This window comes from Anomaloglossus baeobatrachus, chromosome 1 (genome assembly GCF_048569485.1).
Source record: "Anomaloglossus baeobatrachus isolate aAnoBae1 chromosome 1, aAnoBae1.hap1, whole genome shotgun sequence".
NCBI lineage: Eukaryota > Metazoa > Chordata > Amphibia > Anura > Aromobatidae > Anomaloglossus > Anomaloglossus baeobatrachus.
Genome location: NC_134353.1, coordinates 221,117,818 through 221,406,175, shown reverse-complemented (window position 1 = coordinate 221,406,175; position 288,358 = coordinate 221,117,818).

The following is a 288,358-nucleotide window of genomic DNA, read 5'->3' as shown; positions in this document are numbered from 1 at the left end:
AAAGAATCCAACATCATGTACGTGTCCAAGCAGAAAGATGTTAGTCTGCTCTTGCTCTGCTGCTATCTGCCACTGGACTTGCTAGGGTTCAGGTTTCGGTGAAGAAATGTTTTTTGTTTTTTTACATTGTTTAATTTTAACCCCTCCCCTTCAAGCCCTCATTCCTACTGTAGCTGTTGAATTATGTACTATTTTGTTTTGTTTTTGTCTTTACAAGCCCCCAACTGATTGTAAAGTGCTGCGGAATATGTTGGCGCTATTTAAATAAACTTTATTATTATTATTATTATTATTATTATTATTATTATTAAGCCTGTTTTCACCTTAATGACCATGCCAATTTTTTAAATTTTTACATGTGTCATTTTATAATAATGCAAGAGAAACAGGAGTTTTTAAAGTGCAAAAAGTGACAAATTTTATTTGAGACATGAAGTGGACATCTTTAAAAACACTTAAAATGTATCTGGGTCAGGCATTGGCAATGACATATCCAAAAATCTTGTGTCAATGGGTTGTTGGATACAAGTAAAGCAGGCTTTACACGCTACGACATCGCTAATGCGGAGTCGTTGGGGTCACGGAATTCGTGACGCACATCCGGCCGCATTAGCGATGCCGTTGCGTGTGACACCGATAAGCGATTTTGCATCGTTGCAAAAACGTGCAAAATCGCTAATCGGCGACATGGGGGTCCATTCTCAAATCTCGTTACTGCAGCAGTAACGAGGTTGTTCCTCGTTCCTGCGGCAGCACACATCGCTGCGTGTGATGCCGCAGGAACGAGGAAGCTCCCCTTACCTGCCTCCCGGCCGCTATGAGGAAGGAAGGAGGTGGGTGGGATGTTACGTCCCGCTCAGCTCCGCCCCTCCGCTGCTATTGGGCGGCGGTTCAGTGACGTCGCTGTGACGCCGCATGGACCGCCCCCTTAGAAAGGAGGCGGTTCGCCCGTCACAGCGACGTCGCCGGACAGGTATGTATGTGTGACGGCTGTTGTGCGACACGGGCAGCGATTTGCCCGTGTCGCGCAACAGATGGGGGCGGGTACCCACACTAGCGATATCGGGACCGATATCGCAGTGTATAAAGTAGCCTTAAATCTCAATCAAGGTAAATACACCACAATTAAACAAAAGCCCATGACACCAGAGAATTATACATAATACATACAGGCGTTTTCCTGAGGCTTCCTCTGTGGCTGGCTATGGACAATGTGATTCTCCCTATACGGGCTTTGTGCCCTAATACCTCATACTGTATGTATTATGTATAATTCTCTGGTGTCATGGGCTTTTGTTTAATTGTGGTGTATTTACCTTGATTGAGATTTACTTGTATCCAACAACCCATTGACACAAGATTTTTGGATATGTCATTGCCAATGCCTGACCCAGATACATTTTAAGTGTTTTTAAAGATGTCCACTTCATGTCTCAAATAAAATCTGTCACTTTTTGCACTTTAAAAACTCCTGTTTCTCTTGCATTATTATGCTATTGAGTTTGTGCTACAAGTGGGGAGTTGGTGGTGCCCATACCCACAATTACTCTTATATGGTGTTACGATGCTTTGTATATACATGTGTCATTTTATGAAGTTATAACTTTGGAATGCTTTAACGGATATCAGTGATTCTGAGATTATTTTTTGGGGGTGACATATTAAACTTGTAAGTAGAAAATGTAAGATTATATTTTTTGCATTTTTTGTGAAAATATTGGAAATTTGGCGAAAACTTTGAAAATGTGTTGAGGCAGCGAATTCCAGAAGACTGGGGATGCTCGGGAGAAGTCTTGGAGGCGGTTGCATGAGGAGCGAATGAGAGAGGAGGAGAGAAGGAGATCTTGGGAGGACCGGAAACTACATTTTGGAGTTTAGCGAGAGATTAGTTCAGAGATATAGGAAGGAGACAGATTATGGATGGCTTTGTAGATCAGTGTTAGTAGTTTGAATTGGATACTGGGGAAGATTGGGAGCCAATGGAGGGATTTGCAGAGAGGAGAAGCGGGGTGGTATTGAGGAGAGAGGTGGATCAGTCGGGCAGCAGAATTAAGGATAGATAGGAGAGAGGCGAGCGTGTTGGCAGGGAGGCCACAGAGGAGGATGCTGCAGTAATCGAGACAGGAGATTATGAGGGCATGCACTAGCAGTTTTGTAGATTGAGAATTGAGGAAAGGACGGATTTTCAAAAACATTTTGTGTTGAAGACGGCAGGAGTTCTGTCAGAAGGAGTGGCCCAAATTCCTACCAACTATTGTGAGAATCTTCTGGAAGGATATCGGAACCGTATGCCCCAAGTCATACAGTTTAAGTTCAATGGTACCAAATACAAATGAAATGTATGTAAACTTTTGACTTTGCAGAAAGTATTAAAAATGTCTTAAAACATTCTCTCTCTCATCTCTCTAGAATTTGGCAAATACAAATAATTTTGGTTCCTAATTGTCAGGACCAGGGAGGACTGGTAGGCCCAGGAGGTGGATCCACTGGACCATGCACCCTACCGGAGGGCAGGGTACACGGCAGGCGGAGCACTGGCGTGGCAAGGACAGGTATAACCAGGTCACCAGGATCACGGAGTTCTTTAAGACGGTACAGAATGCTGGTACAGGTAACAGGACACAGTACAAGGGGACCTGAGGACCTAGCTCAAAAGACAAGGCTTCAAGACACGTTGATCAGGCCCCGCCCACATGGAAAGGCAAGTCTTATATACCCAGCACAGCCCTATGTCATTTCCTGCTTCAGGTGTGCTGGGCCTATAAGACCAGGAGAATGGGCGCGGCCTGGTCTTATACAGATAAGGTATGCAACACCAGTGACTATGTAAGGGGAATACATGAAATAGCAGAAACTGCTGTGTGAATACTGACTTGAAAAATCCAATAGCTACATGTAAGAGTGAAAATGTGAAAAATGGAATCTGCATTACTGCCATGAACATATGAATAAAGAGACACACCTATTGCCAATCCATATCATACGCATATATAGCCTGGGTCTCAGCTTCCCATACACGGTAAGTTTTTTAACTGCATGAGAGGACACACACAAGCTAGGGACCCCAACGTAGAGAAATACTTTGGCGTAGTGTTGGGGCTCTATTGCATTGATCAATTCAGTAGCTAAATTTCTCTTTATTCATATGTTCATGGCAGTAATGCAGATTCCATTTTTCACATTTTCACTCTTACATGTAGCTATTGGATTTTTCAAGTCAGTATTCACACAGCAGTTTCTGCTATTTCATGTATTCCCCTTACATAGTCACTGGTGTTGCATACCTTATCTCCCCATAGTGATGTTTTTTTTTTTTTTTTTTTTTTTTTTTTTTTTTAGGTTTTTGCACCCAGTTCAGACTTAGAATGGTGTTCCAAACGTTATTCCTTATTGTTAGTAGTTTTTCGTTTGGGAACCCTCCCCACACACCTATTGCCAATCCATATCATACGCATATATAGCCTGGGTCTCAGCTTCCCATACACGGTAAGTTTTTTAACTGCATGAGAGGACACACACAAGCTAGGGACCCCAACGTAGAGAAATACTTTGGCGTAGTGTTGGGGCTCTATTGCATTGATCAATTCAGTAGCTAAATTTCTCTTTATTCATATGTTCATGGCAGTAATGCAGATTCCATTTTTCACATTTTCACTCTTACATGTAGCTATTGGATTTTTCAAGTCAGTATTCACACAGCAGTTTCTGCTATTTCATGTATTCCCCTTACATAGTCACTGGTGTTGCATACCTTATCTCCCCATAGTGATGTTTTTTTTTTTTAGGTTTTTGCACCCAGTTCAGACTTAGAATGGTGTTCCAAACGTTATTCCTTATTGGTCTTATACAGAGGCACTAGTCAGAGTCAGACTCCTGAGACCAGGAATAGAACACAGGAGAGCATGAGCGGGGGCAGTAGCCGTGACCGGAGGACACGTGGACCAGATCAGTGGTCACGGAGCGGTGTCGAAATGGTGCGACCAGGTCAATGGGCAAGGAGCGGTGCTGAAGCATCGGGAGCATGACAGTACCCCCCCCTCTATGCCCCCCCTCCGTGCACAGTACCCCAGGGGTACCCCGGATCGAGTCACCGGACCATTAACCAAGGCAAAGGCGGGGAAGGACCGCTGACTCCGTGCCACCTTCTTGGCTGCACGACGCTTAGCCGACGATCTACCAGTAGTGGCAACGGGGGCAACGGGAAGCGGAGGACAGACAGAAGTAGGACCGGGGTTGTGAACGACCGGATCGGGTGTCTCGGACTGGGTACAGGACATTGTCTCATCCTCAGTAGCCGGTGACATCGAAGTCTCAATAGCCAGGGACGGTGGAGCGACGCCAGACTGCATCGTTTCTTCCTCAGGGCCCGGTGGTACCAAGGACTCAGGCGACAGGAGTTGTGGAACGACGCTGGGCTGCGTCGTCTCCTCTTCTTGTTCTGGTGGCACCACAGGTACAAGAGACAGGAGTTGTGGTACGACGCTGGACTGTGTCGTCACTTCTTCCTCCTCTTGTGACATGACAGGCCCAGGTGACAGGGACCGAGGAACAGGCTGTAGACAGGTATCCTGGCACAACGGACTCCAACGAGTGATTGCTCCAGAGCGCCAACTGATGTCAGGGTCATGGAGTTGTAGCCAGGGCAGACCCAGTAGGAGCGCGGGAGTCATTCTCGGGATGACGTACAAAGCAATAGTCTCAGTGTGCAGGGCACCAACACAGAGTCTCACGGGTTCGGTGGTGTACCGGACGGGTTCGTATAGTGGTTTTCCGTCCACAGAGGCGAACCAAAGGGGTTTAGCAAGCGGGATGACCGGTATTCGATAACGGTCCACTGTAGCTTGTAGAATGAAATTACCCGCTGCTCCCAAATCAATGTGAGCCTCTGCCGTGAACTGGGTCTTCTCGGTCGTGACCTGGACAGTCTGTGTAACCGGGACTGAAGGGATTCCGGTACCAAGGGTGGCGGTTCCCAGCATCCCTTGCACTTGGGGTCTACCTGGTCTCTCTGGGCAAGATCGAAGCAGATGTGTACCGGTTCCACAATAGAAACACAGGCCCCGGGCAAGTCGCTCTGCTCGGCGTTGTTCAGTTTGGCTCAGTCGGTCGATTTGCATGGGTTCGGAAGCGGAATCGTAGGACGGCAATGGCGGGGGAACGGTAGACCTCTGCGGAATGGAGATGTGACGGATTGGTCGTTTCTCCCGAGATACTTCCTTGGTTCGCTCTTGAAAACGGAGATCAATCCGGGTAGCTAGTGATACCAAAGCATCCAAGGTACGGGGAACATCACGACCGGCTAATTCGTCCTTGATGCGACCGGAGAGCCCCTCCCAAAAGGCGGCAGTCAATGCCTCATTGTTCCAGCCTAACTCGGAGGCAAGCGTGCGGAACTGGATGGCGTACTGGCCAACCGTTAGGGTCCCTTGGCGTAGCCGGAGGAGCGAAGAGGTAACAACGGTAGTATGTCCTGGTTCATCGAAGGTACTTCTAAAAGCCTGAAGGAATTCCCGGATGTCGGTGGTCACCAGATCCTCGTTCTCCCACAACGGATTTATCCAGGCCAGAGCTTCGCCTTCTAGGTGTGACATTAGAAATGCCACTTTTGCTTGGTCCGAAACAGCAGCTGGAAATGCAGAGAGCACTGGTTCAAGAAGCCTCTGCAGGTCTTGGGATCTCCCGCATAGCGAGGCGGTGCAGCGAGGTGGAGTTGCGAGGCCAAGGAGACAACGGGTTCGGACGTAGTAGCTGTATGCTGTGTAGATGAGGTCGAGGCGGCGGTCTGTAATGTATACAAGCGGCTGTCCACAGACGTCAGGAAATTCAATATACGGGTTAAGGTTTCTCTCTGTCGCACCAGTTCCTGGCGCAGTTCAGCCAGTTCAGACGTCTGTGCTCCGGCGGAATCCATGGCCTGATCAATCTGTCAGGACCAGGGATGACTGGTAGGCCCAGGAGGTGGATCCACTGGACCATGCACCCTACCGGAGGGCAGGGTACACGGCAGCCGGAGCACTGGCGTGGCAAGGACAGTTATAACCAGGTCACCAGGGTCACGGAGTTCTTTAAGACGGTACAGAATGCTGGTACATGTAACAGGACACAGTACAAGGGGACCTGAGGACCTAGCTCAAAATACAAGGCTTCAAGACACGTTGATCAGGCCCCGCCCACATGGAAAGGCAAGTCTTATATACCCAGCACAGCCCTATGTCATTTCCTGCTTCAGGTGTGCTGGGCCTATAAGACCAGGAGAATGGGCGCGGCCTGGTCCTATACAGAGGCACTAGTCAGAGTCAGACTCCTGAGACCAGGAATAGAACACAGGAGAGCACAAGCGGAGGCGGTAGCCGTGACCGGAGGACACGTGGACCGGATCAGTGGTCACGGAGCGGTGCCGAGATGGTGCGACCGGGTCAATGGGCAAGGAGGGGTGCTGAGGCATCGGGAGCGTGACACTAATTGACCTAAAATGGGAAAGGTTTATTCCGATTTCATGTCAGATAGTGAGAAAAACATGCATACCGTATTTTTCGTTTTATAAGACGCACCGGATTATAAGACGAACCCCAAATTTAGAGATAAAAAAAGGTAAATAAAAAAAAAAATGTGGTCTGTCTTATTCTCCGGTGTTGTCTTACCAGAGGGGGGCAGCAGTGGTGGTGAAGCGAGGTCACAGGAGGCAGAGGTTGTGCTGGCAGCTGTGGCGGGTCCATGGTGGAAGCGGCGGTCAGTGGCGGGAGCAGCGGCGGGTCAGTGGCGGCGGCAGCGGCGGCGGCAGCGGCAGCAGCAGCGGCTGGTCTGTGGTGACAGCAGCAGTGGGTCATTAGTGGAGCAGGCCAGTGCGATGAGTGTCCCAGTCTGTCTGCAGTCCCGATTCAAATGATGGTGCCTAGAGCGGCGCATGCGCAGATGGAGCTTTCGTCCAAGGGTTTCTGTGCGTGCGCTGACTCCCAAAGCAGCACATGTGCAGATGGAGCTCTCATCCAAGGGCTTCATCTGCGCACGTGCTGACTCCCGAAGCAGTCCGTGCACAGATGGAGCTCTCATCCAAGAGCTCCATCTGCGCGCGCTGACTCCAGGTGCCATCATTTGAAACTGGAACCGCGGACACACTGGGACACCTGCCGCACAGCCCCCACAGTCCGCACAGCCACCTACCCACCCGCACAGAGAGGCAGCCGCCATCCAGGACAGAGAGGCAGCCGGCACCAACAGGCACCTGGCTGCCCGCACGCAGCCACAGGCACCCGGCCGCACGAACTGGTAAGCTATATTCGGATTTTAAGACGCACCCCTAATTTTCCTCCCAAATTTTTGGGAGGAAAAGTGCATCTTATAATCCGAAAAATACGGTATGTGTCTTTTTAGATTGTCTATATAAACTTCTGGCTTCAACTGAATGTCTAAATGTGCAGAAATCATTTTCTCTCTACCTCAACTCAACCTGTGTGTTGCACTTTATTATTCTTACAAATCAATAAAAAATAATATTCAGAAATTGCTTTAACAAAGAAAAAATACTCCTTATTTTAATATCTAGAACTATTTTAAAGCATATCAATAAACATTATTTAAGGAGCTTTTTCTGACTGTGAAAGCAATGTATGGTACTCAATGCGGAGGAACAGAAAAGCTGAGCATAAGATGGACATATCTGATTAGCTAAGAGCATACATAATAGCTTTTACATCACACCCGATAGAGTTTGCCCAATCAACAATCATGAAGAGAGAAAATGAACCTTTAAAGGAATAATGAAGAGAAACACACTACAGTACAATTGCTGGGGCATTGTGAACTTCGGTCATATCTACTCAACATATAAACAGGTTGTATTTTGTCACAACAGTAACTATTCTCATCACTGTTTCTGCTGGATACAGATTTGATGGTATTCACCTCGGTTCACAGACAGTTAAGATTCCAGTCAAAAAGGCATCCACCCCAGCTACTTTATTGGCTGGATAATTCAGTCTCACTTTTCATAGATAGACAGTTTTAACAAGCATTGGACTATACATGCCCCAAGGGAATGATATTATACTCATCTATCACACAAAGTTGAACATTACAGTATAGCTATAATTCCCAAGTCAGTGTTAAACAGCTGACCAGAAATCCATTTCGACTAACTAACACCAGGGAAAGACGTTGAGTATTTGGAGAGTTTTTTACCTCAGTATTTGTAAGCAAAAAGTGGGCAAAAAATGCAGAACTGGTACACGTGTTTCAATTATACTGTTCCTCTAATTCATAAGCAGACACTGATTGCTATTGGCCTCCGTGCAAGAAATTGTGCATGGGCTCCTCCTCTATTTATGGCGACAATGCTACAAATATACAGTATATCACAAACGTAAGTACACCCCTTTTATTTTTGTAAATATTTTATCATATATTTTTCATAGGACAACACTGAAGATATGACACTTTGATATAATATAAAGTAGTCAATGTACAGCTTGAATAACAGTGTACGTTTGGTGTGGCCTCTAAACAACTCAACAAACAGCCATTATTGTCAAAACCTTTGAAAACAAAAGCTAGTAAACTCATTAATAGAAAAATGGCCAAAATGTTCCCAATTAGCCATTTCCCCCCTCCTCTGTCATGTGACTCATTCATGTTACAAGGTCTCAGGTGTATATGGAGAGCAGGTGTGTTAAATTTGGTGTTATCACTCACACCCTCTCATACTGGTCAAAGGAAGTTCAACATGGCACCTCATGGCAAATAATTATCTCAGAATATGAAAAAAGAATTTGTATTCTACATAAAGATGGCCTAGGCTATAGGAAGATTGCCGAAACCCTGAAACTGAGCTCCAGCATGGTGGCCAAGACCATACAGCAGTTTAACAAGACCAGTTTCACAAAGTTGAGTGCATATGCTCATATCCACAGGTTGTGTTTTCAAAATAGACATATGACTACTACCTGCATTGCTACAGGAATTAAAGGAGTGTGGGATTAGTCTGTCAGTGCTCAGACCATATATCATATATCAAACTGGTCTGCAAGGCTGTCATCCCAAAAGGAAGCCTCTTTTAAAGATGATACACAAGAAAGCTTGCAAACTCTTTGTTGAAGTCAAGCAGACTAAAGCGGGCTTTACACGCTACGAGATCGCTCCAGCGATCTTGTTGGGGTTACGGATTTTGTGACGCACATCCGACCGCTGTAGCGATGCCGTTGCATGTGACACCTATGAGCGATTTTGCATCGTCGCAAAAAAGTGCAAAATCGCTCATCGGGGGTCCATTCTCAAATATCGTTACTGCAGCAGTAACGAAGTTGTTCCTCGTTCCTGCGGCAGCACACATCGCTCCGTGTGACACCGCAGGAACGAGGAAGCTCTCCGTACCTGCCTCCCGGCCACAATGCGGAAGGAAGCAGGTGGGCGGGATGTTCGTCCCGCTCAGCTCCGCCCCTCTGCTTCTATTGGGCGGTGGTTCAGTGACGCTGCTGTGATGTTGCTGTGACGCTGAACGAACCACCCCCTTAGAAAGGAGGTGGTTCGCCGGTCACAGCGACGTCGCAGGGAAGGTAAGTAGTCTGACGGGTACGGGCGATGTTGTGGGACACGGGCAGAGATTTGCCCGTCTCGCACAACCGATGGGGGCGGGTATGCACGATGGCGATATCGGTACCGATATCGCAGTGTGTAAAGCGGCCTTAAGCATATGGATTACTGGAACCATGTTCTGTGGTCTGATGAGACCATGATAAACTTATTTGGTTCAGATAGAGTCTAATATTTGGTCAGCAACCAGGTGAGGAGTACAAAGACAACTGTGTCTTGCCTACAGTCAAGCATGGTGGTAAAAGTGTCATGGTTTGGTACAGCATGAGTGCTGCTGGCTGTGGAGAGCTAAAGTTCATTGAGAGAACCATTCATGCCAAAATGTACTCTGACATACTGAAGCAAAGCATCATCCCCTACCTTTAGAAACTGGGCCACAGAGCAGTGTTTTAACATGATAATGACCCACAACACAACCCCAAGATGACCATTGCCTTGCTAAAGAAACTGAGAATAAAAGTGCTGCACTGGCCAAGCAGGTGTCAAGATATAAATCCTATTGAGCATCTGTGGGGCATCCTCAAATGGAAGGTGGAGGAGTGCAAGGTCTCTAATATATACCAGTTCAGTGATGTCTTCATGGAAGAGTGTAAGATGATTCCAGTGGCTCCTACAAAACTCTAGTGATCTCCATACTCAAGTGAGTTAAGGCAGTGTGTGAAAATAATGGTGGACACACAAAATATTGACACTTTAGACACAATTTGGCTATTTTCACTTAGTGGTGTACTCAGTTTTGTAGGCAGATATTTAGACATTAATGTCTGTGTCGTGAGTTATTTATTTATTTATTATACAAGATGCAGCCAGGCCCTTTAGTGTTGGTTCGGAGAACTGGAGTGTCTGTCCTGTGGGGTGCACTGATATAGTGCTGGGCAGCCCACCTGATCCAATAGCATGGGCATCAAGCCAGACACTGTACATCACACGTACCTATACATCACACGAACCTATACGACGGCAGAATATGCAAGCCCTCTCAATGTCAAATACTATTAACCACTTCCTCCATGGATTGGTATGTTGAGAGTTGTTGTTTCATCAGTATTTTGCACTTCTGCGGCACTCACCTTTATCATTGGGGCCTGCTGCATCCTGCTACTGCATTGGTAATCAGATCTTGTGCTGTAATGGCTGTTTCCTTTTCTGTGATATTCACTATTTTTCCAGCTATTTAGACATTAATATTATTGACTATGTGTTGAGTTATTTAGATGGCACACCAAATTTACACTGTTATCAAAGCTGTACACTGACGACTTTAAGTATAATCAAATTGTCATATCATCAATAGAGTTGAGCGCGGTTCATGGTTCGTGGTTCTCCAGTTCGCGGTTCGAGTGATTTTGGGGGCTGTTCTAGATCAAACTAGAACTCGAGCATTTTGCTAAAGCTCGATAGTTCTAGTTACGTTCGATAACGGTTCTAGCAGCAAAAAGCCAAGCTAATTACTAGCTGGCTTTCCGCTGTAATACTGTAAGTCACTCTGTGACTCACACTATTATGAAATTTCAGCGTATAGTCTGCGGGAACAGCGAGTTCAGATCACTGCTGCTGGGATAATGGCGATCGCCATTTTTTTTTTCTGTTCTTCCTTCCCTTCCTAAGAGCGAGTGTAGTGGGGCGTGCCAGCATGTCAGCCAATCCCAGACACACACACAGCTAAGTGGACTTTTAGCCAGAGAAGCAACGGCATGTGTGATAGGATGTCCATGTCATATGTCCCTGCATTATAAATACGGGCATCTGCCCGTCTGGACGCCATTATCTGCCTTCTGCGTCTGGGTGTCTGTCATCGCAGGTGCAGCTCCTGTCTCCGATACTGCTGTGTACGCTCTACACACAGCGCTATAAAGAATAGGGATAGAAGTTTCTTTCACCCCTTGTAAGGGCTAATACCAGCAGGCTCAGAGCCATGGGTGACAGTCAGGTCCGTGGAAAGAGGTTTTAACAGCTACAGATAAGAGCGTCTGTGTAGCTAAGGTCAGGGAGTTCCTTGCTGCATTTCACCATTAAGAGGGATAGAAAGTAAGGCCTCTACACTGACCCACAACCCGGCCACTGTACCCTCCTGCCCTTTGCACACTCAAGCTCATTGTTACTAAGCCATTATACTAGCAAACACTGAGGAAACTTAGTGGCATCCTAAAAGTGGCTGTTGGACTTCCATTAGTGTCCCACTAGTGCAAATCTATTTGCAGCACCTCTGCATTGCACACTCAAGCTCATTGTTACTAAGCCATTATACTAGCAAACATTGAGGAAACTTAGTGGCATCCTAAAAGTGGCTGTTGGACTTCCATTAGTGTCCCACTAGTGCAAATCTATTTGCAGCACCTCTGCATTGCACACTCAAGCTCATTGTTACTAAGCCATTATACTAGCAAACACTGAGGAAACTTAGTGGCATCCTAAAAGTGGCTGTTGGACTTCCATTAGTGTCCCACTAGAGCAAATCTATTTGCAGCACTTCTGCATTGCACACTCAAGCACATTGTTACTAAGCCATTATACTAGCAAACACTGAGGAAACTTAGTGGCATCCTAAAAGTGGCTGTTGGACTTCCATTAGTGTCCCACTAGTGCAAATCTATTTGCAGCACCTCTGCATTGCACACTCAAGCTCATTGTTACTAAGCCATTATACTAGCAAACACTGAGGAAACTTAATGGCATCCTAAAAGTGGCTGTTGAACTTCCATTAGTGTCCCACTAGTGCAAATCTATTTGCAGCACCTCTGCATTGCACACTCAAGCTCATTGTTACACAGCCATTATAATACCAAACACTGAGGAAACTTAGTGGCATCCTAAAAGTGGCTGTTGGACTTCATTAGTGTTCAACCGGTGCAAATCTATTTGCAGCACCTCTGCATTGCACACTCAAACTCCTTTTTACTAAGCTATTATACTAGCAAACTGTGCTGCCATTTTAAGGGCCATTGTTTCATTGTCCGGGATAGTTATTGTTGTTTATTCTGCTGTCAATAAAGGTAGACCACCGCTGCAATCTACACCACCTCTCAATTTTTACTACCACATTTTAAGTGGACATTCTTGTCGCTAGATAAATGAGTGGCAAAATGACAGATGCTGGCGGAAAGGGGAAGAGGCGTGTTGGAAAAGAAAAAAAGTTTGTGTCCGTGGGGAAGGTGGCAAAGCTCCATTAACATCTGCTGAAGATAGGCCATCTTCCAGCAAAAGTAAGATGTCTACTACTTTCCGTGGACAATCGGATGTGCTCCCTTTTTTATGAACACGAACAACTGGCACAAAGGTAGATGTTGCCCAAAAAAAGAAAATGCTTGAATGGATCTCAAGTGGTCCAACAAGTGCCCTCTCCTCCACCTCAACTACTGCATCAAAAAAACAACAGTCCTCTGAGTTGTCATCCCAATCACACTTGCTTTCTCCCAGCTCTCAAGTCTCCATCCACCCTGCACAGTATGGTGGAACAGAGATGGCTGAGTCTGCAGAGCTGTTCAGTTACACTATAGCCTGGGAATCAGAAGTCTGCTCCCAAGCTACAGTGAGTACAGACCAGGAAATGGTCTGCAGTGATGCCCAGAAACTTTGTGACTCAGATTCAGGCCGTGATGACCAAGTTCATGAGCATAACGTTGACCCTTATTCACAAACTGAAACACCTGTTGTAATAGACAATGAGGAGCATGCTGATGATGATGAGACGCAGATACCAGATTGGGATGACAACTTAAATATTCGTTCAGAGCAGGAAGAGGCTCGGTCTGAGGATGAGGGGGAGTGCAAACACAACGCTTGATGAGGAACTTCTAGATCCCACCTACTGTCAACCCACAGTCAGGCACTCGAGGAGGTCAACAGAGGCAGTGGAGGAGGATGCTACTGACGACGAAGTTACCTTGCGCCTTTCTGGACAGAGGAGGAGTACTGGTAGCACGTCTACAACTGCATCCTCAGTCACCACTCTGCCTCTGAGCACTAGTCGTGGTGGCTCAGCAGGTCGCATGCCCTCTAAGCCTTGCCTAGCCTGGTCCTTTTTTGACATAGCAAAAGATCGCCCAAATCATGTGATATGTAAAATTTCTCGTGATTTTGTTAGTAGAGGGCAAAACCTCAACAGTTTGACAACTTCTTCCATGAAATGTCACATGAATAAATATCATATGTCCCAGTGGGAATCTCACCGTGCTGCAATGTGGCCTAGCGGAGCGGACCATCCACCGCCTGCCCCTTCCAGTGCATCCACGTGCTCTTCATCTTCTAGGACTGTGAGGACAGCTGTCACACCTGGTTTTCCACGCACAACTTCCACCAGTGTAACCGCAACAGGCAGTTTGCTTGGTAGGTCGTCAGTTGGTTTGGAAGGGGAAACAAGTGCATGTGTACAGCTCTCTCAGACATCGATAGCATCAACGTTGGATGAAGGCAACATCATGTCTACGCCTGCACTTTGCTCACAAACCTGCATTTTTTCAGGGACACCCTACTCACCACTGTCTACACACAGCAGCCAGATCTCTGTCCCTCAGATGTGGACAAATAAAAGGCCATTTCCTTCGACCCATGACAAAGCTAAGAGGTTGACTTTATCCTTCTGTAAGCTCTTGGCTACCGAAATGCTGCCTTTCCGCCTGGTGGACACACAGGATTTTAGAGACCTTATGTCTGTCGCTGTGCCCCAGTACCAGATGCCCAGTCGCCACTACTTCTCTAAGAAAGGTGTGCCTGCGCTACACCAGCATGTCGCACACAACATCACTGCTTCCTTGAGAAACTCTGTGTGTGAATGGGTGCATTTCACCAGATACTTGGACCAGTAAGCATGGACAGGGACGTTACATGTGACTGACTGGGCACTGGGTAACTATGGTGGTAGATGATGAAGGGTCTGCTGCACAAGCCTTGCCGTCCCCACGACTTGTGTGTCAATCCTCTGTCTGTCCAAGTTCCTCCACTGCTTCTGCCTCCTCAAGCTTGTCTGGGTCCTCCACTTCCGCCCCAGACCTGCCTGGTCAGGCCACCAGCGTTGTAACTGCGCAGAAGGAATCACGCACAACTCATTACTATTCTGGCAGCAGAGCGCAACGGCATCAGGCGATCTTTGTCTTGAAATGTCTTGGAAATAAGAGTCACACAGCGGCTGAGTTGTGGGCAGGTCTGGAGACTGAGTTTGGTAAATGGTTGTCTCCACTCAACCTGCAGCCTGGTAAGGCCATGTGCGACAATGCTGCAAACCTGGGTGCGGCCCTTTGCCTGGGCAAGGTGACACACGTGTCTTATATGGCTCACGTGTTGAACCTTGTTGTCCAGCAATTTTTAACACACTATCCCAGCCTAGATGGCCGTCTGAACAGGGCACGAAAACTGTCTGCTCACTTCCGCCGTTCAACCGCCGCAGCTGAGCGACTTGCATCGCTCCAGAAGTTTTTCGGCCTGCCGGTTCATCGCCTGAAATGCGATGTGCCGACACGCTGGAATTCGACTCTCCAAATGTTACAGTGACTGTGGCAGCACTGTCGAGCCCTGGTGCAATACGTCATGACATATAGCCTGGGCCAACGATATGCAGAGGTGGGGCAGATCACCCTGATGGAGTGGTCTCAGATCAAGGACCTATGCACCCTTCTTCACAGTTTCGACATGGCGACGAATATGTTTAGCACTGACAATGCCATTATCAGCATGACAATTCCAGTCATTTACATGCTGGAGCACACGCTAAACACTATTCGGACTCAGGGGGTGGGACAACAGGAAGGGGAGGAACTACAGGAGGATTCATATGTGTGGCGCCCTGGACAAGCCAGGGGCCACAGAGCACAACACCCACACACCCCACACTCCCAGCAGGCACACCAAAGCCAGTACATAAAACCCTTGTTGCCTTCCTCCAGGGGCTGATGTTCACACCAGGGGGTGGGCCAGGCGGTTGGTCCCGCCCACCGAGGAGTTCGCAGTCCTGGAGGCGGGAAAACCAGGCAGTCTAGTTTGGACAGCAAAAGTGGAAGGAGGAAAAGTGTTGAGAGAGGAGAAAAGTGACAGCTAAGCAGCCTGAAGTTGGTCCGGGTGTGTGGCCCGGACAGATCAGCAAGGTTGGCAGACGGTGGTGACCGTCTGCAGGAGTGGCCGATTGGAGTCTACCGTGAGGACCGTGGACGGGCGGTGGCCCGGCGGTACCGGACCGGTACACAAAGGGAAGCCAGCACCATCTGGCAGGGGCTCTTCGGACCCCGGCAAGGCTAGGAGTCGCCGTGAATTTGCCGAATCCGTTAGTGAAGGGGACCTCCTGGGTTTCCAAACAGTCAAGTCCCGACAGAAGGCAACAGTCCAACCGAGTGAGAGAGACACTGCCACCGCCAAGGCAACCGTTTCTCAGGGCCAGCACCTGCGGGCAAAAAGGGGCTCCTCCAGCCCATATCCAAGCCGGGGAGCGGGTTACCGGTGGGAACACATTGGAACCGTACAGACATCGTAGGTGCAGGGAAAGGCAGTTGCCACCAACCTGCCGGGAGCAACAACACCGCAGTCGTCTGTGGGACCCGTCCATCCAGCCGTGTGTTTTACCGAGAACTATGTCTTCATCATTGGGCTGAGAGAGTACCACCGTGCCGTGCGGCACAGCGCTGCCCCCGCGACCCTGCACCTCCCCAGGCCCCGTAACCTGCCTGCCATCCATCCCTACCCCATCACCGGGCCCCGGGACAACCAACCCCCTACCCACGGAGGGGAAAACTAACAACCAAGCTGCTCCCAGTCACCGCTCCCGGGATCCCCGTCCAGAGCAGCGGTGGTGTTATCAAAATCACCACAACCGTGGGTGGCGTCACGGATAATATCCATAATCAAAACCCCCACAACCAATCACTCACGGGCGAGGAGCGCCGCTCGAGTCCCCGGGATCCGGCCCACCGCTCGAGCCACCACCGAACAGCAGCCTTTGCAGCAGCCGTACCCGAGTGGGAGAGCGCAGCGTCCCCTCCTCCGCCCGCGACATATGCGCAAGAGACAACAACATCACCAAGGTCCAGACGTTCATCATCATCAAGGCGGCAGGCATGGGACCATGGGGGACAGGGATCAACAAGGGCGCATGGTAGCAGGCGAAATGTTGAGGAAGTTGCAGGAGAACATGAAGAAATGGAGGACAAACTGTCCATGGACATGGAAGACTCAGCGGATGAGGGAGACCTTGGTCAAATTTCAGTTGAAAGAGGTTGGGGGGAGATGTCAGAGGAAGAAAGAACGGTTAGCACCTCTATGCCACAAACAGAGCGTGGACTTGGTCCGCATGGCTGCGCCAGACACATGAGTGCCTTCTTGCTGCACTACCTCCAACATGACCCTCGTATTGTCAAAATTAGAAGTGATGGTGAGTACTGGCTTGCCACACTATTAGATCCCCAGTACAAGTCCAAGTTTTGTGACATAATTCCAGCCATAGAAAGGGACGCACGTATGCAGTAGTATCAGCAAAAGCTGTTACTCGATCTTAACTCGGCATTTCCACAAAACACCCGTGGTGCACGGAGTGAATCTCCCAGGAGTATCTCCAAATGAACATCGATACCATGACTTTGCAAATAGAGCCTTGCTCATTTTGGGCTTCAAATCTTAAAAAATGGCCAGAGCTTTCCACTTACGCCTTGGAGATCTTGTTGTGTCCAGCTGCCAGCGTTGTCTCTGAAAGTGACTGCAGTGCTGCTGGGTGTGTGCTGACAGATAAGCGCACGCGTTTGTCCAGTGACAATGTGGACAGACTAACGTTCATCAAAATGAACAAGTCATGGATCCACAAGGAATTTACTACCCCTGTGTGATCCTGGGGAGAGTAAATGCTTGTGTATTTTGAATGTGCTTGATGCAAATCTACCTGTGAAGTGTACAACTGGGGCACAAGTTCTGCCACTGAAGGGATGGGTGTCTGTGTGGCCCAATTTTTGGTAAAAAGGGAGACTCCGCTTGGAGTAACCCTTGTGTCACGAACCACCGGGGGGGTCACTCAGAAATCCCCCGTGCTGGCCACCAATGTCACGATCAGGGGGTAACAAGCGAGAGTTACACCCCTCCTTTATACCTCCCGACCGACAGACAGAGCACGTGACGAGCTCTCTAGCGCCCCTCTCATAGTCAGGCCAATTATGGAATTGCCCGAAAATAAGCAAGGAGGCCGCTATTTTCCTGTGCCGATGATTGAAGGGTTCCCGGTGAGAGCAGGGTATATATTCCTCCGACCTCCGCGGATGGAATATATAAGAACCTCCTCGCCTCTCACTGGCCGCCCCACAATGATCCTTGGCACACACTCGCTGCCACCAACCGACTTACTGTAACTATTAGCCGAACACACAGATTTGGGATTCAAGATCGAGATAACAGAACAGCCCAAGATTAATTATATAATTTAATCAGCCTAAAGCACACTAGAAACTACAATACTGTATATACATTACAGAATCTTCAGAATACATACAGTGCATAGGTCAGAGTACAGTTACAGATAAAGTATGGTTTACAAACAGGCATACAGTTCAATCAGTTACCTTGTGTGTCTGGCCACAGGGGGGCGCTGTAGACCAGGTTTCCAGGATCTTTCCCACAGATGTTTCCTACACGTGACCCCCGGCGAAAGAACACTGGGAAATGGCCGAATTGGAGTTATCAACCTGGTCAGATCCCTATCCCCTCCTACCTTCGTGACCTCACAGGGAAGCACTGCCACTCCCCCGGCCTTGAGTTAGAATAATATTCCCAGAGGAATATTAATCATAACTTTGCCTGGGAACGTCGTAGGCGGACGCTAATGCTCTCACTGTGACCGTTATGAATTTAGCTGAAAAACGAGATGTCTCATGGCTTGTCTGCTAAATCCCCACCGGCCGATATCACGTTTGAGGTATTTCCCAGGGTCCTACTCCCATATAAAATATGGGCCAGCACCGTCCGCATGCGGGGACGTCATTTTTATGCTTGCCATATTTATGGGAAATATGGTTCACGAGATATTAACCATATTTTACCGGAGCCGCTCTGTCTGGCGGCCTCCATAGCCTTATAATGAGATACAAACTCTTGTTACAGGGTCACAGCAGGGGGGGGCATCCTGTGTCCACTGTTCCCAGGTCATCTAATCTCCATATCACAGGAGATGGCCATTGGATGTGTTGCTGGGATGTGACACCTTCCCAGATGTTGGACATCTGAGAACAAGAAGGGAGGGGGCACTACCATGGAGTGATGAGAGCGATTATGACTGGAAATCATAATTCCTCTTCATATCCCAGGATTTTCCTCACACCTCCCCCCTTTTGAGAGCGCTAGGGGGCAGCACACTCCGGTGTTCCCCCGTGCGCCCATCCGCAACCTCTCCTTGTCGGGACAGCCCGTGTGCGTTACCGTGGTCACGGCCCCTTTTGTGGCGAATGGTGAAGTTGTATTGCTGGAGCGCAAGGCTCCATTGCAACAACCGCCCATTCGTCCCGGAGACGGTGTGCAACCAGCTGAGGGGATTGTGGTCCGTCTCCATGATGAAGTGGCACCCGTATAGATAGGGTTGCGGACGCTGCAGAGCCCACCTATGGCTAGGCATTCCTTTTTCATCGTGGAGTAGGCCACTTCCCTAGGTAACAACTTCCTGCTCAGGTACAACACTGGGTGCTCTTGGCTCGCAGAGTCCACCTGGCTGAGCACCGCACCGAGGCCGAAGTCACTGGCGTCGGTCTGCACTATAAATGGCCGCATGAAGTCGGCTGCCTGTAGCACAGGCGGGCTGTACAGGGCGTCCTTTAGGGCCCGGAAGGCTGTCTCGCAGTCCACTGTCCAATCGACTGCAGAGGGCAGCTTCTTCTTGGTGAGGTCCGTCAGGGCCTTTGCCAGGCTACTATAGTGTGGAACAAACCTCCTATAGTACCCGGCGGTCCCCATGAAGGACATCACCTGCTTCTTGGTCCTGGGGGTGGGCCAGGATGCGATGGCCTCCACTTTCTCAGGCTCAGGCTTCAGAGTTCTCCCGCCTTCCCGGTGACCGAGGTACTGGACCTCGCTCAAGGCCAGCTGACACTTTCCTGGCTTGATGGTCAAACCTGCCTGGTGGATCCGCCTGAGCACCTGTGCTAGATGCTCTAGGTGGTCCTCCCAGGTGGGACTGAAGGCGGCAATGTCATCCAGGTACGCGGCCGCGTACCCTTCAAGTCCCTTGAGCAGGGTGTTGACCATCCGCTGGAAAATGGCAGGGGCATTCCTCATCCCGAATGGCATCACCGTGGACTCGTACAGTCCAAATGGGGTAATAAAGGCAGAGCGTTCCCTGGCCTTGCGAGTCAGGGGGATCTGCCAATATCCCCGGCTCAGATCCATGATGGTCAGGTACTGAGCCCCGGCCAACTGATCGAGCAGGTCATCGATGCGTGGCATTGGGTACACATCGGCGACCGTGACAGAATTGAGCCCCCTGTAGTCCACGCAGAACCGAGTGGTTCAGTCCTTCTTAGGGACGAGGACTACAGGCGAGGCCCAAGCGCTGTTGGATGAGTGGATCACCCCCAGCTTCAGCATCTCGTCAATCTCCTGGCGCATGTGTTGCTGCACCTCCAGGGACACCCGATATGTTGAACGCCGGATTGGGGGATGATCCCCAGTGTCCACGTGATGGACGGCCAAGTCATTCCTTCCGGGCTGGTTGGTAAACAATACCCGGAAGGGGTGTAGGGCGGCCCACAGCTGGGACCGTTGGTCCTCCAAAAGCTGGTGGCCAACCTCCACATCCTGAATGGATCCACCTGGCCTAACCTGGGATAGCAAATCCAAGAGGGTTTCCGCTTCTCCCTCCTCGGGCAGGCTGCGCACGGGGAGCGCACACGCCTCCCGCTCATGATGTGCCTTCATCATGTTCACATGGAAGGGCTTCCGCCTTCCACGGGCAGGGTCCAGGGTGACCAGGTACGTTACAGGGTTGAGCTGCTGGTACACGAGGTATGGGCCTTCCCAGGCTGCCTGAAGCTTGTCCTGTGGTACGGGGACCAGTACCCATACCTTTTGACCCACTTGATAGGTCCTCTCACAAGCGTTCTAGACGTACCAACGCTTGTGATCGGCCTGGGCTTGAGCCATATTGTCGTGTACCAGTTGCATCAAGGCCTGCATTTTGTCCCGGAAGCGCTTGACATACTCGATAACCGACACTCTAGGGGTGGCCAAATCCCCTTCCCAAGCCTCTTTCACCAGAGCCAGGGGGCCCCGCACACGTCGCCCGTACAGGAGCTCAAACGGTGAGAATCCCGTTGAGGCCTGTGGAACCTCCCGGTAAGCAAATAACAGGTGTGGGAGATGCCGCTCCCAGTCACGCCCGTGGGAGTCGACCAACATCTTAAGCATCTGATTTAAGGTGCCATTGAACCGCTCACACAGGCCATTAGTCTGTGGATGGTACGGGCTGGCCACCAGATGTTGCACCTGGACTTGCTTACAGAGGGCCTCCATAAGCTGTGACATGAATTGGGTCCCCCGGTCAGTGAGCATTTCCTGGGGAAAACCCACTCGGGAGAAAATCTCCAGCAATGCGGTGGCCACCTTGTCAGCCCGAATGGACGACACAGCCACTGCTTCAGGGTACCGGGTGGCATAGTCCACTACCGTCAGTATGAAGCGTTTCCTGGAGCTGCTGGGGATGGCCAGCGGGCCGACCAGATCCACAGCCACCCTCCTGAAAGGCTCATCGATGATGGGCAGAGATACCAGTGGGACTTAGGGTAATGGCCCCGCCTTCCCCACTCTCTGACAGATGTCACACGAACGGCAGTAGGCAACCACATCGGTCCCCATTTTTGGCCAGTAGAAATGCTGGTTTAACCTGGCCTTGGTCTTAGCGATCTCTAGGTGTCCGGCCATCGGAATCTCATGTGCGATCCGCAACAACTCCGTCCGGAACGGATAGGGTACCACCAACTGTCGGTCCCTGGGCCACGCCTCCGGGGAACCCTGCTGGACCATGACCCGGTACAGCCGTCCTTGGTCCCAGAGCACTCGCTCCGGGTCCGAATCTGAGGGGGCCTGTTCCGCCTGCTCCTTAAGAGCTTTCAGGCTGTCGTCAGCTTCTAACACTGCCTGAAACTCCTGACTAGATGTGGCCAGAATCGACGAGACTGTCACATCTTTGGTCAGTACCCCGGGACCTGTGTCCTGGCCTCCGCCTGACTCGGCTGCCACTTGGTCAGAAGGGGAAGAGCTATCGAACCTCCGGGAGGCCCCTTGGCTTCCAGCACTCCCACTGCTGGTGAGAGCGGCCACAGCTGCTGCGACCATGGGTCGGGCCTGCTCCTCCTCCGTTCCTGACCAAGTCACCGGTTCAGGCAGACCTACCTGGCTTCCTGACACCCCGGTTGTGGGGGAACCCTGCACCGATATCTTACCTGGGAGCACTTCCGCTCTGGGACCGGCCCCAATCTCACCTGCCTGTTCCCCCCCTGCAGCAACAGAACCCCGCTGTGAAATCTCTGGGGACCCCACATTTGCTGTGGTAGCCCCCACCCCACACACTGGTTCTCCCCCTGCAGCACCCTGCTCTCTGCTTATCCTTGCAGAGGGCAACAGATCCCAGCTCACTGAGGCATTGTCACACCCCTCTCCAACCCCCTCCTTCCTTACATCATTCATAGATAACACATTAACATTGTCAGGAGGCATGTCAGTACTGGCTGAGGGTTCAGCCCTTGGGGGGCCCAAACTGGGAGGTTATCTGCCCCAAATCTGTCCCAAGTAACACTTTCGCGGGGATCCGATCAGTTACCCCCACCTCCCTCACCCCTCGTCCTGCGCCCCAGTCCAAATAAAGCTTGGTGACGGGCAGCGCTGAGTCAGTGCCTCCAATTCCGGAGACAGCGAGGGTTTTTCCGGGTACCAAGTCTTGGGGGGACACCATCTCAGGCCGCACCAGAGTCACCTCTGAGGCGCTGTCTCGCAGTCCTATGGTCGTAGACCGGCCGACGGTGACAGGTTGGAAGCTGTCCAGGGACCTACCACCACCCCCCTTTACACAGTGCACCGTGGGCGGTTTTGGGGACGGGGACGGGGCCTTGGGGCGCTGAGGGCACACGGCCTTGAAGTGTCCAGGTTGGTTGCACTGATGGCACCGTCTTGCTTCTGCCACGGGCCTGGAGAGGGGAGTTGAGGGGGACACCCCCTGCAGTCTAGGGGCAGGTGGGGCAGTCGCAGCATTCATCTTACCCCCTCTCCAGGTGCTGCTGGTGGCCGCACTCCTGACCTCAGGGGCCCGATTGTTGGTGTAGTCATCGGCCAGGGCAGCTGTAGCCGTGGACCCCTTTGGCTTCTGGTCTCGGATGAACTGGCGGAGATCCTCAGGGCAGTTCCACAAGAGTTGCTCCGTGATGAACAAGTCCAGGATCTCTGGTCCGGTGGAAAGCTGCAGGCCTTAGGTCCAGTGGTCGGCAGCTTGGGCAAGTGCCCGCTGGTGGTCAGCCCATGAGTCCTTTTGTCCCTTCTGCAGGGTCCGGAACTTCTTGCGGTAGGACTCCGGAGTGAGGTTGTACTGTTGGATCAGGGCCCGCTTGATGGTGTCGTAGCCCTGATCTGCCTCAGTAGGCAAGTCCCCAAGATATGTGGCCCACTGATCCATGTCCAGATGGTGCTGCAGGCAAGTCCGTTCCTTCTCCAGCACTGGGAAGTCCTCAACACGGACCTTTGGAAGTTTGGTGTCTTGAAGGTCATGTGTGGCTGATGAGGGCTGGAGCTTGGCTAGCTGCAGCTGGTGGTCACGGTCTCGCTCTTCACGCGCTGCCTGCCGCTCCGCAGCCTCAGCCTCACACGCTGCCCTGCGCTCTGCCCTGCGCTCCGCAGCTTCACGTCCTGCCCTGTGCTCTCGCTCCGCAGCCTCACGCTCTGCCTTGCGCTCTGCCATGAGTTCCTTGTAGCCCTCCCAGTCTCCAGCCTGGAGTAGGGCCATAGCCATTTGAAGAAGGCTAGCCGAGCCTGCCAGGCTCGGTGGAATGGCACGTGGTGATCTGCGGCCCACTGCGGAGCCTGGTGATTCACTGTCCATTGCAGAGCAGAGGACTGGCATCTGGCTCGTTGAGGACCCTTGGGTGAGCTCCTCCTCATCTTCTCCATAATTGCCAGGTTGTGCGCTGTCCTCTGCAGAACGGTTCTCTGGCGTCGGGCTCCTGGAGGACTCGTGGTCAACCTCCTCATTGTTGTCCACAGCACCGTCCTCTACCTACTCGCCTCTGGCCAGAGCATCGGCCATTTCTTTAGCTTTGCTCCTGGTGCCATCAGCCATTGTTGCAGACTTTGGTCACTGACACAGATCTGACACCTGATGCGCCCACACACCCCACTGTATCTGCACTCTGACACTCTAGTGTTGAGCTAGTCTGAAGACTAGAGATGAGCGAACCGGTTCCGGTTCGGCTCCAGGTCGGTTCGCCGAACGGAGGTCCCGTTCGAGTTCGGCTCGTCGAACGTTCGACGAACCGAACTCGAACTGCATAGGAAACAATGGAAGACAATCACAAACACATAAAAACACCTAGAAAACACCCTCAAAGGTGTCCAAAAGGTGACAAACAACTCACAACACAACACAAACACATGGGAAAGTGACAAGGACATATACTCATGCGAAAACAAAACAGCTGGACAAGGAAAAAGAGGAGGACACACAGATATAGGCATGGCACGCCCTTCTAAAATCATGTAAAACACCGCAAGGTGACTCCAAGCGTAGTCTCCCTTTTTTTCCAAAAATTGGGCCCCACACACACCCACCCATTCAGTGGCAGCACTTGTGCCCTAGTTGTACACTTCACAGCTAGATTTGCATCAAGCACATTCAAAAATACGCCATTCTTATCCGTCCCCAGGATGACACCGGGGTAGGTAGCAAAGTCTTTCCTGATCCCAGCTCTGTTCATCTTGGCTTCTTTTAAAAACACAGCAAGCAAGGGTTACTCCAAGCGGAGTCTCCCTTTTTTCAAAAAATTGGGCCACACACACACCCACCCCTTCAGTGGCAGCAGTTGTGCCCCAGTTGTACAATTCACAGCTAGATTTGCATCAAGCACATTCAAAAATATGCCATAATTAACCGTCCCCAGGATGACTCTGGAGTAGGTAGATAAAGTCTTTGCTGAACCATGACTTGTTCATCTTGGCTCTTTTTAAAAACAATGTAAGCAAGGGTTACTCCAAGCGGAGTCTCCCTTTTTTCAAAAAATTGGGCCCCACACACACCCACCCCTTCAGTGGCAGCAGTTATGCCCCAGTTGTACAATTCACAGCTAGATTTGCATCAAGCACATTCAAAAATACGCCATTCTTATCCGTCCCCAGGATGACACCGGGGTAGGTAGCAAAGTCTTTCCTGATCCCAGCTCTGTTCATCTTGGCTTCTTTTAAAAACACAGCAAGCAAGGGTTACTCCAAGCGGAGTCTCCCTTTTTTCAAAAAATTGGGCCACACACACACCCACCCCTTCAGTGGCAGCAGTTGTGCCCCAGTTGTACAATTCACAGCTAGATTTGCATCAAGCACATTCAAAAATATGCCATAATTAACCGTCCCCAGGATGACTCTGGAGTAGGTAGATAAAGTCTTTGCTGAACCATGACTTGTTCATCTTGGCTCTTTTTAAAAACAATGTAAGCAAGGGTTACTCCAAGCGGAGTCTCCCTTTTTTCAAAAAATTGGGCCCCACACACACCCACCCCTTCAGTGGCAGCAGTTATGCCCCAGTTGTACAATTCACAGCTAGATTTGCATCAAGCACATTCAAAAATACGCCATTCTTATCCGTCCCCAGGATGACACCGGGGTAGGTAGCAAAGTCTTTCCTGATCCCAGCTCTGTTCATCTTGGCTTCTTTTAAAAACACAGCAAGCAAGGGTTACTCCAAGCGGAGTCTCCCTTTTTTCAAAAAATTGGGCCCCACACACACCCACCCCTTCAGTGGCAGCAGTTGTGCCCCAGTTGTACAATTCACAGCTAGATTTGCATCAAGCACATTCAAAAATATGCCATAATTAACCGTCCCCAGGATGACTCTGGAGTAGGTAGATAAAGTCTTTGCTGAACCATGACTTGTTCATCTTGGCTCTTTTTAAAAACAATGTAAGCAAGGGTTACTCCAAGCGGAGTCTCCCTTTTTTCAAAAAATTGGGCCCCACACACACCCACCCCTTCAGTGGCAGCAGTTGTGCCCTAGTTGCAAACAGGATGTTTTGATTTGCATCAAGCACATTCAAAATCCACAAGCATTTACTCTCCCCAGGATGACACAGGGGTAGTAAATTCCTTCTGGATCCATGACTTGTTCATTTTGATGAACGTCAGTCTGTCCACATTGTCACTGGACAGACGCGTGCGCTTATCTGTCAGCACACACCCAGCAGCACTGAAGAAACGTTCAGAGACAACGCTGGCAGCTGGACACGACAAAATCTCCAAGGCGTAACTGGAGAGCTCTGGCCATTTTTCTAGATTTGAAGCCCAAAAGGAGCAAGGCTCTATTTGCAAAGTCATGGCATCGATGTTCATTTGGAGATACTCCTGTATCATCCTGTCCAGCCGTTGACTATGTGTCAGACTTGTTGTCTCTGGTGGCCTTGCAAAAGAGGGTCTAAAAAAATTATGAAAAGATTCCATAAAATTGCTGTTACCAGCACCAGATACGGTCCTACTGGTACGGGTAGACTGTTGAAGATGACGAGACCGTCCCATGTTTGTCAAGTTACAACTGGGAGATTCACTCCCTGCACCTGCACGGTTGTTTGGTGGAAAAGCCGAGCTAAGATCGAGTAACAGCTTCTGCTGATACTCCTGCATACGTGCGTCCCTTTCTATGGCTGGAATTATGTCACAAAATTTGGACTTGTACCGGGGATCTAATAGTGTGGCAATCCAGTAGTCATCATCACTTCTAATTTTGACAATACGAGTATCATGTTGGAGGTAGTGCAACAAAAAGGCACTCATGTGTCTGGCGCAGCCATGCGGACCAAGTCCACGCTGTGTTTGTGGCATAGAGGTGCTACCCGTTCTTTCTTCCTCTGACATCTCCCCCCAACCTCTTTCAACTGAAATTTGACCAAGGTCTCCCTCATCCACTGAGTCTTCCATGTCCATGGACAGTTCGTCCTCCATTTCTTCATGTTCTCCTGCACCTTCCTCAACATTTCGCCTGCTACTATGCGCCCTTGTTGATCCCTGTCCCCCATGGTCCCATGCCTGCTGCGTTGGTGATGATGAACGTCTGGACCTTGGTGATGTTGTTGTCCCTTGCGCATATGAATCCTCCTGTAGTTCCTCCCCTTCCTGTTGTCCCACCCCCTGACTCCGAATAGTGTTTAGCGTGTGCTCCAGCATGTAAATGACTGGAATCGTCATGCTGATAATGGCATTGTCAGCGCTAAACATATTCGTCGCCATGTCGAAACTGTGCAGAAGGGTGCATAGGTCCTTGATCTGAGACCACTCCATCAGGGTGATCTGCCCCACCTCTGCATCTCGTTGGCCCAGGCTATACGTCATGACGTATTGCACCAGGGCTCGGCGGTGCTGCCACAGTCGCTGTAACATGTGGAGAGTTGAATTCCAGCGTGTCGCCACATCGCATTTCAGGCGATGAACCGGCAGGCCGAAAGACTTCTGGAGCGATGCAAGTCGCTCAGCTGCGGCGCTTGAACGGCGGAAGTGAGCAGACAGTTTTCGTGCCCTGTTCAGAAGGCCATCTAGGCCGGGATAGTGTGTTAAAAATTGCTGGACGACAAGGTTCAACACGTGAGCCATACAAGGTACGTGTGTCACCTTGCCCAGGCGAAGGGCCGCACCCAGGTTTGCAGCATTGTCGCACACGGCCTTACCAGGCTGCAGGTTGAGCGGAGACAACCATTTATTAAACTCGGACCGCAGAGCTGACCACAACTCCTCAGCTGTGTGACTCTTATTCCCAAGACATGTCAAGCTAAAGACCGCCTGATGCCGTTGCGCTCTGCTGCCAGCATAGTAATGAGGGGTGCGTGATTCCTTCTGCGCAGTGAGAACGCTGGTGGCCTGACCAGGCAGGCTTGGGGCGGAGGTGGAGGACCCAGATGAGGTGGAGGAGGCAGAAGCAGTGGCGGAACTTGGACAGACAGAGGATTGACACACAAGTCGTGGGGACGGCAAGACTTGTGCAGCAGACCCTTCACCATCTATCACCATAGTTACCCAGTGCCCAGTCAGCGACATGTAACGTCCCTGTCCATGCTTACTGGTCCAAGTATCGGTGGTGAAATGCACCCGTTCACACACAGAGTTTCTCAAGGAAGCGGTGATGTTGTGTGCGACATGCTGGTGTAGCGCGGGCACACCTTTCTTAGAGAAGTAGTGGCGACTAGGCATCTGGTACTGGGGCACAGCGACAGACATAAGGTCTCTAAAATCCTGTGTGTCCACTAGGCGGAAAGGCAGCATTTCGGTAGCCAAGAGCTTACAGAGGGATAGAGTCAACCTCTTAGCTTTGTCATGGGTCGCAGGAAATGGCCTTTTATTTGACCACATCTGAGGGACAGAGATCTGGCTGCTGTGTGTAGACGGTGTTGAGTAGGGTGTCCCTGGAAAAATGCAGGTTTGTGAGGAAAGTGCAGGCGGAGACATGATGTTGCCTTCATCCAACGTTGGTGCTATCGATGTCTGAGAGAGCTGTACACACTCACTTGTTTCCCCTTCCAAACCAACCGACGACCTACCAAGCAAACTGCCTGTTGCGGTTACAGTGGTGGAAGTTGTGGGTGGAAAAACAGGTGTGACAGCTGTCCCCACAGTCCTAGAAGATGACGAGCGCGCGGATGCACTGGAAGGGGCAGGCGGTGGATGGTTCGCTCCGCTAGGCCGCATTGCAGCATGGTGAGCTTCCCACCGGGCCATATGATATTTATTCATGTGACGATTCATGGAAGAAGTTGTCAAACTGCTGAGGTTTTGACCTCTACTAAGAGAACCATGACAAATTTTACAGATCACATAATATGGGCGATCTTTTTCTATGTCAAAAAAGGACCAAGCTAGGCAAGGCTTAGAAGCCATGCGACCTGTTGATCCACCCCGAATAATGCTCAGAGGCAGAGTGGTGGCTGAGGATGCAGTTGTAGACGTGCTACCAGTACTCCGACTGTGTCCAGGAAGGCGCAAGGTAACTTCGTCATCAGTTGCATCCTCCTCCACCACCTCTGTTGACCTCCTCGAGTGCCTGACTGTGGGTTGACAGTAGGTGGGATCTAGAACTTCATCATCAATTGTTGTGTTTGCACTCCCCTCCCCCTCAGACCGAGCCTCTTCTTGCCCTGACCGAATATTTAAGTTGTCATCTCAATCGGGTATCTGAGTCTCATCTTCATCAGTATGTTCCTCATTGTCTATAACCACAGGTGTTACAGTTTGTGACAAAGGGTCAACATTATGCTCAGAAACTTGGTCCTCACGGCCGGAATCAGAGTCACAAAGTTTCTGGGCATCACTGCAGACCATTTCCTGTTCTGTACTCACTGTAGCTTGGGAGCAGACCTCTGATTCCCAGGCTATAGTGTGACTGAACAGCTCTGCAGACTCAGCCATCTCAGTTCCACCATACTGTGCAGGGCTGATGGAGACTTCAGAGCTGGGAGAAATCAAGTTTGATTGGGATGACAACTCAGAGGACTGGTGTTTTTTGGATGCGGTACTTGAAGTGGCTGAGAGGGCACTTGTTGGACCACTTGAGATCCATTCAAGCATTTTCCTTTTTTGGCCATCATCTATCTTTGTTCCTGTTGTTCGTGTCCGTAAAAAAGGGAGCACATCGGATTGTCCACGGTAAGTAGTAGACATCTTACTTTTGCTGATAGATGGTCTATCTTCAGCAGATGATAATGGAGCTTTGCCACCTTCCCCACGGACAAAACCTTTTTTGCCTTTTCCACCACGCCTCTTCCCCTTTCCACCAGCATCTGTCATTTTGCCAATCATGTTGATTGCGACAAGATTGTGCACTGAAAATGTGGTAGTAAAAATTGAGAGGTGGTGTAGATTGCAATGGTGGTCTAGCTTTATTAACAGCAGAAAAATAAAGAATAAATATCCCTGACAATGCAACTACAGCCCTTAAACTGGCAGCAAAAATTGATAGTATAATGGCTTAGTTATAATGAGTTGGAGTGTGCAATGCAGGCAGAGGTGCTGCAAATGTCTTTGCACTAGTGTGACTAGACAAAAGTCCAATAGCCACGTTTAGGATGCCACTAGGTACACTGAGTGTTTGCTAGTATAATGGCTTAGTTATAATGAGTTGGAGTGTGCAATGCAGGGAGAGGTGCTGGAAATGTCTTTGCACTAGTGGGACTATAGCAAAGTCCAATAGCCACGTTTAGGATGCCACTAGGTTCACTGAGTGTTTGCTAGTATAATGGCTTAGTTATAATGAGTTGGAGTGTGCAATGCAGGCAGAGGTGCTGCAAATGTCTTTGCACTAGTGGGACTATAGCAAAGTCCAATAGCCACGTTTAGGATGCCACTAGGTACACTGAGTGTTTGCTAGTATAATGGCTTAGTTATAATGAGTTGGAGTGTGCAATGCAGGCAGAGGTGCTGCAAATGTCTTTGCACTAGTAGGACTATAGCAAAGTCCAATAGCCACGTTTAGGATGCCACTAGGTACACTGAGTGTTTGCTAGTGTAAAGGCTTAGTTATAATGAGTTGGAGTGTGCAATGCAGGCAGAGGTGCTGCAAATGTCTTTGCACTAGTGGGACTATAGCAAAGTCCAATAGCCACGTTTAGGATGCCACTAGGTACACTGAGTGTTTGCTAGTATAATGGCTTAGTTATAATGAGTTGGAGTGTGCAATGCAGGCAGAGGTGCTGCAAATGTCTTTGTACTAGTGGGACAATAGCAAAGTCCAATAGCCACGTTTAGGATGCCACTAGGTACACTGAGTGTTTGCTAGTATAATGGCTTAGTTATAATGAGTTGGAGTGTGCAATGCAGGCAGAGGTGCTGCAAATGTCTTTGCACTAGTGGGACTATAGCAAAGTCCAATAGCCACGTTTAGGATGCCACTAGGTACACTGAGTGTTTGCTAGTATAATGGCTTAGTTATAATGAGTTGGAGTGTGCAATGCAGGCAGAGGTGCTGCAAATGTCTTTGCACTAGTGGGACTATAGCAAAGTCCAATAGCCACGTTTAGGATGCCACTAGGTACACTGAGTGTTTGCTAGTATAATGGCTTAGTTATAATGAGTTGGAGTGTGCAATGCAGGCAGAGGTGCTGCAAATGTCTTTGCACTAGTGGGACTATAGCAAAGTCCAATAGCCACGTTTAGGATGCCACTAGGTACACTGAGTGTTTGCTAGTATAATGGCTTAGTTATAATGAGTTGGAGTGTGCAATGCAGGCAGAGGTGCTGCAAATGTCTTTGCACTAGTGGGACTATAGCAAAGTCCAATAGCCACGTTTAGGATGCCACTAGGTACACTGAGTGTTTGCTAGTATAATGGCTTAGTTATAATGAGTTGGAGTGTGCAATGCAGGCAGAGGTGCTGCAAATGTCTTTGCACTAGTGTGACTAGACAAAAGTCCAATAGCCACGTTTAGGATGCCACTAGGTACACTGAGTGTTTGCTAGTATAATGGCTTAGTTATAATGAGTTGGAGTGTGCAATGCAGGCAGAGGTGCTGCAAATGTCTTTGCACTAGTGTGACTAGGCAAAAGTCCAATAGCCACGTTTAGGATGCCACTAGGTACACTGAGTGTTTGCTAGTATAATGGCTTAGTTATAATGAGTTGGAGTGTGCAGAGGACAGGAGGGTACAGTGCCAGGATTGTGGGACTCTGGGTAGAGGAAAGGAAGCCTGCCTTTCTATTCCCTCCTAATAGGGAAATGCAGGGATGAAATCCCTGACCTTTGCTACACAGACGCTGTCGCTGTTTTCAGGACCTGTCACCTATGGCTCTGACCCTGCCGGTACGAGCCCTTAAAAGGACTGATGGAAAGTGCTATCCCTATGCTGTCCAGCGCTGTGTATGGAGCGCATACAGCTGTATCAGCGATAGGACTCAGGACGGAGCTGCGCCAATGATGTCTGACACCAAGGACGCAGAAGAGATAATGGCGTCCTGGAGGAAAATGTCCGGTTTTATAATGCAGGGACATGTGACATGCCGTTGCTTCTCTGGCTAAAAGTCCACTTAGCTGTGTGTGTGTCTGGGATTGGCTGACATGCTGGCCCGCCCCACAAGACGCGCGCGCTTAGGGAAGGAAGACAAGGAAAAAAAAAAAAAAAATAGCGATCGCCATTATACAAACAGGAGTGATCTGAAGGCGCTGTTCACGCACACTATACACTGAAATGTCATAATAGTGTGAGTCACAGAGTGACTTAAACTATTACAGCGGAAAGCCAGCTAGGAATTAGCTGTTTTTTTGCTGCTAGAACCGTTCTCGAACGTTTCTAGAACTATCGAGCTTTTGCAAAAAGCTCGAGTTCTAGTTCGATCTAGAACAGGCCCCAAAATCACTCGAGCCTAGAACTGGACAACCTCGAACCTCGAACCGCGCTCAACTCTACTGAAGACCCCAGCAGCCACAGCTGCTGCAGGCAGTCTTTAGTGTCTGGGAGTATGGGTCTCACACTCACACACACTATTATCTCGATCCCACCGCTTGCCACCAATATGTCACGAACCACCGGGGGGGTCACTCAGAAATCCCCCGTGCTGGCCACCAATGTCACGATCGGGGGGTAACAAGCGGGAGTCACACCCCTCCTTTATACCTCACGACCAACAGACAGAGCACGTGACGCGCTCTCTAGCGCCCCTCTTATAGTCAGGCCAATTATAGAATTGCCCGAAAATAAGCAAGGAGGCCGCTATTCTCCTGTGCCGATGATTGAAGGGCTCCCGGTAAGAGCAGGGTATATATTCCTCCGACCTCCGCGGACGGAATATATAAGAACCTCCTCGCCTCTCACTGGCCGCCCCACAATGATCCTTGGCACACACTCGCTGCCACCAACCGACTTACTGTAACTATTAGCCGAACACACAGATGTGGGATTCAAGATCGAGATAACAGAACAGCCCAAGATTAATATAATTTAATCAGCCTAAAGCACACTAGAAACTACAATACTGTATATACATTACAGAATCTACAGAATATATACAGTGCATAGGTCAGAGTACAGTTACAGATAAAGTATGGTTTACAAACAGGCATACAGTTCAATCAGTTACCCTTGTGCGTCTGGCCACAGGGGGGCGCTGTAGATCAGGTTTCCAGGATCTTTCCCACAGATGTTTCCTACACGTGACCCCCGGCGAAAGAACACTGGGAAATGGCCGAATTGGAGTTATCAACCTGGTCAGATCCCTATCCCCTCCTACCTTCGTGACTTCACAGGGAAGCACTGCCACTCCCCCGGCCTTGAGTTAGAATAATATTCCCAGAGGAATATTAATCATAACTTTGCCTGGGAACATTGTAGGCGGACGCCAATGCTCTCATTGCGACCGTTATGAATTTAGCTGAAAAACGAGAGGACTCATAGCTTGTCTGCTAAATCCCCACCGGCCGATATCACGTTTGGGGTATTTCCCAGGGTCCTACTCCCATATAAAATATGGGCCAGTACCGTCCGCATGCGGGGACGTCATTTTTATGCTTGCCATATTTATGGGAAGTATGGTTCACGAGATATTAACCATATTTTACCGGAGCCGCTCTGTCTGGTGGCCTCCATAGCCTTATAATGAGATACAAACTCTTGTTACAGGGTCACGGCGGGGGGGTATCCTGTGTCCACTGTTCCCAGGTCATCTAATCTCCATATCACAGGAGATGGCCATTGGATGTGTTGCTGGGATGTGACACCTTCCCAGATGTTGGACATCTGAGAACAAGAAGGGAGGGGGCGCTACCATGGAGTGATGAGAGCGATTATGACTGGAAATCATAATTCCTCTTCATATCCCAGGATTTTCCTCACGCCTTGCTTACAGTGTTTTTAAAAGGAGCCAAGATGAACAAGTCATGGATCAGCAAAGACTTTGCTACCTACCCCGGTGCAATCCAGGGGACAGTTAAGGATGGCGTATTTTTGAATGTGCTTGATGCAAATCTACCTGTCCAGTTTGCAACTGGGACACAAGTGCTGCTACTGAAGTGCTGTCTGTGGGGCCCAATTTTTGGAAAAAAGGGAGACTCTGCTTGGAGTCCCCTTGCGGTGTTATACATGATTTTAGAAGGGCATGCCATGCCTATATCTGTGTCTCGTCCTCTTTTTCCTCGTAAAGCTGTTTTGTTTTCGCATGAGAATTTGTTCTTGTCACTTTCCCATGTGTTTGTGTTGTGTTGTGAGTTGTTTGTCACCTTTTGGACACCTTTGAGGGTGTTTTCTAGGTGTTTTTATGTGTTTGTGATTGCCTCCCATTGTTTCCTATGCGGTTTGAGTGGTTCACCGAACCGGTTCGCCGAACCGAACTCGAACGAGACCTCCATTCGGCGAACCGAACCCGAGCAGAACCACGACCGGTTCGCTCATCTCTAATCATCAATGTGTTACATGAAAAAATTACTATGATTAGGCATACCCAGTGCATTAGAAAAGCATCAGTTTTTTTATTCCGTTTGTCATTATCATTACTTCTTTTAATGGACTGAAATCAAAAAAATAATTTTAACTGCCGGATGGACATGCTGAGCAATCCATCTGTACATTGACTACGTTATATTGCATTAAAATTAGAGATGAGCAACCCCCCAGGAGTTCGAGTTCGGGTCGGTTCGTTGAACGGTGCCCCGTTCGAAGAGCCGTTCGACGAACCTCTCAAACCCTATTGAAAACAACAGGAGGCAATCACAAACACATAAAAACACATTATAAATGTACACATACAGTTAATAAACATTGCCATAACACTTACCGGTGCCCGCGAAGCATCCTGCACTCTGTCTCCCGCCGCTTTTCCATAGGTAATCGCTGCATCCTCCCGGTAACCAGCAGTGATGCAGGACCTATCGTGATATCAAAATAGCCATGTGACCAGTCATGTGTCTATTATCTCATTGGCTACAGACTGGTCACATGGCTTTGACGTCATGCTAGGTCCTGTCATTGTACTCCCCGGTACACGGTGCACGTTTGTGTATCGCCGTGTACCGGCGACATGCACACGGTCGACTCCCCGTTCTGCTTCCCCGTTCCATTGTTGACCGGCTGACACAGGAGATCACCGTTGCCATAGCAATGCGCCTGTTAGCGGTGACGTCACCGCTAACAGCCCCAGCGGCACCGGGAATCATGTGATCGGAGCACTGTTGCTATGGCAATCCGTCTGTCAGCGGTGACAGTACCGCTAACAGCCAGCTGCACTGATCACTCACGGAGTGAAAAACCTGCACGGGGAGCACCGTCTTTCTCCCATGCAGTGCTGCTGATGGAGCAGAGCTGCATGTGTTGAAGGAGAAAGAAGACCGAAGACCATAGATCGTGAAGGGATAAGAGGGAGTAATAAACATTGAGTCTCTAAGTGTGTCTGTGTATTTATTTCTATTTATTTCTATTAAAATATTTTTTCTCTATGTGGTGTCTTTTTTTTAACCCTTTATTGGAGATTCTTAATGGCCGAGTCAAACTTGCCTGACATTAAGAATCTCTGACTTAATACTAGCTAGTAAAACAAAGCTAGTATTAACTCATTATTACCCAGCAATCCACCGTCACCAGAGCAGCTGGAAGAGTTGGATACAGCGCCAGATGATGGCGCTTCTATGAGAGCACCATTTTCTGGGGTGGCTGAGGACTGCAATTCGCAGCAGAGGGGCCTAGAACCCCTGGGCTAACCTGTGTTGCGGATTCCAATCCCAGCTGCCTAGTTGTACCCGGCTGGACAAAAAAATGGGGCGAAGCCCACGTGTTTGTTTTTTTTTAATCATTTCATGAAATTCATGAAATAATTAAAAAAAGGGCTTCCCTATATGTTTAGTTCCCAGCCGGGTACAAATAGGCAGCTGGGGGTTGGGGGCAGGCTGTACATGCCTGCTGTACCTGGCTAGCATACAAAAATATGGCGAAGCTCACGTCATTTTTTTTTAGTTTTTTGGGAAAAAAAATAAAAAATGCTTCCCTGGAGTTTCCATTGACAGTCAAGGTAACACCAAGCAGTGGAGCTGGTAGCTTTACCTTGGCTGGTAATCCAAAACTGAGGGCACCCCACGCTGTTATTTTAAATTAAATAAACAATTAAGAAAAAAACAAAACACGTGGGGCCCCCCCCCAAAATTGGATCACCAGCCAAGGTAAAGCGGACAGCTGGGGTCTGATATTCTCAGACTAGGGAGGTCCATGGTTATTGGACTCTCCCCAGCCTAAAAATAGCAGGCCGTAGCCGCCCCAGAAGTGGCGCATCCATTAGACGTGCCAATCCTGGTGCTTCGCCCCAGCTCATCCTGTGCCCTGGTGTGGTGGCAAACGGGGAAATATATGGGGTTAATACCAGATGTGTAATGTCACCTGGCATCAAGCCCTGGGGCTCGTGAGGTCAGGCGTCTATCAGATACCCGACATCATTAACCCAGTCAGTAATAAAAAAAAAAATAGACGACAAACACATTTTTATTTGAAAAAAACACTGCCCAAAACATTCCCTCTTTCACCAATTTATTAGAAATAAAAACAAATTCAGGTCTGCTGTAATCCAAGGGGTTCCCATGATGATCCATACCATAGTCAATGTCCCAGTCAATGAAGAACAGAATGTTCCCCATTGGCTGGGAGAGCAATGCAGTGACCTGAGCTAACATCAATAGGTCAGCCAAGGTCACTGCAGGGCATGACAATTGCTGCTGTCAGGAGCGAGGTACATTACCTGTGGTGACGATCTCCTGCACTGCTGACAGCAGACATGTCACTGCCTTCAATGACCGCCGCCTTCACAGCCAAGTATCGCGGGAGCCTGTGACGTCACCGACTGTGAGAGGAAATGTGAAGCGGTGGCCATGGAAGACAGTGACAGCGCTGAGGTCGGGAGGGCGGGACTTCATCACCGCAGGTAAGCCGAGCAGGGTAATGTGTGGGGAGTGCGAGGTGGGTGGAGCCAAGCAGGGTAATGTGTGCAGAGTGCCAGGTGGGTGGAACCAAGTGGGGTAATGTGTGCAGAGTGCGAGGTGGGTGGAGCTAAGCAGGGTAATGTGAGTGGAGTGCGAGGTGGTTGAAGCCAAGCGGGGCCATGTGTGCGGAGTGCGAGGTGGGTGGAGCCAAGTGGGGTAATGTGTGCAGAGTGCCAGGTGGGTGGAACCAAGTGGGGTAATGTGTGCAGAGTGCGAGGTGGGTGGAGCTAAGCAGGGTAATGTGAGTGGAGTGCGAGGTGGTTGAACCCAAGCGGGGCCATGTGTGCGGAGTGCGAGGTGGGTGGAGCCAAGTGGGGTAATGTGTGCAGAGTGCCAGGTGGGTGGAGCCAAGCAGGGTAATGTGTGAAGAGTGCGAGGTGGGTGGGGCTAAGCGGGGTAATGTGTGCGGAGTGAGAAGTGGGTGGAGCCTAGCGGGGCCATGTGTGTGGGCGGCGGAGTGCGAAGTAAGTGGAGCCTAGCGGGGCCATGTATGCAGGCGGCGGATTGCGAAGTCGGTGGAGCCTAGCGGGGCCATGTGGCGCTGAGGACATCAATGCCGGGGACTGCATGGCTGGGGACAAGTGAGTGTGAGTGTGTGTGTGTGTGTGTGTGTACATGCCGAGTGCAGGAGGGGGTTGAGCCCAGCGGGGAAGTGTCGGCTCCCTGCACACGTAACTAGGGTAAATATCGGGTTAACAAGCAAATCGCTTTGGTTGGATACCCGATATTTATCTTGGTTACCAGCTTACCGCAGGCTGCCAGCGATGGCTCCCTGCACACTGTAGCTGTAAAAAGCCCTGCTTTTGGTGTTCGAACCGTTCTCGAATGTAACTCGAACTGTTGAGCTTTTAGCAAAAAGCTCGAGTTTAAGTTCGATCTCGAGCACCCCCAAAATCACTCGAATATGAAATTGTCAAACCTCGAACATCGCTCAACTCTAATTAAAATGTCATATCTTCAGTATTGTTCCATGAAAAATTGTAATAAAATATTTTACAAAACTGTGAAGGGTGTACTCACTTTTGTGACTTACTGTATATATTAATATCATCATCACTGAAAGGATGAGGAACTTTGAGAATTAATGCTGAAGTGGTATTTTATTAAAGCTCTGACCAATGAAAATCAGATATGATCCAATGTTTCAACCTTAAAGGTCTTTGTCAAGGAAATCTGTAAGAATGGTGGAAAGCAAAAGTGGGTTTCAGGCATGTTGGTCTCCATGTCACAATCTGGCCAATGCCCGCATGCCTGATACCCACGTGAGCTCTCCATCATTCTTATATCTGATTTGTATGTCTCTATCCTGGTATATATGATCCCATTCTTATTAATATGTCCCCTTCCTGGTATATATGTCCCAATCATGTGCCCCTCCTGGTATAAAAGGCCCCATCCTGGTGTATATGTCCTCTTCCTAATACATATGTCCCCATCCTGCGCTGTCCTTTGTATATATGGCCCCATCCTGGTAAATATGTCTCTGTTCTGTATCTAACACAAGAAAAAACCCAAAACATTGTACTCACCTTCCCCAAATCTCATGTTGCGCCGGGTCCTCCTCTCTAGCCAGCGCACAGTGGCCGACAGCTGACATCAGTGTCTATGCTATGGCAATGCATTATGTCAATGTCATGCACCCTCAGTCACAGTACCTCCAACGTCAGCTGCCGGCCACTGATCAGCTGGCGGCATGTATTGCAATGCAGGGACCCGATGGGTCTCTGTGCTGCGATGCATTTTAGCCATGCATCCAGCTAATGCAGGCAGTGGAGACAGGGGGTCCTGCCCACCCCCCGAGCCCGGTCATGGTGACTTACCACTGACATCTCAACTGATTACCTCTCTGTTGTTTCTTCTCCGTCTGGTCAGACTTTCATGTCAACATCTTTCAGCCACAACTCATCTTGTCACAATTGTAAGAGAGTGACCGAGGCGGTCATGTGTTCCTCCCCCTGAAGACATGTTTGTATAAAATGTATTGTGCGAACTGTATGTGATGATAATGTGTTGTAATTGGTATTGCAATGTAGGAAAGTATTGTAAGATAGGAGTGAATAAGAATTTCTTTGCACATTGTTGGTAAAAACTCTTGCTTAGCTACTGACTCTAGGGCAAGCAAAAGTTAAGTTTGGGACTAGCTTCCAATGGGTGCAGTTAGTTCTTGGGGTAAGAGACTGGTTTCAGTTTCAAAGCTCAGACAGTGAACAGCTATTGATAAGTATGGCCATAAAAGTCATATAGAACACCAAGGTCACAGTTAGTGGTTGATTCATGGCAATATCAAAGCAGGAACAAGACTGTGAGATAAAGAGAATCTTCCTAAAGACTATAGCTTTTTAATAGGACAATTTGAGGGCTAGAGATTATCTCCTGGAGCAAAGCTGCAAACTAAGGTGCCGAACGGATAAACGCCCAGGACCCTAAGGGCAACCTCCCCATGTGGAACCTTTGTTAGCGAATGTGAGACTTAGGCGGGCTTTGCACACTACGACATCGCAGGTGCGATGTCGGTGGGGTCAAATTGAAAATGACGTACTTCCGGCATCACATGCGACATCGTAGTGTGTAAAGTCTTGATGATACGATTAACGAGAGGAAAAGCGTCGTAATCGTATCATCGGTGCAGCGTCGGCGTAATCCATAATTACGCTGACGCGGCGGTCCGATGTTGTTCCTCGCTCCTGCGGCAGCACACATCGCTGTGTGTGAAGCCGCAGGAGCGAGGAACATCTACCGGCGTCACCGCGGCTTCCGTAGAATATGCGGAAGGAAGGAGGTGGGCGGGATGTTTACATCCCACTCATCTCCGCCCCTCCGCTCCGATTGGCCGCCTGCCATGTGACGTTGCAGTGACGCCGCATGACCCGCCCCCTTAATAAGGAGGTGGGTCGCCGGCCAGAGCGACGGTCGCAGGGCAGGTGAGTGCATGTGAAGCCGGCGTAGCGATAATTTTCGCTACGCCAGCTTTCACGAGATATTGTACCTGCGACGGGGGCGGGGACTATCGTGTGCGACATCGCAGCATCGGCTTGCGATGTCGCAACGTGCAAAGCCCACCTAACCCTCTGCCCCCATTTCCCCAGGTGAAGTTTGACCTTTGTTGAAAAGCTTCTGAGAAAATGTGGTTCGACCCCTGCCATAACTTAAATATCTCTTGGAGCTACTCCAGTAAAAGGGAAGGGCAAATTTATTTGATAAAGTGACCTTCAGAGACTCTGTTACTGTGTACTGAATGCTATATCAAGAAAACATTTGTAAAGTTGTGTTTGTTGAACTCAAGGCCGCTTTACACGCTACGAATCGCTAAAGCAATCTTGTTGGGGTCACGGAATTTGTGACGCACATCCGGTCGCTTTAGTGATGTCTTTGCGTGTGACACCTATGAGTGATTTTGAATCATTGCAAAACGGTCAAAATCGCTCATCGGTGACATGGGGGTCCATTCTCGAATATTGTTGCTGCTGTAGTAGCAATGTAGTTCCTTGTTGCTGCAGCAACACACATCGCTCCGTGTGACACCGCAGGAACGAGGAACCTCTCCTTACTTGCATCCCGCCCGCAATGAGGAAGGAAGAAGGTGGGCGGGATGTTACGTCCCGCTCATCTCCGCCCCTTCGCTTCTATTGGGCGGCCGCTTAGTGACATCGCTGTGACGCCGCATGGACCGCCCCCTTAGAAAGGAGGCAGATCGCCGGTCACAGCGACGTTGCTAGGCAGGTAAGTAGTGTGACGGGTCTGGACGATGTTGTGCGCCATGGGTAGCGATTTGCCCGTGTCGCACAACCGATGGGGGCCGGTGCCCATGCTAGCGATATTGGTACCAATATCGCAGTGTGTAAAGTGGCCTATAAAGAACTGGTGAAACTGTACTGTTTGCCTCTGTGTCAGTTTTTATTGCGTATTAGACCTGGTTCGCTAACGGCAGTTGTGACATGCGTCCTGCTAAAAGGTAAGGCCGGCAAAACACAAATCAATGCACCGAACCAGGTTCATCACAAGCACAACTCCCCTATGGGGTGCCAGGGCAAAAGAGAACTGTGCCTTGCCTGCGACTGCCACCCCAGCCATCCTCACAAACTAATCACCTCAGCCCTAAAAACAGCAATGTCACACATATTGCATACATACATTTACCTGATGATCAAAAAATCCTCCACACTGAACCCTTGACTAAAAATATGTATTCCACCATTAATATACAATTAGCCACACATGATTCAAAATATAAAGTGATAAATTAACCAGCACTCTGCCCACCACTATTATTTCTGCTGCCCAAAAATACAGTCATATGAAAAAGTTTGGGCACCCCTATTAATGTTAACCTTTTTTCTTTATAACAAATTGGGTTTTTGCAACAGCTATTTCAGTTTCATATATCTAATAACTGATGGACTGAGTAATATTTCTGGATTGAAATGAGGTTTATTGTACTAACAGGAAATGTGCAATCCGCATATCGACTGCGATGTGCGTCACTTTCGATTTGACCCCACCGACATCGCACCTGTGATGTCGTAGCGTGCAAAGCCCGCCTTAGTATCCTTCCCCACGATCCAATTTATTTTAAATCCATATACAATGTCCTCCTCCCACTAATGGTCCACCCCTTACTCAGATCCCAATACATCCCTCCCCCTCCTCATTATTATCTCCCTAGTGTGTTAAAAAAAAAAAGTCACTTACCTCTCCGCACGATTTCTTCTCTTGCTGGGTAATTTTCAAATGTCACAGGTGTGTGTTAACATCTTCAAACCGTGCATGCCTATGTCACAGAGAAAGTTGCAGGCAGGAAGCTGAGGACAGATTCCTGTACCTGCACTGCCTACACTGTGCAGCGGAACATCAGCGTCACTCCCTCTTCAGCATACCATTTTTATAGAGGGAAATCTGGCCATAGAAGACTCAGGCTCTGAATAAAAGGTCAGATTGCCCTCATTAATAACGGCCCTGCATGGGCCCTCCCTCCACCTCCAGGCCGCGCTGCAGCGGCTGTATGTCCGCTCCTTCTCTGATTGTCCTATTCCTTGTCTTGGCTTACAAGTACTGAGACAAAAAACTCACCAAATACCTTTAGTGGTGTATAAGGCACACTATATGTTATATTTTTTTGGGGGGGAATACAGTAGACAAATATTGTACAGGACTAGTCTGCTAAAGATACATTAGCACCATTTCAAAATCCTGGTGTCAGACCAAATACTTGACTGGGTCATCATTCTAAAGATGGCCATTCTAAGGTTTTAGGTTTACAGGGGTTGTCCACTACTGGACAACCAATTGTTGCATGCTAAAGTGACCCACATAAAAAAAAAATATGTTCACCACCTAGACTGGCACAGCTCTACTGATGTTGATGCCTTATCTTTTTTGGTTGACATTGTTATTAGTGTTGAGCGAGTAGCTAAATATTCGTATTCACTATGCTGTTAGTGAGTACTGTCCACTACTCGCATATTCATTACGAATAGCGGGCGCAATGTAAGTCAATGGGAAATACTCGCTAAGTAGCGAATAACCAAAAGCAGTACTACTCGTTACTCGCACAAAAAGTATAGCTTTTGGGTTATTTGCTAGTTAGCAAGTATTTCCCATTGTCTTACATTGCACCTGCTACTCGTAACGAATATGCGAGTAGCGGACAGTACTCAGTAACAGCATAGCGAGTATGAATAGTTAATTACTCGCTCAATATATAAGGGGGCTTTACACGCCTCGACATCGCTAATGAGATGTCGTTGGGGTCACGGAACTCGTGACGCACATCCGGCCTCGTTAGCGACGTCGTTGTGTGTGAAACACACAAACGACCGCTAACGATCAAAATGACTTACCATATCGTTGATCGTTGCCACGTCATTCTAATCTCAAATATCTTTGCAGTTGCAGGACCCAGGTTGTTCGTTGTTCCTGTGGCAGCACACCTCACTATGTGTGACACAGCAGGAACGAGGAACAACATCGTACCTGCGGCCGCCAGCAATGAGGAATGAAGGAGGTGGGCGGGATGTTCTGGCCTTTCATCTCCGCCCCTCTGCTTCTATTGTGCTGCCGCTTAGTGACGCCGCTGTGACACCAAACGAACCTCCCCCTTAGAAAGGAGGCGGTTCACCAGCCACAGCGATGTCGCTATTCAGGTAAGTATGTGTGACGGGGACTAACGATGTTGTGCGCCATGGGCAGCGATTTGCCCGTGACGCACAATCGACGGGGGCGGGTGCTTTCACCAGCGACATCGCTAGCGATGTTGCTGTGTGTAAAGTGGCATTAATTGTTATGTTACGTGACTACTGCGGCCAATCAGTGGCTGCTGATCAGCTGTAGCCTTTCAGTATTTTGTCAGCTCGAACATCCACTCTAATGGAACAATGAAGGTTATTATTTGTGGTTTTTCAGAAATTAGCATGCAGTAGATATTACAGAGTGGAATGCAAAACACAGCTTGTGCTTCTGGAGACACCCAATCCAAAAAATGATAAATTGGATCTCCTTATTACAGCATACATATGATTTGGGCACATGGTTGAATTTGGAAAGAAGGAGGAGGGCATGTGTTTTGCAAGTGCTTGGTTGGTTTTTGAGCCATATTTTTTTTCAGATAATTTAAGCTACCAATAATCTGGAAAAGCCCATTAGTGGAGACTTAATTTTTGTGGAATATGTTTCTTTGTGGGATCACATAAAAATTTTGATTACTTCTTATTTAATTTTTTGGGGGGAAGCAGAATGTACAATCAAAATAGTAATTATGGTATTGGTTTTAATATTAAACCTTTCCTGCAGTTTAAATGGTAAACATAACTTTATTTAGTTCAGTATGATTACAGTAATAGATTATGATGAAAGATTTATCTAGATTTTTATACTTTGCTACCTTTGCAGACTAAAAATATTTTTTTTATGAAAAAAATAATTTGTTTGCATCACCATGTCCTGCATGCTAAAACTTTTTTTAATTTTTCTGCCAAGCTTTTTTTTTATTAGTAATATTAGTTCATTTTATTGCTATTATCAGCTATGTAATATTTTATGATCACCTTTTTAATTTCTGGGATGCAGAATTAAAAGAATACCCAGCAATTCTGGAATATTTTTTTTTTCTTTAACACCATCCACCATGCCATATAATTTTATTTTTGGGGTCAACTTCAATAACAGCTATACCAAATGAATGTATTTTTTTATGTTTTCTTAATTTTGCTTATTAAATACACCTGAAAAACTATATACAGTATTTGTTTTGGAATCATCATATACTTAGATTCATTTTGTTTTAATATTTCTTTTGACAGATCTGTGTTACAGCTTGTTTCTTCTGGGGCGTGTTGATGTTTTTGATTATTCTACTCGGATGTAAGCATTAGAGATGAGCGAACCGGTCCCGGTTCGGCTCGAGGCGGTTCGCCGAACGGGGGGTCTGGCTCGAGTTCGGCTCGTCGAACGTTCGACGAACCGAACTCGAACGTATAGGCTATAATGGGAGGCAATCACAAACATATAAAAATGCATTATAAATGTACACAAACAGTTAATAAACATTGCCATAACACTTACCGGTCCTCGCGATCCCTTCTGCACTCTGTCTCCTGCCGCTATTCCATCCGATGATCGCTGAATCCTCCCGGTGACCTGCACTGCCAGCAGAGAAGCAGGACCTATCGTGACGTCAAAATAGCCATGTGACCAGTCACGTGGCTATTATCTCATTGGCTACAGACTGGTCACATGACTATGACACGTCATGTAGGACCTGCGAGTGCATCTCTCCGGTACACGGTGCACATATGTGTATCGCCGTGTACCGACGACATGCTCTAGCACACGGTCGACTCCCCGTTCCGTTAGGGACCGGCTGACACAGCCGGTCATTAACGGAGATCACCGTTGCCATAGCAACGCAGTTAGCGGTGACGTCACCGCTAACCGCGGCTCCGAGAGCACCGTTGCTATGGTAACGCGTCTGTCAGCGTTACCGCTAGCAGCCAGCAGTGATCACTCACGGAGTGAAGGCTGCACGCTGCTTCCCGATTGTAGTGAGCATTGTAGTTAGGATGGAGGTTCCCCAGCCCCAAGTGATGAGCTGGTGAATCTCATCCTTCCTCACTACAATCGTCACTACTACTACACTAGAAAGAAAGAAGACAGAAGAGCAGGATCGTGGAGGGCTGACAGGGGTAATAAAGATGGAGTCTCTAATGTGTCTGTGTATTTATTTCTATTAAAGTATTTTTTCTCTGTGTGGTGTCTTTTTTTAACCCTTTATTGGAGATTCTTAATGGCCGGGTCAAACGTGCCTGACATTAAGAATCTCTGGCTTAATACTGGCTGGTAAAACAAAGCCAGTATTAACTCATGATTACCCAACAAGCCACCCGGCTCCAGGGCTGTTGGAAGAGTTGGATACAGCGCCAGATGATGGCGCTTCTATGAGAGCGCCATTTTCTGGGACGGCTGCGGACTGAAATCCGCAGCAGAGGCGCCCACAAACCTCGGGCTAACCTGTGCTGCGGATTCCAATCCCCAGCTGCCTAGTTGTACCCGGCTGGACACAAAAATAGGGCGAAGCCCACGTCATTTGTTTTTTAATTATTTCATGAAATAAGTGAAATAATTAAAAAAAACGGGCTTCCCTATATTTTTGGTTCCCAGCCGGGTACAAATAGGCAACTGGGGGTTGGAGGCAGCCCGTGGCTGCCAGCTGTACCTGGCTAGCATACAAAAATATGGCGAAGCCCACGTCATTTTTTTGGTGGGCAAAAAACTTCTGCATACAGTCCTGGATGGAGTATGCTGAGCCTTGTAGTTCTGCAGCTGCTGTCTGCTCTTCTCCATACAGACAGACAGCAGCTGCAGAACTATAAGGCTCAGCATACTCCATCCAGGACTGTATGCAGAAGTTTTTTGCCCCCTGAAAAAATTATGTGGCTTCGCCATATTTTTGTATGCTAGCCAGGTACAGCAGGCAGGTACGGCTGCCCCCAACCCCCAGTTGCCTATTTGTACCCGGCTGGGAACCAAAAATAAAGGGAAGCCCTTTTTTTATTATTTCATGAATTTCATGAAATAATTAGAAAACAAATGACGTAGGCTTTGCCCCATTTTTGTGTCCAGCCAGGTACAACTAGGCAGCTGGGGATTGGAATCCGCACCACCGGTTGGCCTGAGCTTTCTGGGCCCCACTGCTGCGAATTGCAGTCTGCAGCCACCTCAGAAAATGGCATTTTCATAGAAGCGCCATCTTCTGGCGCTGTATCCAACTCTTCCAGCACCTGCCTGCTATACCTGGCTAGCATACAAAAATATGGCGAAGCTCACGTCCTTTTTTTGTAGCTTTTTGGCAAAAAAAAAAAAAAAAAATGCTTCCCTGGATTTTCCATTGCCAGTGAAGGTAACACCAAGCAGTGGGGGTTAGCAGCCAGTAGCTGCTTGGATTACCCTTAGCTAGCAATACAAAAAATGCAGTGGGAGCTAACATATATTTTTTTTAATTATTTATTTAAATAACTAAAAATAAAATGGGCTTCCCTGTATTTTGATTGCTGGACATCACAGTGCTGTAAAAATAAATCTTTAAAAAAATGACGTAGCGCTCCGCGGTATTTTTGATTCTCAGCGCAGATAAAGCAGACAGCTATGGGTTGCCACCCCCATCTGCCTGCCGTTACCTTGGTTGGCAATCAAAATACAGGGAAGCCCATTAATTTTTTCTATTTAAAAAATAGTTAAAAAAAAAAAATTACGTTGGGTCCCCCCATTTTTGATAGCCAGCTAGGGTAAAGCAGACGGCTGTAGCCTGAAAACCACAGCTGGCAGCTTTACCGTGGTTGGGGATCCAATGTGGAGGTCCCCTCAGGCTCTTTTTTATAATTATTTTATAAATATTAATAATTACACAATAAAAGTAGGGGACCCCCCAAATTGGATCACCAGCCAAGGTAAAGCGGACAGCTGTGGTCTGGTATTCTCAGGGTGGGAAGGTCCATAGTTATTGGGCCTTCACAGCCTAAAAATAGCAGGCCGCAGGCACCCCAGACGTGGCGCATCCACTAGATGCGCCAATCCTGGCGCTTCACCCCAGCTCATCCCGTGCCCTGGTGCAGTGGCAAACGGGGTAATAAATCGGGTTGATACTAGCTGTAAAGTCACCTGAGATCAAGCCCAGCAGTTTGTGATGTCATGGCGTCTATTAGATACCCAACATCATAAACTGTCAGTACTAACAAAAACAAAAAATCGACAAAAGAAATTTATTTGAAAAAACAGTCCCCAAAACATTTCCTCTTTCACCAATTTATTGTAAGAAAAAAAATAAAGGGGTCCCACGACGACTCTGGACCGTCTAGAATATGGGGGGGAGACACTCAGGGAACGTATCCCCCATTTTCTAGGAGTGCGGACCCTTCATGTGAGGAGTGTGGGTGCAATGAATCTGCACTCACTCTCCCCGGGTCCACAGCAGCAGAGTCCATGTCGTAATGGTTGCTACCAAAGCTGCAATGCCCTGCTCATGAGGTAAGGGCATGCCTAATCAGGAGAACTACTGTAGAGGAAGCTCTGCTCACTGGTATATAGGTGCTCAGAGGTAATAATAGATAAAATTAGTGAGTAACCTCGGCACTCTATATCTCCCAGACTAAGTCAGTAAGTCACAATGGATAGTAATGCAAAATCACTCTTTATTGGTCCGTATTAAGAAAATTTTTTTTTCATAAGCATATATGTTTTTGTCCAAAACAAGTTACAAATGACGTTTCGGCCTGAGCCTTCGTCAGATTGGACTTATCTGCATGTAATCATGAAAAATGACAATAATCAGTATCACATAAGAGTGAGAGAACAATAACATAAACTCGAACAATGTAGAGGTACAATTGGGATGCAGCAAAAAAATTGCAACACAGCAAGAAATGAAACACATGATACAAATGTCATAATACAGTACAAGGACAATATAGTAATGACAAATATGGGGTCAGAGTAGGCTTAGACAGCTCTGGTACGAAAGAGATGTCAATCATAAAGTAACATGTGCAGTAGGTGTAGAGCTACACTATGCATGGCAGAGCTAATGGGTAGACCGACCATAGAAAAAGTAGAGAAAAAGTGGAGAAAAAGTGGAGAATAAGTGGAACATAAGAGGAGAAAAAGTGGAGAAAAAGTGGAGCATAAGAGGAGAAAAAGTGGAGAAAAAAGTGAAGAAAAAGTGGAGCATAAGAGGAGAAAAAGTGGAGAAAAAGTGGAGAAAAAGTGGAGCATAAGAGGAGAAAAAGTGGAGAAAAAAGTGGAGAAAAAGTGGAGAAAAAGTGGAGAAAAAGTGGAGCATAAGAGGAGAAAAAGTGGAGAAAAAGTGGAGAAAAAGTGGAGAAAAAGTGGAGAAAAAGTGGAGCATAAGAGGAGAAAAAGTGGAGAAAAAAGTGGAGAAAACGTGGAGAAAAAGTGGAGAAAAAGTGGAGAAAAAGTGGAGCATAAGAGGAGAAAAAGTGGAGAAAAAGTGGAGAAAAAGTGGAGAAAAAGTGGAGCATAAGAGGAGAAAAAGTGGAGAAAAAAGTGGAGAAAAAGTGGAGAAAAAGTGGAGAAAAAGTGGAGCATAAGAGGAGAAAAAGTGGAGAAAAAGTGGAGAAAAAGTGGAGAAAAAGTGGAGAAAAAGTGGAGCATAAGAGGAGAAAAAGTGGAGAAAAAAGTGGAGAAAACGTGGAGAAAAAGTGGAGAAAAAGTGGAGAAAAAGTGGAGCATAAGAGGAGAAAAAGTGGAGAAAAAGTGGAGAAAAAGTGGAGAAAAAGTGGAGCATAAGAGGAGAAAAAGTGGAGAAAAAAGTGGAGAAAACGTGGAGAAAAAGTGGAGAAAAAGTGGAGAAAAAGTGGAGCATAAGAGGAGAAAAAGTGGAGAAAAAGTGGAGAAAAAGTGGAGCATAAGAGGAGAAAAAGTGGAGAAAAAAGTGGAGAAAAAGTGGAGAAAAAGTGGAGAAAAAGTGGAGCATAAGTGGAGAAAAAGTGGAGAAAAAGTGGAGAAAAAGTGGAGAAAAAGTGGAGCATAAGAGGAGAAAAAGTGGAGAAAAAAGTGGAGAAAAAGTGGAGAAAAAGTGGAGAAAAAGTGGAGCATAAGAGGAGAAAAAGTGGAGAAAAAAGTGGAGAAAACGTGGAGAAAAAGTGGAGAAAAAGTGGAGAAAAAGTGGAGCATAAGAGGAGAAAAAGTGGAGAAAAAGTGGAGAAAAAGTGGAGAAAAAGTGGAGCATAAGAGGAGAAAAAGTGGAGAAAAAAGTGGAGAAAAAGTGGAGAAAAAGTGGAGAAAAAGTGGAGCATAAGAGGAGAAAAAGTGGAGAAAAAGTGGAGAAAAAGTGGAGAAAAAGTGGAGAAAAAGTGGAGCATAAGAGGAGAAAAAGTGGAGAAAAAAGTGGAGAAAACGTGGAGAAAAAGTGGAGAAAAAGTGGAGAAAAAGTGGAGCATAAGAGGAGAAAAAGTGGAGAAAAAGTGGAGAAAAAGTGGAGAAAAAGTGGAGCATAAGAGGAGAAAAAGTGGAGAAAAAAGTGGAGAAAACGTGGAGAAAAAGTGGAGAAAAAGTGGAGAAAAAGTGGAGCATAAGAGGAGAAAAAGTGGAGAAAAAAGTGGAGAAAACGTGGAGAAAAAGTGGAGAAAAAGTGGAGAAAAAGTGGAGCATAAGAGGAGAAAAAGTGGAGAAAAAGTGGAGAAAAAGTGGAGAAAAAGTGGAGCATAAGAGGAGAAAAAGTGGAGAAAAAAGTGGAGAAAACGTGGAGAAAAAGTGGAGAAAAAGTGGAGAAAAAGTGGAGCATAAGAGGAGAAAAAGTGGAGAAAAAGTGGAGAAAAAGTGGAGAAAAAGTGGAGCATAAGAGGAGAAAAAGTGGAGAAAAAAGTGGAGAAAACGTGGAGAAAAAGTGGAGAAAAAGTGGAGAAAAAGTGGAGCATAAGAGGAGAAAAAGTGGAGAAAAAGTGGAGAAAAAGTGGAGCATAAGAGGAGAAAAAGTGGAGAAAAAAGTGGAGAAAAAGTGGAGAAAAAGTGGAGAAAAAGTGGAGCATAAGTGGAGAAAAAGTGGAGAAAAAGTGGAGAAAAAGTGGAGAAAAAGTGGAGCATAAGAGGAGAAAAAGTGGAGAAAAAAGTGGAGAAAAAGTGGAGAAAAAGTGGAGAAAAAGTGGAGCATAAGAGGAGAAAAAGTGGAGAAAAAAGTGGAGAAAACGTGGAGAAAAAGTGGAGAAAAAGTGGAGAAAAAGTGGAGCATAAGAGGAGAAAAAGTGGAGAAAAAGTGGAGAAAAAGTGGAGAAAAAGTGGAGCATAAGAGGAGAAAAAGTGGAGAAAAAAGTGGAGAAAAAGTGGAGAAAAAGTGGAGAAAAAGTGGAGCATAAGAGGAGAAAAAGTGGAGAAAAAGTGGAGAAAAAGTGGAGAAAAAGTGGAGAAAAAGTGGAGCATAAGAGGAGAAAAAGTGGAGAAAAAAGTGGAGAAAACGTGGAGAAAAAGTGGAGAAAAAGTGGAGAAAAAGTGGAGCATAAGAGGAGAAAAAGTGGAGAAAAAGTGGAGAAAAAGTGGAGAAAAAGTGGAGCATAAGAGGAGAAAAAGTGGAGAAAAAAGTGGAGAAAACGTGGAGAAAAAGTGGAGAAAAAGTGGAGAAAAAGTGGAGCATAAGAGGAGAAAAAGTGGAGAAAAAGTGGAGAAAAAGTGGAGCATAAGAGGAGAAAAAGTGGAGAAAAAAGTGGAGAAAAAGTGGAGAAAAAGTGGAGAAAAAGTGGAGCATAAGTGGAGAAAAAGTGGAGAAAAAGTGGAGAAAAAGTGGAGAAAAAGTGGAGCATAAGAGGAGAAAAAGTGGAGAAAAAAGTGGAGAAAAAGTGGAGAAAAAGTGGAGCATAAGAGGAGAAAAAGTGGAGAAAAAAGTGGAGAAAACGTGGAGAAAAAGTGGAGAAAAAGTGGAGAAAAAGTGGAGCATAAGAGGAGAAAAAGTGGAGAAAAAGTGGAGAAAAAGTGGAGCATAAGAGGAGAAAAAGTGGAGAAAAAAGTGGAGAAAAAGTGGAGAAAAAGTGGAGAAAAAGTGGAGCATAAGTGGAGAAAAAGTGGAGAAAAAGTGGAGAAAAAGTGGAGAAAAAGTGGAGCATAAGAGGAGAAAAAGTGGAGAAAAAAGTGGAGAGAACGTGGAGAAAAAGTGGAGAAAAAGTGGAGCATAAGAGGAGAAAAAGTGGAGAAAAAGTGGAGAAAAAGTGGAGCATAAGAGGAGAAAAAGTGGAGAAAAAAGTGGAGAGAACGTGGAGAAAAAGTGGAGAAAAAGTGGAGCATAAGAGGAGAAAAAGTGGAGAAAAAGTGGAGAAAAAGTGGAGCATAAGAGGAGAAAAAGTGGAGAAAAAAGTGGAGAAAAAGTGGAGAAAAAGTGGAGAAAAAGTGGAGCATAAGAGGAGAAAAAGTGGAGATTAAGAGGAGAAAAAGTGGAGAAAAAGTGGAGAAAAAGTGGAGAAAAAGTGGAGAAAAAGTGGAGAAAAAGTGGAGAAAAAGTGGAGAAAAAAATGGAGAAAAAGTGGAGAAAAAGTGGAGAGAAAGTGGAGAAAAAAATGGAGAAAAAGTGGAACACCCTTTGGTACCTTTCATGTGGCACTAAGGGGTGCTTAGCTTTGTATTTAGCCAAAAAAATGAAAAAAAAATGACATAGGGTTCCCCCTAGTTTTGTAGCCAGCTAGGGTAAAGCAGACGGCTGCAGCCTGCAGACCACAGCTGGCAACCTCACCTTGGCTGGTAATCCAAAACTGAGGGCACCCCACGCTGTTATTTTAAATTAAATAAATAATTAAAAAAAAAAACACGTAGGGGTCCCCCAAAATTGGATCACCAGCCAAGGTAAAGCAGACAGCTGGGGCCTGATATTCTCAGACTAGGGAGGTCCATGGTTATTGGAATCTCCCCAGCCTAAAAATAGCAGGCCGCAGCCGCCCCAGAAGTGGCGCATCCATTAGATGCGCCAATCCTGGTGCTTCGCCCCAGCTCATCCCGCGCCCTGGTGCGGTGGCAAACGGGGTAATATTTGGGGTTAATACCAGATGTGTAATGTCATCTGGCATCAAGCCCTGGGGTTGGTGAGGTCAGGCGTCTATCAGATACCCGACATCACCAACCCAGTCAGTAATAAAAAAAAATAGACGACAAACACATTTTTATTTGAAAAAACACTCCCCAAAACATTCCCTCTTTAACCAATTTATTAGATTGAAAAACAAATCCAGGTCTGGTGTAATCCAAGGGGTTGCCATGACGATCCACACTGTCCCAGTCAATGAAGAGCAGGATGTTCCCCATTGACTGGGAGAGCAGTGCAGTGACCTGAGCTAACATCAATGGGTCAGCCCAGGTCACTGCAGGGGGGTGACAAGTAGAGTTGAGCGCGGTTCGTGGTTCGTGGTTCTCCAGTTCGCGGCTCGAGTGATTTTGGGGCATGTTCTAGATCGAACTAGAACTCGAGCTTTTTGCAAAAGCTCGATAGTTCTAGATACGTTCGAGAACGGTTCTAGCAGCAAAAAGCAGGGCTTTTTACAGCTACAGTGTGCAGGAGCCATCGCTGGCAGCCTGCCACAAGCTGGTAACCAAGATAAACATCGGGTATCCAAGCAAAGCGCTTTGGTTAGTAACCCGATGTTTATCTTAGTTACGTGCAGGAAGCCCACACTTTCCCGCTCAGCTCGCTCCGCCCCCTCCTGCCCGCGGCATGTACACATACATACACAAACACACACACACACACACACATCCCCCCCCCCATCCCCCCCCCATCCCCCCCACACCCCCCCCGCCCGCTCGCGCTCGCTCGCTCGCTCGCTCGGCTTACCTGCGGTGATGAAGTCCCGCCATCCCGACCTCAGCGCTGTCACTGTCCTCCATGGCCGCCGCTTGTCACATCACCTATCGCTTCCGACCCGAGACTGACTAGCGGTGACGTCACGGACCTCTCGCGATACTTGCTGTGAAGGCGCCGGTCATTGACCTCAGTGACAGGGGCTGTCAGTGTGCTGGAGATCAGCGCAGGTAATGTACCTCGCTGACAGCAGCACTTGTCACCCCCCTGCAGTGACCTGGGCTGACCCATTGATGTTAGCTCAGGTCACTGCACTGCTCTCCCAGTCAATGGGGAACATCCTGCTCTTCATTGACTGGGACAGTGTGGATCGTCATGGCAACCCCTTGGATTACACCAGACCTGGATTTGTTTTTCAATCTAATAAATTGGTTAAAGAGGGAATGTTTTGGGGAGTGTTTTTTCAAATAAAAATGTGTTTGTCGTCTATTTTTTTTTATTACTGACTGGGTTGGTGATGTCGGGTATCTGATAGACGCCTGACCTCACCAACCCCAGGGCTTGATGCCAGGTGACATTACACATCTGGTATTAACCCCAAATATTACCCCGTTTGCCACCGCACCAGGGCGCGGGATGAGCTGGGGCGAAGCACCAGGATTGGCGCATCTAATGGATGCGCCACTTCTGGGGCGGCTGCGGCCTGCTATTTTTAGGCTGGGGAGATTCCAATAACCATGGACCTCCCTAGTCTGAGAATATCAGGCCCCAGCTGTCTGCTTTACCTTGGCTGGTGATCCAATTTTGGGGGACCCCTACGTGTTTTTTTTTTTAATTATTTATTTAATTTAAAATAACAGCGTGGGGTGCCCTCAGTTTTGGATTACCAGCCAAGGTGAGGTTGCCAGCTGTGGTCTGCAGGCTGCAGCCGTCTGCTTTACCCTAGCTGGCTACAAAACTAGGGGGAACCCTATGTCATTTTTTTTTCATTTTTTTGGCTAAATACAAAGCTAAGCACCCCTTAGTGCCACATGAAAGGTACCAAAGGGTGTTCCACTTTTTCTCCATTTTTTTCTCCACTTTCTCTCCACTTTTTCTCCACTTTTTCTCCATTTTTTTCTCCACTTTTTCTCCACTTTTTCTCCACTTTTTCTCCACTTTTTCTCCACTTTTTCTCCACTTTTTCTCCTCTTAATCTCCACTTTTTCTCCTCTTATGCTCCACTTTTTCTCCACTTTTTCTCCACTTTTTCTCCACTTTTTTCTCCACTTTTTCTCCTCTTATGCTCCACTTTTTCTCCACTTTTTCTCCACTTTTTCTCCTCTTATGCTCCACTTTTTCTCCACTTTTTCTCCACTTTTTCTCCACTTTTTTCTCCACTTTTTCTCCTCTTATGCTCCACTTTTTCTCCACTTTTTCTCCACTTTTTCTCCTCTTATGCTCCACTTTTTCTCCACTTTTTCTCCACGTTCTCTCCACTTTTTTCTCCACTTTTTCTCCTCTTATGCTCCACTTTTTCTCCACTTTTTCTCCACTTTTTCTCCACTTTTTCTCCACTTATGCTCCACTTTTTCTCCACTTTTTCTCCACTTTTTCTCCACTTTTTTCTCCACTTTTTCTCCTCTTATGCTCCACTTTTTCTCCACTTTTTCTCCACTTTTTCTCCTCTTATGCTCCACTTTTTCTCCACTTTTTCTCCACTTTTTCTCCACGTTTTCTCCACTTTTTTCTCCACTTTTTCTCCTCTTATGCTCCACTTTTTCTCCACTTTTTCTCCACTTTTTCTCCACTTTTTCTCCTCTTATGCTCCACTTTTTCTCCACTTTTTCTCCACGTTCTCTCCACTTTTTTCTCCACTTTTTCTCCTCTTATGCTCCACTTTTTCTCCACTTTTTCTCCACTTTTTCTCCACTTTTTCTCCACTTATGCTCCACTTTTTCTCCACTTTTTCTCCACTTTTTCTCCACTTTTTTCTCCACTTTTTCTCCTCTTATGCTCCACTTTTTCTCCACTTTTTCTCCACTTTTTCTCCTCTTATGCTCCACTTTTTCTCCACTTTTTCTCCACTTTTTCTCCACGTTTTCTCCACTTTTTTCTCCACTTTTTCTCCTCTTATGCTCCACTTTTTCTCCACTTTTTCTCCACTTTTTCTCCACTTTTTCTCCTCTTATGCTCCACTTTTTCTCCACTTTTTCTCCACTTTTTTCTCCACTTTTTCTCCTCTTAATCTCCACTTTTTCTCCACTTTTTCTCCACTTTTTCTCTACTTTTTCTCCACTTTTTCTCCACTTTTTCTCCACTTTTTCTCCTCTTATGTTCCACTTATTCTCCACTTTTTCTCCACTTTTTCTCCACTTTTTCTCCTCTTATGTTCCACTTATTCTCCACTTTTTCTCCACTTTTTCTCCACTTTTTCTCCTCTTATGCTCCACTTTTTCTCCACTTTTTCTCCACTTTTTCTCCACTTTTTCTCCTCTTATGCTCCACTTTTTCTCCACTTTTTCTTCACTTTTTTCTCCACTTTTTCTCCTCTTATGCTCCACTTTTTCTCCACTTTTTCTCCACTTTTTCTCCTCTTATGCTCCACTTTTTCTCCACTTTTTCTCCACGTTCTCTCCACTTTTTTCTCCACTTTTTCTCCTCTTATGCTCCACTTTTTCTCCACTTTTTCTCCACTTTTTCTCCACTTTTTCTCCACTTTTTCTCCTCTTATGCTCCACTTTTTCTCCACTTTTTCTTCACTTTTTTCTCCACTTTTTCTCCTCTTATGCTCCACTTTTTCTCCACTTTTTCTCCACTTTTTCTCCACTTTTTCTCCTCTTAATCTCCACTTTTTCTCCTCTTATGCTCCACTTTTTCTCCACTTTTTTCTCCACTTTTTCTCCACTTTTTCTCCTCTTATGCTCCACTTTTTCTCCACTTTTTTCTCCACTTTTTCTCCACTTTTTCTCCTCTTATGCTCCACTTTTTCTCCACTTTTTTCTCCACTTTTTTCTCCACTTTTTCTCCTCTTATTCTCCACTTTTTCTCCACTTTTTCTCCACTTTTTCTCCACTTTTTTGTCCACTTTTTCTCCACTTTTTCTCCTCTTATGCTCCACTTTTTCTCCACTTTTTCTCCACTTTTTTCTCCACTTTTTCTCCTCTTAATCTCCACTTTTTCTCCACTTTTTCTCCACTTTTTCTCCACTTTTTCTCCACTTTTTTCTCCACTTTTTCTCCACTTTTTCTCCTCTTATGTTCCACTTATTCTCCACTTTTTCTCCACTTTTTCTCCACTTTTTCTCCTCTTATGTTCCACTTATTCTCCACTTTTTCTCCACTTTTTCTCCACTTTTTCTCCTCTTATGCTCCACTTTTTCTCCACTTTTTCTCCACTTTTTCTCCACTTTTTCTCCTCTTATGCTCCACTTTTTCTCCACTTTTTCTTCACTTTTTTCTCCACTTTTTCTCCTCTTATGCTCCACTTTTTCTCCACTTTTTCTCCACTTTTTCTCCACTTTTTCTCCTCTTAATCTCCACTTTTTCTCCTCTTATGCTCCACTTTTTCTCCACTTTTTTCTCCACTTTTTCTCCACTTTTTCTCCTCTTATGCTCCACTTTTTCTCCACTTTTTTCTCCACTTTTTTCTCCACTTTTTCTCCTCTTAATCTCCACTTTTTCTCCACTTTTTCTCCACTTTTTCTCCACTTTTTCTCCACTTTTTTCTCCACTTTTTCTCCACTTTTTCTCCTCTTATGTTCCACTTATTCTCCACTTTTTCTCCACTTTTTCTCTACTTTTTCTATGGTCGGTCTACCCATTAGCTCTGCCATGCATAGTGTAGCTCTACACCTACTGCACATGTTACTTTATGATTGACATCTCTTTCGTACCAGAGCTGTCTAAGTCTACTCTGACCCCATATTTGTCATTACTATATTGTCCTTGTACTGTATTATGACATTTGTATCATGTGTTTCATTTCTTGCTGTGTTGCAATTTTTTTGCTGCATCCCAATTGTACCTCTACATTGTTCGAGTTTATGTTATTGTTCTCTCACTCTTATGTGATACTGATTATTGTCATTTTTCATGATTACATGCAGATAAGTCCAATCTGACGAAGGCTCAGGCCGAAACGTCATTTGTAACTTGTTTTGGACAAAAACATATATGCTTATGAAAAAAAAATTTTCTTAATACGGACCAATAAAGAGTGATTTTGCATTACTATCCATTGTGACTTACTGACTTAGTCTGGGAGATATAGAGTGCCGAGGTTACTCACTAATTTTATCTATTATTACCTCTGAGCACCTATATACCAGTGAGCAGAGCTTCCTCTACAGTAGTTCTCCTGATTAGGCATGCCCTTACCTCATGAGCAGGGCATTGCAGCTTTGGTAGCAACCATTACGACATGGACTCTGCTGCTGTGGACCCGGGGAGAGTGAGTGCAGATTCATTGCACCCACACTCCTCACATGAAGGGTCCGCACTCCTAGAAAATGGGGGATACGTTCCCTGAGTGTCTCCCCCCCATATTCTAGACGGTCCAGAGTCGTCGTGGGACCCCTTTATTTTTTTTCTTACAATAAATTGGTGAAAGAGGAAATGTTTTGGGGACTGTTTTTTCAAATAAATTTCTTTTGTCGATTTTTTGTTTTTGTTAGTACTGACAGTTTATGATGTTGGGTATCTAATAGACGCCATGACATCACAAACTGCTGGGCTTGATCTCAGGTGACTTTACAGCTAGTATCAACCCGATTTATTACCCCGTTTGCCACTGCACCAGGGCACGGGATGAGCTGGGGTGAAGCGCCAGGATTGGCGCATCTAGTGGATGCGCCACGTCTGGGGTGCCTGCGGCCTGCTATTTTTAGGCTGTGAAGGCCCAATAACTATGGACCTTCCCACCCTGAGAATACCAGACCACAGCTGTCCGCTTTACCTTGGCTGGTGATCCAATTTGGGGGGTCCCCTACTTTTATTGTGTAATTATTAATATTTATAAAATAATTATAAAAAAGAGCCTGAGGGGACCTCCACATTGGATCCCCAACCACGGTAAAGCTGCCAGCTGTGGTTTTCAGGCTACAGCCGTCTGCTTTACCCTAGCTGGCTATCAAAAATGGGGGGACCCAACGTAATTTTTTTTTTTTAACTATTTTTTAAATAGAAAAAATTAATGGGCTTCCCTGTATTTTGATTGCCAACCAAGGTAACGGCAGGCAGATGGGGGTGGCAACCCATAGCTGTCTGCTTTATCTGCGCTGAGAATCAAAAATACCGCGGAGCGCTACGTCATTTTTTTAAAGATTTATTTTTACAGCACTGTGATGTCCAGCAATCAAAATACAGGGAAGCCCATTTTATTTTTAGTTATTTAAATAAATAATTAAAAAAAATATATGTTAGCTCCCACTGCATTTTTTGTATTGCTAGCTAAGGGTAATCCAAGCAGCTACTGGCTGCTAACCCCCACTGCTTGGTGTTACCTTCACTGGCAATGGAAAATCCAGGGAAGCATTTTTTTTTTTTTTTTTTTGCCAAAAAGCTACAAAAAAAGGACGTGAGCTTCGCCATATTTTTGTATGCTAGCCAGGTATAGCAGGCAGGTGCTGGAAGAGTTGGATACAGCGCCAGAAGATGGCGCTTCTATGAAAATGCCATTTTCTGAGGCGGCTGCAGACTGCAAATCGCAGCAGTGGGGCCCAGAAAGCTCAGGCCAACCTGTGCTGCGGATTCCAATCCCCAGCTGCCTAGTTGTACCTGGCTGGACACAAAAATGGGGCAAAGCCTACGTCATTTGTTTTCTAATTATTTCATGAAATTCATGAAATAATAAAAAAAGGGCTTCCCTTTATTTTTTGGTTCCCAGCCGGGTACAAATAGGCAACTGGGGGTTGGGGGCAGCCGTACCTGCCTGCTGTACCTGGCTAGCATACAAAAATATGGCGAAGCCACATAATTTTTTCAGGGGGCAAAAAACTTCTGCATACAGTCCTGGATGGAGTATGCTGAGCCTTGTAGTTCTGCAGCTGCTGTCTGTCTGTATGGAGAAGAGCAGACAGCAGCTGCAGAACTACAAGGCTCAGCATACTCCATCCAGGACTGCATGCAGAAGTTTTTTGCCCACCAAAAAAATGACGTGGGCTTCGCCATATTTTTGTATGCTAGCCAGGTACAGCTGGCAGCCACGGGCTGCCTCCAACCCCCAGTTGCCTATTTGTACCCGGCTGGGAACCAAAAATATAGGGAAGCCCGTTTTTTTTAATTATTTCACTTATTTCATGAAATAATTAAAAAACAAATGACGTGGGCTTCGCCCTATTTTTGTGTCCAGCCGGGTACAACTAGGCAGCTGGGGATTGGAATCCGCAGCACAGGTTAGCCCGAGGTTTGTGGGCGCCTCTGCTGCGGATTTCAGTCCGCAGCCGTCCCAGAAAATGGCGCTCTCATAGAAGCGCCATCATCTGGCGCTGTATCCAACTCTTCCAACAGCCCTGGAGCCGGGTGGCTTGTTGGGTAATCATGAGTTAATACTGGCTTTGTTTTACCAGCCAGTATTAAGCCAGAGATTCTTAATGTCAGGCACGTTTGACCCGGCCATTAAGAATCTCCAATAAAGGGTTAAAAAAAGACACCACACAGAGAAAAAATACTTTAATAGAAATAAATACACAGACACATTAGAGACTCCATCTTTATTACCCCTGTCAGCCCTCCACGATCCTGCTCTTCTGTCTTCTTTCTTTCTAGTGTAGTAGTAGTGACGATTGTAGTGAGGGGCATCACTTGGGGCTGGGGAACCTCCATCCTAACTACAATGCTCACTACAATCGGGAAGCAGCGTGCAGCCTTCACTCCGTGAGTGATCACTGCTGGCTGCTAGCGGTAACAGCGGTAACGCTGACAGACGCGTTACCATAGCAACGGTGCTCCCGGAGCCGCGGTTAGCGGTGACGTCACCGCTAACTGCGTTGCTATGGCAACGGTGATCTCCGTTAATGACCGGCTGTGTCAGCCGGTCCCTAACGGAACGGGGAGTCGACCGTGTGCTAGAGCATGTCGCCGGTACACGGCGATACACATATGTGCACCGTGTACCGGAGAGATGCACTCGCAGGTCCTACATGACGTGTCATAGTCATGTGACCAGTCTGTAGCCAATGAGATAATAGCCACGTGACTGGTCACATGGCTATTTTGACGTCACGATAGGTCCTGCTTCTCTGCTGGCAGTGCAGGTCACCGGGAGGATTCAGCGATCATCGGATGGAATAGCGGCAGGAGACAGAGTGCAGAAGGGATCGCGAGGACCGGTAAGTGTTATGGCAATGTTTATTAACTGTTTGTGTACATTTATAATGCATTTTTATGTGTTTGTGATTGCCTCCCATTATAGCCTATTGGTTCTAGTTCGGTTCGTCGAACGTTCGACGAGCCGAACTCGAGCCAGACCCCCCGTTCGGCGAACCGCCTCGAGCCGAACCGGGACCGGTTCGCTCATCTCTAGTGACAAGTGCTGCTGTCAGCGAGGTACATTACCTGCGCTGATCTCCAGCACACTGACAGCCCCTGTCACTGAGGTCAATGACCGGCGCCTTCACAGCAAGTATCGCGAGAGGTCCGTGACGTCACCGCTAGTCAGTCTCGGGTCGGAAGCGATAGGTGATGTGACAAGCGGCGGCCATGGAGGACAGTGACAGCGCTGAGGTCGGGATGGCGGGACTTCATCACCGCAGGTAAGCCGAGCGAGCGAGCGAGCGAGCGGGCGGGCGGGGGGGGATGGGGGGGATGGGGGGGGGGGATGTGTGTGTGTGTGTGTGTTTGTGTATGTATGTGTACATGCCGCGGGCAGGAGGGGGCGGAGCGAGCTGAGCGGGAAAGTGTGGGCTTCCTGCACGTAACTAAGATAAACATCGGGTTACTAACCAAAGCGCTTTGCTTGGATACCCGATGTTTATCTTGGTTACCAGCTTGTGGCAGGCTGCCAGCGATGGCTCCTGCACACTGTAGCTGTAAAAAGCCCTGCTTTTTGCTGCTAGAACCGTTCTCGAACGTATCTAGAACTATCGAGCTTTTGCAAAAAGCTCGAGTTCTAGTTCGATCTAGAACATGCCCCAAAATCACTGGAGCCGCGAACTGGAGAACCACGAACCACGAACCGCGCTCAACTCTAGTAAGCATGACTTTTGAATAGAGATGAGGCACCACCCTAGTGGTCGAGTTCGGTTCGGTTGGTTGAACGGTGGGTGTGTTCGTCGAACGTTCGACGAACGTTCGTCGAACACTTTCGAAACAACTTTGACACCTTTGAAAGCAATGGCAGGCAAACACATACATACATGCACAAACATGAATGCACACACACATATTATGCTTACCTTCCATTCCATCGCCGGCCTCCTGGGACTTGCAGTTCGCCGGTACAAGATATGTATCGTGTAACCATCGCGACCGATGCCGGAACTTCCGCTGATAGGGCACTGACGTCAAAGGCAGAAGCTGCTTGCCTCTGATTGGCCAGCGCACTGCCTTTAAGTGCCGTCTGACAGAGGAAGTTCCTCCCTCATCATGATGGTTACCCGATACACATCCTGTAGCGGCGAACTACGTGTATCGGGCAACCATCGTGATGAAGGAGGAACTTCCTCGGTCAGAGGCTACTCAAATGCAGCGCGCTGGCCAATCAGAGGCAAGTGGCTTCTGCTTTTGACGTCAGCGCTCTGGCAGCGGAAGTTCCGGCATCGGTTGCGATGGTTACCCGATACACATCTTGTACCTGCAAACTGCAAGTCCCAAAAGGCCAGCGATGGAATGGAAGGTAAGGTGAACATAATATGTGTGTGTGCGTGTATGTTTGTGTGTGTTTGTGTGTGTTTGTGCATGTGTGGAATGGCACAATAGGGGACCAGGATGGGACATTTAACAAGTTGTTGAAGGAATTGTCTGCATTGCAATGATTTCCTATGGGAAATCTTGCTTTGCTAAACGAGAAACTTGGTTAACAAGAACACTCCCAGAATGGATTGTTCTTGTTAACCAAGGTTCCACTGTATTAAGATTGAATGACAGTATTACTATGAAAAGCCAGTTAAGCTTTTGGTGATCGAACCGTTATCGAACATAACGTCGAACTGTCGAACTTTAAGCTAATTGTTTGCATTCATCGAATGACTCGAACATCGCCTAAAATAGGTCGAATTTGAGATTGGCGAACAGTTCGATTTGAACACCGCTCATCTCTAATTTTTTATTTGTTTTTTATTCCATTTATTTAGTGGCACTAGGTTGAAATTTATTTATTTTTTTGCCATTATTCTAACGTATTTACCAACCAGATGAAAAACATAGTAATATTTATCATTTGTATGTTTTTTGTTTATTTTTGCATATAATTTACTTTTTTATTCTCAACATTTTCTTGACAAGATTTATTTTATTTAGTTTTACTTTGTTAAAATGTAAATGTAATTTCATTTCTTAGTCCCACTATAGGATATGAAATTTTAATAGGCTAAGCGATGGCGTAACAACCTGTATAAATTCTGCATTGAATCATGTTACATTAGTAAGGTTTAGGCCTTGTGCGCACCCTGCATTTTTTTATGCGGATTTTGGTGCAGTTTTGGTGCAGTTTGTTGCCCAAATCTGCAAATCTATCCTTATGCCACCAAAGTCAATGAGAATTCTAAAGTGCTGTGCGAACATTGCTTCTTTTTTCCTTGCAGTTTTGGGTGCAGAAAAAAGAAGCAGCATGTCAATTGTTGGTGCATTTTATTCTAGCATTTTGTATCCCTTCCAGCCATTAAATTCACTAAACAAAATACATGGCACAAAAAATGCATCAAAAGGCTATGTGCGCACGTTGCGTAGTGTCCATGCTGAAAATTCTGCAGTGATTAGGCAGTCCATGTGTGTTTCAAACTGCTGCAAAAACATTGTGTGCCGCCCCCCGCGTCAACAGCCAGGATGCTTGGATCCGGATCCGCAGTGGCTCGAGGGGTCTCCAGACCCGGGGCCGTGCAGCCACTCAAATAAAGGGGGGCTATGTTCAGGGGATTGTGTGGAAAGTTCGTGACGCCACCCGTGGTGTGTGGTAATGGGGAAGTACCACCGCTGCGGCTGGGAGTACCCGGTGGCGATGGTGTGGGCTGCCAGGTGTTTAACCCCTCCACAGGTAGGGGGAATGCCCCGGGACTTGGTGATAGCGCTGGGGAGGTGCCGTCGCACCGGTAAGGGTTATTTGCGTACTCACTCAGCCCAATAACGCTGAAGCTGACAATCGATGTAAACCAAAGTTCTTGATGCCGCTGCAGCAGGGAGGGAGCATGCCTGGATCCCGTGCCCGTTGGTGTTGCTTGTTAGCCTGTGACCTTAACCTTGGCACCTATCTTCTGTAGTTGGTCCCTTATAGCATGAAACTAAACGAGTCCCGCTCACGCATATGGCTAACGGAGTGAGCTTGCTCTCAGGGTTCACGCTTTGGATTTTCTGGACTATGCAGTGGAAAAGTCATATCCCCCTCATTGCGCTAGTACCCCAATTTGGAGCGGGTGGAGAATGGATCTTAAAGGCTCCGTCCTCGTCGGGTAAATTACCAGGACGCCTGAACCTACTTCCCGGCCTAGGATCCACGAACCCCATTGTGCCCTGGCCCCTGCCCGGTGATATCACAAGGCCACCGGCTGTCCTCCTTGACAGTCCGTGCCCCTGCGATGATCCCCTGCGACTGCGGTCCAGCTCCTACCAGGCCCAGACCAACGTCTGCCACCTAGTATACCAAGGAGCCCAGCTCCTGACCTCTCCTCTCAAGAGTCACCGCCTAACTGACTGTCTCCTAACACTCCTGACCTCCCCTTAACCTCTTAATGACCCATGACGTACTGGGTACGTCATGGTGACATGGTGCTTAACGACCCATGACGTACCCAGTACGTCATGGCGAAATAGCGGCCCCGTCGCCCCGGTGAGTGCGATCGGTTCACACAAACCTAAGATTCGGGGAGGAGGGGACCTCTAATTGACCTCAGGAGGGGTGGTGTCTCCCCCACAGACCTGCGCAGGCTGATTGGCTCATGAACGCCGCTCAGCCAATAACAGCCAGTGTAATGTTTCAGTCATTAAAAATGGCTGAAACATTGAAATCCAGCCATGATCAGTACAGCTATAGCACTGATCATTGGCTGGAGCTGGGTGATCGCTGTCTCACCCGCCCCCAGCTCTGATTGGAGAAACCGGCCTTGTGATTGTGACCAATCTCTCCAATCATCGTGAATCTGGGGCCAGTGACCGCTCCCCTCAGCTTTACTTTGTCCGTGGAAGGCAGCTGAGGAGAGTGATCCCTGCAAGTGTCCTGGTAAGCCCCTGCCCCCCCCAATCGGCCGTCCTGCCTCCGATCCCCTGCCCACCGCCGCCGATCCACCGCCGATCTCCTCTACCTGCTGCAGCCCCCTCCATCTGCCACCGCTCTCCCCATCAGCCGCTGCCCCCCTTTGTGAGCTGCTGCCTTTTCTCTCCCATCCTCATCTGCTGAACCCTCCATCATCTCCCACCGTCCCCGATCTGCTGCACGCTCTCTCCCATCTCACCCTCCCTGATCTGCTGCCCCCTCCACCATCTCCCACTCTCCCCGATCTGCTGCCTGCTCTCCACCATCTCACCCTACGTGATCTGCTGCCCACTCTCACCCATCTCACCCCTCCGCGATCTGCTGCTCGCTCCCCCACCATTGCACCCTCCACGATCTGCTGCCCGCTCTCTCCCATCTCTCACCCTCCCTGATATGCTGCCCCCTCCAACATCTCACCCTCCCCGAGCTGCTGCCCGCTCCCCACCATCTCACCCTCCGCAGTCTGCTGTCTGCTCTCTCCCAGCTCACCCTCCACGATCTGCTGCCCACTCTCTCCCATCTCACACTCCCCGATCTGCTGCCCTCTCTCTCTCCCATCTCCCTCTCCCCAATCTGCTGGCTGCTCTCTCCCATCTCACCCTCCGCGATCTGCTGCCCAGTCTCCACCATCTCACCCTCCGCAATCTGCTGCCCGCTCTCTCCCATCTGTCACCCTCCCCGATCTGCTGCCTCCTCCACCATCTCTCACCCTCCCTTATCTGCTGCTCGCTCTCTCCCATCTCTCACCCTCCCTGATCTGCTGCCCGCTCTCCCTCATAAGCCGCTGCCCCCCTCCCTGATTTGCTGCCCCCTCTCTCACCCTCCCTGATCTGCTGCCCCCCACCCACTCTCACCCTCCCCAGTCTGCTGCCCCCTCCATCCCCTCTCACACCTCCCCGATCTGCTGCCCCCTTCAACCCCTCTCACCCTCCCTGATCTGATGCCCCCCCTCTCACCCTCCCCAATCTGCTGCCCCCCTCCACCCCCTCTCACCCTACACAATCTGCTGCCGCCTTCACCCTCTCTCACCCTTCCTGATCTACTGCCCCCCTCCACCCCCTCTCACCCTCCCCAATCTGCTGCCCCCTCCATCCCCTCTTCACCCTTCCGATCTGCTGCCCCCTTCACCACCTCTCACCCTGATCTGCTGCCCACCCTCTCCCATCCTCCACCGCTCCTCCATCTATTGCAACCCTCTCCCATCCTCCGCCGTGCATTCTCCTATCCTCCGCCACCCTCTCCCATCCTCCACTGCCCTTTCCTATCCTTTGCCATGCACTCTCCCATCCTAAGCCGTGCACTCTCCCATCCTAAGCCGTGCACTCTCCCATCCTCCGCCGCTCTCTACCATCCTCCGCCGCGCACTTCTCCCATCCTCCATCCAGCTTTTTTTCCAATCCCACCTTGTCCCCCCCCTTTTTGCAGCACATTCGTGCATGCGTCCTGATTTTTTTTTTTATGTAAACTAAATAAGAAGTAAATATAAACTTAGTTTAGGGCCAGTAAAATGATACTGTAGTAATCATCAACTACAGTATTTTTTACTGAATATTGTAAAAGTCAGCCCACTGCCACACTTAAGAGCGATGCACGAGTCTCGTATCGCATCATCTGGCACGGTCGCTCTCTTCTATACAGGAGTGTGCGGCTGTGCCAGATGATGCGATGTGAGATTCGTGCATCGCTCTCACGTGTGGCACTTGCCTTAGTGTCAGTTGAAGGCGCTAATATTATTTTTTTTATTTTATTTTTTTTTACTCACGTCCGTATTTTTTATTTTGCCAAACTATTTTTTTTGTATGGGGGTGGGTCTAGTTTCCAAAATGGGGTCACATGTGTGGGAGCTCCATTGTTTAGGCACCTCAGGGGATCTCCAAATGCAACATGGTGTCTGCTAATAATTCCAACCAATTTGCTGTGAAATGGCGCTCCTTCTCTTCAGAGCCCCGCTGTGTGCCCAAACAATTGATTTCCACCACATATGAGATATCAGTGTACTCAGGAGAGATTGCACAATACGTTTTATGGTGCATTTTTTCTTGCTACCCTTGTGCAAAAAAAGCTACCTGGTTGAAATAACAATTTCGTGGTAAAAAAATATATATATATTTTCGCGGCTGAACAGTATAAACTTTTGTGAAGACTCCAGGGATTCAAAGTGCTCACTAAACATCTGGATAAATTCCATAAGGGGTCTAGTTTCCAAAATGGGGTCACTTGTAGGGGAGCTCCATTGTTTAGGCACCTCAAGGGATCTCAAAATGCAACATGGCGTCTGCTAATAATTCCAACCAATTTTGCTGTGAAATGGTGCTCTTTCTCTTCTGAGCCCCACCGTGCACCCAAACAATTGATTTCACCACATATGAGATATTGGTGTACTCAGGAGAAATTGCACAACACGTTTTATAGTGCATTTTTTCCTGATACCCTTGTGAAAAAAAACTACCTGGTTGAAATAACAATTTCGTCGTAAAAACATATATATAATTTTCACGGCTGAACATTATAAACTTTTGTGAAGCCTCCAGGGTTTCAAAATGCTCACTAAACATGTAGATAAATTCCATAAGGGGTCTATTTTCCAAAATGGGGTCACTTGTGGGGGAGCTCCATTGTTTAGGCACCTCAGGGGTCTCTAAACGCAACATTGCATCTGCTAATGATTCCAGACAATTTTGCTTTCAAAAAATCAAATGATGCTCCCTTCCCTTCCGAGCCTTGCCGTGCACCCAAACAATTGATTTCCACCACATATGAGATATTGGTATACTCAGGAGAAATTGCACAATTAATTTTAGGGGTTATTTTTTCTGATACCCTTGTGAAAATTCTAAACTTTATGGCTAAAGTAACATTTTTGTGTAAAAAAGTGAAATTTTCATTTTTCCATCTACATTGTTTGGGTTCCTGTAAAGCTCCTAAAGGGTTAATAAACTTCTTAGATGTGGTTTTGAGTAGAGTGAAGGGTGCAGTTTTTAGAATGGGGTCACTTTTGGGTATTTTCTGTCGCCTAGGTTTTCAAATCACTCCAAATGTGATGTGGTACCCAAATTTTTCTTTTTGTAAATTTTGTTGGAAAAATGAGAAATTGCTGATGAACTTTGAACTCTTCTAACTTCCTAACGAAAAAAAAAATTGTTTTGAAAATAGCGCTGGTGTAAAGCAGACATGTGGGAAATGTTATTTAGTAACTATTTTGTGTTACATATCTCTCAGATTTTTGACCAAAAAAAATTAAAATTTTGAAAATTGCAAAATTTTCTAAATTTTCGCCAAATTTCTGAAATTTTCACAAATAAATGCAAAAAATATTGTCCTAAATTTACCACTGACATGAAGTACAATATGTCATGAAAAACAATGTCAGAATTGCCAGGATCCATTGAAGCTTTCCAGAGTTATAACCTCATAAAGTGACACTGGTCAAAATTGCAAAAAATGGCCGGGTCTTTAAGGTGAAAACAGGCTGGGGCTGAAGGGGTTAACCAACCCCCCAAGTGGCCAACCCTATTCCCTTCAGGCTTTCCACTGGTGTGTCTGGTGGGTGCAGTGCAAAGTGTTCCTAGGGTTTTGATTAGCTTGTTCTTAGCAACACCAAAGGTCAGGGACCGGTAACCAAGGAGGAGACGGATATCATGCAGAAGGGCAGATTGCATAATAGCCTGTGACGACCTGATAGGCCAGGGCGTCACAACTAGAGATGAGCGAACCGGTCCCGGTTCGGCTCGAGGTCGGTTCGCCGAACGGAGGTCCCGTTCGAGTTCGGCTCGTCGAACGTTCGACGAACGAACTCGAACTGCATAGGAAACAATGGCAGGCAATCACAAACACATAAAAACACCTAGAAAACACCCTCAAAGGTGTCCAAAAGGTCACAAACAACTCACAACACAACACAAACACATGGGAAAGTGACAAGGACATATACTTATGCAAAAACAAAAGAGCGGACAAGGAAAAAGAGGAGGAGACACAGATATAGGCATGGCACGCCCTTCTAAAGTCATGTAAAACACCGCAAGGTGACTCCAAGCGGAGTCTCCCTTTTTTTCCAAAAATTGTGCCCCACACACACCCACCCATTCAGTGGCAGCACTTGTGCCCTAGTTGTACACTTCACAGCTAGATTTGCATCAAGCACATTCAAAATACGCCATAATTAACCGTCCCCAGGATGACACCAGGGTAGGTAGCAAAGTCTTTCCTGATCCCAGCTCTGTTCATCTTGGCTTCTTTTAAAAACACAGCAAGCAAGGGTTACTCCAAGCGGAGTCTCCCTTTTTTCCAAAAATTGGGCCACACAGACACCCACCCCATCAGTGGCAGCACTTGGGCCCTAGTTGCAAACAGGATGTTTTGATTTGCATCAAGCACATTGAAAAATACGCCATAATTAACCGTCCCCAGGATGACACCGGGGTAGGTAGATAAAGTCTTTGCTGAACCATGACTTGTTCATCTTGGCTTCTTTTAAAAACAATGTAAACAAGGGTTACTCCAAGCGGAGTCTCCCTTTTTTTCCAAAAATTGTGCCCCACACACACCCACCCATTCAGTGGCAGCACTTGTGCCCTAGTTGTACACTTCACAGCTAGATTTGCATCAAGCACATTCAAAAATACGCCATAATTAACCGTCCCCAGGATGACACCAGGGTAGGTAGCAAAGTCTTTCCTGATCCCAGCTCTGTTCATCTTGGCTTCTTTTAAAAACACAGCAAGCAAGGGTTACTCCAAGCGGAGTCTCCCTTTTTTTCCAAAAATTGTGCCCCACACACACCCACCCATTCAGTGGCAGCACTTGTGCCCTAGTTGTACACTTCACAGCTAGATTTGCATCAAGCACATTCAAAAATACGCCATAATTAACCGTCCCCAGGATGACACCAGGGTAGGTAGCAAAGTCTTTCATGATCCCAGCTCTGTTCATCTTGGCTTCTTTTAAAAACACAGCAAGCAAGGGTTACTCCAAGCGGAGTCTCCCTTTTTTCCAAAAATTGGGCCACACAGACACCCACCCCATCAGTGGCAGCACTTGGGCCCTAGTTGCAAACAGGATGTTTTGATTTGCATCAAGCACATTGAAAAATACGCCATAATTAACCGTCCCTAGGATGACACCGGGGTAGGTAGATAAAGTCTTTGCTGAACCATGACTTGTTCATCTTGGCTTCTTTTAAAAACAATGTAAGCAAGGGTTACTCCAAGTGGAGTCTCCCTTTTTTCCAAAAATTGGGCCCCACACACACCCACCCATTCAGTGGCAGCACTTGTGCCCTAGTTGTACACTTCACAGCTAGATTTGCATCACGCACATTCCAAATCCACAATCATTTACTCTCCCCAGGATGACACAGGGGTTGTAAATTCCTTCTGGATCCATGACTTGTTCATTTTGATGAACGTCAGTCTGTCCACATTGTCACTGGACAGACGCGTGCGCTTATCTGTCAGCACACACCCAGCAGCACTGAAGACACGTTCAGAGACAACGCTGGCAGCTGGACACGACAAAATCTCCAAGGTGTAAGTTGAGAGCTCTGGCCATTTTTCTAGGTTTGAAGCCCAAAAGGAGCAAGGCTCCATTTGCAAAGTCATGGCATCGATGTTCATTTGGAGATACTCCTGTATCATCCTCTCCAGCCGTTGACTATGTGTCAGACTTGTTGTCTCTGGTGGCCTTGCAAAGGAGGGTCTAAAAAAATTATGAAAAGATTCCATAAAATTGCTGTTACCAGCACCAGATACGGTCATACTGGTACGTGTAGACTGTTGAAGATGACGAGACCGTCCCATGTTTGTCAAGTTACAACTGGGAGATTCACTCCCTGCACCTGCACGGTTGTTTGGTGGAAAAGCGGATCTAAGATCGAGTAACAGCTTCTGCTGATACTCCTGCATACGTGCGTCCCTTTCTATGGCTGGAATTATGTCACAAAATTTGGACTTGTACCGGGGATCTAATAGTGTGGCAAGCCAGTAGTCATCATCACTTCTAATTTTGACAATACGAGGGTCATGTTGGAGGTAGTGCAACAAGAAGGCACTCATGTGTCTTGCGCAGCCATGCGGACCAAGTCCACGCTGTGTTTGTGGCATAGAGGTGCTAACCGTTCTTTCTTCCTCTGACATCTCCCCCCAACCTCTTTCAACTGAAATTTGACCAAGGTCTCCCTCATCTGCTGAGTCTTCCATGTCCATGGACAGTTCGTCCTCCATTTCTTCATGTCCTCCTGCACCTTCCTCAACATCTCGCCTGCTACCATGCGCCCTTGTTGATCCCTGTCCCCCATGCTCCCATGCCTGGCGCCTTGGTGATGATGAACGTCTGGACCTTGGTGATGTTGTTGTGTCTTGCGCATATGAATCCTCCTGTAGTTCATCCCCTTCCTGTTGTCCCACCCCCGACTCCGAATAGTGTTTAGCGTGTGTTCCAGCATGTAAATGACTGGAATCGTCATGCTGATAATGGCATTGTCAGCGCTAAACATATTCGTCGCCATGTCGAAACTGTGCAGAAGGGTGCATAGGTCCTTGATCTGAGACCACTCCATCAGGGTGATTTGCCCCACCTCTGCATCTCGTTGGCCCAGGCTATACGTCATGACGTATTGCACCAGGGCACGGCGGTGCTGCCACAGTCGCTGTAACATGTGGAGAGTTGAATTCCAGCGTGTCGCCACATCGCATTTCAGGCGATGAACCGGCAGGCCGAAAGACTTCTGGAGCGATGCAAGTCGCTCAGCTGCGGCACTTGAACGGCGGAAGTGAGCAGACAGTTTTCGTGCCCTGTTCAGAAGGCCATCTAGGCCGGGATACTGTGTTAAAAATTGCTGCACGACAAGGTTCAACACGTGAGCCATACAAGGTACGTGTGTAACCTTGCCCAGGCGAAGGGCCTTACCCAGGTTTGCAGCATTGTTGCACACGGCCTTACCAGGCTGCAGGTTGAGTGGAGACAACCATTTATTAAACTCGGACCGCAGAGCTGACCACAACTCCTCAGCTGTGTGACTCTTATTCCCAAGACATGTCAAGCTAAAGACCGCCTGATGCCGTTGCGCTCTGCTGCCAGCATAGTAATGAGGGGTGCGTGATTCCTTCTGCGCAGTGAGAACGCTGGTGGCCTGACCAGGCAGGCTTGGGGTGGAGGTGGAGGACCCAGATGAGGTGGAGGATGCAGAAGCAGTGGCGGAACTTGGACAGACAGAGGATTGACACACAAGTCGTGGGGACGGCAAGACTTGTGCAGCAGACCCTTCACCATCTATCACCATAGTTACCCAGTGCCCAGTGAGCGACATGCAACGTCCCTGTCCATGCTTACTGGTCCAAGTATCGGTGGTGAAATGCACCCGTTCACACACAGAGTTTCTCAATGAAGCGGTGATGTTGTGTGCGACATGCTGGTGTAGCGCGGGCACACCTTTCTTAGAAAAGAAGTGGCGACTAGGCATCTGGTACTGGGGCACAGCGACAGACATAAGGTCTCTAAAATCCTGTGTGTCCACTAGGCGGAAAGGCAGCATTTCTGTAGCCAACAGCTTACAGAGGGATAGAGTCAGCCTCTTAGCTTTGTCATGGGTCGCAGGAAATGGCCTTTTATTTGTCCACATCTGAGGGACAGAGATCTGGCTGCTGTGTGTAGACGGTGTTGAGTAGGGTGTCCCTGGAAAAATGCAGGTTTGTGAGGAAAGTGCAGGCGGAGACATGATGTTGCCTTCATCCAAAGTTGGTGCTATCGATGTCTGAGAGAGCTGTACACACTCACTTGTTTCCCCTTCCAAACCAACTGACGACCTACCAAGCAAACTGCCTGTTGCGGTTACAGTGGTGGAAGTTGTGGGTGGAAAAACAGGTGTGACAGCTGTCCCCACAGTCCTAGAAGATCACGAGCGCGCGGATGCACTGGAAGGGGCAGGCGGTGGATGGTTCGCTCCGCTAGGCCGCATTGCAGCACGGTGAGCTTCCCACCGGGCCATATGATATTTATTCCTTTGACGATTCATGGAAGAAGCTGTCAAACTGCTGAGGTTTTGACCTCTACTAAGAGAACCATGACAAATTTTACAGATCACATAATTTGGGCGATCTTTTTCTATGTCAAAAAAGGACCAGGCTAGGCAAGGCTTAGAGGCCATGCGACCTGTTGATCTACCCCGAATAATGCTCAGAGGCAGAGTGGTGGCTGAGGATGCAGTTGTAGACGTGCTACCAGTACTCCGACTCTGTCCAGGAAGGCGCAAGGTAACTTCGTCATCAGTTGCATCCTCCTCCACCACCTCTGTTGACCTCCTCGAGTGCCTGACTGTGGGTTGACAGTAGGTGGGATCTAGAACTTCATCATCAATTGTTGTGTTTGCACTCCCCTCCCCCTCAGACCGAGCCTCTTCTTGCCCTGACCGAATATTTAGGTTGTCATCCCAATCGGTTATCTGAGTCTCATCTTCATCAGTATGTTCCTCATTGTCTATAACCACAGGTGTTACAGTTTGTGACAAAGGGTCAACATTATGCTCCGAAACTTGGTCCTCATGGCCTGAATCAGAGTCACAAAGGTTCTGGGCATCACTGCAGACCATTTCCTGTTCTGTACTCACTGTAGCTTGGGAGCAGACCTCTGATTCCCAGGCTATAGTGTGACTGAACAGTTCTGCAGACTCAGCCATCTCAGTTCCACCATACTGTGCAGGGCTGATGGAGACTTCAGAGCTGGGAGAAATCAAGTTTGATTGGGATGACAACTCAGAGGACTGGTGTTTTTTGGATGCGGTACTTGAAGTGGCTGAGAGGGCACTTGTTGGACCACTTGAGATCCATTCAAGCATTTTCCTTTTTTGCCCATCATCTACCTTTGTTCCTGTTGTTCGTGTCCGTAAAAAAGGGAGCACATCGGATTGTCCACGGTAAGTAGTAGACATCTTACTTTTGCTGGTAGATGGTCTATCTTCAGCAGATGATAATGGAGCTTTGCCACCTTCCCCACGGACAAAACCTTTTTTGCCTTTTCCACCACGCCTCTTCCCCTTTCCACCAGCATCTGTCATTTTGCCACTCATGTTGATTGCGACAAGATTGTGGACTGAAAATGTGGTAGTAAAAATTGAGAGGTGGTGTAGATTGCAGTGGTGGTCCAGCTTTATTAACAGCAGAATAATAAAGAATAAATATCCCTGACAATGCAACTACGGCCCTTAAACTGGCAGCAAAAATTGCTAGTATAATGGCTTAGTTATAATGAGTTGGAGTGTGCAATGCAGGCAGACGCGCTCTGCAAATGTCTTTGCACTAGTGGGGACTATAGCAAAATCCAATAGCCACGTTTAGGATGCCACTAGGTACACTGAGTGTTTGCTAGTATAATGGCTTAGTTATAATGAGTTGGAGTGTGCAATGCAGGCAGACGTGCTCTGCAAATGTCTTTGCACTAGTGGGACTATAGCAAAGTCCAATAGCCACGTTTAGGATGCCACTAGGTACACTGAGTGTTTGCTAGTATAATGGCTTAGTTATAATGAGTTGGAGTGTGCAATGCAGGCAGACGCGCTCTGCAAATGTCTTTGCACTAGTGGGACTATAGCAAAGTCCAATAGCCACGTTTAGGATGCCACTAGGTACACTGAGTGTTTGCTAGTATAATGGCTTAGTTATAATGAGTTGGAGTGTGCAATGCAGGCAGACGCGCTCTGCAAATGTCTTTGCACTAGTGGGACTATAGCAAAGTCCAATAGCCACGTTTAGGATGCCACTAGGTACACTGAGTGTTTGCTAGTATAATGGCTTAGTTATAATGATTTGGAGTGTGCAATGCAGGCAGACGCGCTCTGCAAATGTCTTTGCACTAGTGGGACTATAGCAAAGTCCAATAGCCACGTTTAGGATGCCACTAGGTACACTGAGTGTTTGCTAGTATAATGGCTTAGTTATAATGAGTTGGAGTGTGCAATGCAGGCAGACGCGCTCTGCAAATGTTTTTGCACTAGTGGGACTATAGCAAAGTCCAATAGCCACGTTTAGGATGCCACTAGGTACACTGAGTGTTTGCTAGTATAATGGCTTAGTTATAATGAGTTGGAGTGTGCAATGCAGGCAGACGTGCTCTGCAAATGTCTTTGCACTAGTGGGACTATAGCAAAGTCCAATAGCCACGTTTAGGATGCCACTAGGTACACTGAGTGTTTGCTAGTATAATGGCTTAGTTATAATGAGTTGGAGTGTGCAATGCAGGCAGACGCGCTCTGCAAATGTCTTTGCACTAGTGGGACTATAGCAAAGTCCAATAGCCACGTTTAGGATGCCACTAGGTACACTGAGTGTTTGCTAGTATAATGGCTTAGTTATAATGAGTTGGAGTGTGCAATGCAGGCAGACGTGCTCTGCAAATGTCTTTGCACTAGTGGGACTATAGCAAAGTCCAATAGCCACGTTTAGGATGCCACTAGGTACACTGAGTGTTTGCTAGTATAATGGCTTAGTTATAATGAGTTGGAGTGTGCAATGCAGGCAGACGTGCTCTGCAAATGTCTTTACCCTAGTGGGACTATAGCAAAGTCCAATAGCCACGTTTAGGATGCCACTAGGTACACTGAGTGTTTGCTAGTATAATGGCTTAGTTATAATGAGTTGGAGTGTGCAATGCAGGCAGACGTGCTCTGCAAATGTCTTTGCACTAGTGGGACTATAGCAAAGTCCAATAGCCACGTTTAGGATACCACTAGGTACACTGAGTGTTTGCTATTATAATGGCTTAGTTATAATGAGTTGGAGTGTGCAATGCAGGCAGACGCGCTCTGCAAATGTCTTTGCACTAGTGGGACTATAGCAAAGTCCAATAGCCACGTTTAGGATGCCACTAGGTACACTGAGTGTTTGCTAGTATAATGGCTTAGTTATAATGAGTTGGAGTGTGCAATGCAGGCAGACGTGCTCTGCAAATGTCTTTGCACTAGTGGGACTATAGCAAAGTCCAATAGCCACGTATAGGATGCCACTAGGTACACTGAGTGTTTGCTAGTATAATGGCTTAGTTATAATGAGTTGGAGTGTGCAGAGGACAGGAGGGTACAGTGCCAGGATTGTGGGGCTCTGGGTAGAGGAATGGAAGCCTGACTTTCTATTCCCTCCTAATAGGGAAATGCAGGGAGGAAATCCCTGACCTTGGCTACACAGACGCTGTCGCTGTTTTCAGGACCTGTCACCTTAACTCTGACCCTGCCGGTTTGAGCCCTTAAAAGGACTGCTAGAAAGTGCTCTCCCTAAGCTGTCCAGCGCTGTGTATGGAGCGCATACAGCTGTATCAGCGATAGGACAAAGGACGGAGCTGCGACAGTGATGTCTGACACCAAAGACGCAGAAGAGATAATGGCGTCCTGGAGGAAAATGTCCGGTTTTATAATGCAGGGACATGTGACATGGACATCCTATCACACATGCCGTTGCTTCTCTCGCTAAAAGTCCACTTAGCTGTGTGTGTGTCTGGGATTGGCTGACATGCTGGCCCGCCCCACTACACGCGCGCGCTTAGGGAAGGAAGACAAGGAAAAAAAAAAAAAAAATGGCGATCGTCATTATAGAAACAGCAGTGATCTGAAGGCGCTGTTCACGCACACTATACACTGAAATGTCATAATAGTGTGATTCACAGAGTGACTTACACTATTACAGCGGAAACCAAGCTAGGATTTAGCTGTTTTTTTGCTGCTAGAACCGTTCTCGAACGTTTCTAGAACTATCGAGCTTTTGCAAAAAGCTCGAGTTCTAGTTCGATCTAGAACAGGGCCCAAAATCACTCGAGCATAGAACTGGAGAACCTCGAACCACGAACCGCGCTCAACTCTAGTCACAACTGCTTAATTTATGCAGTGTGTCTGCAGAATAGATGCCGATTCATGAGCTTGGGATGTTGCCTCTCCCATAGACAGAGTGGGAGCAGCATCCAAAGTGCACCAACAAGTGACATGCTGTTTTTTTAAGCGCAGCGATTGGATCAAAATTTCAACATGCAAATCGTTGTGCTCTCAAACGCAACGTGCGGATGGATTATGCACAATCTTCATAGATTGTGCTGGGGACGCAGGCCGCATGCGTTTATGTTGCAGTGCAAAATGCAGCGTAAATACACGAAATTACGCAACGTGCACACATAGCCAAACGCACCAAAATATGCACCAAAACACGTGTGTGTCGCATGTGACCGCATGTGACCTTATCTTGCCGCAATTCCATTTAACTGTATTGAACTGTACCACATTTCTGACAGATCTGGCATTGCGGCAGAATACCGCTGATGTGAAGCCGGCTTATATACTGACAAAAAGCTTATTAGACACTGCTTATGTCTGGGCCTAAAAGGATATAGTAATTTGAATACCTGGAGATCTTTATCTGCTTCCTGTTACCAAAGCATTCATCAGCTCCTCATAATCAGGCTCCCAGCTGATGAGGGGGTGTAAGAGGGAGCCCCCTCCTTTTGTCAATCACCTAGATGCTGCAATCACTATTGACCATGGCATATAGAGGGTTAAACAACCAGTGACAATGCTAACAGGAGATCGTAGGTCAGCTCAGACAAGTTTTCAGGGTAATGTCCAAGGTACAGCTTCTGTGCTTGCATGCTGGCCCATTAGTTGGTAATCCCTTACCAATCATCATGTTTATATACATAATATATTGGGAATGGGTTAATATTAATATTACTGAGAAATATGTCATCTAATATATAAAGCTAAATGTGTGTGTGTGTGTGTGTGTGTGTGTGTGTCCGGGATTGGCATCTGCACCGTCGCAGCTACAGCCACAAAATTTTACACACTCACATGTCTGGACCCCGAGAGCATCATAGGCTATGTTGTGAGGCAAAATTTTAACTCCGCGAATTAAAATTTACCAATCAATTTTGCCCCTATCTACATAATAGGGAAAAAGTGAAACGAAAAGTGTTGGAGGCAAATTGACAGCTGCCAGATGCGAACAAGGGGGACTTGAGAACAAGGGGAATGAGAGCGATGTCACCAAAGAGTAGTGTATATACTGTACAGTTGCTAAGGTGGGGCCCCGACATGGGATACTCACCACACTCGGTGATATGAACACACACAAAATGCGCCACACGCTACCACGTGCTTGAACACATATACCACCCTCAGCAAACATTTCACCACACATACACCAACTTCGCCACATAATCGCCCTAAAACACACACAAGTCTGGTATTATCCTTCAAAAATACAAATATGATTAATAAGCAGCTAAACTACAAGAACAACAAATGTACCATATAGGAAATACGGCATCTGTCAGTCACATGACCTGTCTATTATGTGTATGTGTGAGCTAATATATACTGTGGAATTTATCAGGCTGCCAATAGCAACCAATCCCAGCTCAGCTTCTATTTTGCTACAGTTACTTAATCTGAGCTCTGATTGGTTAATATAGGCAACAAAGTACATTCTCAGTATAACAAAGCTTGTGTGAGGTAATAGGATGTCAGTTAGGGTGTGTTGGTGGAAAGGCTGATGTCAGTCACATTACCTCTATGTCAGCTGATGTGAAAAGAAAAGCTGCATTACGGGCCAATGAAAAATGTGAAGACCGAGAAACAAGGCTGACACACATGAGAATAGCAGCTGCTTCCTCAAAAGCCAATTAACTTTTTGATGAGAGGAAAGCGAGGCTTGCAGACATGAAAACAAGAGCTGCTTCCTCAAGAGCCAATTAACTTTCTGAGGAGAGGGAAGCGAGGCTTGCAGACATGAAAACAAGAGCTGCTTCCTCAAGAGCCAATGAACTTTCTGAGGAGAGGGAAGCGAGGCTTGCAGATAAGAGAAGGAGAGCTGCTTCCTCAAGGGCCAATGAGTCATCTCAGCAGAGAGAAGGCCGACTTGCCACTAAGAGAATTGCTATTTCTTCCACCAGGGCACAGGAAATGGTTGGAGATTTGAAACATGCTGCCTTTTGTTACCAGTCAGACAAGACAAAACAATCACTGATCTCGGGGAGACCAGCCAAAAAAAACACTGCCGGCAGCCAGCGAGGGCGCACAACACAGTGAAATCCTAGGTGCATTGCCCCCTGGGAAATATGCAAATCAAAATACTCCGTGGAGCCTCTGTTATGAGTCTCGACACAGAAACCAGCCAGATATCCCTCTGGGTAGGACCCAGCCAAGGAGTGGCTCTTTTTAGGAGACCACCATAACCACCATATTAAGTGGCCCTTTAAGTCAATATCCAACTTTTTGACACGTTTAAAGATATGACAAGGGAAATACCAAGGCCAGGTATCCATCCACAGACAGCTGTTTTGGTGTATTGCCCCTCATCAGTGTGGAGTAGAATTCAGGCCAGGTGGGAGCAATGCCTAGTAGACCAACAAGACAAAACAATCCCTGATCTCGGGGAGACCAGCCAAAGAAAACACTGCCGGCAGCCAGCGAGGGCGCACAACACAGTGAAATCCTAGGTGCTTTGCCCCTGGGAAATATGCAATATTTGTTACCAGTCAGACATAAACTATCAGGATCATCCTAAAGTTCAGATAGGAAAAATGGATGTGGTCTGCATGTACTTCAGTGCCCTGAAATGGAAAGATGAACCGCCAGGTTTATGCTGTGCAAAAGGCAAGATAAAACTTCCACCTCTCCTGTCACCACCAGATCCCCTAAAGTATCTCATGACAGGTACCAGTACAATATCAAAGCATTTCTTGGACAACATTAGGATGTACAACTCCTGCTTCCAAATGACATCATTTGGTGCAACAAAAGAATGTTTATCAAAAGGCACTCGAATAAGGAGTAGAAGATTACTTCACATTACTTGGCCAATTTAGTTGAATCTGTGTGGAATATCTGTGGTGTTGAAATATATGTTGAGAAATACTTCTATTAGCTTAGTTTTTGCCTTTTAAAAATTACATTTCTATTTGTTTTGTGTTTTTTGTGTGCAGAATACATTTTTGTTAATACATTCTATTTTGTTAACAGCAGTTATTAACTCTGGTGAAGCCAGGTAGTACAGCTAGTATATATATATATATATATATATATATATATATATATATATATATATAAAAGGATTTTTTGGAAACAAGTGTTAGAAGCACAAGCACACAATGAGTTAACACATGCAATTGTACAGTAACATTTCTTTAAGTTTCCTTTAAGGTTTTCAATGATGATGAATTAAATGAACTAATGAATTTCGACTGACTCGTTCAGGTTTTCTGTACAACATAAAGTGTTCTTTTGAGTGTTTTTACGGTCCCAGTAGACATCGCACTGGAACATTAACAGATTATTGACAGGCAAACTGAGGTTTGAGCGTATAAGGTCGTTGTGTATGATTTCACCTGATCTCCAGGTTCCTGTGAAATGGATAGACATTAATTACTTTCACAACCCTTGGCGCTCCATCTAATGGTCTTACTTTGCACTCAATTACCAGGAACAAGATGGGAAACAGCGTCATCTTGGTTCATCGACTTGGGTGCAACAGACACAATGTGATGGGTGAATCTTATGAAATGGGCTTGATGGGTCTCTTGGTTAACAGACTCAATCAAAAGTGCAATGCTTCTAAAAATATCATCAGAGAAATATTAGGTAAATGTGTTATGATAAACAATTTTGACATATCCATTACCAAATATAATACAGAACTTTTATAAATGTTTTCCTTCTTTTAATGCATATTGACGATTACACTAGTTCCTGCAAATGTCACCAGGCAGCAGAATCTATGTGCTGGGGAATAAAGATAAAAGTAAATTGAATAAGATAGAACATTGGATGATATAAACTATAACTGAATGCTTCTATCGCAGTACATCACTTCTGAGTATCAAAAGGGTTTCAGAAATATGAGGACTGCCAAAAAGCATTCTTAGGAAGCTTATTAGTAGTACAAGAGGTTATCTGAGCAGATTGGGGTCACATATAAATTTCTCCCAATGTGTACTGATACTTGAAACAGGTATTCTCAAGAGTTCAAAGAGAGCACCTTAGAATCATGGGGCAAACCAGCACTGGGGGCATATTGGAATATTTCACAATAAGGTTTTATATGTAAATTATATATTCATTGATTTTTGTAATTAATTTTCCATCTAAAGAGTAGAGATGAGCCACCCTCTAGAGACTCGAGTTCGACTCGGTTCGTCGAACGGAGGCCGCGTTCGAGTTCAGTTCAGCGAGCCGTTCGACGAACCTTTCGAACCACATTGAAAACAATGGGAGGCAAACAGAAACACATAAAAACACATTATAAATGTACACATACAGTTAATAAACATTGCCATAACACTTACCTTTCCCTGCGATCCGTCCTGCACTCTGTCTCCAGCCGCTTTTCCTTCCGATAATCGCTGCATCCTCCAGGTAACCAGCACCAGCAGAGGACCTATCGTGGCGTCAAAATAGCATGTGACCAGTCACATGTCTATTATCTCATTGGCTACAGACTGGTCACATGGCTTTGATGTCACGCTAGGACCTGTCAGTGCATCTCTCCAGTACGCGGTGATCATTTGTGTATCTCCGTGTACCGGCGACATGCTCTGGCACACGGTCGACTCCCCGTTCTGCTTCCCCATTCCGTTATTCACCGGGTGCCACAGCCGGTCAATAACGGAGATCACCATTGCTATAGCAACGCGCCTGTCAGCAGTGACATCATCGCTTACAGCCGCAGCGGCACCGGGACGGGAATCACGGGATCGGAGCACCGTTGCTATAGCAACGCGCCTGTGAGGGGTGACGTCACCGCTTACAGCTAGCAGCACTGATCACTCACGGAGTGAATTCTGCACGAGGAACAGCAGCGTCTTTCTCCCATGCAGTGCTGCTGATGTAGCAGAGCTGCATGGGTTAAAGGAGAAAGAAAACAGAAGACCATGGATCGTGAAGGGATAAGAGGGAGTATTAAACATGGAGTCTCTAAGTGTGTCTGTGTATTTATTTTTATTAAAGTATTTTTTTCTCTGTGTGGTGTCTTTTTATTAACCCTTTATTGGAGATTCTTAATGGCTGGGTCAAACTTGCCTGACAATAAGAATCTCTGATTTAATACTAGCTAGTAAAACAAAGCTAGTATTAACTCATTATTACCAAGCGACCCACTGGCATCAGGGCAGCTGGAAGAGTTGGATACAGCGCCAGATGATGGCGCTCTATGAGAGCGCCATTTTCTGGGGTAGCTGCGGACTGCAATTCGCAGCAAGGGGCCTAGAAACCCTGGGCTAACCTGTGCTGCGGATTCCAATCCCCAGCCGCCTAGTTGTACCCGGCCGGACACAAAAATTGGGCGAATCCCACGTGTTTTTTTTTTAAAATTATTTCATGAAATTCATGAAATAATTAAAAAAAGGGCTTCCCTATATTTGTAGTTCCCAGCCGGGTACAAATAGGCAGCTGGGGGTTGGGGGCAGCAGTACCTGCCAGCTGTTCCTGGCTAGCATACAAAAACATGGCAAAGCTCACGTCATTTTTTTTGTAGATTTTTGGCAAAAAAAAATATAAAAATGCTTCCCTGGATTTTCCATTGCCAGTGAAGGTAACACCAAGCAGTGGGGGTTAGCAGCCAGTAGCTGCTAGGATTACCCTTAGCTAGCAATACAAAAAATGCAGCTGGAGCCCATATATATTTTTTAAAATTATTTACTTAAATAACTAAAAAAAAAGGGCTTCACTGTATTTTGATTGCCTGACATCATCACAGTGCTGTAAAAATAAATCTTTAAAAAAAATGATGTAGCACTCCGCGGTATTTTTTGATTCTCAGCGCAGATAAAGCAGACAGCTACGGGTTGCCACCCCCATCTACCTGGCGTTACCTTGGCTGGCAATCAAAATACAGGGAAGGCCATTAATTTTTTTTATTTAAAAAAATAGTTAAAAAAAAAATGACGTGGGGTCCCCCCATGTTTGATAGCCAGCTAGGGTAAAGCAGACGGCTGTAGCCTGAAAACCACAGCTGGCAGCTTCAACGTGGTTGGGGATCCAATGTGGAGGTCACCCCAGGCTCTTTTTTTATAATTATTTTATAAATATTAATAATTTCAAAAAAAGTAGGGTCCTTCCCCAAATTGGATCACCAGCCAAGGTAAAGCGGACAGCTGTGGTCTGGTATTCTCAGGGTGGGAAGGTCCATAGTTATTGGCCCTTCACAGCCTAAAAATAGCAGGACGCAGGCGCCCCAGAAGTGGCGCATTCACTAGATGCGCCTATCCTGGCGCTTCACCCCAGCTCATCCCGTGCCCTGGTGCGGTAGCAAACGGGGTAATAAATGGGGTTGATACTAGCTGTAAGGTCACCTGACATCAAGCCCAGCAGTTTTTGATGTCATGGCGTCTATCAGATACCCGACATCACAAACTGTCAGTACTAAGAAAACAAATAGACAACAAAAAATGTATTTGAAAAAACACTCCCCAAAACATTCCCTCTTTCACCAATTCATTGTAAGGAAAAAAAATAAGGGGGTCCCACGATGACTCTGGACCATCTAGAATATGGGGGGACACGCTCAGGGAACGTATCCCCCATTTTCTAGGAGTGCAGACTCTCCATGTGAGGAGTGTGGGTGCAATGAATCTGCACCCACTCTCCCCGGGTCCACAGCAGCAGAGTCCATGTCGTAACTGTTGCTATCAAAGCTGCAATGCCCTGCTCATGAGGTAAGGGCTTGCCTAATCAGGAGAACTATTCTACATTTCCAAATAAATATTGGTATTTGCTGATATTATTGCTATTCCACCTACTATATATTGGGGATAGGATCTTGGAGATGGAATACCCCTTTAAGTCCAGTTATCCAGCTGAATGAATACTAAACAAAAGAGCTCGCTATTTAGACATGTTTTCTTGTGGCGTATAACGGACTCTCATGTTTGGTAGTCGTTCAGCAGGGCAACTATAAAATCAAATACCTCTATTTGGAAATGTAGTATAGCTCTTCTGATCAACCCATGTTCCTTACCTCATGAGCAGGGCATTGCAGTAGCTTACAGATGCATGGTTACTACCACTCACTGTGTCTGAACACAGGAAGCTGAGCTGACAGCCGCTTTGTGCATGCGGCAGCATCTATTGTGAAGGAGGGGGCCGCGGGGGATCAACGCTGCACAGGTACTGTGGGACACCGGGGAACACCAGTGGGGTTATTGGGGGTGATTTGGCAGGGCCTGGGGAGGGGTTTTCTGTTGCATGTGTCATGGCACATGCAACAGAAATCAGAGAAGTAGGGTGAATGCGGCGAGCGCTGCTGCTGTGCGCGTGGCCATCTTGGATTTCCGGGTGGGGATTGGGGGGGGGCACTTTTGCGACACCGGGGGACCGAGGAGGAGATTTATCTCCCATCTGAAATGTTTGTTCATGCCAGATAGGAGATAAATAATTTTTTTTCCGGCGCTGTCATTTACGGTGATCACGTGAGCGGGGACCGGAAAAACGGCCTGAATCATGATCTCCAAGGTCTCAGCTACCCCCTGAAACCCCGGAGATTTTCTGACGCTAGGGGCGCTATTCACTTATTTGCGCCTGTTTATAAATGGCAGATCAGAATAAGGATACATTCACATGACCGATCCGTTTTTGCGGTCCGCAAAAAACGGTCCGTTTTTTTTCACGGGTGCACCTGTGTGGCATCCGTTTCCATTCCGTATACGGTCCGTATGTCATCCGTTTGTCATCCATGTGCCTTCCGTTTTTTTTGCGTACTGCAAAAAAACTGAAGGAGGAAAAATACATAAATTTACCCAGGATCCATAGCTTCAACCTATTGTTCACTCCAGTGCCATTTTCTACTGTTTTTCACAGCGTAGAGCGCTCTGGTGATTTTCCTGTGCTTTTACACTTCATATCAGTTTTTTCTCTCATTATAATGGCAGAAAGACACATAATGTCCCACTTCTCCTGCATTTTGTAATTTTGCACCCTTGGTGCCTTTCATATGGCACTAAAGGGTGCTTAGCCTTGTATTTAGAAAAAAAAAAATAAATTGTTAAAAAAATGACGTGGGGTTCCCCCTAGTTTTGTAGCCAGCTAGGGTAAAGCAGATGGCTGCATCCATTAGATGCGACAATCCTGGTGCTTTCCTCCAGCTCATCCCATTGCCCTGGTGCGGTGGCAAACGGGGTAATATATGGGGTTAATACCAGATGTGTAATGTCACCTGGCATCAAGCCCTGGGGTTCGTGATGTCAGGCGTCTATCAGATACCCGATATAAAAAAACCCAGTCACTAATAAAAAAAAAAGACGACAAACACCTTTTTATTTGAAAAAACACTCCCCAAAACATTCCCTTTTTCACCAATTTATTAGAAAGAAAAACAAATCCAGGTATGCTGTAATCCAAGGGATTACCATGACGATCCATACCATAGTCAATGTCCCAGTCAATGAAGAACAGAATGTTCCATACTGGCTGGGAGAGCAATGCAGTGACCTGAGCTAACATCAATAGGTCAGCCCAGGTCACTGCAGGGCATGACAAGTGCTGCTGTCAGGAGCTTAGCAAGGTACATTACCTGCAGTGATCGCTGCACTCCTGACAGCAGAGCTGTCACTGAGTTCAATGACCGCCGCCTTCACAACCAAGTATGGCGGGAGCCCGTGACGTCATCGCTAGTGACAGTCTCGGGCCGGCAGCGAGAGGAGATGTGACAAGAAGCGGCCATGGAAGACAGTGACAGCGCTGACATCGGGAGGGCAGGACTTCATCACCGCAGGTAAGCCGAGCGGGGTAATGTGTGCGTAGTGTGAGGTGGGTGGAGCCGAGCGGGGTAATGTGTGCGGAGTGCGAGATGGGTGGAGCCGATCGGGGCCATGTTTGAGGAGTGCGAGGTGGGTGGAGCCGAGCGGGGTAATGTGTGCGGAGTGCGAGGTGGGTGGAGCCCAGCGGAGTAATGTGTGCGGAGTTTGAGGTGGGTGGAGCCGAGCGAGGTAATGTGTGCGGAGTGCGAGATGGGTGGAGCTGAGCGGGGTAATGTGTGCGGAGTGCGAGGTGGGTGGAGCCGAGTGGTGTAATGTGTGCGGGCAGCAAAGTGTGAGGTGGGTGGAGCCGAGTGGGGTAATGTGTGCGGAGTGCGAGATGGGTGGAGCCGAGCGGGGTAATGTGTGCGGAGTTCGAGGTGGGTGGAACCGAGCGGGGTTATTTGTGCGGGCAGCGGAGTGCGAAGTGAGTGAAGCCGAGCGGGCCATGTCTGTGGGCGGCGGAGTGCGAGGTGGGTGGAGCCGAGTGGGGCCATGTGGCGCTGAGGACGTCAGTGCCGGAGACTGCATGGCTGAAAACAGGTGAGTGTGAGTGTGAGTACGTGTGTGTGTACATGCAGAGTGCAGAAGGGGGCGGAGCCGAGCGGGGAAGTGTTGGCTCCCAGCACACGTAACCAGGGTAAATATCGGGTTACTAAGCAAAGCACTTTGCTTGGATACCCGATATTTACCTTGGTTACCAGCTTACTGCAGGCTGCCAGCGATGGCTCCTTGCACACTGTAGCTGTAAAAAGCCAAGCTTTTGGTGATCGAACCGTTCTCGAACGTAACTCGAACTGTCGATCTTTTAGCAAAAAGCTCGAGTTTGAGTTCGATCTCGAGCACCCCCCAAAATCACTGGAACATGAAATTGGCGAACCTCAAACCTTGAACATCGCTCATCTCTACTAAAGAGAATCTGTGATGAAATTTTTGATGAACGAAATAGGAAAAGTATGAACTCAAACACTGGCTGAGATATTGGAGCCTGGTATTTTTAAGGGTTCAGTCCCATCTATGTATAAAATATGCGTGTGCAATGCAAGAAAACATCGAATTGCAGTCACACCAATGTTAACCAATAGAGCAGAGCACATCAGCTACTTTTATCTCTGAAATCTTCTATGTGCAGGGCAAATCTCAGCATGCTGCGAGTGGCTCCATACCTTGCCAATACAAGTCAATGGATGCGTGAAAAACACATGGCACATTGACCACATACGGACGTGATTTTAACATGTAGTTTTACATACTGTACAGTCAACAGCTAAAATAGATAGATAACTGGACAGGTAGATAGATAGATAGATAGTTAGATAAATAGATGTGCTCGTGGTTCTGGGTGTATATTGTACCTGACAGGTTCACTTTAAGGGTGCAAGCTTACAAAATGCAGATGAGGGACATTATATATGTGTTGCACATTTATCTATCTATCTATTTATTTATCTATCATCTATCTATCTGTCTAGCACTCTATGTTAATGAGCCGCTCCTGCAGCGGTCGAACCGCTCGGATCCGGAGTCTGCTGTGACACGAGGGTCTCCGGACCCGGGGGCTTGCAGCCACTCAAATTTAAAGGGGGTGTTTAAAGAGTTCGTGACACCACCCGTGGTTAGCGGTAAGGGGAGTACTGCCGCTGCCGATGGGGCTACTCGGGGGAGATGAAGTGGGGCAGCCAGATGGAATTTCCTTCCACGGGTAGGGGAGGCCCGGGACTCTGCATAGTGGGGTGCAGGGGAGCCCAAGGCTTGCTGGAAGCAGGGGATGACCCAGCACTCACTCAGACAGCATCGTTGATGAAAAGCAGACTCTGACAACCAGGTAAACTAAGAGGTACTTTGCACACTACGACATCGCAAGCCGATGCTTGCGATGCCAAACGCGATTGTCCCCGCCCCGTCGCAGCTGCGATATCATGGTGATAGCTGGCGTAGCGAACATTATCGCTACGCCAGCTTCACATGCACTCACCTGCCCTGCGACATCGCTCTGGCCGGCCACCCGCCTCCTTATTAAGGGGGCAAGCCGTGCGGCGTCATAGGGACGTCACACGGCAGGCGGCCAATAGAAGTGGAGGGGCGGAGATGAGCGAAATGTAAACATCCCGCCCACCTCCTTCCCTCCGCATAGCTGGCGTGAGCCACTGGACGCAGGTAGGAGATGTTCCTCGCTCCTGCGGCTTCACACACAGACATGTGTGATGCCGCTGAAATGAGGAACAACATCGTAACATCGGTCATTTCCAAATTATGGAAATGACCAACGCTACACCGATGATATGATTACGACGATTTTGCGCTCGTTAATCTATCAAAAAGGCTTTACACACTACGATATCGCCTGCGACGCCGGATGTGCGTCACTTTCAATTTGACCCCACCGACATCGCACCTGCGATGTCGTAGTGTGCAAAGTGCCTTTAAGTCTCTCGGTGCCGCTGCCCTCTTGGGGGAGCCCATCCGGGTGTCCGTCCCCTATGGTACTGCCTGATGGTCCGTAGCCTGCCTCCGTTCACAAATGTTAGAAGTGTCCAAGTATAGGCGTAAAGCTGTCCGGGCCCCGCTCCCTACTGTTGGTAATGGAGCTGTGCTCTCAAGGGCTCACGCTTGGGATTTCTGTGGGTTGCTTGGGTTGGAAAGCCCTATCCCCTTCGTTGCGCTAGTGCCCCTGATTTCTGAGCTTCTTGGGGACAGTCCATAAAGTCACTATCCTCCGCAGGTTAATTGACGGGTTGCTTGAAGCTACTCCCCGACCTAGGGTCCAGTACCCCGCTGTGCTTTCGGTCACGGACCGGCTATTGAATTCGAGCTGCTGACTGTCCTCCAAGACTAAGTCCAGGCACTCAGTCCCAATATCCTGCGACCGGGTCTCCGACTCCTCCGGGCCTAGACCACCGTCTGCAACCCAACCCTTTACTCCCCGGGAGCCACACGCTCCCCCTAGCTCCTCACTGCTTGAGGGCTATCACTACTCTGACTTACTTCCCTCCCACCAGTCGGCCTGACCCCTAGGTGGGCGACCCTATTCCAGCTCAGCAGTCCACTGGTGTGTCTGACAGGGTCTGGTGTGAGGTGTGATTGGAATTTTTGGATGCTGATGGAGGCAGTACTGTAAGTTAGGAACCCAGAACCAAGAGAGGTTGCGTCCTGCACTAAGGATAAAGAGCGTGCAGTACCCTGTGACGACCTGACTAGTCCAGGGGCGTCACATTAAAAACGCATGTCACACGAACATCACACTGACGTCATACAGATGTCATATAGATGATGTACGGATGTCACTCAGCTGTCACATAGATGATGTACGGATGTCACACGGACATCCCACAGACAACAGGTGAAGGGGAAAAATTGACTTGCATGATATACGGAATGACATTTGAATATCATTCACATCTCACTCCAAGACACTTCAGAAGCAAAAATAGAATTTTACACGCAGATGTGACTGAATCCTTTGCTATATGCCCACACTGCAGTTTTTTCTGCACACAAACTGCAACCAAAAGTGCATCTTGTCACAGAGAGCCTGGAAATGTAAAAAAAACCCCCAAAAAACGCTTGTAATGATGGTGCATTTTTGCCGTGATTTTGTTAATGCATTTTTTAAAGGACAAACAAAATATGAGAGGATTAGAAAATTGATACACAACTAGAATATATAGTTAGATAGATAGAAAAAGTAGATAGGAAGATAGATAGATAGATAGATAGATAGATAGATAGATAGATAGAAAGAACATATAAAATAGATAATAAGAAAAAACAGATATAAAGAAATAACAGAATAGCTCAATAGAGGGATTGCTAGCTTGGCCAGCCATTTTTTACATTTTTTTTTCGTAAAAAAAATGATGTGGGTTTCCCCCCATTTCTCATATCCAGCACAAACAGCAGCAGCTGCAGGCTGCAACCCTCAGCTCTCTGCTGTATCTTGATTTGTTATGAGGGGATCCCACACTTTTTTTTTAATTATTTGATTTATTTTTTTATATTATAAATAATGTGGGGTCCCCCCATTTTTCTAAAATGAGTCAAGGTACAGTAGACAGCTGGAGGGCTGATATTATTAGGGTGGGAAGGGCCATCGTTATTTGGCCCTTTCCAGCCTAGCAATAGCAGCCCACAGCCGCCCCAGAAGTGGCGCATCCATAAAATGTGCCAATTCTGGCCCTGGACCCAGCTCTTCCCTATTGGCCTTTTGCAGTGGTAATATTGAGTTAATAGCAGCCCATAGCTGTCACTAAGTCCTAGATTAGTGATGGCAGACGTCTACGCCCCCCTCACTAATCTGTTAGTTAAAGTAAATAAACACAAACAGCCTAAAAATCCTTTATTTGGAATAAAATACAAAAAGCACACTCTTTCACCACTTTATTAACTCCCAAACAGGTCTGACGTAATCCACACGTAGCTCTGCTACATCCCTGTCCTGTCACAGTGACCGCCATAGAACATGACTGACTGCTGTGATTGTAGACAGAGCCGCTTAATCATAATGAACTCGGGTGAACCCTGACTACACAATTGCGGGACCCGCAATACCACATGTCTCACGGCAGTGACGTCATGAGTTCACCGCTGTGAGGTTCAATCTCCACGCAGGAACTGAAGTGAGCCGCATGATCAGCAGTTACGTCACTCAGGTGAGTCCTCCACCTGTGGGTCACTTCAGTCACAGCCTGATTTGTGGTCACAAGTGGAGGACTCCAGCTGTGACCTGAAATCACCTAAGTGACGGCACCACTGATTGTGCAGCTCACAACAGTCACTTGGGTGATTTATTGTCACAGGTGGAGGATTCCAGCTATGGCCACGGCTAACCTGAGTGACGTCACTGCTCATAGCGTGACTCACTCTCACTTCAGTTGCTGCAAGAGCTCACAGCGGGCAGTCTTGTTCAATGGCAGTCACTGAGAGCATCAGATGTAGCAGTACTGGAAGCGTCGTGGAACCTCTTGTGGATTGCGTCGGACTTGGAGAGGTGTTTGGAGTGTTAATAAAGTGGTGAAAGAGGGTGCTTTTTTGTCTTTTAGTTTAAATAAACGATTTTTTGGGTGTTTGTGTTTATTTACTTTCAATTACAGATTAATGATTTGGGGTGTCTCATAGACACCTGCCATGACTAATCTAGGACTTGGTACCAGCTATGGGCTGCCATTAACTCCTTATTACCCTGATTGCCACCACACCAGGGTAATCAGGAAGAGCCGGGTAAAGTCCTGGGACTGTCACATCTAATGAATGCGGCAATTCCGGTTTGCTGCTGGCAGATATTTTTAGGCTGGGGGGCACCAAATAACGTGGGACTCCCCAGCTGAATACCAGCCCTCAACTGCGAGCCTTTATCTTGGCTGGGTATCAAAATTGGGGAGGATTGTGTGCCAGTTTTTTAAATTATTTATTTTACTGTACAATATAGACCCGCCCACTGGCAGCTGTGATTGGTTGCAGTCAGACAGCTGTCACTCAGCGTGGGGGCGGGTCTGACTGCAACTAATCACAGATGTCAGTGAGTGGGGGAAGTAATGAATATGTATGAGCCTATGGCGGATGGCTTGGGAAGAACAAATAGCTGCCTCGGGAGCAGTGTGACAGCCATCACAATAATCAATCAGTATGTATTGTTTGGAGAGAGAGAGACAGAGACAGAGAGAGAGACACATCCCCAAATCACTCCAGCATTGATTTTGTCATTTTTTAACTAAATTTGTGAGCTGCGTTTTTGTTGACAAAACTGTGGCTAAAACATATGCAAAATGCAAACAATCAAACAATTTGTAACCATGCATTTTGCCATTGGTTTTTCAAACCCTCATTGATTTCAATGGGTGAAAAAAGTTAATAAAAATGCAAGAAGAATGAACATGCTGCTTTTGTCACAAAATTTTGTCAAAAAAATGCTGACAAATAATCTGCAACGTGTGCAGAGCAAATCTGACTTCTCATAGATTTTGCTGGGAAGTAAAATGTCAGAACTTGCAGACAAAAAAAAGCACCAAGAAAGAGATAAAAACTGCAGCATGCCCATATAGTCTTAGGGCTCATGCGCACGTAACTGCTGAATATTCTGCAGCGATTTGACAGCACATGTGAGTGGCGCCCTGGACAAGGCAGGATGTCACAAGCACAACACCAACACACCCCACACTCCCGGTCAGGCACACCGAAGTCAGACAAAAACCCTTGTTGCCTTCCTCCAGGGGCTGATGTCCACACCAGGGGGTGGGCCAGGCGGTTGGTCCCACCCACCGCGGAGTTCACAGTCCTGGAGGCGGGAAAAGTAAGGAGATGAGTTTTGGAAGTGAAAGTGAGAGGAAAGTGGCAGTTGAGCAGTTTGAAGTTGGTCCGGGTGTGTGGCCCGGACGGATCAGCAAGGTTGGCAGACGGTGGTGACCGTCTGCAGGAGAGGCTTATTGGAGCTAGCCGTAAGGACCGTGGATGGGCGGTGGCCGGGGGGGTACCGGACCGGTATGCAGAGAGAAGCCAGCACCATCCGGCAGGGGCTTACGGACCCCGGCAAGGCTAGGAGTCGCCGTGAATTTGTCAAATCCATTACCAAAGGGAACCTCCTGGGTTTCCCAGCAGCCAAGTCCCGACAGAAGGCAACAGTCCAACCGAGAGAGGGAAACACAGTCACTGCCAAGGCTAAAGTTCCCAGGGCCAGAGCTTGCGGGCAAAAAGGGCTCCTTCAGCAACCTTCAAGCTGGGGAGCGGGTTACCAGTGGGAACCCATTGGAACCGTCACATTGCACAGGTGCAGGGAAAGACAGTCACCATCAACCTGCCGGGAGGAGAAACACCGCAGCCGTCTGTGGGACCCGTCCATCCAGCCGTTTGTTTTACCGGAGACTCTGTGTACATCATTGGCTGAGTGAGCACCACCGTGCTGTGCGGCACAGCGCTGCCCCCGCGACCCTGCACCTCACCAGGCCCCGTAACCCGCCTGCCATCCATCCCTACCCCATCACCGGGCCCCGGGACAACCAACCTTCTACCCACGGAGGGGAGAACTAACACCCAGGCTGCTCCCTGTCATCGCTCCCGGGATCCCCGTCCAGAGCAGCGGTGGTGTAACAACCTCACCACAACCGTGGGTGGCGTCACGGACAATCTCAAATCCCCACAATAAACCCCCACCCTTTTCACTCACGGGCGAGGAACGCTGCTCGAGTCCCCGGGATCTGGCCCACCGCTCGAGCCACCACCGAGCAGCAGCCACAGCAGCAGCAGCGGCCGGACCCGAGCAGTTGGAGAGCGCAGCGTCCCCTCCTCCGACCGCGACAACTTGGCGTCAGGAACAGGATCTTACCGCTCTGCCGTCTGGTAGAGGTGCGCCTTGTGACCGCCGGAGGTGTCCGGCCGAAAAATTTGAGAAGCCGCCATCTTGGGCGCGAAAAATTCCCGCTCGAGCATCTCCTCGAGCAGAGGAGGCGCGAAGGCCAAAACCCCGCCCCTGTAGAGGAGGAGCCGGAAAGAGACTAAGGGGGACTGATGGCGTCTGGCCGCATGTAGCCCGCGGCTATAAAAGCAGGGACGCCAGGACCCTGCGGCCATCTTGTTGCTGGTTCCTGGAAGAGGCCGCCAGAGCCATGTTTATGCCGTCCTGCAGCACTGTAGCCCCCGCGCCTGGAACCACGGCGTGGGTGGAGATCCGGGCCACCCAGCTCCAACAACGGCTGCAGGTCAAGATGCAGCTCCTCCTGGAGGAGTGGGAGGCCAACATGGTGGAGGTTGTGGCGACTGTGCGGAGACGCGAGGAAGAGGGAGCTTCGGAAGGGAGGGTGAGTGACCCATGCCCCTGTGCCCCTTGTGGGTCGGTCATCGCGGCCGAGGGACCCGGTCTACACCCGCTCACCCAGCTACCTCCCCGCTACCAGTATTGGCCGCCGCGCCCCCGCCACTAGGCCCGCTACCACCGCAACCGGTAGCGGTACCCCGCAAGTCCGCCCAGGCGGACCGGCCTGCAGCTGGAGCCCGTGACCGATCGGAACCGCTTCCATGGAAGGTGTCAAAGCCTGAACCGGAGGCATCTGTGGAGACTTCCCCCGAACCGGAGCCGACAAACCGCTCCGTGCAGGAGGCCCGGCGGAAGAGGACCCCTGTGCCCATCCCCCACACCTCGGCTGAGGTTGCGCCGGGTTGCCGCTGCAAGACAGCATCCCAGGCCAAGTCACCGAGGGACCTTCCACCCAGATCGCCAGTGGTGGGCAGTGTCCAGAAGGTCTCGCGGGGCCCGACCCGTGCGCCGGAACTCGCAGCAGCCCCGTATTGGGACAGGGAGCCGACACTGCTGGGCCCGGAGATCGCAGAAACGGAGAGGAAGAAGGCAGAGTTGGTGGCCCGCACGATCCAGGAGAAAGAGAGCCTCCGGCAAGCGACCTTTCGTATCCAGGGCCCCCTGTATGAAGAGCAGGTGAGGCGGTTTGATGTCCGCTGGGGCTATGGCTTTATTTACGAGCCGGGCCTGGAGGCCGAAGTCTTTGTAGCCCGGCGGGATGTTAACACCCACCTGCCGGAGGAGCACCCCGGCCGCAACCTGATGCCGGGAGACCTGGTGCAGTAAACCCGGCACTGCACGGAGAGGGGGTGTTTGCGTTGGATGCAAAGCTGAGGGGCAGCCAAAAGGCCCGAGTGTTCACCGCGCCCCCTCCCCCAACCGACGCCGAGGAGTCTGAGTGATGGCAGCGGAGTCCTGTTGCAAGTTGTCCCCGTTGGGACCACCAAAGTACCGTTTAAAAGTTTAAAAGGATGATAAGAAGTGTGATCAACCGAAGTTTACCTGATTGAAACCTGATTGAACCGGTCATTGCCAGCAGCTGTTATCCCCGTGGGGACTGTTTGCAAACAATGCGTAGAAACTGCTACGGACAAGCCCGAGAACTGGCAGGGCAACCACGAACTTGTGGTATGTAAATAAAAATGTTGTTTTATGGCTTAACCGTTACTGCCTCCGGAGAGGCTGATTTGGAGGATGGGCCTGGAGGGAAGTGATGGCCCAGGCTCGCTACTACCGCAACCGGTGGCGATCTTCTGGGGGTTTCAGGGGCTCCCCAAAGACGTGGGTCCCCTGAAAAGGACAGAACCCGCTCGGGTAACTTGTGCTGGACTGGGGTCAAGGGGTGCTGCCCATTTGCTTAGGGGCAGCATCAGGGCCAGGTTACTTAGGTGGGAGAGAGAGGAAGCCGAAACCATTTAGTAACGTTCAAGAATATACCTCCCGATGTGGGAAGAAGTTAATATAATTGTAACCTGTTTTACCGTTTATCTTTTCAGTTGTGAAAATAAAACCGGTGATGGACGGGCAGCCCGCGGACGGTCTGCATTTTACTAAGTTGGAATGTGGCGCCCTGGACAAGCCAGGACGTCACAAGCACAACACCAACACACCCCACACTCCCGGTCAGGCACACCAAAATCAGACAAAAACCCTTGTTGCCTTCCTCCAGGGGCTCATGTCCACACTAGGAAATGGGCCAGGCGGTTGGTCCCGCCCACCGCGGAGTTCACAGTCCTGCAGGCGGGAAAAGTGAGGAGATGAGTTTTGGAAGTGAAAGTGAGAGGAAGGAAAGTGGCAGTTGAGCAGTTTGAAGTTGGTCCGGGTGTGTGGCCCGGACGGATCAGCAAGGTTGGCAGATGGTGGTGACCGTCTGCAGGAGAGGCTTATTGGAGCTAGCTGTAAGGACCGTGGACGGGCGGTGGCCTGGCGGTACCGGACCGGTATGCAAAGAGAAGCCAGCACCATCCGGCAGGGGCTTATGGACCCCGGCAAGGCTAGGAGTCGCCGTGAATTTGCCAAATCCGTTAGCGAAGGGAACCTCCTGGGTTTCCCAGCATCAATGTCCCGACAGAAGGCAACAGTCCAACCGAGAGAGGGAAACACAGTCACCGCCAAGGCTAAAGTTCCCAGGGCCAGAGCCTGTGGGCAAAAAGGGCTCCTTCAGCAACCTTCAAGCTGGGGAGCAAGTTACCGGTGGGAATCCATTGGAACCGTCACATTACACAGGTGCAGGGAAAGGCAGTCACCATCAACCTGCCGGGAGGAGAAACACCGCAGCCGTCTGTGGGACCCGTCCATCCAGCCGTTTGTTTTTCTCGGAGACTCTGTGTACATCAATAGCTGAGTGAGTACCACCGTGCCGTGCGGCACAGCGCTGCCCCCGTGACCCTGCACCTCACCAGGCCCCGTAACTCACCTGCCATCCATCCCTACCCCATCACCGGGCCCCGGGACAACCAACCCCCTACCCACGGAGGGGAGAACTAACACCCAGGCTGCTCCCTGTCATCGCTCCCGGGATCCCCGTCCAGAGCAGCGGTGGTGTCACAACCTCACCACAACCAACCGTGGGTGGCGTCACGGACAATCTCAAATCCCCACAATCAACCCCCACCCTTTTCTCTCATGGGCGAGGAACGCCGCTCGAGTCCCCGGGATCCGGCCCACCACTAAGCCACCACCGAGCAGCAGGTGCAGCAGCAGCAGCGGCCGGACCCGAGCAGTGGGAGAGCGCAGCGTCCCCTCCTCCGCCCGCGACATGTGCGCTTCAAATCGCTGCAGAAACACTACCTAATGGATGCAGTTTTTTTTGTATAAAAAAGCCGATTTCATGCGCTCTGGCTGCTGCCCCCACCATAAAGAGAGTGGGAGCTGCATCCATAGCTCACTGTATAATTGACATGCTCATTTTATGAACACACGGATTTGGGTCAAAATTTTAGCACCAAAATCACTGCGTTCATAAAAGCAAAGTGCGCACGTATCATGCACAATCTACATAGATTGTGCAGGGGACGCAGGATGCATGCATTTACGCTGCAGTGCTAAACGCAGCATAAATGCGTGCAATTACGCAACGTACGCGTGAGCCCTAATTCTTACAATCTGAGGTCAGACTGGGAACTAAGTATCTCAGCTGACTTTTCTCCATGTCTTGCTTCCCTAGATTGACAGGTCTCTACCTATGTGTGTATGTGGCGCCCCTGACCTGGTCAGGCACCACTGAGTACTGCACCCATGCTGGGGACAGTACAATACAGGTAATCCAGAAGGCTGACTGGGGTGTGGAACACAGGCGCATAGTGATCAGGTCTCACACATGTACCCATGAGAGGACCCCTGGGGATCCCAGGAGGGGGCAAGCCTTCACCTTCACTGGAATAGTGGAGGGGGTAGAGCCTCCATCTCCTCTCAAGGGGTGTGGTAAGAGAATCTGGTTGCTAGGTGGCGTAGGCAAGAACAGGAGAGGAGGAGCAGTGAGTCAGTTAGAGCAGAGAACTCCATAGGGCTCAGTGAGGAGCAGACCTGTGGGGCTGTTGCTGTCTAACAGCGCCCGCGCAGTGGCTACAGACGGGGGAGAACGGTCAACTAGGAGTGCTACCTGAAAGCCAGCTTCAGCTAGAGAGTGCACGGAGTGGGAAGTAAGGAGACTGCTAGAGAGCACCAGGCCCAACCGGGCGGCAGATCCCGAAGCGGGGATAGATTCAACTTTCTTCTGCTAAACCTGCCGGTGTGGGGCTCTTAAAGCCCACACCACAACACTACAAAAGCCGCAGCCACGTAACCGCAAGTTAGGGCCCATAGGTCATAGGAGGCAAGAGGCTGGAGTGGCCTGGTCCGGGGAACAAGCACACGGCAAACGAAGGGGAGAGAGGCTTCAGCATCTTCCCTGGGTGACCCCCATAGGGACTAAAAGTCGGGGTCACCCCAAACCACCAAGGGCTAAGGAAGGCGAGTCAGTAGTCACCCTCATAAAGTCAGCCTGAAGGATACCTGGTTCCTACCTGGTTCATCTCAGCTACGCCCGGGTTACTCACCCTGCCACCTGAAGTGAGTAAAAACCCTGAAAGACATCCTGCCTGTGTGGTCATTCTGCGACTTGTGGTACTACAAACCTACACAGGGCCCTGGGGCTTGCCTCACTCTCAGGAGGCTACTACATCCGACTGCACCCACCATCAGCCCCAGGCGTCCCCTAACCTGCAGTGGCGGTCCCCACTGACCGCAATACTGAGAGTGGCGTCACGATCAAACAAGAAGATTTCCTACCAGTGACGGAGATCCAGCTACGTGGAGTCCCTGAAGGTAATGCACCGACACAACACCTGTGGGGCTTCACATCTGGCGTCACGAACAGGATAAGGACTAGACCTGTTCAGACAGGTGACCATGTGCCTAGGCGGTCCGCTTGAAAAATTGGAAGCGCCGCCATATTGCCACCATGAAAAGCGCGCTGAAAAACAACAGCAGCCCGCGCTGGAAGAAGTTACCGCCCACGAAGAGGTGTGGCTACCCAGAGATCCCCTGCAGAGTTCTGACCTCGCTGATGAAGAAAGCGGAAGCGTCCAGAGACGGCGCAGCAGAAGAGAAGCCAGCAGCTTGTTAGAGAAAATGGAGTCCAGACGCGGATACCCAGAACCAGGCACTGCTGCCTGGTGGTGCCGAGAGCTTGCCATCTTCTGCGACCGGCTGGAGGCCGGGATTGTGCGACAGCTCAGGGAAGAACGCACGGAGCTCCTGGAGATGGCTGCGGCGGTGCGGACCTACGAGGAGGGAGCCGCGCGACGCATGTCAGACCGAGCGGCGACGACGCAGACCCCGATGCAGCCACAGATGGGTGAGTCGAGTGATGCCCCGGCCAGCACAAGTGCCCCGACCCCTGCTGCCACGCCCGCGGTCCCGGAAGAGGCGCCCGGCGCGGCGCCACCGAACCAGGCCGCAGCCACGCTAGAAGCGGCCCGCCAAGCCCAGGCCGCTGGAGCGATGCCCCGCCTGTCCCGCAGGGCTCCGACCACCACGGCAGTGCTCATCCGTGCTGCAGGTGTGACGCTGACCCAGGCTGCCACCCTGCTAAACCCGGTCCGCCAAGACCCCAACGCAGCAGCGACGCTCGTCCGCGCCGCAAGTGACATGCTGAACCAGGCCGCAGCCCCGCCGGGTGCGGCCCGCCAAGCTCCGATCGATGCAGCGACGTCTAGCCCAGCCTGCACAGAGCCCCCTGCAACAGCGACACTGATCCAGGCCGCCGCCATGCCAGGCGCGGCCCGCCAAGACCAGGCCGCCGCCATGCCAGGCGCGGCCCGCCAAGACCAGGCCGCCGCCATGCCAGGCGCGGCCCGCCAAGACCAGGCCGCCGCCATGCCAGGCGCGGCCCGCCAAGACCAAGCCGCCGCCATGCCAGGCGCGGCCCGCCGAGACCAGGCCGCCGCCATACAGGGCGCGGCCCGCCAAGAGATTGCATCACTATTTTCCCCGGCCTGCAAGGCCAGAGCAGACACCGCTCCCCAGTCCAGAGAGGTCCCTGCTAGGAAGACCCTGATAGGAGAGGACCCCGAATACTGGAAGCTGAAGGCTGATCTGGAGGCCCAGTTCCCGCAAGAGATGGTGGATCGGTACCTGCTCCCTCCGTATACCCCCAAGGAGATTCAGACAACTCCTGCAGCTGCGCCAGAAAGTCTACCGCCCAGACCAGCTGAAGAAAGCCCATCCCCAGCACTGCCACCAAAGGAGTGCAGTGAAGAACTAAGGGGGAGAGGAGACCATGAAGCAGAAGGGCTGACTCCGACGCCAACCGCAGCAGACCCCTACCCAGAGCCGGAGATGCTGCCCTATTCCCGCTGGGAGGAGGAAGACTTGACACCGTCAGCAGATGAAGATCAACCCAAAGACCTCACCTGGGAGCCCACAGGCATGAACCCAGCCCGCAAGACACGGCGCAGCAGATCAAAGTATCCTCCAACACCACAGTCTCCAGAGCAGAGGGAGGTCACAGCCAGAGACCTGGAGGAGAAAAGGTGCCTAAGAAGGTCCAAAGCCCAGGCTAGAGGACCCCTTTACAGAGGAATAGTAGAGGACTTCAACCTGAAAAGCGGATACGGCTTCATTGTAGTAAAAGGAATAAAAGAGGGCATATTTGTAAATCGGAGAGATGTTCAAGCCCACCTGCCCAGAGGACATTCAGGCAGAAATTTGAAAATTGGGGACTTAGTACAGTTCACCCTGCATCAAGGAGAAAGGGGCTACTATGCCTTAGACGTAGCACCATGTCCCAGACAAGAAAGACAAGAAAGACAAGAAAGACAAGAAAGACAAGAAAGACAAGAAAGAAAAGACAGAGATAAAGACCCAGATGTAGAAACAGACGAAGACCAAGAAAGGAAAGATAAAGAACCTACAGATGAAACAACCACAGACAAAGATCCTACAGATGAAACATCCACAGACGACGACGGAGAGCAAGAAAGTCACAGGTGCCGGTGCCCTACATGCCCACGCCCTAGTGAAAAAGAGGAATAAAGCAAAGGAAAGTAAGAAGTTACTGTTTTGACCAGTTATGACAAGTTTTGTTTGCAACGTTTAAGAAATGCGCCCACAAAAACTATTGTGAGAAATAAACCTTAAGGCTATGAACTTGCTATAGCCACAAACTCTCGCAGTGTAAAAAGTTACACCAGTGGCACCACCACCAGGGCCAGCCTGTTTAGGGGCTTGGCTCGTCTGCAACCAGGGGGGCCCGTCCGTAGAAAAGGGCCTTGGCTCACCTGCGACCAGAGAGCACGCCTGTTTATGGGGCCTTGGCTCACCACCACAAAGAGGGTACCTGGTCAGCACCAACTGTGGAGGCCGCCTCTGCATCCTGCCAGAAGAGGCTGAGGGCGCGGATCCACCAGGCCAGGTATACCCTGAAACCACCAGCCCATGAAAGCCGCCTCTACATCCTGCCAGAAGTGGCTGAAGCCGCGGCCAACGGGAGAGGAAGATTGGAGGAAAGGTCTGGGGAAACGGATGGCCCAGACCTGGTTACCAACAGGACCGGTGACCTGCCTCCTGAGAGGGTTTTGGGTGGGTTAACGGACTTGTGGGTGGAGGGTGGTGATGTCTAATACCTGGTGCTTTTAAAAGTTTTACATGTTTTAATGTTTTATGCATTTTAAAATGTTGTCTTGCAGCCCGAGGACGTGCTGGTGATAACTAAGGGGGAATGTGGCGCCCCTGACCTGGTCAGGCACCACTGAGTACTGCACCCATGCTGGGGACAGTACAATACAGGTAATCCAGAAGGCTGACTGGGGTGTGGAACACAGGCGCATAGTGATCAGGTCTCACACATGTACCCATGAGAGGACCCCTGGGGATCCCAGGAGGGGGCAAGCCTTCACCTTCACTGGAATAGTGGAGGGGGTAGAGCCTCCATCTCCTCTCAAGGGGTGTGGTAAGAGAATCTGGTTGCTAGGTGGCGTAGGCAAGAACAGGAGAGGAGGAGCAGTGAGTCAGTTAGAGCAGAGAACTCCATAGGGCTCAGTGAGGAGCAGACCTGTGGGGCTGTTGCTGTCTAACAGCGCCCGCGCAGTGGCTACAGACGGGGGAGAACGGTCAACTAGGAGTGCTACCTGAAAGCCAGCTTCAGCTAGAGAGTGCACGGAGTGCGAAGTAAGGAGACTGCTAGAGAGCACCAGGCCCAACCGGGCGGCAGATCCCGAAGCGGGGATAGATTCAACTTTCTTCTGCTAAACCTGCCGGTGTGGGGCTCTTAAAGCCCACACCACAACACTACAAAAGCCGCAGCCACGTAACCGCAAGTTAGGGCCCATAGGTCATAGGAGGCAAGAGGCTGGAGTGGCCTGGTCCGGGGAACAAGCACACGGCAAACGAAGGGGAGAGAGGCTTCAGCATCTTCCCTGGGTGACCCCCATAGGGACTAAAAGTCGGGGTCACCCCAAACCACCAAGGGCTAAGGAAGGCGAGTCAGTAGTCACCCTCATAAAGTCAGCCTGAAGGATACCTGGTTCCTACCTGGTTCATCTCAGCTACGCCCGGGTTACTCACCCTGCCACCTGAAGTGAGTAAAAACCCTGAAAGACATCCTGTCTGTGTGGTCATTCTGCGACTTGTGGTACTACAAACCTACACAGGGCCCTGGGGCTTGCCTCACTCTCAGGAGGCTACTACATCCGACTGCACCCACCATCAGCCCCAGGCGTCCCCTAACCTGCAGTGGCGGTCCCCACTGACCGCAATACTGAGAGTGGCGTCACGATCAAACAAGAAGATTTCCTACCAGTGACGGAGATCCAGCTACGTGGAGTCCCTGAAGGTAATGCACCGACACAACACCTGTGGGGCTTCACATGTACATAAAATGCTATTCAGGGATAATGTGCTTTAGGTGACCAGTCTGAAGAAGGGGCCTGCCTCAGGACTAATTAACGGAGACATGTAGTCCCTGGCTGAGCTATCAAAATGTCTTTACTCCAGAACTCCAGGGCGTTTCAGAGTAAAAGATATTTGGCTGCAATTAGTCAGTGTTCGATTTATGCTGCCAGTGGTCCACCAGTGGGAATCTCATCACAGTCTCCATTTAAGGCCCCCGTCACACGTCCGTGAAACACGTGTGTGTTTGGTCCATTTCCGTATGTACCGGAGACACGGCCAAACGTGCACCAATGTTAATCTATGTTTGAGGGCACACGTGCGTTATTTCATAATGTTCGTGTGTCCGTGTCCGTGATCCATATGTGTTTCCGTTTTGCACGGAAGCATGTCCGTTTTCTGCACGGAACACGCACACACGGACACCATGAAAGTCAATGGTTATGTGCACACAATACGTGACACGGATGCTTCTCTGTATGCTCCGTGTACGTTTTGTGCTTTTTTTCTAGCGATGTCGGTCATTTTTTTCTTTTCCTGTCTATGTCGGTCAATCTCCCTCAGTCCATCTGTCAGTCTCTCTCTGTCTTGTCTGTCCCTCTCTCGCTGTCTGTCGGTCAGTCTGCCCCCTCTCTCATACTTACCGATCCCCGATCACCGGCGCGGCGCTGCACGGCTGTTCTCTAAACTCCGGCGGCTTTTCCTCTTTTGAAAAAGCCTTCCGCTCATTAAACAATCTCGTATTCCCTGCTTTCCACGCCCACCGGCGCCTATGATTGATTGCAGTTAGACACGCCCCCATGCTGATTGACAGCTGTCTCACTGCAACTAATCACAGCCGCCGGGGGGCGGGACTATACTGTGCAGTTAAAAAAATAAATAAATAATTTAAAAAAAACGGCGTGTGCCCCCCCCCATTTTGATACCAGCCAGGGTAAAGTCACACGGCTGAAGGCTGGTATTGTCAGGATGGGGAGCTCCACATTATGGGGAGCCCCCCAGCCTAACGATATCAGCCAGCAGCCGCCCAGAATGGCCGCATCCATTAGATGCGGCTGTTCTGGGACTCAACCCGGCTCTTTCCAATCTGCCCTGGTGCGTTGGCAATTGGGGTAATAATAAGGAGTTAATGGCAGCCCATATCTGCCACTAAATTCTAGATTAATTATGTTAGGTGTCTCCCCGAGATACCTTCCATGATTATTCTGTAGGTTACAGTTAAAAAACAGACACACCCGAAAAATCCTTTATTAGAAATAAAAAACACTAACAAATTCCCTCGTCAACAATTTATTAACCCCAACAAAGCCCTCCATGTCCAGCGTAATCCATGGACCTCCAGCGTCGCATCCATCTCTGCTGCATGAAGGTGACAGGAGCAGCAGAATACACCGCCGCTCCTGTCAGCTCCACGCAGCAAATGAGGTGAGTAGCGCTATCAGCTGAGCTGTCACTGAGGTTACCCGCGGCCACCACTGGATCCACTGGAACGGTGAGTATGCGAGAGGGTACTCCATTCAGTCACTCTGGTGATTAGCGGTCACCGGTGAGTCCTTCACGGGTGACCGCTAATCAGGACGCGACACAGACAGAGCCGCGGTATGACAATGAAGTCTGGTGAAGTTCACCCCAGGTCATTCTCTATGCGCGACTCTGTCTGCTGTCAGCGGGTATGTATCTACGACATTGTGCATCACAAACACGCATAAATTCACACGGACAACACATACACATGTCAGTTATTTCTCTCATGCATAAACGGACAACCAACACGCACACACAGCTAGCATACGGCATTCACACAGATGGCACACGGACACAAAAAAGGACACAAAACCGGAAAACGGACCTGAAAAACGGACGTAACACACGTGCGTGTTTTTTCACGGACGTGTGAAGGGTTTTTGAATTACGCAACAGTTTACTTTGTAGGGTGGCATGAGCTTACAAGGAAGATTCTGATGGTCCCTAGAGATAGGCTTTCTGCTGAAATAATGAAGGTTTTTCATTCCTGCAGCTGCTAGAAAAGGAAATTAATCTTCTGTATATAAACTTGGCATTCTGATGGTGTCATCATCTTCAAAAATAAAAGAGCTGTAGAGTCTCTGACATGTGTGAAGAAGATTTGTTGCTGCAGCTTCTGGAGAAAGTAGAATTGGCTCTGTAGAGACTGGCTATGGTGATGCCTAGCTAGATAATGTCCCAGGGGCACTAGCTGATGGCAGCACTCCTTGAGTCATCAATGAGCAGCCCCCAAGTTCTGGTACCAGAAGTGAGCCAGAAAAAGAAGCTGACAGTGGAAAAAAAAGTATTTCAGTCCAGGAGAAGCAGTTGAGGCAGGGCTGCTTACTACTCACCTCAAACGCAGAAGACATTTTGGGTGACTCAGGCGGGGGAGCAGAGTACCTGTGCTGCACGAGGAAGGAGTCCAGCTTCACTGCAGAGGCATCATTCCACCAATATAGCAAGGGATCTTTATGACTGGACAGTCCAACAATTGCAAGGCCATTCAACAGTGTGGTAGTTACAGGCAGAAGTGACTCTCATGAGAGATAATCGGATGCTATATACAAATGACACACAGCTCAAACTCCGCTCCAAGTGTGAGACGATTCTCACTCATGCAAGAATAGGAGTAACTGTTACGGAGAAGACAGAGAATTTAATTTTTCTATCTTTTCAATTGATTCTGTTCACAGTAATAGGACTCCATTTGGATGGCATCTAAATGCAGTCAGATGTTTCACATGCAATTTTTTCTCCTGTCAAATCAGCATGGGAAATATATCACAGATCTGCACGGGTCCATAGTATAACACTGGTCAGAGTGTTATCTGATAAAACATTGCATAGCACTTGGGTGTGTTATACGCTTTTGTGAGCGAGCTCTGATATTGAGATTTCATTGATATGGGAAGAAATAAATTCGAGAAATATCAGCAACTGTAGAGTGTCATGGGCTGGTAGTCGAGGGCGAGGCATTGACTTCAGAAGCCTTGATATGCTACATGAAATATCTTGTCCTGGCTGGGTGTGTGGACTTAAGCCATGTGAACTGGGAACACCTGCATGATGCATACTGCCGCTGGTGTTGCCTGGCCAGGACCCGAGGACTACTCACATGTACAAGGAGATAAACTGTTCACTTTAAACCACAACTCTTTACTGGATGGTTCATTGTCGTTCACAACTTTACACTCCAGATGGCAAGCACATATGCTCCAGAACGTCACATTTTCACTTTGCATTAGGGCTGCTTCTCACTTGCGAGTTTCTCGCAGTAGAGCAATGCGAAAAAATCTCGCATTGGAATTGGACACGTGTTAGTGAATGATTCAGCTCGCATTTGCGATTTTTTTTCTCAGTCCAAATCGGACTGAGAAAAAAATCGCAGCATGCTGCTTTTTTGCGAGTTTCTACTGCGAGTCTCTCCAATGCAAGTCTATGGGAGCGTGTTAAAAAATCGGATGTCACGGGATGGCACTCACACCATCCTAGTGACATCCGATTTTCTAAATACATTTCTCGCATGTTTCCTAAAACACTGGAAACGAGTGATGTCTCACAATGTCTGTCAATCACTATTCTCTGTCAGTCGGTCTCTCCCTCTTGGTCTCTATTCTCTCTCTGTCGGTCGGTCTGTCGGTCGGTCACTATCTCTGTCCCTCACTCTCTGTCCATGTCGGTGTATCCCTCTGCCCCCCTCTCTCATACTCACCGATCCCCGATCATGGGCGCAGCGCTGCACGGCGTTCATACTGCTCTGGCGGCTTCTCCACTTTTGAAAAAGCCTGCCGCTCATTAAACAATCTCGTATTCCCTGCTTTACTCGCCCACCGGCACCTATGATTGGTTGCAGTCAGACACGCCCACACGCTGAGTGACAGCTGTCTCACTGCAACCAATCACAGCCGCCGGTGGGCGTGTCTATGCTGTGCAGTAAAATAAATAAATACATAATTAAAAAAACGGTGTGCGGTTCCCCCCAATTTTAATACCAGCCAGATAAAGCCATATGGCTAAAGGCTGGTATTCTCAGGATGGGGAGCTCCACGTTATGGGGAGCCCCCAGCCTAACAATATCAGCCAGCAGCCGCCCAGAATTGCCGCATACATTAGATGCGACAGTTCTGGGACTGTACCCGGCTCTTCCCGATTTGCCCTTGTGCGTTGGCAATCGCGGTAAAAAGGAGTTAATGGCAGCCCATAGCTGCTACTAAAGGGTACTTTACATGCTGCGACATCGCTAGCGATCCCGTTAGCGATGGGAAATTCTAGATCACAAGTGCGATCTTTCGAGATCGCACATGCGTAAGATGACCTATGTGCGACCTCACTCACACTTGCGATCTAGAATTTCACATCGCTAACAAGATCGCTAGCAATGTCGCAGCGTTTAAAGAACCCTTTAGTCCTAGATTAATCATTGCAGGCATTTATGAGACACCCGCAATGATTAACCTGTAAATTAAAGTTAATAAACACACACACTGAAGAAATCCTTTCACCACTTTATTAAGTACCCAAAAAACCCATCCTTGTCCGACGTAATCCACGGAGGTCCCTCGACGCTGTCAGCTCTACTACATCTGAAGCCGACAGAGAGCGGTCACAGAGCATGACCGCTCTCTGTGAGCTCCCCGCAGCGACTGAAGTGAGTCGCGCTATCTGCGATGACGTCACTCAGGTCACCCGCGGCCACAGATCTCAGCGTGAGGACTTCAGCAGTGGCCGCGGGTGACCTGAGTGACGGCACCGCTGATAGTTCGGCTCACTGCGGTAACTCAGGGGATTTGCGGCACCGGTGAGATCTTCACCGGTGACCGAAATCAGGGCATACCACACAGACCGAGCCACAGGATGACAATGAAGTCGGGTGACGTTCATCAGACTTCATTCTGATCGTGCGGCTCTGTCTGTGTCTGCTGTCAGCGGCTATTCAGCTCTGCTACATCGTTCTGGCTGTGTCTGCTGTCAGCTGCCATGTAGCAGAGCTCAATGGCAGATGACAGCTGCTGAGAAAAAAAAAGGAACCCACACGCATTACACACGCATTACACACGCATTACACATGCTAGCCAAATCATTAATTTATTCAGAAATAGCATCACACTTGGGTTGCACTCGCACCTAACGTGAACTAAAATCAGCCGAGTTTTTTTCAGCCAACTCAGAACGATTTTACTCGCATAGATGTGTTTCCAGCCTTAAAAGAAACTTCCTGCTGGGGTGCATCCAATCTAACTGGGCCAATGAGTCCCTGTGCAACCTAGTCTGGCGTTCCACATAATTAGGTAAGCAGCTAAAATCAGTATTAATAAGGGCTAGAATAGATTAGACGGCCCTGAAAACGAGTTTTGGCTTTATGTTGCAACAGCAAGGACTGTAAGGCAATAACCACTGCTTAGATACCTCTAATGCTAAAATAGGCTTTCTCTGGGAACTCTTCCTACACTAAATACAGCTACACTAATTAAAATCAGCAGTATTATTACAGAATAGATTAGCTTAGAATTAATTATGAAAAGTAGTTTTAGCTTTACATTGCAGCAGCAAGGACTGTAAGGCTGTAATCCATACATAGATACCTCTAAGGCCCCCTTCACACGTCCATGAAAAAAACGTACCATTTTTTCACGGACATATTAAAGGGGTGGTTTTCTCCCCGTGTGCCGTGTTTGTGGCACATGCCTGTCCTCAGTGTGTTATACGTAATAACGCACGGAGAACGGAAAGTCCCGCCTTACCTGATTCTTCCAGAGCTGTCTGTGGTGCTGAAGGACAATGTCCGGCACAGGCCACGCCCCGCTGATTCTGCTTCCGGCCCGAAGTGAAAAAGATGCCCTGTTCAAATTCATTGGGGGTCGGATGCAGGTGACAGTGTGTTTTATTTTATTTTTACAATGACACGTGCGTTTCAATGGCGCATGTCACGTGGGACCGCATCCACACTACATCCGTGTGGTATGGGTGCGGGCCGCGTGACACCCGTGCTGCCGGAGAAAAATGGACATGCCTCTGTATGGAGCACACGGGCTCACGTCTGCTCCACACGGAGGCACGGTCCATGGTTGAATACGTGCGTGCACATAAACCTATTGATTTTAATAGGTATATTTTAATAGGTATACGTGTACTCGTGTCTCCGGTACATGCGGGAACGGACCTAGCACGTACCGGAGACACGTGCGTGTTAAGGGGGCCTAAAACACTATCCCTTCTGCAGCAACTAGCCCTACACATAATGCAGCTAAGAGCAGTGTTATTAGAGAATATAATATTTTTCTTTACTTTTCAGCAGCAAGGACAATAAGGCAATAACCCCTCTCTTGATAGCTCTAACACACTATTCCTTCTCCAGCAGCTCTCTCTACACTAAATGCAGCTATCAACAGTATTATTAGAGAATAGATTAGACTTAGACCTAAATATGCTTTTTGGTTTTATGTTGTAGCAACAAGGAATATAAGACAATAACACCTGCCTAGATGCCTCCAGTGCGAAACTAGCCCTTCTCCTGCAACTCTTTCTATACTAAATGCTGCTATAAGCAGTACTACTGCACTGCCACTTTAGTTCCTTGGGGATAAAATTCCTTGCTTTGGCAATCAATGAGGGCTTCAATGGTTGGACCTTGACTTTTCAATAAGTTCCCACCTATCATGAATTTAAGGATCAATGCACATAGATGGCTGATCTCTTTGTCAGAATGAATATATATATATATATATATATATATATATCCTTTCTGATACTGTTGCATAGTTGTTCTATTTCAGCACAGTTAAACAAAACTAAAAATATTTTCCAATACTCTTTTAGATCAAAATTTTAAGCATAATTATTTTTTGGTATACAGTCGAGTCATTGTTGTAAAATGCAATTTATGCCTCAATGTTAGCCACCAATCTAAAACTAGATGAAATGGGAATATGATTTAGATCAGCTCAGAAGGCAAGCAGACAATGGCAGCTGTAATCTAATCAGCTTCCTGCTTAGACAATGAACTATCCAAGATTTTGGAGGAGGAAAGGAGAGGTATAATTAAATTGTGAATGTGTCGAAACAATTTGTGGAGTTCACTTTAGAAAAATGACCAAAAGGAACACATGCTCATCAGTGCATTGCTTAATTTATTAAAAAAGAAGATAATTTCCTCCCAGCAGATGAAAATAAAATTGTTTGGTGGAATGATACTTCTATTATATTAGTTGCAGATCCCATTTTTGTAAATCATCTTCTGCTTTGCAAAGTTTATTTTCTTTCTTAAATTGTATCTAAAATATTTTAAATGTATTATATGTGTAGAAGTCCGGCATTGATGGGGGAAATGAAAACTGGGAAAATGCCCAAGGCCCCTTCTGTAAAGAGAGCCCATGTCATTCTCCACTTCAACAGCAGGAGTGTAGCTATTGCAGTCGCATAGGAGGGATGTAGGGGCCGCTAATGCCAACTTTACTTTTTGCTGGAGGAAACACATCCAAATTAAAACTGTCACCCTCATATCAAGTTTAGGTGCATGGCATCACTAAGAATTAGGAATCAGGATCATGGAATCAAGAGCCATCAATGTCTTTCTCCCATTTATTAAATGAACCACCCTGTTCCACCACTGGGCAGAGGGTCTGTGATGCAGCCCCCTCCTTTGCTTTACAAATAAACATCCTGTTTGTGTGGTGACTAGAGATGAGCGATGTTTGATTCAAACCGTTCGCCAATTTCAAATTTGAGTGATTTTGGGCGGTGTTCGAGTCGTTCTACGAACTTGAACAATTTGCTTCAAGTTCAGACGTTCGATAATGGTTCGATCACCAAAAGCGTGGCTTTTCACAGTAAGGCTATGTGCGCACGTTGTGTATCTGCATGCGTCCTGCGTCCCCAGCACAATCACTCTCTTTTTCCTACTCACCGATCACGTGCATGGCGCTGCACGGCTGTCACAAAGCTCCGGCGGCTTTTCCTCTTTTGAAAATGGCTGCTGCTCATCATTCAATCTGGTATTCCCTGCTTTCCCCGCCCACCGGTGCCCATGATTGTTTGCAGTCAGACACGCTCCCACGCTGAGTGACAGCTGTCTCACTGCAACCAATCACAGCCGCCGGCCGGCGAGTCTATATCGTACAGTAAAATAAATAAATAAATAAAAAAAAAACCTGCGGTCCCCCCAATTATGATACCAGCCAAGATAAAGCCACACAGCTGGAGGCTGGTATTCTCACGATGGAGGGAGCCACGTTATGGGGAGCCCACCACCCTAACAATATTAGCCAGCAGCCGCCTGGAATTACCGCATCCATTAGATGCGACAGTCCCGGGACTCTACCCAGCTCATCCTGAATTGCCCTGGTGCGGTGGCAATCGGGGTAATAAGGTTAGGTTAATCATGACAGACATCTCCCTGAGATACCTTCCATGATTAATGTGTAAGTGAAAGTAAATAAACACACACAATGAAATATCCTTTAATTGGAATAAAAGACAAAAAAACAGCCTCATTTACATTAATCCCCAAACAACAATCTAGGTCCGAAGTGATCCACATGACGTTTTCAGCTCTAGCTACATGAAGCTGATAGGGAGCAGCGTAGAACACGAGCACTCTGTGTCAGCTCCACGCAGCAACTGAAATGAGCCGCGCTGTCACCGGAGACTTCACCCAGGTAGTGCTTGTGTGTGTGTCTCTCTCTCTCTATTTCTCTCTCTTTTTCTCTCTCTCTTTTTTTCTTTTTCTCTTTCTCTCTCTTTCTCTCTCTTTCTCTCTCTTTTTTTCTCTTTGTTTCTCTCTCTTTCTCTCTCCCTCTCCTCTTTGTAGCTGAATAATCTACTTCAGGATTCTCTACTGCAATACAGAGGTCAAGATAACCAAATCTTCCCATGCTTTTCATTACAGGCAGAGGCTCAATGGGTAGAGCTGCCGCCTAAGGAGAATTAGTTCACGAGTTCGAGTCACGGCCGTCTCGGTAAAGATTTTAATTTAAATTATTTTTAATTTTAATTATTATTTATAATTTAATTATGCACTGAGGGGAGGAGCCGGACATCAGCTGTGAGCCTCGGGACACACCTCTAAGATCAGAGCAGTTCACGAGTGAGAATGAGTCTGCATTGCTCTCTCCTCTTTCTCTTCTCTCTCTTCTCTCTCTCTCTTTTTCTCTCTCTCTCTTTTTCTCACTTTTTCTCTCTCTCTTGTTCTCTCTCTCTTTTTCTTTTTTTTTCTACCTCTCTCTTTTTCTCTCTTTCTTTCTTTTTCTCACTCTCTTTTTCTCTCTTTCTCTCTCTCTTTTTTACTCTCTTTTTTCTGTTTTTTTCTTCCTCTCTTTTTCTCTCTCTTTTTCTCTCTTTTTTCTGTTTTTTTCTTCCTCTCTTTTTCTCTCTCTCTTTTTCTCTCTTTCTCTCTTTCTTTTTCTCTTTTTCCCTCTCTCTCTTTTTTTTCTCTTTTTCTCTCTCTCTCTTTTTCTCTCTCTTTCTCCCTCTCTCTCTTGTTCTCTCTTTTTCTCTCTCTCTCTTTCTTTCTCTTCTCACTCTCTTTTTCTCTCTCTCTTTTTTCCTCTCTTTTTTCTGTTTTTCTTCCTCTCTTTTCCTCTCTCTCTTTTCTCTCTTTCTCTCTCTCTCTCTCTTTCTCTCTTTTACTCTCTCTCTTTTTCTCTCTTTCTCCCTCTCTTGTTCTCTCTCTCTTTTTCTCTCTCTTTCTTTCTCTTTTTCTCACTCTTTTTCTCTCTCTCTCGCTCTCTCTTTTTTCCTCTCTTTTTTTCTGTTTTTCTTCGTCTCTTTTCCGCTCTCTCTTTTTCTCTCTTTTTCTCTCTTTTTCTCTCTTTTAACCTCTCTCTCTTTTTTTTCTCTCTTTGTCTTTCTCTTTCTCTTTCTTGCTCTCTCTCCTCTTTGTAGCTGAATAATCCACTTCTGGATTCTCTACTGCAATACAGAGGTCAAGATTACCAAATCTTTCTATGCTTTTCATTAGAGGCAGTGGCTCAGTGGGTAGAGCTATTGCCTAAGGAGAATTAGTTCACGAGTTCGAGACCTAGCTGTACCGGTAAAGAATTTAAATTCTTATTATTTATTTATAATTATAATTTAATTTAATTATGCACTGAGGGGAGGAGCTGGACATCAGCTGTGAGCCATGGGACACACCTCTAAAATCGGAGCAGTTCACAGAATGAGGCTGCATTGCTCTCTCTCTCTCTTCTATCTCTCTCTTCTCTCTCTCTCTTCTCTCTCTCTTCTCTCTCTTCTCTCTCTCTCTTCTCTCTCTCTCTCTCTTTTCTCTCTCTTTTCTCTCTCACACCTGGCGATGATCAGCTGATGCGGTCCTCTGAAGGAATCAGCTGACACTTTAAGTTGAGCGGTGAGGCCGTTTTTTTATCTGGATTGGACAACGTGGGACCCTTGACCCAGGATTACTGCGGAGTGGGGTTCTTTATTTCAATAAAGATGGAGTCACTAATTGTGTTGTGTTTATTTTTCATAAAAATATTTTTCTGTGTGTTGTGTGTGTGTTTTTTTTTTTATCTGTCCCAGAAATTCATGGTGGCCATGTCTAATATTGGTGTGACACCATGAATTTTGGGCTTAGGGCCAGTTGATAATATACATCTAGCCCTAACCCTATTATTACCCAGTGAGCCACCCATCAATAAGGCAGCTGGAAGAGTTGGATACAGTGCCAGAAGATAGCAGCTGCAGAACTACAAGGCTCAGCATACTCCATCCAGGACTGACATGCAAAAAAGTTGTGTCCAGCTCACCTGCTTAGTAGGAGACCCAAATGCAGTGGATATTGCAAGGAAGGAAGGTCGGCAAATCCTGGTAGTACAAGAAGAGTTTTTCCAGCAATTGGTCCACGCAAAATTTTTCTTAAAATCCAGTATTCTTTATTTAAGATATATTAAGAGACAGATAAGATCAGGTCGATCAAAACGCGTCCTCTCATCTATGGGTTTCCTGACCATGTTATGGACTTTTTAATATGTCCTAAATAAAGAATACTGGATTTTAAGAAAAATTTTGTGTGGACCAATTGCTGGAAAAACTCTTCTGGTCAATCCAGGACTGTATGCAGGAGTTTTTTGCCCACCAAAAAACTGACGTGGACTTCGCCATATTTTTGTATGCTAGCCAGGTACAGCAGCCAGGTACGGGCTGCCCCCAACCCTCAGCTGCCTATTTGTACCCGGCTGGGAACTAAAAATATAGGGAAACCCTTTTTTTATTTATTTCATGAATTTCATGAAATAATTAAAAAATAAAACGACATGGGCTTCGCCCCATTTTTATGTCCAGCCCGGTTCAACTAGGTAGCTGGGGATTGGAATTTGCAACATAAGTTGGCCCGAGCTTTCTGGGCCCCTCTGCTGCGAATTGCAGTCCGCAGTCGCCCCAGACAATGGCGCCAGATGATGACGCTGTATCCAACTCTTCCAGCTGCCCTGGTGACGGATGGCTTGCTGGGTAATAATGAGTTAATACTAGCTTTGTTTTACTAGCTAGTATTAAGCCAGAGATTCTTAATGTCATGCAAGTTTGACCCGACCATTAAGAATCTCCTATAAAGGGTTAAAAAAAGACACCACACAGAGAAAAAATACTTTAATAGAAATAAATACACACACACTTAGAGACTCCATGTTTATTACGCCCTCTCACCCCTCCACGATCCTAGTCTTCTGTCTTCTTTCTCCTTCAACCTATGCAGCTCTGCTACATCAGACAGCACTGCATGGGAGGAAGACGCTGCTGCTCCCGTGCAGTCTAATAACTCAGTGAGTGAGCAGAGGATGCGGGTTGTAAGCGGTGACATCACCTCTGCTACCGTTGCTGTAGTAATCTGACAGGCGGGTAACTATACCAACGGTGATCTCTAGTCACTTGATTCCGGGTGCCGCTATTCACCGGCGCCGACATGCAGGAATGAGGAGCCAAGCATGTGCCCAAGCATTTCGCTGGTACACGGAGATGCTCAAACGAGCATCGCGTACCGGAGAGATGCACGGACTGGACCTAGCATGACATCTAGCCATGTGACCAGTCTGTGGCCAATTAGATAACAGACACGTGACTGGTCACATGCTATGACGACATCACGGAAGGTCCTATCATCAGTGCTGGTTACTGGGAGGGCAAAGCGATGATCGGAAGGAAAAGCGGCGGGATACAAAGGGCAGGATGCGTCGCGGGGACCTGTAAGTATAATGGCAATGTGTATTAACTGTATGTGTATATGTATAATGTGTTTGTGTTTGCCTGCCATTGTTTTTCAATGGGGTTTGAAGGTGTTCTTTGAATGGTTCGTCGAATGTTCGCCGAACTAACCCGCCATTCGATGAACCAAACTTGAACACTAGGGGGGTAGCTCAACACTAGTGGTGACACTTTTCTGTCCCCTTGTAATTTGGTGGGCCACATTAAAATATATGAATATTGGATATTTAGTGACAGATGTAGGTTTTATAGATATGGGAGATATATTTTCCGCATCGTGGCACAATGCTAAACACAATGTATTCAGTTACATTGCTGTACAGCCAGTGTGATACTATTAAGTAGTTTTACGTCAAATTTTTACAGAAATGCGGAAAATTATGAATAATTACCAAACTTTTAAGCACCACTATAAGTACTGCACTACAGAATATAGTAAATATGAAATAGCTATGTGCACAACATTTAACAAACATTTTCAGATATTCTTAAGGGCACTTTACACACTGCGATCTCGCTAGCGAGATCGCTAGCAAGCGTACCCACCCCCGTCGGTTGTGCGTCATGGGAAAATCACTGCCTCCGGAGCACATCGCTCGGACCCATCACACCACTTACCTGCCTAGCGACGTCGCTGTGACCGGCGAACCGCCTCCTTTCTAAGGGGGCGGTTCGTTCGGCGTCACAGCGACGTCACTAAGCGGCTGCCCAATAGAAGCGGAGGGGCGGAGATGAGCGGGACAAACATCCTGCCCACCTTCTTCCCTCCTCATTGCGGGCGGCCGCAGGTAAGGTGAGGTCCCTAGTTCCTGCGGTGTAACACATAGCGATGTGTGCTGCCGGAGGAACAACGAACAACCTCCGTCCTGCAGCAGCAATGATATTTGGGAAATGGACAGCGTGTCAACGATCAGCAATAAGGTAAGTATTTTTGATCGTTAGCGATCGCTCGTACGTGTCACACGCAACGACATCACTGCCGAGATCGGATGTGCGTCACGAATTCCGTGATCCCAACAACATCTTGTTAGCAGTGTCGTTGTGTAAAGTGGCCTTTAAACTAAAATATTTCACTTATAGCGTTACATTTTTCACATGAGTTATACCTTTTAAAGGCTAGGGAATATTGATTACTTGTAGAGAAACTTGATGGACCTGTTCTTTTTTTAACTTGGATAACTACATAATTTATCCTTTGATTTCTGATGTTCAAATCTGATGCTAAAAGGTATCAACCATAGTGAACTTATGTCATCTGACTTTGACAGTCAATCTGTCTCCTTTTGGAATTGTTTTTACAGCGATATTACATACAGCAACAGGTTGCCACAATTACATGATATTATGTGATAAAGACATATGGAACCCAGCAGCAGACGCAGGGCTGCCACTAGGAATTTTAGGCCCCACACTGACAATTTTCTTTGGGATCTATTGAGACTCTGCCCAGGCTCCACTCCTGCTCCACTTCCACTTCTCAAACCTTCCACAGTCATCCTGCCACATTTGGAAAAATGCACACACATATACAGCTCAAATAAATATACAGTCATATGAAAACGTTTGGGCACCCCTATTAATGTTAACCTTTTTTCTTTATAACAATTTGGGTTTTTGCAACAGCTATTTCAGTTTCATATATCTAATAACTGATGGACTGAGTAATATTTCTGGATTGAAATGATGTTTATTGTACTAACAGAAAATGTGCAATCCGCATTTAAAGAAAATTTGACCGGTGCAAAAGTATGGGCACCTCAACATAAAAGTGACATTAATATTTTGTAGATCCTCCTTTTGCAAAAATAACAGCCTCTAGTCGCTTCCTGTAGCTTTTAATGAGTTCCTGGATCCTGGATGAAGGTATATTTGACCATTCCTGTTTACAAAACAATTCCAGTTCAGTTAAGTTTGATGGTCGCCGAGCATGGACAGCACGCTTCAAATCATCCCACAGATTTTCAATGATATTCAGGTCTGGGGACTGGGATGGCCATTCCAGAACACTGTAATTGTTACTCTGCATGAATGCCTGAGTAGATTTGGAGCGGTGTTTTGAATCATTGTCTTGCTGAAATATCCATCCCCTGCGTAACTTCAACTTCGTCACTGAATCTTGTACATTATTGTCCAGAATCTGCTAATACTGAGTTGAATCCATGCGATCCTCAATTGTAACAAGATTCCTGGTGCCGGCATTGGCTACAAAGCCCCAAAGAACCTCCACCATATTTTACTGTGGGTAGCAAGTGCTTTTCTTGGAATGCCGTGTTTTTTTGCCTCCATGCATAACGCCTTTTTGTATGACCAAACAACTCAATCTTTGTTTCATCAGTCCACAGGACCGTCTTCCAAAATGTAACTGGTTTGTCCAAATGTGCTTTTGCATACCTCAGGCGACTCTGTTTGTGCCGTGCTTGCAGAAACTGCTTCTTTCACATCACTCTCCCATACAGCTTCTCCTTGTGCAACGTGCGTTGTATTGTTGACCGATTCACATTGACACCATCTGCAGCAAGATGAAGCTGCAGGTCTTTGGAGGTGGTCTGTGGATTGTCCTTGACTGTTCTCACCATTTTTCTTCTCTGCCTTTCTGATATTTTTCTTGACCAGCCACTTCTGGGCTTAACAAGAACTGTACCTGTGTTCTTCCATTTCCTTACTATGTTCCTCACAGTGGAAACTGACAGTTTAAATCTCTGAGACAATTTTTTGTATCCTTCCCCTGAACAACTATGTTGAATAATCTTTGTTTTCAGATCATTTGAGAGTTGTTTTGAGGAGCCCATGATGCCACTCTTCATAGGAGATTCAAATAGGAGAACAACTTGCAAGTGGCAACCTTAAATACCTTTTCTCATGATTGGATACACCTGCCTATAAAGTTCAAAGCTCAATGAGGTTACAAAACCAATTTAGTGCTTTAGTAAGTCAGTAAAAAGTAGTTAGGAGTGTTCAAATCAAGAAATTGATAAGGGTGCCCATACTTTTGCACCGGTCAAATTTTGTTTAAATGCGGATTGCACATTTTCTGTTAGTACAATAAACCTCATTTCAATCCAGAAATATTACTCAGTCCATCAATTATTAAATATATGAAACTGAAATAGCTGTTGCAACAACCCAAATTGTTATTAAGAAAAAAGGTTAACATTAATAGGGGTGCTCAAACTTTTTCATATGACTGTAGGAAACACTAAAATACTATTGTGTTGTTTAAGTGTTCCCTTTATTTTTTTGAGCAGTATATATACACAAATATATATACATACATATATACTGTATATACACACAGACATGGCCAAAAGTGTTAGCACCCTTGAAGTTGTTCCTTAAAAGGATGTGTTTCATAATACACCCCTTGCACTGCCCCTCTTCATGGTACACCCTCTACACAAACTCTTTCCATAATACACCCTCTACACCACCCCTCTCCATAATATCTCTCCAGCACTGCCCCTATGTATAATATCGCCCCACACACTGCTCCACTATATAATTTCCTCCACACACTTCCCCTCTGTATAACATCCCTCACTCCTCACATATGCTGCCCCTCTGTATACTATCCTCAACACATACTGCCCCTCTGTATAATATCTCCACACACACTGCTCCCCTATATAATATCCCCCCATACACACACTGCCCTCTGGATAATATTCCCCCACATGCTGCCCCTCTGTATAATATTCCCCCACAAACTGCCTCTCTATATAATGTTCCGCACATATTCTGCCCTCTGTATACTGTCTACCCACACATACTGCCCCTCTGTATAATATCCCCCCATAGACTGCTCCTCACAACACTGCTTCCGATCACAGGTGCTATCGGAATCTATAGTACAGGGAAAACAAATAAATAAAAACATTTGGCTTGGTGCTCCCCATATTATGATACCCAGCACAGATAAAGCATAAGACTATAGGCTGTCGCCCCCAGCTGTGCGCTTATCTTTGCTAAGTGTCAAAATAGGAGAAACCGCATCCATGTTTTTTTATTATTTAAATAAATAATTTTAAAAGCGGTGTGCATTTCCCACAATTCTGATACCCAACCAAGATAAAGCCTGACAGCTGCAGGCTAGTATTCTCAGACTGGTAAGACCAATGCTTTTACCCATTAGATGTGATAAGCCAGGTGCTTTACCCGACTCTTACTGATTGCCCCGGTGAGGTGGACATTGGGGTAATATCAGGGGTTAATGGCAGCACACAGCTGCCACTAAGCCCTAGATTAGTTATGGCAGGCATTTTTGAGACCCACATTACTAATCTGTAAGTAAAAGTAAATAAACACAAATACCAAAGAAATCCTTGATTTGGAATAAAATACAAATAACACCCTTTTCCACCACTTTATTAACCCCAAAACACTCCTGCAGGTCCTACGTAATATATACAAGGTCCCACGATGATCCTGATTCTGCTACATCTGAGCCTGGAGAGACCAAAAATGTGTCTGATCTTTCCAGGCTATGGGAAATACTGACAAGGGGGACCAGGCTGGCAGCAGTGATGTCAGTCAGTTCACCAGAGGTCATATCCATTTTCTCACGGTATGACCTCCAGTTATCTGAGTATCGCACTCTGGCTTGAAGTGCAGGGCCATGCTCCGCACCCTGCCAGCCATTTAACAGGGACAGTGCCATGCGGGAAGTGTGGTGCAGCCCCTCATCCCCCTGCCCCTGACCAGCACTGTCATTTTTATAGTGCGGGGTCATGCCCTGCACCCTACTAGTCCTAGTAGCAGTAGTAAACATGGATAGAGAAATGTGCACATATCCTCGGTGGTGTTAGGACATATACTAAAATGATTTTTGCCAACCCTGTTTTCACATTTCAACATCACAGCCAAGATTGAACAGATACCCTAACAGAACAACATTTTTTAGAAAAGGCCCCAAGAGAGCCTGTTGTCTTAGTTCCCCCTATAGAGCCTAATTTCCAGCTCCTGCTGCATACAGAATACCTGTTGCAGTTAATGAGCTCATAGTTGGATTTGTGAATGAGCTGGCGGTCCACCAGCTATACCTGCTACAGCCAAACCTTGCCATTTAGACTTGAAGCGGCTCACCCATGCTTCTCCATGTCTATCCCAGGAATACAAATCTTTTATTTAAAAAAAAATATTGTTCAAAGCAGTCAGACCTAATACTTTGGCATAGTTTACCCACAGAGCAACAATTTTAACAAATATTTTACCCTAACAGCAACACAGTTAACAAATATTGTCCCCTATACAGTGAAGAAAATAATTATTTGATCCTTTGCTGATTTTGTAGGTTTGCCCACTGACAAAGACATGAACAGTCTATCACTTTAAGGGTAGGTTAATTTTAACAGTGAAAGATAGAATATTAAAAATAAAATTCAAAAATCACATTTCGTAAATTGGGTAAATTTATTTGCATTTTGCAGAGAGAAATAAATGTTTTATCCACTACTAATGAATAAGAGTTCTGGCCCCTACAGACCACTTAGACGCTCCTAATCAACTCATTACCTGCAATAAAGACAGCAGTCTTAAATTGTCACTTGTATAAAAGACTCCTGTCCATAAACTCAATTAATTAGTCAGACCTTAACCTCAACAACATGGGCAAGACAAAAGAGCTTTCCAAGGATGCCAGGGACAAGATCATAGACCTGCACAAGAATGGAATGGGCTACAAAACCAAAAGTAAGACACTGCATGAGAAGAAAACAACTGTTGGTGCAATAGTAACAAAATGGAAGAAATACAAAATGAGTGGCAATTGACGTTGATCAGGAGCACCATGCAAAATCTCACCTTTTGGGGTATCCAAGATCATGAGGAAGGTGAAAGATCAGCCTAAAACTACATCGGGGGAACTTGTTAATGATCTCAATGCAGCTGGGACCACTGTCACCAAGAAAACCATTGATAACACATTAATGCTTAAAATCCTGCAGTGCCCGCAAAATCCCACTGCTCAAGAAGGCACATGTGCAGTTCCGTCTGAAGTTTGCCAATGAACACCTGGAGAATTCTGAGAGTGATTGGGAGAAGCTGCTGTGGTGAGATGAGACAAAAATTGAGCTCTTTGGCCTTAACTCAACTCGGATTGAGAAATGCTGCCTTCGACCCAAATAACACTGTTCCTACTGTCAAGCATGGAGGTGGAAACAATATGTTTTGGGGTGTTTCTCTGCTACGGGCACAGGACTACTTTACTGCATCAATGGAACAATGGATGGAGCCATGTATCACAAAATCCTGAGTAGCAACCTCCTTTCCTCCACCAGGACATTAAAAATGGGTCGTGGCTGTTTTTTCCAGCACGATAATGACATAAAACATACAGCCAAACCAACAAAGGAGTGGCTGAAAAAGAAGCACATTAAGATCATGGAGTGGCCCAGCCAGTCTCCAGACCTTAATCCCATAGAAAACTGAATCTGAAGCTCCGAGTTGCCAAGCAACAGTCTCAAAATCTTAATGATTTAGGGATGATCTGCAAAGAGGAGTGGACCAAAATTCCTCCTGACATGTGCGCAAACCTCATCATCAACTACACAAAAAAAGTCTTACTGCTGTGCTTGCCAGCAAGGGTTTTGCCACCAAGTATTAAGTCTTGTTTGCCAGGGGGATCAAAAACTTACTTCTCTTTGGAAAATGCAAATAAATTAATATAACATATACAATCTGATTTTCTGGATTTTATTTTGGATATTTTATCTCTCACTGTTAAAATTAACCTACCCTTAAAATGATAGACTGTTCATGTCTTTGTCAGTGGGCAAACTTACAAAATCAGCAAGGGATCAAATAATTATTTCCTTCACTGTATATATGGATATATGGATAAGCTCCTTAATTTCCCTTACCACCCCTGATGAAGCAGCATTTAGCAGGGATATGCTAGAGGACTGTACACATGACATCTTAATATAATAATCTTCAGGCACTTGGATAGTATTTTATTGGATACCTATAAGCTTATGATCTGACTCCAGTTATCAGATTTTATAATATGCACTTTATATTTTATCAATATTCTTTTGCTTACTAGCTTTTCATATTATATCTCACTGAACTGATACAGTTGGATTATACATTTTCATGGACCTACTGTATATATACTGCTATAATAATTATTGTTATATTTGGTTACTATTAGAGTTGAGCGCCGTTCGAGGTTCGAGGTTCTCCAGTTCTAGGCTCGAGTGATTTTGGGGCCTGTTCTAGATCGAACTAGAACTCGAGCTTTTTGCAAAAGCTCGATAGTTCTAGAAACGTTCGAGAACGGTTCTAGCAGCAAAAAAACAGCTAATTCCTAGCTGGCTTTCCGCTGTAATAGTGTAAGTCACTCTGTGACTCACACTATTATGAAATTTCAGTGTATAGTGTGCGGGAACAGCGCCTTCAGATCACTGCTGTTTGTGATCGCCATTTTTTTTTTTTTCCTTGTCTTCCTTCCCTAAGCGCGCGCGTGTAGTGGGAAGGGCCATTATGTCAGCCAATCCCAGACACACACACAGCTAAGTGGACTTTTAGCCAGAAAAGCAACGGCATGTGTGATAGGATGTCCATGTCACATGTCCCTGCATTATAAAAACGGACATTTTCCTCCAGCACGCCATTATCTGCCTTCTGCGTCCTTGGTGTCAGACATCACTGGCGCAGCTCCGTCCTGAGTCCTATCGCCGATACAGCTGTATGCGCTCCATACACAGCGCTGGACAGCATAGGGAGAGCACTTTCTATCAGTCCTTTTAAGGGCTCGTACCGGCAGGGTCAGAGCCATAGGTGACAGGTCCTGAAAACAGAGACAGCGTCTGTGTAGCTAAGGTCAGGGATTTCCTCACTGCATTTCCCCATTAGGAGGGAATAGAAAGGCAGGCTTCCATTCCTCTACCCAGAGCCCCACAATCCTGGCACTGTACCCTCCTGTCCTCTGCACACTCCAACTTATTAGGAGAGTGCGAGGTACTGAAGTAAAGGGAGGCGACTGAAGATAAGTGTGGCATAGTTTTAACACAATCTCATAGTGGTGATAACTGTAACTGTTTAATTTCATTAGGGATTTGTTGTCTGTGTTTGTCTTAGGTACTGTGAAAAAGCAAAAAAAAAAAAAAAAGTGTGTCTAGTGATTTAGTCAGTAGTATTAGCCACACCTGTTTCTAGAAGCTTCTAGCAGCTTCTAGTAGTCCTTGTAGAACTATATAAACCAGCCAGAGCTAGCGAGGTGCTGAGAGTGCGAGGTACTGAAGTAAAGGGAGGCGACTGAAGATAAGTGTGGCATAGTTTTAACACAATCTCATAGTGGTGATAACTGTAACTGTTTAATTTCATTAGGGACTTGTTGTCTGTGTTTGTCTGGGGTACTGTGAAAAAGCAAAAAAAAAAAAAAAGTGTGTCTAGTGATTTAGTCAGTAGTATTAGCCACACCTGTTTCTAGAAGCTTCTAGCAGCTTCTAGTAGTCCTTGTAGAACTATATAAACCAGCCAGAGCTAGCGAGGTGCTGAGAGTGCGAGGTACTGAAGTAAAGGGAGGCGACTGAAGATAAGTGTGGCATAGTTTTAACACAATCTCATAGTGGTGATAACTGTAACTGTTTAATTTCATTAGGGACTTGTTGTCTGTGTTTGTCTGGGGTATTGTGAAAAAGCAAAAAAAAAAAGTGTGTCTAGTGATTTAGTCAGTAGTATTAGCCACACCTGTTTCTAGAAGCTTCTAGCAGCTTCTAGTAGTCCTTGTAGAACTATATAAACCAGCCAGAGCTAGCGAGGTGCTGAGAGTGCGAGGTACTGAAGTAAAGGGAGGCGACTGAAGATAAGTGTGGCATAGTTTTAACACAATCTCATAGTGGTGATAACTGTAGCTGTTTAAGAAGAGAAGAGTCGCCGTAAGCTGATCGATTGCTGGGACTTGCCGGGTCTCGCTGTTTGAGGACATCGCAAAACCTTTCGCCTGTCATACGCTACATCAGCATTATGGAAGAGAAGAAAATCCACATGGTCACCTGCAACACATGCTACATGTTTACGGATCTGCCGCACAAGAAATTCAACTTCACCTGTGAAAAGTGCAAACTTGTTGCCCTCTTAGAGGAAAAGGTGCGGGGACTGGAAGAAAGAATAGCAACTTTGAAGCTAATTAAAGAACATGAGGACTTCTTGGACGAGGCAGAAGCAACAATTCAGGATATGGAAAGTGAGAAAAGCTTCAGAACACATACAGAGGCTGAAAAGTGGACACATGTGACCAAAAGAAGCCAGCGGATCAAGTGGTCGGCACCACCCACACAGCTTAGCAACCAATATGAAGCCCTCATGCTGGAGAACGAAAATGGCACAGCTCAGGATGATACCGTATCTACAGGAGAAGACACAGTATCATCAAAAGAAGTTACTTTGTCAACAAAAGCAGAAACAAAAGACACTCAAAAGCACTCAGGAGCAACAAGCAGTGCGTCCAGAAAGAAAAGAAGAGTGGTAGTTATGGGCGACTCACTACTAAGAGGCACGGAGGCAACTATCTGCAGGCCGGACATAACCGCACGAGAAGTATGCTGCCTCCCTGGAGCAAAAATCAAGGATGTGGCCAACAGGATACCAACTATCCTCGGATCCAAGGACGAATACCCGTTCCTATTGATACATGTAGGAACAAACGACACGGCAAGAAATGACCTGCCAACTATTTGTGAAGACTTTGAAATTCTGGGGAAGAAAATAAAGGAACGGAACGTACAGGTTGTTTTCTCATCAATCCTCCCAGTCGATGGCCATGGTGTCAGAAGATGGAATAGGATACTAGATTTGAACAACTGGCTACGACGGTGGTGCAGGCAGCAAGGATTTGGATTCTTAGACCATGGAGTGAATTACCTCTACGATGGACTTCTCGCAAGAGACGGGATACACCTCACAAAACCTGGGAAACACACGTTCGCCAGAAGGCTTGCCACACTCATCAGGAGGGCTTTAAACTAGAAGAAGAGGGGATGGGAGAAAAAACAGCAGACAAGAACATGCAGCAGAAGGACAAACTAATCAAGGATACTAGATGCCGTAAAGAGGACCCAAGACAGGGTACTAAGAAGGAAGCTGAGAAAAGGGGAGCAAAACTTCTTTCCTGCATGCTGACCAATGCAAGAAGCCTGACCAATAAGATGGAGGAACTGGAGCTGGTAATGTATGAGGAGAAATACGACATAGTAGGAATAACTGAGACATGGTTAGATGATAGTTATGACTGGGCGGCTAACCTGCAAGGATATGAATTGTTTAGGAGGGATCGTAAAAAAAGGAAAGGGGGTGGAGTCTGTCTATATATAAAGTCCAGTTTAAAGCCCAGACTAAGAGAAGATATTCAAGAGGGAAATGAAGAGGTGGAGTCTCTATGGGTGGAGATACAAGGAGGGAAAACTAATAAAATCCTCATAGGGGTTTGTTATAAGCCACCAAATATAACAGAAACCACTGAAAATGTATTATTGAAACAAATAGACAAAGCAGCAAATCACAATGAGGTGATTATTATGGGGGACTTCAATTACCCCGATATAGACTGGGAAACTGATACCTGTGTATCTCAGAAAGGAAACCGGTTTCTGTCAGTAACTAAGGATAATTATCTGTCCCAACTTGTGCCGGGCCCAACTAGAGGGGCAGCCCTTCTGGACTTAATTTTAAGCAACAGGCCAGATAGAATAACAGACGTACGAGTGGATGGGCACCTAGGGAATAGTGACCACAATATAATTCAATTCCACTTGTCCTTCAGTAAGGTGCCTTGGAGGGGGGTTACAAAAACGCTGAATTTCAGGAAAGCAAAGTTTGATCAGCTTAGAGAAGACCTTCGCCAAATTGATTGGGACAATGTCCTCAAAAATGGGAGCACAGAAAATAAGTGGGAAATTTTTAAATCGGTATTAAACACCCACTGCGAGCTAGCCATACCATACAGAAATAAAAGGGCTAGGAACAGGAGAAAACCCATGTGGCTTAATAAGGATGTAAAAGGGGCAATGAATAATAAGAAAAAGGCATTTAAAAAGCTAAAACAAGAAGGCAGCGAGGAAGCATTAAAAATATATAGAGAAAAAAATAAAATGTGTAAAAAACAAATATATTTAGCAAAAGTAGAAACTGAGAGACTCATTGCTAAGGAAAGCAAAACAAATCCCAAACTATTCTTTAATTATATAAACAGAAAAAAGATTAAAATTGATGGTGTTGGCCCTTTAAAGAATAATGAGGGTAAAATCATAGAAAGCGATGTGGGAAAAGCAAATGTTTTAAATACTTTTTTCTCAACTGTGTTCACACAGGAAAAGCATATGCCAGGGGAAATGCAGAGTGATCATGTAAATGCCCCATTAAGTATGACCTGCCTAACCCAGGAAGAAGTGCAGAACCGACTTAGTAACATTAAAATTGACAAATCACCAGGCCCTGATGGCATTCACCCTCGGGTATTAAGGGAGTTAAGTAATGTGATAGACAGGCCTCTATTCCTTTTATTTAAAGACTCTATAGAAACTGGGTCTGTTCCACTGTATTGGCGGCTAGCAAATGTGGTACCAATATTCAAAAAAGGGTGCAAAAGGGAACCTGGAAACTATAGGCCGGTAAGCTTAACATCTGTTGTGGGTAAAATGTTTGAAGGGTTTTTAAGGGATACTATTATGGAATGTCTCAATGTTAATAACTGTTTAACTCCATATCAACATGGATTTATGAAGGATCGCTCCTGTCAAACTAACCTGATCAGCTTCTATGAGGATGTAAGCTCTCACATGGACCGAGGAGAATCATTGGATGTCATTTATCTCGACTTCGGTAAAGCATTTGACACTGTCCCACATAAAAGACTGCTAAGTAAAATGAGAAAGCTTGGGCTCGGGGAAAATGTGTGTAGATGGGTAGGTAGCTGGCTTAGTGGTAGAAAACAAAGAGTGGTTATTAATGGTGCATACTCAGATTGGGCCAGGGTTACTAGTGGGGTGCCACAGGGGTCTGTATTGGGCCCCCTACTATTTAATATATTTATTAATGATCTGGTGGATGGTTTACAGAGTAAAATATCAGTATTTGCAGATGATACAAAACTATGTAAGGTAGTTAACACAAAGGAGGACAGTTTGCAACTACAGATGGACTTGAGTAAATTGGAGAATTGGGCTGAAAAATGGCAAATGAGGTTTAACACAGATAAGTGTAAGGTTATGCACATGGGAAGGAGAAACAGATGCTACGATTACTTACTAAATGGGAAACTGCTGGGGAAATCAGACATGGAAAAAGACTTAGGCATCTTAGTGAATAAGAATCTAAATTGGAGTGCCCAGTGTCAGGCAGCAGCCACCAAAGCAAATAGGGTGATGGGATGCATTAGAAGAGGTCTGGGGGCACGAGATGAAAACATCATTCTCCCTCTGTACAAATCACTAGTCAGACCACACTTGGAGTATTGTGTGCAATTTTGGGCGCCGGTGCTGAAGAAAGACATTACTGAACTTGAAAGGGTTCAGAGGCGGGCTACTAAAATAATAAATGGAATGGGTGCATTACAATACACGGAAAGGTTATCAAAATTAGGTCTATTTACTCTAGAAAAGAGAAGACTTAGGGGAGACCTAATAAATATGTACAAATATATCAGAGGGCCATATAGAGATCTCTCCCATGATCTGTTTGTACCAAGGACTATGACAAGAACAAGGGGGCATTCTTTTCGATTGGAGGAAAGAAAATTCCTACATCAGCATAGAAGAGGGTTCTTCACGGTAAGAGCAGTGAGGCTCTGGAACTCTCTTCCTGAGGAAGTGGTGATGGCCAACTCACTGAATGAATTTAAGAGAGGAATGGATGCATTTCTTGTTAGCAAAAGTATAGAAGGTTATAAATAGCATAATCTTACAGGTAGATAGAAGAGCGACCAAGATTATTAGAGGAATGGGTGGGCTGCAATACCAAGACAGGTTATTAAACTTGGGGTTAGTTAGTTAGGAAAAACAAAGGCTTAGGGGGATCTAATCACAATGTATAAATATATGAGGGGACAGTACAGAGACCTTTCCAAAGATCTCTTTACACGTAGGCCTGCGACTGGAACACGGGGGCATCCGCTACGTCTTGAGGAAAGAATGTTTAATCATAATCACAGATGAGGATTCTTTACTCTACGAGCAGTGAGACTATGGAGCTCTCTGCCGTATGATGTTGTATTGAGGGATTCACAAGTAAAATTTAAGCAGAGCCTGATCGCATTAATTGAAAAATATAATATTACCAGTTATGTATATTGGATTTTATGACAGGGTGTTGATCCAGGGAACTAGTCTGATTGCCGTATGTGGAGTCAGGAAGGAATTTTTTTCCCCATTGGAGCTTATTTGACACATTGGGGTTTTTTTGCCTTCCTCTGGATCAACATGTTAGGCTACGGGTTGAACTAGATGGACTTAGAGTCTCCCTTCAACCTTAAAAACTATGAAACTATGAAAAAAACTATGAATTATAACTAAGCCATTATACTAGCAAACACTGAGTGTACCTAGTGGCATCCTAAACGTGGCTATTGTACTTCTGTATAGTCCCAGTAGTGCACAGATATTTGCAGCACGTCTGCCTGCATTGCACAATCAAAATCATTATAACTAAGCCATTATACTAGCAAACACTGAGTGTACCTAGTGTCATCCTAAACGTGGCTGTTGGACTTCTGTATAGTCCCAGTAGTGCACAGATATTTGCAGCACGTCTGCCTGCATTGCACACTCAAACTCCTTGTTACTAAGCCATTATACTAGCAAACACTCAGTGAACCTAGTGGCATCCTAAACGTGGCTGTTGGACTTCTGTATCGTCCCACTAGTGCAAAGATATTTGCAGCACGTCTGCCTGCATTGCACACTCAAACACATTGTTACTAAGCCATTATACTAGCAAACACTCAGTGAACCTAGTGGCATCATAAACGTGGCTGTTGGACTTCTGTATAGTCCCACTAGTGCAAAGATATTTGCAGCACGTCTGCCTGCATTGCATACTCAAACTCATTGTTACTAAGCCATTATACTAGCAAACACAGGGGAAACTTAGTGGCATCCTAAACGTGGCTATTGGACTTCTGTATAGTCCCACTAGTGCAAAGATATTTGCAGCACGTCTGCATGCATTGCACACTCAAACTCATTGTTACAAAGCCATTATACTAGCAAACACTCAGTGAACCTAGTGGCATCCTAAACGTGGCTGTTGGACTTCTGTATCGTCCCAGTAGTGCACAGATATTTGCAGCACGTCTGCCTGCATTGCACACTCAAACTCATTGTTACTAAGCCATTATACTAGCAAACACTGAGGAAACTTAGTGGCATCCTAAACGTGGCTATTGGACTTCTGTATAGTCCCAGTAGTGCACAGATATTTCCAGCACGTCTGCCTGCATTGCACACTCAAACTCATTGTTACTAAGCCATTATACTACCAAACACTCAGTGAACCTAGTGGCATCCTAAACGTGGCTGTTGGACTTCTGTATCGTCCAACTAGTGCAAAGATATTTGCAGCACGTCTGTCTGCATTGCACACTCCAACTCATTATAACTAAGCCATTATACTAGCAAACACTCAGTGAACCTAGTGGCATCCTAAACGTGGCTATTGGACTTCTGTATAGTCCCACTAGTGCAAAGATATTTGCAGCACGTCTGCCTGCATTGCACACTCAAACTCATTGGTACTAAGCCATTATACTAGCAAACACTGAGGAAACTTAGTGGCATCCTAAACGTGGCTGTTGGACTTCTGTATCGTCCAAGTAGTGCACAGATATTTGCAGCACGTCTGCCTGCATTGCACACTCAAACTCATTGTTACTAAGCCATTATACTAGCAAACACTGAGGAAACTTAGTGGCATCCTAAACGTGGCTATTGGACTTCTGTATAGTCCCAGTAGTGCACAGATATTTGCAGCACGTCTGCCTGCATTGCACACTCAAACTCATTGTTACTAAGCCATTATACTAGCAAACACTGAGGAAACTTAGTGGCATCCTAAACGTGGCTATTGGACTTCTGAATAGTCCCACTAGTGCAATGATATTTGCAGCACGTCTGCCTGCATTGCACACTCAAACTCATTGTTACAAAGCCATTATACTAGCAAACACTCAGTGAACCTAGTGGCATCCTAAACGTGGCTGTTGGACTTCTGTATCGTCCCAGTAGTGCACAGATATTTGCAGCACAACTGCCTGCATTGCACACCCAAACTCATTGTTACTAAGCCATTATACTAGCAAACACTCAGTAAATCTAGTGGCATCCTAAACGTGGCTGTTGGACTTCTGTATCGTCCCAGTAGTGCACAGATATTTGCAGCACGTCTGCCTGCATTGCACACTCAAACTCATTGTTACTAAGCCATTATACTAGCAAACACTGAGGAAACTTAGTGGCATCCTAAACGTGGCTATTGGACTTCTGTATATTCCCACTAGTGCAAAGATATTTGCAGCACGTCTGCCTGCATTGCACACTCAAACTCATTGTTACAAAGTCATTTTACTAGCAAACACTCAGTGAACCTAGTGGCATCCTAAACGTGGCTGTTGGACTTCTGTATCGTCCCAGTAGTGCACAGATATTTGCAGCACGTCTGCCTGCATTGCACACTCAAACTCATTGTTACTAAGCCATTATACTAGCAAACACTGAGGAAACTTAGTGGCATCCTAAACGTGGCTATTGGACTTCTGTATAGTCTCACTAGTGCAAAGATATTTGCAGCATGTCTGCCTGCATTGCACACTCAAACTCATTCTTATTAAGCCATTATACTAGCAAACACTGAGGAAACGTAGTGGCATCCTAAACGTGGCTGTTGGACTTCTGTATCGTCCAAGTAGTGCACAGATATTTGCAGCACGTCTGCCTGCATTGCACACTCAAACTCATTGTTACTAAGCCATTATACTAGCAAACACTGAGAAAACTTAGTGGCATCCTAAACGTGGCTATTGGACTTCTGTATAGTCCCAGTAGTGCACAGATATTTGCAGCACGTCTGCCTGCATTGCACACTCAAACTCATTGTTACTAAGCCATTATACTAGCAAACACTCAGTGAACCTAGTGGCATCCTAAACGTGGCTGTTGGACTTATGTATCGTCCCACTAGTGCAAAGATATTTGCAGCACGTCTGCCTGCATTGCATACTCAAACAAATTGTTACTAAGCCATTATACTAGCAAACACTGAGGAAACTTAGTGGCATCCTAAATGTGGCTATTGGACTTCTGAGTAGTCCCACTAGTGCAAAGATATTTGCAGCACGTCTGCCTGCATTGCACACTCAAACTCATTGTTACAAAGCCATTATACTAGCAAACACTCAGTGAACCTAGTGGCATCCTAAACGTGGCTGTTGGACTTCTGTATCGTCCCAGTAGTGCACAGATATTTGCAGCACGTCTGCCTGCATTGCACACTCAAACTCATTGTTACTAAGCCATTATACTAGCAAACACTCAGTAAACCTAGTGGCATCCTAAACGTGGCTGTTGGACTTCTGTATCGTCCCAGTAGTGCACAGATATTTGTAGCACGTCTGCCTGCATTGCACACTCAAACTCATTGTTACTAAGCCATTATACTAGCAAACACTGAGGAAAATTAGTGGCATCCTAAACGTGGCTATTGGACTTCTGTATAGTCCCACTAGTGCAAAGATATTTGCAGCACGTCTGCCTGCATTGCACACTCAAACTCATTGTTACAAAGCCATTATACTAGCAAACTCTCATTGAACCTAGTGGCATCCTAAACGTGGCTGTTGAACTTCTGTTTCGTCCCAGTAGTGCACAGATATTTGCAGCACGTCTGCCTGCATTGCACACTCAAACTCATTGTTACTAAGCCATTATACTAGCAAACACTGATGAAACTTAGTGGCATCCTAAACGTGGCTATTGGACTTCTGTATATTCCCACTAGTGCAAAGATTTTTGCAGCACGTCTGCCTGCATTGCACACTCAAACTCATTGTTACTAAGCCATTATACTAGCAAACACTCAGTGAACCTAGTGGCATCCTAAACGTGGCTGTTGGACTTCTGTATCGTCCCAGTAGTGCACAGATATTTGCAGCACGTCTGCCTGCATTGCACACTCAAACTCATTGTTAGTAAGCCATTATACTAGCAAACACTCAGTGAACCTAGTGGCATCCTAAACGTGGCTGTTGGACTTCTGTATCGTCCCAGTAGTGCACAGATATTTGCAGCACGTCTGCCTGCATTGCACACTCAAACTCATTGTTACTAAGCCATTATACTAGCAAACACTCAGTAAACCTAGTGGCATCCTAAACGTGGCTGTTGGACTTCTGTATCATCCCAGCAGTGCACAGATATTTGCAGCACGTCTGCCTGCATTGCACATCCAAACTCATTGTTACAAAGCCATTATACTAGCAAACACTGAGGAAACTTAGTGGCATCCTAAACGTAGCTATTGGACTTATGTATAGTCCCACTAGTGCAAAGATATTTGCAGCACGTCTGCCTGCATTGCACACTCAAACTCATTGTTACAAAGCCATTATACTAGCAAACACTCAGTGAACCTAGTGGCATCCTAAACGTGGCTGTTGGACTTCTGTATCGTCCCAGTAGTGCACAGATATTTGCAGCACGTCTGCCTGCATTGCACACTCAAACTCATTGTTACTAAGCCATTATACTAGCAAAAACTCAGTGAACCTAGTGGCATCCTAAACGTGGCTGTTGGACTTCTGTATCGTCCCAGTAGTGCACAGATATTTGCAGCACGTCTGCCTGCATTGCACACTCAAACTCATTGTTACTAAGCCATTATACTAGCAAACACTGAGGAAACTTAGTGGCATCCTAAACGTGGCTATTGGACTTCTGTATATTCCCACTAGTGCAAAGATATTTGCAGCACGTCTGCCTGCATTGCACACTCAAACTCATTGTTACAAAGCCATTATACTAGCAAACACTCAGTGAACCTAGTGGCATCCTAAACGTGGCTGTTGGACTTCTGTATCGTCCCACTAGTGCAAAGATATTTGCAGCACGTCTGCCTGCATTGCACACTCCAACTCATTATAACTAAGCCATTATACTAGCAAACACTCAGTGAACCTAGTGGCATCCTAAACGTGGCAATTGGACTTCTGTATAGTCCCACTAGTGCAAAGATATTTGCAGCACGTCTGCCTGCATTGCACACTCAAACTCATTGTTACTAAGCCATTATACTAGCAAACACAGAGGAAACTTAGAGGCATCCTAAACGTGGCTATTGGACTTCTGTATAGTCCCACTAGTGCAAAGATATTTGCAGCACGTCTGCCTGCATTGCACACTCAAACTCATTGTTACAAAGCCATTATACTAGCAAACACTCAGTGAACCTAGTGGCATCCTAAACGTGGCTGTTGGACTTCTGTATCGTCCCAGTAGTGCACAGATATTTGCAGCATGTCTGCCTGCATTGCACACTCAAACTCATTGTTACTAAGCCATTATACTAGCAAACACTGAGGAAACTTAGTGGCATCATAAACGTGGCTATTGGACTTCTGTATAGTCCCACTAGTGCAAAGATATTTGCAGCACGTCTGCCTGCATTGCACACTCAAACTCATTGTTACTAAGCCATTATACTAGCAAACACTGAGGACACTTAGTGGCATGCTATTCGTGGCTGTTGGACTTCTGTATCGTCCGAGTAGTGCACAGATATTTGCAGCACGTCTGCCTGCATTGCACACTCAAACTCATTGTTACTAATCCATTATACTAGCAAACACTGAGGAAACTTAGTGGCATCCTAAACGTGGCTATTGGACTTCTGTATATTCCCAGTAGTGCACAGATATTTGCAGCACGTCTGCCTGCATTGCACACTCAAACTCATTGTTACTAAGCCATTATACTAGCAAACACTGAGGAAACTTAGTGGCATCCTAAACGTGGCTATTGGACTTCTGAATAGTCCCACTAGTGCAAAGATATTTGCAGCACGTCTGCCTGCATTGCGCACTCAAACTCATTGTTACAAAGCCATTATACTAGCAAACACTCAGTGAACCTAGTGGCATCCTAAACGTGGCTGTTGGACTTCTGTATTGTCCCAGTAGTGCACAGATATTTGCAGCACAACTGCCTGCATTGCACACTCAAACTCATTGTTACTAAGCCATTATACTAGCAAACATTTAGTAAACCTAGTGGCATCCTAAACGTGGCTGTTGGACTTCTGTATCGTCCCAGTAGTGCACAGATATTTGCAGCACATCTGCCTGCATTGCACACTCAAACTCATTGTTACTAAGCCATTATACTAGCAAACACTGAATAAACTTAGTGGCATCCTAAACGTGGCTATTGGACTTCTGTGTAGTCCCACTAGTGCAAAGATATTTGCAGCACGTCTGCCTGCATTGCACACTCAAGCTCATTGTTACAAAGCCAATATACTAGCAAACTCTCAGTGAACCTAGTGGCATCCTAAACGTGGCTGTTGGACTTCTGTATCGTCCCAGTAGTGCACAGATATTTGCAGCACGTCTGCCTGCATTGCACACTCAAACTCATTGTTACTAAGCCATTATACTAGCAAACACTGAGGAAACTTAGTGGCATCCTAAACGTGGCTATTGGACTTCTGTATATTCCCACTAGTGCAAAGATATTTGCAGCACGTCTGCCTGCATTGCACACTCAAACTCATTGTTACAAAGCCATTATACTAGCAAACACTCAGTGAACCTAGTGGCATCCTAAACGTGGCTGTTGGACTTCTGTATCGTCCCAGTACTGCACAGATATTTGCAGCACGTCTGCCTGCATTGCACACTCAAACTCATTGTTACTAAGCCATTATACTAGCAAACACTGAGGAAACTTAGTGGCATCCTAAACGTGGCTATTGGACTTCTGTATAGTCCCACTAGTGCAAAGATATTTGCAGCATGTCTGCCTGCATTGCACACTCAAACTCATTGTTACTAAGCCATTATACTAGCAAACACTAAGGAAACTTAGTGGCATCCTAAACGTGGCTGTTGGACTTCTGTATCGTCCGAGTAGTGCACAGATATTTGCAGCACGTCTGCCTGCATTGCACACTCAAACTCATTGTTACTAAGCCATTATACTAGCAAACACTGAGAAAACTTAGTGGCATCCTAAACGTGGCTATTGGACTTCTGTATAGTCCCACTAGTGCAAAGATATTTGCAGCACGTCTGCCTGCATTGCACACTCAAACTCATTGTTACAAAGCCATAATACTAGCAAACACTCAGTGAACCTAGTGGCATGCTAAACGTGGCTGTTGGACTTCTGTATCGTCCCAGTAGTGCACAGATATTTGCAGCACGTCTGCCTGCATTGCACACTCAAACTCATTGTTACTAAGCCATTATACTAGCAAACACTGAGGAAACTTAGTGGCATCCTAAACGTGGCTATTGGACTTCTGTATAGTCCCACTAGTGCAAAGATATTTGCAGCACGTCTGCCTGCATTGCACACTCAAACTCATTGTTACAAAGCCATAATACTAGCAAACACTCAGTGAACCTAGTGGCATGCTAAACGTGGCTGTTGGACTTCTGTATCGTCCCAGTAGTGCACAGATATTTGCAGCACGTCTGCCTGCATTGCACACTCAAACTCATTGTTACTAAGCCATTATACTAGCAAACACTGAGGAAACTTAGTGGCATCCTAAACGTGGCTATTGGACTTCTGTATAGTCCCACTAGTGCAAAGATATTTGCAGCACGTCTGCCTGCATTGCACACTCAAACTCATTGTTACAAAGCCATTATACTAGCAAACTCTCATTGAACCTAGTCGCATCCTAAACGTGGCTGTTGGACTTCTGTTTCGTCCCAGTAGTGCACAGATATTTGCAGCACGTCTGCCTGCATTGCACACTCAAACTCATTGTTACTAAGCCATTATACTAGCAAACACTGAGGAAACTTAGTGGCATCCTAAACGTGGCTATTGGACTTCTGTATATTCCCACTAGTGCAAAGATTTTTGCAGCACGTCTGCCTGCATTGCACACTCAAACTCATTGTTACTAAGCCATTATACTAGCAAACACTCAGTGAACCTAGTGGCATCCTAAACGTGGCTGTTGGACTTCTGTATCGTCCCAGTAGTGCACAGATATTTGCAGCACGTCTGCCTGCATTGCACACTCAAACTCATTGTTAGTAAGCCATTATACTAGCAAACACTCAGTGAACCTAGTGGCATCCTAAACGTGGCAGTTGGACTTCTGTATCGTCCCAGTAGTGCACAGATATTTGCAGCACGTCTGCCTGCATTGCACACTCAAACTCATTGTTACTAAGCCATTATACTAGCAAACACTCAGTAAACCTAGTGGCATCCTAAACGTGGCTATTGGAGTTCTGTATAGTCCCACTAGTGCAAAGATATTTGCAGCATGTCTGCCTGCATTGCACACTCAAACTCATTGTTACTAAGCCATTATACTAGCAAACACTGAGGAAACTTAGTGGCATCCTAAACGTGGCTGTTGGACTTCTGTATCGTCCGAGTAGTGCACAGATATTTGCAGCACGTCTGCCTGCATTGCACACTCAAACTCATTGTTACTAAGCCATTATACTAGCAAACACTGAGAAAACTTAGTGGCATCCTAAACGTGGCTATTGCACTTCTGTATAGTCCCAGTAGTGCACAGAAATTTGCAGCACGTCTGCCTGCATTGCACACTCAAACTCATTGTTACTAAGCTATTATACTAGCAAACACTCAGTGAACCTAGTGGCATCCTAAACGTGGCTGTTGGACTTATGTATCGTCCCACTAGTGCAAAGATATTTGCAGCACGTCTGCCTGCATTGCACACTCAAACTCATTGTTACTAAGCCATTATACCAGCAAACACTGAGGAAACTTAGTGGAATCCTAAATGTGGCTATTGGACTTCTGAGTAGTCCCACTAGTGCAAAGATATTTGCAGCACGTCTGCCTGCATTGCACACTCAAACTCATTGTTACAAAGCCATAATACTAGCAAACACTCAGTGAACCTAGTGGCATGCTAAACGTGGCTGTTGGACTTCTGTATCGTCCCAGTAGTGCACAGATATTTGCAGCACGTCTGCCTGCATTGCACACTCAAACTCATTGTTACTAAGCCATTATACTAGCAAACACTGAGGAAACTTAATGGCATCCTAAACGTGGCTATTGGACTTCTGTATAGTCCCACTAGTGCAAAGATATTTGCAGCACGTCTGCCTGCATTGCACACTCAAACTCATTGTTACAAAGCCATTATACTAGCAAACTCTCATTGAACCTAGTCGCATCCTAAACGTGGCTGTTGGACTTCTGTTTCGTCCCAGTAGTGCACAGATATTTGCAGCACGTTTGCCTGCATTGCACACTCAAACTCATTGTTACTAAGCCATTATACTAGCAAACACTGAGGAAACTTAGTGGCATCCTAAACGTGGCTATTGGACTTCTGTATATTCCCACTAGTGCAAAGATTTTTGCAGCACGTCTGCCTGCATTGCACACTCAAACTCATTGTTACTAAGCCATTATACTAGCAAACACTCAGTGAACCTAGTGGCATCCTAAACGTGGCTGTTGGACTTCTGTATCGTCCGAGTAGTGCACAGATATTTGCAGCACGTCTGCCTGCATTGCACACTCAAGCTCATTGTTAGTAAGCCATTATACTAGCAAACACTCAGTGAACCTAGTGGCATCCTAAACGTGGCAGTTGGACTTCTGTATCATCCCAGTAGTGCACAGATATTTGCAGCACGTCTGCCTGCATTGCACACTCAAACTCATTGTTACTAAGCCATTATACTAGCAAACACTCAGTAAACCTAGTGGCATCCTAAACGTGGCTGTTGGACTTCTGTATCATCCCAGCAGTGCACAGATATTTGCAGCACGTCTGCCTGCATTGCACACTCAAACTCATTGTTACAAAGCCATTATACTAGCAAACACTGAGGAAACTTAGTGGCATCCTAAACGTAGCTATTGGACTTATGTATAGTCCCACTAGTGCAAAGATATTTGCAGCACGTCTGCCTGCATTGCACACTCAAACTCATTGTTACAAAGCCATTATACTAGCAAACACTCAGTGAACCTAGTGGCATCCTAAACGTGGCTGTTGGACTTCTGTATCATCCCAGTAGTGCACAGATATTTGCAGCACGTCTGCCTGCATTGCACACTCAAACTCATTGTTACTAAGCCATTATACTAGCAAACACTGAGGAAACTTAGTGGCATCCTAAACGTGGCTATTGGACTTCTGTATATTCCCACTATTGCAAAGATATTTGCAGCACGTCTGCCTGCATTGCACACTCAAACTCATTGTTACAAAGCCATTATACTAGCAAACACTCAGTGAACCTAGTGGCATCCTAAACGTGGCTGTTGGACTTCTGTATCGTCCCAGTAGTGCACAGATATTTGCAGCACGTCTGCCTGCATTGCACACTCAAACTCATTGTTACTAAGCCATTATACTAGCAAACACTGAGGAAACTTAGTGGCATCCTAAACGTGGCTATTGGACTTCTGTATAGTCCCAGTAGTGCACAGATATTTCCAGCACGTCTGCCTGCATTGCACACTCAAACTCATTGTTACTAAGCCATTATACTAGCAAACACTCAGTGAACCTAGTGGCATCCTAAACGTGGCTGTTGGCCTTCTGTATCGTCCCACTAGTGCAAAGATATTTGGAGCACGTCTGCCTGCATTGCACACTCCAACTTATTATAACTAAGCCATTATACTAGCAAACACTCAGTTAACCTAGTGGCATCCTAAACGTGGCAATTGGACTTCTGTATAGTCCCACTAGTGCAAAGATATTTGCAGCACGTCTGCCTGCATTGCACACTCAAACTCATTGTTACTAAGCCATTATACTAGCAAACACAGAGGAAACTTAGTGGCATCCTAAACGTGGCTATTGGACTTCTGTATAGTCCCACTAGTGCAAAGATATTTGCAGCACGTCTGCCTGCATTGCACACTCAAACTCATTGTTACAAAGCCATTATACTAGCAAACACTCAGTGAACCTAGTGGCATCCTAAACGTGGCTGTTGGACTTCTGTATCGTCCCAGTAGTGCACAGATATTTGCAGCACGTCTGCCTGCATTGCACACTCAAACTCATTGTTACTAAGCCATTATACTAGCAAACACTGAGGAAACTTAGTGGCATCCTAAACGTGGCTATTGGACTTCTGTATAGTCCCACTAGTGCAAAGATATTTGCAGCACGTCTGCCTGCATTGCACACTCAAACTCATTGTTACTAAGCCATTATACTAGCAAACACTGAGGAAATTTAGTGGCATGCTATTCGTGGCTGTTGGACTTCTGTATCGTCCGAGTAGTGCACAGATATTTGCAGCACGTCTGCCTGCATTGCACACTCAAACTCATTGTTACTAAGCCATTATACTAGCAAACACTGAGGAAACTTAGTGGCATCCCAAACGTGGCTATTGGACTTCTGTATATTCCCAGTAGTGCACAGATATTTGCAGCACGTCTGCCTGCATTGCGCACTCAAACTCATTGTTACTAAGCCATTATACTAGCAAACACTGAGGAAACTTAGTGGCATCCTAAACGTGGCTATTGGACTTCTGTATATTCCCACTAGTGCAAAGATATTTGCAGCACGTCTGCCTGCATTGCACACTCAAACTCATTGTTACAAAGCCATTATACTAGCAAACACTCAGTGAACCTAGTGGCATCCTAAACGTGGCTGTTGGACTTCTGTATCGTCCCAGTACTGCACAGATATTTGCAGCACGTCTGCCTGCATTGCACACTCAAACTCATTGTTACTAAGCCATTATACTAGCAAACACTGAGGAAACTTAGTGGCATCCTAAACGTGGCTATTGGACTTCTGTATAGTCCCACTAGTGCAAAGATATTTGCAGCATGTCTGCCTGCATTGCACACTCAAACTCATTGTTACTAAGCCTTTATACTAGCAAACACTGAGGAAACTTAGTGGCATCCTAAACGTGGCTGTTGGACTTCTGTATCGTCCGAGTAGTGCACAGATATTTGCAGCACGTCTGCCTGCATTGCACACTCAAACTCATTGTTACTAAGCCATTATACTAGCAAACACTGAGAAAACTTAGTGGCATCCTAAACGTGGCTATTGGACTTCTGTATAGTCCCAGTAGTGCACAGAAATTTGCAGCACGTCTGCCTGCATTGCACACTCAAACTCATTGTTACTAAGCCATTATACTAGCAAACACTCAGTGAACCTAGTGGCATCCTAAACGTGGCTGTTGGACTTATGTATCGTCCCACTAGTGCAAAGATATTTGCAGCACGTCTGCCTGCATTGCACACTCAAACTCATTGTTACTAAGCCATTATACTAGCAAACACTGAGGAAACTTAGTGGAATCCTAAATGTGGCTATTGGACTTCTGAGTAGTCCCACTAGTGCAAAGATATTTGCAGCACGTCTGCCTGCATTGCACACTCAAACTCATTGTTACAAAGCCATAATACTAGCAAACACTCAGTGAACCTAGTGGCATGCTAAACGTGGCTGTTGGACTTCTGTATCGTCCCAGTAGTGCACAGATATTTGTAGCATGTCTGCCTGCATTGCACACTCAAACTCATTGTTACTAAGCCATTATACTAGCAAACACTTAGGAAACTTAGTGGCATCCTAAACGTGGCTATTGGACTTCTGTATAGTCCCACTAGTGCAAAGATATTTGCAGCACGTCTGCCTGCATTGTACACTCAAACTCATTGTTACAAAGCCATTATACTAGCAAACTCTCATTGAACCTAGTCGCATCCTAAACGTGGCTGTTGGACTTCTGTTTCGTCCCAGTAGTGCACAGATATTTGCAGCACGTCTGCCTGCATTGCACACTCAAACTCATTGTTACTAAGCCATTATACTAGCAAACACTGAGGAAATTTAGTGGCATCCTAAACGTGGCTATTGGACTTCTGTATATTCCCACTAGTGCAAAGATATTTGCAGCACGTCTGCCTGCATTGCACACTCAAACTCATTGTTACAAAGCCATTATACTAGCAAACACTCAGTGAACCTAGTGGCATCCTAAACGTGGCTGTTGGACTTCTGTATCGTCCCAGTAGTGCACAGATATTTGCAGCACGTCTGCCTGCATTGCACACTCAAACTCATTGTTAGTAAGCCATTATACTAGCAAACACTCAGTGAACCTAGTGGCATCCTAAACGTGGTTGTTGGACTTCTGTATCGTCCCAGTAGTGCACAGATATTTGCAGCACGTCTGCCTGCATTGCACACTCAAACTCATTGTTACTAAGCCATTATACTAGCAAACACTCAGTAAACCTAGTGGCATCCTAAACGTGGCTGTTGGACTTCTGTATCATCCCAGTAGTGCACAGATATTTGCAGCACGTCTGCCTGCATTGCACACTCAAACTCATTGTTACAAAGCCATTATACTAGCAAACACTGAGGAAACTTAGTGGCATCCTAAACGTAGCTATTGGACTTATGTATAGTCCCACTAGTGCAAAGATATTTGCAGCACGTCTGCCTGCATTGCACACTCAAACTCATTGTTACAAAGCCATTATACTTGCAAACACTCAGTGAACCTAGTGGCATCCTAAACGTGGCTGTTGGACTTCTGTATCGTCCCAGTAGTGCACAGATATTTGCAGCACGTCTGCCTGCAATGCACACTCAAACTCATTGTTACTAAGCCATTATACTAGCAAACACTGAGGAAACTTAGTGGCATCCTAAACGTGGCTATTGGACTTCTGTATATTCCCACTAGTGCAAAGATATTTGCAGCACGTCTGCCTGCATTGCACACTCAAACTCATTGTTACAAAGCCATTATACTTGCAAACACTCAGTGAACCTAGTGGCATCCTAAACGTGGCTGTTGGACTTCTGTATCGTCCCAGTAGTGCACAGATATTTGCAGCACGTCTGCCTGCATTGCACACTCAAACTCATTGTTACTAAGCCATTATACTAGCAAACACTGAGGAAAATTAGTGTCATCCTAAACGTGGCTGTCGGACTTCTGTATCGTCCCAGTAGTGCACAGATATTTGCCGCACGTCTGCCTGCATTGCACACTCAAACTCATTGTTACTAAGCCATTATACTAGCAAACACTCAGTGAACCTAGTGGCATCCTAAACGTGGCTGTTGGACTTCTGTATCGTCCCAGTAGTGCAAAGATATTTGCAGCACGTCTGCCTGCATTGCACACTCAAACTCATTGTTACTAAGCCATTATACTAGCAAACACTCAGTGAACCTAGTGGCATCCTAAACGTGGCTATTGGACTTCTGTATAGTCCCAGTAGTGCACAGATATTTGCAGCACGTCTGCCTGCATTGCACACTCAAACTCATTGTTACTAAGCCATTATACTAGCGAACACTGAGGAAACTTAGTGGCATCCTAAACGTGGCTATTGGACTTCTGTATAGTCCCACTAGTGCAAAGATATTTGCAGCACGTCTGCCTGCATTGCACACTCAAACTCATTGTTACTAAGCCATTATACTAGCAAACACTCAGTGAACCTAGTGGCATCCTAAACGTGGCTGTTGGACTTCTGTATCGTCCCAGTAGTGCACAGTTATTTGCAGCACGTCTGCCTGCATTGCTCACTCAAACTCATTGTTACTAAGCCATTATACTAGCAAACACTGAGGAAAATTAGTGTCATCCTAAACGTGGCTGTCGGACTTCTGTATCGTCCCAGTAGTGCACAGATATTTTCCGCACGTCTGCCTGCATTGCACACTCAAAGTCATTGTTACTAAGCCATTATACTAGCAAACACTCAGTGAACCTAGTGGCATCCTAAACGTGGCTGTTGGACTTCTGTATCGTCCCAGTAGTGCAAAGATATTTGCAGCACGTCTGCCTGCATTGCACACTCAAACTCATTGTTACTATGCCATTATACTAGCAAACACTCACTGAACCTAGTGGCATCCTAAACGTGGCTATTGGACTTCTGTATAGTCCCAGTAGTGCACAGATATTTGCAGCACGTCTGCCTGCATTGCACACTCAAACTCATTGTTACTAAGCCATTATACTTGCAAACACTCAGTGAACCTAGTGGCATCCTAAACGTGGCTGTTGGACTTCTGTATCGTCCATCTAGTGCAAAGATATTTGCAGCACGTCTGGCTGCATTGCACACTCAAACTCATTGTTACTAAGCCATTATACTAGCAAACACTCAGTGAACCTAGTGGCATCCTAAACGTGGCTATTGGACTTCTGTATAGTCCCACTAGTGCAAAGATATTTGCAGCACGTCTGCCTGCATTGCACACTCAAACTCATTGTTACTAAGCCATTATACTAGCAAACACTGAGGAAACTTAGTGGCATCCTAAACGTGGCTGTTGGACTTCTGTATAGTCCCACTAGTGCAAAGATATTTGCAGCACGTCTGCCTGCATTGCACACTCAAACTCATTGTTACTAAGCCATTATACTAGCAAACACTCAGTGAACCTAGTGGCATCCTAAACGTGGCTGTTGGACTTCTGTATCGTCCCAGTTGTGCACAGATATTTGCAGCACGTCTGCCTGCATTGCACACTCAAACTCATTTTTACTAAGCCATTATACTAGCAAACACTGAGGAAACTTAGTGGCATCCTAAACGTGGCTATTGGACTTCTGTATAGTCCCAGTAGTGCACAGGTATTTGCAGCACGTCTGCCTGCATTGCACACTCGAACTCATTGTTACTAAGCCATTATACTAGCAAACACTCAGTGAACCTAGTGTCATCCTAAACGTGGCTATTGGACTTCTGTATAGTCCCACTAGTGCAAAGATATTTGCAGCACGTCTGCCTGCATTGCACACTCAAACTCATTGTTACTAAGCCATTATACTAGCAAACACTGAGGAAACTTAGTGGCATCCTAAACGTGGCTGTTGGACTTCTGTATAGTCCCACTAGTGCAAAGATATTTGCAGCACGTCTGCCTGCATTGCACACTCAAACTCATTGTTACAAAGCCATTATACTAGCAAACTCTCATTGAACCTAGTCGCATCCTAAACGTGGCTGTTGGACTTCTGTTTCGTCCCAGTAGTGCACAGATATTTGCAGCACGTTTGCCTGCATTGCACACTCAAACTCATTGTTACTAAGCCATTATACTAGCAAACACTGAGGAAACTTAGTGGCATCCTAAACGTGGCTATTGGACTTCTGTATATTCCCACTAGTGCAAAGATTTTTGCAGCACGTCTGCCTGCATTGCACACTCAAACTCATTGTTACTAAGCCATTATACGAGCAAACACTCAGTGAACCTAGTGGCATCCTAATCGTGGCTGTTGGACTTCTGTATCGTCCCAGTAGTGCACAGATATTTGCAGCACGTCTGCCTGCATTGCACACTCAAGCTCATTGTTAGTAAGCCATTATACTAGCAAACACTCAGTGAACCTAGTGGCATCCTAAACGTGGCAGTTGGACTTCTGTATCGTCCCAGTAGTGCACAGATATTTGCAGCACGTCTGCCTGCATTGCACACTCAAACTCATTGTTACTAAGCCATTATACTAGCAAACACTCAGTAAACCTAGTGGCATCCTAAACGTGGCTGTTGGACTTCTGTATCATCCCAGCAGTGCACAGATATTTGCAGCACGTCTGCCTGCATTGCACACTCAAACTCATTGTTACAAAGCCATTATACTAGCAAACACTGAGGAAACTTAGTGGCATCCTAAACGTAGCTATTGGACTTATGTATAGTCCCACTAGTGCAAAGATATTTGCAGCACGTCTGCCTGCATTGCACACTCAAACTCATTGTTACAAAGCCATTATACTAGCAAACACTCAGTGAACCTAGTGGCATCCTAAACGTGGCTGTTGGACTTCTGTATCATCCCAGTAGTGCACAGATATTTGCAGCACGTCTGCCTGCATTGCACACTCAAACTCATTGTTACTAAGCCATTATACTAGCAAACACTGAGGAAACTTAGTGGCATCCTAAACGTGGCTATTGGACTTCTGTATATTCCCACTATTGCAAAGATATTTGCAGCACGTCTGCCTGCATTGCACACTCAAACTCATTGTTACAAAGCCATTATACTAGCAAACACTCAGTGAACCTAGTGGCATCCTAAACGTGGCTGTTGGACTTCTGTATCGTCCCAGTAGTGCACAGATATTTGCAGCACGTCTGCCTGCATTGCACACTCAAACTCATTGTTACTAAGCCATTATACTAGCAAACACTGAGGAAACTTAGTGGCATCCTAAACGTGGCTATTGGACTTCTGTATAGTCCCAGTAGTGCACAGATATTTCCAGCACGTCTGCCTGCATTGCACACTCAAACTCATTGTTACTAAGCCATTATACTAGCAAACACTCAGTGAACCTAGTGGCATCCTAAACGTGGCTGTTGGACTTCTGTATCGTCCCACTAGTGCAAAGATATTTGGAGCACGTCTGCCTGCATTGCACACTCCAACTTATTATAACTAAGCCATTATACTAGCAAACACTCAGTTAACCTAGTGGCATCCTAAACGTGGCAATTGGACTTCTGTATAGTCCCACTAGTGCAAAGATATTTGCAGCACGTCTGCCTGCATTGCACACTCAAACTCATTGTTACTAAGCCATTATACTAGCAAACACAGAGGAAACTTAGTGGCATCCTAAACGTGGCTATTGGACTTCTGTATAGTCCCACTAGTGCAAAGATATTTGCAGCACGTCTGCCTGCATTGCACACTCAAACTCATTGTTACAAAGCCATTATACTAGCAAACACTCAGTGAACCTAGTGGCATCCTAAACGTGGCTGTTGGACTTCTGTATCGTCCCAGTAGTGCACAGATATTTGCAGCACGTCTGCCTGCATTGCACACTCAAACTCATTGTTACTAAGCCATTATACTAGCAAACACTGAGGAAACTTAGTGGCATCCTAAACGTGGCTATTGGACTTCTGTATAGTCCCACTAGTGCAAAGATATTTGCAGCACGTCTGCCTGCATTGCACACTCAAACTCATTGTTACTAAGCCATTATACTAGCAAACACTGAGGAAATTTAGTGGCATGCTATTCGTGGCTGTTGGACTTCTGTATCGTCCGAGTAGTGCACAGATATTTGCAGCACGTCTGCCTGCATTGTACACTCAAACTCATTGTTACTAAGCCATTATACTAGCAAACACTGAGGAAACTTAGTCGCATCCTAAACGTGGCTATTGGACTTCTGTATATTCCCAGTAGTGCACAGATATTTGCAGCACGTCTGCCTGCATTGCACACTCAAACTCATTGTTACTAAGCCATTATACTAGCAAACACTGAGGAAACTTAGTGGCATCCTAAACGTGGCTATTGGACTTCTGAATAGTCCCACTAGTGCAAAGATATTTGCAGCACGTCTGCCTGCATTGCACACTCAAACTCATTGTTACAAAGCCATTATACTAGCAAACACTCAGTGAACCTAGTGGCATCCTAAACGTGGCTGTTGGACTTCTGTATCGTCCCAGTAGTGCACAGATATTTGCAGCACAACTGCCTGCATTGCACACTCAAACTCATTGTTACTAAGCCATTATACTAGCAAACATTTAGTAAACCTAGTGGCATCCTAAACGTGGCTGTTGGACATCTGTATCGTCCCAGTAGTGCACAGATATTTGCAGCACATCTGCCTGCATTGCACACTCAAACTCATTGTTACTAAGCCATTATACTAGCAAACACTGAGGAAACTTAGTGGCATCCTAAACGTGGCTATTGGACTTCTGTATATTCCCACTAGTGCAAAGATATTTGCAGCACGTCTGCCTGCATTGCACACTCAAACTCATTGTTACAAAGCCATTATACTAGCAAACACTCAGTGAACCTAGTGGCATCCTAAACGTGGCTGTTGGACTTCTGTATCGTCCCAGTACTGCACAGATATTTGCAGCACGTCTGCCTGCATTGCACACTCAAACTCATTGTTACTAAGCCATTATACTAGCAAACACTGAGGAAACTTAGTGGCATCCTAAACGTGGCTATTGGACTTCTGTATAGTCCCACTAGTGCAAAGATATTTGCAGCATGTCTGCCTGCATTGCACACTCAAACTCATTGTTACTAAGCCTTTATACTAGCAAACACTGAGGAAACTTAGTGGCATCCTAAACGTGGCTGTTGGACTTCTGTATCGTCCGAGTAGTGCACAGATATTTGCAGCACGTCTGCCTGCATTGCACACTCAAACTCATTGTTACTAAGCCATTATACTAGCAAACACTGAGAAAACTTAGTGGCATCCTAAACGTGGCTATTGGACTTCTGTATAGTCCCAGTAGTGCACAGAAATTTGCAGCACGTCTGCCTGCATTGCACACTCAAACTCATTGTTACTAAGCCATTATACTAGCAAACACTCAGTGAACCTAGTGGCATCCTAAACGTGGCTGTTGGACTTATGTATCGTCCCACTAGTGCAAAGATATTTGCAGCACGTCTGCCTGCATTGCACACTCAAACTCATTGTTACTAAGCCATTATACTAGCAAACACTGAGGAAACTTAGTGGAATCCTAAATGTGGCTATTGGACTTCTGAGTAGTCCCACTAGTGCAAAGATATTTGCAGCACGTCTGCCTGCATTGCACACTCAAACTCATTGTTACAAAGCCATAATACTAGCAAACACTCAGTGAACCTAGTGGCATGCTAAACGTGGCTGTTGGACTTCTGTATCGTCCCAGTAGTGCACAGATATTTGTAGCATGTCTGCCTGCATTGCACACTCAAACTCATTGTTACTAAGCCATTATACTAGCAAACACTTAGGAAACTTAGTGGCATCCTAAACGTGGCTATTGGACTTCTGTATAGTCCCACTAGTGCAAAGATATTTGCAGCACGTCTGCCTGCATTGCACACTCAAACTCATTGTTACAAAGCCATAATACTAGCAAACACTCAGTGAACCTAGTGGCATGCTAAACGTGGCTGTTGGACTTCTGTATCGTCCCAGTAGTGCACAGATATTTGTAGCATGTCTGCCTGCATTGCACACTCAAACTCATTGTTACTAAGCCATTATACTAGCAAACACTTAGGAAACTTAGTGGCATCCTAAACGTGGCTATTGGACTTCTGTATAGTCCCACTAGTGCAAAGATATTTGCAGCACGTCTGCCTGCATTGTACACTCAAACTCATTGTTACAAAGCCATTATACTAGCAAACTCTCATTGAACCTAGTCGCATCCTAAACGTGGCTGTTGGACTTCTGTTTCGTCCCAGTAGTGCACAGATATTTGCAGCACGTCTGCCTGCATTGCACACTCAAACTCATTGTTACTAAGCCATTATACTAGCAAACACTGAGGAAATTTAGTGGCATCCTAAACGTGGCTATTGGACTTCTGTATATTCCCACTAGTGCAAAGATATTTGCAGCACGTCTGCCTGCATTGCACACTCAAACTCATTGTTACAAAGCCATTATACTAGCAAACACTCAGTGAACCTAGTGGCATCCTAAACGTGGCTGTTGGACTTCTGTATCGTCCCAGTAGTGCACAGATATTTGCAGCACGTCTGCCTGCATTGCACACTCAAACTCATTGTTAGTAAGCCATTATACTAGCAAACACTCAGTGAACCTAGTGGCATCCTAAACGTGGTTGTTGGACTTCTGTATCGTCCCAGTAGTGCACAGATATTTGCAGCACGTCTGCCTGCATTGCACACTCAAACTCATTGTTACTAAGCCATTATACTAGCAAACACTCAGTAAACCTAGTGGCATCCTAAACGTGGCTGTTGGACTTCTGTATCATCCCAGTAGTGCACAGATATTTGCAGCACGTCTGCCTGCATTGCACACTCAAACTCATTGTTACAAAGCCATTATACTAGCAAACACTGAGGAAACTTAGTGGCATCCTAAACGTAGCTATTGGACTTATGTATAGTCCCACTAGTGCAAAGATATTTGCAGCACGTCTGCCTGCATTGCACACTCAAACTCATTGTTACAAAGCCATTATACTTGCAAACACTCAGTGAACCTAGTGGCATCCTAAACGTGGCTGTTGGACTTCTGTATCGTCCCAGTAGTGCACAGATATTTGCAGCACGTCTGCCTGCAATGCACACTCAAACTCATTGTTACTAAGCCATTATACTAGCAAACACTGAGGAAACTTAGTGGCATCCTAAACGTGGCTATTGGACTTCTGTATATTCCCACTAGTGCAAAGATATTTGCAGCACGTCTGCCTGCATTGCACACTCAAACTCATTGTTACAAAGCCATTATACTAGCAAACACTCAGTGAACCTAGTGGCATCCTAAACGTGGCTGTTGGACTTCTGTATCGTCCCAGTAGTGCACAGATATTTGCAGCACGTCTGCCTGCATTGCACACTCAAACTCATTGTTACTAAGCCATTATACTAGCAAACACTGAGGAAAATTAGTGTCATCCTAAACGTGGCTGTCGGACTTCTGTATCGTCCCAGTAGTGCACAGATATTTGCCGCACGTCTGCCTGCATTGCACACTCAAACTCATTGTTACTAAGCCATTATACTAGCAAACACTCAGTGAACCTAGTGGCATCCTAAACGTGGCTGTTGGACTTCTGTATCGTCCCAGTAGTGCAAAGATATTTGCAGCACGTCTGCCTGCATTGCACACTCAAACTCATTGTTACTAAGCCATTATACTAGCAAACACTCAGTGAATCTAGTGGCATCCTAAACGTGGCTATTGGACTTCTGTATAGTCCCAGTAGTGCACAGATATTTGCAGCACGTCTGCCTGCATTGCACACTTAAACTCATTGTTACTAAGCCATTATACTAGCGAACACTGAGGAAACTTAGTGGCATCCTAAACGTGGCTATTGGACTTCTGTATAGTCCCACTAGTGCAAAGATATTTGCAGCACGTCTGCCTGCATTGCACACTCAAACTCATTGTTACTAAGCCATTATACTAGCAAACACTCAGTGAACCTAGTGGCATCCTAAACGTGGCTGTTGGACTTCTGTATCGTCCCAGTAGTGCACAGTTATTTGCAGCACGTCTGCCTGCATTGCACACTCAAACTCATTGTTACTAAGCCATTATACTAGCAAACACTGAGGAAAATTAGTGTCATCCTAAACGTGGCTGTCGGACTTCTGTATCGTCCCAGTAGTGCCCAGATATTTTCCGCACGTCTGCCTGCATTGCACACTCAAAGTCATTGTTACTAAGCCATTATACTAGCAAACACTCAGTGAACCTAGTGGCATCCTAAACGTGGCTGTTGGACTTCTGTATCGTCCCAGTAGTGCAAAGATATTTGCAGCACGTCTGCCTGCATTGCACACTCAAACTCATTGTTACTATGCCATTATACTAGCAAACACTCAGTGAACCTAGTGGCATCCTAAACGTGGCTATTGGACTTCTGTATAGTCCCAGTAGTGCACAGATATTTGCAGCACGTCTGCCTGCATTGCACACTCAAACTCATTGTTACTAAGCCATTATACTTGCAAACACTCAGTGAACCTAGTGGCATCCTAAACGTGGCTGTTGGACTTCTGTATCGTCCATCTAGTGCAAAGATATTTGCAGCACGTCTGGCTGCATTGCACACTCAAACTCATTGTTACTAAGCCATTATACTAGCAAACACTCAGTGAACCTAGTGGCATCCTAAACGTGGCTATTGGACTTCTGTATAGTCCCACTAGTGCAAAGATATTTGCAGCACGTCTGCCTGCATTGCACACTCAAACTCATTGTTACTAAGCCATTATACTAGCAAACACTGAGGAAACTTAGTGGCATCCTAAACGTGGCTGTTGGACTTCTGTATAGTCCCACTAGTGCAAAGATATTTGCAGCACGTCTGCCTGCATTGCACACTCAAACTCATTGTTACTAAGCCATTATACTAGCAAACACTCAGTGAACCTAGTGGCATCCTAAACGTGGCTGTTGGACTTCTGTATCGTCCCAGTTGTGCACAGATATTTGCAGCACGTCTGCCTGCATTGCACACTCAAACTCATTTTTACTAAGCCATTATACTAGCAAACACTGAGGAAACTTAGTGGCATCCTAAACGTGGCTATTGGACTTCTGTATAGTCCCAGTAGTGCACAGGTATTTGCAGCACGTCTGCCTGCATTGCACACTCGAACTCATTGTTACTAAGCCATTATACTAGCAAACACTCAGTGAACCTAGTGTCATCCTAAACGTGGCTATTGGACTTCTGTATAGTCCCACTAGTGCAAAGATATTTGCAGCACGTCTGCCTGCATTGCACACTCAAACTCATTGTTACTAAGCCATTATACTAGCAAACACTGAGGAAACATAGTGGCATACAAGAAGTGGCTGTTGTACTCCATTAGTGCCCCACTGGTGCCAAGCTATGTGCAGCACCTCTGCATGACTCCCTCCTGCTCTGTTTTTAATAAGCTATAATGATAGCAAAAAATACTTCAACTTAGTGGCATACAAGAAATGCCTGTAGGACTCCTTTATTGTGCCACTTGTGCCAAGCAATCTCAAGCACCTCTGCATTCCACCCTCATGCACATTTGCTATGCTAATTTTATAGCAAACTCAGTGAATTCCTTGCTGCATTTGATAATTATGAGGGATAGAAAGTGAGGCTTCTTTTACTGTCCTGGTACCCACAGAACACGGCCACTTTACCCATCTGTCCACTTTTGCCACGCTATTTAATTTGCCCAAAGAGCTGACTCTTTTTCTGCCATCCTAAAATTGTCTGGAATACTAAGTTAGTGTTCCTTTGCTGCCAAGCAAGGTACAACACATGTGCATTCTACACTCCTTTCCATTTCTGGAATGCAATTATTAACTGCAGGTAGTCCAGGCAATCTGTGACGAAGGTGCAGGCGTGGATATAATGTAGCCTGCATCCAATGATGGTTCTCTCGATGTCTGACAGCTCAACAATACCTTCTGTTTCCACTTCCAAAACAAGTGATGACCTGCCAATCACACTCCCTGTTGCGGGTAAAGGAGTGGAAGTTCAGTGTGAAAAAATATGTGTGACTGCTGTCCCCACAGTCACAGAGGATGAAGAGCACGCAGATGCACTTGATGGGGCAGGCGGTGGTTGCACAGGCACGCTAGGCCGCATTGTAGCACAGTGAAATTCACATTGCGACTTATGCTTCATTTTAAGTCGTGTACAGGGTGGGCTCCCCAGTATGCAGCAAAACCAGGCAACAGGAAAAGGACTCTAGGCAGTTGGGTTGATAAATGATTGTTTAACTTTACCAAAACAAACAATAAGAACCATGCATACAATTTAAATAATTGAACAATCTATTCTGTTGCCTACTACCTGCTAATCCCTCTGTGTAGCAGTAATTGTGTGTTTATGCGTGTGTGTGTGTGTGTGTGCGAACACGACTTACCAGTGGCGCATCACAAGAGCTTCCAAGTTATCTACCTAAACATAGACAAAACACATTACCCCCCTGAATACCCTTGTTAGCTGAAGCCTCACAGATAATGCAGATGATAACAGTGTGAATGCAAACCACACAGCTCTGCAACACAGTCATGGAAATCTTGAAAAGCAGCAGTCAATGCAAACATGTGTTGCTGTCCCTCTATGATTTAAACTGTACGTGACAATTTGACAGTGCAGAGGCAGCAAGTCTTATTGTCTATATAGTCGGCCTACCCAGAACAGATATGTGTTTTGCTAATAAAACAAAGTGTTGCGTGCCCGCATTATTGTCTGGGCACAGCCTACCGTACCCGGGTACTGTGATGTCCAGTTGCCAGAAATACAGACTTTACGCTCCTCTCACGGTAAACAGTATAGACAGCACCGTAAGAATGTTGTTCTGTTGCTCAGGATGCTGCTCACTGACGTTACAGTGCTCATCATCAAAGTACAACACAACTCCCCTCACAATTGAACAAAGTGTTTCCGCGGTGGCTCCTTACTGTAACACACACCTTTAGCTTTTCCTTCTGTTCATAGACAGCATCTCCAAGTCCACACCCGAAGAGCAATTTTATATTGCTATAGTGACCAAAGGCAGATCCAAAAAAACAGCAGCCCCTTGTGTGTAGTCTGCAACAATGCATGCAATGAACGGCAAATAAGCATATTGCGTTGACAGTTGCTAAAGCTGAGCAATACACCTTCACGCTGTCAATTCATATCCATGTGATACTTCATGGAGGAAGTACTCAAAAGTGTGAGTTTTTGCCTTCTACTTACAGATTGTTGACAAATCTTACAGATTCCATGACTTGGGTGATCCTTTGCGATGTCCAAAAATTCACAGGCTAGGAAAGGCTTACAGCCCATGCGACCTGCATAGCCAACACGACTTCTGCTCAGAGTCAAAGTTGTGGTCCAGGATTCAGTTGTTGACGTGCTTCCAGTACTTTGTCTCTGGCCAGGAAGACGCAACGTAACCTTGTCGTCAGTAGCATCCTCCTCCACCTCCTCTGCTGACCTCATCGACTGGCTGACTTTGGTTTGACAGTAAGTGTGGTCTCCAACCTCATCAATAACCCTGTGTGTTTTCTTTCCCCTCGTCCTGAGTCCTCCGATACAACCTCTTCCTGCCCTGACCGAATAGTAAAGTTGTCCTTCCAATCAGGTATCTGTGCTCCTCATCATGTTCCCCATTGTCTCCACCAGGAGGATTTACTTTTTGGAAATGAGGGTGTAGATTAGGCTCAGCACCTTCTTCATCGGGGCCTGGATCCCACTCACAAAGCTTCTGGCCATCTGCGCAGATCATTTCCCCTGTCTCATGGAACTCGCTACCTCAACACGTCAGATTATCTGCTACACACGCAAGCTTCAAACTGAATCTGAAAACTCATCTGTTCAGAAATGACTATAACCTTCAATGACACCACCACCATACGTACTTGACGCTCAACCTAAACCACTCCTACTGTCTCCTCCCAAAAATCCTTTAGAATGTAATCCCGCAAGGGCAGGGCCCTCTTCCCTCTGTACCAGTCTGTCTATAGTTACTTGTATATGTATTCTGTATGTAACCCCCTTCTCATGTACAGCACCATGGATTCAATGGTGCTCTATAAATCAATAATAATAAAAATAATAATAACTTCCTTGTCTGTACTCATTGCAGCTTTGGAGCAGACCTCTGATTCCCAGGCTATAGTGCGACTGAACAGCTATGCAAACTCAACCATCTCTGTCACCCCATACTCAGCAGGGCTGGTGGAAACTTGAGAACTGTTAGGAAGCAAGTGCCATTGGATTGACACCACAGAGGAATGGAGTATTTGGGATCTTGAAATTGGGGTGGAGGAGAGGCCACTTTATGGAGCACTTCAGATCCATTGAAGCAGCTGCTGTTTTGGCCTCATCTACATTTTGGTCGTGTCCATGAAAAAAGCATCATATCAGATTATCCATGGGAAGAAGTACACCTGTTCTTTTGGATGGTATTTGTTGTTACAAAACGGTGACGCCTTAAACGCAAGCAGCCTGCTGCGGTTTCAGTTGCGCCCAGGCATCAGCTGCCATTTAGGCCTGTGCCTCGGGTTGTCCAGCTGGCTGCTTTCTCCTCCACGTCTAAGTGTGGAGAGGCAGCTAGTGCGCATGCGTGTGCCGATTTACCCCAGCCGCAGCCTAACTCCAGTGTTTCGCCTAGTGAGTATGCTCAGCCTGACTGTGCCATTCCTGAGGCTAAGTCTTCATTTCGGGCTACAGCGCATGCTCCCACACTTAGTGCGAAAAGCCTCTTTGCACAGGTAAATGCACTCCGTGCCGGGTCTAAGTCCTGTGTTGTGCCTAGACACCATGCTAAAGCTGATAGTCTTTTTTCAGAGACTGTATTTCATGCAACTGACCATGGTCAGGCACTTACTGCATCAGAAACTAGGTCCGGTAATGAACTCTTTGGCCCTGCCCCTGATAAGGGGGGCCTATTTAGACCACAGGGCATCAGGTGTCCTTACGATGTGGCCAGGCCACTCCCAAATGGCTTGCAGAGGCCCGCCCCTATGACTTGTCACCTCATTATTGATGGTCAGACGATGACTGGTGAGGTGTTTGGGTCATGACAGCCATGAGGTCATCATTGAAGTTGCGGTTCCAAATAGGACGCTAGTTATGCCACTCATGACGTATCACGCTGCTTTTGTCTCCTGGAGGTGCATTGTGGTCCACCCTGGTTTGGGGCGGACCCAGGTTATAAAAGGGGCTGGAGACAACAAGGAGGTGCGCAGTCTTCTATTATGCTCCGAAAGAGCACACCTCCATGTGTTGAACCCATTGCGGCTTTAGGCCAGAGGTAGGCAGGGATAGGGTGTCGATGCAGGCCACCACCACAGTTGGTAACGCAGAACGGTTAAGACCAGCTCCTGTCCTACAAGTCCTGCTTGTGCAGCCCAGTGGCATTAACAGGCCTGCGGCTGCTGATGCGCCTGCTGTCCACAGGTGTGGCCCCAATGCACACGGTCAGCGTACTGAATGGCCCCTGTGATGTTAACAGGGAGTTCCTGGGCTGGGTGGGCGTGTGGACCTTGTGACGCTAACAGGGCTCCCAGTCTCAAGATCCGAGTGGCGTCTGACTTGGTTCAGGCTACTATTAGTTTCATAGCCACACAGCTCTGTATCCTCCACCGAACCATCCAGTTGCCAACCTCTCCTTTTCCATCTGGGAGCACGGTGGACACTGACTGCTGATGGGGATATATACCTTTCTCTTTCTTTTCTTATTAATTTTCGTTATATAGCGGTAACATAGTATATACCACCTTATCCAAATCTGCCAGTCCCACCGTAACAGATGGTGTTTCTTCATCAAATGTTACTTTTGCTTAACCACCAAACCCACGGACCAAATCTTTTTTCCCCTTTCCAACACACCTGTTCCCCTTTCCACCAGCATCTGTCCTTTTTCAACTCATTTTGTATATGACCAAAAGTGCAACTCTGCAGGGACACCGTACTCAATGCCATCTCAGCACAACAGCCACCCCTCGGTCCCTCAGATGTAGACAAGTAAAAGACCATTTCCTCCTATCCATGACAAACCGTTGAGATTCACTCTGTGCAGCACTGGTGTTTAGTGGAAAAGCAGATCGAAGATTGCGTACCACCTTCTGAAGATACTCCTGTACACGTGCGTCCCTTTCTATGGCAGGAATTATTTCGCCAAATTTTGCCTTGTACCGGGGATCTAACAGTGTGGCAACCCAGTAGTTAGCATTACTTCGAATTCGTACAATCCGAGGGTCATGTTGTAGGTAGTGCAGCAAGAAGACGCTCATGTGTCTTGTGCATCCAGGAGGACCAAGTCCTTGGTGTGTTGGTGGCAGAGAGGTGAGAATCGTGCCTCCTTCCTCTGCCCTCTCCCCCCAACCTCGCACAACCGAAATGTGAGCAAGCTCTCACTCATCTGCTGAGTCTTCCATGCCCATCGCAAGTTCGTCCTCCATTTCTTCATGGCTCCTGCACCTTCCTCAACAATTTTTGCTGATACTATGCGCCCTTGTTAATCCCTATCCCAAACCATAACTACTGCCTAGGTGCCGCTTACCGTATGGACCTTGTAGATCTTATTATCCCTTCTGCATATGACTCCTCCTGTACTTCCTCACCTTCCTCTTGGACCAATACCTGACTCCGAATAATGCTTACAGTGTGCTCCATCATGTAGATGACCAGAATTGTCATGCTGAGAATGGCATTGCCAGTGCTAAACATCTTCGTCGACATTTGTAAACTGTGTAGAAGGGTGCATAGGTCCTTGATCTGACACCACTCCAGCAGCGTGATCTGCACCACCTCTGGATCAAGTTAACCCAGGGTATACGTCATACCGTATTTCAGCAGGGCTGTGCGGTGCTGCCACACACGCTGCAACATGTGCAGATTCCAATTCCTGTGTGTCGGAACATCGCATTTCCGGCGTTTAACTGCCAGACCCTAAGACTTCCGGAGTGATGAAAGTTGTTGAGCTGCTGGGTGCGAAGGATGAAAGTGAGCACATAGCAGCGTGCCCGCTGCACAAGGCCATGTAGGCCGGGATGGTATTTTAAAAATTGCTGGAGAATCAGATTCAACACGTGAGCCATACAAGGCCCGTGTGTCACATTGCCCTGACGAAGGGCCGCAGACAGGTTTGCATCATTGCCGCACACGGCTGTTAAGTCACCAACGTAGTCCACTCAATCAATTTGTACTCTGGTCCCAATGGGAAGACACCACACCCTTTTTTAGGCCCCTCCTGTCTGCAGACCACTGCCAGACAAAGCTATGAACCTCTTGTTACTGTTACCCCCAGTTCAGTTTTATGAGTTTGTGTGCTTGTTACCTTACTACGTTTCCTGCTTGCTGTTTATGTACCTCGTTGGCCGATCCGCATTTCACCTCTGCTTGTTTTCTGATTAAGTCCTGGCCATCCCATTCTGTTCCTCTTCCTCAATTAATGTTTTTGACCCTGCATGACTACTATTCTCTGGAACTGCAGCCTTCCACAGGTATTGATCAACTTGGGCCCTGTGTAATTCCAAATCACTGTATAGGGGTTAAAGGGTTTCAGGGTTCTGGGTGTCCAGCTTGGTGAGTGGCTTGCCTCTAGCCTATCCTTTACAGCCCATCTGAGTGTGTCGATCCAGGCAGGCGTTACACCGTGCCCTCTGCAGAAGGCCATGTAGGCCGCGATAGTGTTTTAAAAATTGCTGGACAACCAGGTTCAACACGTGAGCCATACAAGGCACGTGTGTCACATTGCCCTGAAGAAGGGTCGCAGACTGGTTTGCATCATTGTCGCACCCGACCTCCCCTGACTGCTGGTTGAGTGTAGACAACCATTGATGAAACTCGGTCTCACTCTCCAGAGCTAACCGTCCACAATTCCTCAGCAGTGTCTCACATTTCCCCTACATTTCAAAGTAAACATTTGACCGCCTGATGGCCTTGAGCTCTGCTGCCAGCATAGTAAGGAGGTGTGTGGGATTCCTTGGGCGCAGTTACAAGGAAGGGTGGCCTGACCACACAGGGTTTGGGCCGAGGTGGAGGACCCACACGAGGTTGAGGAGGCAGAAGCAGTGGAGGAACTTGTACATACAGAGGAAGGATTGACACACAAGTCGTGGGGACGGCAAGACTTGTACAGCAAACCCTTCTCCATCTCTCACCATAGTTACCCAGTGCCCAGTCAGCAACATGTAACTCCCCTGTCCATGCTTACTGGTCCAAGTATCTGTGCTGAAATGCCCCTGTCACACACAGAGTTTCTCAAGGAATCGGTGAGGTTGTGTGCGACCTACTGTGGTAGCGCGGGCATGCCTTTCTTGGAGAAGGAGTGACGACTGGCCATCGGCTCTTGGGGCACTGCAATGGGCATAAGGTCTCAAAAATCCTCGGTCTCAAAAGGGTGTAAAGGCAGCGTTTCTGTTGCCAACAAGTTGCAGATGATGAAACTCAACTTCTTAGGCATGTCATACCCTTCGAAAATCATGTAAAACACAGCGAGGGGACTCCAACCACAGTCTCCCTCGTTGCCACTAATTGGGCCACACACACCCCACTTGACTGGCATCAGTTGACCCCCCTTTTGAAAAAGAAAAAGATGCTTTGCATGAAGCACTCTCAAAAATACGCGTGCCTTTCCCGTCCCCTGGCTGACCCAGAGGAAGAAAAGTCCTCTGAGAGCCATGACTTGTTCATCTTGGTTCTTTTAGAAACACAGCGAGGGGACTCCAACCACAGTCTCCCTCGTTGCCACTAATTGGGCCACACACACCCCACTTGACTGGCATCAGTTGACCCAATTTTCAAGATGAAAAAGATGCTTTGCATGAAGCACTCTCAAAAATACGCGTGCCTTTCCCGTCCCCTGGCTGACCCAGGGGAAGAAAAGTCCTCTGAGAGCCATGTCCACATTGTCAGTGGACAGACGCGTGTGCTTATCTGCCAGCAGACTCCCAGCAGCACTGAAGACAGGTTCCGAGAGAACGCTGGCTGCAGGACACGACAAGATCCCCAAGGCGTACGTGGCAATCTCAGGCAATTTATCCAGATTGGAAGCCTAAAATGAGCAGGGCTCAAGTTGCACAGTAATGACATCGATGTTTCCTTGCATATACTCATATATCTGTGTGTCCTCCTCTTTTTCCTTGTCCAGCTCTTTTGTTTTCGCATGAGTATATGTCCTTGTCACTTTCCCATGTGTTTGTGTTGTGTTGTGAGTTGTTTGTCACCTTTTGGACACCTTTGAGGGTGTTTTCTAGTTGTTTTTATGTGTTTGTGATTGCCTGCCATTGTTTCCTATGCAGTTGGAGTTCGGTTCGTCGAACGTTCGATGAGCCGAACTCGAACGGGACGTCCGTTCGGCGAACCGACCTCGAGCCGAACCGTGACCGGTTCGCTCATCTCTAGTTACTATTAATGCTGCAATTATATAAGATTCTGGACATAACATATTTTGGTATATATACATATGTACATGTTTCTTAATTCATTTGCACTGGTACTGGTCCGTACAGATATGAAGTTGATTTATATATTTTTGGAGTATACTATTGTTATATCATAGGTTTTTGAGATATGGATATTTCTATTTTAATTACTTTTATAATGTGGAATTGATCATATTTCTAAGCATAAAAATAAAATAAATATTTAATATAGGTGTGTACACTGTCTTATGTATTGTCTTTTATTTTTTGCTAATACTGATTTCCAATACATGTGTAGGATCCTCTTTTCTATTGTTGGCTGTGCATCTGTAGTCTTGATTTCTAATCCTAAATCCATTGATTAAAGTTAACTAAAATACATTTAAACTTTTTAAAAACTTGTTTATGATGTTTTTCAGTTGTCCGCGGCACTCTGCATAATTAAGAATAGTCCTAAAATATTGCAGTTTTTACACAGTTCACTGAGCCTCATAACTAGCTGAAATTTGTGCACCTATGCTTTATCTGTGCGCTACTCAATACTAAGCAAAGGGTCTGAATACTTATGACCATGTGAAATTTCAGTTTTTCTTGTTTAATATATTTTTAAAAATTTCTACTTTTCTGTTTTTTTTCTGTCAAGATGGGATGCAGAGTGTACATTAATGAGGAAAAAATTAACTTTTTTTTAATTTACCAAATGGCTGCAATGAAACAAAAGAGTGAAAAATGTAAAGGGGTCTGAATACTTTCCGTACCCACTGTACCTTATCCACTCATTTTATTAGCATGCTGACATAGAAAGGAGTACAATGAAAGTATCACTTATAAAAATGGTTGAATTAGATAACACAGGAAGACAATGAAAATACGTCAAGGATACAGGTCATAGGGTTTCTTTAGAAGTCATCGAGTCATATTCAGACAACCGTTGTCTATGTCAATGTGGCTGCTATAAAGAAAATTAAATAAAAAATCTTCAATTAGAAAAAAAGAGACACAAATTATTTGTTTGTATATTAGTAAAATAGTCTTATAACCTTTAAAGTCAATGAAAAAAGAAACATAATGATAAACAACATGCCTGCACTGGCCTTCTAAGCATAAAAAAAGAAAAATCTTCCAAGCCATGATTTCACATATGTTTCCTTCACAGCAGCTTTTTCTTTTGTTAAGTGCTGGAGGATGACACTTCACGAGCCAGGAGTGAGTGCTCAATGCTTTCTTCTTAGCTATTGACTTGACTTGCAGTTTGACATTCTGACAAAAGTTTAAAAATAAGAAGTCAATGTATATGAACTGGTGGAAGATTTAGCCTATTTTTATAAATTGTCACAGCTATACGTTTACACTTGGAAAATTATGTGCAGTTGCTGGCAAGTTATGGGAGACACTTCTTAAATAATAAGAGCTGTTACATATAATTGTAATAAATAGGCTCAACACTGTAAATTAGAATGATTGGTTAATTTATTGCTATTGAAATGTTTTGCCTGTATTAAAATAAAAAGTGTGATCAGTGCCTGAAATGTTGCTTTCTGACATAAGAAAGGCTAAGAAATCTTGAGAATTTTTTGGCAATTAATCCCAGTGGAAACTTTACACAAATTTGACCTGGATCAACTTTGTTCTGTGAAAATTGCAATTGTAGTTGTCATTGCACAGATTGCAAGCTGCCAAGGTAAGTGTCACAATTCACCTTTGGCTCTGCTCCTTGCAGAGCCATTGGGTTTTGTCTATTGCTCAGTTGTTTGTACTCCCCAGGTCCTTGCCAGTGGGCGGGGCTTGTTTGTGCTTTGTTTCGGTAATCGCCTTGTTTTATCTTTGGACTATTTTCACCAGAACCTCACCAGTGATAGTTCATACTCTGCAGTGTGCGCTTCTGGTTTCTGTGAGTTTGTTCTGATCACTGTCCCGCTACCCCAACTCCTCTCCCTTTCCACCTCTCCATCCGTCTTGTCTATGTTCCCTTACTTCCTGACCCTCTGCTTGTCTTGTCCCATCAGTCCTACTTCCCCCTTTTGTCCTGACATTCCCCTTCGGCTTCTGACCCCTTGCTCTCTGACTATGGTTTTGCTCCCTATCTGTATCTGAAGTTACCTCCTGGCTACCGACCTTAGGCTTCAACGTGACTTCGGCTCCTCTTCCTCTTTTGCACTGACGTGACCTCCCAGCTCTGACTCTCGGCATGTAAGACTATTCTGCTACCTCCCATCTAGATGCTGGTGACATCTAGTGGGCAGATGCCGTATTACACCTAGGAGCTCTACATCTCTCCTGTGTACCTGTGGGCCCTGGGGGTAGCATTACAGTAAGAAGGGATTAATTCTGCCTATATCCACCACCAGCAGCTCATGGAAAAGGGCATGTTATGTTTAAAAACAACTATATATTAAATTAAAAAAGGTACAACAAATTAGATCTTTGCTATGAAAGGATATAATAAATTCAAAAACTCGACCACCTATAAATAAACCATGTGGAAATAATAAAACCAACATTGGAAAACAATAAATAAGTCGCAACTGTAGACTTTTATCATAACAAAAGCTTAATGTAATTGCAAATTTTAGAGTAAGAAAGGGGTTAATGTCTTCAGGCTTGCCAAATATCAAAGGAGGTGGTAATTCTCGCAAGAAAATGCACAGAGACAAAGCCGTATATGACTATTGAAGATAGGATACAGGGAGTGTTTTTACATATTAGGCAGCTGTGTATTCTACTATTTGCTACCATGTAATAAACACCTAAATGTAGGCACTGTATGCCTATATTCATAAATGGTATTAATAAATACAGATTTTCTATGGTGACTGTTGTCAGTCACATGCCTGTGTATGGCTATATTATCTCCGGCCATGAAATAAATCCCAGAAATTTTTAATTTGGAGTTAGACTTGCTCCAAGTTTTGGAGGCACTGCTAAAATCTCCAATAAACCTAATAAGACCTCAAAGATTGACACTTATTTGGAGATGGAGGCACAAAAAAACACATTAAGGCCTCTTTCACACATCAGTGAAAATCACGCACGTTTTTCACGGACGTGTCAGAGGTGCGTTTTGCCCTCCGTGGCCTGTGTTTATGGGCTATGTGTGTTTTCCGTGTGTTCTCCGTGTGCTATCCATGATAAGACAAGGAGAACAGGAACTTTATGCTCACCTGTCCCTGACGTCGCTGTCCTTGGTACTGATCTTCGGTCTCCGGTCCTGCTGACTCCCCGCTGTTGCTGCTTCCGGCTGCAGTGAAGTGAATATTCAATTAGCATAATGAGTGGCGGTCGGCAGCAAGTGACAGCAGCGGCAGAGACAGGAGGGCAGGAGAAGGTGAGTAAAGTTTTGGGTTTTTTTTCTCACATACATATGTCTTCTCTCCGGTGAGTGTCACATGGAACACATCCGTGTGGTTCTTCTGTGTTACGTGTGACACGTTTGCGTTTCATGTGACACCCGTGATGCCGGAGAGAATACGGACATGTCAGCGTGAGAAACACACGGACACACGTAAGTACGGAATGGACACACGTTCCGTGCGCAAATACCTACGTGTGTCCAAAACCATAGGAAAACCTAGGTGTACGTGTGTACGTGTCTCCGGTATGTGAGAAAACTGCCAAACACGTACCAGAGGTACGTACGTGTGAAGGGGGCTTTAGGCCGTTTGCACACAGAGCATTTTTATCACATTTTTGTGTGTTTTTGATTGCAATTCAAACTGGAAAAAAATCCTGACAATTACTATAATTTTTTAATTCATTATTTTTTTGTTTTCTTTTTCATGGCACGAAAATTATTGGTCTAAAGCTCAACTCAAAAATCATAGAATTTCATCATTACAAGCATTAAATCCAAACTTAGAATATATTAAAAGATGAAAATATTTATTTAATCATCAATGTAACCAAATTACACAATATTATAAAAACTGAAAAAACAAGGGTTGCTGGAATTGCAGGTCCAGGACATAATATATAATAATACCCAGCTCAAATACAATACTCAAATCATAATTGTAAAAATTTGGTTCCTGAATTGTCAGTATATTAACATAGTGAAATTTGTATTAACTCATCAGTCAGATCAGGAAAGCAAAGGAAAGCAAGTAATTCAGTTAGTAATTGGTATCTATAACACCTTGTGGTGTAAAATTGTATCACACATGCTTGAGTCTTCAGATAAATCCTACTGGCGATGTAGATAATAGTGATATAATGTATTGGAATAATACTCCTGTTGAAGAGATACGAAACGTGCATTGAGGCAGCAGGGACTTGGCAGATACCCAAAGCCAAATTGTAAGTCATTAGTCTAATACTCTATATCACTATTATCTTCATTACCAGACTAGTAGGATTTATCTGAAGGCTAAATCATGTATGATACAATTTTACCCCACTAGGGGGCTATAGAAACCAATTACTAACTGAATTTCTTGCTTTCCTGATCTGACTGATGAGTTAATTTAATTTTCAATATGTTAATATACTGACAAGTCAGAAATCAAGTATTTACCATTATGATTTGAGTATTGTACAATTTTGAGCTGAGTAAATTATGTCCAGCAACACTTGTTTTTTGCAGTTATTATGATGTTGTGAAATTTTAAAATTAATGATTGACTTAATATTTTGAGCTTTTAATATACTCTAAGTTTGGATTTAATTCTTGTAATTATGAAAAGAAAATCCTGATGCCAGCAAAGTCATTAATAATCCTGAAATATATTCCACATATTGAATATTTTCTCCTTACAGATTTGCTTCAGAAAATGATCTGCAGCATGTCAATGCTTTCAGCGTTTTTGCAGTTTTTTCACCCATTGACTTCATTTGAAAAATGCATGCAAAAATCCATGTAAAAATGCATCAAATACACAACAAAAATGCTGCAAGAACATTACTTCAGCCAAGAGATGCAGAAATGGTTCAGAAATGTCTGCAACTAAATACTTAACATGTACACATACTCTTAGTATGCTTTTGTTTTATGTGGTGTCTCCTTCTTCAGGAAACTTTACACAGTCAATCTTTGAAGACCATGATGGGGATTTTAAAAATATGTCTTGGATTCTATGAATCCTTTAGTATGGTATGTGTTTTGTCTACAGGCATGTGATAGAGCAAGTGATTGAAAAAGGTTTAATTTAGGACAATATTATTGTTGCTTTGATATTTTGCATAAAGACTAACCTGGGGGACAGCAGTGGACCTCAACTGCTGAAATTTTTCTGAACGTCACTGATTCTCATAGAATAAGGATGATAATAATTGCTGACTCAGCAGCTAGATTGGCAGTGTATAAAGCTGTCCATTGTTTGCAATAGGAGCGCTGCACTTTCAAACAGTGATTAATGTGAGGAACCCTCATTTGGGGGAATAGTAAGGGGTACTTTTCACGCTGTGACATCGCTAGCCGATTGTAGTCCCCGCCCCCATAGCAGATGCGATCTCTTGTGATAGCTGCCGTAGCAAACATTATCGCTACGTCAGCTTCACACGCACTTGCCTGCCCTGCGACATCGCTCTGGCCAGCGACCCGCCTCCTTCCTAAGGGGGCGGGTCGTGCGGCGTCACAGCAACGTCACACGGCAGGCGGCCAATAGAAGCGGAGGGGCGGAAATGAGCGGGACGTAAACATCCCGCCCACCTTCTTCCTTCCTCATTGCAGGTGGGACGCAGGTAAGGAGATATTCCTCGCTCCTGCGGCTTCATACACAGTGACTTGTGCTGCCGCAGGAACGAGGAACAACATCATACCTGTCGCTGCAGCTAAATTATGGAAATGAACGACACTATACAGATCACCGATTTTCGACGCTTTTGCGATCGTTTATCGGTGCTTCTAGCCTTTACACGTTGCAACGTCGTTACCGGCGCCGGATGTGCGGCACTTTCGATTTGACCCCGACGAGATCGCAGTAGCGATGTCGCAACGTGCAAAGTACTCCTTAGTGTTTGACCATTGCCATGTCTTGTCACCAGTATGTGTGATCTGTTATTGTCATGCAATCTCCTGACAAACCATAATAGCTGACATATTTACTACAGATATAGAAAGATATAAGAAACAATTACTTTTTGATGAATTCCCAATCTTTCCTCAGCTTGCGATTTATGGTATGCTTCTAAACCAGTCAAAAAATGAATGCAAGAACTAAAATTGATAATGGAAAATATATCCATACCATGAAATATGAGTTCAGATTTTGAAACTAGGATTATTTTGAGATGTTTGAAATTAGTTTTATATACTAAAGCCTGCTTTACACGTTGCAATTTCGCATATGATTTTGTATGCGATATGCAACGCCCCCATCGTATGTGTGGCACGTTCAATTTGTTGAACGTGCCGCACAAACGATTAACCCGCGTCACACATACTTACCCTTCCATACGACCTCTATGTGGCCGGCGAACGTCCACTTCCTGGAGTGGGAGGGACGTTCGGTGTCACATCGACGTCACGCGGCAGCCGGCCAATAGAAGCGGAGGGGCGGAGATGAGCGGGACGTAAACATCCTGCCCACCTCCTTCCTTCCGCATTACCGGCCGGGAGCCGCAGGACGCAGGTAAGATCTGTTCAATGTTCCCGGGGTGTCACACACTGCTATGTGTGCTGCCTCGGGAACATTGAACAACCTCACGTTCAATTCTAGAGAAATGAATGATGTGCGTGCGATGAACGTTTTACCGTTCAATCGCAAAATCGCAAAATCACGTACCTGTCACACACTGCAATGTACCTTACGATGCCGGATGTGCGTCACTTAAGACATGACCCCGCCGACACATTGTAAGATACATTGCAGCGTGTAAAGCGGGCTTAAGATTATATTGAAGTGTTTGAAATTAGTCTCATAGACTGAAATAATTTCAAGACTTCTGAAATCAGTCTCATAGACTATAATCATTTCAAGATAACTGAAGCTTGTTTCATAGACTAGAATATAATCCATTACTGATGGACTTAACTGAAGAGTAGGATTGGAAGGCAAAGAGCTGGAAAAGTAAGGCTTTTGTATCTTTATACGACTGTTCCTCCCAAAGGCGTTCCTGTCCAGTGAAGCATTTAATCCCAAAAATTATACTCCAGTTGTTGACATGTCTATAACCAAGTAGTAGTGTATTAATACTTGTATGAGACTGCAAAAGAGAGTAAGAATACCTAAAGAAGTTATGAGCATGTGGAAAAAAATGAATTAAGTTATATACAGATGCCAAATTTTCACTTGTAGTTCAGCCAAAAATATGGTGCTGAACTGTGAATCGTCTAACGTAAAAAAGTACTTTAATGGGGAATAAGGTCATGTTTCCTATGCTTTGATGGAAAAAAGAAGCATTGGATTTTAATGTTTTTGATTTTAGCAAATACAATGGGTGATAATCTGTGATGTAAGTATGCTATCTATCTATTATCTATCTATCTATCCATCTATTTATCATTTATCTATCTATATGTATATATACAGTGGGGAGAATAAGTATATGATATGTGAAGCCCGGTCGCCCCAGGGACATCGATTCACCTTCAGGAACACCACAGGGTCTTCTTTAGTATATGGCAAGGCAACAGGTATGCAGTTTTTGTATAATATGTATCGTGACGCTACTCACGGTTTGCGGTCAGGGATATGGGTGACCACCACTGCAGGTTTAATGACCGTCTGGGGATGGTGGAGTTTGCAGTCGGATGGTGTGGCCTCCCGTGAGTGAGGCTGGCCCCAGGGGCTCGGGTGTGTAGAACAACAGGTCCCAGAATAACTCAGCCTCAGTCCAAAATGTCTTTCAACTGCTCTTTACTCACTTTTGTTGTTTCTGTGACCCGGGCAATGCTGAGATAAACCAGGTGAGAACCAGGAACTCCTTCAGGCCGGTCTAAGGGTAACCATTAACTCGCCTTCCTTGCACTCCTTTTTTCGGATAACCCCTGACTTGAAGTACCATGGGGTTCATCCAGGGAAGTCGCTACTGCCTTTTCTCCCCTTTTTAGTCCGTTTGCCGTCAGCGTGGACAAGTGAGATAGGTCCAAGCTCGATCCCCCTATGGGCTCCCTCGTTGCTGCTGAGGCTCGGACTCTAGATGGTTGGTGAGGGACTTGTAGCAGGATTAGCAGATCAATAAATGGACGTCTACTCTAGGGACCTGTTCCCGTACGTGCCTCTTATATGCTGTATTTCAGCCCATTCCTCTAATATACTGTATAATTGCCACCTCAGCTCCCTGTATCCTGTTTTATGGCCAACACTTCTCCTTGTATATAATATGACGGCTCCCACAAACTCATATACTCTTTTATGCCCTCAATTCTACCTACATATAGTATGATGGCCCACATAACCTGTTATATACTGTATTATGATCTCACTTCTCACAACATATTATCATGGCCCCACACAAACTTTTAAATGCTTTATTAAAGGCCTCAGAGAGTTATATTCTCTTTCTGTTCTCCATGCTTAGTGTGACACACACAGACACAATGCAAAGATTAGGTCAACTTCTCCCCTTTTTATCTTGTTTCATATGTGATTCTCATACTGCCCATACTTGTTACTTGCCACATGTGAGTTTGAAAAACATGCTTGAAACAAAGTTGTTTTGTGTGAAATTATGTCCAATTTGCCTTTTTTCTGATTTTTGTGTTATTGCAATACAGACAAAGGAAATAATCATGTGTATAACAAAACATGTAATTGCAATAATTTTCTGGGAGAAATACTTTATTTTCTGGAACTATGTCAAGGGTGTCCATGGCTGAATATTATAGGGATACTATGATCTGTTTTATATTAATGTGTAGGTGGAGACAATAATTTGACTAGGTACAATGCATACAGTATAGAGCAATTGGATGTGCTTATTAGAGGTGAGCGCTGTTCGAGGTTCGCCAATTTCATGTTCGAGTGATTTTGGGGGTGTTCGAGCTCGAGCTCGAACTCGAGCTTTTTGCTAAAAGCTCGACAGTCCAAGTTAGGTTCGATCAACAAAAGCGTGGCTTTTTACAGTAAGGCTATGTGCACACGTTGCTATCTGCATGCGTCCTATGTTCCCAGCACAATCATTCTCTCTTTCCTACTCACCGATCACGGGCGTCTCGCTGCACAGCTGTCACAAATCTGTGTCATCTTTTCCTCTTTTGAAAATGGCTGCCGCTTCATTATTTAATCAGTTATTCCGTGTTTTCCCCGCCCACCGGCGCCCAAGATTGGTTGCAGTTATACATGTCCCCACGATGAATAAAAGCTGTCTCACTGCAACCAATAACAGCCGCCGGCGAGTGGGTCTATATCGTGTCATAAAATAAATAAATAATAATAAAAAAAATGCGGTTCCTCCCAATTTTGATACCAGCCAGGATAAAGCCGCATGGCTGGAGGCTGGCATTGTCAGGATGGGGAGCGCCATGGTATGGGGAGCCCACCACCCTAACAATATCACCCAGCAGCCTCCCAGAATTTCTGCATCCATTAGATGCGACAGTCCCGGGACTCCACCCAGCTCATCCCGAATTGCCCTGGTGCGGTGGCAATTGGGGTAATAATGAGTTTAATCATGCCAGGCGTCTCCCCGAGACACCTTCCATGATTAAACTGAAAGTGAAAGTAAAGAAACACACACAGCAAAAAATCCTTTATTTGGAATAAAAGACAAAAACAATCCTGTTTCACCATTTTATTAATCCCAAAACAACAATCCAGGTCCAAAGTAATCCACACGACACTGTCATCTCTGCTAGCTCTGCTACATGAAGATGACAGAGAGCATTCTGTGTCCTCTCCACGTAGCACATTAAGAGAAGTGCGCTGTAATCTGAGACTTCAGTCTGCAATGCAGAAGTCAAGATTAGGCTGCTTTCACACTACGTTTTTTTAACATGCGTCCTGAACGTTTTTTTAACGCAAAAACGGATCCAGTGCAAATGCGTTTTAATTTCAATGCATTTGCAATGGACTCGCGTCAACATGCGTTCACATGCATTTGCGTGCGTTATAGTGAGGATCCAGCGAGTTGCAGTTTTTTAACATTTTTCAAAAACGCTACTTGTAGCGTTTTTGAGCTGCGTCCAAATACTGAAAATTGCTGGATCCTGACTATACTGCATGCAAATGCATGTGAACGCTGGCATGCTGATAGACAGGATCCTGCTTGCTCAACTGAGCATGCACAGAAACCAGCCTTGGGTGATCAGTCCCTCTCTCCCCCTCCCTCTCTGTCTCTCTCCACCTCCCTATCTCCCCCTCCCACTCTGTCTCTCTCCCCCTCCGTCTCTCCCCCTCCCTTTCTGTCTCTCTCCCCCTCCCTCTCTCCCCCTCCGTCTCCCTCTCCTCTCTCTCTCCCCCGCCTGAGAGCTGCAGACACTCGTAACGAAGGTAAATATCGGGTAACCAAGCAAAGCGCTTCTCTTAGTTACCCGATGTTTACGTTGGTTACGTGTGCAGGGAGCCCGGCTCCTAGCAGCTGCAGACGCTCATAACAAAGGTAAATATCGGGTATCTAAGCAAGTTACCCGATGTTTACCTTGGTTACGAGCCTCCGCAGCTGTCAAAAGCCGGCTCCCAGTCTATCACGTTCAGTTCCACTGACTCCCGATCACATGATTCCAATGCCCGCCCATAAACTTAAAGTGACAGGATCCTGCAAAATAACAAATGCATTTGCATGCGTTATTTTGCTGTAAAAGCAGGATCCGCTTTTACAGCAAAAAAAGTTCATGACGCATGTTAAAAAAACGTAGTGTGAAAGCAGCCTTACCAAATCTGCCTATGTTTTTCATTAGAGCTAGTAGCATTAGTTCACGAGATCTAGCCCCCCGGCCGTCCCAGTAAAAAATTTAATTTATTTTTAATTTTAAATTAGAATTATTTATTTATAATTCTAATTTAATTTAATTATGAACTGAGGGGAGGAGCCGGACATCAGCTGTGAGCCGCACCTCTAAAATCGGAGCAGTTCATGGAATGAGGCTGCATTGCTCTATCTCTTTCTCTCAGTCAGTCAGTCAGTCTCAGTCAGTCAGTCTCAGTCAATCAGTCAGTCAGTCTCAGTCAGTCAGTCAGTCTCAGTCAGTCAGTCAGTGTCAATCAGTTAGTCAGTCTCAGTCAATTTCAGTCAGTCAGTCTCAGTCAGTCAATCAGTCAGTCAGTCTCAGTTAGTCAGTCAGTCTCAGTCAGTCTCTCTATCTCTCTCCTCTCTTCTCTCTCTCTCTCTCCTTCTCTCCTCTTCTCCCCCTCTCTCTTCTCTCTCTCCTCTCTCTCTTCTCTCCTCTTCTCTCTCTTCTCTTCTCTCTCTCCTCTCTCTCTTCTCTCCTCTTCTCTTCTCTCTCTCTCCCTCTCTCTCTTCTCTCCTCTTCACTCTCTCTCTCTTCTTTTTGCTCTCTCATTTCTCTCTCTCTTCTTTCTCTCTCTCTCTCAGACCTGGCGATGATCAGTTGATGCGGTCACCTGACGGAATCAGCTGACACTATAAGTCGAGCAGTTTGTAAAAAAAATATTTTTCTGTGTGTTTTTTTTTATCTATACTAGAAATTCATGGAGGCCATGTCTAATATTGGCGTGACACCATGAATTTCAGGCTTAGGGCCAGTTGATAATATACAGCTAGCCCTAACTCCATTATTACCGAGCGAGCCATCCGTCACCAGGGCAGCTGGAGGAGTTGGATACAGGGCCATAAAATGGCGCGTCTATGAAAGCTCACTTTTCTGGGGCGGCTGCGGACTGCAATTCACAGCAGGAGTGCCCAGAAAGCTTGGGCACCCTGAGCTGCGGATTCCAATCCCCAGCTGCCTAGTTGTACCTGGTTGGACACAAAAATTGGGCGAAGCCCACGTCATTTTTTTTAAATATTTCATGAAATTCATGAAATAATTAAAAAAAAAAGGCTTCCCCATATTTTTGGTTCCCAGCCGGGTACAAATAGGCAGCTGGGGGTTGGGGGCAACCCGTAGCTGCCTGCTGTACCTGGCTAGCATACAAAAACATTGCGAAGCACACGTAATTTTTGGGGGGGGCAAAAAACTCCTGCATACAGTCCTGGATGGAGTATGCTGAGCCTTGTAGTTCTGCAGCTGCTGTTTGTCTGTATGGAGGAGAGCAGACAGCAGCTGCAGAACTACAAGGCTCAGCATGCTCCATTCACTAGTGTATGCAGGAGAGCAGACAGCAGCTGTAGAACTACAAGACTCAGCATACTCCATCCAGGACTGTATGCAGGAGTTTTTCGCCATATTTTTGTATGCTAGCCAGGTACAGCAGGCAGGTACGGCTGCCCCCAACCCCCAGCTGCCTATTTGTTCCCGGCTGGGAACAAAAAAAAATAGGGAAGCCCTTTTTTTAATTATTTCATAAATTTCATGAAATAATTTAAAAAAAAAATCGACATGAGCTTCGCCACATTTTTGTGTCCAGTCAGTTACAACTAGGTAGCTGGGGATTGGAATCCGCAGCACAGGTTGACCTGAGCTTTCTGGGCCCCTCTGCTGCGAATTGCAGTCCGAAGCCGCCCCAGAAAATGGCGCTTTCATAGAAGCGCCATCATCTGGCGCTGTATCCAACTCTTCCAGCTGCCCTGAAGCCGGGTGGCTTGCTTGGTAATAATGAGTTAATAATAGCTTTGTTTTACTAGCTAGTATTAAGTCAGTGATTCATGATGTCAGACAAATTTGACCCGGCCATTAAGAATCTCCAATAAAGGGTTAAAAAAAAAACACCACACAGAGAAAAAATACTTTAATAGAAATAAATGCACAGACACATTAAAGACTACATGTTTATTAATCCCTCTTATCCCTCCACGATCCATGGTCTTCTGTCTTCTTTCTCCTTCAACCCATGCAACTCTGCTACATCAGACATTGCTGCATGGGAGGAAGGATGCTGCTGCTCCCCATGCACTGCAGTCTATTCACTCAGTCAGTGAGCAGAGGCTGCAGGCTGTAAGCTGTGATGTCACCGCTGACAGGCGGGTTGTTATAGCAACGGTGATCTCCGTTATTGACGGGCTGTAGCAGCCAGTGAATAATGGAATGGGGAAGCAGAACAGGGAGTCGACCATGTGCCAGAGCATTTCGCCAGTATACGGAGATGCTGGAACGATCACTGCGTACCGGAGAGTGCAATGACAGGACCTAGCATAGCCATGTGACCAGTCTGTAGGCAATAAAATAATAGACACGTGACTGGCCACATGCTTTTTTTGATGTCATGGAAGGTCCTATCATCAGTGCTGGTTACCAGGAGGAAGCAGCAATTATCGGAAGGAAAAGTGGCGGGAGACAAAGTGCAGAACGCGTCGCGGGGACCTGTAAGTGTTATGGCAATGTTTATTAACTGTATGTGTACATTTATAATGTGTTTTTATGTGTTTGTGTTTGCCTGCGATTGGTTTCAATGGGGCTCGAGAGGTTCGTCGAACAATTCATCGAGGCGAACTCGAACGTGGCCTCCGTTCGACGAACCGAACCGAACTCGAGCCTCTAGAGGCTCGTTAATCTCTAGTGCTTATGCACTAAACATTAGCTGCCAGCACAGAGTAATAGGACACCAGAGCCAGAGAGAACCAGTGAAGGATCAGTTGGGGAATGTGATGGTGAGACAAGTGAGCATACTTTATTTTTTTTTTCTTTTTAACCTCTACATTTAATATGCTCTGGAGCCTAGTGACATTTTAGAGCTTAAATAAAAAAGCCAAACATGATTCAAATTACTTATCCTGGACAAGTTTCTCAGAAAAGTCAAATTTAAAATTTGCTAGAATCACTAATCACCAATGGCAACAAATTATTTTATTGGTTGTAATGATATTTCACAGGAAGAGGGAATCTGGAAGTCCAAGAACAGGATGACACATTCTCTGTTAAGCTAAGTATGCACGTAGCGTTCTGTTCCTGCAGAAATTTCTGCAGCGATTTGAACAGCACATGTGCGCTTCAAATCGCTGCAGAAAGAGTCCGTAATGAAAAAAAAAAAAAGCCGATTCCATGCGCTCTAAGTGCAGCCCCTCCCATAGACAGAGCGGGGGCTGCAGGCAGAGCGCACGAAAGAAGTGACATGTTACTTCTTAGAACGCGTGCTTCGGGCAGCAGCCGAAGCGCTGCGCTCTAAGACGCCACGTGCGCACGTCTCCTGCATAATCTTCATAGATTATGCTGGGGACGCAGGATGCATGCAGTTATGCTGCGGTGCAGATCGCAGCGTAACTGCATGCAAATACGCAACGTGCGCACATAGCCTTAGGTCTTTTTTTTACAAGTATAGAAGAGCGAATCCAAGGTTCAGTGTTCGGTGTTCATAACAAACACAGACTTTCCAAAAATAACAGAGGTCGGATTTGGGGTTCAGGTCTTTACGTATAAACACCACTTACTCGAGCATCGTGGTGCTCGGTTACTCTCGGCGCTCAGCCCTGTGCGAGCCGTTTGCAAAGTTTGAATGGCTCGCACTGGGGTTAACAACAGCATGATCGCATGTAGTGTGCATCAAAAAATAAAATTGGAAAAGCCCTACCCACCTGCCTTCGGAAGGGTTCTGTTTATAGCTGGCTGTATGTGGGTGTAGACAGGAACTGCCCAATTAGTTACTTCAGTTGGTGTTGAGGTCAAGTCCGTGGCCCAAACTCAACTTTATCTAAAGTCTGGATGAAGCCGCCGAACCAAATTTCAATGAGTGCACTCATCTCTATTTACAACCTCTTCTGATATGGGTGTTCATGAACACCAATGATTACTGACTGCTGCCTATACTGTACTAAGTCACAATGGGTCACAGGAAATGGCCAAGCTCTGACATCGTACACCTGCTACTTCACTTGATTTTTACCTTTAGTTCTGTTCAGCTTTATTCAAACTATACATTAGTGAAAATTATGGTTTATTACTGATATGCTATTATCTAATTACACTGTGTTCAATGTATATTCACCAGTATTACACATGTCTATTGAAAGACACAGTGTATGCTGATGGACTATGCCAGAGAAAAACGTATCCTAATGGAATTGAATTTAAGTCATGTTATTGATGTCCTCATCCTCTTCCATAAAGTAAAGTGCAAATATGTGCTTTAATGAAGTTTCTTGTCCCCTTTTTCTGAATATATTGCCTAAATACAAAGACACAACGCTATAAATTTAGCAGAAAGTTTTCAGAGAGAGAGCATATATAAGAGATAGTTTGCATTTTTCATTTTCTCATATGCATTTTCTTGGGCTACATATATTTTGATTGTAGAGAATAAAAGAGGTTAGATTGTGTTTTTTCTCCATTTTATCTAATGTCAGGGCTGTACCAACTGACAAGTAACTTTGCAACTTTATGTCATCCTTTTGAAGCATTTTGAAATTGAGTACAAAATTTATATTATCTTTTGAAACACTTGTACAGTTTTAGGATTTTTCCCAGACACTTTCTTATTATTCTTAAAACATCTCTCCTGCAATTACATTTTAATGCAAATTTATCTTTCTCATTTTTCAACAGTCAAACCCATATAACCTTTTTCCAAGCAAGAGTGAAATATAATATCCTTTACATCCTTTGTTATTTTAGATATTAAATAAAACTCGAATAAAATAGGACGAGAGAAGAAAAATTGAGAATATTTATTTTATTACTTAGCCATGTCTGCAATAAGGGTAATCTTTTATAGATAATAGAATTGCAGTGTGCTAAATCTAAAACTAATGAAATGCCACAATGCAAAAAGCAGAATCTATTTTGCTCTTGCATACATAGTTCCTATACCACAAATTTTACTACTCTTGTAATGTGATCCTAACACTAATAACACTTTGTAGGATAACCGTCAGGCACTGAATATACATTTACTCTCTTAGATTACCTTCTCAAATGGGTCTCACAAGATATAAAAAATGTTTTGTCATACTTTAAACTATTTTGATTGGTTACAGCAGTGATGTAGGGATTTTTTTGTACGTCATACTCAATACTGACCCCAACCAGGACAAGAAAAGGATTACTAATTGGGTGTACCTGTGGACAATATATTTTAATCAGGGATTTATGAAACACATGGGATATTTGGGATATTAGTATGTTAGGTGTAAGCTTTAAACAAAATGCTAAATGATTAAATGATTAATGACCTTGATAGTTACCTGGAACTATAAAGTTGGGTATTAGCTTGGAGGAAGAAACCTTGGGCTTCTTTTTATGGAAAACTACACTATGTAACCAACAACAAAGTTCAGCCAATACATTCATCTCTTATTAGCAGAAATATATTGTCTACCCTGTGCCTGTATCAGATTTTTTTTTTACCTCAGAGTAAATAAGCATCAGCTAGAGATGAGCCGTAGAGATGAGCAATCCTGATCGGCAGAGATCGGGAAATGTTAAAATCATATGATCTTTGTCCGCATCGGATCGGTATCAACATCCGTGCATTGACAGTAAAAGTTGGCGATCTTGCCAAGGATCGGTAAATAATCAAATGGCAAAAACCATCCTCTCCCTGCCCATCACAGTCATGTCAAGTATTGGCATGGCTGTGATTGGCAATTGTAGACAAAAGATAGCAAAAGAGTTAAAGTAGTACGTAATCCCCACAGCTGCAGCCCTATGTCCAGGTCTGATAATTATCCCTCATTCATATTCACTGCTTTCCCTTTCCACCAATGTCTGTGATTAGCAGCTGCCATTGGACTATGTCCCAATCTTTTGAGACAGTGTCTGTGATTGGTTGGAATTACACATTCTGTGTCCTTATTCTGGTTATAGGTACATAATAAATAAATAAAACAATTGGCTTAGGGTCTTCCCATATTATGATACCCAGCACAGATAAAGCATATGGCTACAGGATGTAGCCCCTAGCTGTGCGCTTATCTTGGCTGTGCATCAAACCAAGAGGAACCACATGTGACTTTTTTTTAATTATTTAAATAAATAAATAAATAACTTAAAAAAAAAATCGGTGTGCGGTTCCCCTCAATTTTGATTGGTACAACATGTGTTGCCTTCACCTTTAAATAAGGGCCACGTGCTTTACACCTGATTCTTCACAGAATGATTGACTGCACTAAAGTAACTCCACACTGCTATTATTTTGAACAGCCCCCCTTTCAATTAATTATTCAATACACAGACTCAAAAACCTGCAGATCATGAATGTCAAGTCTGGGTGTTTTATTAGAATCTACTCCACCAACCGGTAAATTGTCTGATATGTGGTAATATAATTCGTACGAAAAACAGTGAATAATCTGGTTAGTCAAATTGGACTGCTATTATTTTGAACACTACTGTATTGACCATTAAAATCTCTAAAATGTCATTAACACATTTATGAAAAAAAGAAGGGGCGTTGCTTAACCTTAAAAGCAACAGCAGATACTCATAGAGACCTTCAGTACTATTAAATACAGTCTTCTAATCATCCTTTTCTTTAATATGAAAGGGTAAAAAAATAAGTAAAACAGGAAAGTCCAGCTCAAATAAACAGTTTCTTCTTTATTTCTTGAGAATTTCAAGTACACGGGACATCAAAGTTTTCAAGTATTAATGCGTTTCTGGTGTGTTTCTGTGGCAGCTCAGGTGCCACAGGGTATTGCACCCAGTAACAGGTGCGGTGCTAACCCCGGGTTCCTGGAAGACCAGTGCCAGTAAATACCATTCAGACACACACATCCATGCCCTTTTTCCCAGACTGGGTAACAGGCTAGAGACGGATATGATGGATGGCCACCTATTGGTCGGGACTTATCCAATCCGCTGGTCAGAAACCCAGGAGAGGGAGGGGCTAGTCAGTGCAGTTGAAAGTAGACAGACATCTTGACAGTCAGTCAGAGGTCGACGCTCTAACAGAGAATGTGAAGTGACTTGTTGAGTTAAAGGAGTACAGTCACCAGGGAGCTGCAACCCGACTGGTGCTGGTCTCTATGAATCTGGGCCTCAGGTAATCCAGTATTCACTTGATCCCAGTGCCGGTGTGGTGACTTAGTGAGCTTTACTTCCATGCACCCTTCTGTGATTGGTGGGTCCCCAACAAGTCACTTCACACTCTGTGTCTGAACATCGACTTCTGACTGACTGTCAAGATGTCTATCTACTGTCAACTGCACTGACTAGCCCTTCCCCCTCCCGAGTTTATGACCAGCAGATTGGATAATTCCCGACCAATAGATGGCCATCCATCAGATCTGTCTCTAGCCTGTTACCCAGTCTGGGAATAAGGGCATGGATGTGTGTGTTTGAATGGTATTTACCGGCACTGGTCTTCCAGGAACCCGGGGTTAGCACCGCACCTGTTACTGGATGCAATACCCTGTAGCACCTGATGCCCTAGGGGCGCCACATTTCCATCATTAATCACCTGTTATTGGCTGTCCTTGTAATAAAGTCCAAGATCCTGGGTGCTTTACTGTAATAATGTTCCCCATCCTGGCCTAATCATGAAATATGTACCTCCTTCCTAGCCTCTATCCTGTAATAGCATCTACTGTCCTGTAACAATAATAATAATAATAATAATAATCTTTATTTCTATAGCGCCAACATATTCCGTAGCGCTTTACAATTCAGGAGGATCATATACAAACAAGTAACAGTTATAGAAATACAATATTTAGAGGGGAAAAAAAAAATAGTGTATACAAAATACAGTGTATACAAAATACAAAAAAATACAACCCTGCTCGTGAGAGCTTACAATCTACAATGAGATGGGGGGAGAGGCAAGGTTCAAGTGCTTATTTACAATGACAATCCAACCATCTCACGGAAATGGGGCTGGATAATGGTTTCCTGGACCAGTGGGCCCGAGAGCCTTGAGATGCCTTTGGGTGCCATGGAGTTTGATGTGAAGCTATGTTGTGAGAGGTTGTAGAGGGACTATGTGAATCGAATCTGATTAGGGAGTGTGATAGGCCGCCCTAAAAAGATGCGTCTTTAGGGTGCGTCTGAAGCTGAGTAAGTTGTGATTTGTCCTAACTTCTTGGGGTAGAGCGTTCCAGAGGGTTGGTGCAGCTCGGAAGAAGTCTTGGATCCGGGAGTGGGAGGTTCGAATTAGTGTGGATGTTAGTCGAAAGTCGCTTGCAGAGCGTAGAGAACGGGTGGACTGATAGACAGAGAGGAGGGTGGAGATGTAGGGGGGTGCTGCACTGTGGAGAGCTTTGTGGGCGAGAACAAGCAGTTTGAATTGGATCCTATGATATATGGGCAGCCAGTGCAATGACTGGCACAGAGCAGAGGCATCCGAGTAGCGGTTAGCCAGATAGGTGACCCTGGCTGCTGCATTAAGGATTGACTGTAGAGGAGAGAGTCTAGTTAGGGGGAGACCAATTAATAGAGAGTTACAGTAGTCCAAGCGAGAGTGGATCAGGGCCACGGTGAGGGTTTTTGTCGTTTCCATTGTGAGAAAGGGGCGGATTCTAGAGATGTTCTTGAGGTGCAAGCTGCAGGTGCGGGCAAGAGATTGTATGTGGGAGGTGAAGGAGAGATCAGTGTCAAGTATAACCCCCAGGCAGCGGGCTTGCGGCCTAGGACTTATCGTTGTGCCACACACAGAGAGGGAGATGTCAGGTTGAGGAAAGTTGGAAGATTGAGGGAAAAGAAGAAGTTCAGTTTTGGAAAGGTTAAGTTTCAGATAGAGAGCAGACATGACATTGCAAACTGCAGTCAGGCAGTCACTGGTGTTCTGTAGTACAGCGGGGGTGAGCTCAGGGGAGGAGGTGTATAGCTGTGTGTCATCAGCATAAAGATGGTACTGAAAGCCAAATCTGCTGATGGTCTGACCAATTGGGGCAGTGTAGAGGCAGAAAAGAAGAGGGCCAAGGACTGAACCTTGAGGGACCCCAACAGTGAGAGGAAGAGGAGAAGATATGGAGCCAGCAAATGATACGCTGAATGAGCGGCCAGAAAGATAGGAAGAGAACCAGGAGAGCACAGTGTCCTTTAGGCCGATAGAGTGGAGCATAGAGAGAAGGAGATGGTGGTCAACAGTGTCAAAGGCAGCAGAAAGGTCAAGAAGAATAAGCAGAGAATGGTCACTGTTACGTTTTGCTGTCAATAGGTCATTGGTCACTTTGACAAGGGCAGTTTCTGTTGAGTGTAAAGGGCGGAAGCCAGACTGTAAAGGATCTAGAAGAGAGTGAGAGGAGAGGTAGCGGGTGAGGCGAGAGTAGACCAGGCGCTCCAAGAGTTTAGAGATGAAGGAGAGATTGGAGACTGGTCTGTAGTTGCTTGTGCAGGACGGATCGAGAGAAGGTTTTTTTAATAATGGAGTAATGATAGAGTGTTTGAGGGAGGAGGGGAAGATACCCGAAGAGAGAGAGAGATTGAAGATTTTAGTTAGGTGAGTGGCGACAACCGGAGAGAGGGACTGGAGTAGAGGTGTGGGGAAGGGATCAGTAGGGCAAGTTGTAGGACGAGAGGAGGATAGGAGCCTGGAGACTTCCTCCTCTGTGACTAGGTCAAATGTGGAAAGTGAGCTGGATGGGATATGGGGAGGGATGGGATTCACAGGGCTTGGTGGCTGGGAGCTGATCTCTTGGCGGATGTTTTTAATTTTCTCTGTGAAATACGAGGCCAGGTCATCAGCATGAAGGGCTGTGACAGGGGTCTGTACTTTGGGACTGAGGAGGGAGTGAAAGGTGTCAAAGAGTTTTTTTGGATTGTTGGCAAGTGAGGAAACAAGGTTGGTGAAGTAAGTCTGTTTGGCAAGGTGAAGGGAATAGTTATAGGTCCTTAACATGAACTTGTAGTGGATGAAGTTTTCTGGTGTGCGGGTTTTCCTCCATAGGCGTTCGGCGCTCCTGGAGCATCGCTGGAGAAATCGAGTTTGTGATGTGAGCCAGGGCTGTTTTACTCTGTGTTTGGTCTTTCTGAGGGTGAGGGGCGCTACTTGGTCTAGCGTAGTCCTGAGTGTGTCATTGTAGTGCTTTACAGCCAGATCAGGACAGGAAAGTGAGGATATAGGGGACAGTGATGCGTGTAAAGAGTCTGAAAGTGTCTGAGAATCGATGGCCTGTAGGTTTCTGAATGTGTGATTGGTGGGAGTGTGCTGGGGCGGACGAGGGTTCGTGAGCTTGAAGGAGAGGATGTTGTGGTCAGAGAGGGGAAGAGGTGAGTTGTCAAAGTCAGAGATTGAGCAGAGGCGGATAAAGACCAGGTCAAGGGTGTTACCATCTTCATGTGTCTCAGAGGATGAGAGCTGTGAGAGGCCAAGGGAGGTGGTGAGAGATAGAAGCTGGGATGCAGAAGGGGAGGAGGGGCTGTTCATGGGGATGTTAAAGTCTCCTAGGATCAGGGTTGGTAACTCTGAGGACATGAAGTGTGGCAGCCAGGCTAAAAAGTGGTCAAGGAACTGGGTGGGTGAGCCTGGTGGACGGTATATGACAGCTACTCTGAGGGGAAGGGGGTGGAAGAGCCTGATGGTGTGGACCTCAAAGGATGGGAATGAGAGTGATGGAGCTGGGGGGATGACCTGGAAAGTGCACTGTGGGGACAGTAGTAAGCCTACTCCACCACCATGTCTGTTTCCAGGTCTTGGTGAATGGGAAAAGTGTAAACCACCATGAGAGATGGCAGCAGGGGAAGTAGTATCAGAATCCTGAATCCAGGTTTCAGTTAGGCCTAGTAAGTTAAGAGAGTTATTGAGAAAGAGGTTGTGGATGTAAGGAAGCTTGTTACATACAGACCGTGGATTCCAGAGAGCACAATTAAAAGAGGGAAGTGAGGGTGTACAGGGAATGTTAATAATATTGTCAGGGTTTCTACGGGAGGTGGGGGAGGGGGTAAAGTTAGCCTGGGGTGGACCGGGATTAGGAGAGATATCACCTGAAAGAAGTAGGAGTAGAAGGAGAAAGGTCAGATGGTTTTTGGACTTGTGGCATGGCTTTTTTTGGAAGTCCCTGGAGCTTGATTGAATCAGATTATTAAGATAGGTGAAAAGAGCCTGGGAGCTGTACATAGGAGAGGGGAGGAGAGAGGGGCTGATGTGGATGAGTGGTGATGGAGGGGGGACAGGGCGGTGAAAGTGTACAGAAAAAGCACATAGGATGATAGAGAGTGAAATAATAGTTATGGTTAACACAGATGGCGTCAAAGAGTAATTTACCTGTAACAATTTCTACTATCTGTAATAATGTCATCTATCCTGTAATAGTGTCCTCCAGTCCTTTTCTGTGTTAACGTTCCCTGTCCTGGCCTTCTTTCTGTTATAATATCCCCTGTTCTCGGTCCTCTCCTATAATAATATCTTTTGTCCTGGGCCCCTTCCTTTAATAACGCTCCCCTCTCCTGTCCTTTTCTCCAACACATTTAAATTAAAACAATTTTTCTTTCTTAACCATGCTCCTACAGTGAGAGGCATCGCCTTTCTACTTCAAAGGAAAGGTGGGTGGGTGGGTGGTACATGACAGTGATACCATGAGCTGCTTGTGACAAACACATCAACATCAGCTTCTGGCCGCTGTTTGACAAGCGGCGTGTATAGCAATTGCAGTGCAGCAAATTGATTACTCTCTGTGCTGCTATACATTTGAGCTGAATATGCCTCGAAGGACAAACATTTAGCTGAAAACCGCTAACTCAAGGAGGTCACGCCATCTGCGAATGTGATCATTATGCCCATGGCTGGCTCTGGGAACAAGACAACTGTTGGCATAGTCTAAAGTACAGCCGGCAACTTTCCCTAATCATTAAAAAAAAATGTTTGATTACAAAAATATGGACTGGCAAATTCACCAGGTAAAAGTAGGGAGCAAACTTAGAAGTGGATGCAATACAGCAATTTTATGTTTGCTCTGCACCATGTTGGGTACTGTGTGTGCGGTAGCCTGGTAATTCTTAATAGGGTTTCCTAAGCCAGGCTAGAGAGCAGACTGCAAGAGGATCAGGTTAAACCAAGTCTTGTGGAGCTTATAACTGGCAACTAGTTGTAGAAGGTCAGAGAATTCAATAGTGTGAGCCCTGCCTTGTGTACATTAATACATACTTACTTAACATACAGATACCTATATTACTTCTTCATCTAGAAAGTAGGGAATAGTGATCACTACCATGATCGGGTGCTTGGTATTTGTTAAGAGCAGTTGGATGCTTGGATGGGCACAACTTGAGCACTCAAGTATAATGGAAGTCAATGGGGGACTTGAGCATTTTTCTGGAAAATTTCCCTGAAAAATGCTTCTTAAGTCCCCCATTGACTTCCATGATACTCGGGTGCTCAAATCATGCCCATCTGAGTATTCAACTGCCCAGAAAAATACTTGAGTCCTCCATTGACTTCCATTATATTCAGGTGGTCGAGTCATATCCATCTAAGCATTTTACTGCACAGAAAATGCTTTTGTCCCCTATTGAGTTTCATTATACTAGGGTGCTCAAGTCTAGCCCACCTGAGCATTTGACTACTTTTGACAAGTACCGAGCACCCGAGCATGGTAGTGCTCACTCATCATTACCAGAAAGTAGAGAGCGCCTCAGCAGCTATACCCCAACTGAGACGAACATTAGAGCAGATCTTACGCATCCTGAATTATGTTAAGAACAGCTTTTTCATCTTTACAAAATATACTATTTTTTGTACAAAATAAATATTTTGTTAAATTGTTGAAAGCACAGAAAGTTGAAAATTGTCACTTTCTTTAATACATTTTCCATTTCCAGTTTCTTGCAATCTTCATTCAACCTTTCACATCATTTAAAGAATGTGCATAAAATAACAACATTTCTCAAAATGTGTTTACGTGACTAAATGAGCAAATTGAGAAGCTTCCCAAGACGACAACGTTCTCATCCATTGTGATAAATGTCACCTGTCTATTTAATGTACTAGTTCTATTAGAGAAATATTTGGAAAGCTAAGTCATGTGGTTGTGAAATATGCAGCTATCCATGCTGAGATGATTATTACATTTTCAAAGATGATCATTATGCCAAACTATACTTTCGTGTGTATTCAAAATTAGTCATTGTTTCATGGCTAATTCTCGTGTTATTTTCTAAACTGGCTACTATTCCTTTTGTTTAAATGAAATTCAAACAATTATAGCTGCAAAACAGTCATAAATAACAAAGAGGTATTAACTAAATATAATGTAGAAAATATGTCAAACAAATGTACATTAAATTAAAACACTTAAAAAACAAAAGATTTAATTCCTTTAGATGGCAATTGAATCATACAATTTATTTTAATAGTAGCTTGTTAAGAAATAAAATCAAATGTTTCCTACTGTTTTGAATGGGAAATTTTGCATATTTTCATTAGCTGGAAATCAGTTATGAACATAAGTGGTGTGACTTGATACACTGTACATTAACTCCGTCCTGGTGAAAATAATTTTCCAACCAAAGCAATACTTCTCAGTGATTCTTTATCATCACACATTGTATTTAAAATAAGCAATAAATTTCCTTCAACTTCACAATTGTGTCCCACTTGTTGTTGCTGCCACTCCCATCTGCCTGGCTTTACCTTGGCTAGCAATCAAAATACAGAGATGCCCATTCATTTTTTTTTCAATTATTTAAAAATAATTAAAAAAAAACCAATGCATGGGCTCCCGTTGGATTTTGATCGCCAGTCAGGTAAAACCAGGCAGGTGGGGGCTGGGCTTCTCCATAGCCTGCAGCCACTCCTGGAAATGGTGCATTGTTTCTTAGTGCCATTTCCAGGAGCTTTACCCGGTTTGTCTAGCAACCTTGATGGTGATGCCAAGCTGGGTAGTAAAGGGGTCAATACTAGCTTTGTATTCTCAGCTGGTACTAAGCCCGAAATTCATGGTATCATGCCAAATTAGACATAGACAGTGAGAAGCAGAGAGAGCAATATCAGCTCTGCTTCCTCACTCTGCTCAGATAAGCGTCTATACAGAGTGAGTAGCAGGTTGACACAGAGACCGGAGTTCCACTTGCATATGACTCATGCAGTCTCACATCGACATCACCCAGCACGGACTGACGCGAGCACCTCAGCTGCATGTATTTTCACCGCTCCTGTCAGGAGAGTTTGCCGTCGTACCTGGTGATGCGATGGATGCAAGACACGCACAGTGACAGTCAAAGTTTAATCAAGTCCATGAGCCATGGACTCGGGTGAACCCTGAGATCACCGTGAACACGTCCGAAAATAGCTGAAGACTGCCGAGTGACGAGCAGTTCGGGTTCGCCCAGCACTAGTAGTACAGGTAACAATGTTATTGAATGTGTTATTCATAGAAAACCAACATCAGGTAACTCCCTTTTGTTTGCCACTACTAACCAACTCAAAAACATAATACGCAATATAGCAGTAAGGGAATACATTAAGGTGAAAAGATGCTTCCCTAATGAACTTACTTATTAAAAATAATGTAACACCATGAGCCACAGTAATAGCATGTTAGATCATGCTAAAAAAAGTTGTGGATTCAATTAGTAGGGAACAATATCTTACTCAAAATAGTAGCAAAAATTAATAGAATATAATACACCTACCATTAGTTTTTCCACTTGTTATAGTAAACAATATCATCAGATTACTAACATTGTTAGAAAGTCTTGAGAAACATCTTAAAAGGTTGTATCTTACAAATCTGTTTAAAAAACAAATGTGTGAATTATGTCTATACGAGTGTCCAATACGAAAAATTTGGAATCCACTTTTTAACAGAAGTCTTATAAAATTAGATCATTAATCATTTGCAGTAGTACATACTCTACGTTATATACACAATCTTTTATGACAAATGTAATTTCCAATATGTTGGGTGTACTAGGCGTCCTCTCCAGAAATATGCTTCTGAACACATTTATGACTCTCAAAATAGGACAACATGTAGCCTTTTCGCCATGTCTTAACATTTTCTGAATGTTCATAAAGGTGTTGTTACCAAGTGTAAAGTTAAAGCCACAGAAAAAAATATTCTTACCTAAGAAAGGTAATAGCAAATTGCAGATTCTGCAACAGAGGGAAGCTTGCTGGATTCTGAGTTTGGACACACGTTTTCCTAACAATCTTAATCTTAAATCTGATCTTTTTCTTATTTATGGAAAATAATCCATGGGCTTTACAATTTTCTTTATTTCTAACTATAAAGCGTATGTATAAGTTTATGTTTATATTGAAATATATTTTTTCTGCAAGGACAAAACAATTATGTGATCTTGATCATTGTCATATCCTCTTTTTCTTGTTTTAATGAAACACCTGTTAGTGTTGAATCACACTATGACTAAGAATCATCAACATGTTCGAAACGCGCAATGTTTGATTCAAAGGACTGCAATTCTTATTTTTCCACCTAATACTGTATGTGTCTAAGGAATTTTCTTATTAAATGAAATTTTAACCAATCCATATCCTCATGGACATTTGCTGGATTACAGCATTTGTTCCTCAGTTCCTGCCAAATTCTCATCCGTGCATCATCCTAGGAATCTGCATCCTTTTCTGTTCATAATAACAGTAAACTTGACAACATTTCTATTTTTATGGTTGTGGAGGGACTATGCAGATACTATTTATGGGAAACTGTGTGACTATCAAACTTTGTGGAGGGGGCAGTAGGATCATTATAATATAAGTGAGGGGCTATAAGGACATTACACTCTGTGGGGGGCTGTTTGGCCATCATACTGTGTGTAAGGAGCTTTAGGGACATTATATTCTGTGGGGGGCTGTTTGGCCATCATACTGTATGTGAAACTATTCAATCTATTATGCTATGTGGGAGGCAGTATTGACATCAGACTATGTGGAGAAGCTGTGGGGACATCAGAGTGTGTTGGGAGTTGTGGAGAAATCATACTGTATGTAAGGGAATCATACTGTTTGGGAAGCCTGTGGGCGCATCATACTATATCTGTGGCTAGTAATAATGGTAGAATAGCTGAATAACAAAAATAGTATGTTTTAGAAACTTTAAAAAATCAATAAACTATATGGTACCCATACACTGTAATTATGTGATTTTGACTAGCTTCTACTGATAAGAATACATGTTAAAATAATCTACTGATAATAATTCATATATTGGTAGTTGAAGCTAGTCAACACACTTAATTCTGATCAATATTAAGTGATACAAATTGATAATTATTATCATTACCATCATAATAATAATGAGCAGATTAAAGTTCAACCTGTTAGCTTGGTCCTCCACCACAGCCACTATCTCTTCTGCGGCCTATTGGAAAAATTAATTTCCAACTCCTGCATTAAAAAGAATCTCTCACTCGATTGCAGCTAGATATGTTTTACTCTGAAATGCTTCAGCATTTCAGAAGAAATCAAGATTCAAAAAATAGCTGGGGACCATGGTGATGTCACGCCCCCACCCGAGTACATTCCTGCGACTTCTGCTTTGATTACCAGGAGCCGCCGTATTTACACCATGGGCGATACTGGTAATAGGGGAGGAGTTGGTGCCAGGTGTGCTCTGGTGGGCACAGGCTCCGCCCATCCACTAAGCATGGTTTCCCTGGGGCCTGCAATACAATTAACTGACGATGGTGGTATGTGTCTTCAAGCTGAAGTTACCACCTTTTAGCTACAGCCAATTAAAAGACACCACACCCTTCTTATTTCCCCCCCTGTCTGCTGGTCGCTGCCAGATATAGTCTTGTGGTTCACTGCTTGTCTTTGGTTCTCGCCATACTCTGTATATTGATTCCCGTATTTGACCCCTGCTTGCTCTCTGATTACTCTCCTGCCTGCCGTTTTTGTACCTCGCTGCCAGCTTTGGTTTTTGAACTTAGCCTGATTCCTGACTATGCTCTTGTCTGCCAATTTTGTTCCTTTTCTGTATTTACTGTTTTGACCCTGCCTGACAACTACTCCTCTTGGAATTGCAGCCTTCCACATTTAGCGATCTCCAGGGCCCCATAGTAGTTCCAAATCCCTGTATAGGGGTTAAAGAGTTTCAGGGTTCTCGGGATCCTGCTTAATGAGTGGCTTGTCTCTAGCCTGTCCGTGACAGTCATCCTGAGACCGTGGTTTTAGGCAGACATCATAGGGGAGAGACATGACTTGTTCAGCGTGGCCCTTAGCTGGCTTCTTCACAACTCTTTTCAGGTTATTTACAAGTCTCTCTATATCTGCACACTTAGGAGATATGTATCAGTCAACTGAAACAGGGTGTAGAGAAATTGTCCAATGGTGAAATCAGGCTAGTCATGTCTCTCCATTTGGTCCCTTGCCGTCTTATCAAGAAGTGTTTTTCTGAAATGTTATGGCATTTTAGAGTAAAACATTCTTGGCCATAGTCACGAAGCAAGACTAATTTATGCTGCCGATGGTGGAGACAGCAGGAATTTAGTGACAAGTCTCCTTTAAGAAATATTTTAAATCATTAATTGATGTACATTGCATACACTCTCTCACAAAATCTGACATTCCAAGTTAAAATACCTACACATGTCATTCTTTATTTCTCAAGCTGAATAATAAGAAAGAAAACTTACTAAAATAATATATTCCAAAGCTGCTTGAGTTCTCTATTTTTATTACTGTAGCACACAAAGTATCTGAAGATCCCTGGAAATGACGGCTGATTCCATTACAATGTACAGTTAAAGCTGCATTCATTATTTATATTTTTTGCTTGATTTTCATTCTCATAATATAAAATCATTTAATTTTTAATAAGTGCTGCAGGTATTGCTATGCATATGGTTGCTACAATTTCCAAGCTTTTTATGCTGTTTTACAGTAGGGTCAATATAGTTTCACTTAGTTTTAAATTGTTGTTTTAAAATTTTGTTTTATGTCAAAATCCACAAGGTAGTATGAGAGTTGTATTGCTGTTTATAGCATTGAAAAATGTTATCTTTGATATATTTTATATAATTTGATTAATTAATGGAACCTGTCAGGTGCAATATGCACCCAGAACCATGAATAGTTCTGGGTGCATATTGCTAATCCCTGCCTAACAGTCCCAGCCTACTACTACTAGTACTAGAGTACTAGTTTTTTGGCCATGGGTGATGTACAACTGCAGCCCTATCTTTGCTGTAAGTAATGCTTAATTTTTGGAGGATATTTATTCCTCTTTTTGTTACTATTTTTATATTTTGTGTAGGGACCAACAAGCATGAGGTTCCCGTAACGAGGGTTGTAGGCTTCCACATTCTGGCCATAATACCAACTAAAACCTCATATTTTTTTGTACATGATACAGCCAGGACCCTTTCTCTTAGTTTCCTGTTCCTGTATGGTGCACAGATGGAGTACGACTTGGCAGCCAGCCTGATCTAATAGTATGGGCATCACCTAATAGGCTGCGGGCTTGTGACTGTACATCTGCATCTGTGAACAGCGCTCTAGGCAAGACATCAGTGTGCAGTTTTATCATCCAGCAATCGCCCCCTCCATTTTTTGGAAGTGAGTGTGTACTAGTTTTTGGCCTGGGCATTGTACAACTGCAGCTCTATCTTTGCTGTAAGTAATGGTTAATTTTTAGAGGATATTTATTCCTCTTTTTGTTGCTATTTTTCTGTTTATAGCATTGAAAAATGTTATCTTTGATATATTTTATATAATTTGATTAATTAAAGGGAACCTGTCAGACTCAATATGCACCCAGAACCACGAGGAGTTCTGGCTGCATATTGCTAATCCCTACCTAGCACTCCCAGCCTATAGTAACATAGATAAAGAGTTATTTTTTAAAAATTATTTCTAAAGATCCCATATGATATGCTAATGAGTAGTAACGGGCAATCCTCCTGATGATAGAGAGCCTTGCCCCTGGTGTTTTGTAAAGATCGAGATCAGGATTGAGATAGCGTGAACTTGCGTCTGATCACCGAACTCGGGCTTTACAGTTATGGGATTGGGTGGTGGGCTGTAAAATAAAGAATATAGTTAATAATAAACATTGGCATTATACTCACAGGTTCCGCAACGTGTCCTGCAGACTCTGTCTGCTGGCCACTTCTGCTTCCGCGTCCGTCCGATTATTGCTGTGCCCCCAGGTAATCACCACTGCCTAAAGGACCTTCCATGACGTCATAGCCATGTGACCAGTCAGGTATGAATGTTGTACAGATATTGGCTTACAGACTGGTCACATGACTATGATGTCATCGAAGGTCCTGTTAACTGAACTTTAACTGTTACTGTGACGCATCGGCATCACCATGTACAGCCGCACACTCTCCTGACAGGAGCAGTCGACTGCATGTATTTCCATGCAGCTGAGGCTCTCCTGACCGGAGAGCGCCAGGCCTTACCGGCTGATACCGATGCGAGATACAAGTGGAATTATCCCCTCACTGTCAGCCTGCTTCTCGCTTTGTACAGAGTGATGAAGCAGAGTTAACATGGCTCTCCCTTTGGACTACGTCAAACTAAAGATTTTTTTATAATAAAGATGGAGTCTCTAAATGTTTTTTTTTGTTTTATGTCTATTAAAAAATGTTTTTCTGTGTTGTGTTTATTTTTTACTGTTTACTAGAAATTCATGGTTGCCATGTCTAATTTGGCGTGACACCATGAATTTTGGGCTTAGTACCAGCTGAGAATACAAAGCTGATATTAACCTTTTTATTACCCAGCGTGCCACCGCTATCAGGGCGTTCGTTTGGGTCCACATTGACTTTTATGGGGCTCGGGGTCTGGGATCAAGTTTAGTCTAGGCTGGGTCACAATACAAAATTTTAACTATAGTCCGGTTGAAACCTGTGAACCCTAACATACTCGGTTCCGCTCATCTCTAAAAGTGGGTGAACAAAAGAAAGGAACAGCCATGACTTACTTTAGATGTAACAACAAACTTGAACATTTTTTTAACAATAATAATATTTTATCCTGAGCAGTGAGGGAACATAGCTTATTCTGGTAACACACTAATTTTGAATCCCTTTTTGGAAGCTGAAAAAAATTATCTTAGTCAAGCATTTTATACAGCTATTTCAGAGAATTTTATAACTTTGGACCTTGGAAATGAAAAGCTACATTTTCCACAAAAATGAAGAAAAAACAAAAAGCCAGCACTAAATGTGCACTTCAGCACTAAAAATTCCAAACTGTACGTATTATAAATTTTTTTTTTTTTTTACAAAAATGTTTAGTCCCAAGTTTTTAATTTTCAAAAGCTCTAATAGGAGATAATATATTGTGCAATTTCTACTGAGTTCGCCAATACCCCACATGTGCTCCGAAACTTCTTTTGATCACAGTGCAAAGCTCAGAAAGGAAGGAGCACACATTTTGATTGAATATGTTGTGGGTGCTATGTCACATTAACAGAGCCCCAGAGGTGTCAGAACATTAGGGCTCTCCCACAAGTGGCCCCATCCTGCAAACTAAAACCCTTAATGAGTGCATCTATGAGTGCAGGGGCAAGTTTCAAAAATGTTATACCATTGGGCGGTGAAGAAAAAAGAAATACCTTTTTACAGCTAAAATACTATCCTTGCCCCAGATTTTACATTTTCACAAAGGAAAATTGGTAAAAAAAAAGTCCCCATAATGTGTTGAACAATTTATCCTAAATACTGGTAATAGTGGTAAATAGTGGTAATACTGCTGTGCAGTACTATTTGGCCAACAAGCAGGGTGTGTGTGTGTGTGTGTGTGTGTGTGTGTTTGTGTGTGTGTGTGTGTGTGTGTGTGTGTGTGTGTGTGTGTGTGTGTGTGTGTGACTGTGTGTGTGTGTGTGGAGGGGAGGAAATAGATGCTCTATTTGACTTTTGCACTATAGATTTTCCTAGAATTGTACGCAGATTCCTGTTGCAGTTCCCACAACTGTGAGAACAGCTGAAACCCCTATCAGGTGACCCAATTTTTGTAATCTACACCCCTATAAGAAATAATTTACAGTTAATTTCCAGATTATTACATGGGTGATCTCCAGAAACAAACATGCAGTAGATGTTGCAAAGTGAAAATGCCAAATATGCGTTTGTAGTACCCAATACATTTTAATTTGTATGGCATTGTGCCTAGCTTGTGCTTCTTGAGACATGTGCCCCATAAATTAAGTGTGCTCTCCTCGCAGCAGTAAAGCCAAACATGTGAAGGCTTTTTGTGGTTTAGGCACATTATAGCGTTCAGAAGTAAGTAGCATTTAGATTTAGAAGCACAAATTTTGCTGGATTTCTTTTGGGGGAGCTATAGCGCTTTTCCAGACCCTTTGTGCCACCAGTAACGTAAAAACCCACCTAATGTTTTTTAATAAATGTGGGAGGGCATGTTTTTTGTTGCTTAAGTTGAAGCTTTTATTAGTAGTGTGACGCACTGGACTAGTCAGGTCGTCCCAGGTAGTCCCATGCATACACACCCCCTCCCTAAAAAGGTGACAGCAGCCAAGCTTAAAAACCTTGTCACCACCCTCCAGGTTTGATGTCCACACCAGGTGGGTGGAGCCAGGTGTCTGGCTCCACCCACCGAGGAGTTCACAGGCCTGGAGGCGGGAAAAAGACACAAGTTCTAGGGAGATTGGTCTTGACAATTAAGGAGAGAGGTCGAGTTCAAGGGCATACCTGTGACCAGACCTGCCAATAATCTACTCAGGTGGCTGGGTTGGACCCCAGTCACCTCTGGCAAGGAGACAGACGGTGGTGGCCGCTTGCAGGTGCTGGGATTACAGCCAGTGGAACCGTAGGGACCGGGGTCGGGCGGTGGCCCGCCGGTACCAAAGTGGGGAACCGATTGGAAACCAGAGCACCAGGAGGGGTACTCAGAACCAGTACGAAGCCCCGAACTGACAGGGCCGAGTCAAATCAACTGATTGAGGACTGGACTTAAGGACCTTTCCCACACAAGACCCGTTAGAAGACAACAGCCCAACCATACAGGGTAAAGCCACCGCCAAGGCATAGAGACCCAAGGGGCCAGCGTCTGAGGGCAACTAGGGCTCTACCAGCAACCAGCAAGCTGGGGAGTGGACTACCGTTGCTTAGGCATAGGAGTCAAACATTCACACAAAGAGGTGCAGGAGAAAGGCGGAAACCACCAACCTGTTAAGGCAGAAGCTGCAGCCGGCTGCGGGCCCCATTCATCATCCCGTTTGGTTTACCAGAGACTCCAGTGTATTGTCTCATAGTGAGTACACCAGTGCCTTCGGGCCGCGCATTGTGCCGCACTGCACCAGCATCCAGCCCATGCCTGTCCCCTCGCCTCAGCATCATCCCTCGGGCCCCCGGGACCATCACTCCCCTACCCACGGAGGGGTCAACATCAAGCTGCGCAACACCATCCCTGGGAGGCCTGGTTAACGGCAGCGGTGGTGTCCATCCATTCACCACAACCCGTGGGTGGTGTCACGAACTTACATCCCATTCCAAACCACTGCGACCCCGGCCGTGAAACTCCCCACCGAAGTCCCTTTGTGTAGTGCCAACCCCCTTGCAGAGCGACGTGACCCCCGGGTCCATGAGGAGCATGAGCCATCCACCGTACGAGCATGGATCCGAGCGGCTCGGCGGTTGCAGCCGAGCCCGCGGGGCGGTACAGCAGCATTTTGGGATATGTAACATTAAGGCATGGTTTACATTTATCCTATGCTTTAAGATAGCAACTCATATTGGGTTTCCATCTACAGCTGTGAAATACATGATTCAGGTGATACCCCCAATGGATCCAATGACTAATGAGGTAGGCTGAGTTACTTTGTACTGTGGCCTTTTTCCAGTGGTGTCTCTTTTTTTATCAGAGCTGCACATAACTGGGGTGGACCACACATTTGTGCACCACTGAAAAGATGGACATCATCAGATCATAGACTAGACAGTTTCCACAGTGTCTCCAACTGCCTCATTACAGTGAATGTTCTATCAGGGATGTCATCTGAATAACATATTTCTGAGATTCACACATAAACATAAAAGTAAATTCTCAACCCCATTGAAAACCTCTGGAATGTAATCAAGAGGAAGATGGATAGTCACAAGCCATCAAACAAAGAACTGCTTACATTTTTGCACCAGAGTGGCATAAGGTCACCAAAAGCAGTGATGAAAGCAACAGTGAATTGCTGAAACGTGTAGTGTTAATAGGAGCTCAGCAATAAAAGTTTATTAATTTAAAACCACTGGCAAATGGTTCAATAAGCGCTAAAACAGACCAAAATTACCTTTCATTTATGCTCACTCTCATACGGGAAATTCGGTAGTAGCTGCTAAGGACCTGCCAAGTCTAATCAGAGAATCCAGCTGGAGGACGGATGATCGCACAGGAACTCTGAGATCCAAGGTGCCGGTAGATTCCAGGAGCCAGAAGCAATACCAAACCTGGATTCAGCAAGCGCACTTACAGCAATAGAAACAGGAGAAATCCCTGTCTTTACACGCATCACTGGGGTTGTGTGGGGGCGCACAACCTGAAAAGGTGAGCAGATCTATATTATAATATATCAAGAATACTCTCCACGGGTGCCTCTCATTTGCGCTTTTATTGTATTTTGTATTCTCAGATTTTTGCCCATGCAGATATCTAATCGCTCTTTAACCCCTTAACGACTGCGGGCAGTAAAATTACGTCCTAAATGACAAAATGTTACTGCCCGCGGTCCTCCGGCGGCAGCATGCCGCGATCGGCACACATCTCAGCTGATTTTTCACAGCTGAGATGTGTGCCTGCTAAGCACGAGCAGAATCGTTATCTGCTTGTGCCGATTAACCCCTTATATGGCACTTTCAATACATGACAGCGCCATTATAAGCGCGATTGCGGTAATGTTTTCCTTACCGCCCGATACCGGAAGTCACGTGACGCGATCACGTGACTCCCGATAGTTGTCATGGTAGCACAGGGTCATGTGATGACTCCTGTACTACTCCTGACTTGGTTTAACTTTCGCTGTGCCAGGGGCACAGCAAAAGAGAAAGACAGCGTATCTGCTGTTTACAGCCTTGTAGCTGTGATCAGCAGATACTGCAGAGCGATCGGAATGCTGATAGCAATAGCCCCCTAGGGGACTAGTAAAATAAAAAAAAAAAGTTAAAAAAAGTTTTAAAAAATTAAAAAAAAAACAAAAAAAACTAAAATTTCAAATCACCCCCCATTCGCCCCATTGAAAATTAAAGGGTTAAAAAAATATACACACATTTGGTATCGCCGCGTTCAGAAACGCCCGATCTATCAAAAAATAAAATCAATGAATCTGATCAGTAAACGGCGTAGCGGCAAAAAAATTCCAAACGCCAAAACGATGTTTTTTTGTCGCCACAACTTTTGCGCAAAATGCAATAAGAGGCGATCAAAACATAGCATCTGCGCAAAAATGGTACCGTTAAGAACATCAGCTCGAGACGCAAAAAATAAGCCATCATTGAGCCATAGATCCCGAAAAATGAGAACGCTACGGGTCACGGAATATGGCGTAATACGTGCGCCACTTTTTTCGGACAAACTTCGAATTTTTTTTAACCCCTTATATAAAAGTAAACCTATACATGTTTGGTGTCTACGAACTCGCACTGACCTGAGGCATCACACCCACATATCAGTTTTACCATATAGTGAACACAGTGAATAAAATATCTCAAAAACCATAGTGCTATTGGACTTTTTTTGCAATTTTTCAGCATTTGGAATTTTTTTGCCATTTTCTAGTGAACTATATGGTAAAACTGATGGTTTCATTTAAAAGTACAGCTCGGTCCGCAAAAAATGAGCCCTCACATGACCATATTGACTGAAAAATAAAAAAGTTACGTCTCTCAGAAAAAGAATGGCGAAAAAAATAACGGAAAGCGAAAAATCGGCCGGTCGTGAGGGGGTTAATATTACAATGGCATGTAAAAGTTTGGGCACCCCTGGTCAAAATTACTGTTATTGTGAACAGTTGAGCAAATTGAAGATGAAATGATCTTTAAAAGACGTAAAGTTAAAGATGGCACATTTCATTTGTATTTTAGGCTATACAGTGGAACCTTGGTTTACGAGCATAATTCATTCCGGGACTGTGCTCTTAAACCAAGTTACTCTTATATCAAATCAAATTTTGTCATAGGAAATAATTGAAACTCAGACAATTCGTTCCACAACCCAAAAATATTTATTGTATTTATACAAACTTAGTACAATAATATAAAAGAGAGGTACAATATAAGCAATGTGCTGTACTGGTTATCAGAAAGAAAGTACAATACTGAATCCACAAATGCAAATTGATAGACATGCTATATAGTGTATACTGTACAATGGTATACTGTATACAGTATATATGTATAGAAAGTTAACCTCCAGAGCAGGTCAGAGCTCGGGGAAAGGAGAGAACCGGAAGTGTGCATGGTGAGTATTTGCTCTTCTTGTAAAGCATTGCTCTTAAACCAAGTTACAAATTTGTAAGAAGCTTTGCTTGTCTTGCAAAACATTCTCAAACCAAGTTCCTCTTAATCCAAGGTTCCACTGTATATATTTTAGGTGTCATCTATAACTTTATGTCTTTTAGAAATCTTTTCATCTTTAATTTGCTCAACTGTTCACAATAACAGTAATTTTGATCAGGGGTGCCCAAACGTTTACATGCCATTGTGATATTAGATTAAATCCATTCTTTCCTCTACTCATGAAATGTTCCCTGGGCTAATGGCTGCAATATAACCCCAAAGCATGAGTGATCAACCCTCATGCTTAATGCTTGGTGAGATTTTCTTTTCCTGAAATTCTTTCCCTTTTTTTCTCCACACATACCTTTGATTATTGTGGCCAAAGAGTTCTATTTTAATATAATCAGTCCACAGGACTTGTTTCCAAAATACATCAGGCTTATTTAGGTGTTCTTTTGCATACTCTGATGCTGAATTTTATGCTAAGAATGCAGGAGAGGCTTTCTTCTGATAACTCTTCTATGAAAACCATATTCGTACAAGTGTCTCTGAATAGTAGAACAATGTACCACAAGCATTAGAGTCATCCTGAAGGTCCTTTGCAATCATATGGGGCTTCTGATTTTCCTAACAATCCTACGAGCAGCTCTTCAAGACTTCATCTTCAAGACCTTATCTTGACTTCCACTGTTCCTGTTAATTGTCATTTCTTAATTAGATTTCATTCTGAAGAAAGGGCAACTTGAAAGGGAGAAATTAAATAAGTAGGTACTACCGCACTACCAATAGGGGAAAAAAAGAAAGCACTAAATGTCTACCCAAATATTTGTGAAGATGACGTACCTGGGAGAGTTAGAAGGGGAGCTACATAGGTGAATAGTACCCAAAATGGGGACTAGGTGGATCCCTTCCTGATTTGTAAGGAGGGAGGATGGGGGTGTCAGTAATGAAGAAAAAAAGTGAATGGATAAGCATTTTAAAAAATAAACAATAAATGATTGGTAAATATTTTAAAAACAAGTTAAAAATGGTGTGTTAGACTTGACAGCTTAGCTTGCCTGGTGGGGGAAGATAGCAGGAAATACTGCAGGTTGCATACAAGGGTTTCCTGGTAAGATGTAGTGTTGTGGGGACTGCTGCATTAATAAAAGAAGGTGAACCAAACCTTATTAACAGCTTGTATAAATCACCATAATACAGATGCAGAAATATAAAACATGCAACACTTAGATACCTGGAGAGAACTTGATTCTGGTGTCCTGTCTGTGGATGGATGGGAGCATGTCCTGTGGACATAAAATGCTGAAATTAAATTAGGAGTACCAGGAAATGCTGCAGGTTGATACCCTTGTATGCAACCTGCAGTATTTCCTGCTATCTTTCCCGACCAGGCAAGGTAAGCTGTCACCCAAGTCTAACACACCATTTTTTAATTGTTTTTAAAATATATACTAATCATGTATTGTTTATTATTTAAAACACTTATCCATTCACTTTTTCCTCCATTATTGACACCCCCAACCTCCCCCCTTACAGATCAAGAAGGGACCCACCTAGTCCCCGTTTTGCGTACTATTCACCTACGTAGCTCCCCTTCTTTCTCTCCCGGGTACGTCACCTTTACAAATATTTGGATAGACATTTAGTACTTACTTTTTTTTCCCCTACTGGTAGGGCGGTACTATATACTAATTTAATTAAATAATTAATCCCTTTCTTTAACAGGTTCTACGCGGATCCTGTTCACTACCTGCCGCTTCTCCTTAAATCTCTTTATTTCATATCATTTTAAATAAACATTATTTTGTGATCATTCCTACCTACATCATTGTTCCTTTTTTCCCTTTCATACACACCTAGAGTGCAAGTGTTCCACAAATCTCAACTTGAAAAGGTTTTGCTATCTTCTTATAGATTTTTCCTGCTTTGTTGGCTTCCACCATTTTCATTTTCAGAGTGCTATGCAGCTGCTTAAAAGAACCCATGGCTGCTGATTTTTGGCCTAAGGTAAGAGGAGGCAGGGTTTTTATAAAGCTGTCAAAATTTGCATCACCTGGCCTTTCCTAATGATGAAAGTGAACAGTCCATAGCCCTAACAGGCTAATTAGGGTCTGAAACCTTGATTAACGATATCTGAGGACAAATCTCCCAGGGTGACCAAACTTTTGCATAGGCCCATTTTTCTTTGTAATTTTAAAAATGTAAATGAGGAATATATATATATATATATATATATATATATATATATATTGCCTAAAATACAAAGATGTGTCATCTTTAACTTTATGCCTTTTAGACATCATTTCATCTTCAACTTGTTTAACTGTTCCCAATAACTGTAATTTTGACCAAGGGTGCATAAACATTTGCATGCCACTGTATATATAATAATTTATATAAATGTTCCATGCAGTATACACCTTAGGCCCCTTTCACACGTCAGTGATTCTGGTGCGTTTGTGCTTTTTTTTAAACATACCAGAATCACTGACATACGCAGACCCATCATAATCAATGGGTCTGCTCACACATCAGTGATTTTTCACTGAACTTGTCTCCGTGCAGCGTACACCCGTGGCCGTGATTCTGCACGGAGACAAGTCAGTTTTTTTCTGGCATCACTGATGACCCACGGACCACACTATGGTGTGACCCGTGTGTGATCAGTGAAACACGTACCAGAAAATCACGGACATATTAAATATTAAATATTTTCAACTTACCTTGCCTGCGATTCGCTCTGCAGCCTCTGTTCTTGGCAGCTTCTGCCTGGCTCATGAATATTCATGAGAGCAGGAAAACCCGACCAGGAAGTAGGTGCTGAGAGCGGTGGGCGGACGCTGCAGAGCTGGAGACTTCAGCACCATGGACAGCAGGAACGAAGGCAGGTGAGTAATATCCATATGCAATCATGGATCACGGATCACAGATTGCACATGGACAACCCACGTGTGCCGTGAATCATGGAACACCGAGGGACATGTGCGTGTTTTACACTTCAGTAAAGAACGTCAGTGTTTTTCACTGACGTGTGAAACGGGCCTTAGAATGTATATATTCTTGCATATTCTTCTTTCCATCCATCCATAAATCCATCCATGTCTCTATCCATCCGTTCATCCATCCCTTTACATGATTAGTCAGTGAGTGAGAGCAGGTGATATTTATTGCCATGACTGGTGTTTCTATGCTTTGTATTACTTCCATACCCTTTATCAGTGATTTTCCTACAGCAATCACCTGGACAAGACATACACTGATGAGCAAAAGGTTAACAATGTTTTGAACTTTTGACTTTCAGGCTCTGTATCTCACCATCCACCACAGCTATGGATGTGATACCGCCTTCATTTTATAGGCAATCATCTTAACTATTTCATACTTAAATTTGACTTGCAACTCTTTAGCATACGATTAGTTATGCAGATTCTTATGTCAATGCATTGTTACTGTTTTCCTCCTGGTAATAGTTAAATCACGTAAAAATAGGATGTACCGGTACATCCTTGGTCAAAGGGGTTAAATCTTAGGGCTTCTCATTACAGAACTCCTTTGAAACTCTGTCTGTGGCTGGGCTTTGCTTCAAAGGCGACTATGATTTTCACTATATACAGGAATGCTGTAGCATTGCTTTATATAGCACAAGAAATCAGATGATCACAGTTTCAAATCCCCTTTGTGACTAGAAAGAAGAGACAAAAGTAAAAAACGTTATAAACAAATGTGAACCTCCCCATAAAAGTTAAAATCACTCCCCTTTTTCCTCATTAAATATAAAGGTAATAATAAAATTATAAAATATATGACAAATTAAACCCAACGATAAACACTGAAAACAAAAAAATGTCAAGAATTAAAACATTACATTTTTTGGTCATTGCAATACCACAAAAAATGTTATAACAAGTGATCAAAATGTCATTTCTATCCCAAATTGGATTCAATAAAAAAAAGTTGTCTTGCCCTGCATAAAATAAGCCATCACACAGCTCTATCGACAGAAAAAAGTAAATGTTACGGGTCTTGATAAATAGTCATAAAATCCCCCAACTTTCTTTGCACATTTCTGATATTTTTTCACCACTAAATAATTTAACCCCTTCACGACCTGCCGATTTTTTGCTTTCTGCTATTTATTCTGAAAGACGTAATTTTTTTATTTTTCAGTCAATATGGTCATGTGAGGGCTCATTATTTGCGGAATGAGCTTTACTTTTAAATGAATCCATAAGTTTTACAATATAGTGTACTGGAAAAAAATCAAACAAATTCCAAATGCAGAAAAATTGCAAAGAAAGTGCGATAGCACTATGGTTTTTGAGATATTTTATTCACTGTGTTCACTATATGGTAAAACTGATGTGTGGAAGTGATGCCTCAGGTCAGTGGGAGTTCGTAGACACCTAACATGTATAGGCTTACTTTTATATAAGGGGTTAAAAAAATAGGAAGTTTGTCCGAAAAAAAGTGGCACACGTTTTAAGCCATATTCTGTGACCCATAGTGTTCTTATTTTTCTGGATCTATGGCTCAGTGATGGCTTATTTTTTGCATCTCGAGCTGACGTTTTTAACTGTATCCTTTTTGTGCAGATGCTACGTTTTGATCGCCTGTTATTGCATTATGCGCAAAAGTTGTGGCGACAAAAAATTGTAATTTTGGCGTTTGGAATTTTTTTGCCGCTACACCGTTTACTGATCAGATTAATTGATTTTATATTTTGATAGATTGGGCATTTCTGAACGCAGAGCTGCCAAATGTGTGTATAATTTTTTTTAACCCTTTAATTTTCAATGGGGCGAAAGGTGGGTGATTTTTTTTTAAATTTTCAAAAACTTTTTTTTTACTTTACAGCAGACCGCGGGCAGTAATATTATGACCGCTACGACATAATATTACTGCCCACGGTCATTAAGGGGTTAAAAATTGACTTATTTGGCATGTTCTAATCGTACTGATTTGGAGAATCATATTGCGAGGTTATTATCACAAAATGTAAACTGTAAATGCAATTCCCTAAAAAAGCATGTCAGAATTTTATTTTTTTCACAATTTCTTTCCAGTTGCAATTTTTTCCATTTTTCAGTAAACTATGTGTGACGCCCTGGGCAAGCCAGGGGTCACAGGTCATCACACCACCACACCCTACATCCCAGTTAGGAACACCAAAGCTACTAAAATAGTTGTTGCCTTCCTCCAGGGGCTGATGTTCACACCAGGGGGTGGGCCAGGCGGTTGGCTACGCCCACCGAGGAGTTCACAGCTCTGGAGGCGGGAAGAACCAGGCAGTCCAGCTAGGGACAGAGAGGAGTAAACAAGCAGATAGAAGTGGAAGTTCAAAGTAGAAGGAAGTGGTAGAGGAGCTAAGTGAAAGTAAAGTGGTAATGGAGCAAAGAAGAAAAGAAGCAAAAGTGAACGTAGAAAGACCTGAAGTTAGTCCAGCTAAGTGCAGGACAGTGTCAGCAAGGTCAGCAACAGCGGTGATCGTCTGGAGGGGGACTGCTCGGAGGTTGCTGGAAGGACCGCGGATGGGTAGTGGCCCGGCGGTCTGGAGCAGTATACGAAGGACAGTCAGCACCAGGGCAGGGGCCTCTCGGACCCCGGCAAGGCTAGGAGTCGCCATAATTTGCCAAATCCGTCAGTGAAGGGGACGTTGATCCCCCAACAACCAAGTCCCGACTGAAGACAACCGTCCAACCATTAGTGAGGAACACCGCCACCGCCAGGGCACCAGTTCCTCAGAGCCAGCGTCTGCGGGCAAAGTAGGGCTCCTCCGGCTCATATCCAAGCCGGGGAGCGGGTTACCGGTGGGAACCCATCGCTACCAACTTAGAAACATCAGATGCAGGTCAGAGGGACATCACCGTTACCTGCTGGGAGAGCAAGTGCAGCCGTCCGTGGGAACCGTCTTTCCAGCCGTGTGGTTTACCGTAAAACTGTGTCAACGTCTCAGGCTGAGTGAGTACCACAGTGCCGCAAGGCACGGCGCTGCCCCCGCGTCCCTGCGCCCACCAGGCCCTGCACACTTCCACCCCATCACCGGGCCCCGGGATCACCAACCCCTACCCACGGAGGGGCAACACAACACCTGGCTGCTCCGCATCACCACTCCCGGGATCCCCATATTGAGCAGCGGTGGTGCTACAAATCACCACAACCGTGGGTGGCGTCACGGACAATCTCCCCAACAAAACCCCTTTGACTCACGGGCGAGGAGTGCCGCTCGAGAACCCCCGGGATCCGGCCCACCGCTCGAGCCACCACTGAGCAGCAGCAGCCGGACCCGAGCAGAGGGGTGAGCGCGGTGCCGGCACCCTCCTCCCCGCCCGCGACAACTTGGCGTCACGAACAGGATCTTACCGCTCTGCCGTTGGGTAGAGGTGCGCCTTGTGACCGCCGGATGTATCCGGCTGAAAATTTCCAGAAGTCGCCATCTTTGGCGCGAAAAGTTCCCACTCGAGCGTCTTCTCGAGTAGCAGAGGCACGAAGGCCAAAACTCCGCCCCAATAAAGGAGTGGCCGGAAAGATGCTAAGGGGGACGCAGATGGAGAGATGGCGGCGTCCTCGAATTGGAGTGCGGGAATACCCACCACCGGAGTACCCAAGCTCTGGGGGAAACGAGGCGGAGTAGCTTTTGTGGACTGTGGCCCGGGTGAGCTCCCCGCCGGGACCGCTGCGTGGCTGGAGCGGGAGTTGGGCCGATTCTGCGTGAAGGTGAGGGCGCAGAGCCTGCAGCAGTTGATGGATTGGAAGGCAGAGATGCGAAGGATGGTTGCCGTAGTGGGGGCCCGTGAGCAAGGGGCCGCTGCAGCCGTGCCGCGTCGCGATCAGTCCACCCAAACCCCAGAACCGGCCCTGATTGAGTGGGAGACGGACATCAGCACCGCGGCTGGGGGTCCGGAGAGAATGTCGTTGATGGAGGAAGAAGTCCCAAGCATGCCGCCTCCGCCGCCATTCCTAACGGCTGTTAGCAGTTCGGGGTTGAACTGCCAGTGGGAAGAAAACCCCATGTACCGCTCGGTCCCGGAGTGGGCTGACCCCCTACGGTGGTAGCCGCCTCAAGGGCAGTGGATGTCCGCTGCAGCAGTCCCCGTTGGGACCACCAGAGTGTTGTTTAAAAGTGTTTGAAAGTTTTGAAAATGATAAGAAAAATGATGATTACCGTGTACTTCACCAGATTTACAGTGATTGAACCGGCCGGAGCCGGCACTGTTGTCCCCGTGGGGACTGTTTAAAAAGTTAGCATGGGAACTATCCATGGACAAGCCCGTGAACTTGCAGGGCAACCACAAACGTTAAGTGGCTTGTAAATAAGTTGTTTTACCTTACCGTTTTCCGCAGTTGCCGCCTCCGGAGAGGCAGGTTGGAGGGAGGGCCCTCAGCAAAGCAGGCTGGGGCCCAGCCACCAAAGGAACCGGTGGCTACCCTCTGGAGGGGAAGGACAGATCCTGCTCGGGTAACTTGTGCTGGACTGTGGGTCAAGGGGTGCTGCCTGGGCTTTAGGGGCAGCATCAGGGCCAGGTTGCTTGGGTGGGAGAGAGCGGAAACCGTACCCGTAAAACCGTTTAGTAACGTTTAAGAAATGTGCCTCCCGTCGTGGGATGATGTTATGCTTTACATGTTATCTTTTTACATTTACAGAAAAATAAAACTGGTGTTGGACGGGCAGCCCGCGGACGGTCTGCATTTTGCTAAGGGGGAATGTGACGCCCTGGGCAAGCCAGGAGTCACAGGTCATCACACCACCACACCCTACATCCCAGTTAGGAAAACCAAAGCTACTAAAATCCTTGTTGCCTTCCTCCAGGGGCTGATGTTCACACCAGGGGGTGGGCCAGGCGGTTGGCTACGCCCACCGAGGAGTTCACAGCTCTGGAGGCGGGAAGAACCAGGCAGTCCAGCTAGGGACAGAGAGGAGTAAACAAGCAGATAGAAGTGGAAGTTCAAAGTAGAAGGAAGTGGTGGAGGAGCTAAGTGAAAGTGAAGTGGTAGTGGAGCAAAGAAGAAAAGGAGCAAAAGTGAGCGTAGAAAGACCTGAAGTTAGTCCAGCTAAGTGCAGGACAGTGTCAGCAAGGTCAGCAACAGCGGTGATCGTCTGGAGGGGGACTGCTCGGAGGTTGCTGGAAGGACCGCGGACGGGTAGTGGCCCGGCAGTCTGGAGCAGTATACGAAGGACAGTCAGCACCAGGGCAGGGGCCTCTCGGACCCCGGCAAGGCTAGGAGTCGCCATAATTTGCCAAATCCGTCAGTGAAGGGGACGTTGATCCCCCAACAACCAAGTCCCGACTGAAGACAACCATCCAACCATTAGTGAGGAACACCGCCACCGCCAGGGCACCAGTTCCTCAGGGCCAGCGTCTGCGGGCAAAGTAGGGCTCCTCCGGCTCATATCCAAGCCGGGGAGCGGGTTACCGGTGGGAACCCATCGCTACCAACTTAGAAACATCAGATGCAGGTCAGAGGGACATCACCGTTACCTGCTGGGAGAGCAAGTGCAGCCGTCCGTGGGAACCGTCTTTCCAGCCGTGTGGTTTACCGTAAAACTGTGTCAACACCTCAGGCTGAGTGAGTACCACAGTGCCGCAAGGCACGGCGCTGCCCCCGCGTCCCTGCGCCCACCAGGCCCTGCACCCTTCCACCCCATCACCGGGCCCCGGGATCACCAACCCCTACCCACGGAGGGGCAACACAACACCTGGCTGCTCCGCATCACCACTCCCGGGATCCCCATATTGAGCAGCGGTGGTGCTACAAATCACCACAACCGTGGGTGGCGTCACGGACAATCTCCCCAACAAAACCCCTTTGACTCACGGGCGAGGAGTGCCGCTCGAGAACCCCCGGGATCCGGCCCACCGCTCGAGCCACCACTGAGCAGCAGCAGCCGGACCCGAGCAGAGGGGTGAGCGCGGTGCCGGCACCCTCCTCCCCGCCCGCGACAACTTGGCGTCACAAACAGGATCTTACCGCTCTGCCGTTGGGTAGAGGTGCGCCTTGTGACCGCCGGAGGTATCCGGCTGAAAATTTCCAGAAGTCGCCATCTTTGGCGCGAAAAGTTCCCACTCGAGCGTCTTCTCGAGTAGCAGAGGCACGAAGGCCAAAACTCCGCCCCAATAAAGGAGTGGCCGGAAAGATGCTAAGGGGGACGCAGATGGAGAGATGGCGGCGTCCTCGAATTGGAGTGCGGGAATACCCACCACCGGAGTACCCAAGCTCTGGGGGAAACGAGGCGGAGTAGCTTTTGTGGACTGTGGCCCGGGTGAGCTCCCCGCCGGGACCGCTGCGTGGCTGGAGCGGGAGTTGGGCCGATTCTGCGTGAAGGTGAGGGCGCAGAGCCTGCAGCAGTTGATGGATTGGAAGGCAGAGATGCGAAGGATGGTTGCCGTAGTGGGGGCCCGTGAGCAAGGGGCCGCTGCAGCCGTGCCGCATCGCGATCAGTCCACCCAAACCCCAGAACCGGCCCTGATTGAGTGGGAGACGGACATCAGCACCGCGGCTGGGGGTCCGGAGAGAATGTCGTTGATGGAGGAAGAAGTCCCAAGCATGCCGCCTCCGCCGCCATTCCTAACGGCTGTTAGCGGTTCGGGGTTGAACTGCCAGTGGGAAGAAAACCCCATGTACCGCTCGGTCCCGGAGTGGGCCGACCCCCTGCGGTGGTAGCCGCCTCAAGGGCAGCGGATGCCCGCTGCAGCAGTCCCCGTTGGGACCACCAGAGTGTTGTTTAAAAGTGTTTGAAAGTTTTGAAAATGATAAGAAAAATGATGATTACCGTGTACTTCACCAGATTTACAGTGATTGAACCGGCCGGAGCCGGCACCGTTGTCCCCGTTGGGACTGTTTAAAAAGTTAGCATGGGAACTATCCATGGACAAGCCCGTGAACTTGCAGGGCAACCACAAACGTTAAGTGGCTTGTAAATAAGTTGTTTTACCTTACCGTTTTCCGCAGTTGCCGCCTCCGGAGAGGCAGGTTGGAGGGAGGGCCCTCAGCAAAGCAGGCTGGGGCCCAGCCACCAAAGGAACCGGTGGCTACCCTCTGGAGGGGAAGGACAGATCCCGCTCGGGTAACTTGTGCTGGACTGTGGGTCAAGGGGTGCTGCCTGGGCTTTAGGGGCAGCATCAGGGCCAGGTTGCTTGGGTGGGAGAGAGCGGAAACCGTACCCGTAAAACCGTTTAGTAATGTTTAAGAAATGTGCCTCCCGTTGTGGGATGATGTTATGCTTTACATGTTATCTTTTTACATTTACAGAAAAATAAAACTGGTGTTGGACGGGCAGCCCGCGGACGGTCTGCATTTTGCTAAGGGGGAATGTGACGCCCTGGGCAAGCCAGGAGTCACAGGTCATCACACCACCACACCCTACATCCCAGTTAGGAAAACCAAAGCTACTAAAATCCTTGTTGCCTTCCTCCAGGGGCTGATGTTCACACCAGGGGGTGGGCCAGGCGGTTGGCTACGCCCACCGAGGAGTTCACAGCTCTGGAGGCGGGAAGAACCAGGCAGTCCAGCTAGGGACAGAGAAGAGTAAACAAGCAGATAGAAGTGGAAGTTCAAAGTAGAAGGAAGTGGTAGAGGAGCTAAGTGAAAGTGAAGTGGTAGTGGAGCAAAGAAGAAAAGGAGCAAAAGTGAGCGTAGAAAGATCTGAAGTTAGTCAAGCTAAGTGCAGGACAGTGTCAGCAAGGTCAGCAACAGCGGTGATCGTCTGGAGGGGGACTGCTCGGAGGTTGCTGGAAGGACCGCGGACGGGTAGTGGCCCGGCAGTCTGGAGCAGTATACGAAGGACAGTCAGCACCAGGGCAGGGGCCTCTCGGACCCCGGCAAGGCTAGGAGTCGCCATAATTTGCCAAATCCGTCAGTGAAGGGGACGTTGATCCCCCAACAACCAAGTCCCGACTGAAGACAACCGTCCAACCATTAGTGAGGAACACCGCCACCGCCAGGGCACCAGTTCCTCAGGGCCAGCGTCTGCGGGCAAAGTAGGGCTCCTCCGGCTCATATCCAAGCCGGGGAGCGGGTTACCGGTGGGAACCCATCGCTACCAACTTAGAAACATCAGATGCAGGTCAGAGGGACATCACCGTTACCTGCTGGGAGAGCAAGTGCAGCCGTCCGTGGGAACCGTCTTTCCAGCCGTGTGGTTTACCGTAAAACTGTGTCAACGTCTCAGGCTGAGTGAGTACCACAGTGCCGCAAGGCACGGCGCTGCCCCCACGTCCCTGCGCCCACCAGGCCCTGCACACTTCCACCCCATCACCGGGCCCCGGGATCACCAACCCCTACCCACGGAGGGGCAACACAACACCTGGCTGCTCCGCATCACCACTCCCGGGATCCCCATATTGAGCAGCGGTGGTGCTACAAATCACCACAACCGTGGGTGGCGTCACGGACAATCTCCCCAACAAAACCCCTTTGACTCACGGGCGAGGAGTGCCGCTCGAGAACCCCCGGGATCCGGCCCACCGCTCGAGCCACCACTGAGCAGCAGCAGCCGGACCCGAGCAGAGGGGTGAGCACGGTGCCGGCACCCTCCTCCCCGCCCGCGACAACTTGGCGTCACAAACAGGATCTTACCGCTCTGCCGTTGGGTAGAGGTGCGCCTTGTGACCGCCGGAGGTATCCGGCTGAAAATTTCCAGAAGTCGCCATCTTTGGCGCGAAAAGTTCCCACTCGAGCGTCTTCTCGAGTAGCAGAGGCACGAAGGCCAAAACTCCGCCCCAATAAAGGAGTGGCCGGAAAGATGCTAAGGGGGACGCAGATGGAGAGATGGCGGCGTCCTCGAATTGGAGTGCGGGAATACCCGCCACCGGAGTACCCAAGCTCTGGGGGAAACGAGGCGGAGTAGCTTTTGTGGACTGTGGCCCGGGTGAGCTCCCCGCCGGGACCGCTGCGTGGCTGGAGCGGGAGTTGGGCCGATTCTGCGTGAAGGTGAGGGCGCAGAGCCTGCAGCAGTTGATGGATTGGAAGGCAGAGATGCGAAGGATGGTTGCCGTAGTGGGGGCCCGTGAGCAAGGGGCCACTGCAGCCGTGCCGCGTCGCGATCAGTCCACCCAAACCCCAGAACCAGCCCTGATTGAGTGGGAGACGGACATCAGCACCGCGGCTGGGGGTCCGGAGAGAATGTCGTTGATGGAGGAAGAAGTCCCAAGCATGCCGCCTCCGCCGCCATTCCTAACGGCTGTTAGCGGTTCGGGGTTGAACTGCCAGTGGGAAGAAAACCCCATGTACCGCTCGGTCCCGGAGTGGGCCGACCCCCTGCGGTGGTAGCCGCCTCAAGGGCAGCGGATGCCCGCTGCAGCAGTCCCCGTTGGGACCACCAGAGTGTTGTTTAAAAGTGTTTGAAAGTTTTGAAAATGATAAGAAAAATGATGATTACCGTGTACTTCACCAGATTTACAGTGATTGAACCGGCCGGAGCCGGCACCGTTGTCCCCGTGGGGACTGTTTAAAAAGTTAGCATGGGAACTATCCATGGACAAGCCCGTGAACTTGCAGGGCAACCACAAACGTTAAGTGGCTTGTAAATAAGTTGTTTTACCTTACCGTTTTCCGCAGTTGCCGCCTCCGGAGAGGCAGGTTGGAGGGAGGGCCCTCAGCAAAGCAGGCTGGGGCCCAGCCACCAAAGGAACCAGTGGCTACCCTCTGGAGGGGAAGGACAGATCCCGCTCGGGTAACTTGTGCTGGACTGTGGGTCAAGGGGTGCTGCCTGGGCTTTAGGGGCAGCATCAGGGCCAGGTTGCTTGGGTGGGAGAGAGCGGAAACCGTACCCGTAAAACCGTTTAGTAACGTTTAAGAAATGTGCCTCCCGTTGTGGGATGATGTTATGCTTTACATGTTATCTTTTTACATTTACAGAAAAATAAAACTGGTGTTGGACGGGCAGCCCGCGGACGGTCTGCATTTTGCTAAGGGGGAATGTGACGCCCTGGGCAAGCCAGGAGTCACAGGTCATCACACCACCACACCCTACATCCCAGTTAGGAAAACCAAAGCTACTAAAATCCTTGTTGCCTTCCTCCAGGGGCTGATGTTCACACCAGGGGGTGGGCCAGGCGGTTGGCTACGCCCACCGAGGAGTTCACAGCTCTGGAGGCGGGAAGAACCAGGCAGTGCAGCTAGGGACAGAGAGGAGTAAACAAGCAGATAGAAGTGGAAGTTCAAAGTAGAAGGAAGTGGTAGAGGAGCTAAGTGAAAGTGAAGTGGTAGTGGAGCAAAGAAGAAAAGGAGCAAAAGTGAGCGTAGAAAGACCTGAAGTTAGTCCAGCTAAGTGCAGGACAGTGTCAGCAAGGTCAGCAACAGCGGTGATCGTCTGGAGGGGGACTGCTCGGAGGTTGCTGGAAGGACCGCGGACGGGTAGTGGCCCGGCAGTCTGGAGCAGTATACGAAGGACAGTCAGCACCAGGGCAGGGGCCTCTCGGACCCCGGCAAGGCTAGGAGTCGCCATAATTTGCCAAATCCATCAGTGAAGGGGACGTTGATCCCCCAACAACCAAGTCCCGACTGAAGACAACCGTCCAACCATTAGTGAGGAACACCGCCACCGCCAGGGCACCAGTTCCTCAGGGCCAGCGTCTGCGGGAAAAGTAAGGCTCCTCTGGCTCATATCCAAGCCGGGGAGCGGGTTACCGGTGGGAACCCATCGCTACCAACTTAGAAACATCAGGTGCAGGTCAGAGGGACATCACCGTTACCTGCTGGGAGAGCAAGTGCAGCCGTCCGTGGGAACCGTCTTTCCAGCCGTGTGGTTTACCGTAAAACTGTGTCAACGTCTCAGGCTGAGTGAGTACCACAGTGCTGCAAGGCACAGCGCTGCCCCCGTGTCCCTGCGCCCACCAGGCCCTGCACCCTTCCACCCCATCACCGGGTCCCGGGATCCCCATATTGAGCAGTGGTGGTGCTACAAATCACCACAACCGTGGGTGGCGTCACGGACAATCTCCCCAACAAAACCCCTTTGACTCACGGGCGAGGAGTGCCGCTCAAGAACCCCCGGGATCCGGCCCACCGCTCGAGCCACCACTGAGCAGCAGCAGCCGGACCCGAGCAGAGGGGTGAGCGCGGTGCCGGCACCCTCCTCCCCGCCCGCGACATATGTAGTAAAGCATATGGCTTCATTCAAAAGTACAACTTGCCCTGCAAAAACCAAACCCTCACATGTCTTTGTAGACAGAAAAATAACAAAGTTATGGCTCTGGGAATACAACATGCTTACATAATTACATTTATATGATAATGTAAAAAAAAAGAAAAACTATATTTTTATTAATATTATGAACTTGAACTTATATTTTTCTTGTTAATTTTGCTTTTGTTCCTCAATGGTGAAAAAACAAATATTGCCTTTTCTTGTTATTTTTCCTTATATGAGATCTGCTTTAATAATCTCAGATCTGTATAAAGTAATTTAAGAAAACATATAAATGTGGTCAACTTACAATATTTTTCACAGTAGGTGCCTAATTAAACAGTTGTATTGCTGCTCAGGTCACTACACAAGGAAATTACTAACAAAATGAAAATTTCTGAATACTTGCATTCTGGTTAACCCAATCGCTACTTTATACGGTTATTATTTCACTTGGAGAATAACTTTTAAGATAAAAATTTCCAAATTTAACTAGAAAACACAGTCTATTTAAAGGGAGCTTGTTCATAGGACATGGGTTTATTTCTACTCCAAATTACTTTGTTCTGTTTGATCTATGGGTGCAACTATTCTGTGAGACTAGTGTGACGCTCTGGACTAGCCAGTTAGTCACAGACAGGCCCTTGCACAAACACCTGTCCCCTAAAAAGGTAACAGCAGCCAACCTAAAAACCCTGAGTAACCCCTCTCAGGTCTTGACGTTCACACCAGGGGGCGGAGTCAGGCGGTTGGCCATGCCCACCGAGGAGCCTGAGGCGGGAAAACCCAGTAGATGAAGTTAGGGAGGAGAGTAGTAGAAAAGTGAAAACGTCTGTCAGGGATCAGGGTCATAGCCCGGATACTCTGTGGCCAGGAGGCAGACAGTGGTTGCCGCCTGCAGGAGCCGTGAAGACGGCTGTTGGAACCGTAAGGGACCGGGACAGGGTAATGGCCCGCTGTTACCGAACCGGGGAACCAACTGGAAAGCGGAGCACAAGGAAGGGTACTCAGACCAAGAACGAGGCCCAGAAACCACTGGACTGAGTCAAATTAACTGACTGGGGTCTGGACCTTAGTTTCTTTCCCACCCAAGTCCCGACTGAAGACAACAGCCCAACGAGAGGGATAGAAAGCTACCGCTCAGGCAGAGAGATCCCACGGTCCAGCGTCTGTGGGCAAACGGGCTCTCCGGACACACATACAAAGCCGGGGAGTGGAGTCCCGTTGCTGAGGCATAGGCAGTCAACACAACATAAAGAGGTGCAGGAGAAAGGCGGGGACCACCAAACCGGGTGGGGGACCAGACTCAGCCAGCTGTGGGCACCGACCACCATCTTTTTGGTTTACCAGAGACTCTGGTGTATCTGTCATAGTGAGTACAGCAGTGCCATCGAGCTGCGCACCGCCCCGCATCGCACCAACACGCCCGCGCTCCCACATCCTAATCCAAACAATTGGGCCCTGGGACCATCAACCCCTTACCCACGGAGAGGTCAACACCATCCCCGGGAGCCTATTCAACGGCAGCGGTGGTGTCCACACTCACCACGACCCGTGGGTGGCGTCACGAACTTAAACCCAAAACCGCGGCTCCGGCCTTGAACCTCCCAACCGAAACCCCTCATGTAGCGCAAGCCTCCCTTCAGAGCGACGTGACCCCTGGCTCTGGAGGCGCTCGAGCCACCCACCGACGAGCCCGGATCCGAGCGGCTCGGCTGTGGCCGAGCCCCGGGGCGGTACACTAGTTCCTCCAGAGGATCATAAAGTATTCTTTAGTACTCCCCACTGGCCACGTCCATAGTATATAAAGAAACATAGAATGTTAGAGTTGGAAGGGACCTCCAAGGTCATCTTATCCAACCCCTTGCTCACAGCAGGATTCACTATTTCATCCCACACAGATTTCTGTCTAGTCTCTTTTTGAAGACTTGCATTGAAAAGGAACTCACTACCTCTTGTGGGAGCCTGTTCCACTCATTGATCAGCTTCACTGTCAAAAAGCTTTTAAATTCTAATATCTAATCTGTGTCTCCTCCTAATCAGTTTCATCCCATTGCTTCTAGTCTTTCCATGTGCAAATTAACATAGCACTGATTCCTCTATAGTGTGGCAGTCCTTGCATATTTGCTATTAAGTCTCCTCTCAATCTTCTTTTTTGCAATCTAAACATTCCCAAATCCTCAAACCGTTCCTCATAGGCCATGATTTGTAGACTAGTCACCATTTTGGTTGCTCTTTTCTGAACTTGCACCAGTTTGTTGATGTCTTTTTTAAAATGTGGTGCCCAGAACTGGACACAATATTCCAGATGAGGTCTGACCAAAGAAGAGCAAAGGACCATAATTACTTCATGTGATCTGGACTGTATGTGTCTGTTAATACATCCCATAATTGTGTTTGCCTTTTTTTTGCTGCTGCACACTGTTGACTTATGTTCAGTCTGTAATTTATTAGTATACCCAAGTCTGTTTCACACATGCTGTTGCTTAGCCCTAATCCTCCCATTCTCTATATGTTTGTTTGTTGTTTTTTTTTCATTTTTCTTGCCCACATGTAGGACTTTGCATTTCTCCCTGTTAAAAACCATTCTGTTAGTTACTGCCCAATTTTCCAGTTTGTTTGGATCTTTTTGAATCCTCTCTTTCTCTTCTCTATATGAGTATTAGCTAATCCTCCTAGCTTTCTGTCGTCGGCAAATTTAATCAGTTTATCCTTAATTCCCTCATTTAAATCATTGATAAAGATGTACAACAACAAATGTCACAGGAAAAAGCCCTGTGATACCCCATTTGAGATATTCTTTAAACTAAATGTGAAGCCATTTATGGCCTCTCTTTGTGTCCGATCACTAAGCCAATTATGAATTCAGCTAACAGTTGCCTTGTTCAATCCATACTTGGTCATTTCTTCAACCCACAAAGCTCTCCACAGTGCGGCACCCCCCTACATCTCCACCCTCCTCTCTGTCTATCATCCCACCCGTTCTCTACGCTCTGCAAATGACTTTCGACTAACATCCACACTAATTCGAACCTCCCACTCCCGAATCCAAGACTTCTTCCGAGCTGCACCAAACCTCTGGAACGCTCTACCCCAAGAAGTTAGGACAAATCACAACTTACTCAGCTTCAGACGCTCCCTAAAAACGCATCTTTTTAGGGCGGCCTATCACACTCCCTAGCCAAACTAATTTCACCTAATCCCTCTACAACTTCTCAGAACATAACCCCACATCAAACTCCATGGCACCCAAATGCATCTCAAGGCTCTGGCCTATTGGTCCAGGAAGCCATTATCTATCCCCCATTTCCTTGAGATGGCTGGATTGTTATTGTAAATAAGCACTTGTACCATGCCCCTCCCCCCATCTCATTGTAGATTGTAAGCTCTCGCAAGCAGGGTTGCCTTTTGTCCCTTTAAATATTGTATCTTCTATAATTGTTACTTGTTTGTATATGTTTATGTATATGATATGTATATGAGCCTCCTGAATTGCAAAGGACTGCGGAATATGTTGGCGCTATAGAAATAATGATTATTAATAAGAATAAAATATATACTTTGTCAAATGCTTTGCTTAAGTCAAGATATACTATATCTACTGCATTGCCCTGATCCACCCAGTCAGTGATTCTGTCATAGAAGGAAATTAAGTTAGTCTGACATGACTTATTAGTTACAAAACCATGCTGGTACTGGTTAATTACTTCATTCTCATCCAGGTACTTGCGTACATGTTGTTTAATAATTTATTCAAAGATATTTCCTGGTATAGATGTCAGGCTCACAGGTCTATAGTTCCCTGGCTCCAATTTATTTCCCTTTTGAAGGTGGGAACAACATTTGCTCTTCTTCAGTCTATCTGTTCTCGAAGAATTTTCAAAGATTGTGGAGATTATGGAGAGTGGTTCAGAAATTTCCTCTGCTGTCTCCTTCAGTATCCTGGGGGGTAATTCATCTTGACTTGAAGACTTAAATTCATTCATGTTAGCTAAGTATTCCCTCACTATCTCACTGTTTATAGATAGCCTGGATTATTTTGTTCCTTCAATAGTACAGTGAAGATCAGTTGATGTTAAGTTTACGTTCTCAGAGAAAACAGATGCAAAAAGGAATTTAAAAGTTTGGTGTTCTCTACATAATTTTTACCACTTCACCATTTTCATCCTGTAAAAATCCTAAAGCATCTTTTACTTTTTCTTTTGACATACCCCACAAATACTTTTTGATTGCTTTTGACCTCTTTTGCAAGTCTTAATTCATTATCAGCTTTAGCTAATCTGATGCATGCCCTGAAGGTTCTACAGACTACATTATATTCTTCTTTAGAATATGTACATAGATCTTCTTTCTCATATGCCCTATATTTAGTTCAGCAGAACCAATTCCTACATTTTCAAATCAAGATGATACCAATTGATTTGGTCCAACTGTATTCTGTGGACATTAGATGGGAGCCCGACAAACTGCCTCCTACCTGCCAGCATCTGTGCTTCTTTTTTTGATTAGCTGACCTGGCTTATGTGGCGCCCCTGACCTGGTCAGGCACCACTGAGTACTGCACCCATGCTGGGGACAGTACAATACAGGTAATCCAGAAGGCTGACCGGGGTGTGGAACACAGGCGCATAGTGATCAGGTCTCACACATGTACCCATGAGAGGACCCCTGGGGATCCCAGGAGGGGGCAAGCCTTCACCTTCACTGGAATAGTGGAGGGGGTAGAGCCTCCATCTCCTCTCAAGGGGTGTGGTGGAGAGTCTGGTTGCTAGGTGGCGTAGGCAAGAACAGGAGAGGAGGAGCAGTGAGCCAGTTCAGTGTAGAGTCCAGGGAGCTCAAGTGAGGAGCAGATCCCTGGAGCTGTGCAATCTGACAGCGTCCGCGCAGTGGCTACAGACGGGGGAGAACGGTCAACTAGGAGTGCTACCTGAAAGCCAGCTTCAGCTAGGGAGTGCAACGGAGTGGGAAGTAAGGAGACTGCTAGAGAGCACCAGGCCCAACCGGGCGGCAGATCCCGAAGCGAAGATAGATCCAGCTTTCTTCTGCTAAACCTGCCGGTGTGGGGCTCTCAAAGCCCACACCACAACACCACAAAAGCCGCAGCCACGTAACCGCAGTGAGGGCCCATAGGTCACAGGAGGCAAGCAGCTGGAGTGGCCTGGTCCGGGGAACAAGCATACGGCGAACGAAGGGGAGAGAGAGGCTGCAGCATCTTCCCTGGGTGACCCCCATAGGGACTAAAAGTCGGGGTCACCCCAAACCACCAAGGGCTAAGGAAGGCGAGTCAGTAGTCACCCTCATAAAGTCAGCCTGAAGGATACCTGGTTCCCACCTGGTTCACCCCAGCTACGCCCGGGTTACTCACCCTGCCATCGAATGTGAGTAAAAACCCTAAAAGACATCCTGCCTGTGTGGTCATTCTGCGACTTGTGGTACTACGCACCTATACAGGGCCCTGGGGCTTGCCTCACTCTCAGGAGGCTACTACATCCGACTGCACCCACCATCAGCCCCAGGCGTCCCCTAACCTGCAGTGGCGGTCCCCACTGACCGCAATTCTGAGAGTGGCGTCACGATCAAAACAGAAGATTTCCTACCAGTGACGGAGATCCAGCAACGTGGAGTCCCTGAAGGTAACGCACCGACACCGACACAACACCTGCGGGGCTTCACATCTGGCGTCACGAACAGGATAAGGACTAGACCTGTTCAGACAGGTGACCATGTGCCTGGGCGGTCCACTTGAAAAATTGGAAGCGCCGCCATATTGCCACCATGAAGAGCGCGCTGAAAAACAACAGCAGCCCGCGCTGGAAGAAATTACCGCCCACGAAGAGGTGTGGCTACCCAGAGATCCTCTGCAGAGTCCTGACCTCGCTGATGAAGAAAGCGGAAGCGTCCAGAGACGGCGGAGCAGAGAAGAAGCCAGTAGCGTGCTAGAGGAAATGGAGTCCAGACGTGGATACCCAGAGCCAGGCTCTGCTGCCTGGTGGTGCCGGGAGCTTGCCATCTTCTGCGACCAGCTGGAGGCCAGGATTGTGCGACAGCTCAGGGAAGAACGCACGGAGCTCCTGGAGATGGCTGCGGCGGTGCGGACCTACGAGGAGGGAGCCGTGCGACGCATGCCAGACCGAGCGGCGACGACGCAGACCCCGATGCTGCCACAGATGGGTGAGTCGAGTGATGCCCCGGCCAGCGCAAGTGCCCCGACCCCTGCTGCCACGCCCGCGGTCCCAGAAGAGGCGCCCGGCGCGGCGCCACCGAACCAGGCCGCAGCCACGCTAGATGCGGCCCGCCAAATCCAGGCCGCCGCAGCCATGCCCCGCCTGGCCCGCAAAGGTCCGACTACCACTGCGATACTGATCCGTGCCGCAGGTGTGACACTGACCCAGGCTGCCACCCTGCTGAGCCCAGTCCGCCAAGACCAGGCCGCCGCCATGCCAGGCGCGGCCCGCCAAGACCAGGCCGCCGCCATACAGGGCGCGGCCCGCCAAGAGATTGCATCACTATTTTCCCCGGCCTGCAAGGCCAGAGCAGACACCGCTCCCCAGTCCAAAGAGGTCCCTGCTAGGAAGACCCTGATAGGAGAGGACCCCGAATACTGGAAGCTGAAGGCTGACCTAGAGGCCCAGTTCCCACAAGAGATGGTGGATCGGTATCTGCTCCCTCCGTATACCCCCAAGGAGATTCAGGCAACCCCTGCAGCTGCGCCGGAGAGTCCACCACCTGGGCCAGCTGAAGAACACTCATCCCCAGCGCTGCCACAACCAGAGTGCAGCGAAGAACTAAGGGGGAGGGGAGGCCAGGAAGCTGAGGGGCTGACTCCGACTCCAGTGCCACCAGCAGTGGACCCATACCCAGAGCCAGAGATGCTGCCCTATTCTCGCTGGGATGAGGAAGACCTGACCCCGTCTGCTGACGAAGATCAGCCCAAAGACCTCACCTGGGAGCCCGCAGGCATGAACCCAGCCCGCAAGACACGGCGCAGCAGAACAAAGTATCCTCCAACACCACAGTCTCCAGAGCAGAGAGAAGTCACAGCCAGAGACCTGCAAGAAAAACGAGCCCTGAGAAGATCCAAAGCCCAGGTCAGAGGACCCCTTTGTAGAGGAGTTGTGGAGGACTTCAATTTGAAAAGTGGATACGGCTTTATTGTAGCAAGAGGAATAAAAGAGGGCATATTTGTGAATCGGAGAGATGTTCAAGCCCACCTGCCCAGAGGACATTCAGGCAGAAATTTGAAAATTGGAGACGCAGTACAGTTCACCTTGCATCAAGGAGAAAGGGGCTACTATGCCTTAGACGTAGCACCATGTCCCAAAGAAGAAAGAAAAGACAGAGATAAAGAAACAGATGCAGAAAAGGGAACAGATGAAGATCAAGAAAGAAAAGACAAAGAGCCTACAGATGAAACTACCTCAGAGGATGACAAGGAGCAAGAAAACAGCAGGTGCCGTAGCCCAATAGGCCAAAGCCCTGGTACTGAGGAGTAAAGTAAAGAAAGAAGTACCGAAAGTTTGACCAGTTTGACAAGTTGAAAAGTTTGCAACGTTATTGTTTAAGCATGTGCCCACAAAAACTATTGTGAGAAATAAACTTTAAGGCTATGAACTTGCTATAGCCACAAACTCTCGCAGTGTAAATAGTTACACCAGTGGCACCACCACCAGGGCCAGCCTGTTTAGGGGCTTGGCTCGTCTGCAACCAGGAGGGGCCCGTCCGTATATAGGGCCTTGGCTCACTTGCGACCAGAGAGCACGCCTGTTTATGGGGCCTTGGCTCACCACCACAAAGAGGGTACCTGGTCAGCACCAACTGTGGAGGCCGCCTCTACATCCTGCCAGAAGAGGCTGACGGCGCGGATCCACCAGGCCAGGTATACCCTGAAACCATCAGCCCATGAAAGCCGCCTCTACATCCTGCCAGAAGTGGCTGAAGTCGCGGCCAACGGGAGAGGAAGATTGGAGGAAAGGTCTGGGGAAACGGATGGCCCAGACCTGGTTACCAACAGGACCGGTGACCTGCCTCCTGAGAGGGTTTTGGGTGGGTTAACGGACTTGTGGGTGGAGGGTGGTGATGTCTGATACCTGGTGCTTTTAAATGTTTTACATGTTTTAATGTTTTATGCATTTTAAAATGTTGTCTTGCAGCCCGAGGACGTGCTGGTGATAACTAAGGGGGAATGTGGCGCCCCTGACCTGGTCAGGCACCACTGAGTACTGCACCCATGCTGGGGACAGTACAATACAGGTAATCCAGAAGGCTGACCGGGGTGTGGAACACAGGCGCATAGTGATCAGGTCTCACACATGTACCCATGAGAGGACCCCTGGGGATCCCAGGAGGGGGCAAGCCTTCACCTTCACTGGAATAGTGGAGGGGGTAGAGCCTCCATCTCCTCTCAAGGGGTGTGGTGGAGAGTCTGGTTGCTAGGTGGCGTAGGCAAGAACAGGAGAGGAGGAGCAGTGAGCCAGTTCAGTGTAGAGTCCAGGGAGCTCAAGTGAGGAGCAGATCCCTGGAGCTGTGCAATCTGACAGCGTCCGCGCAGTGGCTACAGACGGGGGAGAACGGTCAACTAGGAGTGCTACCTGAAAGCCAGCTTCAGCTAGGGAGTGCAACGGAGTGGGAAGTAAGGAGACTGCTAGAGAGCACCAGGCCCAACCGGGCGGCAGATCCCGAAGCGAAGATAGATCCAGCTTTCTTCTGCTAAACCTGCCGGTGTGGGGCTCTCAAAGCCCACACCACAACACCACAAAAGCCGCAGCCACGTAACCGCAGTGAGGGCCCATAGGTCACAGGAGGCAAGCAGCTGGAGTGGCCTGGTCCGGGGAACAAGCATACGGCGAACGAAGGGGAGAGAGAGGCTGCAGCATCTTCCCTGGGTGACCCCCATAGGGACTAAAAGTCGGGGTCACCCCAAACCACCAAGGGCTAAGGAAGGCGAGTCAGTAGTCACCCTCATAAAGTCAGCCTGAAGGATACCTGGTTCCCACCTGGTTCACCCCAGCTACGCCCGGGTTACTCACCCTGCCATCGAATGTGAGTAAAAACCCTAAAAGACATCCTGCCTGTGTGGTCATTCTGCGACTTGTGGTACTACGCACCTATACAGGGCCCTGGGGCTTGCCTCACTCTCAGGAGGCTACTACATCCGACTGCACCCACCATCAGCCCCAGGCGTCCCCTAACCTGCAGTGGCGGTCCCCACTGACCGCAATACTGAGAGTGGCGTCACGATCAAAACAGAAGATTTCCTACCAGTGACGGAGATCCAGCAACGTGGAGTCCCTGAAGGTAACGCACCGACACCGACACAACACCTGCGGGGCTTCACACTTAACTTCATATTGGTGTCACAGGGCAATATATTCATTGCACCAATTCAGCTAATCAAAAGAGGAACCGGTAATGTCATGTAAGAGATGGTTTGCAGGGCTCCTATACAGTGGCTACAGTATCTTGACAAGGTCACTGGACTGTGTTCTGCTAACTTATTTGCACCATGTTTATTTCCAAAGAATACTTTTTAAGTTTATTGAAGAATTGTACAGTGAGGCTGTATACGCACAGTGCATTTTTGATGCATTTTTTAATGCAGATTTTGTGCAGATTTTGACACAATGTTCATGCCCATCTTATGCCAGCTATGCCAGCAAAGTCAATGAGGTTTCTGAAGCGCTGCAAGCATGTTGTTTACTTTTATCCTTGCAGAAAATTGGTGCAGAAAATAATCTGCAGAATGTCGATTGTTGGTGCGTTTTTGCTTGCATTTTTTTTAGCTCTTCCAGCCAATGACTTCAATAAGAAAAACACACCAATAACACGCACCAAAAGCACATTTTGTTGTGTTTTTCTGACAGAAGTTGCAGATTTGATGGAGATTTCTGCACCAAATCTGCAACGTGTGCACATAGCCTAATGAGCCAATGTTAATAACGTTCTAGCAACTGTACATGTAACATCCATCATAACATGTTTCATTCTATGTTGATAAATGCGTTGTTCAAATATTCCCCTTAATACATTCGCTCAGAGATACTGCATCTATTTTTTAGTCATCAACATTAAATGGCTATTTTATTCAATTCAATATTTTATATTGAGAAGAACATGGCTTACTTCCATTATTATCAGTTACAATAAACTTATTACAGCGACCATCCTTTCCCCTTATATTGTAGAATAGTGTGAATATTACTTTACGTTTTACATAGCTTTTACTAGAAATAAGGCTTAGTGCATAGGGAAATCACAAACAACCAGAACTAGGAAATATCTCCAATTTACTGCACAATGCCCATTTTGACTCATTAGAGAGACAAGTTTTCCAATGCTAGCAGAAGTTAGAGCAGAGCCATTAATGCACCTACTAATGTACTGAATTGGCCAGTGTCCAGTCGATTTCTCAGCAGACGCCTCTGCCCTCGTGCAGTCAGCACCATTTTGTGTGTTTAGCAGGGAAGCAAATTAAGCCTCTGCTTTAGTTCAACCAATCTATTCAAGACTACTTTTACTGTACACTGCTGTTGTAGGTGAAATTATGTGAAAATTAGAACTACCACAGAGCCTTGTTATAACAACTTCACATCTATACAATGTATTGTAAGCAAATACTAAAATAAAATATATAATGCTTGCGGATATTTATAATATAGTATTTCTAGTTGCAAACAAAAAACTGAACAAACATATTTTTTGTGCCGCCAGTTATTAGCCAAGTATTAAATGTAGATTTATAAAAATAAAAAAGCCAAGTAACATAAGAATACTTATTTTGCTAAAACTTCCACTTACCATATTTTTTGGATTATAAAACGCACTTTTCCTCCCAAAAATTTGGGAGGAAAATGAGGGGTGCATCTTAAAATCCGAATGTAGATTACTGGGAGGTGGAGCATGACCACTGTGCTGGCTGTGGTGGAGACTGTTTGTGTGGGCGGCTGTCTGTCTGTGCGGGTGGTTATCTGTGTGGGCGGCTGACTGTGCCGATGGTTGTCTGTGCAGACAGCTGTCTGTATGGGTGACTGTGTGTGCGGGTGGCTGTCTGTGCCAAGGGCTGTCTGTGCCAGTAGCTGTCTGTGCGGGTGGCTGTTTGTGTGGAGGGCTGACTGGCTGTATGCGCAGGCAGCTGTACGCGCAGGCAGCTGTCTGTGCAGGCAGCTAGCTGGCTGTGCAGGTGGCTGTGTGGAGCAGGACAGTGCGGCGGGTGTCCCAGATGCTCTGGCTTCAAATGATGGTGTCTGGAGTTGGTGCATGCACAGATGGAGCTCTTGGCTCAAGATCTCAACTGCACATGCATCACCTCCGGGTGCCATTTCTTTGAAGCCCGCACCGCTGACAGAGCATCTGGGACACTCTCTGCACCAATATGCTCCACACAGTCAGCACAGCCCAACTGCTGTCAGCACAGACCCCACCACTGCCATCACAGCCCCCACCGCTGCCAGCACAGACCCCACCACTGTCAGCACAGCTCCCACAGCAGCACCTGTAGCATCACCCTACTTCAGTACCACCCCTGTCTCCTGTGATCCTGCTCTACCATCACAACCGCCCCCCTCTGGTAAGACACCACTGGAGCATAAGATGGACCCCATTTTTTTTTCCTTTTTTATCTCTAAATTTGGGGTGCGTCTTATAATCTGGTGCGTTTTATAATCCGGTACATTTTATAATGTGGTGCATCGTATAAAACGAAAAATACAGTACTTTTAGTAGCAGCCAGTCTGGTCACTGTCTCTGAGTTCCCTGGGTACTTGCACAGTAATGCAGGGGCACAAATACCACTGGTGCAACCTGTGCAGCTGCACAAGGGCCCAAGAGGTAAAGGGGCCAATATGCAGTCCCAAAGTAGGTAGAATTGGGCAATATAATGAGATATTTGGCTGCAAAGGGCTTTTCTTGCACAGGGCGCCTTTTCTGTCTGTATCCACCAGTGCATTTACATCAACATCCCTTGAAGATCGGGAGTTCAGATAGCACTCAAAATTTGAATTCAATCTGAAAGTCATATCATAGCTCCCAATAAGTTTGTAACACCCTAAACCGAGACATGTCCAGATTAGAGATGAGCGATGTTCGAGGTTCCAGGTTCGCCAATTTCATGTTCGAGTAATTTTGGGGGGTGCTCGAGATTGAACTCGAACTCGAGCTTTGTGCTAAAAGCTCGCCAGCTCGAGTTACGTTCGAGAATGGTTCGAGCACCAAAAACATGGCTTTTCAAAATAAGGCTATGTCACTGTTCACGCGTCTGCATGCGTCATGCGTCCCCAGCACAATCCCTCTCCCTTTCCTACTCACCGATCACGTGTGTCTTGATCCACGTCTGTCACAAATCTGCGGCATCTTTTCCTCTTTAGAAAATGGCTGCCGCTTCATTAGTCAATTAGTTATTCCGTGCTTTCCCCGCCATATGATTTGGTTGCAGTCAGACACGTCCCTAAGCTGAGTGACAGCTGTCTCACTGCAACCAATCACAGCCGCCGTCGGGCGGGTCTATATCGTTCAGTAAAATAAATAAATAAAAAAAAAAATGCAGGTTTCCTCCATATTTGATACCAGCCAGGATAAAGCCACATGACTGGAGGCTGGTATTGTCAGGATGGAGAGCTCCACGTTATTGGGAGCCCACCACCCTAACAATATCACCCAGCAGCTGCCCGGAATAGCCGCATCCATTAGGTGCCAGCTCATCCCGAATTGCCCTGGTGCGGTGGCAATCGAGGTAATAATAAGTTTAATCATGCCAGGCGTCTCCCCGAGATACCCTCCATGATTAAACTTAAAGTGAAAGTAAAGAAACAACAACAAAAAATCCTATATTTGGAGTAAAAGACAAAAAACACCCTGGTTCACCCCTTTATTAATCTCAAAAATACCCCTCCAGGTCCTAAGTAATCCACACGACACAGTTAGCTCTGCTCCCTGAAGATGTAGTGGCACCGTAGCAATGAAGTGACACACGCGGTTAGCAGAGACTTCAGTCAGCATTTTATTAAAATCCTCCAATACCTCTCCAGGTCCGACGTAATCCACACGACACTGTCATCTCTGCTACAGAACACGAGTGCTCTATATGAGCTCCACGTAGCAATCAAGTGAATCAAGTGGTCAGCTGAGACTTCAGCAATCCAGACTTCAAGATTACAAAATCTGCCTATCTGTCACATTAGAGGCAATAGCTGAGTAGATAGAGCGCTCACCTAAGAAGCATAAGGTTGCGAGTTCTAGACCCGGTAAAGAATCTTTTTTTTATTTTTAATTATAAATTATACTTATAATATATTTATAATTATATTTTAATTATGCACTGAGGAAAGGAGCCGGACATCAGCTGTGAGCTCTCTATATCTATCCTTTCTTTCTCTCTCTCCTTTCTCTCTCTCTCTCTCCTTTCTACCTCTCCTTTCTTTCTCTCTCTCTTTTTCTCTCTCTCTTTCTCTCCTTTCTCCCTATCCTTTCTCTCTCTCCTTTCTTTCTCTCCTTTCTCTCTCTCCTTTCTCTCTCTACTTTCTCTCTCTCCTTTCTTTTACTTCTATCTCTCTCCTTTCTTTCTCTCCTTTCTATCTCTCTCTCCTTTCTTTCTCTCCTTTCTTTCTCACCTCTCTCTCTACTTTCTCTTCTTTCTTTTTCTTCTTTCTCTACTTTCTCTTCTTTCTCTACTTTTGCTTCTTTCTCTTCACTCTCTTCTTCCTCTCTTTCTCTCTCTCTTCTTTCTCTCTCTCTTCTTTCTCTCTTTCTCTCTCTCTCTCTTCCTTTTCTTTTTCTCTTCTTTTTCCTCTTTTGCTTCTTTCTCTCTCTCTTTTTTCTCTTTCTCTCTCTTCTTTTTCTCTCTCTTCTTTCTCTCTCTTTCTCTTCTTTCTCTCTCTCTCTTTCTCAGACCTGGCGATGATCAGCTGATGCGGTCACCTGACGGAATCAGCTGACACTATAAGACGAGCGGTGAGGCCGGATTTTTACCGCCCGGCTAAACTATCAGCTGATGCTGTCGGACAGGAGTCTGCACTGAAGTGTGTAGTTTGTTTGGTTTTTTTTTTCCACTGATGCATCAGCTGATTGTATAAAAGCCGTTTATACAATCAGCTGCTGTGTCATGTGATTCAGGCCCCTAAACCTGACACATCATCTGATCGCTTTGCCTTCCAGCAAACCGATCAGATGATATTGGATCCGGATTGGACGGCGCCGGACCCTTGACCCAGGATTACTGCAGAGGGGGGTCCTTTATTACAATGAAGATGGAGTAACTAATTGTGTTGTGTTTTATTTATAATAAAAATATTTTTCTGTGTTGTGGTTCTTTTTATCGGTACTAGAAATTCATGGTGGCCATGTCTAATATTAGCGGGACACCATGAATTTCGGGCTTAGGGCCAGTTGATAATATACAGCTATCCTTAACCCCATTATTACCCAGCAAGCCATCCGTCACTAGGGCAGCTGGAAGAGTTGGATACAGTGCCAGAAGATGGCGCTTCTATGAAAGTGCCATTTTCTGGGGTGGCTGCGGACTGCAATTCACAGCAGAGGGGCCCAGAAAGCTCAGGCCAACCTGTGCTGCGGATTCCAATCCCCAGCTGCCTAGTTGTACCTGGATGGATACAAAAATATGGCGAAGCCCACGTCATTTGTTTTTTAATTATTTCATGAAATTCATGAAATAATAAAAAAAGGGCTTCCCTATATTTTTGGTTCCCAGCCGGGTACAAATAAGCAGCTTGGGGTTGGGGGCAGCTCATAGGTGCCTGCTGTACCTGGCTAGCATACAAAAATATGGCAAAGCCCACGTCATTTGTTTTTTAATTATTTCATGAAATTCATGAAATAATTAATAAAAAAAGGGCTTCCCTATATTTTTGGTTCCCAGCCGGATACAAATAGGCAGCTGGAGGTTGGGAGCAGCCTGTAGCTGCTTGCTGTACCTGGCTAGCATACAAAAATATGGCGAAGCCCACATAATTTTTTTCGGGGGCAAAAAACACCCCTCTTACAGTCCTGGATGGAGTATGCTGAGCCTTGTAGTTCTGCAGCTACTTTCTGTCTGTATTGAGGAGAGCAGACAGCAGCTGAAGAACTACAAGGCTCAGCATACTCCATCCAGGACTGTATGTAGGAGTTTTTTGCCCACCAAAAAAATGACGTGGGCTTCTCCATATTTTTGTATGCTAGCCAAGTACAGCAGGCACCTACGGGCTGCCCCCAACTCCCAGCTGCCTATTTGTACCCAGCTGGAACCAAAAATATAGGGAAGTCCGTTTTTTTTAATTATTTCACTTATTTCATGTACAACTAGGCAGTTGGGGATTGGAATCCGCAGCACAGGTTAGCCCGATGTTTCTGGGCGCCTCTGCTGCGAATTGCAATCCGCAGCCACCCCAGAAAATGGCGCTTTCATAGAAGCGCCATCATCTGGCGCTGTATCCAACTCTTCCAACAGCCCTGGAGCCGGGTGGCTTGCTGGGTAATCATGAGTTAATACTAGCTTTGTTTTACTAGCTAGTATTAAGCCAGAGATTCTTAATGTCAGGCAAGTTTGACCCGGCCATTAAGAATCTCCAATAAAGGGTTAAAAAAAGACACCACACAGAGAAAAAAATACTTTAATAGAAATAAATACACAGACACACTTAGAGACTCCATGTGTATTACTCCCTCTCACCCCTCCAAGATCCTGCTCTTCTGTCTTCTTTCTCCTTCAACACATGCTGCTCTGCTACATCAGCAGCGCTGCATTGGAAGAAGACGGTGCTGCTTCCCGTGCAGTCTTTTCACTCCGTGAGTGATCAGAGGCTGCGTGCTGTTAGCGGTGACATCACCACTGACAGGCACGTTGCTATAGCAACGGTGATCTCTATTATTGACCAAGTGCAGGACGCATCGCAGGGACCGGTAAGTGTTATGGCAATGTTTATTAACTGTATGTGTACATTTATAATGTTTTTATGTGTTTGTGATTGTCTCCTATTGTTTTCAATGGGGTTCGAGAGGTTCGTCGAACTGAACTTGAACGCGGCGTCCGTTCGACGAACTGAACTGAACGTGAGCCTCTAGAGGTTCGCTCATCTCTAGTCCAAATGTCACAATTAGTTCATGTTGTAGACCAGTTTTGATCTTAGACCCACCTAATTTCTCCAGAGGAAAAACTTAACAAAATATAAATGTTCAGAAGTCATTTTAGCTGTATCTCGCAATATTATATTGTGAAATTATTTTAAAGCAAATCTACATGTAATTTCAGATGACTCTTCACTTAAAGCTGTAGAATTGACACATACATGCCACTCATAGTGTGTCTAGCTTTAAAGGGGTTGTCCAAGCTTGGCGCTACAGTTTGAAATCATCCTATGTGACTTCAAACCTGTGAACCCTCACCACGTGCAGTGTCAGGATTCTCCAGTTCTGGCACCAGGAACAGGCGAGCAGGTGACCTCAAGTATGCAATTTGAATACATATATTCATGTGCCAACTAGACGTGCGTAGCTTCACTCAATACAAATTAATTGAGTGAGGCTGGACATGTCTAGTCGGAATCTAGCTATGATTATGTAAACTCAATACTTGTAATCACAAGACCGCCCACTCCCGGGCATTGCAGAATCTTTACTGTGTGCACTGTGCAAGCTATGAGGATACACAAGTCTGCAGTCACATAGACTCTTGAGCCTGGAATTAACAGCGCTATATAAATGAATAAATATTATTATATTATTATTATTATTACAGCGGTCATCCAGGCCCAAGCCTGGATGACCGCTGTAATAATAATAATAATTTTATTCATTTACTTAGCGCTGTTAATTCCACAGCGCTTTACATACATTAGCAACACTGTCCCCATTGGGGCTTGCAATCTAGGTTCCCTGTGAGTATGTTTTTGGAGTGTGGGGGAAACCAGAGGAAACCCATGCAAACATGGGGAGAACATACAAACTCCTTTCAGATGGTGTCTTTGGTGGGATTTGAACCCAGGACCCCAGCGCTGCAAGAGTGCAGTGCTAACCACAGAGCCACCATGCCACTGTAAGCATTTTTGTCTGGCAAACAGAATACCACTATGAGAAATATCTTGGTCAGGCCGAAGCATTGTTGATTCAGATAATCTGCCATTCTTATTACTCTATTAAGCCAAAACCAAACTTTAAAACAACAAAATATAGTTCACATAATGGTTTTTTTAAGCTCTTTGAATGAATAAAGAACTATAGTGCATTGCAACAAATAGTACTTGCTAATGATACAGTGCCTTGCAAAAGTATTCGGCCCCCTTGAATTTTTCAACCTTTTTCCACATTTCAGGCTTCAAACATAAACATAAAACTGTTAATGCTATGGTGAAGAATCAACAACAAGTGGGATACAATTGTGAAGTTGAACAAAACTTATTGCTTATTTTAACCTTTTATAAAAAATTGAAAACTGGGGCGTGCAATATTATTCATCCTCTTTACTTTCAGTGCATCAAACTTACTCCAGAAGTTCATTGAGGATCTCTGAATGATTCGATGTTGTCCTAAATGATGGATGATGATAAATATAATCCACCAGTGTGTAATCAAGTCTCCGTATAAATGCATCTTCTCTGTGATAGTCTCAGTGTTCTGTTTAAAGCACAGAGAGCATCATGAAGACCAAGGAACACAACAGGCAGGTCTGTGATACAGTTGTGGAGACGTTTATAGCCGGATTTGTTTACAAAAAGATTTCCACAACTTTAAACATACCAAGAAGATCTGTAGAAGTGATCATATGGAAATGGATGGAGTATCATACCACTGCAGATCTACCAAGACCCAGCCATCCTTCAAAAATTTCATCTCAAACAAGGAGAAGACTGATCTAAGATGCAGCCAAGAGGCCCATGATCCCTTTGGATGAATCGCACAGATCTACAGCTGAGGTGGGAGAATCTGTTCATAGGACAACATTCAGTCGTACACTGCACAAATCTGGCCTTTATGGAATAGTGTCAAGAAGAAAGCCATTTCTCGAAGATATCCATGAAAAGTGTTGTTTAACGTTTGCCACAAGCCACCTGGGAGACACACCAAACATGTATAAGAAGGTGCTCTGGTCAGATGAAACCAAAATCAAACTTTTGTTTATATGTTTGGCGTAAAAGCAACACAGCTCATCACCCTGAACACATCATCCCCACTGTCAAACATGGTGGTGGCAGCATCATGGTTTGGGCCTGTTTTTCTTCAGCAGGGGCATTGAAGATGGTTAAAATTGATGAGAAGATGGATGGAGCCAAATAGAGGACCATTCTTGAAGAAAACCTGTTGGAGTCTGCAAAAGACCTGAGACTGGGATGAAGATTTGTCTTTTAACAAGACAATGATCCAAAACATAAAGCAAAATCTACAATGGTATGGTTCACAAATAAACATATCCAGGTGTTAGAATGGCCAAGTCAAAGTCCAGACCTGAATTCAATCGAGAATCTGTGGAAAGAGCTGAAAACTGCTGTTCACAAACGCTCTCTATCCAACCTCACTCAGCTCCAGCTATTTACAAAGAAAGAATGGGCAAGAATTTCAGTCTTTCGATGTGCAAAACTGATAGAGACATACCCCAAGTGACTTGCAGCTTTAATCGCAGCAAAAGGTGGCACTACAAAGTTTTAACTTAAAGGGGACGAATAATATTGCATGCCCCACTTTTCAGTTTATTATTTTTTATAAAAGTTTAAAATAAGCAATAAATTTCATTCAACTTCACAATTGTGTCTCACTTGTTGTTGATTCTTCACTATAACATTAAAGTTTTTTACCTTTATGTTTGAAGCCTAAAATGTGGCTAAAGGTTGAAAAATTCAAGGGGGCCGATTACTTTCGCAAGGCACTGTATATGTTGGGATTTGTTCATTACCACTGAGCACTTTTCATACCTGCCTATAGGTACTGACCATAATCACTTTTCAGAGTAAGCTATTATGTAAGGGAACATGAGGATTAGCACTTTGTCGTTTATATGCCATATCCTGTCTTTTTCACTAGTCCTCTCCTGACTCCATATGTAATTTTCAGTTGCCACTGAGGTATAAGGTAAAGACTAGCTACTATGATGTCCCACATACATAGTACACAAAAATATGAGTGATTTTTGGTCTTCTGTCTCTATGTAGAACACCATCTGAAGTAGTAGCAATATAGAACATACTGTACAGCAATACTGGGCGCTCCCTGATGAAGTAAACACATGAAACGTACGTTGGAGCTGTAGGATCGGACAGACTTTTCTCTTGTAAGTAAATCACTACCTCACAGCCATTTAATTGCACTACTTCCAGCTGATTTAGGTCTATGTTCTTTAATATTCTAGCCTGACTTTATGCAATTTTCTATAGCATTAGTTCTAATCAGCCCTATTTGAAAATATTTATTAAATTACGAATTTTTACATAAAAATTCCATCTTGCTGAGTTCAGTGCAATATATTTATCTATGAATCTAATTATTTAATCCAGTTTATATTTTAGAAGTGGACTTTCATTGCCTAGGTCACAGGACAAACTATGTATCACTATTGTAAACACTTTAATTAATTATTTATTATCCTGTTGAGTATAATGCATCATAATTATAATTATTTACATAGTTATTTATATATTTAATCCAACGTATATTCTATAACTGGATTGTAACTATCTAGATTTGGGGATAAACTATTTACTATCACTTTATATGTTGTAATTAATTATTTATCGTTATCTTAATACGGGATTGGTGCATCTTTTTGTACTGAATTTTCTATATTTTTAGACATTGTACATAATTACAAAAATAATTCAATAAACGCATTTAAGTGTAGAACACAGTTTTACAACATTTTGGCAAAATCCCTGTTTTATTGGCTGTTTTCTAGTAAATTACATTTTTGTAATATTTATATAGGTATATTTTCTAAAAAAATTTTGGTATATTGAATTTTTTCATTTTTTTTGTCTTGTCTGTTTACACCTGTACTACTATCTGCAACTAATTCCTTTTATACGTAACTTTTTAAAAAATTATGCATAAATAAAAATTCAATTTTTTAGGCCTTAAAGCCTGCTCTACACGTTGCAATTTCGCATACGATATCGTATGCGATTTGCAACGCCCCCATCGTATGTGTGGCACGTTCAATTTGTTGAACATGCCGCACAAACGATTAACCCCCTTCACACGTACTTACCCGTCCATACGACCTCGATGTGGGCGGCGAAGGTCCACTTCCTGGAGTGGGAGGGACGATAAGTGTCACATCGACGTCACGCGGCAGCCGGCCAATAGAAGTGGAGGGGCGGAGCTGAGCGGGACGTAAACATCCCGCCCACCTTCTTCCTTCCGCATTGTGGGCCGGGAGCCGCAGGACGCAGGTAAGATCTGTTCATCGTTCCCAGGGTGTCACACACTGCGATGTGTGCTACCTCGGAAACATTGAACAACCTGACGTTCAATTCATGAGGAATGAACGACGTGCGTGCAATGAACGTTTTACCGTTCAATCGCAATCGCACATACCTGTCACACACTGCAATGTACCTTACGATGTCGGATGTGCGTCACTGACGACGTGACCCCGCCGACACATCGTAAGATACATTGCAGTGTGTAAAGCGGGCTTTATACTTTTGTCTTGTGTTGTTGTTTTAATAGACTTTAATAGGCAGCTGTAATTTCATTTTTCTGTAAGCTACCATTCCATCTTGACTTAAGGAAGACAGATTGTATTATATTTCTGAGTAAATGATGAATAAACTAAGTAAGGGAAAATGGTGGCGTATATTATTTCTCTGATATTATAAATTAAAAAATGTTCCTTATTCTATTGATTTATGAAACAATAGTTGAAATCACAGCAGCCATGTAAAGTTTCTGCATGCAAATAGGCATCTAATATTGTTTAACCCTCTAGTCACTGGCTGTGACAGTATACTCATGTTGGCTTTTAATAATGTAAAACAGAAAGAGAAGAACAAGCAATTCTTGTGAACCATTATCTGCTAAAGTGTTTAATTCCAGCAGCTCAAAAACCAAATGAAGTTCATAGTCTTAGCTGCAGTGAAGTTCAGATACTGCAGTTGAAAACCACATATACTTTTGTAAATTAGATCATTGAAAAGTAAATAGTCTCAATAGCTGTAGATGGAGGATAATAACATAACAATTGTAAACTATGTAATTAAGGCTTAATATTCTGTGTTAATAATTTAGCAATACATTTGTGTTGAGTATTTACTGGATCCAAACTAATGCTCATATTGTACTCTGCTATTGTGTACTGTAGTTGATTCATCAAATATAATTAATTCTGTGATCTATTGAAGAGAGGCTGATATTGTAATAAGCAGAAAGCTCTCTGTTGTAGTTTGGTAATAAAAGCAAGGCTGTCAAAAAGTATTAGTTTCCCTGAGATTTTTTTTTAGAGAGAGATTTTTCTCATGAGCCTGGCAGCTGCTGTTAGTGACGTCACCGCTCGTCAGAAATTCCCGAGACTACATAAAAGTTACTTCTGGTCAACAAAAAGCATGCAATTTCTCAAGAACGGTGACGTCACTAATAGAGATGAGCAATCCTGATCAGCAAAGATCGGAAAATGTTAAAATCATACGATCTGTGGCCGGATCGGATCGGGATCATACATCCAAACATTTACTGCAAAAGTCAATGATCTTGCCAAGGATCGATAAATGTTCAGAAGGCAAAAATCATCTTCTCCCTGCCCCTCATAGCCATGTCAATTATTACCATGGCTGTGATTGGCCACTGTAAAAAAAGGAAGCAAAACGGTTAAAGTAGGGCATACTTACTGAGCCTCCCTGTGGCTGCGGTGCTACTTCTGGGGCCAGTAATTATCCCTCAACCATGTTCACTGCTTTCTCCGCCCACCAATGTCTCTGATTGGCTGCAGTCAGACCCCACCCCCAGGCAGTGTTTGTGATTGGTTGGAATCGAATGAAGAGGTAGGTAGTTGAGTGACAGGTCTAGGCCTTATGCTCTGAGAGCCCTGCCCCTACAGGCAACACAGAACATAGAAACATGGATAAGAGACTTCATTTAAAAAAAAAACAAAACACTTTACGTTTATAAAAACAGTATAGCACTGGCTTTACTTTACATATGAAAACACTGATGGTTGGTTCTCTTTAATATTATATTTTATTAAATTCTCTCCATGCTGCTGATCCTTTGTTATGATAATGAAAGATAACGGTTCCCTCCATTCTGAGATTTATAAGTGACAGTAAATTGACATGAATGGATTGTCTTCTATTTTTCATCTTTATCATCTTTTTACTACCAGTGTTAAAATCTGCTTGGCTACACAAGTACTCCGGTTTCACAGAATTGATTGCACGTAAGCATGAAAATAAGGTATTTGAGCAAACCAGTTATATTTCATTAAATTGAGAGTTAATAAATGAATGTAGTGTTTCTATTTTCAAAACAGAAAGCCTTAAAAAAGGAAATTTAGAAATGCAATTAAGTCTTTGGTAGATAAAAAGGTGCCAGACAGAGCAAAAATGAATTGCATTTCACATCCATTGTTTTATTAATAAGTATTCTCTTTTACTTTTATCTAATTTAAAGTTCTGTATGCTTTTAAGTTCTATTTTATAGTGAGGGGTGGATGGCTTTGCTGGCCCACAGTCGACGGTCTAGGTGAGGAGTTGCATGAATTTCCTTACCTTCTGGAATCTCAGGTATGTCTTATGCTCTGGTGATATGTCACCTGTGCACCGCACACCACACAGATGGCATCACATTAGGCTAGCTATTCACATGCTTCGTCACGGAACCTGGAACCCAGGAAATTTCTGCACCTCCCAGCCTTGTCCCCAGAGCGTTGACCTTGACTGTTGACCAGGATGCATGAAGTAATCCACTCATCTCTAATATTTTACATTCAGTGGAATTTACCATATCTTCTATAAAGCTGCACTGGCAGAATTCAATGTATAGTATATTTTAAACCATAGCTTGTACTTTTACAACTCTTAAGGGTGCTTTACACGCTGCAACATCGCTAGTGATTGCTAGCGATTTTGCGAGCGATAGCACTCGCCCCCGTCGTTCGTGCAACATGTGGTGATCGCTGCCGTAGCGAACAGTATCGCTACGGCAGCGTCACACGCACATACCTGCTTAGCGACGTCGCTGGAGACACCGAACAATCCTTCCTTTAAGGGGGAGGTTAATTTGGCGTCACAGCAATGTCACAGCGGAGTCACTATGCAGCCGCCCAATAGCAGAGGAGGGGCGAAGATGACTGGCCGGAACATGCTGCCCACCTTCTTCCTTCTTCATTGCCAGTGGACACAGGTAAGGAGATGTTCGTCGTTCCTGCGGTGTCACACATAGAGATGTGTGATGCCGCAGGAACAACAAACAACCAGCGGCATGCCCCACCAATGATATTATGAAAAGGAGCGACGTGTCAACGATCAACGATTTTTGCCGTTTTTGCGATCGTTGATCGTCGCTCCTAGGTGTCACACGCTGCGATGTCACTAACGACGCCGGATGTGCGTCACTAACGACGTGACCCCGACGATATACCGTTAGCGATGTCGCAGTATGTAAAGCACCGTTTACTTTCAAGGAATTTTATGACCAGCCATTTCCATCTCCTACCTTAATAAAATAAAAATCTGTCTTTACGGAATACAGATTTTACCTGTGAAATTAAAGGGAAAAATCAGGCCAAGTGTAGATAAGAGCACGATGTTCTGATATAATATGTTCTAAAGTTTCTTTTCTTGTAGTATTGTGAAAAAATCAAATAAAATGAGTGACTTTCTTTAATCTTTTATCTTAAGCCTACAATTGTGTCCAGTGTACTTCAAATGTATTGTACAAAATATTATTGTATGTAATTATGTAATTTAATAAAAAAATTCAAAAGCTTGACTAATTCATGTATCCATAATTAATAAGTTTACTGTTTTTACCATCAGTGCATCCTGGCATACTCAGCTTTGCTACAACTTCTTGGCTCTCCTACAACTCAGCTTTGTACTACTGCGCTTCCTCCTGACAAACTTAGTTCTCCGAACTCTGTTATATTAGCACAAGTGTGCCACCTGTCAAACCGAGTGTCACTAAGTTACTGGGCTTGGCTCTATTTCGAAGTGTGTCTGCTGACAAACTCAACTGTACTATATTTATAGGCTCTGAAATATTAGCATACAGTAAATGTGCCTTCCTGACATACCTAAATATACTGTATCATTTACCTCTGCAGCATCTATGAATGTGTGTAGTGTGTCTCCTGGCATACGTAGCTACATCACTGGGCCCTACTAATTCACCAAAAAGGAGTCTCCAGACAAATCAAGCTTTTTTGTTCCACTACTCCACTAGTTCACTGAATCTCTGACCTTCCTGTTGTCTATTTCATTCTCCGTTGCTCCAGCTGCCTCTACAGCTTTCATTGCTCCCTCCAGTTCTCATTGCTGATTTATGAGTTCTTTCTGCACTTTATCTAATCATCTGGACCAAAGGCTTTAAAGAGAATCTGTCAGTAGGTGTAGGCTATGTAAGCTGAAGCCAGTATGTTACAAGGGTTAACACAGAAAGTTCAGGGATACCTGTCTTGTCGAGATCCAGTCTGTTGTTTATTTGCTATGTTTGTATAGGCAGCAGGACTTATCATTGCTTGGACTACAATGTCATATGCACAGCAGTCTGGCACACCTCCTCCTCTGATTGACACCTCCCTGTCAATGTAAAATCTCTATAGAGAGTCTGGCGTGAGTGGGGCAGCTGTCTCAGCTCTGCTGAATGACTAAATATTATGATTGTGTCAGAACGGCTGCACCCAGTAATCTAAGTGATACATTGTTGGATTCAGGATCCCTTTGCCTACACCATGCTGTTGTCAGATGAGTTAGCAAAAACCTGCTGACAAATTCTCTTTAAGGATTCACACTCTCACCAGGTGAGACAAACCACCAGTCTCTTGGACTTTTCAGGGTCATGTTAGGGTCCTATAATTTTATGCAGCATATTTATTTCCAGTATAGTATACATTTTCAGACATTACATGCATTTGTTAGTTTTTTTTTTGTACAGATTTCTGTAGGGAAAATTTGCAGCAGACTACAGTACTAGCAAACTGGATAAGCTTTTTTCTAATCCCATCCACATGCTGCAGGTCCACTGAAAAACAAAAACCTAGACGATACCTCAGCTTGTGATGCCCTTGTCCCTAGTAGGGTTTCCATGTCTTTGCACATTCACTCAAGGTTCCTATTGTGACATTTTGTCTCATGTTACAAGTCTAGTTAAGATTAGGGTTAATGTGGATATTGTACATATTAAATTAGTGACAGCCCTTACATTTTTCTCACTTTTGTCCAACTGGACAATCAATGTACTGATTCAACTTTTGAAGATCGAACAATCAAATTTTGTGTTTTGTTAGTGACAAGCCCTGAGATCTGGTCGTTACTATATTTCATAGTTCACTTCATCAAGAACTAACACAAAAATTCCTAGCCTGTCTCGACTCAAGCATCTAACCACATTTTTGGTAACTATTTGCCTCTTCATTTACAAGGTGAGCATAATAGAAAATATAACTCCAAAGACAGGCTAGTAGGGAATTTAGATTGTGAGCCTAAGGCGGGCTTTGCACACTACGACATCGCAGGTGCGATGTCGGTGGGGTCATGTCGAAAGTGACGCACTTCCTGCATCGCTCTCGACATCGTAGTGTGTAAATCCCAGATGATACGATTAACGATCGCAAAAGCGTCGTAATCGCATCATCGGTGTAGTGTCGGTGAATTCCATAATTACGCTGACGCGATGGTCCGATGTTGTTCTTCGCTCCTGCGGCAGCACCCATCGCTGTGTGTGAAGTCGCAGGAGCGAGGAACATCTCCTACCTGAGTCACCACGGCTCCCGTCGGCTATGCGGAAGGACAGAGGTGGCCGGGATGTTTACATCCTGCTCATCTCTGCCCCTCCGCTCCTATTGGCCGCCTGCCGTGTGACGTCGCCGTGACGCCACAAGACCCGCTCCCTTAATAAGGAGGCGGTTCGCCGGCCAAAGCGATGTCGCACGGCAGGTGAGTGCATGTGAAGCTGCCATAGCAATAATATTCGCTACGGAAGCTATCACAAAGATATCGCAGCTGCGACGGGGGCGGGGACTATCGCGCTCAGCATCGCAGCATCGGCTTGCGATGTCGTAGTGTGAAAAGTGCCCCTTAGAGTGGACAAAGATGAAGCTATATAAGTAAGTAAAATAAATAAAATTAATAAATACATAAGTAATTTGCAAATATAATAATTTCTGTGCTTTTTAAATAAGTGTAAATAAATGCTAAAAATGATTCATATAATGCTTTACATTTGTTCAATAGGAAGAGTTTTTAGCATGGGAAGCCTAAAACTGTCATTCCGGATGATTTAGGAAAATACATGACCCAGAGAAATCTATATCAATAATCTCAATTGTTTTCTGTTACAAACAAGATTTGTTTCAGTTACTTAGTAACAAATTCTGACAAATAACCAGAACATGAACGACAGCAGAAAACAATACCAATCTATAAGAAAAAAAGATCCTTTAGATTACTGAAGTTCTTTTTTTAAAATGTCCTCTTGGGGTTGACAAAGTAAACTTCTAAACTTTTAACAAGATTTTTGTTTTCCTTATCTTTTTTTGCCATATCGGAAATACTTCACATGATACCTGTGTTAGAAGCGTTGTAATAATAGTACCTCTTGTGGGCACAAGCTGTGTCTTTGAAATGGTCAATGGTCTCTTGAGTCTAGTCACAGTTTAATAGGAATTCACGATTGCTGACAGAATTCCATTTGGCCTCAACCCAGCTTCCCACAATGGATTGTAAGAGGGAAATTTTACTTATCAAAGACTAAGCCATTGCACTATATCCATCTGAGCAATCCTTTTTATCACCCACTGAAAAGCCTTTCACACTTGACCTTTATCTAGAAGGTGGCCACTTAATTCCCACCTCAGCAAAGCAAAACACTAAGTTTTATTTTTAACGGTATACAAAGAATTTCTGTGGCGAAACCCTTTTGTAGTTAGCACCATGTATTGTCATCATGCTTCCAGGGACACTGTGAATTAATATCTAGCCTATTCTCCTATACCCCATGGAAATATCACAGCAGATTATATACGTTACAAAATTATGCTGTACACCACATAAATGTTTAGTTACAAACTTTACATTACAAGCTGTCAACTCATAAAGCAGTAAGAGAATATTGTTGATGAATGTATTATTTCATATACAATTTCAAGCATACATATAATTTCAAATATCTTTTAGAATATGCTCTCGTGTGTACACAAGAATTAACACTTGCTGCTGACCATTATATGACTTTTATCCTGCATTTTCCACCATGATCTAATGTTCAGTTGTATTTGACCTAATGGATAGAGACTATTCACTGTTATGTCTCCCAAAAACAATACATAGAGACACAATGTTTTTACCACATACTAAGAAACAGTAGTTCCATGAGGGGTAGAACAAAGGACTTACAAGGCTTACACCCCCTTCTCCTACTCTGCTTTTATCTCTTAGGCTGGGGTCACATGAGTGCATGTTTTTTGATGCAAGAGAATCAGCCTAAAGCCTCGATTCCACTTGCGTTTTGCAGGGGCGATTGAAATCCGATAAAACATCAGATTGCACTCGCACTAGTGCAAAACTATGGGGCAGTGACCATCTGTGCTTGATTTCTAATGCCATATTGGCATGCGAAATGGCACTCCCATACAAGTCAATGGGTGCTTGTGAAACATCGCACTTCACTTGCATGTCATCTGACTGCAGTGCGATGTACACAGAGGCAGGCCGTGGAGGAGAGGGAGAAAGTGTTCCCCTCTCCACCACAGCTGTTATCTGATCGTAGTTAGTGAAGTGTGGGTCCCCGATGAAGATGAGCAGGGACCGAGTAGCGGCCAGTGCCACCTAGTGATCGGGCAAGAGCAGCTGTGGATTAACTGTTAAATAAAATAGGAGAGGAGTGACAGATGGCCAGTGGGTTGCTTAGAGAGATGGGCCTGGTGAGAGGGAGTTCTGCAGAACAGTTCAAGGAGTAATGAATTTACACGGTGTCAGGAGCCAGTCAAGGAACCCTGAAGTATCCTCTTAAAGGTCCAGAAGCTGATGGTTCACCCTGGCTGGCTCAGGGAAGTCGTGAGACTTGACAGCCAATTGGGGCCCCGAAGTGGACTGTGATGAGAAGAAGCATTGGGGAACAGAGATATAGGTGCCAGGCAGCTCACAGACTAGATCCAAGATAGCGGGAATTAGTTGAGTGAAATTACCCCAAAACATAATCCCATACAGAGCCGTATGTTGTGAGGTCATGTCTTTCATATTATAGAAAAAATAAACTTTTCTAGCACTTTTACGATGGGGACCAGCTGCTGGGTGATGGACACCAACCTGAAGAAAATAGTAAATGTCACACACCCCACTCAAAGGAATGCACACACTTTGATGAAGGAGTAAGTGCAATCCTTCAACTACACACAGATATAAACACAAAAACAGCTCTACTACATGCAAACTTCATGCATATACTGACACACACAACTATACTACATGCAAACTACATGCATATATATAGACTCTCAGACAGCTGTTCTACATGTATGATGCCACAAGGGTGCCGTGCAATCTACCCTTCTGCATGGTATCCACGCCTGCTTGGTTATGGGTCCTGTCCCTTTGGTGTTGCTAAGAGCAGGTATACACAAATCCTGAGGAACACTCTGCACCACACCCACCAAACACCCATTGGGTAGCCTGAGGGGAATAGGACAGAAATGTCAGGAGAAGAGAAGAGAGTAGTGGAGAAGTGCCAGTGAGCGGTGACAGGAAAGGTCACGCTGCGGAGCTGGGCTCCTGTAACAGTCCCTGGTGCAAGACGTTGGTCTGGCCTGGAAGGAGCTGGAACCCCGGTAACAAGGGGTAGTGACAGGGGGCACGGTACTGCCATGAAGGGCAGACCGGCAGCCTTGTGCTACAACTGGGCAGGGGCCAGGGCATGATGGGGTACGCGGACTCTAACCTGGGAAGTAGCTTCACGCAGCCCAGTAATTCACCGGACGGGAACGGAATCTTCATAAACCGCTCCGCACCCGCTCCAAAATCGGGGTACTAGCACAACGGAGGGATAGGACTTCCCAAAACCATCCAGAAAATCCCAAGCGTGAACCCTGAGAGCAAGCTCACCCTGCTAGCCACGCAGGTGAGCGGGACCCGAGTAGTTCTAGGCGAAAGGGATCCACCAAGTGTAAACATGGTACCAAGGGACAAGGCTTCAGACCAACCAGCAATGCCAAAAGGGCATGGACCCAACGTGTTCAGACAAAGGCTGCAGGATGTTCAAGACTTTGGTTTACCTGGTGTCAGTGTCACCATCTCTGGACTGTGTGAGTACGTTGTGCCCCTATGCTCCCAACGGGTCCCCAGCCTGCCAGCACCGAGCCCCGGGACACCTTCCCCCTCCCCATGGAGGGGTTAACATCTACAGTTGCCATTCCATCGCTCCCGAGCACTCCTCTCTCCCCTAAACGCAGCAGCGGTGGTATCCCAATCTTTACCACGAACCGTGGGTAGCGTCACGAATATTATCCAAGTCCACCCTTTCTACCCCCCTTTTATTTTCGAGAGGCCGCGCGACCCTGCCTCGGGTCCGGAGACCCCTCGAGCCACTGCAAATCTGGACCTGAGCAGCCCGTCGGCTGTCGCGGGGGCGGTACACATGCAAACTTTGGATAAAACACAGTTACAGCCCACCCAGCACAAAGACTATTCCTATATGACGTTACAGATACAAAAAAGGATCCACACTCACATTTAATCTTTTTTCTTATTTATTCCATTTGTGAAAATATATGTACGAACATAGCTGCTCTCTTTATCTTTAAATAGTAACAAAATAGAAAAAAGCAAAAAATTGAAAAATCAAAACAAAGGGAATACACAGCTGAATCAAATTACGGTACCTTAAAACAGCCCCAATCTAATCATTAACCCATTGTTTTATGAGCGACTAAACCGCACTGAATCAAACTGGAAAAAAAAATCTTTTTTATAGTTGATTATCTGAACAAAGAAAATAATTTTATAACAAAAAAACTATCTTCCAAACCTTTTATAGAAATAGTACTAATCTAACACTTTAATGTATTGGATAAAACAGTAATAATTTTTCTTTTTAATAAAAAAGGGGTTAATTACTAGATGTGGGGCTGTTTTAAGGTACAGCAATTTGATTCACCTGTGTATGCACTTGGTTGTTTTTCACTTTTTTTTTGCTTTTTTTCTATTTTGTTACTATTTAAAGATAGAGATATGCTTTGTTTGTACATGGAAATATTGAGATATTTACCATAAAAAAATTACCATTTCTATATCTGTGAGTGCTGTCAGTATTTTTGCCTAGATTATGGAGTCATGCCCTCTGACTGTGCAACCTTGCCCCATTAGCTACAGGTGACTTTATTCAGTAGTAGCAGGCTCCTACTTTCCCATACACAAGAGATTTTTAACCGAGAGAGATTTGTTAGAACAAACAAGATAATGGTCATTTTGCTATGCACTTCAACGGGGCATATTTCTGTCCAGCTGTTACACAGATACCTCCACCTTGTGGCAGTCATTGCACTGGTTACTCATCCACTAAAGAGTACAATATAAACTTAAAGAGAACCAATCACCAGGATTATTGTATATAACCTAAAGCCAGTACTATACTGGCACTATCAGGCTGATTCTCTACATAAAATCAGAACAACCAATCTCCATATAACCATTATGACCATAATTGCGATCAAAGTGCCACCCCAGGGTCACATTGCCGTAAGCACAAACTCCATAGCAATATATGAAAAACAGGAGGAAAAGGAGTACGCTGTGCAAATACTTTTATTATCAAACAAGAAGGAAAGGGTTCTGGTGTATACACATAAAAAAAATTAGATGTTTAAAAACATACAGCAAAGGGAAAGACTAGGTATGGGCATACAATGCACAAATTACACATAGTTGTAATCATATGGATATATAGAGTACAGTCATATTACAAATAATTACATACAGGCAAGTATTATGAGAAGATAGTAAGAATATTTTATTAAAGTGGCCAGTGCACATGACTCAAACATATCTCCAAAAAATATATGGACAATAGACTGTCTTTATTCCAATAATTAGTTTGTATTAAGATGCCAAGTTCATAGGTAACAGAGATTGTTGTTACAAATAATTACAAGTACCCACCACAAAGTGCAAATGCCAGCAAAGAAGGCCCAAAAAGCCAGATCCCAGAGCGGAAGCTTCCCCCCAGCCCACCAACACGTGTTTCGCCGTCCGGAGATCTGTACGTCCCATTAGAAGCTTCATAAGGGAGGGAGAGTTAGTATTTGCCCTTCACAAAGAGCGTCCATTTAAAGATCCCACCCTACTCTATTAGACCAACCTAAGTCATCCTCTGTAATGATGCATGCGCAGTTGCTCACCACGACACTACGGGGAGAGCTAACAAGCTGGGGTGCGTCAGCTTTTTGGTGTTACGAACAGGATTGGACTAGACCCATTAACACTGGGTGACGTGTGCCTTATGGACTGTTTTGTGATTTGTGAAAACTGCCGCCATATTTGTGTGAAAAACTGAGTGCGTCACATCAGTCAGGAAAGGCGCGCGAAAAGAAACTCTGCCCCCTGGGAGTGGCCATCATGTAAAAATGAAACTAGAAGCAGGAAGACCGGAACCCTGCCACAGAATGCCTGCCGGAACACTAGGAGTAAGAGAATGTCAGCTGCAAGGGATGAGGAGAGTGAACCAGGTCATCCAGGAAAATGGACTGTAGAGAGGCTGGAAGCAGAGGTCCAGCAGCTATCCTGGGTGATGCGGGCGCAGCAGCTCCAGCAAATCAGAGAGTGACGAGCTTAGATGATGAGAATGGTGGTGACTATGTGGGCCCATGAGAATCGGGCACCGCTTGCAGAGATGACACCAGGACCCTCTGAGACCTCTCCGATCCAAATGCCGGTACCCTACTTCGACCAGACCCCGCTGCCTTCTAATTTTGCCGCGAAGGACCAGGCTGTGCCGCCTTCCAACCCGGCTGTGAAGGACCAGGCCGCACCGCTACCTGACCTGGCCAGACCACACCAGGCCGCACCGCCTACTGACCCGGTCAGACGAGACCAGGCAGCACCACCTCCTGACATGGCCAGACCAGACCAGGCCGCACCGCCTCCTGACTCAGTTGCGACAAACCAGGCCGCATCTCCACCAGTAGCCGCGGAGGACACCGCCCCCGCTGTCAACAACAAGGTACTGCCCCAAGCTGCTGTCGGGGATCCGGAAGTGAGCTACCCAATTACGGCACCAGAGGCCTCCGAACCAAGCCCAGAATGAGCAGCGATCATCGCTTGAGTACGGGTCTGTGTTGATGAGGAGAGCCAGGTGGCATGCCAGGCCACTATTGCCCAGTTGGCCTGGGAGCGGGAGCAGCGGGAGACCCAGTGGGCGCAGGCAAAGGCCTGTTACCTCCAAGAAAAGCAGTGCCTACGGATTGCCAGTTACAAGGCACCAGGGGGTGGTAGAACAGTTCAACCTGAACAGGGGATGGGATTTCATTGCTTAACCCAGCCTAAAGGAGGGAGTGTTCGTCTCCCGATGGGATGTGAGACCCCATCTCCCTAAGGGACATCCTGGTCGAGATCTGCACTTGGGTGATATGGTTACATACACCCGTCACTATGGGGAGCGGGGATGGTATGCCTTGGATGTGGTTATAATTCCAGCAGGGGCCGCTGCAGAAACACCAGCTCCTGCTCCTGCCAAAGCACCAGTTTCCCAGCTGCCACCAGGAGGCAGTAGAGGTGCGCGAGACCAGTGCACCCAAACACTGAGTGTTGATCCCAGGAGGCCAGTTGGTCCAAATGGCCTCTTTCCAGTCACTTGGTAGCCATAACCTGCTTTACTATCAGTTAGTTCCCTGTTCCAGTTTAAAAATGTTGCTATAGTATGTTATTGATGTTGATATAAAAATGGACCAAAACTACTGGACTGGTAGTAGTAAAAACTCTCCATTGTAAATAGTTGCACAAGTTATGCATGCTACCAGAGTCAATCTAAGGTACAGTCTTGCGAAGAGAACCCTCACCAAGTACCACATCCTTTCGAAGAGGACCCTTATTTTACCACAAAGTTTTGGGGAGAGCAAAGGTCGCAGGAAGGGTCTGCGGCAGAGGCAGCCGAGACCCAGTCATCATAGCAACCGGTGACACACCTCCCAGGGACCCCGGGTGGTGGTTGGTGGGAAGGGTACCTCATGCACCAGTACTTAGGTTGATGAAACGATTAAGAAAAGTGCCTCCCTTGTATGGGGAGGAAGTCGTTATGTTTGAAAAGTAATTAAAGTGTTAACCTTTATTCACCTTTGCAGCCCGAGGACGTGTTTGAATTCACCAAGGGGGAATGTAGTGCCCCTGAGCCATCAGGAGCTACAGGGAACTGCATCCTGTCAAAGATGCAGGGCCTACCCCAAGGAACCCAAAAGACCAGTGCCGGTAACACCAAAACATTCATACAATCCCTGCTTTCTCCCTCAAAACTGGTGACGGGCTAGGGTTGGACCCAATGCATGGCCACCTAGGAGTGGAACTGATCCAGTCCACTAGACAACAACCAGGGAGGAAGGGCCAGACAGTCAGTAAGTGGAAGTGAAAGGGACAGATGTAACAGTACTGACGGCAGAGTGTAGCAGTGACCTGTCAGGCTCAGGGGTGTGGTTGCCGAAGGAGTACGGTGGAGTACTCTCAGAACAATAGCACCGGCGGGATGCAAAGGTCAGGAAAACACTCCAGGCAGACCTGATCAAATCTGCATGGTGAGGGGACCATCCAGGACCTCACCGACCATAAGGTTCGAGGCACAGCAGTGACGGGAGAACCGGGGACCGGGAACAGAGAACCGACCCAACAGGGTTCAAACTGCCTGCCGTATGGACTAAGACTGAAAGACTACCAGGAGGGGATGCTCCAAGCTACGGGGACCCACCAACTAGAGACAGGTGCATGGGAAGTAAGGGGCACACTGGCACTGGAACTAAGGGGACCAGTGGTGAGGACCAGCCTTCATCGGGTTGCAAGCAACATCTCTGTGAGTAAAGAACCAGTTACACTGCAATCCATTGTGTAGCCTACCTTCTTTCTGCGCCCCAGTATTATCAACAGACCTCAACAACAAACACCATCATCTATCCCCTGGGGCCTGGCCCTACTTGCGGAGGGCCCAACATCCAGGCTGCCATTAACATTAGCCTCAGCAGTAAGAGACTGTGCAGCGGCGGCTCCATCTATATAGCCGCAACCCGCAAGTGGCGTCACGAAAAAATCTTTATTATTATTCCCCTGTACATAACCCCCTTTAAGCGACCCCCAAGGTCACAGAACCGGGTAACGGCCACCCAGTAAATTGTCCCAGAAAATATACTACCATGGACTGAGTACTCCAAAGCCCTGGGGTGCGTCAGGAGAACTTTTAAAAATGGGTCTGTGAGGGAAATGTGAATAAAGGTTCTGTGGGGGTACTCTTATAAAAGTGTCTGTGTGACCGCTCCTCATATAGGTTTTGGGATAATCTGCTAGGCACTCTCTCTATATACAGGCTGTGTAATACTCTACACTTTTTTGGGGGTGCAAAGAATGAGGAAAGCATCACATAGGTGACGTGGCCATGATCCTTCTGTTGAGGGTGGTGGTGGAGCTGCTGCGGGGAGCATATGTGGTCGATCTCTACCTGCTACATGACCAAGTTAAATACCTCCCTCCGGTGCATACATGTAACAGGATGTTTTGTGTAATTTACATAGTTACATAGTTACTTAGGTTGAAAAAAGACCTAGGTCCATCTAGTTCAACCTTCCTCCACCAGTTCTACATTTAGTCACTAAGTCATTTATAACCAACAATGTTTTGTGTACTGAGGAAATCATCCAGCCCTTTTTTAAAAGCTGTTATAGTATCTGCCATTACTACCTCTTGTGGTAGGACATTCCACAGTCTGACTGCTCTAACTGTAAAGAACCCTTTCCTATTTAGCTGTTGGAATCGCTTTTCTTCCACTCGCAGTGAGTGCCCCCTGGTCCTTAGTACTGTCTTTGGAAGAAATAAGTCATGTGCCAGTCCTTTATATTGACCACACATTTATTTATACATATAAATGAGATCTCCTCTGAGACGTCTTTTTTCTAAGCTAAACATATCTAACTTTTTCAACCTGTCATCATATGGGAGGCCTTCCATTCCTTGTAATAGTCTAGTTGCCCGCCTTTGAACTGACTCTAACTTCTGAATGTCCTTTTTAAAATGTGGAGCCCAAAACTGGATCCCGTATTCCAGATGTGGCCTTACAAGTGATTTATAGAGGGGTAACAATACGTTGGGATCACGGGATCTAATCTCTCTTTTTATACACCCTAAAATCTTGTTTGCTTTAGCAGCTGCTGCTTGACATTGAGTGCTGTTGCTCAGCTTATTTGTAATGAGAATACCCAAGTCCTTCTCCTGTTCTGTAGTCCCGAGTTTACTTCCATTTAATGTATACACAGTTATAGGATTACTCCGTCCTAGGTGCATTACTTTACATTTATCAACATTAAATCTCATTTGCCAAGTATCTGCCCATTCTGACATCTTATCCAGATCTTTTTGTAATATTGTACTATCCAGGTCAGTTTTTAATATCCTACATAGTTAGGTGTTATCGGCAAAGACTGACACTGTATTATCAATCCCATCCACAAGGTCATTAATAAAGAGATTAAAAAGAATCGGTCCAAGCACAGATCCCTGCGGCACTCAACTGCTGACTATAGCCCATTTAGAGAATGTACCATTTATGACTACTCTTTGTTTCCTATCTTTTAGCCAATTCCTTACCCAGTTGCATACTGTGTCCCCTAGTCCTTGCTTCTGGAGCTTTAGTATAAGGCTATTATGTGGTACAGTATCAAATGCCTTTGCAAAGTCCAAATAAATCACATCAGCTGCATTACCAATATCCAGGTTTGAACTTACCCCCTCATAGAACCCCAACAGGTTGGTTAGACACGACTTATCTTTCATGAATCCATGCTGTTTGTCAGTTATCATATTATTTTCTGCAATATATTTTTGCATGTCATCCCTTAAAATGCCCTCAAAAACTTTGCATACTACTGATGTCAGGCTTACTGGACGGTAGTTGCCTGGATCTACCCTCTTACCTTTCTTAAATATCGGTACCACATCAGCAATCCTCCAATCCTGAGGCACCAACCCTGTTACAAGTGAGTCTAAAAAGATGAGATACAGCGGTCTGTCGATTACGGAGCTCAATTCCCTCAATATTCGTGGATGAATGCCATCTGGCCCTGGGGATTTGTCAATGTTTAATTTACTCAGACGTAGGCGTACTTTATCTTGTGTTAAATGAATTATATCGGGTGGTGAACTTTGATTTTTCACTTGTTGAATGATCCCTGGTACAGTCAGTTCCTTGGTGAATACAGATGAGAAATGCCTATTTAATATCTCAGTCTTTTGTTTGTCCTCTATAACTAACTTGTTATTATATTTTAAGGGGCTGATACTATCCTTTGTTTTCCTTTTGGTATTAATGTATTTATAAAAGATTTTGGGATTTATTTTAATGTCATTGGCGATTTTTGTTTCAGTAGCTAATTTTGCTTGTTTGATTTCTATTTTACATTTCCTATTGATATCTTTATACTTCTGAAATGCTATTTCTGTATTCTCAGCCTTTAAGATTTTAAATGTCCTTTGTTTTTGTTTTATTATACTTTGTACAGTCTTATTTATCCATAGTGGTTTCTTTTTATTCCTGGACATTTTATTACCAGAGGGTATACGTTTTTTACAGGACTCTAGTAGTATATCCTTAAACTTACCCCATTTATGTTCGGTATCCCCAGTTATTATGACTTTGTCCCAATCTACGCATTTAAGCTCTTCCCTTAATTTGTTGAAATCAGCTTTCCTAAAATTCCAGGTTTTAGCATTCCCCTTTGAAATGTTCTATTGAATATTATGTTGAAGCTTACCATATTATGATCGCTGGTGCCCAAGTGCTCCCGGACCTGTAGATCTGAAATTGTATCCGGTCTATTTGAGAGGACCAGATCTAGCAAATTATCTCCCCTGGTCGGTCCCCTGGTTAGGCTCGAGTACCACTGCACGAAGGATGAGGTCAGAACAAGTTTTCGATTGGATGGCTAAGAGTACCTCTAGTTCCTTTGCTTTGCCTTCCACCTGGTCACCTATGAAAGTGCTAAGTTTGTGCCTGAAGCACATGGGCATGTGGGCATCTGTCTTACACTTCATCCTCTAGAAAATCAGGCAAGTAATGTGAGCCTCAAGTCATGCAGCAGTCACTTTTGTTTTTTATGACTCCATTGGCTGGAGTTTAATGAGACAGTCATCTGGCTCTGCCCCAAACAGTAGCAGAGATTGAGTGCACTGATGCACAACCACTTTTTCAGTTTGATGATGAGGACGTGGTAGGCCTAGTGCACATGGTGAAGTGGACCACGGCAGCATATCTCTGATGATGATGATGTTGATGATGAAAAACAGGTGCAACTGCTGCAGCTTTCTGAGGTACTAGACAGTCAAGGCGTTAAGGCCATCCGAGTGATGTGCCTAAGTCAAAGGGACAGCTGGAAGTCATGCTGCTCAGCTGCACAGCAAAAGAGGGAGCAGTGTGCAAAATCACAGTGGCTGGCCCATAGCCAATACTTTGGCTGCTACTCTCTACTGCGCCAACAGACTGAGCACACCAAAGGCAGCTCAAAGGAGTTCCCTGGCATGATATTTCTTCTGGCAATGTGCTGACAATAAGAGACAGGTCGCTTGCATGCTGTGCCGTTAAATGTTCTTAACCTGAGAACCACCTCCATGACAATGCATTTGAATATAAAGCACAAGCTGCAGTGGAGTACACAACTGAAAAATCAGGAAAGATCTGAGGTTCCTGCTGCTACCTCTTCTGCTGCAGTCTTGACCTTTTTTCTGCCACTCTCGAGCAAGAAGGCCACTTGGTTCCCCCGCAAAGAGAGTATACAACAGCATCACCATCAGCAGGGTAATTTACTATCTCCATACCATCCCATGGAAGTGTTGAGTGGTCCCTCCCTCAAAAGACTGGAGAGGATGAGGGAGTTCCCCCCTACCCACCCACAAGCTCTGGTACTGAATGGCACTATTTCCAAATGTCTTACCTTTCAAATGCTGCCATTCCGGCTGATAAAGGACACTTTTAAAATATATACTGTATAGTGATGGCTGTCCCACAGTATGTGGTTCCCAGCCATCTCTACTTTAACAGGTGGGCCATCTTGCCCAGCACCAATGTCGCGGACAGGGAGGACGCCGTCGCTGCTGCGCTCTCGCTAACGCTCGGGTCCGGCGCTGCTGTGGCTGCTGCTGCTGCTCGGTGGCTCAAGTGGTGGGCCGGATCCAGGCACTCGAGCGGCGCTCCTCACCCGTGAGTGAAAGGGGTGGTTGGTTTGGGGAATTTAATCCGTGACGCCACCCACGGGCCGTGGTGAAGATGGGCACCACCACTGCTTGTGACGGGGATCCCGGGAGCGATGGTAGGGAGCAGCTGGGATGTTGTTTTTCCCCTCCGTGGGCAGGGGTCGGTGGTCCTGGTGCCCGATGATGTGACGGGGAGGCAGGGTCGGTGAGGTGCAGGGTTGCAGGGACAGCGCGGCGCGGTGCCGGATGGCACGGGTTCTCACTCAGGAAGAAAGGTACAAAGTGCTCGGTAAACCAAATGGCTGGATGGACGGGTCCTGCAGCCGGCTGCAGTGTCTCTCCCCGGACAGGTGATGGTGGCTGTCTTTCCCTGCACCTTGATGTTCTCCTTCTGACTACTATGGATTCCCAATGGTAGTCCGCTCCCCAGTTTATGGGTACCAGAGGAGCCCGTTTGCCCGCAGGCGCTGGCCCTTGGGTCTCTAGCCTTGGGCGGTAGCTGTATACCCTCACGGTGTGGGCGGTTGCCTTCAATTGGGACTTTTGCTGTTGTGAAACCCTTGGGGTTGCAGTCACATTCGGATCTGACTATTGTCGGCAGCTCCAAGCCTGCTCGGGGTCCGATGGCCCTGCCTGTGTGTGCTGGCTGCACTTTGCTCCCCGGCCGGTACCGGCGGGCCAACACCCGACCCCGGTCCTACGGTTCCGCGTTGCTCCACCACTCCTGCAGACGGCCACCACCGTCTGCCAACCTTGCTGTCAGTGCCTGGGCCACAAACCCAGAGACCCAAGTGCTTGCTCCTCTCACTTAAAACTCCTAAACTGTTCTGTCACTTTTCCCGCCTCCAGGCCTGTGAACTCCTCGGTTGGTGGGGTCAACCACTTGGCTCCGCCCCACCTGGTGTAGACATCAGACACTGGAGGGAGGCAACAAGGGTTTTTATTTGGCTGGTGTCCCTGTCTAATGGGGGTGGGGATGTTTGAGTGTTATCTGTGACAACCTGGCTAGGCCAGGGCGCCACACCAACAAAATTCTGTGTTCACTGTGCAGTGCCATCAGTTGCAAGATCCAAATAACCACCAATACGTGGATCAGTAAACATGGCCAGAGACATTATATCTCCCTAACTGCCCACTGGGTAAATATAAAGGTGCCCTTGGTCTGAGGTGAAAAGTGTTTTTGCCCATGTCCTACCACTACAGAGGATTTCTGGATATTTCTCTGTCCATGTTGCCTCCTCCTTCTCAGCTTCCTCCACCATTTGGTGGTGTAGAGCATCCTAATAAATTACCCTTGTCAGAGCCGTTGCAGAAAGTGCAGACCATCTATGCGTGCTTATGACGTTTTCAACCTGCTGCTGCTGCTTGCCTGACTGCGCTGCAGTGTAACTTCTTCCTTACCGCTTACTGCCTCATATGCGGTGTATAACTGGTTTTCCGGCTTGCATATGCTTAAGAGACTGTGCGAGCAGCAGCAGGCAATAGTCGAGTTTCATCTGTAGCACACACAAGTGAGTAGCACTATGGAACAACACCACTTCACATCCAATGAGTGGGCCTCCATGTAAAACGTCTCTGTCATGTTGCGCTGTTTCGAATACTTCTTGAACATGGCCAGTGCTGATGCCTTCACCATCAGCGTTACTATCCCACTTATATTCCTCCTTGAAAAATTTCTTCAAGAGATGATGGCTGAGATGGTGGCACAGGAGAAAGAGAAGGCGGAACAGGCACCATTCACACAATTATCAGGTCAGTCGTTCACACATGGCTCCCTGAGTGGATTCCTGTACCAACCAGGAGACAGTTTATGAAGATGAAGATGAGGAGGAAGAGGGGGAGGGGGAACTGTGATCACAGCAGGGTTGCACCCAAAAGAGCTCACGGGCATCACTCACTGAAGCATGTTTGGGGGCATACAGAGGACATAGACAATACTCCTCCCACTGAAGACAGCTTGTCATTGCCTCTGGGAAGCCTGGCATTAATGACCGAATACATGCTGCACTGCCTGAGCAATGACAGCTGAGTGGCATGGATTGTTATCAGTGCTGATTACTGGATGTCTACCTTGCAGGATCTTCGCTACAAGGACAATGTGCCATAAATACGTCTATAACTTGAGTATGATCGGAAAATGTGATAATACAAATGCACGCTGGTAGATGCACAACTGACGACATTCCTACCTGAAAGCAGGGGCTCAGTGGCAGCATAAGGCAAAGGAGGAAGAAGTCATCAACATGGCTGGGGCACCGGCACCACCTCAGAAGTGAAGGTTAGCCTGGAAAAAATGTAGAAAAACTTCCTCAGCACGCCAGAACATCCCGCACCACCATCTCATGCGGTCAGTATTTGAAGGAGGCAACGATTAAGCAAGGTGGAAGAGTATTTGTTCACATGTGTCCACGTACTGAGTTATGGGTCTGACCCATTTAAAACCTTTATCATCAACCTGGACGCATGGCCTGAGCTTGCCCTTTATGCCTTGAAGGTGCTGGCCTGCCTTGCGGAAAGTATAGTGTTGGAATGTGTGTTTAGCATGGCAGGAGATTTGATCCCAGACAGGCACATCCGCCTGTCCACAGCTAATGTGGGCAAGTTCACATTCAATAAAATTACCCAGACGTGGATCACATAGGATTTGTCTGTACCTTTGGGTGACTAGAGAAGCATAATACAAAAAAACATAATGCATGCTAAAATGAAAAAAATATAATAATGTTTATTAATCAAAAATAGTAAAACCCAATCTAAAAAGAATGTATCAACCTAAGAGATGGATGGTATTCATATGGGGGACCCAGCACCAACCTTGTTATAATATAAGGGCCCATAAAAATGAGTTGTAAGCCACATATGAATAACAACTGAAGACGTAGATACAGCTATCAAATAACAAATAATCTATAGAGCATAAATTGTATATTCGCAAGTGTGAGAAACTATATATACATAGGCATAGCATCATACATTCAAGAGTTAATGAACAGATTACCAGTATGCAGGGTCCAGACCAAGGTAATAGTGTGGTATCCCCATGCACCCAACACGCATTTCGCAACCAAAGTGCTTCACTCAGGATGACTAGAGAGGCATAACAGACATTATAGTTATACCCAACTGCAGTTGTTCTTTCTATTTCCCATTCCCAATGTTTGTGGCCTTCCCAAATTAAATAAAAAGCATAAAAAACAAGCATATAAACAAAAAAGCAATGTTGGTTACCTCCTCCTGATCCGCCGCTTTCACTTACACCAACTCGTCCATCTCCTCAACCATCTCCATTTGGACCTCTAACTCCTGGTCCAAGATTAAAATTGTTTTTTTTATTGTATGTTAATTTAAAGGAGTTCTGTGTGCTCTGTGGGAACTCTAAAAACAGGCTCTGGGGGAAGTCTGAAAATAGGCTCTCTTTATTCATTTATTTCCTATTTTACCATGATTACTATGGTGACAGAACCCTTTAATAAGTTTTCAATCCACATTTGTTTGCAGTTTGATTGTTTTGCTCTTACTCCCTTTTTTCTTTCTTTTGCAGCCCCCTAGCCTTTATTTTGATCATTTTACAGCACCAAAGTTTGGGGTCCCCATTTACTTTTATGGTGTTTGGGGTTCTGGGTCAAGTTCAGGCACAGAACCAAACTTTTAAATACAGGTTGGCCTAACCCTGCAAACCTGAACATCCACGGGTCCGCTCATCCCTATTCTTGATATCTATTATTACTCCCATTAGTTTATAATCTTTCTTTAGAGTCCATTGTGGTTGTTTTTTGTCCTTTATTAAATCTCTGTTGCAGCAAGTGCTCAATTTTGAAGACCTATAAATGAAAAGCTTCAATTATAAAGGCGGTTTGAGGTAGACTGTCATATTATCTTTTGCACACTATGAACGCGTGCTTCTCAGGGTGTCTGAGAGTACCTTTTCTGACAATGTAATAATTCTGTACAATGCAAGAGTCACTTTGAAATACTAAAATTATACTAGAGAACATTTGCTATTATGGAAATGTCATCTAGTCCTGTGGTTTTCATGCTCTGTAATGCCATCAATTTTACATTAATAGCCATTTATTTTGTTGTCGTGGCTTGTCCTCCCAGAGATTCATTATGTGAAACATTCCATCAGTGCAGTACATGCTTGTGAATTCAAGGAAGGTGTTTGATAACCACACATACACATTGTCTTCTAAGCCGTCTACAACTCTACACCATGTAGAACACATTAGCCCTGGAATAAGTAATGTTCCCATGGACAAGCATAAAAGAGGTATTCTCTCTGGCTTTGCTGATCTTATGCAGTGATAAAGAAAATGATAGAGTACACAAGAAAGAAATGAAAGTAGGTGTTTAATCTTGAAATAATAACATTGTTTAAATGTCCCTTTCATTTTTAGCTACAAAAAGATTTTCCGATTTCTGGACATATTTGGTGAATTTAGGTAGACATAATCTTTAACTATTTGCAAGTGCTATCTGTCTCTCATACCAATTTAATGTAAGATTTAATGTAAATGATTGGAATTCATCTGTAATCTAATATCCATACATAAAAACAGATACATCACAAGTTGAACATAGCCCTACAAATCTCATACATTTTAGGTATGTACTTTATAATTTAAAAGGAAAATGACAGCTTATGCATGCTGCCCGACCCACAGGAAGCATAAATCAGACACTGGTTCTGTCATGTCAGACAGTTACTTTTTATTATAAAACGCTGTGACATTTTAGAGAAAACATGCACTTAGAAGGAATCTATCAGCATCCCTAACAGCTCCCTTAAACTGACACTTTAACCATATTTGTATTTCAAACTTTTAATACATTCTAATAAGGATTTTGAACTTGCCCATCACCCGCACTGAGAGCTCTGTTGCCAGGAGGAAATTAATTGTATTCTTCCCAGAAATATTCGGCTTCCAGTCAAAGGGATGGCACCAGCATGGGTTGAGTCACTGCTCAGTGTATAGTCAGTGGCTCTAAAGCTAACAGCTAGCTGTCAGTCAGTACCAGTAACGGTTTGAGTGGCGGCTCACAGTATACTGAGTGGCAGTTGTAACTGTGTCAATGCCAACCCTATGATTGGAACCCAAACACTTCTGGGAGGAATCAAGTTAATTTCCTCTCAGCCACAGCGCCCACATAATTGTGGGCCCCAGGTAGGTTCAAAATGCTATTAACCTATTAATCTGGATGTTAATAGTGTTTTTATGTGGCAGTTTCCCTTTAAACTTCTAACAATAAGTAAGGTACATCATGAGCAGAAACGTTTTTAGCTTTTTATGAGCCTTAGATAGTGACTTTCTTCACCCAAGTTTATAAAAGTGTAATAAACCACCAGGGGGAGCTGGAGCTCCTGTGAGGAGTAATACCTCTCAGTGTGATGAGGAGCTTAACCACTAGAGGTCACTAGCATCCATGTGGAGCAGCAATAGAATTGTCAGACAATCCGCGGTCAGTGCAGGGAGGTAACGCAGGTACCAAGAGATAAAGAGAGCCATAATCAGAAAGTACGCCGAGGTCAGGAGCCAGGAGGTATTGTCAGGAGCTGGAGAGGAGTTGAGCCAATGTCAGAGAGCAAGCAGAGGTCAGGAGCTCGGATTACACGTGAGAAGGGAGAAGGGAGCGAATACAGGACAATAGGCAGGGAGCAGGTCAGGGAGACAGGGAGGTCAGGTAGGAGAGGGGAGATTGAGGTCAGGGAAAGGAGTACCGGGTAGTGGGCAGGATCAGAGGAGCTAAGTTACCAGAGGTGTACGCTGCAGAGCAGGAACTATTGCTGGCAGCGTGTGGAGGGAAGCTATTCCCAGATAAGATAACGTGACCCCGGGACGAGGCCCGATGGAATAGGCTCCTCCCACAGGACCTAACCCTGGGCGTAGCAGCCAGCAAAAGAAAAATAATGGCTCTGCACTACAGAGCCCTGAGTGGATCGTGACACCACACAAAAAAAGCACAATAACGTAAGCTATTCTAAGCCTTCTTCACGAGAAGAAGGGCCGCAAACAAATCTTTCTTCATTCTCCCAGACCATAAGGCCAGAGCAAGGGAGTGGGCAGTCTCCCATCACCAAAGCATAGTGAGAGCTTGTGTTGCTCTGGACTTTTGACTAGGCTGCCATCCCAGTGTCATTCAAGAGCCTCTGTGTCAGACTAGGTACGAGGAATTACCAAGAAAACTGTGAAAGGGAAGGGAATGGAAACCCTGTGTCTAGGGAATGGGAAGATGGTTACTCTTGACTAAGCTTACCGTGGGGCCCTGGCTTCCCTACCACCCTAGATAGGTTCCGCACCTATGTGCCGGCTACCTTACTCTGGCTGACCCTGAAGTAAAGGTCCAGTCACACTAAGCAACTTACCAGCGATCCCAACAACGATAGGGATCGCTGGTAAGTTGCTAGGAGGTTGCTGGTGAGATGTCACACTGCGACGCTCCAGCGATCCCACCAGCAACCTGACCTGGCAGGGATCGCTGGAGCGTGGCTACACGAGTTGCTGGTGAGCTCACCAGCAACCAGTGACCAGCCCCCAGCGCCGCGTGGAAGATGCTGTGCTTGGTAACTAAGGTAAATATCGGGTAACCAACCCGATATTTACCTTGGTTACCAGCGCACGGAGCTACACGTTAAGAGAACAGGGAGCAGCGCACACTGAGCGCTGGCTCCCTGCTCTACTAGTTACAGCACACATCGGGTTAATTACCCGATGTGTGCTGCAGCTAAATGTGCACAGAGCAGGGAGCAGCGCACAATGCTTAGCGCTGGCTCCCTGCTCTCCTAGCTACAGCACACATCGGGTTAATTAACCCGATGTGTCCTGCAGCTACATGTGCACAGAGCAGGAGCCGGCACTGACAGTGAGAGCGTCGGAGGCTGGTAACAAAGATAAATATCGGGTAACCAAGGACAGAGCTTCTTGGTTACCCGATGTTTACTGTGGTTACCAGCCTCCGCAGAAGCCGGCTCCTGCTGCCTGCACATTTAGTTGTTGCTGTCACACACAGCGATCTGTGCTTCACAGCGGGACAGCAACAACTAAAAAATGGCCCAGGACATTCAGCAACAACCAACGACCTCACAGCAGGGGCCAGGTTGTAGCTGGATGTCACACACAGCAACATCGCTAGCAACGTCACAAAAGTTGTTCATTAGCAGCGATGTTGCTAGCGATGTTGCTTAGTGTGACGGGGCCTTAAGCCTTAGGTAGCGGAAGGGATGAGCGCTTAGTCAACCCCATTAAGCACTAATGAAGACACAGGGATCTCAAACAGGGGGAAAGTGAGCAAACAACTTATCTCCCAATGACTAAGGGAGAGGAACTTCAACAACCACAAAGTTTCTCCAGATGAATATAAGTTGACTGCTGGTACTGAAGACTTGTTAAGGGTATAAGAGCGATCACCAGCACCAAGTCATAGGAAGTGAAGGGATATAAAGACACCAAGGGAAAAGCTGATGAAAAGCAGCTGAAAAGCTGAAGAACTTCACAGGGTCCTAAAGGGAAAGGGATGAAAACGAAGTAGAAGTAATAGAAGGTCAGGGAGCAGTTTTGCATAGCCAAACACTGTGACCTTCTATAGCTGGACTCCACAGGACTGTCTGTCACCCATGATCCACTCTTGAAACTCTGGCTGCTTTCTCCCTAAAAAGGTAAAAACAAGGAGCTCCAAGGGTAAGGACCATGATGGCTACAAACACCCACAAGATCTTATGTGACACCTAAAGCATCACATCCTAAAAAGTTCTTTTGAAAGTGGGCAATGAACTCAGAGACAAAAATTCATCAAATTTTTTATGAATGTACATTGTGAATATGGTACAGATGCAAAGTAGTGAGAAGATGTCTGACTTCCTCTGAAGACTTTTATATTGTAATTTTGTTTATGCTGATGTTCATGTGACACAGTGATGTGATTTAGTACTATTCCTCTGCTCTAGGCTGTGAAGATTAGGCAGCGGGGAAAAATAACGGTTAGCAGCTGATCAGCACAGATGTCTGGAGAATGTGTAAAGGCCACTTTACACGTAGAGATAAATCTTTGGCAGATCTGTGGTTGCAGTGAAATCATGGATATATTGTTCCATTTGTACACAGCCACAAACCTGGCACTGATTGTCCACAATTTCACTGCAACCACAGATCTGCCAAAGATTTATCTCTGCGTGTAAAGTGGCCTTTAGGGTACTAGGTAAAAATTAGTTACTGATTTTAGTCAATTGGAGTAAGTATGTAAGTAGTGAAGGAATAAGGTGACATTGCCACACCATCATCTGGGTGTGTGTGTCTGTTAAACAGGAGTTTTGGAAAAACAGGTAACAAGTCCTCAAAGTAACTAAACAAAGAAGTGGCAGAAAGACCAGAAGACAGCTGGCAAGCTGGTGTCGCAGGCCACAATAACCCTTTCCCAGGTTTAGCAAGGTATAGTTTGGTACAGGCAAGAGTATGCCACCGGGATTAACTGTACTACACCAGGGTGTAAAATAATCTATGCCAAGCTATACCCTTGCAGGCCAGAATATACCAACCTAACGTGCCACTTGGGAATAGTCTGTCACAGGGACACAGATGTTCTCCACAGGCTTCCAGGATCTCTCTTCAGATCCAATGTCCTTCCATTCCACCAGATAGAAGGTCCTTCCCTAAAACATTTTTAAATACAGGATGTCCCTAACCTCAAATATGTCTATGGAACCCTTAGAAACAGAGATATCGGTAGTAGCATGGGGTTTAAAGAAGTGATTCAGGACCACTGGCTTCAGGAGCAACAAAAGGAGTTAGAGATTGCAGGGATTTGAACACAGTAAGTCTCTGGTTTAAGTTGCCTCAGGTTTTTGTACAGGCCGAGGTACCGTAGGGACAATGCATGGAAGATGGCCTTTAATACCCGTGACTTTCACTACAAGTATCTCATCATGCCCTTTTTTTCTGTGCAACACACCTGGCATTTTTCAGGAATTTATTAACTATATTTTCCGAGACCTTTTCTATGTGTGTGTGGTAGTATATTTGGATGACATCCTGATATTCTCCCCTGATATTCCTTCCTAATTACAGAAGATAAGTCTGCCAAGTTCTGCAGTGTTTTGGGAGAACAGTTTGTTCACCAAATTTTCCAACTGTGTTTTTGAAAAAACCTATTGACCTTCCTCTACTACGTTGTCTCCAACCAGGGTATCGAGATGGATCCAGAGAAGGTTTCTGTCATGCTCTGCTGGCTAGTCCTCAAAGTTTGTGTGCCATCCAGTGCTTAATGGGTTTTGCTAACTTCTACAGGCAATTTATACCACACTATTCATGCCTCAAGGCACTCATTTCGACCATAACCAAGGAGGGAGCTAATAGAAAATTCTGGTCTGAGTCTGTTGTGTCAGCTTTACAACACTTGAAAGAGGCCTTCATGAGAGTACCCGGGGTTACTTCTTTATCTGTGCTGGAGCAGTCCATCTGCAAAGGACTTCTTCAGTGAAACCTGTTCCTGTGCTTTTTTTCTCTAAGCTGCTCTTCAGCTAAGCGTAAGTATACTATTGGAGATCATAAACTACTGGTTATTAAGACAGTACTTTACGAATGGCGACATGAATTGGAAGGGGCCACCTCTCCGGTGATAATATACACAAAGCATAAAAATGTAACTTTTCTGAAGTCTACTCAACAGTTCAATCCTCCACAAGCCAGGTGGGTGTTCATCTTAGCTCAGTTATACTTTGGCTAGCACTTTTGCCCTGCGAAAAAGAGTGTGAAAGCAGATGCCCTGTCTCAATCCTTCAATGTAGCTGTTTCAGAGGAAGAACCACAGCATATAATTAGCCTGGCAAAGTTTGTCAAAGTGGCATGGCTCCAGTTCTTTTAAAAGACATTGCTCTGGGTAAAACCTTTTCCCCTTCTGCTAGGAGGTGGAGAATTCTGTCCTGGGACACAAATCCAAGCTGACTATCTATGTGAGCATACTTGTCATTGCTTGTCGTTTCTGTTGGCTATTGCTGGTCAAGGATGTTTGGGACTTTGTAATTGATTTTCCATAGTGCTCCAGAATCAAGTCCTCCAGGGAAAAACTGCTGGTCTTCTTCAGCCTTTGTCAGTTGCCTCTACTCCCTGGCAAAACATAGCCCTAGGCTTTACCATTGAAATTTCTTTCTCTGAGGGATGCAACATCATATGGGTTGTGGTGGATCGGTTATCCAAAATGGCTCTAGTCATCCTTACCTCCACTCCCAAACTTGCTACGCAGTTCTTTCGACACATCTTTCATCTCTATGGTCTTCCTATGGTCTTCCTATCTTCTTTGTCTCAGATCATGGGGTTCAGTTCACTTTTTAATTCTGGGGAGCTCTTTGCAAACTGCTGAATATACAGTTGGATTTTTCCTCTGCGTATCATCTGCAGACCAATGGGCAATTGGAATGGGTTAATCATATTCTCGATGTCTACTTTCAGCATTTTATCTCTGCTTATCAAGATGACTAATTTCTGCTACTTCCCTGGCTAGAGTAGAGTTTTCCTATAACAAACACATTGGTGCATCTCTATTCTTTGTGGTATACTCAAAGCATCCTCAAGTGCCCTTTCCTGTGTCTGCTTTCTCCGGAATACCAGCAGCTGATTCTACGCACAATGACTTCCTACAAACCTGGCAGCAGATACAGGCCTTCCTCTTTAAGGCCATATCTTGGATGAAGATATATGATGCGGAGAAAAGGAGAGGTTTTCCATCTCTACCACCAAAGTAGAGCAGCGTAAGGCATGCTAGGCCACAATGTTGACGTTTTGCTTCAGGGACAAAACAGACAAAGCAGCTGAGAAGGTACAGCAAGGAACTTTGAGTACTGCTCGAAAAACCTCCAAATCATCAGCTCCCAAATGGGATTTGCCCTTGGCAGGGCTTGTCTAGACAGCAGAGAGACCTCAAATGCTATCTTTGTCTGGTCAGAAGAGAAGAAGTGAGCGTGGAGTGGGAATTGAATCTGACAATGATTAATGAGGTCACGGCTCTCCTTCGGGTCAGTGTAATGGGTCAGAAGTGGAAGCTGAAGCTTAGCAGTTCTACCATAAATTGAGGCCCCAGGTAGTTCCCTCAAGGAGACTAACACTCTTGGGGAGAGTTTGCCAGACGTAGTTAAGGCAGGGAGCAGGCTGTACACTGCAGCGGACAGACCCTGCAGCTAGGTTGCCACCATTATGACAGACCGCATCATCTGATTTTGATGCTCACATTGAAAGCACACCCCTCATACAGGACTTGCACATGAGACTTAGGATCCCTAGGTACTGATTTGCCAATAAGGTCCATGGCTTGAACGTACTGTAATGCTGGTGGCAGTGCGCCATGGGCTGGGTTTACTCTGGGGGGGCATGACTAACTGACTACTGGGTATTCACTAGATCCTCTGATGGTGAGCATAGTCTTGGCCACTAAGTACTACTCCAATGCAGTGCTTGGGTCTGTCGCAGCTGACCGAAAGTTCAGAGACTTGTGTACAAGCTACAGGTGGACAAAGGCAACAACATGGTCAGACAATCTGAGGTCAGAGAAGGCTGCAGAGTTTCAATGTGTATAGCCGATATCAAGAGCAGAGAGTTCATAATAAATGTTTCACTCGCTCTGTTAATAACTGGAGAAGCAGAATGAATAAGTAGAAACAGACACGAGAGACAAGCTGCTAGAAAACCGCAGTAAGTTTTGGTGAGGGGTGGTGGAAGAGCTGCCTGATAAATCACATGCTGCCTAAAGATAGTAGAGAGTCAGATAGGAGGTCAAATCCTGCAGGACACTGCACGGTTAAGTTTCTACATGAACTGTCCACCCCTCCCTATAGCCAGATGGAGACACTGGGGTTATGCATCATAGTTGGGATAGCTGCATGGGGTTTTAATGCAGCAGAATGACATGGGAAGGGCTAGAGAGGCAAGCTCATTGAGTAGCACAACGCCGGGGACATATGTACATTACCACCTTTACTTGTTTGAGACAGAAAGACAATTTACTTAAAGTTCCACTGCTGAAGTACAAGGCCTGAATTATTACAGAGGTAGCTGTTGGTTAGTGTGTAACACTGACAAGATACAGTGGAATAAAGGAACTAAGGCTGAAAAGTATGCCAAACTTTGCAGCATTAGTAAACAGGTACTGTACTTGCTGGGGTGGGTGTATTGCAAGGGAATGAGCTGTGGGAGGGCCCTATTAATGTCAATTGTATCACTGCAATGTTGTTTACTTGATATGTGCTGCCACCTGCAACCATAAAGCTTGAACCTCTGTATTGTGCAGAGGATATTAAATCCAAGTTTTATAACTGCTATCTATTGAACTTATGTTCTACCAATTGGTTCAGTAAACAACCATTTATTTTTGTATCCTTGATTGACTCCTTTTTTATGAGGCTATTGAGTCCTGGTTTGCAATGTCGTCCAGCAATATGTGGTCTGGCAGTAGAATCAAGATAAAGGACAACACATCCAAGGAGCATTTCACAGGTGCGTAGGAATGCCGAGTTACACCTTGATCCATGAGAGACATTCGGATGGAAATATATAAATTCCTCATATCGCCCAAACGTGAACAAGTGAATGTATTGAAATTAAAGTGAAATGTGTTCAAATATGACTTATTCTGTATGGTTTCAAAACTCAGTTAGTTTTGGCACCCTACAGTCACCAATCGTCAGACATTTCTGTACTTCATGCTCTCAAACTATCTGGCCCATAGCTCAGATCAAGGTAACCTGGATTCCTTAATGGAAGGCCTTGTGATGAGTTATCCTGCGTACACCCAGAATCTTTTACTCATTGTGTATATCTTGTTGTCAGTTACAGTTTCCCTTTCTCTGAGCCCCTAATAAGACACCATACTGCACTTATTTTAGCCAAAATACCGAGAGCTGATGTCAAGTGGGTTTGGTGAAGAAAGTTAGCCAGGCTATAATTTCTTCTATTTTCACTTACTGCTAATATGACAAAATCAATCAGGTTGTTGAGATCCTTAGTGAAGACAGATTTCTTTCATAATCCTACAAAGGATTGAAGAGCTGCATTTAAATTGACAAACACTCTTGTTAGGCTTTGTTAAATGCTATTGAAAAGTACACATTAGGAAGGTGATAGCATTGTCACTAGATCCTTTTCATAATTTTATTTGAATACTTCAAACAATTGATTCTTAAGAAAGTGATGTTTAAAAAACACTCTGTACAGATTTAATCTTCAGGAGTACAATCATTATTTATTCCTGTAAGTAATTTCTTAACTCTACAAAGTTTCAATTTATCAAATGCATATTTTCTACAGATGTAAGACTCTTTTGACATAACTTTTCAGTCTTCTGTCAGAAGTATAGAACTCAAAATAATAAATTGAAAACTTTTACCACATCGAATACTTGTTATCACTGAAAGCCCCTGCATCTATTGTAGTATGCAATTCCATAAAGTGAAATAAAAGTTTGTTGCCACATTCTAGTGTTAGAGTGAACTCTTAACTAGTGATGAGCGAGTACCAAAAAGCTCGGGTGCTCGAGGTTCGGGCCGAGCATCCCAAGATACTCGTGTACTCGACCCGAGCACCGAGCCCAATGTTATCCTATGGGAGACCCGAGTATTTTTCTGAAATGACCCCCGGCAGCATGTAGAAACCCTAAAAATGTCACAAAAGTCTCAGAAGAGTGCTCAAATGACATGGCAACAGCATGGGGAAGACCCCTTGAAGCATTTATCACTTAAAAGTCACAGCTGTGAACAATTTTGTCCGAGTTTTACGCCATTTTTACGGACTCACCAGAAAACCTTCCAAAATGACACCAAAATTAATTTTCATGGCGGAAATGTTAAGGGCACATACCCAATAGTAAGATAGAGCTGGTGTATGTTACTTTTTAAGATTATTACATGAAAGATTTTACGTAAAAACTTTGTGTTGCACTCCGATGTCCAAAATGCACGTTTTGTGCTTTTTACTAGCGATGTCGGTCATTTTTTTTTTCATTCTATCTCCCGTCAGTCGGTCTCGCTCTGTCGGTCTCTCTCTGTCTTGTCTGTCCCCCTCTCACAGTCTGTCAGTCATTCTCCCCCCTCTCTGTTACTTACCGTTCCCCGATCACTGCCGCGGCGCTGCACAGCTGTTCACTAAACTCCGGCGGCTTTTCCTCTTTTGAAAAAGCCGGCCGCTCATTAAACAATCTCGTATTTCCTGCTTTCCTGCTTTTAGGCGCCTATGATTGGTTGCAGTGAGACACGCCCCCACGCTGAGTGACAGGTGTCTCACTGCACCCAATTACAGCAGCCGGTGGGCGTGTCTATACTGTGCAGTGAAATAAATAATTAAATAATTTAAAAAACCGGCGTGCGGTCCCCCCAATTTTAATACCAGCCAGATAAAGCCATATGGCTGAAGGCTGGTATTCTCAGGATGGGGAGCTCCATGTTATGGGGAGCCCCCCAGCCTAACAATATCAATCAGCAGCCGCCCAGAATTGCCGCATGCATTAGATGCGACAGTTCTGGGACAGTACCCGGCTCTTCCCGATTTACCCTAGTGCATTGGCAAATCGGGGTAATAAGGAGTTAATGGCAGCCCATAGCTGCCAATAAGTCCTAGATTAATCATGTCAGGCGTCTCCCCGAGATTCCTTCCATGATTAATCTGTAAATTACAGTTAAAAAACACACACACCCAAAAAATCCTTTATTAGAAATAAAAAACACTAACAAAGTCCCTCATCACAAATTTATTAACCCCGACAAACCCTCCATGTCCGGCGTAATCCACAGTCCTCCAGCGTTGCATCCAGCTGTGCTGCATGAAGGTGACAGGAGCTGCAAAATACACCGCCGCTCTTGTCAGCTTCACACAGCAACTGAAGACAGCCGCGCGATCAGCTGAGCTGTCACTGAGGTTACCTGGATCCAGCGGTGGATGCAGCGGTGGCCGCGGGTAACCTCAGTGACAGCTCAGCTGATCGCACTACTCACCGGAGCACCGGTCAGCTCCACGCAGCAACTGAGGTGAGTATCGCGATCAGCTGAGCTGTCACTGAGGTTACCTGGATCCAGCGGTGGATGCAGTGGTGGCCGCTGGTAACCTCAGTGACAGCTCAGCTGATCGCGCTACTCACCGGCGCACCGGTCAGCTCCACGCAGCAACTGAGGTGAGTATCGCGATCAGCTGAGCTGTCACTGAGGTTACCTGGATCCAGCGGTGGATGCAGCGGTGGCTGCGGGTAACCTCAGTGACAGCTCAGCTGATTGCGCTACTCACCGCCGCTCCGGTCAGCTCCACGCAGCAACTGAGATGAGTATAGCGATCAGCTGAGCTGTCACTGAGGTTAATCGTGGCCACCGCTGGATCCAGCGGTGGCCGTGAGTTACCTGACTGACAGCAGCTGATCGCGCTACTCACGTCAGTTGCTGTGTGAAGCTGACAGGAGCGGCGGTGTATTCTGCAGCTCCTGTCACCTGCATGCAGCAGAGCTGGACGCGACGCTGGAGGTTCGTGGATTACGCCGGACATGGAGGGCTTTGTCGGGGTTAATAAATTGGTGATGAGGGACTTTGTTATTGTTTTTTATTTCTAATAAAGGATTTTTTGTGTGTGTGTGTTTTTTAACTGTAATTTACAGATTAATCATTGAAGGTTTCTCGGGGAGACGCCTGACATGATTAATCTAGGACTTATTGGCAGCTATGGGCTGCCATTAACTCCTTATTACCCCGATTTGCCAACGCACTAGGGTAAATCGGGAAGAGCCGGGTACAGTCCCAGAACTGTCGCATATAATGCATGCGGCAATTCTGGGCGGCTGCTGACTGATATTGTTAGGCTGGGGGGCTCCCCATAATGTGGGGCTCCCCATCCTGAGAATACCAGCCTTCAGCTGTATGGCTTTATCTGGCTGGTATTAAAATTGGGGGGACCGCATGCCGTTTTTTTAAAATTATTTATTTATTTTACTGCACAGTATAGACACGCCCACCGGCTGCTGTGATTGGGTGCAGTGAGACACCTGTCACTCAGCGTGGGGGCGTGTCTCACTGCAACCAATCATAGGTGCCTGTGGGCGGGGAAAGCAGGGAATATGAGATGGCTGTGTGCAGAGCACAGCGCGCCCGCCGGTATAAAGGCTCGGTCACGCTGTGCGGGCCGACCAATCACTGCAATTCCACAACTAACAGGGCTGTGGCATTGCAGTGGTCTGCCAGCCAATCCCTGCATGAGGGCTGGCTCTCAAAAGAGCACCAACATGCAGGGATGAAGACCACGAGTACAGCACGAGTATCGCGAAATTATTCGGTACCCGCCGAGTAGCCCGAGTACAGTGATACTCGTGCGAGTACAGAGTAGTGACAAGCATACTCGCTCATCACTACTCTTAACCAGAGATCACTAGTTGCCTACTGCCTGGCCTAATTGGTGTGGATCAAGTGCATGCATAAAGAATCACGTCAGACACAGTCGGATGTGAAATCTCTTCTTGATCACAGTAAAAATGGCAGCCAAAGAGAACAGGAGAGATCATGAGGCCTCTGTTATAGGCTAGGGGCATACACAAGTTCAGATATGCCCATTTAGTGGGACAGTTCATGGGCTAGCCAATGGGGAGATCCGTGTTTCTGTTGATGGACGAGTATGACATCAGTGGATGAATCCATGGTGTCATCTGATCTGTGGGTTGGTCCTCTAGCTTGGCCAGTGGGTCTTTTCCTTATATGGTGGTTTTCTTAAATCTGGGCATTCCTTGTATTCAAGGCAAAGTGTGGAAAACAGGAAACAGCAGCCATCCTTAAATCTGTGTCATGTGTATGATCTGAAAACTGAATTATGTAAGGCAAATCGACATATTTCCCACAATCCCTTGTTAAGAGGTTAATTAACTAATTTAATGGAGACGATCTCCTCAACAGTCCCCCCTAAATACTTTATTAAACTTCTGACTCTACTCCTAACCCATCAGTCTCCAATACCTGGCTGCAACTCTTTTCTTTTTGCTGCCCGCTATATGAGCAATGCTAAGCCTTTGCCCCCGAGGGAACAGACTTCGATTGGAGCCTGATGTACTCGCCCTACTCTGACTGCCTAGATGTGGACTGTGAAAGACTGAAGGGGACCTAGCTGTGCTATATCTACAGAATAACCAAACTCCTGAGCTAGGAAAGTGGGAACTGACGTTTCTACTCCTTTCTTGATCATCCTCCTTACAGAGGGAAAAACACAACAAACAGCAGTAGCTACAACAATTAAGACAACAAGGACCACTATTGCTATCTGAGCTTGCCATCTCTGCCATCCCTTCATCCATGAAAGTATTGGTCCCAGGGATCTTCTACACCTGAATTTCTTTTTATTTCTTTCTTTAGAGAAGCTAGCTTTTTTATGGCTACCATAACCTTCCCGGTGGGACCCGTATTATCTGGAATGTAAGTACAACACGCTGACTTCACCATTTTACAAACACCTCCTTTCTCTGCCAGTATCTTGTCAATGGCCATCCTGTTTTGAAACACCATTATTGATGTAGGATCTAGCTGGTCTGCCAAACCTTGAAGGGCTTCTCTAGTGTAATTGACAAATCTTTATTGGTTGTAGTAGATGTAATTGATCCAGTCTACATTTTTATTTATGGTCACTAGAGGTAGTATGAATGATTCAAAACCTGCTTTGACTTGATCCCTGGCTTTAAATCCTTCTGGTACCCCCTTGGGACCTCTATAACATCGATATAAACATGGTGGTCAAAACTGTCTTTGGGTTCAGGATTTGTCTCTCATAATTTCTCTGCATAGATTTTCTGAGGTTAGGGCTTCCTCACCTTCTGCTGCTATATAGAGGGCATTATGGCTTTGGCTAGTGTGCATTCCCCCATCCATTCACCTTCTAAAATGAGTTCTAATCTTCATGTCCCCACATATCCAGAAGACATCAGAAATGTACTGGGTCTGGTTGACCAGGTACTCTCTGGTGGCATTACTATATCTTCTGCAATATCCCTCTGTGAAATTACATACAAATGTGTTCCCCTCAGTGTTAATATAACAGGTGTATTTTCCCGGATATACAGTGATGCTTGGACCTGGGTTAGGTGTTTCTGTGACTATGGGGTACTTTTTTTTACAGTTTTCACAATTTAATTCACTAAAGCCTGCTTTACACGTTACAATTCGCATACAATATCGTATGCGATTTGCAACGCCCCCATCGTATGTGTGGCACGTTCAATTTGTAGAACATGCCGCACATACAATTAACCCCTGTCACACGTACTTACCCGTCCATACGACTTTGCTGTGGGCGGCGAACGTCCACTTCCTGGAGTGGGAGGCGCATTCGGCATCACAGCGACGTCACGCGGCAGCCGGCCAATAGAAGTGGAGGGGCGGAGATGAGCGGGGCGTAAACATCCCGCCCACCTCCTTCCTTCCACAGTGCATGCCGGGAGCTGCAGGAGGCAGGTAAGATCTGTTCAATGTTCCAGGGGTGTCACACGCTGCGATGTGTGCTGCCCCGGGTACATTGAACAATCCAACATGTAAAATTATAGAAAGGTACAATGTGTATGCGATGAACGGTTTAACGTTCAATCGCAATCGCACGTACCTGTCACACACTACAGTCATGGCCAAAGGTTTTGAGAATGACACCAAAATTATATTTTCACATGATCTGTTGCCCTCTGGTTTTTAATTGTGTTTGCCTGATGTTTACATCACATACAGAAATATAATTGCAATCATATTATGAGTAGCAAAAGGTTATATTGACAGTTAGAATGAGTTAATGCAGCAAGTCAATATTTTCAGTGTTGACCCTTCCTCTTCAGGACCTCTGCAATTCTCCCTGGCATGCTCTCAATCAACTTCTGGATCAAATCCTGACTGATAGCTGTCCATTCTTGCATAAGCAATGCTTGCATTTTGCCAGAATTTGTTGGTTTTTGTTTGTCCACCTGTCTCTTGATGATTGCCCACAAGTTATCAATGGGATTAAAATCTGGGAAGTTTCCAGGCCATGGATCTAAAATCTCTATGTTTTGTTCCATGAGCCATTTAGTGATCACCTTTGCTTTATGGCAAGCTGCTCCATCATGCTGGAAAAGGCATTGTTGGGTGCCAAACTGCTCTTGGACAGTTGGGAGAGGTTGCTCTTGGAGGACATTCTGGTACCATTCTTTATTCATGGCTGTGTTTTTAGGCAAGACTGTGAGTGAGCCGATTCCCTTGGCTGAGAAGCAACCCCACACATGAATAGTTTCAGGATGCTTAACAGTTGGCATGAGACAAGACTGGTGGTAGCGCTCACCTATTCTTCTCCTAATAAGCTGTTTTCCAGATGTCCCAAACAATCAAAAAGGGGATTAATCTGAGAAAATGACTTTACCCCAGTCCTCAGCAGTCCACTCTCTGTACCTTTTGCAGAATATCAGTCGGTCCCTGATGTTTTTTCTGGAGAGAAGTGGCTTCTTTGCGGCCCTCATTGAAACCAGGCCTTGCTCAAGCAGTCTCCGCCTCACAGTGCATGCAGAAGCACTCACACCAGCCTGCTGCCATTGCTGAGTTAGCTCGGCACTGCTAGTAGTCCGATCCCGCAGCTGAAACAGTTTTAAGATAGGGTCCTGGCGTTTGCTGGTCCTTCTTGGGCGCCCTGGAGCCTTTTTGGCAACAATAGAAGCTGTCTCCTTGAAGTTATTGATGATGCGATAGATTGTTGACTGAGGTGCAATCTTTGTAGCTGCAATACTCTTCCCTGTTAAGCCATTTTTGTGCAGAGAAATGATGGCTGCACGTGTTTCCTTAGAGATAACCATGGTTAACTGAAGAGAAACAATGATACCAAGCACCAGCCTCCTTTTAAAGTGTCCAGTGGTGTCATTCTTACTTAATCATGACTGATTGATCGCCAGCCCTGTCCTCATCAACACCCACACCTGTGTTAATGGAACAATCACTAAAACAATGTTAGCTGCTCTTTTTAAGGCAGGAATGCAATGATGCTGAAATGTGTTTTGGGGTTAAAGTTCATTTTCTTAGCCAATATTGACCTTTCAAGTAATTGCTGTTAAGCTGATCACTCTTTATGACATTCTGGAGTATATGCAAATTGCCCTTAGAAAAACTTAAGCAGTAGACTTTGTAAAAATTAATATTTGTAGCATTCTCAAAACTTTTGGCCATGACTGTACAATGTAACTTATGATGCCGGATGTGTGTCACTTACGACGTGACCCCGCCGACACATCGTAAGATATATTGTAGCATGTAAAGAAGGCTTAAGGGATTTATTAGTGAGCAGACTCAGGAAACATTTTTCCACATCTGGGGGTAGATCTAGAGGGACAGATCCTAGGTGGGGTCTCGCCCCTGCACAGACAAAACAATTTTACTTATTATATTGATTGGCAGTATATTTCATCCACTTCAACCATAAGTTGGTCTCAGTGTACCCTGTTTCAACAGCAAGGATATCTTCAAATGTGGGGTTTGCAATGGCCATCATCTTATTAACTTTTTGAATACGGAACATTTTTTTCTCTGTTTTGACCGTAGTTATGCTACAAATCTGGTGTCTGACCAACACCATACCATGCACGCCTGATTTTGGTTTGCAATATATTCCTCCTGTTGGTAGCTGTTCAGACTCAGTTACCTCACCCCTTTCCACAGGCAATGCTAATTAAGCACCATCCTTGGATCTGGTCCGCCTTTATCAATGGTTGCTGTTTGACACTGGGAGGATCAGTTCTGATATAGTCCTGGTATGTGTAGGGCTTGCTCCACATGCTGGGACCTGGGCTGGTCTCTATCCACAAGTGCCTTTTTGCAACATAGAAGCGGTTATATACAGGTTACAGGTATGTGTGCTCTATTATGGTTCTGCTTTTAACTTTATCTAGGAGGCCGCATGGCACATGAAATACAGAATGTAGAGTAGGACCCCCCTATTGAGATTTGCCGTGACGTTGGCAGGGGTGGCTCAAAAAATTGATCAATTATTTGCTAAAAATCTCATTTTTTTATCATAGTACAGTTGGAATAAATTTGTGAATTTTCACTTTTTATTTGATGCATGCCAATTTCAGATCGTGCTGGTTCCCTTTTTTTTTTCTCTGTTTTGACCGTAGTTATGCTACAAATCTGGTGTCTGACCAACACCATACCATGCACGCCTGATTTTGGTTTGCAATATATTCCTCCTGTTGGTAGCTGTTCAGACTCAGTTACCTCACCCCTTTCCACAGGCAATGCTAATTAAGCACCATTCTTGGATCTGGTCCGCCTTTATCAATGGTTGCTGTTTGACACTGGGAGGATCAGTTCTGATATAGTCCTGGTATGTGTAGGGCTTGCTCCACATGCTGGGACCTGGGCTGGTCTCTATCCACAAGTGCCTTTTTGCAACATAGAAGCGGTTATATACAGGTTACAGGTATGTGTGCTCTATTATGGTTCTGCTTTTAACTTTATCTAGGAGGCCGCATGGCACATGAAATACAGAATGTAGAGTAGGACCCCCCTATTGAGATTTGCCGTGACGTTGGCAGGGGTGGCTCAAAAAATTGATCAATTATTTGCTAAAAATCTCATTTTTTTATCATAGTACAGTTGGAATAAATTTGTGAATTTTCACTTTTTATTTGATGCATGCCAATTTCAGATCGTGCTGGTTCCCTTTTTTTCTCTGTTTTGACCGTAGTTATGCTACAAATCTGGTGTCTGACCAACACCATACCATGCACGCCTGATTTTGGTTTGCAATATATTCCTCCTGTTGGTAGCTGTTCAGACTCAGTTACCTCACCCCTTTCCACAGGCAATGCTAATTAAGCACCATTCTTGGATCTGGTCCGCCTTTATCAATGGTTGCTGTTTGACACTGGGAGGATCAGTTCTGATATAGTCCTGGTATGTGTAGGGCTTGCTCCACATGCTGGGACCTGGGCTGGTCTCTATCCACAAGTGCCTTTTTGCAACATAGAAGCGGTTATATACAGGTTACAGGTATGTGTGCTCTATTATGGTTCTGCTTTTAACTTTATCTAGGAGGCCGCATGGCACATGAAATACAGAATGTAGAGTAGGACCCCCCTATTGAGATTTGCCGTGACGTTGGCAGGGGTGGCTCAAAAAATTGATCAATTATTTGCTAAAAATCTCATTTTTTTATCATAGTACAGTTGGAATAAATTTGTGAATTTTCACTTTTTATTTGATGCATGCCAATTTCAGATCGTGCTGGTTCCCTTTTTTTCTCTGTTTTGACCGTAGTTATGCTACAAATCTGGTGTCTGACCAACACCATACCATGCACGCCTGATTTTGGTTTGCAATATATTCCTCCTGTTGGTAGCTGTTCAGACTCAGTTACCTCACCCCTTTCCACAGGCAATGCTAATTAAGCACCATTCTTGGATCTGGTCCGCCTTTATCAATGGTTGCTGTTTGACACTGGGAGGATCAGTTCTGATATAGTCCTGGTATGTGTAGGGCTTGCTCCACATGCTGGGACCTGGGCTGGTCTCTATCCACAAGTGCCTTTTTGCAACATAGAAGCGGTTATATACAGGTTACAGGTATGTGTGCTCTATTATGGTTCTGCTTTTAACTTTATCTAGGAGGCCGCATGGCACATGAAATACAGAATGTAGAGTAGGACCCCCCTATTGAGATTTGCCGTGACGTTGGCAGGGGTGGCTCAAAAAATTGATCAATTATTTGCTAAAAATCTCATTTTTTTATCATAGTACAGTTGGAATAAATTTGTGAATTTTCACTTTTTATTTGATGCATGCCAATTTCAGATCGTGCTGGTTCCCTTTTTTTCTCTGTTTTGACCGTAGTTATGCTACAAATCTGGTGTCTGACCAACACCATACCATGCACGCCTGATTTTGGTTTGCAATATATTCCTCCTGTTGGTAGCTGTTCAGACTCAGTTACCTCACCCCTTTCCACAGGCAATGCTAATTAAGCACCATTCTTGGATCTGGTCCGCCTTTATCAATGGTTGCTGTTTGACACTGGGAGGATCAGTTCTGATATAGTCCTGGTATGTGTAGGGCTTGCTCCACATGCTGGGACCTGGGCTGGTCTCTATCCACAAGTGCCTTTTTGCAACATAGAAGCGGTTATATACAGGTTACAGGTATGTGTGCTCTATTATGGTTCTGCTTTTAACTTTATCTAGGAGGCCGCATGGCACATGAAATACAGAATGTAGAGTAGGACCCCCCTATTGAGATTTGCCGTGACGTTGGCAGGGGTGGCTCAAAAAATTGATCAATTATTTGCTAAAAATCTCATTTTTTTATCATAGTACAGTTGGAATAAATTTGTGAATTTTCACTTTTTATTTGATGCATGCCAATTTCAGATCGTGCTGGTTCCCTTTTTTTCTCCGTTTTGACCGTAGTTATGCTACAAATCTGGTGTCTGACCAACACCATACCATGCACGCCTGATTTTGGTTTGCAATATATTCCTCCTGTTGGTAGCTGTTCAGACTCAGTTACCTCACCCCTTTCCACAGGCAATGCTAATTAAGCACCATTCTTGGATCTGGTCCGCCTTTATCAATGGTTGCTGTTTGACACTGGGAGGATCAGTTCTGATATAGTCCTGGTATGTGTAGGGCTTGCTCCACATGCTGGGACCTGGGCTGGTCTCTATCCACAAGTGCCTTTTTGCAACATAGAAGCGGTTATATACAGGTTACAGGTATGTGTGCTCTATTATGGTTCTGCTTTTAACTTTATCTAGGAGGCCGCATGGCCCATGAAATACAGAATGTAGAGTAGGACCCCCCTATTGAGATTTGCCGTGACGTTGGCAGGGGTGGCTCAAAAAATTGATCAATTATTTGCTAAAAATCTCATTTTTTTATCATAGTACAGTTGGAATAAATTTGTGAATTTTCACTTTTTATTTGATGCATGCCAATTTCAGATCGTGCTGGTTCCCTTTTTTTTTTTCTGTGTTTTTAGGCAAGACTGTGAGTGAGCCGATTCCCTTGGCTGAGAAGCAACCCCACACATGAATAGTTTCAGGATGCTTAACAGTTGGCATGAGACAAGACTGGTGGTAGCGCTCACCTATTCTTCTCCTAATAAGCTGTTTTCCAGATGTCCCAAACAATCAAAAAGGGGATTAATCTGAGAAAATGACTTTACCCCAGTCCTCAGCAGTCCACTCTCTGTACCTTTTTCAGAATATCAGTCGGTCCCTGATGTTTTTTCTGGAGAGAAGTGGTTTCTTTGCTGCCCTCATTGAAACCAGGCCTTGCTCAAGCAGTCTCCGCCTCACAGTGCATGCAGAAGCACTCACACCAGCCTGCTGCCATTGCTGAGTTAGCTCGGCACTGCTAGTAGTCCGATCCCGCAGCTGAAACAGTTTTAAGATAGGGTCCTGGCGTTTGCTGGTCCTTCTTGGGCACCCTGGAGCCTTTTTGGCAACAATAGAAGCTGTCTCCTTGAAGTTATTGATGATGCGATAGATTGTTGACTGAGGTGCAATCTTTGTAGCTGCAATACTCTTCCCTGTTAAGCCATTTTTGTGCAGAGAAATGATGGCTGCACGTGTTTCCTTAGAGATAACCATGGTTAACTGAAGAGAAACAATGATACCAAGCACCAGCCTCCTTTTAAAGTGTCCAGTGGTGTCATTCTTACTTAATCATGACTGATTGATCGCCAGCCCTGTCCTCATCAACACCCACACCTGTGTTAATGGAACAATCACTAAAACAATGTTAGCTGCTCTTTTTAAGGCAGGAATGCAATGATGCTGAAATGTGTTTTGGGGTTAAAGTTCATTTTCTTAGCCAATATTGACCTTTCAAGTAATTGCTGTTAAGCTGATCACTCTTTATGACATTCTGGAGTATATGCAAATTGCCCTTAGAAAAACTTAAGCAGTAGACTTTGTAAAAATTAATATTTGTAGCATTCTCAAAACTTTTGGCCATGACTGTACAATGTAACTTATGATGCCGGATGTGTGTCACTTACGACGTGACCCCGCCGACACATCGTAAGATATATTGTAGCATGTAAAGAAGGCTTAAGGGATTTATTAGTGAGCAGACTCAGGAAACATTTTTCCACATCTGGGGGTAGATCTAGAGGGACAGATCCTAGGTGGGGTCTCGCCCCTGCACAGACAAAACAATTTTACTTATTATATTGATTGGCAGTATATTTCATCCACTTCAACCATAAGTTGGTCTCAGTGTACCCTGTTTCAACAGCAAGGATATCTTCAAATGTGGGGTTTGCAATGGCCATCATCTTATTAACTTTTTGAATACGGAACATTAGGGAGTTTGAGTGTGTATTTCTATCTTTTGTTGACAATTCTCTTATGTCCGCTAATCTGAACACAACTAGATGGGCACAACTAGCACACCCACCATATACATATGTGCCCAGTAAGTAGGTGCTATTATCACCATGTTGAGGGTTCTCCAAGTGAAGGACTAGTGGATTACAATGGCCAATGGTATCACAGGGCTTGAGGACTTTTGTTTGGGAGAATGTCATCCTGTTGAGTAGGGATTTGCCATGGGAGTTTAGTTTATTTAGGGCTGTTTCCGTTCTATACCCCCAATCTTCACCAGTGTTCCACCCAACTGCCCTCCATGAACCACATGTTTGTCCCCACCCATCACCCATGACACATATATATTGTTGTCCTGATCTTAATTGTGCTGGTTGACGCATTGAGGAAGGCGAGGAAGCCCATTGAGTGTCACACTGTACTATAATCAAAATAATCGAATTTAACAGAAGCAACATGTGTAGTGGTGTTATACCAGAACGTAATCACCCCCCCGCTTGGGTGATCGCGGCCTGTTGTGCTCCTACAAAGGAGTGTAGAACGATGTAACACATAAGGTAAAAAAATATGTGGCATTATGCAGAAGGCTCTGATGGAGGCGTGAACTTCTTGCAGTGGGAGGCGTGTATCCACGTTGGTCTTCCTTCGAATTTGATAGAAGTGGGAGTAGTCAGGAGCACTTGGTAGGGACCCTCAAATCTCGGTTCCAGGGATGTCTTTCTGGTGAACTTTTTTACCAGCACGTGGTCACCAGGTTGGAAATTATGGACACCTTCACTGGAATCTGGATCTGGAATGGATGATAAAACTTGTGCATGTGTTATTGACAAATCTTTAGTTAGGGCAACAACATAATTCACAAGAGTATCACTTTCTCAAGCTAGTTGTTGTGGGAATCATTGACCCAGCCTTGGAGGCCCTCCAAAAAGAATCTTGTATGGTGTGTGAGTTTAGTGGGACCCCTTGGAGTGTTTCTGACTGAATATAAGGCAGTAGGCAAAATGTCTGTCCTGGGAAGTTTGATCTCCTGACTAGCTTTCAGGATTTTGTTTTTCAAGGTACCATTAAGTCTTTCTACTTTCCCACTGCTCTGAGGATGATACGGGGTATGTAGACCCAAATCCGCCCCTACCAACGTCCATAGCTCTTTAGTCAATACTGCCGTGAATGCAAGTCCTTGGTCACTCTCAATTACCGCTGGGACCCCATATCTGCATACTAACTCAGTCATTAGTCTCTTAACAGTCACCCTGGCAGTCATGTTGGTTACTGGAGAGGCTTCGGGCCATCCTGAGAACATGTCAGCCACTACCAGTAAATACTCGTACTTCCCTACTTTTGGCATTTGAATATGATCAATTTGAATTCTTTGGAAAAGTTAGAGCGGTTTGGCCAAATGTTTTTGATTAACTTTCTGGGGTGGTGTTGGATTGCATGTTGCACACACAAGGCAGGACTCACAATATTTTTGGGTGACATTGGGTGACAGTAGAGATTCCCGGTGCCATTTACGTCTTACAAATCAAGTCATTCATCTGGTTCTTGCCTCTATGGGTGATACCGTGTGCCCATTCTGTCACCGAGGGTTACAGGTTGTGGGGTAGACAGATCTTCCTCCAAACTCCATCTTCATCCTTTTTTGCTCCTGTTTTTTGCCAATACTTTTTCTAATCATCCGATGCCTTGTCTTGGTGTAGATGAATAAACTTCATAGGAGAACTCTGGAGTCCCTCTTCAGGATCTTGAGACATATATACCACTACTTTCTCTTTCCCAGGTGGGTGCACAGCATACGTTTTCGCTATTTTGTCAGCAAAGAAGTTTCCCTTCGCCTCTGGAGAGTTTAATCTCCCAGGAGTTTAATCTTGATCACTGCAATCTCCGAAGGTAAGTACAGAGTGGCCACAAGTTCTTGTATGGCAGCAGCATGTTTTACAGGATTTCCACTGGACGTTAGGTATCCTCTGGTTGCCCACCTGCTGCCAAAGTCACGAGCCACTCCAAAAGCGTATCTTAAATCTGTTTAGATGTTGACCACCATCTCTGCCGCTTCTTGACAGGCCAGCGTCAAAGCCTTAAGTTCCGCTTCTTATGCAGACATGTGTGGTGGTAGGTATCCAACTGAGATAACCTGGTCATATGTAACCATTGCATATCCCCTATGAAACCTTCCTGTTTCATCTGCAATCTGGAGCCATCGGTGAAGAACGTCAGGTCAGCGTGCGAGAGTGGGTCTTCGGACACAATTTTCTTTGAGGCTGCTTCTTGCTGCATCTGTTGTAGACAGTCATGATCCTCTGAGTATGTATGTGACGCCCTGGAAAAACCAGGTAGTCACTAGAGTTGAGCGCGGTTCGCGGTTCGAGGTTCTCCAGTTCGAGGCTCGAGTGATTTTTGGGGGTGTTCTAGATCGAACTAGATCTCGAGCTTTTTGCAAAAGCAAAAAGCAGGGCTTTTTACAGCTACAGTGTGCAGGAGCCATCGCTGGCAGCCTGCCACAAGCTGGTAACCAAGATAAACATCGGGTATCCAAGAAAAGCGCTTTGGTTAGTAACCCGATGTTTATCCTAGTTACGTGCAGGAAGCCCACACTTCCCCGCTCAGCTCGCTCCTCCCCCTCCTGCCCGCGGCATGTACACACGTACACACACACACACACACACACACACACACACACACACTGCACTCTGCACACATGGTCCCGCTCGGCTTACCTGCGGTGATGAAGTCCCGCCATCCCGACCTCAGCGCTGTCACTGTCCTCCATGGCCGCCACTTGTCACATCCCCTTCTCTCGCTTCCGACCCGAGACTGACTAGCGGTGACGTCACGGGCCTCTCGCGATGCTTGGCTGTGAAGGCGGCGGTCATTGAACTCAGTGACAGGTGCTGTCAGCAGTGCTGGAGATCAGCGCAGGTAATGTACCTCACTGACAGCAGCACTTGTCATGCCCTGCAGTGACCTGGGCTGACCCATTGATGTTAGCTCAGGTCACTGCATTGCTCTCCCAGCCAATGAGGAACATTCTGCTCTTCATTGACTGGGACAGTGTGGATCGTCATGGGAACCGCTTGGATTACAGCAGACCTGGATTTGTTTTTCTTTCTAATAAATTGGTGAAAGAGGCAATGTGTGTGTAGGCTGGGGAGAGTCCAATAACCATGGACCTCCCTAGTCCGAGAATATCAGACCCCAGCTGTCTGCTTTACCTTGGCTGGTGATCCAATTTTGGGGGGACCACTACGTGTTGTTTTTTTTCAATTATTTATTTAATTTAAAATAACAGCGTGGGGTGCCCTCAGTTTTGGATTACCAGCCAAGGTGAGGTTGCCAGCTGTGGTCTGCAGGCTGCAGCCGTCTGCTTTACCCTAGCTGGCTACAAAACTAGGGGGAACCCTACGTCATTTTTCTTTTTTTTCATTTTTTTGGCTAAATACAAAGCTAAGCACCGCTTAGTGCCACATGAAAGGCACCAAAGGGTGCAAAATTACAAAATGCAGGAGAGTGGGACATTATGTGTCTTTCTGCCATTATAATGACAGAAAAGACTGATATGAAGTGCACAAGCACAAGAAAATCACCAGAGCGCTCTACGCTGTGAAAAGCAGTAGAAAATGGCACTGGAGTGAACATGTGACTGCCTCATGTAGGATGAAGCTATGGATCCTGGGTAAATTTATGCATTTACCCTCCTTCAGTTTTTTTGCAGTACACAAAAAAACGGAAGGCACACGGATGACAAACAGAAGACATACGGACCGTCTACGGAACGGAAACGGATGCCACACGGATGCACCCGTGAAAAAAAACGGACTGTTTTTTGCAGACCGCAAAAATGGATCGGTCGTGTTAATGTAGCCTTATTCTGATCTGCCGTTTATAAACAGCAGGCAGAAATAAGTGAATAACGCCTGCCGGCGTCAGAAAATCTCCGGGGTTTCAGGGCTAGCTGAGACCCTGGAGATCATGATTCAGGACGGTTTTTCTGGTCCCCGCTCACGTGATCACAGGTTTACACCGTACAACGATGATCACGTTACAGTAAATTACAGCGCCGGTAAAAAATTATTTATCTCCCATCTGGCATGAACAAACACTTCTTCTCCACTTCTTCTCCACTTCTTCTCCACTTCTAAACTTTTTCTCCACTTTTTCTCCACTTTTTCTCCACTTTCTCTCCATTTTTTCTCCACTTTTTCTCCACTTTTTCTCCACTTTTTCTCCACTTTTTCTCCATTTTTTCTCCACTTTTTCTACATTTTTTCTCCACTTTTTCTCCACTTTTTCTCCATTTTTTTCTCCACTTTTTCTCCATTTTTTCTCCACTTTTTCTCCACTTTTTCTCCACTTTTTCTCCACTTTTTCTCCACTTTTTCTCCACTTTTTCTCCACTTCTTCTCCACTTCTCAACTTCTTCTCCACTTCTTCTCCACTTTTTCTCCATTTTTTCTCCACTTTTTCTCCACTTTTTCTCCACTTTTTTTCCACTTTTTCTCCGTTCTTTTTCTATGGTCGGTCTACCCATTAGCTCTGCCATGCATAGTGCAGCTCTACACCTACTGCACATGTTACTTTATGATTGACATCTCTTTCGTACCAGAGCTGTCTAAGCCTACTCTGACCCCATATTTGTCATTACTATATTGTCCTTGTACTGTATTATGACATTTGTATCATGTGTTTCATTTCTTGCTGTGTTGCAATTTTCTTGCTGCATCCCAATTGTACCTCTACATTGTTCGAGTTTATGCTATTGTTCTCTCACTCTTATGTGATACTGATTATTGTCATTTTTCAGGATTACATGCAGTCCAATCTGACGAAGGCTCAGGCCGAAACATCATTTGTAACTTGTTTTGGACAAAAACATATATGCTTATGAAAATTTTTTTTCTTAATACGGACCAATAAAGAGTGATTTTGCATTACTATCCATTGTGACTTACTGACTTAGTCTGGGAGATTTAGAGTGCCGAGGTTACTCACTAATTTTATCTATTATTACCTCTGAGCACCTATATACCAGTGAGCAGAGCTTCCTCTACAGTAGTTCTCCTGATTAGGCATGCCCTTACCTCATAAGCAGGGCATTGCAGCTTTGGTAGCAACCATTACGACATGGACTCTGCTGCTGTGGACCCGGGGAGAGTGAGTGCAGATTCATTGCACTCACACTCCTCACATGAAGGGTCCGCACTCCTAGAAAATGGGGGATACGTTCCCTGAGTGTCTCCCCCCTCCATATTCTAGATGGTCCAGAGTCGTCGTGGGACCCCTTTATTTTTTTTCTTACAATAAATTGGTGAAAGAGGAAATGTTTTGGGGACTGTTTTTTCAAATAAATTTCTTTGTCGATTTTTTTTTTTTTGTTAGTACTGACAGTTTATGATGTTGGGTATCTAATAGATGCCATGACATCACAAACTGCTGGGCTTGATCTCAGGTGACTTTACAGCTAGTATCAACCCGATTTATTACCCCGTTTGCCACTGCACCAGGGCACGGGATGAGCTCGGGTGAAGCGCCAGGATTGGCGCATCTAGTGGATGCGCCACGTCTGGGGTGCCTGCGGCCTGCTATTTTTAGGCTGTGAAGGCCCAATAACTATGGACCTTCCCACCCTGAGAATACCAGACCACAGCTGTCCGCTTTACCTTGGCTGGTGATCCAATTTGGGGGGGACCCTACTTTTTTTGTGTAATTATTAATATTTATAAAATAATTATATAAAAAGAGCCTGGGGGGACCTCCACATTGGATCCTCAACCACGGTAAAGCAGCCAGCTGTGGTTTTCAGGCTACAGCCGTCTGCTTTACCCTAGCTGGCTATCAAAAATAGGGGGACCCAACGTCATTTTTTTTTTAACTATTTTTTAAATAGAAAAAATTAATGGGCTTCCCTGTATTTTGATTGCCAACCAAGGTAACGGCAGGCAGATGGGGGTGGCAACCCATAGCTGTCTGCTTTATCTGCGCTGAGAATCAAAAATACCGCGGAGCGCTACGTCATTTTTTTTAAAGATTTATTTTTACAGCACTGTGATGTCCAGCAATCAAAATACAGGGAAGCCCATTTTGTTTTAGTTTATTTAAATAAATAATTAAAAAAAATATATATGGGCTCCCGCTGCATTTTTTGTATTGCTAGCTAAGGGTACCTTCACTGGCAATGGAAAATCCAGGGAAGCATTTTTTATTTTTTTTGCCAAAAAACTACAAAAAAAGGACATGAGCTTCGCCATAATTTTGTATGCTAGCCAGGTATAGCAGGCAGGTGCTGGAAGAGTTGGATACAGCGCCAGAAGATGGCGCTTCTATGAAAATGCCATTTTCTGAGGCGGCTGCAGACTGCAATTCGCAGCAGTGGGGCCCAGAAAGCTTAGGCCAACCTGTGCTGCGGATTCCAATCCCCAGCTGCCTAGTTGTACCTGGCTGGACACAAAAATGGGGCGAAGCCTACGTCATTTGTTTTCTAATTATTTCATGAAATTCATGAAATAATAAAAAAAGGGCTTCCCTTTATTTTTGGTTCCCAGCTGGGTACAAATAGGCAACTGGGGGTTGGGGGCAGCCGTACCTGCCTGCTGTACCTGGCTAGCATACAAAAATATGGCGAAGCCCACATAATTTTTTCAGGGGGCAAAAAACTTCTGCATACAGTCCTGGATGGAGTATGCTGAGCCTTGTAGTTCTGCAGCTGCTGTCTGTCTGTATGGAGAAGAGCAGACAGCAGCTGCAGAACTACAAGGCTCAGCATACTCCATCCAGGACTGTATGCAGAAGTTTTTTGCCCACCAAAAAAATGACGTGGGCTTCGCCATATTTTTGTATGCTAGCCAGGTACAGCAGGCAGCCACGGGCTGCTTCCAACCCCCAGTTGCCTATTTGTACCCGGCTGGGAACCAAAAATATAGGGAAGCCCGTTTTTTTTTAATTATTTCACTTATTTCATGAAATAATTAAAAAACAAATGACGTGGGCTTCGCCCCATTTTTGTGTCCAGCCGGGTACAACTAGGCAGCTGGGGATTGGAATCTGCAGCACAGGTTAGCCCGAGGTTTCTGGGCGCCTCTGCTGTGAATTTCAGTCCACAGCCGTCCCAGAAAATGGCGCTCTCATAGAAGCGCCATCATCTGGCGCTGTATCCAACTCTTCCAACAGCCCTGGAGCCGGGTGGCTTGTTGGGTAATCATGAGTTAATACTGGCTTTGTTTTACTAGCCAGTATTAAGCCAGAGATTCTTAATGTCAGGCATGTTTGACCCGGCCATTAAGAATCTCCAATAAAGGGTTAAAAAAAAGACACCACACAGAGAAAAAATACTTTAATAGAAATAAATACACAGACACATTAGAGACTCCATCTTTATTACCCCCTGTCAGCCCAATAAATCCCCAATAAACCAGCGCTGATAAGAGGTTTTTAATAGAGGCTTAAATTATAAGCAGCAATTTCAGCGTTCCAAGTGCCTTTAAATGATTTTGAAGAAACTGCACTTCAGGATTGTAGTGAGGATTGTAGTGAGGATGAGGTGCCCTAGCCCATTACTTGATGAGCTGGGGCACCTCATCCTCACTACAATCCTCACAAGTGTAGTAGTAGTGACGATTGTAGTGAGGATGAGGTGCCCCAGCCCATCACTTGATGGGCTGGGGCACCTCATCCTCACTACAATCCTCACTACAATCGGGAAGCAGCGTGCAGCCTTCACTCCGTGAGTGATCAGTGCTGCTAGCAGTAACAGCGGTAACGCTGACAGACGCGTTACCATAGCAACGGTGCTCCCGGAGCCGCGGTTAGCGGTGACGTCACCGCTAACAGCGTTGCTATGGCAACGGTGATCTCCGTTAATGACCGGCTGTGTCAGCCGGTCCCTAACGGAACGGGGAGTCGACCGTGTGCTAGAGCATGTCGCCGGTACACGGCGATACACAAATGTGCACCGTGTACCGGAGAGATGCACTCGCAGGTCCTACATGACGCGTCATATTCATGTGACCAGTCTGTAGCCAATGAGATAATAGCCACGTGACTGGTCACATGGCTATTTTGACGTCACGATAGGTCCTGCTTCTCTGCTGGCAGTGCCGGTCACCGGGAGGATTCAGTGATCATCGGATGGAATAGCGGCAGGAGACAGAGTGCAGGAGGGATCGCGGGGACCGGTAAGTGTTATGGCAATGTTTATTTACTGTATGTGTACATTTATAATGCATTTTTATGTGTTTGTGATTGCCTCCCATTATAGCCTATTGGTTCGAGTTCGGTTCGTCGAACGTTCGACGAACTGAACTCGAACGGGAGCTCCGTTCGGCGAACCGCCCTCGAGCCGGTTCGCTCATCTCTAGTAGTCACACAGTGGATACCCCTGCATAACACCAACCCACACAATGTTACACCCAGCCGACCAGAAACCCTAGTCACCCCCCCCAGGGTAGGAAATGCACACCAGTGGGCGGGACCAGGCGGATGGAGAACGCCCACCTAGGGGTCTGGAGAACCCGGGGCGGGAAAAGGTGAGTTGAAAGTTGTAGTTCAAGTGGAGTGGAGTAGCTGAGGAGGAGAAAGTGAAGGCTGGGACAGAAATAAAAGGTGTCGGGGTTGGAGCCCCGGTGTGCTGGCTAGGTGGCAGACGGTGGTCCGTGTCTGTCAGGAGACGGGAAGACGGCTGCCGGAGATCCGAGGTGGACCAGGACAGGGTTGGAGCTCACCGGTACTGACACCGGAGAACCGACCCAGAAACCATGCACAGAGGGGGTACTTGGACTCTGAAGCCAGGACCGGAACCAACGGCCTAGCTAATTAACCAATTGAGGGCAGGATTATAGGTCCTGTCCCAACCAAAGTCCCAAAAGCAGACAACAACCCACCGCGGAGGATAGGGCATTCGCCAGGGCCCAGTAGATCCCAAGGGCCAGTGTCAGCGGGCATGACTCCCAACAAAAGGACCGGGAGCGGACTCCCGTGTTTCACACCGGGAAGTCCACCACACCAAAGTGCAGAGTGCAGAGTAAAGTGACACAGACCACCAGCACGAGTGTGGCACCAGATACACCCGACCGTGGCGGCCGGCCACCAGCACATTGGTTTACCATTGGACTTGTGTGATTCATTTAATCATGAGTAAATACACATCCCCCGGTCTGACCGGGCGCGCCGGCCCCTGCAGTCACCATCCTCAGCATAAGAGACACTGGGCCCCGGGGCATCCATCCCTACCGACGGAGGGGTCAACATCCAGCTGCCATCCCATCGTCCACCAGGTGCCCCACAACAGCAGCAGTGGTGCTACATTTCACCACACACCGTGGGTGGTGTCACAGACAGTTTATGGCAAATCCCGTACAAATACGTCCCCTTTTTATTTGAAGTGTCCACGCGACCCCCGGGTCCGGAAGAATCCCTCGAGCCACACTCCGGATCCGAGCAGCCCGGCTGTTGGGGCGGCACATGTACAGGCCTCTTCTCCTGGAGCATTATTGTCATCGTCTATATCCACCCGGGAAAGAGGAAGCAGTGTGGACAGGTTGAGGTTGGTACAGCGGACAAGAGTGACATTATCCAGAATTAGGAGGGAATATTGGAGTCTCATATGACGCTGTAGTGACAGATGTTTAGGTTGAGTCTGGTCAAGTATAGCTTTGAGATCGTGTGCAGCCATCAAGAGCACTGGATGTCCTAAGATGATGTCCGAAGTCTTGTCCAGAAGCATATGTGCAGCATGTACGGCTCTAAGGCAAGTTGGTGAAGCTTGAGACACAGGGTCCAGACAGGCAGAGTAATAGTAATAACTAGAAATGAGACACCCCCCTAGAGTTCGAGTTTGGTTCGTCGAACGGTACCCCGTTCGATGAGCCGTTCGATGAACCTCTCGAACCCCATTGAAAACAATGGGAGGCAATCACAAACACATAAAAACACATTATAAATGTACACATACAGTTAATAAACATTACCATAACACTTACCTGTCCCCACGATGCGTCTTGCACTCTGTCTCCCGCAGCTTTTCCATCGGTAATCGCTACGTCCTCCCGGTAACCAGCAGTGATGACAGGACCTATCGTGACGTCAAAATAGCATGTGACCAGTCACGTGTCTATTATCTCATTGGCTACAGACTGGTCACATGGCTTTGACGTCATGCTAGGTCCTGTTATTGCATCTCTCCATGTACCGGCGACATGCTCTGGCAAACGGTTGACTCCCCGTTTTGCTTCCCCGTAGCATGTAGCCATAGCAACGCGCCTGTTAGCGGTGACGTCACCGCTAACAGCACGCAACGGCACCGGGAATCACGTGATCGGAGCACCGTTGCTAGGGTAACCCGTCTGTCAGCGGTGATGTTATCGCTAGAGTTGAGCGATGTTCGAGGTTCGAGGTTTGCCAATTTCATGTTCGAGTGATTTTGGGGGTGCTCGAGATCGAACGCGAGCTTTATGCTAAAAGCTCAATAGCTCGAGTATGATCAGCAAAAAGCCTAGCTATTTAGTAGCTGGCTTTTCCCTGTAATAGTGTGAGTCACTCTGTGATTCACACTATTATCTAATTTCAGCGTATAGTGTGTGGGGGCGGCGCGTTTAGAACAGTGCTGCTGGGATAATGGCGATCGCCATTTTTTTTTTCACTAAGCGCGCGTGCAGTGGGGCGGGCCAGCATGTCAGCCAATCCCAGACACACACACAGCTAAGTGGTCTTTTTTGCCAGACAAGCAAGGGCATGTGTCATAGGCTGTCCATGTCACATGTCCTTGCATTATAAATACGGGCATTTTCTCTCACGGTGCCATTATCTGCTTTCTGCGTCTAGGTGTCAGTCACCGCTCACGCAGCTCCTGGCGCCGCTCCGGCTGTGTACACCTATTTCAGTTCTTTTCAGGGCTCATTTTCTCGGGCTCAGAGCCATAGGTGACAGTCAGGTCCGTGGAAACGCTGTATACAGCTTCAGATAACAGCGTCTGTGTACCTAAGCTCAGGGAATTCCTTGCTGCATTTCACCATTAGGAGGGATAGAAAGTGAGGCTTCCTTTCCTGTCCACTGACCCAGAGAACCCGGCCACTGTACCCACCTGCCCACTTTTCCCATGGTATTTTTATAGCAAACAGTGCTGGACATAAGTGGCATCCAAAAAGGTGGCTGCTTTACTAATTTTGTGTCCCACTGGTGCCTAGCATTTTCCAGCACCTCTGCATTAAACCCTCATGCACATTTTGCTACGCTATTTTTATAGCAAACAGTGCTGGACATAAGTGGCATCCAAAAAGGTGGCTGCTCTACTAATTTTGTGTCCCACTGGGGCCAAGCATTTGCCAGCACCTCTGAATTAAACCCTGATGCACATTTTGCTACGCTATTTTTACAGCAAACAGTGCTGGACATAAGTGGCATCCAAAAAGTGGCTGCTATACAAATTTTGTGTCCCACCGGTGCAAAGCATTTGCCAGCACCTCTGCATTAAACCCTGATGCACATTTTGCTACGCTATTTTTATAGCAAACAGTGCTGGACATAACTGGCATCCAAAAAGGTGGCTGCTCTACTAATTTTGTGTCCCACTGGTGCCAAGCATTTTCCAGCACCTCTGCATTAAACCCTCATGCACATTTTGCTACGCTATTTTTGTAGCAAATAGTGCTGGACATAAGTGGCATCCAAAAAGTGGCTGCTATACTAATTTTGTGTCCCACTGGTGCAAAGCTTTTGCCAGTACCTCTGCATTAAACCCTGATGCACATTTTGCTACGCTATTTTTATAGCAAACAGTGCTGGACATAAGTGGCATCCAAAAAAGTGGCTGCTCTACTAAATTTGTGTCCCACTGGGACCAAGCATTTTCCAGCACCTCTGCATTAAACCCTCATGCACATTTTGCTACGCTATTTTTATAGCAAACAGTGCTGGACATAAGTGGCATCTAAAAAGTGGCTGCTATACTAATTTTGTGTCCCACTGGTGCAAAGCATTTGCCAGCACCTCTGCATTAAACCCTGATGCACATTTTGCTACACTATTTTTATAGCAAACAGTGCTGGACATAAGTGGCATCCAAAAAGGTGGCTGCTCTACTAATTTTGTGTCCCACTGGTGCCAAGCATTTTCGAGCACCTCTGCATTGAACCCTCATGCACATTTTGCTACGCTATTTTTATAGCAAACAGTGCTGGACATAAGTGGCATCCAAACAGTGGCTGCTATACTAATTTTTTGTCCCACTGGTGCCTAGCATTTTCCAGCACCTCTGAATTGAACCCTCATGCACATTTTGCTGCGTTATTTTTATAGCAAACAGTGCTGAAAGTTAATGGCATTCACAAAGTGTCTCCTCTACTCCATTAGTGTCCCACTGGTGCCAAGCAAGTTCCACCACCTCTGCTTTTTACCCTCCTGCACATTTTAGCTACGCTATTCTTATAGCAAACAGTGCTGAATATAAGTGGCATCCAAAAAGTGTCTGCTATACTAATTTTGTGTCCCACTTGTGCCACGCAAGTCCCACCACCTCTGCTTTCTACCCTCATGCACATTTTCTACGCTATTTTATAGCAAACAGTGCTGGACATAAGTGGCATCCAAACAGTGGCTGCTATACTATTTTTGTGTCCAACTGGTGCCTAGCATTTTCCAGCACCTCTGCATTAAACCCTCATGCACATTTTGCTACGCTATTTTTATAGCAAACAGTTTTGATTATAAGTGGCATTCACAAAGTGTCTCCTATACTCCATTAGTGTCCCACTGGTGCCAAGTAAGTTCCACCACCTCCGCTTTCTACCCTCCTGTACATTTTAGCTATGCTATTCTTATAGCAAACAGTGCTGAACAAAAGTGGCATCCAAAAAGTGTCTGCTATACTAATTTGGTGTCCCACTTGTGCCAAGCAAGTCCCACCACCTCTGCTTTCTACCCTCATGCACATTTTGCTACGCTATTTTTATAGCAAACAGTGCTGCCAGTTTTAGGGCCATTTGCATTGTCAGGGATAGTCACTGTTGGCTCTTCAGCTGTTAATAAAGTTACATCACCTGTGAAATCTACACCACCTCTCAATTTTTGCTACCACATTGTAAGTGACTAATCTTGTGGCTAACAAAATGAGTGGCAAAAGGACAGATGCTGGTGGAAAGGGAACAGGCATCTTGGAAAAGTTAAAAAAGTTTGTGTCCACGGGGAAGATGGCAAAGCTACGTTAACATCTGCTGAAGATAAGCCATCTTCCAGCAAAAGTAAGATCTCTACTACTTTCCGTGGAAATCCGATGTGTTCCCTTTTTTACGGACCCGAACAACTGTAAGAAAGGTAGATGATGCACAAAAAAAGAACATGCTTGAATGGATCTCAAGTGCTCCAAGTGCCCTCTCCTCCACCTCAACTACCACATAAAAAAACCCAGTCCTCTGAGTTGTCATCACAATTGCTTTCTCCCAGCTATCAAGTCTCCACCCGCTCTGCACAGTATGGTGTACCAGAGATGGCTGAGTCTGCAGAGCTGTTCAGTCACACTATAGCCTGGGAATCAGAGGTCTGCTCCCAAGCTACAGTGAGTACAGACCAGGAAATGGTCTGCAGTGATGCCCAGAACCTTTGTGACTCAGATTCAGGCCCTGATGACCAACTTTCTGAGCATAATGTAGACCCTCATTCCCAAACTGTAACACCTGTTGGTGGAGACAATGAGGAACATACTGATAACGATGAGACGCAGATACCAGATTGGGATGACAACTTAAACATTCGGTCAGGGCAGGAAGAGGCTAGGTCTGAGGGTGAGGGGAGTGCAAACACAACGCTTGATGATGAAGTTCTAGATCCCACTTACTGTCAAGCCACAGTCAGGCACTTGATGAGGTCAACAGAGGCGGTGGAGGAGGATGCAACTGATGACGAAGTTACCTTACGCCTTTCTGGACAGAGTCGGAGTACTGGTAGCACGTCTACAACTGCATCCTCAGCCACCACTCTGCCTCTGAGCAGAAGTCGGGGTGGCTCTGCAGGTCGCATGTCCTCTAAGCCATGCCTAGAATGGTCCTTTTTTGACCTTGCAAAGGATCTCCCAAATCATGTGATCTGTAAAATTTGCCAGAAATCTATAAGTAGAGGCAAAAAGCTCACCAGTTTCACAACTTCTTCCATGAATCGTCACATGAATACCAAGCATAATTCCCAGTGGGAAGCTCACTTTGCTGCAATGCGGCCAAGCATAGCGGGTCAACCACCGCCTGCCCCTTCCAGTGCATCCGTGCGCTCTTCATCTTCTATTACTGGGGGGGACAGCTGTCACACCTGGGTTTCCATGCACACCTTCCACCACTGTAACCGCAACAGGCAGTTTGCTTGTTAGGTCATCAGTTGGTTTGGAAGGGGAAACAAATTCGTGTGTACAGCTCTCTCAGACATGGGTAGCACCAACGTTGGATGAAGGCAACATCATGTCTACACCTGCACTTTCCTCACAAACCTGCATTTTTCCAGGGACACCCTACTCACCACCGTCTACACACAGCAGCCAGATCTCTGTCCCTCAGATGTGGACAAATAAAAGGCCATTTCCTCCGACCCATGACAAAGCTAAGAGGTGGACTTTATCCCTCTATAAGCTGTTGGCTATGGAAATGCTGCCTTTCCGCCTGGTGGACACACAGGATTTTTGAGACCTTATGTCCGTCGCAGTGCCCCAGTACCAGTCGCAGTGCCCCAGTACCAGATGCCCAGTCGCCACTACTTCTCCAAGAAAGGTGTGCCTGCGCTACACCAGCATGTCGCACACAACATCACCGCTTCCTTGAGAAACTCTGTGTGTGAATGGGTGCATTTCACCACCGATACTTGGACCAGTAAGCATGGACAGGGGCGTTACATGTCCCTGACTGGGCACTGGATAACTATGGTGATAGATGGAGAAGGGTCTGCTGAACAAGTCTTGCCGTCCCCACGACTTGTGCGTTAATCCTCTGTATGTATAAGTTCCTCCAACGTGTCTGCCTCCTCAACCTACTCTGGGTCCTCCACCTCCACCCCAAGCCTGCCTGGTCAGGCCACCAGTGTTGTAACTGCGCACAAGGAATCACGCACACCTCATTACTATGCTGGCAGCAGAGCGCAACGGCATCAGGTGGTCTTTAGCTTGAAATGTCTTGGAAATAAGAGTCACACAGCGGCTGAGTTGTGGGCAGCTCTGCTGTCCAAGTTTCATAAATGGTTGTCTCCACTCAACCTGCAGCCAGGTAAGGTCGTGTGCGACAATGCTGAAAACCTGGGTGCGGCCCTTCGCCTGGGCAAGGTGACACACGTGCCTTGTATGGCTCATGTGTTGAACCTTGTTGTCCAGCAATTTTTAACACACTATCCCAGCCTAGATGGCCTTCTGAACAGGGCACGAAAACTGTCTGCTCACTTTCGCCGTTCAACTGCCGCAGCTGAGCGACTTGCATCGCTCCAGAAGCCTGAAAAGCGATGTGCCGACACGCTGGAACTTGACTCTCCACATGTTACAGCGACTGTGGCAGCACCGCCGAGCACTGGTGCAATACATCATGACGTATAGCCTGGGCCAAAGAGATGCAGAGGTGGGGAAGATCACCCTGATGGAGTGGTCTCAGATCAAGGACCTATGCACCCTTCTGCACAATTTTGACATGGCGACGAATATCTTTAGCGCTGACAATACCATTATCAGCATGACAATTCCAGTCATTTTCATGCTGGAGCATACGCTAAACACTATTCGGAGTCAGGGGGTGGTTCAACAGGAAGGGGAGGAAGTACATGAGGATTCATATGCGCAAGGGATAACAACATCACCAAGGTCCAGACGTTCATCATCACCAAGGCGGCAGGCATGGGACGGTGGGGGAGAGGGATTAACAAGGGCGCATGCTAGCAGGCAAAATGTTGAGGAAGGTGCAGGAGAACATGAAGAAATGGAGGACGAACTGTCAATGGACATGGAAGACTCAGCAGATGAGAGAGACCTTGGTCACATTTCAGTTGAAAGAGGTTGGGGGGAGATGTCAGAGGAAGAAAGAACGGTTAGCACCTCTATGCCACAAACACATGAAGGACTTGGTCTGCATGGATGCGCAAGACACATGAGCGCCTTCTTGCTGCACTACCTCCAACATGACCCTCGGATTGTCAAAATTAGAAGTGATGATGACTATTGGGTTGCCACACTTTTAGATCCCCGGTACAAGTCTAAATTTTGTGAAATAATTCCAGCCATAGAAAGGGACGCACGTATGCAGGAGTATCAGCAGAAGCTGTTACTCAATCTTAGCTCGGCTTTTCCACCACACCCCAGTGGTGCACGGAGTGAATCTCCCAGTTCTAACTTGACAAACATGGGACGGTCTCGTCATCAACAGTCTAACCGTACCAGCAGCACCATATCTGGTGCTGGTAACAGCAATTTTATTGAATCGTTTCATAATTTTTTTAGACCATCCTTTGCAAGGCCAAAAGAGACAAGAAATCTGACACAAAGTCAACGGCTGCAGAGGATGATACAGGAGTATTTCCAAATGAACATTGATGCCATGACTTTTCAACTGGAGCCTTGCTCATTTTGGGCATCAAATCTTGAAAAAT